This window comes from Balaenoptera musculus, chromosome 10 (assembly GCF_009873245.2).
Source record: "Balaenoptera musculus isolate JJ_BM4_2016_0621 chromosome 10, mBalMus1.pri.v3, whole genome shotgun sequence".
Taxonomy (NCBI): domain Eukaryota; kingdom Metazoa; phylum Chordata; class Mammalia; order Artiodactyla; family Balaenopteridae; genus Balaenoptera; species Balaenoptera musculus.
Window position 1 is genome coordinate 67,335,392 of NC_045794.1, and position 288,358 is coordinate 67,623,749.

A 288,358-nucleotide genomic window follows, 5' to 3' on the forward strand; every position below is an offset into this window, starting at 1 on the left:
AACTCCAATACAGCAATAAAGTTGTTAATGCACCTTGAGAGCTCTTCACTGAAGTGCTTCCCTTTTCCAACGTGCCTCCATTGACACCATTTGCCTTTTTCCTAATTATATTTTAGAAATCAGATTATAAATTGCCTCCTCTGGGGAACCTCCCCTGGTCTCTTGAGGTTGAAATAGGTGCCCCTTGCTCCCACAGAATTCTACACGTCCCCTAATTTCTATAGCACACCTCATTCTGTATATTAATGGCCCATTGAATTGTCTTTTACCCCCTTAAGCCATAAGCTTCTTGAGGGCAAGAGCTGTGATTTATTAATCAATGTGCTCCTAGAAACTTAAATCAGGATTTGACCCATTGTTAATACTCACTAAATATATCATCTTGAGAGTTTGGGATAGTTAAGAGATTTTCATAAAATACGGAATTTTTGAACTCTTTATTAACATTAGGCATTGTGCAGACTATTTCCTGAGATGCTTCTTCATGAAGAGTGACATTTTAGTTAATTCAGGGGGAAAAAAAAGTAAAATTTTCAATTGCAAAGAATTAAACCTGATGAAAACTTGATGCCACTAAAATTAATTATTCAGGTTAGCTTACGAAAATGTATTTTAATAGTCTGTCACGATGCTTCTTAAGTTAGATGGAAATCTTTGACAGGCAGATGCAGATTTTGAGATCTTGTACCTTTCAACACGAGACAAAATTCTGTGATTATTTTCAAATTAAAGAATGATCTGTTTTTAAACCAACAGTCTAGGGCAGTCTTACATTTTCTGGGAAGTATAAAAAGAAAAAAAATTTTTGTCTCATATGCTTTGATAGTTTTAGTTAAATCTAGGCAATTATTCTTTCTTTTTTTTTTTCTGGTTTCTTGTCTGCAGATAGAAATCTCATGAAAGTGTCCACCCTATGGAATTAAGCGTGTTGTATTAAAGACAAGTACTTTGCATACTAAGCACTGTAGAAGATAAACTTTTCATAATAAAAGCATACTCAAAACTTACAGCACATCTTATTTTCTTTATTTTTTAAAACTGAAGATACCATAACAACAAAGTAACCTGATGGATCCAGTAGCTCATTATTTCAATTAGGTTTATATTTTTCCCAAGAAAACAGATTATTTTGTTCTCCTTCAAGAATTTGTAATGTACTGGGCAAAATCAGCTATAAAAACAGTTAAAATGAAAATATCCAATTGGAACAATGCATCTTTTACAAATAACATCTGCCAGAAATTTCAAAATCCTGCAGAGTATTGAAATTATTCATTCCTCTACTTAATCCCCAGGCATCTTGAATTTCAATAATTTTAAATAATTTCTCTGACAATGCCAAATAGAACTAAGGGTGAAATGGCAACAATTAACTATGAATTGGCATATTGAATGACAATGCAAAACTCAACATTAGTTGGGATTTGGCCAAAAGATCATAGGGTAGAGAAATGACATTCTTTCCTTATTAATTAGGTAGTTCTAATACTGCACACTATTTTAGAAATTTGAATAATTATTTTTATTAAAAATGTTAATGCAGATGCTGATTTTCAAAGAGTTTCCCCACCGATATTGCTTCCAGGGCGTGATCATTCTAAAATCCCACAGTGCTAAAAATTACATTTAAAGAGTTTAAAATATAATAGATTTTAGCCCACTCATTTGCATTCCCAACAAAAGATAACGCGAAGGTCATTCAATGTGAAAATGACTATACTACCCAAAGCAGTCTACAGATTCAGTGCAATCCCTATCAAATTACCAGCGGCATTTTTTACAGAACTAGAACAAAAAATCTTAAAATTTGTATGGAGACACGAAAGACCCCGAATAGCTAAAGCAGTGTTGAGGGAAAAAAACAGAGCTGGAGGAATCAGACTCCCTGACTTCAGGCTATACTACAAAGCTACAGTAATTAAGACAATATGGTACTGGCACAAAAACAGAAATATAAATCAATGGAACAGGTTAGAAAGCCCAGAGATAAACCCACACACCTATGGTCAACTAATCTATGACAAAGGAGGCAAGGATATACAATGGAGAAAAGAAAGTCTCTTCAATAAGTGGTGCTGGGAAAACTGGACAGCTACATGGAAAAGAATGAAATTAGAACACTCCCTAACACCATACACAAAAATAAACTCAAAATGGATTAAAGACTTAAATGTAAGACCAAACACTATAAAACTCTTAGAGGAAAACATAGGAAGAACACTCTTTGACATAAATCACAGCAAGATATTTTTTGATCCACCTCCTAGAGAAATGGAAATAAAAACAAAAATAAACAAATGGGACCTAATGAAACTTAAAAAATTTTGCAAAGCAAAGGAAACTGCAAACAAGACGAAAAGACAGCCCTCAGAATGGGAGAAAATATTTGCAAACAAGTCAACGGACAAAGGATTAATCTCCAAAATATATAAACAGCTCATGCAGCTCAATATTAAACAAACAAACAACCCAATCCAAAAATGGGCAGAAGACCTAAATAGACATTTCTCCAAAGAAGACATACAGATGGCCAAGAAGCACATGAAAAGCTGCTCAACATCACTAATTATTAGAGAAATGCAAATCAAAACTACAATGAGGTATCACCTCACAGCAGTTAGAATGGGCATCATCAGAAAATCTACCAACAACAAATGCTGGAGAGGGTGTGGAGAAAAGGGAACCCTCTTGCACTGTTGGTGGGAATGTAAATTGATACAGCCACTATGGAGAACAGTATGGAGGTTCCTTAAAAAACTAAAAATAGAATTACCATATGACTCAGCAATCCCACTACTGGGCATATACCCAGAGAAAACCATAATTCAAAAAGACACACGCACCCCAATGTTCATTGCAGCACTATTTACAATAGCCTGGACATGGAAGCAACCTAAATGCCCATCGACAGATTAATGGATAAAGAAGATGTGGTACATGTATACAATGGAATATTACTCAGCCATAAAAAGGAATGAAGCTGGGTCATTTGTAGAGACGTGGATGGATCTAAAGACTCTCATACAGAGTGAAGTAAGTCAGAAAGAGAAAAACAAATATCGTATATTAACGCATATATGTGGAACCTAGAAAAATGGTACAGATGAACCAGTTTGCCGGGCAGAAGTTGAGACACAGATGTAGAGAACAAACGTATGGATACCAAAGGGGGAAAGTGGCAGGGGGTGGTGGTGATGGTGGGATGAATTGGGAGATTGGGATTGACATGTATACACTAATATGTATAAAATGGATAACTAATAAGAACCTGCTGTGTAAAAAATAAATAAAATAAAATTCAAAAATTCAGAAAAAGAAAAAGAATATCGAGAAAAATATTTTAGGCATTTCTGTAACTCTCATTTATCTGGTTAAATACGCTGGTTTCTGCATCGTTTTCACTGAATACACTCGTTATATGCCCAGGATTTTTGGAATTGGTTCCCTTCATAATCCTTTTTGAGAATGTATATATCAAATTATCAAATATAGTTTAAAACAGCAACAATAATGAACCCCAATGGGAAAAATAAAATTGAGCCCGGTTTACTACCTTTCCACATCTAATTAGAATCACTAAGGTACACTAAGGGTTTCTTATCATGTTAATAGTTATCAGTCTAAAGGAGAAGCCATTTGAATATGAATAAAGAGTTAATATAGACAATTCTACTAATTTACTGAATTTCATTTGTTTATAAATATGAGACTTCATATAGCTAGATAAATGTTAACTTAATAGTTGAATCAGTGACTATTACACATAGATGTGATTTAAAATCTGATGGCTAAGCAGAAATACACAATGTGCAAGCAGCGTCGAAGCTAACCTTTCAACTCTGAGCAGAATACATTGTTGTTCTAAGTTTCTGTCTCACAGTAGAGTTTATGTAAAGCTGTTACTGGAAAGTAGTCATTGGGTAACAGTCAGTGATACACTGTGTGCCAGGCACTGTATTTTATAGACGTAATTAATCCTCGCAAAAACACTGAAAGTAATAGTACCATCCGCATTTTACAAGGTGATGAAACTGAATCTCTCAGAGAGACAGGGGCATGACTAAGGATACACAGAGAGCGGAATTCTGAGCAGTGATTCTGACCCAGACCTGACTGACCCCATGGCCTGGACTCTGAGCCACGTGTTATAACCCATTGGTTTAGTTTTCTCTTTACATTTGTTTTTGGTTGGCATTTTAATTGTTTGTCAATCTAGTCCTAAGATGGCTACTATGCTCAGAGCTTGACATTTAGCAGCTTTGGGGTGTCCTAAGATACATTGGTCATATGATCTGAGACAACACTGGGAAAGGGACAAGGAGGGAGAAAGGTTGTTGACACTCCCTCCCATTTAGGGTTGTCAGGTTTAGCAAATAAGAATACAGGAAACCCAGTTCCATTTGCATTTCAGATAAACAACAAATAATTCTTTAGTCTAAGTATGTTCCAGGCAATATTTGAAATTCAAATTTTATCTCAAATTCATATTAAACTGAGTGTCCTATATTTGACCTGGCAACCTATTCCCATCTACCCCACACACAGCTATGAGTAGTAACTATAGCTCAAATTCCAAATGAGACTTTTGAAAATACATTAGTGTTAATTTTTTAAAACCATTATAGGAGATATCAGGGTTGAGGAACCCAAAATCTATATAGAAAAATATTGTTAAATGGAAAAAGTTTATGAGTAAACATATAAAAGACATGAACTCATTTTACATGTACTAAAACAAAAGTACAAAAATACATTTTAAAAAGTACAAAAATGTACAAAAAATAAACTAAGAAAATAGCAATAGGATGTTAAATATCTTGACTTTGTAACAATACATATTAGAAAGTTGCTTTCCATTCATGTTTGTTCTTGAGATTTTTATGAGAGAAAGAGGACAGATGCTATTATAATAGTATTTATAAGAGACAAGGATCATATAAACTAGATTCACAAAGTACATTTCTGGGTTTGTGGCTTTAGCAGGCTTCTAACTATTGGCTTTTCTTAAGTTAATATACGGTGGTTTGAGTTATTCAGGAAACATCCCTACATCCCACGCTTTCTCTCATATTGCTTTATTTCTGAGAAAACATGAAATTTGACCTAAGTACCTTTTCTAAAGGTCTCTTTATCCTCTTTATATAGTTGTAGCAAAATAAACATCTCTTCTGTAGGTTTATCCCTAGAATATGATTACACACATGCTCAAGATACAAACTTTTTGTACTAAATCTTTTTCTCAGTTGATTTCAAAGAAAGGCCTTTCTTTCTTTCATAATAGTCTCCAAAACCACATCTGGCTTCTTTTGTAAAGCTGCAGTCCACTTATTCTTTAATCTGAAATACTCTGTGACTGTATTTTTTTTTAGAAGCTGAGTTTCCTGGCCATTACCAGCATTCTGCACAATTTAGGAGAGGAAGAGAGTTGTTTTTTTCCTTTTTTTCTTTCTTTCTCTTTTTTTTTTTAAATGTTTTTACCACAATGAGTCACATCCTACTTGGTGTCCAAGAAAACATTATCTGGACCCATGATACTTCCTATCTAACACCATTAACCACAAGCGATAGAACTTCATTTTCATTACTAATTATTCATTTAATGTCCGACAGCATATATACTACGCAGGCACTAATTATTCATTGAGACTTGCAGTCCATTCACTCTTCAATTCCATTATCTGTTACCTCATTCTCCCTTTCGTTCCTTACTAAGCTTATGTTCCTTGATCATGATTATAATCTCTTCTTGAAGGCATCCTCCACTCCTCATCCTTCCCTCCCACTGACATACACATCTGGCAAAACTCCAAGTTTGACTGAGCCCAGGTATCTGCCTTCTCCAAACCTGCAGTCAAGAAGCTGAATGTTGCTGAGAAAGGTACATACCTGGGCTGAATGGTTTCACTTTAAATTCATGATCCTAAACCTCAAATAAACATACAACTCTGCCTAGTCATCCTACCCTTTTTTCCTAGGAAGTTTGCTTTCCCATTCTGAAAATGCCAATTGTGTCCTTTACCCTCTCTCCTCAGATCTCATACATTACATTATTGCCCCACTTTCAACCAACAAACTCACTTCATACCTCTTTCATAGCCTTCAAATGAGAACTCCCCCATCTTCCCACTCTTCAATCCGCCAGCCTACCGCAGCAATACTTACAACATAAGCAGTACTTACACTGACTTTCTTTCCTCTGTTACAAAAGTCCATCCTTTTACCAAAGGCCAATTCTTCACCCTAGACTTTCAACCATATGACCTCTAACGTTCTCATGTATTTGCTTCTGAGCCTATCTTCTCTCCTTATTCTTATTGCCAGTTGTTCTCTACACTAATCATTGCCTTCAACATATATGCTGTACTATCTATCACCTGTCTTCAAATAAACATTCCTTGATATACATCCACTTACAGCTACCACCTCACTTTTTAGATCCATTGCCATAAAAAATAGTCTGAAAATATATTTACATTCACCATTTCCACTTCCTTACTTTCTGCTCACTCTTAACCCCCTTTCAGTCAAGCTTTAAATTGCAAGGTCACAAAAAACCTCCATGTTGTAACTCTAAAGGACACCTTTCAACATATACCTATCTTACACAATTTGAGAATATTCGGCTTAATTGATCACTGGTCCTCCTTGAAATTTTTCTTTGTTTCTGTATTAGTCTCTTTTGGCTCCATTATACTATGTAAATTGTGTTGCAGAATTATACTGACTTAAGAAAATGAATAACTATTTCTGATTCTAGTTACATGCCAGCTTCTGTTCTTTGCAAGCCATAGCTCTGCTCCAAGTTATACTTTGAGTTCGTATCTGCTACATGTATCTTCTCACTCTGGGACCCAGAACAAATGGGCAGCTTCTCTCTGGGACATACCCTTCCCTTGGCAGAGGAGTCAAGAACAAAAGACCTGGTAGAAACTTGCATTGCCTCTAAATCTTCTCCTCGGACATGGTGTACATCATGTCTGCTCACATTTCATTTGCCAGTACAAGTCATATGACCGAGTCCAAAGTAGTGCAGTGTGAAAGTATCCTTCTCTAAGACTTGTATGGCAACAGGCAGGGTTGACTAATCTTCTTAGAAGACAGAGAGTGGATAGCTAGGCACAATGATACCATCTACTAGTTTCTGAGATACCACACTCTTCAGATTTTGCTCCCATTTCATCGACTCTTTTCTCTTAGTCTCTTTTCAGTTCCTCATCCTCTTCCTGTTTAATGTTGAAGAATTCCTAAGATTATTTCTGGGCAAACTTTTCTTCTATATATATACTATCTTCTTACCTTATCTCTACCATTCCAATGGCATTTAAATATTAACTGTAATTTAATGACTCCCAAATGTACATTTCATCCCTGATCAACTGCTCCCTTAATATCTACAAAACAGGGCTTTTGATTCACACACACACATACACACACACGAATGCAGTATCTCTTATGCTTCCACATCTTGCTAAATAGTTCCAGTTGTCCAAGAAAAAAATGAAGGATTTATCTTGATATATTTCTCTCATCTGTTACATCTAATCCATTAGCAATTTCCAAAGTTTTGCCTTTAATATATATTCAAAATTGTTTACTTCTCTTCATTTCTACTACCTCTACCTCATTTCATCTCCAAGGAACCAGGATCATGGCAGGTTTGGGGACCATATTTTTTTAAAATATAGACACAATCTCATTTCTCAAAGAGCTCTCAATTTAACAACATGGAACAACACATGCATTTTTTAAATTGTGAAAGATCACATAGTACATGCTAAATTTAAGGAAAGTACTTTAGTGCTAAGGAACACTAAAGAAATAAATTAATTCTGGTTTTGGTAGTAAGAGAAATTAACCATGAGAAAAATATCTCATCTTTTTCCTACAAGGGTTGGTAGAATTTTATCAGGCACACTCTGATAATGGCTATATATGTGTTGGTGGAGAATATTTAGGGGAAAGTAATATTAATACAAAGGCTGGTAGAGAGAAGAAAAAATAAGCTAGATAACTGGTTAGGAAGAAGGTGAGCAATTCTGAAAACCTGAACTCGGGTACTGAATGTGGAGACTGAGAAGACAGAAATTCTGTAGATAGGCGTTTACCTCTTTTGAACAACTCAGTTTTAATGATGAGAGGAGATAAATGCCTTTACAGCAAGATATAATAAGAGAGAAATCCCTCAAGGTATTTATAAATCTTGGTGGCTTCCTCTATGCTTAAATTTTATAATGTATTTCAACATCAGAATAAAACAATTAAAAAGATATAGACCTACTGCTATTCTAAAAATATTTTATTCCCTGTATACATTTTTAGAGTGTATCAAAAATTTCAGAAAATGGAAGAATATCACTAGATATCACAGCTATTTACTAATTTAAGCAATACCTTAGTCTCTAAAACTCGGATTTGTTTCAAGTTGAAGATTAATGAAAACATTATGGAACTAACATCTGAATATGAAATGTACCTTCACCCAAGCTATAAATTCAGAACTCAGATTATGACTGCCCTATCAGCCCAAAGCCAAAGGCTGTTGTAGGAATCTGAAAATAAAATTTAAGGTAGACAGACATCCAAGATATGACTTTTCATGCTTTTATATTTTTAGTATCAGCACTGAAGCTGAAATTTTCACTATTTTGTTGGATTTATCTTGGATGTACTTTAAGCATCAAGAATAAAATGACAAATCCCATCAGTTGTTTCAAAACTTTAATCTATAAAATGCCCTGTGAGGTTCCACATATGTCCATAGAAAGATAGTAATGTGTTCTGATAAATATACACAACAGATTATTCCCTTTTGTCTTCTGCCACTCCACTAAACAGATGCATCCTTGGCCTCGAGGGGCATATGTGAGGTGACATGTTTATGTATGCCTAGAAATCCCTGTTTGGCAATCCATCCTCTACACCTCCTAGACTGAGAACAAGTTGGGTAACTATAAGGAGGAAAACTGTGCTGAGATCAAAGTAAATATAAATAAATCCCACAAGAGTTCTTCTGATAAAGTCCAGTTTTCTTTCCTAACTCTCCACTGCATTTCTGAAAATTTGCTTAAAAACTACCCATTTTGATGACAGAGCCATATGTTTTTGTTTGAACTTTTAAAATAAATGTTTATAGAGCCCTTACCATATGTTAAGTATTGTGCTAAATGGTTTAAATGGATTATCTCACACTAATTCAAAAAGATATATGCACCCACATGTTCATTGCAGCATTATTTACAGTAGTCAAGATATGGAAATAATGTAAATATCCATCAATGGATGAATGGATAAAGAAAATGTGATCCACACAGAAACACACACACACACACACACACACACATGCACACACACATACGCTGGAGTACTATTCAGCCATAAATAAGAATGGAGTTTGTAATAGTATGCATGGACATTGAGGTCATTATGCTAAGTGAAATAAGTCAGAGAAAGACAAATACTGTATGATCTCACTTATATGTGGAATCTAAAAATCAAGACAGAAAAACAAAACAAAACAAAAACCAAGTTCATATATAGAGAACAGATTGGTTGTTGCCAGAGGCAAAGGGGCGGGGTGAGTAAAATACGTGAAGGGAGCCAAAAGATACAAACTTATAAAACAGATAAGTCATGAGGATATAATGTAATAATGTTATATGTCAATTATACCACAATTTTTAGAAAAGACAGTTGATTCACAATGTAATTTAACAAAGACTATATAGTCATTCCATATTGTATTAACTATTTTATTCATATATTTAGGCCCTATCTCATCCCACAAAGGAATTGAGTTGTTCAGACAATATTAATTATGAAATCCAAATACATTGTATTATATCTAGGTTTAAACATCTGGAGTGAGGAGAAACTCAGCATATACAGAGGCAGATCATTCCTTCAGCTAGGAATTTATTTAGATAGCTTTTTCTCATATATTGAGCCAAAATCTGTTTTCCTGTATCTTCTACTTCTTTATCCTAATTTGGGGGCCATTTTTTTCTAGCAGCTGTATTGAGATTCACATACCATATGATTCACCCATTTAAAGTGTACTATTCAGTCCTTTCAAGGATATTCACGGAGTTGTGCGGCCATCCCTACAATCCATCTTAGAATACTTTAATCACCACAAAAAGAAAACTTGTACCCTTCAGCAATCACTCCCCATCTCTCTGTTCCAATTTCCTGAGCCCAGGCAACCAGTAATCCATTTTCTGTCTCTGTAAATGACTTAGTCTGAACACTTAATAAATATGGACTTATACAATCTGTGGTCTTTTTTTTTGACTGGCTTATTTTCCTTAGCATAATGTTTTCAAGATACATCCAAATTATAACATATATCAGTACTTCATTTATTTCAATTGCTGAACAATATTCCATTGTATGAATATACCACATTTATCCTTTAATCAGTTGATCAATATTTGAATTGTTTCTATATTTTTGCTATTTTGAATAATGCTACTGTAAATATTTGTGTGTAAGTTTTTTTGTGGGCATATGTTCTCATTTCTCTTGGGCATATGCCTAGGAGTAGAATTTCCAGGTCATGTGTTAACTCTACATTTAACATTTTGAGTCACTGCCAAACTTTTGGGTTGTTATTTTTCTGAACATAGCTCTATGAGATATACCATATATTTAAAATTATATAAAGTATACTTGTATAGTTTAAGGTATATAAATAAAACAGATACCTAATTTAATCAGTTGAAGAAGTAGGACATTGACAACATCCTGGGAAGTCTGAGATTATGCCTTCCTCTATCATGTCCTTCCCCCTCCTGCCTGGAGATATCCAATGTTCTTACTTTAAAAAATATAACCCTTGCTTTTAACAATGTAATTAGTTTCTGTTTTTTACTTTAATTGAAATAATATTGTACATATTATTAAATTAGTTCTCTTGCTTATCATTATATTTGTCAGATTCATTCATTCATTATTACATCTAACTGTACATCCAATTTCATCACTACATGACACCCATTCTATGGGTATACCACACTTTTTTTAATTCATTTTCCTGTTGATGAACATTTGTGTTGCTCTCAATTTGGAGTTATTTTTAAAACCTGTCAGTATAAAAATTTTTACAGTTGTCTCCTGATACAAACATGCAGGAGATTCTCTAGGGAATATATTTGGAAAGGAATAACTAATTTTCATATCTTCAACTTTTCTAGATAATGTCATACTGTTTCCCAAAATATTTACCAAAAAAAACCTATACTTCACATTCTTGCCCCACAATTTTTTTTTAAATTTCATGTCCTCCTCTGGTGAGTAATGATGTCTAGTTATGACTTTACTTTGTATTTTTTAAATAATAAATGAGATTGATCAGCTTTTTATTTGTCCATTGACCACTTAGATTTCCTGTTGTGTGAAGTCTCTGTACAAGCCTCTTACCCATTTGTCTATTGAAATGTCTGGCTTTCCTCGTTAGTTTGTAGGAATCTGTATACATTATGAATATGAGTATTTTATTGGTTATATACACTGCAACTTCTACTCAGTAATTGTCTTTATTCTTTTTATGTAAAGAAATTTTAATGTAGTGAGACTAATGGTTAGGGGTTTCCACATCTAAACAAAGAAATATTTCTATATATCAAGTATTACATAAATATATTCATCGGATATTCTAAAATCTTAACTTTAAGTCACCTGCATTTGACTTTTGTACAAATGCAGAAAATGGTATGAGCAACTGGTTATCATTTCTGTTCACTTCTTGACAAACATTCAATTACCCCACTACCATAAGTTGAAAAGGCCATCATTTTTTTTTTCCTAACTACAGTGCCACCTCTGATATATATGCCTGGATCTGTTTCTGGACTCTCTGCTCTGTTTCTTTGGTCTATGTATTTAAACTTGTTCCAATACAACACTTTATTTTATAGCTTTATAAGTAGACTTAATATCTGTTAGAGGAAGTTCACCAACAATCATATTCTTTTTCTTCAAGAAAGTCTTGCTTCTTTGCATTTCATGAAAACATTAGAATTAACTCCTCAAATTCAACAACAGCAGCAGCAACAAATCTATAGTGACCTCAGTGAGAATTGCATCAAATCCACGGATTAATTTGGGAAGAACTGATATCTTTACAATACTGTTTTCCAGTCCATGATCATAATATATCAGTTTATTTACATATATAGTGACCTTCAAAAAATGTCATAATTTTATCCATAGAGAGCTTGCACACTTTTGTTAAACTTGTTCCTAAGTACTTGATATTTTTGTTGCTATTGTGATGTTATATTCATAACTTATACTTTGTGTTTGTGGCTGATATAACATTGTATAGTTATTTATTGTTGGGTATTAATTTTGTATCCAGAAACTTTGCTGAATTTTTTCATTATTTGCATAATTTATATGTATAAACAGAATTCTGTCAAACAGAATTAGTATTATTTGCCATCCAGATTGCAGATCTCAAGAGAAAGCTTTCAATATCTCATGAAAAATTGGTATTTGGTAATAAAATTTCATGAGCCTTATTAAATGAACTAGAATGTTTCCTCCAATTCTAGCCTCTCCAAGAGTTTGCATAAGACAGGAATTTCTTCTTATTTAATCTGATAAAAGCCATCTGGGTCTGAGGTTTTCTTTGTCAAAAGATCATTAATCAACTCATTTTATGTTTATAGAACAATTCCTGTTTTCTCTTGCATTGACTCACTTTGAAAAGCTATATTTTCCTAGGAATTTGAACATTTTTTCCATACTTTCAAATTTATTGGCATAAATTTATCATAATACCATCTATCTGTTTACTGTCTGTAGCACCTATGCTTATGTTCCTTTTTGCATTCTTTATAGAGATTATTTATGCCTCCTCTCCTTTTTTCATGATCAAACTTGCCAGAAGTTTGTCAATTTTATTGATCTTTTCTCTTCAAAACAGCCAGCCTTTGGTTTGGTTGATACCTCCTCTTGTATATTTGTTTTCTAGATCATTAATCTCTGCTCTTATATTTATTATATTCTGTCATATAATTTTGGGGTTTATTTTGCTGTACCTTTCTAACTTTTGGAGACGTGGTTCACATTAATACTCAGCCTTGTTATCTAAGATAATATTTACAGCTCCAAATTTATAATTATTACATTAGCTATGTCCCCTTAGATTTTCTATTTAGTATTGTTTAATTAAATTTAAAATAGCCTCTAATTTCCTCTCATTTCTAATCAGGATTTCCACTTATGATTTTTTTCTTTGAACCATGAATTACTTAAAACCATGTTTCCTGATTTTCCATTTTATGGAGATTTTCTTGTTAACTTTTAAAAATTACTTTTGATACTTAAATGCACTTTGGTGAGATAACATGTTGCACATCATTTCAGTCCTTTTAAATTTTTTGAAACTTTACTTAGGGAACAGTCGATATTTAAGAATTTTCTCATATATGCTTTAAAAGTATGTATATTCTTGAGTTTCAGAGTCTACTAGGTCAACAATATGCTAATCATATTGTTCATATCATACTTATTGTTTGGTCTGTTTGTTCTATCAACAAATGAGAGATGTCTGCTAAAATCTACTACCATGACTGGAGATATATGTATTTATTGTGGTAGTTCTAAAAATTATTCCTTCATATATTTTGTATATATGCCTATATGGGTACTTGATGTCCATATATGTATAATTTTTATAACTTCCTTGAGAATTGAATTTTTTATCTCTATGAAGTGGCTGGCTCTATTGCTAGCAATCCTTTTATACACAGTCAGTTTCATCTGATAGTAATAGAGCTGCACCTGTTTGCTTTTGGCTACTATTGGCATGATAAACTATTCATGGTTGGAGGATTATTTTGTTGTTGTCTTTACTCCCCAAGTGATGAGAATGTTTACTACAACTCAATTCAAAATTCCACGTGACCATAATTTCTGCAGGACTTGTTTTTCTTTTCTCCTGCTCTGCTAAGTGGCAGAGAAACTTTTTTTGTAAGATTTGGGGATGAGAATGTGGGTAGAGGCAGCTTTAGCTCCTTGTTCACACTTACCCTGAAGCTGTAGGGCTTTGGGGCCTCAGAATTCCTGCATTAATCCACACACCAACCCCACCCAACCCCACCATGTTTTATTGTATCCTCAGCTTTGGCTCCACACATAGTTCCTCACAAGGTCATCAGATCTGAAACTCAAGATAGCCTAGCCCAGGAAAAGCCCTCAGGGCAAAAGCACCTTCAGCACAGCCTATCTTTCAAAGTTCTTGGGATCTTAATTTGCCACTCAACACATTTGATATTCCTCTAAAAACTTTATAATTATTCTTTCTATATCTTAACTGGAAAGACTGTATATTATAATAGCTAAGAATGCAAATGCTAATGTCAAAGTGACCTGATAAAACCCAGTGTCAACTGTCACAGTAGGGAAATTTTACTTCATCCTTATGTCTGAAGGTTAGTTTATTCAGTGGTTCAAGGACATTGTCAATGATTGGGGTCTTTTTATCTTTCTTCCCTGCTATAGTTCAGTGTGTTGGCTTCTTCCCACCATGGTCTCTAGATGACATTGGCAACTTCAGCCATCTTTTCTTCATGGTAAAGTCCAAAGACCTTAAGAAACATTCTCTTTGTCATGTTTCTAAGAAACTTTCCCAGCCAACTCTCCTTACATGTCAAAATATTCTCTTATGCCCATTTCCAAACCAATCATTGGTAAAATGGTATGGAGGCACAATGATTGTCTTAAATCAGTCATGATTCTGGGGCTGGGGGTGAGGTTTTTACCCTTGAGTACATGGCTGCTATAAAGATAGTTAATAGCTGAAGAAAACCAGGGTCTTATTAAAAGGACAAGGAGGGAGTTGGCTGTGGGTAGAAATAAATAATCTTAAGTTTTTCTTACTTTTCATTATTATCATTATTATTATAATTATTCAATATATTAATTGATAAAATGTATTCCATAGAGGACAGCCAAAGCTGAACCCTGAAACACTGTTAGAAATTCTCTTATATGTTTATACTACTTCATTAATCTGGACCCTTTGAACAGTGCTCCCTGATCGATTATTTTTCTCATTAACTGTTCAAGCATCTGTCTTTTTTTTTTTTTCCTTTATCTTGTTCACAAGTATAAGATAAAAGAGCTTGTCTATCGACTTACTAAAGTTCAGAAACACTATACCTAATGATATTGGAGGGGAGGGTGTGAGGTTGATTATCAGTCTAGTATTTCTGTCATATTTCTGTCAAAAAAATTTTATTTGGACTGATATGATTCATTTGAAATGACTCCATCTTGGCTCCTGATGGCCACTTTCTTTTCTTTTTTTTTCTTTTTTTTTTTGGTCAAGAATCAATATCAAGTCATAAGGTCTCAAGGCTATAGTTATGCATTCTATTTTCTTCTCTTAGATATATCAATAACTTTCTTCAGCCTTCTAGATCCTCTCCACGATTCCTCACAGATTATAAATATTAATACTGGCGGCAGTTGTAACAGTGCAGAAAACATTTTGGAGCAACTTGCTATGTGCTAGGCTTGTGCTAGGATCTTTAAATATACTGAAGTCATCTAATCCTCAGAGCAACCCTGTAAATTTGGTATTGAGTTATAGAGAAGACAAGTTACTTGCCCCAGACAAAAGCATCTTAAATCTGGAGCCCACACTCTGGGCTACTGTGCAGTAATGTAATATAGCAGGCAGTCCCTTCAGTTATACCCTAGTCCTATAAGGAATAATTCAAAATTTGGTCATTTTTAATCTTAGTTCTCACCAAGATCACACCAGGTTTCTACCATACTAAGTTTGATTATTTTCTTTATCCACCTAGCATCTCAACCTTACTTAAATAGGTAAATAAATTCTTAGTCACTATCTTTTTAATATAATTTGCTTCTATTGATGCCATAATTTCATGTCTGAGATCCCCTTAGAGCTGTAATTTATACTACTCCCACTGTTTCCTAATGCTAAACCAGTGTATTGGACCTTATTTGTGAAAAAAATTCATAAAACCTTCACATCAAGAAAAACTGACAAATGTCAACAAAATATGTCTGAAAACTTACAATAACTGTACTATAAATCACCTGTATGATGTAGTAACAAAAGTGAACATTTTCAACCTTATTTTTAGGACATGTCTGTACGTAAAACAGGAAATATTTGATTACCTTCACCCTAAGTAATGTCTGGATGTTAGCTGGCTTTAAGGGGAAAAAAGTTTAATATCAACAAATAAAATTCTCTGTTAAATTCACACACATTTTGTGGATTTAGAATATTTTTATAGGAATTACAAATATAGCTATAGACAATTAACTGAAATGATCCCATTCCATCCCTTTTTCTAAAATGTAAAACCTTGTCCATGTATAATGTATTACATCACTGTAGTCACTTTTTAGCACAGCTTTGGTTTTCATCATAAAATGGCAGTCAGTGAGTTACATCATATGTCCAAGGCATCATTTGTATTCTGCCTGTAGCTTTTTCTAAGTCCAGAACATTTTTCTATCCCCACCCAAATGTCAGTACACAGCTGTACTTCCTCCCAGTTTTCTCAGTGTATATGACTGCTTCTTGGTTCATCATAATAAAATATACTGTATCAATATCCATATATAGCAATGTTAGCAAATCCAGACTGAGCCTCAGATCTCATAGGCAGTGATGTAAATACCTTTAGGAGGGGATGAGTAACATACACAGCACTCTCAAGTTTTCCCTTTCCAATTGTTCTCTCTGTTTATCTTTCCCCTCTTTTACTGGATTTCTTTGGTTTTCTGACCCTGACTAGATAAGGCAATGTCTTATTCTTAAAAGTGTGGTTTGATGTATAGACAGCTTTGAGAAATTAGTAAACTATGCATCATCTCACTAAAAAAAATGCCATATGTACACATGTACTTATACTCACACACAGAGGCAAACTAAGTGTAACAAATCACCTTGTTACTTTGATATTGTGTATTCACAATTCAAGTGTATTTTCTCACCTGCTAATGAAGAATTCCAATTAGATGACCTCTAGTCTGGCAAGCTATGAAAAGAAAAAAGAAACAACTTCTCATTACATAAATTTCCCACACTTGCCTATATGAAGCACTGTAATCATCCCTCTTTTATCAGGGACTTTGAGGAAATTGATGAAGAAACTATTTACATCTGAGGGGATAACAATTGATGCCACTGGTAATTAAACCACAGACTTTATTTTCCTTTTCTCACTGTTTCCTCCCAATTAAGGCACAATGACCCTCTCCTAGGTGTCATTTTGGTCTCAGATGGTGGCCTTATTACTAAGAAAAAAAAGTGCTAAACATTAATTAGGGAGAATTTTTTTTCACTTTTTTGGGTACCAATGTTAACACTTTGTTCTGTTTGTATTTATCTTAAAATAGACAACTACAAGAAATTCAGCATAGAAGTCTTGTGTCACATGCACAGTCCAAAATGTGGCTTGCAAATTTTCAACTGCTCTGGTTTTCTTGGTTTGGAGTGGGATTTTCTTCTACATTTATTTTCTTGTCCTCTGATGAGTTCGTGAAAAGCTATGCCTTTTGCACCCATAGCTAACAAGTTCCTTTCAAATGCCACCTCACTTTTCTTGGTGGTAGAATATCTCTCAGGGTTTGATGCATAGCCCCAATCTCTGGTTGTATGCTGAAGGGGAGGAACTGGTATGGTATAGAGTATTATGATAATCTCAAAGTCAGTATTCAAAAATAGGCAGTATATAATGAAGCAGTGAGAGAGGGAGTGGGGTCACAGACAAAATACTAGATCTGTGAGTACAATAATGACCAAAATCTGACTCAGTCCTTGCCCACCTGAAGCTCACAGTCAAGTTAGGTAAAACACATTAATCAAATAATCATACAGCAAAGGAAACGTACATGATGTCTTGAGAGTTTGCAACTGGGGAGCTGAACCAACCTGAAAGGCCAAAAAAGCTTCCCTGAGAAAGTGATACTTTGATAGATGAATGGGAGTTCAGTGGACAAGGGAACTCTGGCCTTCCCAGGCTACCAAGCAGCTGGAAGAGCTTGTAGCTGGAGGAGATATGGCTCATTTGAACAAATAAAATAGGTTCACTGTTAATGGAACAGAGGGAAAAGAGAGGGTGATTGAAATAGAGACTGGAAAAGAAGGTGGTATAAGACCAGAAAGAGCCTTATAGACCCAGAGTAAAGATTTTGGTCTTGAACCTGAAAGCAATACAAAGAGATAAAGGTTTGTGTCTCTGTACAAATACAAAGTCATGACATTAACAGATTTATGTTTTCAAAGATCACTCTGGCTACAGTTTTGAGCTCTATCCTCAACTGTCTGCCTTTTTTGGAGCTAGGAGTTGTTGCTGCAGAGGATTAAAGCAACTTACTCTTCCATCACACTGAATACATCAGAGTACATAGTGACTTGTTTTTCACATCTATATTGAATTTAAGGTATTTATTCCCATCTCTCATGCCTAAAGCTGTTTAAATTACCATGGAGATGGTTTGTCTACAGTCATACCATCACAGCAACTAATCTTAAGTGGCAAGCTTCTCTTGGTGGTGTCTCCCTCTGGAATTTATTAAATGAAATCTACATTTTGCTTTCTAAGAAAAATGCAAACTCATATATTTATTCTGACACCTATCTGATTATTGCATTTAATTACATGTAAGAGTCCCAGTCAATAGACAGGCATTTATATGTATAACAATTTTAAATTGTATTGCTAAGACATTTGCACTGTTTTTGAGATATATCTTAATACATGGAAATAGGAAATAACTAAATATTATCCCATGCTCAGTAAGTAACACACTTAAGATTTTTTTTTTCTGAGATAAACGTGATTGCTTAAGGCATCAATTCAAAGCAATACATCATACTTTTAATATGAACATTACCCAGTTTCTAACCCCTTTGAGCTATTTTATTTCAGTAATTCATTATCACTTTTTCTCAAATCTTGATGAAAGAAAAGCTGAAATTGCATAATTTATGTGACTAGGAAATTAATAAATAAGCTAAGGAAATATATCATCAAAGCACAGTTAATTCTAGAATACTTTCTTCACTGGTCCTCTTCTTATGAGCTGAAGACTTTTACAGTGAAATAAAGGACCAACTGTCCTGTCTGGACAAATCTTGACAATCTGTCATGTATCTACATCCCCCGATGCCATTTGTCATTTCTCCTCTCAATTTGTAGAAGTTCTAAAAATACAAAAAGACTTTCTAAGAATAGTAGCGTTAATATCATGAAATAGCCATGCTATTTTTAAGTTTTGTTTTCTGTTGCTCTTTTCTGGTAAAACTAGCTCCATGCTTCCACCCAGTGAGGTTTCTTCACAAAAGGATTAACGAAAGAAGAGGAGAAAGAGAAGGAAGGGGAAAAAGAAGAATAACAAGAGGGCAAGGAGAACAAAGAACAGGGAGGAGGACAAGGAAGATGAAGGGGGAGGAAAAGAAAAAGCACTTTTTTCTTTCAAATCTTACAGTTGGAAAACCTGAGTGTCTACCTTTGACCCCAGTGCCGTTTCCCCAAGGACAGCCACTGCTGAGCTATACCCAAAAGTGTCTGACCTCTGTTTAACAGACTGTGATCTTGCTATGGGCAGGAAGCCTAGTAATACAAATGTCTGACTAGCAATACTAATCCAATATTGCATTTGACAATATTTCATTCTAATGCAGCAATCTAGAAAGACATGTATTTGAAGCTCCAATTTAATACTGTTTGAAAATATGTTCAGAATGAGGCCATTTTAGTGCCTTTATATTTTAAAATTTCTTTCAGAGACATTATTTTAAATGGATACAGAAGTATTTTTTATAGAAAGATATCTAAAGAAAAATAATTTGCATAATTTTCCCCAATAGATGCAGTTTAAGTGAATTTCCAGAACTGGCAAATCTGTAAATGCCATTGATTCATTTATTCAATAAACATTTATTGAGCATATAACAGTGGTGGGAACTGGGAATATAAGGATGATGAAAAATATGTGCTGCCCTCACAGAGTTTCCTTTATTGTGAGGAGACAGCATACAAATAAACAAAGAATATAATGTCGGACAGTGAAAAGAGTTGAAGAAAGTTAAAACATGTTAAAGGAATATTATAAATAAGTTGGCCAGGGAATGTCTCTGAGCAAGTGACATCTGAGCAAGGAACAAAATGATACAGAGGAATAAGATGTTGTTGAAGAGCATTCCAGAATGAGGGTATACAGTGGGAAATGGCTGTGAGGTGGGCATGTATTCAAATAACATCACAACAGTAAATTGTACTTTTGCCAAGTAAGTATATAAGACTGAAAATTATAAAACATTTTGAAGGCAGTCACTGATTTCTTATAAAACATAGTTCCAATTTAACCAAACACTTTGAGAACCATCCATATTCTCCTAATTAAAGTAAATAGCAAGAGTTTATTAATAGTTTTATTTCAATTACTTTGAGGTGGTTATGAATTTTCAAGGCCATGTCCCGGGATACACAAACTAAATTTTTGTTTTTCTGTAACTCACCTTCATCTTCATTTTGAATCAACACTTTTCCTGATGGAAAAGCATAATCTTCTTCAATTCCAAGTCAGTTATTTCAGACCCTCTCCCTGAATGATGTAAATTCAAGGCTTACACAACACCATGACATAGAGGTAGGAGGTTGGAGGGAGACGTAGGAAGTAAGAATGTTTTATTTTCTCATCTGTTGAAGTTCAAATTCCTGCTTTTTCTTTGGATATGTTCCTTTTATGACACTGGCAACTGCAGAAGAATTCTGCCTTCTCATTAAGTCAACAACCGCATAACCCATGGTTGTTTTCTTCTCTGTATCATTGTTATCTCTTTAAAGATCCTTTAGGTCCTCATCATTCTCAGATGCAAAAGAAAACAATGGTTGCTTCCCCTATCCTTTGAGAGTATGTGATGATAAAAGATGCATCCCCAAATCTCCTTTCAAAGGAGGGTTTGGGGCCCAGATGTAGGGAATATGGTCAGCAGACCGTCTCTAGCTGTCAACCCCTTCTCAGTCAGTCTCAGACTCAGTGAGCTGTCCTGCCTGAGGTCACACATATTGCTGGATGGTCTATACCCAGTGAAGAGCAAGGTGGGGAGAGAGAGAGACCCAGCCATTTCAGCCAGTCTAGGAAACTGACTGGCAATTCTTGTTCCAAAGCTTCCCATGAGGTTGGCCAAGGCTGTATCACAGACTTATCCTATCCTATCCTGTTTCTTCCCTCCTTCCTTTCAAAGATTTTAAACCCCTAATAAACATCTTGCACCCCAAACTCTGTCTTAGCAACTGCTTCTGGAGCACCTCACTTGTAAAAGGGTTTACATCAATTTGTTGAGCCTACCACACCCTCTTCTGCCCAGGCATCTGATACAATTGTTCCAGTTCTATTTTCCCACACCATGGTTATCAGATGGATGTGCCATTCTGCCACCCAGGCAACCAGGGGGAATGTCTGCTTTAATCTCCCAAACTCACAGAGGGGGATGATTTTTACCACCCAGCTTAGAACTAACACCAGAATGGGAGGCAAAGCATGAGGGTCCTTCCCAGTGAAATCATTCATTCTCAGCAATTTCTTTCTTCTGCAACCCTTCTTTCATGAGACCTCAGAACTGCAACTGTAAAAATTGGTTTAGCAAGAATTCTCCCACACATGCATTCAGATGTCTGGATCATGGCTTTTTGTCTAACTTTAAAAGTAAAAATGTGTACTTTTTCTCTCTTCCAGGACAACTCACCCCCCCCCCACCCCCAAATGATGGATGAATCATGTTTAGCAGCCAGAGCTAAAGGGAAGGGAGAAGGTCACAGAGTAAAAGTAAATTCACAATAAAAGAAACATATGTTTCCAGTGAGATCCAACCTCCATCTCCCTGGGGCAGTCACAGGACACACACCTGACCAGTCTAAGCCCTTCCCTGGGCTTCTTAATAACTGGAACAGAATGTGGGACACAGAGTTTTAATACCTAATGACTAAGCTGCAAGAAGTCCTAGACACTGCTAGGCGTCATGTACACCCCTCCCCTGCTCCTGGGCATAGAAAACTCACCTGCATGCCAAAACGCAGAGGACAGGCAAGATAAAAGATCTAGGAGATCAAACACAACCATCCTGATGACATTCAATCCCCTGAATCAGTACCTATGGACCCCAGAATTATCCTATTCGTGCTTTCCTGAAGATGATGTTTGGCTCCACCTTGGACTCTAAAACCTCTCCCAGAATCCTTCCAATATTTTTTTCCATAAGTTAGTATAAGCTGGGGTTCATTATATGCAAACAAAATAATACACCTTACAAAAATCATTGGAACATTTGAATGTCCATTGGTGACTTTTGGCCTGTGAAATGTACCCACTTACACACACACACACACACACACACACACACACACACAGAAGATTCTAGGCCAAGGAATAATCTGATGTCTGAATGACCACTTAATCAACTTAATACACTCACATACTCCCAACTCAAAAAATTTATTTCCACCTGTTAATCCTGGGCTATTTGTGTCAGTATCATTTGCTTATAAAAGCTGAGAAAGATGTACTTAATTTTCCTAGTGTTGAGTGTCATATGTATTGATACTTCCTTAAGGGAGTCCAAACATTTCTGGAAAAAATTAGTTTTCTAGTAATGCACTTACCAATGAGAGCATTCAATGATTCCAAAAATCGCTCGTTTTTAATATTGGTTCTTATTTTCCATCTTTGACATCACCTAGTCCTTTTCACACATCCCCTGAAGAAGAATTCATCATTTCAATGATTCCTGATAGCATAATATATTCTCCAGTGTCTCTAATTCAAATTTCACTTTGAAAACTTTCTCAGCTGCTTGTGATTGAGATTGATAGACCTAAATGACCATGGCTGCTGTAGAAGCCCAGAAGAACTCTAAATTTTGGCTCTTATTCCTATGCATGTGATTCTTAAAGGAGCTCAGTCCAACAGAAAACAACTATTCACTCCTTGTGGATAACAAAACCTCAAGAACCACATTTAAGGTGAGATGTCTTTACTAAGAGAGTGGGTATGTCACAATATAACAAATGTAACCAACTGCCACAACTTAACACTCCATAAATTGTGTAGTTAAGTGGTGACAAAGATGGTATTTGCTGTTCTTTGTGTATCTCAACTGCAAGACTATTGATAAACCTAGGAATCTAACCTAAAACCTAGATATTTAAGCCAGGTATCTAACCTAAAAGTAAGAATACCTGACTGTGCTGGAACTGTCAATCTCTAAAAATAGTCTTTGCCCTATTTTTGAAGGAGGAATTCACCATCACTCAGCCTACCTTGAACCTCATCTTCCTCACCTGCCAGCAACACAGACTGATCTAGTTGCCTAATTGATTCGCTGATATCCACATGAACACCTATTTGCACCCATAAACATATTCCATTACTGGTATTCTTCAGTATGTGCATTTCTGTTTATAGGTCCTTTCCATGAAGGTCCATGGACACCTATTCTGATGATTCCACAGCCTTACCTGGAGCCATAACACACACCACAATATCTGTCTGGACTTTTCTTCACCCACGTTTGCCATCTGGTAATTCAATAAGTACTAATTGTGATGTCCATACCTGGGGGAAAGACTACCCTGAAAAATTCCAAAGCTTTTCCTACTCTTCATGCCAACATTCATGGCACAACCACAGGGCAATATATTAGTGAACTTAATTGCCTTTGTTCCAGCATCATCATCAAGGACTCTTTCCACAAAATGACCCATTTGATATTCTGCTTGAAATCAGTCACCGTAGTCAAAATGTTCACTAGTTGTTATGATAGATCTGAATACACAGCCTCACAAAGTAGATATTTAGGATTACAGGAATGGTCATTTTCTATTTGTGAAATGCTCTCATAAATAAAACCAAATTAAAGCTTCCTTGTAACACCATAATGCCAATAATTTCTACCCAGGACTAGGCACATAAATAATAGCTATTGAAAATGATAATAACCATGGCAGTTATAGTTTGAAATATTCAGCATATATTTACTAATTGCCTACAACATATCATGCTAGAATAATTTGGATGAAATAATTTGGATGTCTACTGTCATGGAATTTAGAGACTAGCAAAAAAGACCAATGAACAGTCAAGTACAAATAAATGTTTTTTAGTGACATAATAGAGGAAATAAGAAGTACAGGATGCTATAAGAGCACATAATGGAAATGCATTGTGGGGAGGGAGGGTCAAGAGAAGCTCCTTGGAGGAAGTGGTACTTAAATTCAATCCTGAAAAATTAGACAATTATCAAAGGAGTTGAGGTGAAAGGGAGAGATGAGAAAGAATCTGTGTTCCAAGCAGAGAGATCAGTGTGGTAAAAAGGCTGGAGGTGAAAAACAAAACAACAAACTTGGAGAACTTAAGGAAATTCATTCTAGCGGCACAAAAAAACCACATGAGAAGGAAAGCACTGGATGGGCAAGTAGGGGGCAGATAATGAAATCCATTTAGTAAAAGACACGCTAAGAGAATTAGAATTTATGCCAAGAGCAATGGGAAATCACTAAAGGGTTTTTATGCAATGGTATAATAAGATTTGTGATTTAGAAAGAATGGCATGGATACAATGTGGAAAATGTCCTATAAGAACACGGAACTATCCTCATCACTGCCATAATAAACTCTACTGCTTTTTGAATCCACTTTCTACTGCCCGTTAATGTAAAGGCATTTCTTGCAATATGGTAAAGTAGAAAATCTAAAAGCCCTCAAACTACAAAACCCATAAGACATTGAATAGATATAAAAACATTTTTAAATGCATAGTAGGTCAGAAGAAAATATCAACATTTCAAGGAAATCTGAAAAAAAGAGTAATTCAAACATGAAGAGTAAACTAAAATCCAAAACTGTAAACACCAAGTTGGTACTGTGCATGGGTAGAATGTACTGCTGCTCTAACCAAGAGCCTTGTGGATTACCTACCTTGAGCCCTTGCCCCTCCCCTATAAAACTAGTATCCTCACAGGGGGCACCTTCATGCAAAATGAAAAGCTATAAAAATGCACCCATGAGAGGGAAATGAAAAGGTAGCATATCTCTTCTCCTAGTCTGGTTCTGTAAGAGAGAGGAAAAGAAATCTGTGCTAAGAATTTGTGATCATAGGCCTGACCTCAGTCCAAGTTTGGTGTTTGAATTCCCATCAGTTGCTGAATTCAAATCTCCAAAGCTTGAAATTAATATAAAATTTTGCCCAGTGGCTGATAAATTTTTAAGACTCTTGGTAGAATTAAATGCAAAAGTCATTCTTAAAGGATACACCCCAAGTCCGGGCAATAGACGATTGCCTGCAAAGGATGAGCAGTCCAAAATTAGAAAACACACAAGGAAACCATCCATTGAGAGCAAGAATCAGCAGATACTATAAACAGCAGGTAAGACCCCCAAGACTTCAGATAATAGAACAATCTTATATAAAATACTAAGTGTTTTTAAATGATTAAGTGTATAAAGAAGGGAATAGAAAACCTAAATAAAAATAACAAATACAATCAGAAAAATCCAAGCAGATTTGGAAAAGAGCCAAATATGTTTTATTTATTTATTTATTTATTTTTTATTCAAACAGAAAGTTACAAAAATTATAATCATCTTCATCAGTTCACTCAGTCCCATATAATTACTTTTTTTTTCATCTTGATCTTTTGTTAGCACTTTTATGAATTCATCAGTTTTCCATTAGAGTTCTGAAAATGCTTATTCATTCAGTTCAGCAATATAGTCAGTTACCAGAAACCTGTACTTGTCAGAGTCTTTTCCATGAATGCCTTGAAGATGAAACCCTTTTATAGGAACATTATTGCAAAAACATCAGAGTACACCCAGAACTGTCTGTATATGACAAAAGACATAAAAATGACCACGGTTAAAGATTTGATGAAAGTTCATAATAATGCAATTGACAAGGAAATTTAGTTATATCTGAGATATACATTTTAAAATAATAAATAGAATTATGACTTATTATACCAGATCATACAAGATTTTTAGGAATTTCATGTAATGTCTGAAACATTTATATTAACATATTTCCATACAAATAACCCAAAGAAAGTTTAGTATTAGTTTTTAATTTTTAATTTTTTAATTTAATTTAATTTATTTTTTTATAAGCAGGTTCTTATTAGTCATCAATTTTATACACTTCAGTGTATACATGTCAATCCCAATCGCCCAATTCAGCACACCACCATCCCCACCCCTACTTTTGCCCCTTGGTGTCCATACGTTTGTTCTCTACATCTGTGTCTCAACTTCTGCCCTGCAAACTGGTTCATCTGTACCATTTTTCTAGGTTCCACCTACGTGCGTTAATATACGATATTTGTTTTTCTCTTTCTGACTTACTTCACTCTGTATGACAGTCTCTAGATCCATCCATGTCTCAACAAATGACCCAATTTCATTCCTTTTTATGGCTGAGTAATATTCCATCGTATATATGTACCATATCTTCTTTATACATTCGTCTGAAGATGGGCATTTAGGTTGCTTCCATGACCTGGCTATTGTAAATAGTGCTGCAGTGAACATTGGGGTGCGTGTGTCTTTTTGAATTATGGTTTTCTCTGGGTATATGCCCAGTAGTGGGATTGCTGGGTCATATGGTAATTCTATTTTTAGTTTTTTAAGGAACCTCCATACTGTTCTCCATAGTGGCTGTATCAATTTACATTCCCACCAGCAGTGCAAGAGGGTTCCCTTTTCTCCACACCCTCTCCAGCATTTGTTGTTTGTAGATTTTCTGATGATGCCCATTCTAACTGGTGTGAGGTGATACCTCATTGTAGTTTTGATTTGCATTTCTCTAATAATTAGTGATGTTCAGCAGCTTTTCATGTGCCTCTTGGCCATCTGTATGTCTCCTTTGGAGAAATGTCTATTTAGGTCTTCTGCCCATTTTTGGATTGGGTTGTTTGTTTGTTTGTTTAATATTGAGCTGCATGAGCTGTTTATATATTTTGGAGATTAATACTTGGTCCGTTGATTTGTTTGCAAATATTTTCTCCCATTCTGAGGGCCGTCTTTTCGTCTTGTTTATGGTTTCCTTTGCTATGCAAAAGCTTTTAAGTTTCAATAGGTCCCATTTGTTTATTTTTGTTTTTATTTCCATTACTCTAGGAGGTGGATCAAAAAAGATCTTGCTGTGATTTATGTCAAAGAGTGTTCTACCTATGTTTTCCTCTAAGAGTTTTATAGTGTCTGGTCTTACTTTTAGGTCTCGAATCCATTTTGAGTTTATTTTTGTGTATGGTGTTAGGGAGTGTTCTAATTTCATTCTTTTCGATGTAGCTGTCCAGTTTTCCCAGCACCACTTATTGAAGAGACTGTCTTTTCTCCATTGTATATACTTGCCTCCTTTGTCATAGATTAGTTGACCATAGGTGCATGGGTTTATCTTTGGGCTTTCTATCCTGTTCCATTCATCTATGTTTCTGTTTTTGTGCCAGTACCATATTGTCTGCATTACTGAAGCTTTGTAGTATAGTCTGAAGTCAGGGAGTGTGATTCCTCCAGCTCCGTTTTTTTCCCTCAAGACTGCTTTGGCTATTCGGGGGTCTTTTGTGTCTCTATACAAATTGTAAGATATTTTGTTCTAGTTCTGTAAAAAATGCCATTGGTAATTTGATAGGGGTTGCATTGAATCTGTAGATTGCTTTGGGTAGTATAGTCATTTTCACAATACTGATTCTTCCAATCCAAGAACATGGTATATCTCTCTATCTGTTGGTATCATCTTTAATTTCTTTCATCAGTGTCTTATAGTTTTCTGCATACAGGTCTTTTGTCTCCCTAGGTAGGTTTATTCCTAGGTATTTTATTATTTTTGTTGCAATGGTAAATGGGAGTGTTTCCTTAATTTCTCTTTCAGATTTTTCATCATTAGTGTATAGGAATGCAAGAGATTTCTGTGCATTAATTTTGTATCCTGCAACTTTACCAAAGTCATTGATTAGCTCTAGTAGTTTTCTGGTGGCATTTTTAGGATTCTGTATGTATAGTATCATGTCATCTGCAAACAGTGACAGTTTTACTTATTCTTTTCCAATTTGTATTCCTTTTATATCTTTTTCTTCTCTTATTGCTGTGGCTGGGATTTCCAAAACTATGTTGAATAATAGTGGTGAGAGTGGACATCCTTGTCTTGCTCCTGATCTTAGAGGAAATGCTTTCAGTTTTCCACCATTGAGAATGATGTTTGCTGTGGGTTTCTCATATATGGCCTTTATTATGTTGAGGTAGGTTCCCTCTATGCCCACTTTCTAGAGAGTTTTTATCATTAATGTGTGTTGAATTTTGTCAAAAGCTTTTTCTGCATCTATTGAGATGATCATATGGTTTTTATTCTTCAATTTGTTAATATGGTGTATCACATTGATTGATTTGCGTATCTTGAAGAATCCTTGCATCCCTGGGATAAATCCCACTTGATCATGGTGTATGATCCTTTTAATGTGTTGTTGGATTCTGTTTGCTAGTATTCTGTTAAGGATTTTTGCATCTATATTCATCAGTGATATTGGTCTGTAATTTTCTTTTTTTGTAGTATCTTTGTCTGGTTTTGGTATCAGGGTGATGGTGGCCTCATAGAATGAGTTTGGGAGGGTTCCTTCCTCTGCAATTTTTTGGAAGAGTTTGAGAAGGATGGGTGTTAGCTCTTCTCTAAATGTTTGATAGAATTCACCTGAGAAGCCATCTGTTCCTGGACTTTTGTTTGTTGGAAGATTTTTAATCACAGTTTCAATTTCATTATTTGTGATTTGTCTGTTTATATTTTCTATTTCTTCCTGTTTCAATCTCAGAAGGTTGTGCTTTTCTAAGAATTTGTCCATTTCTTCCAGGTTGTCCATTTTATTGGCATAGAGTTGCTTGTAGTAGTCTCTTAGGATGCTTTGTATTTCTGAGTTGTCTGTTGTAACTTCTCCTTTTTCATTTCTAATTTTATTGATTTGAGTCCTCTCCGTCTTTTTCTTGATGAGTCTGGCTAATGGTTTATCAATTTTGTTTATCTTCTCAAAGAACCAGCTTTTAGTTTTATTGATCTTTACTATTGTTTTCTTTGTTTCTATTTCATTTATTTCCACTCTGATCTTTATGATTTCTTTCCTTCTGCTAACTTTGGGTTTTTTTGTTCTTCTTTCTCTAGTTCCTTTAGGTGTAAGGTTAGATTGTTTATTTGACATTTTTCTTGTTTCTTGAAGTAGGCTTGTATAGCTGTGAACTTCCCTCTTAGAACTGCTTTTGCTGCATCCCCTAGGTTTTGGATCATCATGTTTTCATTGTCATTTGTCTCTAGGTATTTTTTGATTTCCTCTTTGATTTCTTCAGTGATCTCTTGGTTATTTAGTAACGTATTGTTTAGCTTCCATGTGTTTGTCTTTTTTACGTTTTTTTCCCCTGTAATTCATTTCTAATCTCATAATGTTGTGGTCAGAAAAGATGCTTGATATGATTTCGATTTTCTTAAATTTACTGAGGCTTGATTTGTGACCCAGGATGTGATCTATCCTGGAGAATGTTCCATGCACACTTGAGAAGAAAGTGTAATCTGCTGTTTTTGGATGGAATGTCCTATAAATATCAATTAAATCTATCTGGTCTATTGTGTCATTTAAAGCTTGTGTTTCCTTATTAATGTTCCCTTTGGGTGATCTGTCCATTGCTGTAAGTGAGGTGTTAAAGTCCCCGACTATTATTGTGTTACTGTCAATTTCCTCTCTTATAGCTGTTATGTATACATATGCCTTTTGTATTGAGGTGCTCCTATGTTGGGTGCATATATATTTATAATTGTTATATCTTCTTCTTGGATTGATCACTTGATCATTATGTAGTGTCCTTCCTTGTCTCTTGTAACATTATTTATTTTAAAGTCTATTTTATCTGATATGAGTATTGCTACTCCAGCTTTCTTTTGATTTCCATTTGCATGGAATATCTTTTTCCATCCCCTCACTTTCAGTCTGTATGTGTCCCTAGGTCTGAAGTGGGTCTCTTGTAGACAGCATATATATGGGTCTTGTTTTTGTATCCATTCAGCAAGCCTGTGTCTTTTGGTTGGAGCATTTAATCCATTCACGTTTAAGGTAATTATCGATATGTATGTTCCTATGACCATTTTCTTAATTGTTTTGGGTTTGTTTTTGTAGGTCCTTTTCTTCTCTTGTGTTTCCCACTTAGAGAAGTTCCTTTAGCATTTGTTGTAGAGCTGGTTTGGTGGTGCTGAATTCTCGTAGCTTTTGCTTGTCTGTAAAGCTTTTGATTTCTCCATCAAATCTAAATGAGATCCTTGCCGGGTAGAGTAATCTTGGTTGTAGGTTCTTCCCTTTCATCACTTTAAGTATATCATGCCACTCCCTTCTGGCTTGTAGAGTTTCTGCTGAGAAATCAGCTGTTAACCTTATGGGAGTTCCCTTGTATGTTATTTGTCGTTTTTCCCTTACTGCTTTCAATAATTTTTCTTTGTCTTCAATTTTTACCAATTTGATTACTATGTGTCTCTGTGTGTTTCTCCTTGGGTTTATCCTGTATGGGACTCTCTGTGCTTCCTGGACTTGGGTGGCTATTTCCTTTCCCATGTTAAGGAAGTTTTTGACTATAATCTCTTCAAATATTTTCTCAGGTCCTTTCTCTCTCTCTTCTCCTTCTGGGACCCCTATAATGCGAATGTTGTTGTGTTTAATGTTGTCCCAGAGGTCTCTTAGGCTGTCTTCATTTCTTTTCATTCTTTTTTCTTTATTCTGTTCCGCAGCAGTGAATTCCACCATTCTGTCTTCCAGGTCACTTATCCGTTCTTCTGCCTCAGTTATTCTGCTATTTATTCCTTCTAGTGTAGTTTTCATTTCAGGTATTGTATTGTTCATCTCTGTTTGTTTGTTCTTTAATTCTTCTAGGTCTTTGTTAAACATTTCTTGCATCTTCTCGATCTTTGCCTCCATTCTTTTTCTGAGGTCCTGGATCATCTTCACTATCATTATTCTGAATTCTTGTTCTATAAGGTTGCCTATCTCCACTTCATTTAGTTGTTTTTCTGGGGTTTTATCTTGTTCCTTCATCTGGTACATAGCCCTCTGCCTTTTCATCTTGTCTATCTTTCTGTGAATGTGGTTTTTGTTCCACAGGCTGCAGGATTGTGGTTCTTCTTGCTTCTGCTGTCTGCCCTCTCCAAATATAAGTTTTAGAAATTCAAATTTTATTTGAGAGTAAAAACGAAAGTTAAATGAAGCTGAATACATGATTAGTGAATTGTTAATGCTGAGAAAATTACCAAGAAAGCAATGACTATAAACAAGAATAATATTAATTTAAGGGATATAAAGTCAAAGTGGAACTAAAAACATTTGATCACAATAACATGGAAGACATGATGGGAGTTAATAAAGAGAAAACATTCTAAATCAGTTGTATTCTTTGGGGAAAATGCAGAAATTTGGATGTCTTTAAACTTGTTTAAATATATATGTTAAACTTTTAAGGGTAACATTTAAAAGAAATAAATAATCTTATTTCAGTGGAAGTACACAATTTTCAAATGAATAGAAAGATTAAAAGACTTAAGGTAATCTCTGTCAATCCAATAGAACACATAAGGAAAATGTAAGCATAGGAAAAAATAACACAAAATAAAATGGTCAAAATAAATGAAAATAACAATTACAATACACATAAATGTAATTTTTAAATCCCTAAAACATATGGGCCCCCCAGAATTGCAGATGAAAGGATAAAGGAAAAGAAGACAGCAGATACTGTCTAATAAAAAGAAAACTAGCATAAAACAAAACAATTTATGGACAAAAGAAAAAATATATAAAAGTGTTATCAGGCATAAAGAGTGACTGAATGATAAAAAGAAAGATTTGACAGGAAGATGTTATAGTTATAAACTAAACTATATGTATGTACCTAATAACATAACTTCAAAGCATTCTAAGTTCTCATTTAATTGACACAACAAACTCATAAACTGGGTATTGTTAGTGTGTACATTTTACAAATGGAGAAACTTAGACACAAAGAGGTAAATAATTTGCCCAGATTCACACATCTAGTACATGATAGAGCTGGGACATACCCATTTGTACCACAGGCATTCAAGATTCAAAAGGTCATTAAAAAAAATAGAGTGGAAAGCAACTCCCACAATTTATGACAAAAACAACAAATTCTTCTTTGATATTTTAGACAAAAAGTAGAAAATGAACATATATTTCCTGTTTATCAAGCTACAGACTGACCTGAGAATTTTCATGGAGTCCTTCCTCTCAGCTCCTATAGCACTATCTCCACTCCTCTGGCACTTACTGTTGCCTCATATGGTTAATCACCTTAAATATATTACAAGGTCTTTGAGTTTAGAAGCCATGGCTTAGAGTCCTTTGTTGCATCCAGAGTACCTTATAGAATATATTATACATAAACTATATATACATCTTTCAGCCAGTGTCTGACAAACAGCAGGTAGTCAATAAATGTTAGCTCTCTGAACCTCAAAATGGGGTGGCATGAATGAGTTTCATAAGTCAGGCAGACAGGTTTGAATACCACCTCTGCTACTACTTAGCTCTGTGACAAAGGTCAATTTTCTCAATTTCTTTGAAATGTGGTTATCTCATCCGTTAAGAGTCACACAGTATATCCACCTTAGTGCTATAAGCATTAATGAGAATAGTGTGTGAATAGACACTGATACATAGTAGGAGCTCAGTGAATATTACTTATACTTTCCCTCCATTAGAAAACTGATTTTATACAGTCTCCATCCTAGAGTTTTGTATTAGGCTTCTCCAGAGAAACAGAACCAATAGAGGCTGAGAAGTCCCACAATCTGCCCTGCAAACTGGAGAGCCAGGAGGCCAGTGGTGTAATTCAGTGGCCTGAGAGCCAGAGAGCTGATTGTATAGATTCCAGGTCTAAAGCCTTGAGAATCCAGAGCACTAAGGGCAGGAGAAGATCAATGTTCCAGGCAGACAAAAACTGAATTCAACCTTCCTCTGCCTCTTTTTTTTTTTTTTTTTAAGTTAATTAATTTGGTTGCTCCAGGTCTTAGTTGTGGCTCACAGGCTCCTTAGTTGCGGCTTGCCAGCTCCTTACTTGTGGCACACGGGCTCCTTAGTTGTGGCATGTGAACTCTTAGTTGCGGCATGCACGTGGGATCTAGTTCCCTGACCAGGGATCGAACCTGGGCCCCCTTCTTTGGGAGCACGGAGTCTTAACCACTCCGCCACTGGGGAAGTCCCAGAATTCAATTCAAGCCCTCAGTGGATTGGAGGATGCCCACCCACATTGGGAAGGGCCATCTGCTTTACTCAGTTCACCAATTCAAACGCTAATCTCTTCCAGAAACGTCCTCACAGACACACCCAGAAATAAGGTTTAACCAGCTATCTGGACATCCCATGGCCCAGTCATGTTGACACATAAAATTAATCATCACACTTTATTACAGACATTAGGTCCAGAGTCAACAAGAGAATCGCTCTTGTATCTTCCTGAGTATGAAATGTGAAACACAGATCTCATCAACAGCGAGTCTCAAAATATCAGCAGTAGTCCATTAACACCAAAACGATTTTTTGAAACACAATTTTAATGGACATGATCTAAATTCAGAATGGATGAACATAGTTACTGTGACCACTACATTTTAGCAAACTGAAGCTACTTAGACAATAATAAGCAGCTCACACAGAAAAGAAGTGCTTCAGAAACATTAGAGGAATAAGATGACAGAGAATGACTAAAAGGTAGAGAATAATGCAGCCAGATGAAAAGTCCAGCACCAGCAAGTTCACCCTAGTGTGCTGCAATCAGGAACAGAGGGTTTTCTGTGTGAGTTGAGTGTATTTTAATTAGGTACATTTAGTCAGATAGTGCATATAAAGTTGGGTTGTTGACACTGTGAATTCTACAAATAGTAAACTGTTTGAATAATAAGAAAAAAATGTGCATATTTTCAAACTGGATTTCTCTAGATTGGACCTCCCACAGCAAGACCACAGATTTACAGATTTTATTCTGAAAGAATAAACTATCCTTATAATAAAAGAGAAGGGTCCTCAGGCCCTGAGCCTTCTCACCTCTTTACCTTCAGTCAGATCCAAGGAGTAAACTAAAATTGGGGGAAGCTTATCAACTGTTATGAAACATAGAATTTAATCTATTTTATGAAATTTCTTTGTACTAGTGTTTGTGTCTGATACATCTTTACTGCCAGCACCTGGCATCATATGTAGTAGGGTTGTTGCTTCAGTATATTACTGAATTAGCCTAATTATGTTAAAAATAAACATCTATACTCAAACCATTTGAAACTCAAGTCAAACGCTGAAACTCATGCTCAACAAAGGATAAAAAATTTTGAACCCATCAAGCTAGTCGGTAATCAACCTGTCTCAACATTTCTCTTTGGTGTCTGTAAATTCTATTTTTCTCTGATTGATCACAGATTCCAATCCTCCCTCTTTAAATATGCTTCCACCAAAGTATAAGAAAAAAATATTTACTCATGGAACTCCTGGCTTGACGGTACTTGGAAATCTCTCTCCTAGAACCCAATAATAAGGCATTTTGTTGTTCACAACTTGCAAATGTTGCTATGCAACCACATCGAGGGAAAGAGGGGTTTCAAGCCATAGGATATAGGCACACGAATTGAGGTGTTAGAATAAAATTAGTTGAATGTGTATATGTGTGTGCAGGCAAATACTGTTTAAATTATCAAACAGTAATAAGCTGTAAGTATAAAGCAGTTTTTCTGTGAGGAAACAAAATGAGCCAGAAGAAGCAGATTTTCTAGTTAGAAGCTTATGAAGTTCTTACAGTTAATTAGGCCTATCTTTTAATTTGATCACTCAAACTGCAGCATAGGCGTAAGGCAAAAAGAAAAGAACAGTGGGTGGACAGTTAGCTACTAAATTGGGCAGGCAGCACACACCAGTATAACTCTCTCTTTTTTCTTCTTCCATTGTGGGTAGGAGGAGTGTAAGAATATATAGAACCAGAATTTTTACTAAACCATTTGTGACAGTCATTGTAACAAGATGGAATTCATGATATTCAGAACCTCACACTTTTAGGCAAGCAAAATTTAAGGATACACTTAGAAATATGTGTGAACAGAGCCTACATGATCTGTAAAGGCAAAAGCAAAACGGAGGTGTTCAAATGGAAGTTTTCCTCTCCTACCGAAATAGATTCCCCAAAACACCCCAAAGCTTTATGTGCTGAAAAAGTTCTTTTAAAATTTTTCTCACTTGGGAAAATAGTAGTATAAATGAAATTGTTTTCCTAAAATCTGGTTGAGCAATTGCACTGCCTTTATCCTTGCCCTTCAGCTAAAGACCACCAGAAACACATCTATAATTGAACAAGTTGGGTTTATTATTCACTGAAGCAAAGAGGGAAGCTGCATGGGGAACCGTGGATCATCTCAGTAAGGGGGTGTTAGAGTGTATTAGAGGGTTTGGGCTTTGGTTGGGTGCTTTTGAGGAGAGTCTAAGAAAGCAGGGCTTCACTCTAGATGCTATCAGAAAGCAGGGGTGTTTCTGTGGTTGGGTATCGCAATAAAGCTCATCTATATGGACAGCCCACCAAAGTAAGGCTAAAGCTGTAATTGGTAACGAAGTAGCAGCCCTCATGTTAGCAAAGGGAGGGGGATGCTTGCCATTTTGTGGAGAGCACAGTGACCTTGTTTTCGTATGTGCTTAAAAAGACCACTCTGTCATGGTCTCAGAGTGGCCTTGTCTGATGTTGGTGTTTCATTGTTTCTGTACAATGGGAGAACCACTAGCTGTAAGTACCAGGCCAGCACCAAATAACTCTGAAGCCTAGAGCTGTGTCACGACAGTTCCCCAATGTCAAGGGCTACTTTTTTCTTTCTCACCTCTGAATGCTTTTGGAATAATAAATCTTTTACTTATTGTGAAATTAGAATGTACACATGAACTAGGCTTGAGATCTTTGGGTACCATGTTGGATTTACCATATGAAGCAAAAGATTTACCACCACAAATTATATGATCTTCTTTCGTTCACATTATCATGGATCTGTTTTCTCTGGAAATCAACACAATCCCCTCTGCTCAGTAACTAGGCTGCCTACAAATATAAGTGACAAGCACACCCTTACTGATTAAATTACTACAACGGTCAACATTTATGTAGTCCTTATTTACAGAAGAGCTTTATATCATCTTTTCTGTTATTCCTCACAAAAAGAAGACTATGGATGACCTAAAGAGAGCAAATGGCTTTCCAAAAGGCACAGATTAGTGGGGCTGAAACATGAAGTCGTATTCTGAACTGAGAATCCATTCTTAGTATGTTCACCCTTAAATTTGTACAAACTAATGTTAAACAGCATGGTGGCTGAGAAAGCAGCTCTGAGACCAGGCCACCTCCATGTGTTTTCTCTTCTGCCACTCACTACCTTTGTGACCTTGAGAAAGTTGTTCCACCTCTCGGTGCCTCAGTTTTCACGTAGTATGAGCTAGATACTAAGAAAAGAGAATTTTTCATAGTATCTAGCTCACAGCTTTGTTTCAAAGATTAAATCAGTCAGTACGTGAAATGAGTTGAGAACAGTGCAGACACATCATTAGCATTTATTAAATGTTAGCTATGGTTCCAGCACCTCAGAATGTGACTTTATTGAAGATTTGGCCATTAAAGAGGTAATTAAGTTAAAATGAGGCCATTAGGGTGAACCCTAATCCAATCTGAATGGAGCCCTTATAAGAAGAGGAAATTTGGACACATAGAGAAACACCAGGGCTGCGTGTGCCCAGAGAAAAAACTATGTGAGGATACAGCCAGAAGGTGGCCATCGGCAAGGCAAGCAGTGAGGTCTCAGAAGACACCAAACCTGCTGACACCTTGGTCTTGGGCTCCCAGCCTCTAGAACTTGAGAAAATAAATTTCTATTGTTTAAGCCACCCAGTCTGTGGTATTTTGCTATGGCAGCCCTAGCAAACTAATGCAGACACATTTGTAAATGTTAGCCATTACTAGTGGTTGAACAATCCCAACAAATTTGTTTCCAGCTCTTAAAATTTGTACATAAAGATATTGATGAGATACTGAAAGAGAACACAAAATTACTCTTTCCAATTTTTAAGAGCTGATATCTTCTCTTAGATTTTTTAACTGTTGATTTCTTTCAAGCTTCTTATAAAGATCTCTTTCCTCCTGTCCTCACAGATTCCACCTTCTATATCCCTGTATATTAAAGTATATATTTATTGCTTCATGCATTTAAATTAGTATATGATATAATCCACATAGTGAGGATAAAAGGAGAACAGTTAAAGAGGAATAGAAGGATGATAAAGCCATAAATAAGTCTGTACCTAAGCTATAAATGAGAGCTAGACCATGGCCAGTCACCAGGAAAAGATTCCTTCTGTTAGCGCTTTCGTTTTGGAAATTAGCAAGACCCAGTGAAGAGATTTTTACAATCCACAGCCACATACCTTCCAGCCTCTGCTGGAAGAGACACTTACATCTACTCTGGACATAGAAAGTAAATCCATGTGGATACTGGGTATGCTCAACCAGTTCTGACGATAAAAGTGTTCTTCCAGTATTGGCATATCTGAGAACAGTTACTTCCAATGAAGCCTCTCAGCCATGCAATCCTAGGTCACCTAAAACAAGGCCAGCTTCTTCACATGTCTGCAAATCTCTCTTTATCCCTTATTTTTCTTTGCTAAGCTTCTGTTCCTTCTTCCCTCAAGCCGTTGACTCCACTATTTCCACTGTACATTCTAGCACCTCGCTCCATTACTATTTAGGGGGAAAAAAAGAACTTGGAGTCAGAAGAACCAAGTTTGAGAACTGGCAGCTGTGTGAAATCACCTAAGCTAATTATTCCTTCTATTTCTCTGCTTATTCCTCTGTAAATTCAGGGAGTGCTGGCCAGGAAATAAATTAAGAAAAGAAGTATATTGTATGGAAAAAATATAAAAATAATAAATATTGTATAGAAAAAAATACATCAAATATATTGTATACAAAAATGTAAATGTGATATATAGTACAAATATATATATATATATGTTTAGGAAAATATAAATTGTATATATTACATTAAAAAGGCATCAAGTCATTAATTTCATATTTTCATCAGAATCTATGTAAATTATCAGAGATAGAAAAGAGAAAACAAAGAAAGAATATGGATAGACCATGGAATACTGTGGATTCTTTTACTTACAAGAGTAAGGGTAGCCAAGAACAACAAGGAAACCAATCAAGTTGAGTTAAACGTCTCTTGCAAAATTGCAATGTACAAAGAAGCCTCTCCTGGTTGTCCTGGCAATAGACACCAATCCCTCTCCTACTTACGGCAGTAGCATTAAAATAAGAAAAAGCACAAGTAAATAGAGCAAGCATTAATTAGAAGTAGATCCATAAAAGGATAATGAAAGAACTGGGGAGGAGTGGGAGAAAGATTGTATCACCAAGACTGATGTCATTATGTGGGAGAATATGACCCATGTATAAATGGACTAACTTGAACCTGTGAACTTGAGAAACCATCTGGACCTATTCCTTCTCTCACTGTTATTTAGGCTAGGCTGCTGAAATAAAGAGAATTAACAATAATTGAGTAGCTTTAAGAAGACAAAAGTGTATTTCTCTCATCTGATAGTCTGAAAGGAGCAGTCCAGGTCAAAAGGCTGTTTTGCTCCCTATGGTCATTCAGAAACCCAGGATCCTTCCTTCATGTTCGTCCACCATTCCTCAGTGCCTGGTCTTGAGCTTGGGAGGGAGACGAGATGGCAGAGTAGAAAGATCTTGAGCTCACTTCCTCTCATGAGCACACCAAAATCACAACTACCTGCTCAACAACCATGGATTTAAAAAAGACTGGAATCTACCAAAAAAAGATATTCTACATCCAAAGACATAAAGAAGAAACCTTCATGCCTGGTCTTTATCATATGATTAAAGTCAGGTCACTGTCACATTAAGATTACATTTGGCTAACAGGCAGAAGAGATTGTAGTGGGACATACCCTAGACTGAAGTGGCACACATCAGAAGTGGCACACATCACTTCCATTCACATATTTTTAGAGAAAATTTAGTCACATGACCATATCTAACTTGGAAATAGAACTAGCTGTGAGGTTTGGGGGGTCTAGGGGAGTTGAGAATGGAATCTGCCTCAATATCAAGGCAACAAAATCATGCTAAAATAACTAAAAAGAAAGATAAATGGGAATTAAAGATGTGCATCTATCTAACTTGGATTTTTTTGTGTCTTTTTCTCACTGAATAAAAGTAGGTATAATATAAAAATGTCTACCAATAGCTAATTCACATAAAAATTCTCAGAATTCTCTAAAAACAGTATAAAGCATATTCAAATTCTTTAGGGGAAAATGTGTTATAAAGTGTAAATCATCACCACATGTTGTTTGGGATATTTAATTGAAACAAATTTTGTAATTATTTTATCTTTTCTAATCATGTAAAAATGTAATTCAAAATCTGTTTTATGCAATTCCAAATCACTTTAAATCCTGTTCTCATTTTACATATTACAATAGCAGGAACCCAAAAGAAAACTTTTCATTTAATAAATGCAATTCAAGATTATATGTTTTTGTGGTTACCTAGGTAATAGTTGCCATAGCTCTGGAATGCATAATCAGTTTAACATTTTATTCATAATTGGTGCTACACTATAGCTTCAGATCACTATTTTAAATACAGTCATAAACAAGTGTATTAACCTTCGTGTTATCTATCAGTACCAAATATGCCTATTTATTCCATCAGGGTCAATATTTCAAGTGCCAATTTATAATCTGTTCTTCTCTGCCTATTCCCCTCAAGGTAAAGAATTTTATAAAATTTCATAATTGTATATCTATACGTGTATTGGTCTTAAAGATGCTAATAGCTATACAACTGTATTTATATAAAAAAGAAATAACAAGTGCATTTCTATTCTAAGAATATATATAGAACATATAAACCCCCGAAATATTTTTAATATAAGATTTATTTCTACTAATTAGGTCAACTGTCATAATTATTTAACCAACCACTCTCTATCTAGGAAAAACAAAAAATTTGACCTTAATTTACATGTATAATTCCTAGATCTTTAATTATTGGGTTGTAATTCATTCTGAAGAACTTAAAAGTTCTGATTGGTGTCATACAAGGCATAAATGATTACCTCTTTTAAACTGTTTGGTAATTTTAAATCAAGAAGTAGCATTGCATACCAAAGTAAGCAAGAGCCTAACGTCAGACATGCAATCAAATTCTATGTCTGAAATTAGCTATGTGATTTTGAGCAAGTTACCTGAAACTCAGAGCCTCACTTTTCTCATCTATAAAGGACTTTTGCAGGATCATTTTTAGTATTAAATGAGATAATGTATGTGGAAACAATCTAATAATAATGGCATGTGTGAGCCTATAGCAATTACTATAACTTAACTACCAATTAATTTTTCCTCTACTTGGGTAATTATAGATGCAGAAATGTAAATTGGATGCTGTCTCAAACAAAAAAGTTTATATAATTTATATTGATACATTTAGCTCTTGGCATCTAAGGTAGAAACTTTTGCATTAATGAAATTTATCCAACTCTTTTTATCAAACACAGTATTTATAAAGAGTTTAGCACTACCTGTATTCTAACACTGTAACAGTAGAACTTGACTGGCTTCATCAACTCACTAACTTATTTCAGATCTCTCATCTGTAAGAGAAAATAAAAAATGTAGTCCAAAGAGCACCATGTATGGTGCCTTTTAAAAAATAATCTCTTCTAGGGATAAAATGTAAACACACACGCGCACACCCACACCCACACACAAATACACACACCTTTGCATTGCTTTTCTTTTCTCAAGTTCCAATTCCCTTTTTCTTAACCTTGCTTTCAAACAAGGCTTTCCTCTCTGCTATGAACACAATGAAACTGCTCCTGTCAAGGTCACCATTGATTTCCATTTTACCATTTCCAAAAGTCAATTCCCAGTCCTCATCTTACTTGATCTCTTAGCAGCATTTGACATAGTTGATCATCTTCCCCTTCAAAAAAACAAAACAAACAAAAAAAACCAAAACCAAACAAACAAAAACAAAATCAAAAAAACTTTGGCTTTCTAGGACAACATATGTCCTGGTGTTCTTCCTTACAGTCTGACTGCTCCTTCTCTTTCTTCTTTGCTACCTATTCCTCTTTATCTCTATTTTTGGATTGTGGAGTGCGTTGGGTATACTTCTCTAGTTACACTCATCCAATCTCATCTCTGTAAATTTCATCTATACTCAAATGTAATCTCATCCAATGTCATTGCTATAAATTTCATCTATACTCAGATGGCTCCCAAATTTAATCTCCACTCTACTTCTCTCAGCTTCATGATAATCTTCTTAAACCAATTGTTTACATGTCAACTAGAAATCTAACATACACTTACACTTAATATATCTGAAACAACTCTTTATCTCCCTACTAGGACCATGAACCTGTTCCTCTCCCATTCTTTCGCCCATGTTTCCTCAGGCCACCAGTCCAGAAGTCATCCTTGACTTCTCTCTTTTTTCATCACCTACATTCAACTCATCAGAAAGCCATGGTGTGAAAATACACAAGAATCCTACCTCTTCTCACTGCAGCACCACTAATACCCTCGTGCAAACCACAGCTCTCCAATGTGACTTTTATCAAAATGTAAATCAGATCATGGCACCCACCTGTTCAAAACGTTCCATGTTACTCAGAAAATATCCTAACCGTGGTCTTAATGTTCCTATTTATTTTCCTAGCCTATCTTCACAATCCCACCCCCTAACTCTTTCTGTGAATGCTGTTCATTTCAGCCACGCTGGCTCGTTCCCATGTTAGGATCTTCTCACTGCTATCCCCTCTCCTGGAATGTCCTTACCCCAGATCACCAAAACGATTGAAGCTAACTTCCAAATTTCTGCTCCACTATTATCTTATCAATGGCCTTCCTCACTAACCTATTCAAAATAAACTTCCCACTTTTTCTTCTTATCCTATTTTAATCTACAAAAAAAAAAAAAGAAATGAACAAAAAGATGCTCCTCTCAGACCTCCCTTCAAGAAAGGATCCGTTGCCCAAAAGTGAGGAGTGGGCTTAACCAACAGCCCCACTATTAACTCCGTCAGAACCTGCCTCAGCTTTGAGTACAGGTGATATGCTTCTCTGGGTGACATCAGCCAACGTGTCAATACAAAGACCCAGCCATTTCTAATGAGAATTCTTTGCTCTAGAGTGCCTCAATTGACTGGTAGGAATATTGTCAGGGGCAGCATCATAGCTGACCTCTGCCCAACCCCGATTTCTTCCTTTTCTGTTCACTAATGTTAGTCCCCAATAAACCTTTTCACTCCTATGTCCATTTCAGTGTCTACTTTCTAGAGCACCCAAGAGACGCAGCAAATTATATCATATATTTGTTTATTGTATCTCTCTCTCAATAGAATGTAAGTTCTATAAAAGCAGTGAGTTTGTCTTTTCAACTGTGTATGAAAAGACATACATAGTTCCCAATGCCCAAAACAGAATCTAGGATAAGATAGGTAATCAACAATTAATTATGACTAAATAAAGAATGACTTTGAATAAGAGAATTTACGAATACATAAACAATATTATAGCACCATTAATAAAATATAAATAAAATAGGAAAAATACAACCACAATTTTGCCATCCCAATAAATCATCTTTAAATTATGTTTTTTTTTCTTTAGCTACATCCTTACAAAATTATTTAGTTGTATAATTTTAGTCACAACGTCACAAATACAATTTTTATTCTATTGGTTAATTTTAACTTAACACAAAATTTTTCTAGGTTATTATAGAATGTTCAGATTATACATTTCTAGTGGTATTTATGTTTCATTAGAGAGATATAGAATAATTTATTAAATTGTTGAGGTTTCTCTAAATCAAATTTTTCAGTATTAGAAGTAACAGCACAGTAAATGTCCCTTAAATGTCTGAATATTTTAGCAGTGAGCAGAGCTAGGTTGGATATTATATCAGTAATATTAGGTTGGGAATAAGGAATAATTTTTTTATTATATGACCCCAGTTTATTGCAATTTGCCATAAACAATGCTATGGATGTTGGAAAAGACTTTCTCATTTTGGATGGGCTTGGCAGAAATAATATAAATTAAAGGGAGAATAAGAGTGTACCGTGACCTCTAGAATTGTCTTTGAATTGTCTTTGTATGAACTCTAGAACTGTTTTCTAGATGGACATGCAGACTTAGAATTATGTTCTCAAGTTCTGTGCATACATGCTACAGATGCTAATAAGATATTGTAAATAGATAGTGCAAGGTTCATATCAAGGCAGTTTAACATGCCTGGTCATTAGAGCACAAGTTATTTAATTTTAATAGCAAGAGACTTTCTCTAAGTTTAGTAATCTAATAATGGTCTCAGAAAATTGACAATGTAAAAAATTATATTTTATCACATTTTGGTAATACACTGAGTAAAGCATGATTTGAAAATGTATAATCCACTGGTACTTCCTAGTCTTTGACAGAGATGAGTAGAAGCTTCATGACATATGAGGTGATAGAGTAAGATCATTTGAGAATCCTTAAGTATCTGCCATACACTATAAGATCATTTACTGAAATTATTAAATACCGTTTCACAAAAACTCTTAAATACTCTCTTGTTCTAGTGCTCCAATTAATTCCTTGACCTATTTGCAACAAAGCTTCATAAGGACTTTAGTCTTAACCTGCAGTACAATTGAAATTATTATATTCAATGTAATCCCATTACGAGAGCAATACATGTATTTCATTGTATTTAGTTAAGTTAGGCTAAGCTATGGTAACAAATTCCAAAATTTCAGAGGCTTAACACACCAGAAGTTTTATTGCCCATGTATCAGTGTGGCTCTTCTTCATGCAATCATCCAAGGCCAAGTTTCTTTCCATCCTAAGGTTTTTTCATTCTCATCAGCCTCTGCAAGTAGTCAAAACAAGAGGAAAGAAAGCATGGAAGAGGCCAACCTACTATTGCAAAAGCCTCAAGGGGCTTCCCTGGTGGCACAGTGGTTAAGAATCTACCTGCCAATGCAGGGGACATGGGTTCAAGCCCTGGTCCAGGAAGATCCCACATGCCACAGAGCAACTAAGCCTGTGCTCCACAACTACTGAGCCTGCGCTCAGAGTCCACGAGCCACAACTACTGAGCCCGTGTGCCACAACTACTGAAGCCCGCGTGCCTAGAGCCCCTGCTCCATAACAAGAGAAGCCTGCGCACCACAACAAAGAGTAGCCCCCACTCTCCACAACTAGAGCAAGACTGCGCACAGCAACGAAGACCCAAAACAGCCAAAAATAAATAAATAAAATAAATAAATTTTAAAAAACCTTCAGACGAGAATGACACATATTATTTCACATATTTATAAATTTCACATATTTAGCCATATAACTACACTCTAATCACGAGGGAACTAACACAATCTAAACATGTTCGTTACTACAGTCTTACTAATATAAAAGGAGAGAATGATTTTGGAAGAAAGAGTCTCTTAAATATTTATACAAAATTTAAACACTATAAAATATACTTAAAAATTGTACTTAAGACCACTCCTTAGAGATAAGTACTGTAAAGGGTTGTTACATATTCCAACTTATTGTAGTCATATGTTTAAATATATTTTAAATGAGTCCATAGTGCACCTAACATTTTTCAACTTTAGGATAAAATTTAAAATTCTTAGTATGGCTAGCAAGATGCGAAATAGACAACTTCTTGGCTTCCTCTTCCCATCCGTCACTGCACCCAGCCACATAATCCTTTCTTCTGTTCTTAGAACATTCCCATTTACATCTGCAGTTTCTCCGTCTGGAACCTTCCAGTTTTTTCAGGACTAGAGCCTTTCCTTTCTTCAGATCTCAACTCAAAAGTCATCTTCTTAGAGAAGACTTCCTTCAGCATTGATCTAGGATAGTATCTTCAATACATTGACTCTATCTCATCAACATATTTAATTCCTCTTTAGCATTTATCACAGTCTGAAATTATTTATCTTCATTAGGAGATAAGTTCCAAAAGAAAAGGATGTTTCTGTCAAGTTTGGTTTGTCTGGTGTATAGAATGGTACCTCGTATACAATAGGTGCTCAGTAAATGAAAGAGTAAACAAATGAATGAGTGGTTCTATGACTGTGTCACAAACCAGCTGAGAATTTAGTGGTTTAAACCAACAGTGATTTGTTATTTCTCACCACTCTGTGGATCAGGAACTCAGGCAATGCTCATCTCAGTGGTTCTCTGCTCTAGATGATATTGACTAGTTTCATTCAGATGCAGTTGCAGTCAACTGGAAGCTCATCTACGAGCTTCTCAACCTTCAGAATGTCTCTCCATGTGCTGCTAATCATTCAGTCATCTAGCCTGGATTTCTTCACATCACGTCTGCTGAGATCCAAGAAGGGGAAATGGAAGCTGCAGTATCTCTTAAAGTTTAGTGTGAAAATCCCAGAATTGCACTTCCACTGCAGTCCGTTGGCCTAAGTAAGTCACAGACCAGCCCACATTCAAGGAGAGAGAAAATAAACCCCATTTCTTAGAGTCTATGCATGTACAGTGAAGGGAGAAAGTATTGACAGTCATATTTGGAAGCCGTATACCATATACCCCAGTATGTGGAAATGCTGGCATAAAAGGTATGAACACTTTTAAAATCGATATTGCCAAACGGTCTACAAACAGACTAAAACTATCGTTTTGGAGTCTGCCATACTTTGCTCAGCAACCCTCTCCTGGATGGATCATACTTTGATTCTTATAGATCAATGAAAAGGAAATTTCAAGTCACAGAAAAACCAAGCTAAATCAAATGTCTTCAACCTGTCCTTTAGTCCAAATTAAGCATAATGTACCTAAATTATTTGAACATGATCACTCTGATTTGGGATTTCTGACTGAAGGTGGGAGTCCACCCCTCTGAAGCTTCCTGAGCTCCAGAGATATTAGAAGGTAAATGAGGAAAAAGGAGAAGAGGTGCTCAGATCCATTATTATTTTCGCTGGACAGAGAGTGATGCTGCCGATGAAATCTAGCCACCGTCCCCAGCCTTATTCCCTTTAGCCTTCTGCTTAAGCAAAATCTCATTAGACGAGCTTAGCTAAGAGATAAATCCTTTTCTCTCCATTAAGTAAGGTAGGTGGGCAATTTTCCTGAACAGTAGAGACTCGAGAATGGGCTATAGATTTGTTATTCATTCTCCCTATTAGGAGAGGTGAAGATATATACTTATAAAAGAGATCTCAACCTAGTATATATTAGATTCCACTGGGAAAAATGTTTTAATTAGTAATGTCTATGCTCCACTCCCAGAAATTTTTACTTGATTGGTTGGGGGTATTTTCTAAAAGTTACCAAGGAGTTTCTCACATGTAGCCTGAGTGAGACCTTTACCTTAGAGAAAAGAGTTTGGTAACAATTGGAAAACTTCACTTATAAACAATGTCTATAGTATTGTTTTTCTCCAGACCCATTAAAAGAAAAAAAAATTTACACAGCTGACATTAATTAGAGATTCTCCTGAAAAATTCCCCCATAGCAAATATTTGTTACTCCTACCCAGGGTGTTTAAAAGTGTCTATTTCCTCACACCCTGCCAACATTAGATATTATTAGTATTTATTTTTGCTGCCTTTGTTAAACTAAGTAGAGACAACCACTTAAACATTGTTTCAATCTGTAAAGATGTATAGAAAATAAATATACACAATAACATTTTTACTCCTTTAATTCTTTAGGTTAAAACTGATGCTACAAAACTTTTGCTTGTAATAAAGCAACATGACCTTTGCAAGTCACTTAAATTCTCTGTCTCAAATTCCTTATCTCTAAAATAAAGGTGATAATATAGATTTCAAAGTGTTGTTATAAGCATTTAGTGAAATAATATATGAAAAGTGCTTAGCAAAATGCCATACATAAAGCCAACACCCATTAAGTGATAGGTGTTTTCATTCTATTATTGTTGTTACCTTCTGCTATATATATTATGAGGCACATGTTATCATTTGATAATTCATTTCATGTTTTCATAGATAAATGCACCCTAGTCAGGCTTTGTCTCCATTATTTCACAAATACTGTTTATGTCAAAGTCACCGATGTCTTACATTAAACCAAATCCTGTCTGCTCTTTTCTGATCTTATCAAAGAACAGAGCCTAGTATTCAATAAGAATTTGTCCAGTGTGTACACAAACTTATTAACTCTCTTTATGACAGAAAAACTAAAACTTGAAGAGCTAGTGCAAAATGTCTCTGGGCAAAAAAATAAAAGAGTAATCACTTTCCCTGAAACTTTGCATACATTCTTTAATTACTTCTAAGTAAATTTGTCAATCAATTAATGTTTATTCAATTGTTTATTAAGTGTTGTCTGGAAATAAACAACAAAACATTAGGCATGATCCCTAATATCAAGGTGTTTTAAATTTAGATGAGGCGAATAACTACACATAAAAAGTTAACTACCAGGCAGCAAACGTTAAATGCTAAAGAATGACACAGATATGAATAAGGAGAAATAGTTTAAGATTCAAATGCATGTACTTCACAGGATGATAATCAGGAGCAGTTATTTTTGTTTTCTTCATTCTTGAAATATAATTGCATTTTTAAAAGATTTTGATGCCCAACTGAATATGTAATCTTGTAACAAAATTTTGAGAAACTCTTAGAAAACTATCTCAGACAATTCAGGAAAAATAAAAACAAAAATTTTAATGATGCTTATTAAGAAAAATAACTAAATTGAAGTCATCTTCAGGAGGATTAAGTGTTTGGGACAGAGGGAAAAGAAACCTGTGCTGTTTTGGGCAGAAATTGACACATTTGGTTGTTCTGCCTCATATACATATTTGAGGAATTATTTGAAAGCTAATTATGTGTTTCATAGTTGTAATTTTAAAATAAAGAGTTAATTGCATATTCCTAACTGCAGAGATTTCTACCACATATGTGTGTTTCCCAAAAAAATAAATTTTTTTCTTCAGAGTATCTGTCTCTGAAGCCATGACTCTTGAGGTGAGTCTAAATAATGCAAATCAAAAAAGTGATATGATTTTTTAAAAAAAATCATAGTGTGGGTAAGCTTATCAGATTAGTTTATTGTTTGTTAGGAAGATCTGAGGTAATATAAGGTCATCAAATGCCTAGAGAAAAAGAAGGATGCTGTTACTGGGGAAAAGGTCACAGAAAAGGGAAATGTAAAAATAAATATTACCTACTTTACACTTTTGAAAACAGCTGGCCTGGTCATCCACCAACAGCAAAGTTCTTTAATTATTCTTGAAAGAAATGGCAGGGAGGGTCAAGTTTAATTATAACCTATCAATCAGCAAAAGACAACAGTCCTCAATTTTCCATGAAAACAATTCAGTAAGATGCAGTCTTGAAGTCATCCTGTATGGCCATATCACCATGGTAACGTCCAGCTCAGTCTGGATGATGTCTGCAGAGCATAAGAACATTCCTTTAAAGAGAGAAGAATGCATGTAGGTCACACACATACAAACATGATGCAAGAGAATAAAAGATTCATTTACAGGGAAGTGCAAGCTGCATGTTGTAGGCATGCAAAGTTTGGACAATAAAACCTTTCTGAGTCTCTTTTCTTATATGAGGCATGCAAAAATTTAACCCCAACTACTGAAGCTGGGAGCACCTCTGATATGGCAAGAAGAAAATACCTATAAAATAAAATGTGAGTAATAGGGGGATATTTTTCCTGGCTACATAATCCAGAAAGTTATTTTCCCCACCCAAAACCAAGGTGGGAGAAATCTGATTTCTCCTCTGGAGATACAAAACACCTTTTTTTGGAAGCCATGTACCTCTATTCCCAGGCATTACTGTGTAAGGCATTAGTGAAATATATTTGCACATAAGGAAAGCTGCATTTAATTCAATGTTAACGATAATACCTTTATCCATGTGAGAAATAAGCACAGACAAAAATAGTTAGAAATAATAATAACAAACACTTTTATAATGCTTATTATTTAATAGACACTTTACATATATTTACTTTCTTAATTCTTACATCAACCCTGTAGTATAGGTGCTATTATTTTCCCTCTTTATAGACGAAGAACTAAAAACACAAATAGGTTAAGTAATTTTCTCAAGGCCACGCAGCTAATAAATGACTGATCCAGAATTCAACCTGAGACAGTTTGGCTCCAGAGTCTGTATTCTTAATCACTATGATAAGCCTATATTACCACACAGAATTCTTTTTTCTTTAGATTCAAATGATAAAATGCCTCAAGTCTGCTGTTGTGTTAGTTACCTATTGTTGCATAAAAAATGGTTTAAAACAATAAGTAGTTATTATTTCAAAGTTTTTGCAAGTCAGGAATTCCGAGTAGCTGGGCTGAATGTTCTGGCTAAGGGTTTCTTATGACCTCGCAGTTAAAATCCTAATGAGGCTACAGTCACCTGAAGGCTTGGCTGGGGCTAAAAAATCTGCTTCCAAAATGGCTCATTCTCATGGCTGTTGGTAGAAGGTCTCAGTTCCTTACCACCTGAACTTCTCCATCTAGCAGTTTGGTTAGCCTTACCACATGGCAGCTGGCTTCTCCCATAGTGAGAGTTTCCCCCGGAAGAGAGAGCAAAACAGTAGCCAAATTGTCCCATACCATCACTTTAGACATAATCTGTTGGTCACACAGAATGCCATATATTTATGAAAGCCATACACAAAAGTATGAGTCTCAGAAGCAGAGGATCACAGGGAACCACCTGGGACACTGCCGATCATAACCGTAATTTGAATTTATTTGATGAATGCAAGGCAAGGCTGGGACAAAAACAAGGCAAGTGAGGTGTCTATGGGGTAAAATTTAAGGAGGCACCAGGGGCCTACCCTGCACTTGTGTGACCCAGAGAAGGAGTACTTCTGTATGTTTTGATCCCTAGGCATCTTTCTTGCTTCACCCTAGTACCAGCCTTGGCACAAAGGATAACAGGTTTCTATGTTTTAATTTACTATTTTTCCAATTATTTAGTACTGTTGGTTTGCACCTTCAGGGGCTTCCCAGATGAAATCCAAAATGGGCCCTCATACAGAGAGAGCATGGAGAGATGGAAGAAAGAGGCAGCCACTCCAGATTGGTAGGTGGCGGATTTATTAAGTAAAGGAACGCGAGGATTGACTTGGGCACTGCAGAATGAGTAGATTTCTGCTCCACCAGCCAGAATCTTAAGAGTTTATACAGAGGCCTTAATGTGGTTCAGATAGACACTTGGTCACGTGGTCTCAACAACACATTGCTCTCTCAAGGTTTGCTCTGCAAACACTCTAATATTGTGATATTTGAGTTACATTTATGCCAGTTTTTACGGGGCAGTGGTTTATGATCTTACCCTAAAAAAGTTAAAATTACTTCTTCGTCACGAATTACAACATCATTTATTCAGACTTTGCAGTGTTTGCTCTTGTTTGTCCTACAAAACTCTGTCATCATTTTTAAATGCAAGAATGTGACCTTCATTACTAATTGTAATTTGGCAATAAGAACAAGAACTAAATTTCATTTTTTGAATTTAATTTTATTTCATTGCACTTTATGAAAAAGGAATAACAAAAAATTTATGATGTAAACAATAGTATAAAGTAGTGACAACAACAAAAGAAATAGTTTATCCCTACTCTGACATATAAACTTCTTTTTTAACCCATTTTCTCCTAGCCATGGTCTAGTTGCACACAATAAATCCCAGTAAAGATATACTTGTTTTGTTTTTCACTTATATCCTAAATATTTACCTATGTATTATGCACTAAACCTCTCTATATGCACTATTGCCACACAATTCTTATAAATATCATTTCACATCTTGTTTTTAAAAGCTTCTTATTTCAGAAAATTTCAATCACATAGGAATGTAGAGATAAGGGTCTAGTAAACCCTTTGTACCATAACCCAGCTTTGACAATCATCAGTTACCTAATCAATTCTAAATCAGAAACTATTCAAACCTCACTAAATTAAATTAGATATTTAACTTGAAAATTAAATTTTTAAAGCATTTCTCAACTCCATGAGAGACTTTCGCTATTTTACTGGTACATATGAGTAGCCTACATCACCTTGAAAGGATACTTTCCATGGACTGAACTGACAACTAGACAAGAATGAACCAAATGTCTTTGAGTTGCCCAAAAGGCTAGACTGCATTAGAAAATTCCAGACTGTATTATATATATTTTAATAGATACAAAATCATATTAGAAGAAATTGAGTCACCCCAAATTGAAAAATAGCAAAGCCTCTAGAATCGTCAATTAATGGTGACTTGTTTATCTTTTTCAATTGCTTCAATCATTGTAAAAAAAAATAATTTTTAAAGAAAAAAAAGTTTGAGAAATGATAAATCTGGAGAAAAAAAGAAAAAAACACAATGTATTTTGTTATCTGAGACCTGGGGAGAGGAGCTATTGACTGCCGATTTCAATTAAGTTTCAGAGAAGAAAGTCAGAATTAGCAAATCCTTAACAAGCCACTCTGGCAGGAAGTTAATTTTTGATTAAATAACATGATAATAGAGTGAGGGAGCTTAATTCATAGGGAGATATTGGATGACATCCAAATATATTACTGAGAATTAAAAAACAACTTGAAATAGCATGAAATGATCTTTTAAATAGCATTAAAATAACAACTTAAGAATTGATAGCAACTAGTGATATCTACCTAATACTTAAATATTAAATATTAGCATGGGTTTGGCAATGTAATTCATACTAATATATTTTTAAAGTTTTGTTTAAAATATGGCAAAGAAGTTTCCATTGTTGATTTGAACACACATAAAATAGGTAACAATGAAACCTACACTCCAGAGAGTTGATAGCAGCTGTAAAAAAAAACTGGACTAGGTACCAAAAGATTTAGATTTTAGCTTTAACTCTTTCTCTAAACTCTTATATATTTGGACCTCAAAATAGTTTGTGTAAAAAGTATTGACCTGAACTAAGTTAAATAGATGATTAAGCTAAAATTTAAAAAAAAGAAGATTCTCTAACATATGCAATATAAAAGGATAATAATTAAACATAAATGGTAGTTCTGTTTAAGGTTCTATTTTCAAATCAGAAATTATAGAAAAGCTCCAAATGATCTGTCTGTGTTGAACTTATATTCAGACAGGGGGAAAAAAGTGTATGTTACTGTATGATAATGTTACTATATAAAATCAACCAGACAGGCTTTCTTCCAAAGCATAGAAATAAAAATACATACTCAAAATAACATAGACATTCTAATATACATTACTAATTATCAGATATGTATTAACACTGCTTAATATATATTTCATTGTAAATCCAATTTATATTCTCCATTTGTGATGCAGCACTTAATGAGTCCAATTATTGAACTTTTGAGCAACAATTGTAACTAGCCTGGATTATTTGATACACTCTGGGACAAGGCCTATTTCACTACAGATTCTGAGTAGGAAACAGAAAATACTCTAGATCTCAAAGTGTGGTCTCTGGTTTGGCAATCCAGGAACTTCTTATATATTGATATTCTTGGATCCTACCCCCATGCCTAATAAATCAGAAATTCTGGGAGTGCAGCCAGGTAAGGTATGTTTTAACAAGTCCACCAGGTCACTCTGAGGCACACTAAAGTTTAAGAACCACTGCTCAAGATATTTTATGGAAGAGTGAATGAAATACAGGTTAGCTGCTTACAGAATCATTGAGAAGTCTACAAGAACAAGCTCTGAACAGTGTCTCCAGAAATAAAGAACAGAACAGAACTGACTCATTAGGGAATGACCACCTCTGGGTCCACCTCTGGAACAACTGATCTCAAGAACATATGCTGTACCTTCAGGATGCTGAAATTCAGAAACCACTGTTACTGCTTCCACCTATGTGCCTCTCAGTACCAGAAGCTGTGGAGTGGAGCCTGAGATGCAACAGCAGAAGCACCTCACATCTCCATGACTTTATTTCTCACAGAATAACAGTCAAAGCGGACAAGAAGATTGCCTCTGCCTCCCAAATCTGACACCAGTGCACATGGAGAGATCCCCTGTGCAACTAGAAAGATGGCTACATGGGAATAACTTAGTGCCAACACTGGCATCCAATGGGCATCATAGTTCAATCACTACCTGGACGTGATCTATACTGTTTTGAAGTACGTAACTAGCATTATCATTTGGTTTCATCACTGTCTTAAAGCATAATTTAAGAGCTACCGAGGAAACAAAGGTTTAGAGGCAATTTAAAAGAATTTTAAAAGAATCACAACTAATTTGCTACACGTCATTATCATCGTTTATGAATTTGTACACTTGCATATTCATTGGCTAATTTGAACAAGTAAACCAATGCCCAGCTTTTCCTTGGGAAAACACACCTAAGCAATTTACATAAAGATGACAAATAGATAATTTACTGATAGATAGCAATAACTTACATTTGTATAATATAGTACTTTACTCTCTATACACTATAATTGAGGTAAGTAGAGTATAATATATGCATTTTCATATGAAGAAACCAAATCTCAAAATTATAGATTGCCACATGATCGTAGCTGAATAATAAGTAAAAGAACGTATGTCTTCTAACCCCTAGGCCAGTGTTTATTCCAACACACTTTAATGCCTGACTATATGTCCTCTGAGAATTCTTACAATACACAGCATTGTAGAAGAAAATGGGTACTGAGCCAGGGACAGGAAAATAGTGTGAGTGCAGGGCAAACAGGAACAAAGCAGGGGCCTAGGGCTGAGTTTTAAAGAACGATCAAATTTAAATGAAACTGTTGCAAATCTAGTACAATTCTAGGTATATTTGTATATCCGTCAAGATAGGCTTAGCTATGCTGAGATAACAAACAACCTCAACATCTGAGTGGTTTAAATCTATGAAGGTTTATTTCTTGCTCCATTGAGGGATACATGGGGACCCTAATCTGGCATATCTTCATTCAGGAACTCAAGCCAATGAAGTAGCCATTAACTGTAACACTGCAGATCATCCAGCCAGAGGAAGAGCACACTCTAGAGAATTTCTTACTGGTAGTTAAATGACACACTTCACTAGCTCACACCTCACTGACCAGGAGACAGCACATGGTCTAACCCAACTACCGCAGAACTAGGAAGTGCAATCCTATTACATGCTTGCAAGGTGGAAAGAAAGCTGTAAATACTTGGGAAATAGAATGAATATCTACCACAATGTCAAAGCCAAATTAATAAAGGAAGTTTTTATCAAGAACTTGGAACTGAAGGCCAGAGACAGCCAATTAAGGTAGATGAAGCAATGTTGATATAAACTTGGTATCTGTGAGTAACCATTTTCCATTATGGTCATAGGGAAGTAGGAGAAGCCAGTCTACAAAGGAAAAAAAAAGTGAGGCAGATGTTTAGAGCAAAACAGAGAAAAGTGACAAATTTTAGATCAGGGTCCTGATGGCTTTCTTGATCTTGACTCTAAGTGATTTGAGACCCCCTAGCTGCTCTTGAGTTCCATTGGGTAACTCAGTACATATCATTACAGTTCCTATTTTTCCTAAATTCACTCAAGTTGGTTTCTGTTTGCAATCAATAGAATATTAATTAAGACAATCATACTAATTAATTCCATAGTATTTCTCTATCAAGTAAAATGCAATATAGAGTCCAACACAATATACTAGTTTCTCACATTAATGGACCTGACTTTATTTTCCCTGCCCACAGTATACTGATACAGAAAATTATTTTGATCTGGAATTGCTATCACAATATTAAAGAAAGGAAGATAATGGTATTAAAGAATTTGGATATTTTTCTCAAAGTTAAAAAATTGAATTCCATTAATCTATATGAACTCCAATGAAAATAAATTGTAAATTTTTTAAAGTTTTTTGCCAAAACAGAAACAAACAATGATGAGATTTTTTTAAGAACTGAGAAAGTGCCAAATGACCAATCAAGTCATCTAACATTTAAAATATTAAAATAAAATTCATATCAGCCAGAGAACAAATTATTACAATGTATAATGATATTCAGACAGAGAAATGGAACACTGTTCAACTCAAGCAAACAAAATGTTCAAATTCAGAATGACATATAAATTACTCCTACCAGAGAAAGTAGAATATATAAGAGAAAATTGCTAAAGTTCCTATAATTCTTAACATGATTCTTCCAGGAACATTTCATAATAGCTACATATGTCATGTCCTTGAGTGCAGCTGTGATTTTCCATATATTCTCAAGTTGCAAAGTAACAATTGTGGGACACAACCCTTTTTTTGTTAACTTTATATGCAAGAAAATCATTTGGTTCATATTGTGAAAAAATTAGACAATCATGAAAAAAGGCTGTCAGATAGTCCAAACTGTCAACTTGGTTTAAACATTTCTGAAAAGACAAAGTAATTTGACCAGAACTGCCAAAAATGTGCAACTACTTTAAGTGCATGCTTGAATAAACATGAAACAATATTTGGATTTACTGATCAAAGATAAGATTTTGTTATATATTTATAAAATTTCATTCAAAAAATGTTTTCTCTTAGTAGGATAGCCAACAGTGCTTTTAAATATCAAACACTGGAATCTATTTCTTTGAAAATGCAGCATAAATAAAAGTATGATATTAATCACACAAACGTTAAGTTTGATGATCTGAAGTAAAACACATATTGCCTATGATAAGATTGTGATTCAATCGTTATATCTTCCTGCATAATCCCCCTAATTTGCAGCAGCAAATCATACTTGTCTAAGCACAGTATTTTAATATTTTTCTTTTCTATTTACATAGGTTATAAAAATTGTGATTTTCTTATCATTCATAATCTGTAGTCTCAAGTAGATTCAAAATACTGACCAGCCATAAACATTAGCAGACAGAGACCCAGTGGTGAGTGGCTCTCTGCAACATGGTGGTATTGATTTATTTTAAGAATAGTTGAGTGTCTGCTCAGTGCCAGACATTGTTTTAAATGCTTGGGATTCAGCTAGGAAGATGACAGGCAAGGTCTCTACTTTAGTAAATGTTAATAACTAGTTAGAAAGATATTTTAAAACAAACAAAAATATGGGATATAAGTGCTATGAAGAAAAGTTAAAGAGAGTAAAATTACAGACATATAATGCACCAATGTCCCTGCTCAGGACTCAAATTGGATATTCCAACAGCCTCTTTTAACCTCACTTCATAACTTCAACATTAGAGTATTTGTTTATCTATAACGTGTACACAGTAATAACTGGTTTTCCATGTAAAACCATAGCTTTAAAAATGTATTTATTAACATTAGCTTGGTTTTTCCTCAAAATGGAGCAACAGAAACTTTTTTATACCCATTTTAAAATGGAGAAAATGAGCCTCAAGGACCTTTAATGGCTGGCTCAGGTCTATGTGACATGCTGGGACTTGAACTGAAGTGCACTGAAAAAAATTTTATTGCAATTCTTTGCTATGTCAGGCACATGATGGATATTATAACAATGAATATAGCATATCCCTGACTTGCGTGTTTTATCCAGGATATGGTTCACTGTTCTTAATCCCTGGGTAGAAACACTAAAATTAATCTGGAAAAAAATCTAACCCGTAGAAAACATAGGATCCTCTGAAATAAGTCAGAGGCTTAGTCTCTGTCAGTCTTCCTTCTGGTAGATGACTGTATCACCTCCAAACCATCAGAGATTGCATGCAAAAAATTCAGGTTTTCCATCTTAAGGTTGAACCTTCCTTTTTACAATTTATAAATATCACCAAAGATAAATGGAAGAAGCAGAGAGCAAGCTCGAGAGAGAATATTAGCAGAGACATCCTTGTTTTCCGCACGCATGACTGACATAGTCACACTGGAAGACTGAGGCGAGGGTTCCCACAGCCCTAGTGGTCATCAGCAGAGTTGTACTCAACGTCTTGTGCAGGACGAGGGAAGTGGCTCTTCTTACCAGCTTAAATGTGATTTGATACAAATAGCTTCTCGGGATCATTGATGTGCTAAATGGCTTTTGGAGAAATGGACTTAGAAAGCTAACTGAGAGGCAGTCCAATAGATTTCCCTAGAGGTACACTAGTAGATTTTCATGACGAACAGTGTTGCTAAAAATGGAAGTGTTCATGTTGGTGATAAAAGGCCTAATACTGGCTAATGTCCACAGTAGGACAGAACAATCAGTAAATTTTTTAAAAATGCTTTCATTTATGCCTCCAATAATATAGGTAAGGTTTGCAAATCAAGTCTTCCTTGCCTCAATGAATTCATGTTATTAACAAACATGAAAGTATCTTTTTAAAAGTATATTTGACTTTATTGTACTCTGTATCTCAGGGAAATCTCTTACATATATAACACTTGTCAAAGCATTACAAATTGCATAAAACAGCATTTAAACATTAGAATTAAAATAGTAAAAGGGGAATAATTCACTATTTTTTAATTCAATTCTCTATCTTTCTCCTCCTCTCAGAATTATCTAATGGATATGACCAATTACCTCAGAGAATATGCTTCTATACAGTTTTCTTGCACTAGGACCCTGGTTGTTGGAGGTCATTGAGAGGATGTGACAACTGCTTGACCCCAAGCTGGCTTTAGGCAACTGTAGACTCCCCAACCCCTTCCCTGTTTTTAAAATGTCTATTCTGCGTACTGTTCCCAGAGTGGGAGCAGTTTTCAAGAGCAACGCCTTGAGAGAACAATGTGTTGTTGCGACCATCTGGACTGTGTACCTGACTGAATCCAGTTAAGGCTTCTATAGAAACTTTTAAGATTCTGGTGTGTGGGTGTGGAGATCTACTCATCTTGCAGATACCCAAGACAAGCCTCATATGTAATTTCCCTTGCTTATTAAAACTGCCACCTACCAGGACTTCCCTAGTGGCACAGTGGTTAAGACTCCATGCTCCCAATACAGGGGGCCCGGGTCCTATCCCTGGTCAGGGAACTAGATCCCACATGCATGCTGCAACTAAGAGTTCACATGCTGCAACTAAGAGTTCTCATGCCACAACTAAGGAGACTGTGTGCCACAACTAAGGAGCCGGCAAGCCACAACTAAGGAGCCTGTGAGCTGCAACTAAGACCTGGTGCCACCAAATAAATATTTTAAAAAGAAAAAGAAAGTACAGATCTCCCTCAGGATAGCCACAGCTTTATTTAAAAAAAAAAAATGCCACCTACCAACCTAAGTGCTCATAAATGGATGAATGGATAAAGATGTGGTATATATATATACATATATACATGTACAATGGAATACTAGTCAGCCATAAAGAAAGATGAAATCTTGCCATTTGCAACAATATGGATGGACCTGAAGGGTATTATACTAAGTGAAATAAGTCAGATGGAGAAAGACAAATGCCATATGACTTCACTCACATGTAGAATATGGAAAACAAGCTAACAAAATAAATGAACAAACCAAACAAAAACAAACACATAGATACAGAAAGCAGAGTAGTGGTTATCAGAGGGGAAGGGGATGGAAGGCAAGATAAGTAAGGGGATCAACTGTGTGGTGACAGGTGGAAACGAAATTCTTGCTGATGAGCACTCTAGTGTATACCGAAGTAGAAATACAATATTGTACGCATATGTAATACGTAATGTTATAAACCAATGTTCCCTCAATAAAAAGTAAATTTAAAAAAAAGAGAAAAAAAGCTGCCTCCTTTTGTGTGTGTTGGGGCAGGGAGCATTCAGATTTCACCTGGGAAGCTTCCAAGGTCGCAAGCCAACGCCAGTCAATCAAGGTACAAGTAAATGAGGACAAGACCCCAGGAATCTCTATAACGATTTTGTTCTCAACAATTCCCTCCAAGGCTCCCATGCAATCCTGACACAGGCCAGACCCTTGTGTGGAGCCTATTGTGCTCAGGGGACATGGCCATGCATGTGCTGTGAGGCTGGTGCACAGAGGATGCTGGGTCTCAGGCAGCCCAAACACAAGCCCCCGGCGTGAGCACCTGTGCTCAAACAGCAAGGATAATCTCCCAAATTCAAACTCACGGCTTACAGAGCTTGGCACTGTTGTAGCACTCCATGAATACCTATTTAATTGATGAACTAACGGTAAGGGAAAGTGACAGAATCCAAAAAGTGAGCATAATAGTGTCAAATTTTAAAAACAGCAAAGCAAGAAGAGTCAAGAAAAGATGATGAGACTTTCCTATTTAATTAATATGCCTTTGATGAATCATAAAATGTGCAATATGCTGAAATCATGTCAGTTTAGACTGACTAAAGGGAGGCTACAGTACATAAGCCCCACTCCCTTGTTCTCAGATAGGTGAATTTCTCAACTTTCCAACAGAATGGTTCTCTCATCTTTTTTAGAAAACCTCCAGGGACAAATGACTCCACATCCTCCTGAACAGATTGACATAAAAATTTCATGACAATAAACCTAATGGTGTTAGATGTAAAATTGGTGATTAATCACTGTGCCATCTTGAAACTTAATTTTTCTTACTTTCCTAGTAAATCCTTTATAAGGACTGTTTCTATTTTTTTTTTATGAGTATGTTGAAGAATTCACACAAAAGGTAGAATTCTCACTTCTCTTTAATCACTGAGTTTCAGATTTTACAAATAATCTTAGAACAATTCAGGTAACTAAGGTTTTGGGGGGAAACAGTTCTTACTTGTACATAAAGAACTATTACATGCTCCATTTTTCTGTAAATAATTCCATTGGCTGGATTAACAAACACTGTCACAGAAACACAGAATTTTTTTAAAGCCATAGATCACTGCATATATATTTACAAAAAGCCATAAACAAACATGCATTTCTCCTTATTAGGAGAACTTAAGTAGATGTTTGAACATTAAGGCAGTGATGATTCTAAAACATAACGAAATTCTAAGTTAAGCCTTTATGTTTGTTTTGAAACCCATATTCATAGGCAACTGTGAGCAAAGCAAACTTTTATCTACAGGTTGAGTTCATCTGCCCAGGATATGTTATTTATCCACTACCAATAATTCTTCTACAGGATAGGAATTAGTAGCAACACCATTGATTTACTTTAGTGAATTCTTAGGAGTGCTTCTATTTAATTTTTATTTATTTTTCTGATAATAATAGAATTGTAAATATAAAAATTAATATCTATTTTATTTGTAGAAATTTTGGAAAACTGAAAATTATGAAGAGAAAAATAAACCACTTGTATTCCTGACAACCAACATTCCAGTGCTAAATTCTCCTTATATTTTTGGTATGTTTCCTCCTGGACATTTTTAATTCACAAATGTAAGTAAAATTAGGGTTATTTACTGAGGGTATGTGTGTCAGTAGCTATATGTCTATACACAAATACACAACATATGTTTAAACAGTTTTGCATCATCATTCTTAATTAGACATTACGTCATTTACACAGCACACAATATATACTGACAACAAACAGGAAAAAAATGTGGAGCAAAAATGAGTAATAGAGTTACCCTGATAGAGCTTTAAATTTAACACTAAGCTTCCTGGCTTAAAAAATACTTGATACAACAAAATCAGTTCTACCTCTGCTATCACATAACAAGTGGCCCACAGGGCTTTTGTAACCTTTGCTTGATTGAATTACTGCTACTGAGAGATTCAGTGAAGCATTTTCTACTTCACAGCAGTCTCCATCATTCTGACATTTCCAAGTATCAAAGAGCAGCAGCCTGCAGACAAAATCTTTCGTTGGAATAACACAGCTTTTTCCAAATATCCAACATAAACTCGCCCCTTTATAAGTTCCTACTAAATCATCAACCCCCTTTTATCTTACATGTTTGCAGTGTTTTCTAATGTCTTACATTTTAAGGAAAGAAGCACATCAAAAATGTTTAGAAACGTTATTCATTCAAGACTTTCCTGTGTTTATCTGTACATTCTAGCATTTTATTTATTTTTTTTTTCTATTTATTTATTTTTTTAAAGAAATTCACGTTCTTTTATTTATTTATTTATTTATGACTGTGTTGGGTCTTCATTTCTGTGCGAGGGCTTTCTCTAGTTGCGGCAAGTGGGGACCACTCTTCATCGCGGTGCGCGGGCCTCTCACCATTGCGGCCTCTCTTGTTGCGGAGCACCGGCTCCAGACGCGCAGGCTCAGTAATTGTGGCTCACGGGCCCAGTTGCTCCGTGGCATGTGGGATCTTCCCAGACCAGGGCTCGAACCCGTGTCCCCTGCATTGGCAGGCAGATTCTCAACCACTGCGCCACCAGGGAAGCCCCATTCTAGCATTTTAAATGAGGGCTCATGTGATCAAAAATAAGTGACAAAATAATAAGTTTATTAACTATTCTACAGTCACTTTCTCTGAATTTTTCATGAGTTTGATTTTCAAAAATAAGTTGGAATTACATTTACTCTACTCCATACATTATTTCAGTTTTGTATTATCTGCATTGTATGTATAAATTTATGCCAAAAATTATCCTTGTTCAAAAGAAAATTTAGGTTCTTCTCTAAACTATGTGACTTCAGCCAAAAAATAATGATAATAATAATAATAATAATTTAAAAGTGGGAATTCCCTGGTGGTCCAGTGGTTAGGACTTCGTGCTTTCACTGCCAAGGGCCTGGGTTCAACCCCTGGTTGGGGAACTAAGATCCCACAAGCTGCGTGGTGTGGCCAAAATAATAATAATAATAATAATAATAATAATAATAATAATAATAATAAAATTATGTGGCTTATGGCGGGCCAACAAATATTTAGGCAAGTTTTGATTATATAGGCATAAACTTCTAATAATAAAGATATTTGATGGAATAAATATTTTGAATTCTTAAATTTATTCCCTAAATCAGTAAAAGAACACATGTTTAAATGATTTTTAATTCCTCACTAGTAAAACAGTACCTTGTACACCCTCTGCTGGCTTGAAGAAATAGTTTAACTTTAAAAAGACATTCATATATTTGTATAGTAATCTAGCAGAGAAAAAACAGAAACACTTTAAATGTTACATAAAGACTTCAACTATAATAATAATTCAAGTAAGAATAAGCATATTTATTCTATTTCAGGCTAAAAAATTACAGTTTAGTATCATAAGAAGTGAGTGTTGAAAGAATATTAACATAAGATCACAGTAATCAAAACAGTTTGAGGCAGGCACAAGAAAAGACAAAAAGTGTAGAGTAGAGCATCCAAAAGAGTGTGTTAGGAATTTAATAAATGACAGATGACAATTTAATCAAGTGGGGAATGAGGACTTTGGTAACAATGAATGATGACATAATTAGTCACATTTCTGGAAGAAAGCAAAGATTAAACCTTTACCTCTGTACAAAGGTAAGTTCCAGATGAAATTTTAAAACTTTAAATATAAACTCTAAACCCATATAAACACTAGAATAACATTTTGGAAAATTTCATAGCTCTCGATGGGAAAAGTCTTCTTCAACAAGACAGGAGGTTCAGAAGTTATTAGGGAAAATGTAGTCATATTTAACTACACATACATTGTCATAAGAGGAAAATGCCATAAAGTTGAAGACAAGTGATTTGGGGCAAATATGGCAACAGATATGATAGGTAAAGACATACATTCGCTAAGACACAAAAAGGGTTTATAAGTTGGTAAGAAAGATACAAGGAACCTAATAGAAAAAAAAAACCAAAGTCTTACTCTAAGGAAATTCATAAAAGAAGAAATTCAAATAGTCAATAAGCATACAAAAAGCTGCTCATACTCCCAGGTAGTCGAGAAAAGTGAAAGTGAAATGCAACCTCACAGCTGTTAGAATTCCTATTATCGAAAAGATGAGGAATAACAAATGTTGGAGAGGATGTGGAAAAAAGGGAACCCGCATACATTGTTGGTAGGAATGTAAATTGGTGTTGCCACAGTGGAAAATAGTATGGAGATTCCTCAAAAAATTAAGAATAGAACTGTTATACGACCCCGCTATTCCACTTCTGGGCATTTATCTGAAGAACAAGAAAATGCTAATTCGAAAAGATATATGCACCCCTATATTCATTGCAGCTTTATTTACAATAGCCAGTATAAGAAAACAACTTAAGTCTTCATTGATGGATAAAAGGATAAAGATGTGGTATATATACACAATGAAATACTACTCAGCCAAAGAAAGAATGAAATTCTGCCATTTGCAACAACATGGATGGAACCTGAGAGCATTTTGCTAAATGAAAAATGTCAGACAGAGAAAGACAAATACCATATGATTTCACTCATATGTGGAATCTAAAAAAAAAAAAAAAAGAGGAACAAACAAAATAAGACAAAAACAAACTCATAGATACCGAGAAAAGACTAATGGCTGCCAGAGGGGAAGATTGGTGGGTAGGTGAAATGAGTGAAGGGTGTCAATGTATGGTGATGGATGGTAACTAGACTTGTGGTGGTGATCACTCTGTAGTGTATACAGTTGTTAAACCATAATGCTGTACACCTGAAACATATAAAAAATGAAAATGAAATGCACAGTGAGGGTTACAAGTCATTAATAATATAATTATCGTCAGCCTTGTGCTAATTAGCAAAATTTTAAAATACAGTAACATACAGTGCAAGCTGCTGCAATCTTTTAAAAAATACTTGGCAATATCTATATATCAAACACACACACACACACAACTTTTGATGAAGTAATCCTACTTGGGGGAGTCTATCCAACAAAAATAAAAGTGCCACAGTACAAACATGTAAGGCTATGTATTTAGTGACATTTAAGGTGATATATTTGTAATGGCAAAAACTAGGGAGCGTTCAAATATCCATCAAAAAACTTTGGTACAGTCGTTCTCTTATGCAATTATTTAAAGGAAGATGTAATTATACACATATATATTGATCAGAAAGAGATATGTATTGATCATAATGAATCATTAAGATGAATTTAAGAAAAGCCATAACAACAATAGGCTTTTTATATATGATTTTTTATGTTTGTGTGAGCATAAAAGACATGGAGGAAGAAAAAGAACTAGGCCCTTTAGAGTAGCTACCAAGTGGTAGGAATGAAGAGGGTGGGAGCGAATCTTAACTTCATTTATATATCTTTGAATTTTTAATTAGTTAAAATGATTACCAATACATTCATAATTTGAAATTTTAATAAAGAAGATAAAATTGAAAAGAAAGAATTAATACGAAATATTTATCTTTCAGGACATAAAGTACATTCTGTACATATTTAAGTTATAGGCTCTATCTTAATTCCTCTTTGTTTTTCTCCCCTTCCCTCCTCCCCGCCCCTCAAAAAAGTAAAAGAAATTCTATCCACCCAGCAGTGTGTGTCTATGAAATCTGAGTGGAGAGAAGTGAAAAATGGCAGGGGAATTTCCAGTATGGCGTAGGAGAACAATGACACGCCAAGCACACATATTTGAGAAAACTCCCCAAGGGGTATTGAACCCCAATCCCGTGCTGAGAACTACAGTTTTACGGATTAGGTAGGGAAAACCTTCTCCTTAGTTGCTTACCATGAGTTTCACTGGGGGCCGGCTGTGATCACAGGTGCCAGCAATACTGACTCCCAAAATAGCTTCAAAATTTTTCTAGAAAAGTTTCTAGAAAAGTAGTGTAGTATTTTTTTCTCATCTTTGGCTTAGAATCAACAGGGGGGCAAACAAACAAAAGAATAGTGTGCTCAAGCTGGTTGAATCAAAATCTTGGAATTGAGGATTGTTTCTCCTCTGCTAGTACATTTTAAAAGCTCTCCAGGTGATTCTGAAGCACAGCGGGGGTTGAGAACCATTAACAGGGTTAAGCGCCTTAAACCTGGTGCTGAGACAGTTAACTGGAATCCGCTGCATGCCTCGGCCAGACTGCCTGAAGGAGGTAAGAAGATGGTTGTTGCCAGATAGAAGAGAATTTAAAACCAGGAACTTTAGACACACTGCTGTATTTTTTTTTCTTTCCATGAATTTTAAAAACAGTTTTACTGAGGTATAATTTGGGGGTTATCGTGAATAATGATTCTTCTATAAACTTTCGTATCTAAGTCTCTATGGATATATTGTATATTTTTTCTCTGCTTTTTAGGTAGATACCTTGGAATAGACTCACCAAATTGTATGGTAAGTGTATGTTTAACTTTTTAAAAAACTGCCAAATATTTCCAAAATGTCTGTAGCATTTTACATTCTCGCCAGTAATATTTGAGGATACTGAGACAATTTTCATGTATCTTTCATGTTTCTGCACATTTTGTGAGCAGAGCAATTGACTGATCTTTTGTCTCAGGCTATCTCTTTTTAAGTATCTTTGTATAGTGAACAGCCTTGAAAAAGCCAGGAGCATGTTTGCTTACTACCTAGTATAATAAGATAATGTCTTCCTCTGAGGCAAAGATCAGCAGATTTGAAGATTCAGTTTCAGAAGATTCAGATTCCCTAAGCTTAGGGCTCTTCAGCTGTGATAAAAAGCCACTGCACTCACAGCATCCACCTGGCCCTTACTGCCATCACTCTGTGGGAATTAGGGCTCAGGGACCTGATGCAGGAAAATAATACTCTGGCTACTGTTATTGTTTTAAGTGATAAACTGTCCTTTGTTTCAGAGTCAGGGGTCTTGTGTCTTCTGCCAGCATCCACAAAATGTGGAAGGCTACTTTGTTATCTTTCAAGCAGGGTAAAATCTCAGACCTTTCATGGTTTTTGGCAGAGTTCTAGTTTCTCCACATCGTCATCAACCCTTGGCATTTTCCCTTTTGGATTTTAACCGTTCTAATAGGCGTGATTTTAATTTGAATTTTCCTAATGACTAATTAAACTGGGCATTCTTTCATGTACCTATTGCCATCCTTATGTCTACTCTGGTGATGTCTTTATTCAAATCCTTGCCCCTTTTTTAATTGGGTTGTTCGTTATTATTAAGTTGTGGGCCTTCTTTATGTATTCTGGACGCAAGTCCTTTATCAGATACATGATCTGCAAATACTTTCTGTGGCTTGTGTTTTCATTTTCTTAATGGTGTCTTCCAAAGAACAACATTTTTAGTTTGATGAAGTTGAATTTATCAATGCTTTCTTTTTTGGATCATGCTTTTGTTGTCATGTCCAAGTAACCTTTGCCTAAGCCAAGGTCACAAAGATTCTCCTGTGTTTTCCTCTAGAAGTTTTATAGTTTTAGCTTTTACATTTAGACCTATGAGCCATTTCAAGTTTTATATAGGTCAAGGTTTTTTCTTTCTTTTTCTTTTTCTTTTCTTTGTGTGTGTGTGTGTGTGTGTGTGTGTGTGTGCATATGGTCATCCTATTGGTCCAGCACCATTTATTGAAAAGATAATCCTTTCCCCATTGAATTATCTTGTCATTTATGCAAAAAAAAAAACAAAGACAAAAGCAAAACCTGATCATTTCTACATAAGTCTGTTTCTGGGCTCCATGCTATTCCATTCATCTTTATGTCTATTCTTATGCAATTTGCAGCATCAATAAGTGGGAATCTGGTTTTATGGTCTATTTGATAATCTCTCCTCATTCTGATATTTTTGGTTGTTCTAATAATTAACTACTTCTATTCATCAGTCTTATCATCAAATGATAATTTCTTATTTCCTTTCATATTTTCTTGAGGGCTCTGCTATACACTACATACAAAAAATTGAGGCAGTCTCAGAGACTCATTGAAAGGGACTATACCAGGTAATCTTTTTAGAGACAGACTCATGGTTACAGCCTTTGGAGTTTAAGTGAAAATTGCTCAGACAATTTTTAGGCAGCCCGGAGGGTTGGATTATGGTTTTCAGGAATCGTTCTCATTCAGAAGCAGAAGATTTCAAGAAAACAGATCCAGAAGAACAGGAATTAATTACATAGAATCAAATACACTAATGAGGCATATTTACTTGTGGTTATTTCTTTGGGCATACTGTTATTATTATTTCTAAATATCTATTTTCTGATGGGTTTATGAGGATGCCTTTCCTTTTCTTATTAATCCATTTCTAGCCCTCAGTTTAGTAGACTATGCTCTTGTAAATTGAAATGAAACCTTTAGAAAATGATATCTGAGTCTCACTGACCTCTAGAATTTAGAAATAGATGCTTTCATTTAGTCTTACTATTCATGACAATTCATTTATTTCATAGGTTCAATAAAAATATACCTTTCATTTTACCCAGACACATTTGACAAATTGACAGTGCAACCAAGGTCATAATAGAGTATTATACTTGATAGTATGTTGCAGAAGCTCACCATTAAGGAATAAGTGTTTCACTTCACATATGGAACCAATGTCCACAACACACTCACACCAAACTGAACTGGTATCTATTATATGAATTACAAGATCCCAGTCCCAAACTGATAAGAAAAGTCACTTCCTGGTAGGCCGGGGCTCTTAGACTATTTGGGTGATTTCAGAAAGAGAGTTCACCCAAATTCATAGGGACTGCAAGAAATCTTATACAAAGAGACTTTTGTGCTTGGTTTTCTAGATTCAAAATAAAAGAGCAAATAAAGATTTTAAAAGTCCAATCCTATATTCCTTATGAAATTTCTAGATAAAAGTTAATTTTCTAGCCTAAATTTGCTCAACCCTGTATTTTCTATGAGGCTTTATTAATTAGCACTTCTCAGTACAGTAAGCCTATGTAAATAATCAGGTCAAAACACAATGACACCAACCATTTCTGTGGTTGGGCATAGTCTTTGGAGATTACTTATGATCATACAAGGACAATGCTTGAGAAAAACTGTCTAAAATTTGGAAATAAGATGATGGGAGAGCAATATATCCTTTCAATGTCATATTGGAATATTGTTTAACAGAGAAATCCAAAGAATATTTTATTACCCAGAGGAATCAATAATTCTATTGTTTGTTTGTCATTATCACCTATCAATTAAAGACCCAGACCGTATGATTTTACATGTTAACTTGTGTATGTTTGTCTGTTTATTTTCTTTCAGTAGGAAATATAATCCCCCAAATTATGGTTTTATTGCTCTGTAGGATATTAACCAGTTTTGTATCTAACCAGAAAGCTTATTTGGTATTGTTTTTCCAATGACAACCCAACATCTGTTCCTTTGAACAAACTTAACCTTCCTGCTAGTTACCTCATTAATGAATTGAATACATTTTGACAAGTGTTCATTTGATATTTTATGATAATATTCTTAAACTTTAGAAAAATATACTCTGACAAGTCCATGGCACAAAACTAGAACCCTTGCTCTAGCTAATTAGGGAAGTCAGAGAAGTCTATCCATAGAATTGATAACTGAAATTCATTTATTCATTCAACAAAATAGTTATTCAAAAGATAATATATATTTTAAAAATATTTATTAAACATTTACCACATACGAGGCTCTCTTCTAGACATTATAGATACAGTGGTAAATATGGCATACCATTTCCCTGCCTTGAGGAAACTTATAATATTCACCTGAAGAGACACACAGTAAATAAAATAAATAAGATACATGTAAGTTAATGATAAGTTTTTAAAAATAAGGCAAAGGAGGGAGATAGGAGATTTATATTCGGAGGAAAAGAATTGCAATTTTACTTCTGATAGTCATTGTAGGTGATCTTTAATAAAGACCTAAGGAAAGATGAGAGAGGGAGCTGTTTGACTATCTGGCAGAAAAATGGTCTAAAGCACTGGTTCTTAAACTTTTTTTTATGTCTGAACCCCTTCTTTTTAAACTCTTAAGATTTATTAAGGAAAGAAGTCTTTTACTATACATAGACACATACACGTATATCTCACCATTCACTGTATTATAAGTTAAAATCACACAATTTCTAAATATTTATTTATTTAAGATTAATAAATCAGATAGTAGAGGGGCTTACATGCTAACATAAGTAATGCAGTTTGTGAAAAATAACTATTTTCTAAAATAAAAAATATAATAAGAAAAATGGCATTACTCTATATTTTTTCAAATCTCTTTATTTTTTTCAGACTTAATAAAAGACGGTTGGGATCCCATATATGTTTCTGTATCCAATATGTTGCAATATGTTGTTTTGGTTGAAGTATATGAAGGAGTTCCTGCTCCACATAGATATATAGCTGGGGAAAGAAGAATTATTTTAATAGCCTTTTGGGATAATTAATTTAATTTTTAATAATGCCTGTGGTTAGCAGCCAGTTAAAATTCCACACCTACCAGGCTGGCAGCCTCCTCAGTAATAAACACATTTCTTCGAGCTTTGATGAAGGAAGTATTCTCAAGTATCCATCTTTGGGATATGGTTGGAAGGGGCTGAGTGGATTCATTCCAACGTTTCTGTCTTTTTGAGCCTTCAGACTTCTTCCTTTAGAGTATACCATCAAAGGTCAGGCATTTCCACATTGTAAAATGTGGGTTATTGATGAGTCCAGGCTTCAATGAGCCAACTCATCAGATTATTAACGACTTTTCACATGCTTAGGCCAATATATTAAATTTCATATTCTGGCTGAATGCATCCATGACAGTGATTCAGCCTGACTATGCCTTATATTTTATCCTTCTTGGTCTAATCCCTTAAAATCCACTCCCACACACATTCTTTAGTTTCTTGCCAATAAAGATTGGAGAGGTCCTGACCTCCTTTGGGTGTGTGGGCCATCTCCTCATAGAGCAATCCTTGTCCAGAAGCAGTGATGGGTGGGTTGTGAGGGGAATTAGTTTGTGATGCAAGTGCAGTCATTGAAAGACTTTTATACAGAAGAGGTTTTTTTTTTTTTTTCCTCTATGTCTTATGTTTCAGTGAATTGATGGTGGGAGTGGGGAGAACATCAAAGTTCCCAGCTTCATCCTTGCTACTCAGATGACCCTTTCTCGTGGTTTAAAACTCCACCCCTTCTGCCACCAATACTTTTCTATCAGTGTAAGAGACCTGGTGCACTTGAGAATTTATTTGAATTCTGAAATCCTCAGAATTGGACCCTGGACTTGGTTCTCACCCTCTGGCCATAGGAAATGAGGAACTCCTTCAAGACTTCTTTTTAAGCTTTCCAGTCATCCATGCCAGATATTTTTAGTTTTCAACTGTTCATTTTAAATGTATTTACTCTCTAGGGCCATCAGAAGGAGCCAGGTGACACCACAACTTTTATAATCACTGTTTTTGCTATAGCAACTGAGTTTTACATCCACTTGAATTCCCAATACTGTTGCCTGCCCATATACTTCATCACATGCTAAAATAAGTGATCATTTGAGTAATCATAATGTCACTGCATGTCATGGATTACCCATGTCCATTCCCAGCACTCCTCAAATATGTGAGCAATCTATTTCCAAAATTTGAAGTTCTGCTTCCTGAGGCCAATTTGGGTGCCAGTTATTATACCAGTCAAGGTCCTGGCAGGAAACAGATGACATAAACTGGAGAAGAGGTTCATACGGAAACTATTTACACAAGTACAGGCAAGGTGTAGAGAAACCACAGGATATGATATGATGTCATTTCCAAATTCTTACCCTTCCACCCTGCCCTTAGGACTTCATTTCACTATGTCACACAAAATACAAATTTGGAAGTCATCCAAGATTATCCCTTTTCTATTACATCCCACTTTCAATTAATTCAGTTCATCTAAAATAACTTCTCTTCCCTACAACATTGTTCTTACCTAGTGTGGCATCACGGTTCAATTCTTACTGAATCATGAGAATTTTAGTACAACATAAATTGCATATACAGGACCATCAGGAGAGGACGTTAAAGAAATAAGAAAGTAGTAGGTCATGGAGAAATCCATTGTCATAATGAGGTCATTTTCTTTAATTCATAGCAAAAGGAAGAAAACGGGGATAGCAGAGCCCTTTATATTTTCATATTATTTGTGTTGTCACAGTTGAACACTCAACTTGAGAAAATGCATTAATACAACATCAGCACAAAAGATGTGAATTTTAATATGTAGCCCATCCAATTACAGCACTACAAAGAGAATTAGGAGAAAAGCAGCTATAAACATCCAGCTGCAGAGTTTAAGCAGTCTCATGCTGTGACTTTAGATAATGCAAATTTTATGTTCTCATCTCATTTTAGAAAACAAAATGCATTGTATTAAAGGTCAATCTGTATTATAACCAGGGAATTACAAACTTTAACACAATTCAGAGAACATATAGACTTTGTTCTTTATTTTGATCAGTATTACTGGGGAAGTGTTCAATTGCATTGCATGAGATGAAGAAGGCCAACCTGTCTAAAGGTCTCCCTATCTCAAATATAGTACCATTTATTAACTATAAAGTATTGGGGTGAAACATGTCCACAGCTCTCCCTACCTATGCTGTATTGCCTGTTTATTTTATATTAACTATAATATAATATATAACTACGTTAACTACAAAATGTGAGGGTAAAGAATAACGATTGGTCGCCTACCTGTGTTGTTACACATTTGTTAATATAAAGTGTGGATTGTTACATTACTTACAAATTAAATGTAAGCTAAATTCAAGTTTTTTACTTAGTCCGTAAGGGATTCTTCAGGCCAGACAGCCTTTTACAATTGTCTAGCTTTGGTTCAAAGAGGACTTATCTGTTAGAAGGAAAGAACAAATGTCATGTGTTCCAGAAAAGGGCTCATTAAATCTCAGGATCATAGCTGGACTTTTTTGTTATTCTGAAATTAATCATTACATTGTTAATGGTTCTTTATATGCACATGAGGGGAAAAAATCAGACTTAAGAAATACATGGTCCAGGTCCCCATTCTTCCTATAACCTCTGCCCATCAAACCCACATTCTTGGGTTCCCCAATTTGGATATCCATTCTTTTTTTTTTTTTTTTTTAATTTATTTATTTTTGGCTGTGTTAGGTCTTTGTTGCTGCGCGCGGGCTTTCTTTAGTTGCGGTGAGCGGGGGCTACTCTTCATTGCGGTGCGCAGGCTTCTCATTGTCGTGGCTTCTCTTGTGGAGCACGGGCTCTAGGCATGCAGGCTTCAGTAGTTGTGGCACGTGGGCTCAGTAGTTGTGGCTTGCGGGCTCTAGAGCTCAGGCTCAGTAGTTGTGGTGCACGGGCTTAGTTGCTCCGCGGCACGTGGGATCTTCCCAGGCCAGGGCTCGAACCCGTGTCCTTGCATTGGCAGGCAGACTCCCAACCACTGTGCCACCAGGGAAGCCCTGGATATCCATTCTTTTTGTTTTTAAATTTAAGGCACTTATAATTCCAGAATGTCATTTTGAGACCTCATGTTAATTGCTTTAAACAAAAACATACAAACAAAAAAACATATTTACTGAAAGCATATTTCCTCTCTAGAATATCTGTATAAGATTGAATCTTCTAGAGAACTGAAAGTTTCTAGAAACATACTACAATATATCAGGATATTATTGAAAAGGAATGTGGTAATTATTTTGCTTTTTTTTTTTTACTGAAGTATAGTTGATTTATAATGTGTTAGTTTCAGGTATACAGCAAAGTGATTCAGATATAAATATATATACTTTTTCAGATTCTTTTCCATTATAAGTTATTTTAAGATACTGAATATAGTTCCCTGTGCTATACAGTAGGTCCTTGTTGTTTATCTATTTTATATATAGTAGTGTGTATTTTTTAAACCCCAAAGCCTAATTTATGTCTCCCCACCTTTCCCCTTTGGTAACCGTAAGTTTGTTTTCAATGTCTGTGAGTCTATTTCTGTCTTGTAAATAAGTTTATTTGTATTATTATTTTTTTTTAGATTCCACATGTAAGTGATATCATATGATATTTCTCTGACTTACTTCACTTAGTATGATAATCTCTAAGTCCGTCCGTGTTGTTGCAAATGGCGTTATTTCATTCTTTTTTATGACTGAGTAGTATTCCATATACCACATCTTCTTTATCCATTCATCTGTTGATGGACACTTAGGTTGCTTCCATGTTTTGGCTATTGTAAATAGTGCTACTATGAACATTGGGTTGCATGTATCTTTTCAAATAGTTTTCTCCAGATATATGCCCTGCAGTTGGATTGCTGGATCATATGGTAACTCTATTTTTAGTTTCTTAAGGAACCTCCATACCGTTCTCCATAGTGGCTGCACCAATTTACATTCCCACCAGCAGGGTAGGAGGGTTCCCTGTTCCCCACATCCTCTCCAGCATTTATTATTTGTAGACATTTTGATGATGGCCATTCTGACTGGTGTAAAGTGATACCTCAGTGCAGTTTTGATTTGCATTTCTCTAATTATTAGCAATGTTGAGCATCTTTTCATGTGCCTGTTGGCCATCTATATGTCTTCTATGGAAAAATGTCTATTTAGGTCTTCTGCCCATTTTTTATTGCATTGTTTGTTTTTTTTGATATTAAGCTGTATGAGCTTAATATCAAAATTAATCCCTTGTTGGGATTTTAGAAATTAATCCCTTGTCGGCCTCATTGTTTGCAAATATTTTCTCCCATTCCATAGGTTGTCTTCTTATTTTGTTTATGGTTTCCTTTCTTGAGCAAAAGCTTTTAAGTTTAATTAGGTCCCATTTGTTTATTTTTGCTTTTATTTCCATTATTCTAGGAGATGGATCCAAAACAATAGTGCTACGATTTATGTCAAAGAATGTTCTGCCTATGTTTTTCCTCTAGGAGTTTTATAGTATCTGGTCCTATGTTTAGGTCTTTTAATCCATCTTGAGTTTATTTTTGTATGTGGTATTAGAGAATCTTCTAACTTCATTCTTTTACATGTAGCTGTCCAGTTTTCCCAGCACCATTTATTGAAGAGACTTTCCTTTATCAATTGTATATTCTTGCCTCCTTTGTCATGGATTAATGTACTATGAGTGTGTGGATTTATTTCTGGGCTTTCTGTCCTGCTCCACTGATCTATATGTCTGTTTTTGTGCCAGTACCATACTGTTTTGATTACTGTAGCTTTGTAGTATAGTCTGAAGTCAGGGAGTCTGATTCCTCCAGCTCTATTCTTCTTTCTCAAGATTATTTTGGCTATTCTGGGCCTTTTGTGTTTCCATACAAATTGTGAAATTATTTGTTCTAGTTCTGTGAAAAATGCGATTGGTAATTTGATAGGGGTTACATTGAATCTGTAGATTGCCTTGGGTAGTATGGTCATTTTAACAATATTGACTCTTACAATCCAGGAACATGGTATATCTTTCCATCTGTTTGTTTGTTTGTCATCTTTAATTTCTTTCATCAGTGTCTTAAAGTTTTTGGAGTACAGGTCTTTTGCCTCCTAGGAATAAATTCCTAGGTATTTTATTCTTTTTGATGCACTGGAAAATGGGATTGTTTCATTAATTTCCCTTTCTGATATTTCATTGTTAGTGTATAGAAATGCAACAGATTTCTGTGTATTAATTTTGTATCCTGCAACTTTACCAAATTCATTGATGAGCTCTAATTGTTTTCTGGTGGCATCTTTAGGATTTTGTATGTATAGTATTCATGTCATCTGAATCCAGGTGTTGGAACTTCATGTTTTTTGGAGCCAATTGCACGAAGTGATTTTTTTTTTCTATCTCCCATTTGTACAAACTACCATTTCAAATTAATTAAAACAAAATATCCTTCCTTTAAAAATGGTGGTAATTATCATAGCTTTATGATAAAACAATATAATTAGGAGCTTTCGTCTTTCAATAAGCCTATGTAAGAAGGAGTTGGAAAAAATAATCATATTTTTTTCACTCTCTTTCAGATCTGAAAGATATACAGTACTCTTTTTCTATATTCTCTTTCCACTAAAATTGAATATTTGTGTGATACAAAAGTTTTTTTTAAAGCACAAAAAGGAATACTTTGTAACATCCACCTGATACACATTATGGCTTAGTTTAACATAAAATGTGTTATGAATTTTTGTATAGATATTTTATATAAGACAGAAATCTAAAGAAAATTTTATTCAAAAAGTGTTTAAAGGTTTTTATACACAAATTTCATTACATTGTTTTTCATTTTAGGATAGTCATAATCTAAAAGTCAATAATTTGCAATTAATTAGAAGATTATGGCTCAACATTATATTAAATATTATTTACCTATAAATAATATAAGGATTTATCAGACTATTTAATGATATAAAAATATGTTTGTAATATAGTAAGTGGAATATAAGACACTATACAGGGAAGATGTATACCAATGCATTAGTAGTTCATAATTTTACATAATTTTCCTTTATAAAAAATCTACATTTTCATCTGACTCTAATATTTAGGGAAAATCTATAATATTCATTTACTTATACATTTTTTAAATGTACTGCTACTTGGCTTATTCTTTAGCATAATTCATACTGTACAAAAATTTGTTGGCCACCAGATAGCTAAGAGAACCCTTTTGTGTATACATCTGATACTGGAAAATAAGAAAAGACAAGTGTAGATATTTCTTAACTATAATTTTTTTAGAAACATGTTATATGTGAGTTTGATAACTTTGAATATCTTTTCTTCATTTTTATAATTGTAAAATGAGTCACTGGCTTAAAATAAACTTTCATCAAATAAGTAATGAATATCATTCCTATTTGGAAACAAGATGCTTGAATCAACTGAAGTGCAATTTTGAAAACTTTTTTCACAAAGAACAAATTTTGAGGAATTTATTTGAGGTGAATACTATTCTCTGTATGAAATGTATGAAGCATGGCTTGCACATCAATTTATTAAATTTGATTAAGGGAGTATATTACAAAGAATGATAATTTCCTCAGTGGAAAATGGCAACAATAATAGTGTTTATCAGAGGACTGATAAGGGGAGTAAATGAGATAGTGTATATAAAGATCTTAGTAGAATTTTGGGCAACTGACTATATTTTATTGCAAACACGTTGATTTAATTGATGTGTAACATCTCAAAGAAAAAATGATACACAATATTAAAATAATAATTAGGTAACTTACTATGTGTCAGTTACCAGTATAAATGCTTTGCATGAAATAACTTATTTATCCACTTAAATTACTCTATGATTTACATATTATATCAGGTCTACGATCTTTCAGCTATAATTTTGAAAGGCAAAAGTCTCTGAAAACTTTGTTTGGTTTTGGTTTTTTTTTCACACAGGCAGAAATCTGACCTGAATTGATATGAGGCTATTTTTATTCTTGAATTATCTCTTAGTTTGAATATTTATTCATTTTGCTGCAGCAATTTTAATATTTTAATATACTGCTTGAAACCCTACTGTGACTGTTATGTAAATATATGGTGTTTGCACTGAATTACCTATCTAAAATCCAAAACATTCTGAATTTGAAACACCATTGGACCCAAGGGTTTTGGAAAATAAGTTATGAACCTATATTATCATGCTCATTTTCATGCCCAGGTAAACTGGGGCACAGAGGCAGTAGTTATTTTGTAATGTCACACAGCTTGTAAGTAGTAGACTTGTGATTAATTTTCATGTAAACATTTAACATGGTTCTAAATGGTTTTCTTATCATTTCTTCCTTTTCCACTGACTCCAAAGTCTCAGACGTGGAATGTTAGATGGACACCTATAGATATGAGTGTCATTTTAAAAGGAAAGAAAAACTAGCTAAGAAATCATTTTATATTCTAGAGAAGAGATTATACTGGTCAACTGAGACGAGTCAGTTGAGACTAGACATTAATTTATTCAAATGTGTGTGTGTCATGGTTACTCCAAAGTGGTGCAAAATGCTGTGCCAGCATGTACTATCCAAAAAAAAAAAAAACCCAACTGTGGCTTACTGTATAATAATCAGTCTGAAATGTGGAATTACAGGGTAAGCAAATTTTTCAAAGGGCTTAAATATCTGTCTTGATTGAAATTTCACAGATGGAATTTCTAGAGTTATCCATGTAGCAGCTTGGGGTAGATGTTAGGAAATTGAGTTTCTGTCTCTGGCTTAGAAACCAAATCGTTGTGTGACCTTGAGTAAATAAGTAGTATTTTACTTCATAGATTCCCACTTCTAAATTCTAAATTATATTTAGAATTCTGTTTCTATGAAATATAAATGAAATAAATGTACATGAGTACAGTTAATTGAGCCATTTTTAGTAAGGCCTAAAAGTAGTATTTATTACTATTTCAATGTGTAATCTTGAAGCAGTTTGTCCCATTTCATAGTATCAGAAGCCAAACTTGAAATTGTCATCTACAGTGTGTCCCAAGATTGAACATTTAAGCTAGTTCTCCAACTCTTTAATAGCTTCTTAAAAAGTGGCAAAACAATAATTTTGTAATCACAACTCTAAACATAAATTCCATCCTTAGTCAAATTGTAAATATGTAAGTTGATAATTCAAACATATTTGTTTCTGTCATACTTTACATAAATTATTAATGTTTCCCAGCTTTAGGCATTATTGGGACAGTAGAATACTGCAAACTCTTAAACTATTTCAATCAAGAGCAAAGACCTATTCTCTCCTTTCCCACTAGATTAGTGGTTTCTGATTTCGAGAACAATGCATATTCCATTATTGCTAAAACTTCTTTGTATACAAAAAGGTTGTTGTCATGACTCCTGTGGATGGCTTACTTTTTAGGCCACTAATGTAGAAACATTCTATTAAATCAAATAATGTGGATAAGCCTTCAGAGTTGATGATAGAGTATACACCCTGGGAAGCATATAGAAATATACAGAATTATAAATTGTGTTAATCCATATTGCAGAATATATCTCAAAAAATAATTTTAAAGGGCTAGGCATGGGTTGCTTTAAATTTTAGGCCTCTCTTCTCTGATTCAAAACTTAGATTTGTTTTTTTAATTAATTTGTTAATAAAGTATATCAAAATAAATTTGCTTGGAAAAGCAGTTTGGGGGTAAATGTAATAAGTGAATTTAGCAGTAGTTTATCACTTTTTAATAAAGGAAGCAGTTATTGTGAATGTTTATAATTTAAAATGATACACTGATACTACACCAAATTATATGTAGATTAGGAAAAAAGAAATCCAAACTACTCTTCTCAAAAAGCAAGCATAAAATGCAGGTCACACAGGTATGCTAATGCTTTTTAAACAAATTCAGGTTTTAATCTACATTTAAAAGCACAAAAAGTCACCTTCAAAACCTACTGCCATGTTATTAACTCAAGCAGAATTTCTAAAAGACTTTCTCCTAAGGATGGCAAGTGGGAGTGGATGGTATTAAAGATCTACTTGATTTTTCCACTTCTGTGAAACCAGCTCCTTCTACTAGTTTCTCTATTTCTATTGTATTAATATTACATATACTATAATAATAGTATATGATAATAAAATAATTTTAGTATGCATATATATAATAATAAAAGACCAAATATAGGAGACTCTCCCAAAAAAAGTTTGGGGGGATAAGAAATGGAGTTAGGTCTTCTATAACCATGAGATGGTGAACAATCTCTGTTCCATATTAGGAAAACAAGATCTCTCAGTGACGTCCATTGGATGGCTATATCTGGATTGGTGGGTTAAGTAAGCCCTAGGCTGGGTAGTGTTTGTATGGTGCCCATTTTAGGATTCCACCATCAAAGCACCTCTGCATTATATGTGATTTCCCCAGTTTGGGATTATGGCATTTGGCTGCCTCTGCTTTGTATGTAGTGTGCCCAAGAGGTCAAAGTTCATCTGTCCCTTCTTGTGGTTATCCCTCTATCCCAGAGGAGAAAGTTTGACCATAAGGAATTCAGTCTACTCTAGCATAGAATCATCTTTGAGTGTCACTGTATATCAGAGGTTCAGCAATAAAGCTGATTCATTAAGATAACAATTCTCTGAAACCTATACAACTGTATTGTATTACCATAAACACAACTGCAAGTAGAAGTTTTCCATGATCCAAGCAACCCTTCTAGCCAGTGATGAACTAATTTTGGTGGATGGAATGCCTTCACTAATGGATTCTGTACAATCTGTAAGGTTGACATAAGGTAGGCTAAATTTCTAAGCCTAATCAGCTAACAGGTAACATGCAATAAGCCCTGGTTTCACCAACCTGATATAGGGAAGAAGGAGTTACTCAAAATCAATCCTTAGAAAACTTGCACTGAAGACCCTTGGTATTGTATCCCACTGTCGTTTTTATATTATTTTTTATTTCTTGAACATACCTGAAAGTGACACGCATTTGTGTTGATCATTATGTATTATTGTTTTTAGCCTCTGAAATTGAGTTGTAACAAAAGTTGTCCCCACTTAGACCTCATGGCCTGTGTGGTTTTTGATCAGGTAAACTGGGCCTCTGCAGAGAAACACAGGAAAGTTTTCCCAAACCTCATATGGATCATGGTCATTGGGGACTAGAGTAATCACAGATGCCTTGCATAATAACTAGAATTACAAGATACTGGTAGCATGGAGATATTCTGTAAAAAAAAAAGTTCCCATATACCCAAGCCTTTCTGCACTAAATGCTATTGCAAAGGCACAGGCTAACTATAACCATGTATTTCGAATACACCAAGAACTGAATATGGTTAAGCTCAACTATGCTGAGAGAAAACAATGATCTAGTGATATTTGGGTTAAATGACCTAGAATACCAGAACAATAATTACAAAAAGAGAATGATTGTTTTAAAGAAATTCATTCAGCTGTCTTATTTTGTCAGTTTCAGGCATGGGCTATATATCCACTGTCATCTCCTTGGTTCAGAGTTCTTGGGCAAAGTGACTGCTTCTTGTCTGCTTCTGGAGACTTTTTTGGCTCAGCCTCAGTTTAAGGTCTCATGTGAGTAGAAATCCACTGATTTGGTAGTTGGTAGCTTGGTTGGCAGTTTGCTTGCACTGTGAAACATGAGCCCATAATAAGAACAGAAATGGTGTTCAGTAATGTCGTAAAGCATTTTCAAGTTGATATGTGTTATGGATTGAATTGTATCCCCCAAAAAGGATATATTGGCGTCCTAACCACCAGGACCTCAGAATGTGACCTTATTTGGAGGTAAGGTCTTTACAGAGGTAATCATGTGAAAATAAGGTAATTAGGGTGAGTCCTAATACAACTGGTGTCTTTATCATAAGGGAAATTTGGAAACAAAGGCATGCACACAGGTAGGACACCACGTGAAGACTAGAGTTTGCTAATACATGCCAAGGAGCCAAAGCTAGAAGAGAGACGTGAAGCAGATCTTTCCCTAGTGCCTTCCCAGGGAGCATGGCTCTTCCAACACCTTGATTTCAGACTTCTAGCCTCCATCCCTGTGATGGACAATTCTGTTTTTCAGAAGGTTGGTCTGATTGCTGTGAGTCAACTGTAGCTGGCTTACGTTGAGCAGTTATCCATCTGAAGGTTTGAGGGGGAAGGACGTCAACTTGGTGGGGAGAGAAGCATCTCATACAGCTGGGGTGGTAAAAGCTGCTCATTTAGCATGTAGCCCTGCAAGGGCATTGTCGTTGGCTTTTGGTCTGCCTATGTGCTTCTATTTAATAACCATTTTTTCTTTGTGAGTTTTGAATAGCTTCTAATAAATCATTGATATTGTTCCCACAGTTAGTCAAAATATCTGAAGAAGTCACAAATCCTTTAGGTTTCATGACATTTCAAAATCATGAGCAATTCTAAAAGCATAACTTTTGTCTTTTGCCACAATAAAGGCTTCAGTCAGAGCTATTAATTCTGCTACCTGGGAAGATCAAATATTATGAAATGGAGCCCCTTAACGGCTGCATTTTCAGCAGATACAACAAAAGAGGAGGGCTTTGTAATTTCTAAAATAAAATCCATCTATAAACCGTATTAAATCAAGATGAACTAAAAGGGGTTCTGTAAGATCAGTCCTGGACATGCTTTCCTCAGTTATTGCTAGAGTCACGTTTCCCCTTCACCCTGAAAAGGAATCACATTACAAGAGTAAGGTTTGAACTATGTTAAATAGTGATGTGTAAAAGAGATAAAAAGGGCTTCATAAATGGAAAAGTTGCTGATAGAGAAATCTTGTGTTGTCTAAAAGTAACAATGATTGTTCAGCAGGTGCAAACCACAGAGTCAGTGAGAAGCAAACAACATATTGGCAGAGGCTTCAACCAGTTTGACAGCTGCTGCCGAGTTCTGCAAGCATAAAAAGTATGCCTCAGTTACTAAACCAAGGACTAGGTTAAGAGAGGTAAGCTACAGGCTCCAGCGAGTTAACACTCCTAATATATCATCCTGTCTCTCGTGAACCAAAGGAGAAGGGTTTGACACGGTTAGGGGTACCCAAAGTGGGGGATTGTTGAAGAGAAGCAGTGAAAGAGGAGAAAGCTGCTTTCACTTCTGCTTCGCATGGAAGCGACTCAGGAATTGTTGCTTTAATAAGTTCATGAGAGGACTGAGCTACTTTTTTTTAAATTAGGCGTTTATTGCTCGCAATAACCAGTTAATACCCCCAAAATTCTTTTCATTGTTTTTTACTTTAGAACGTTGGTCAAATGGAATCATCTCTGTTCTGGTGAATGGGAAACATCCATGGCTGACAGATTGTGACCCAAATAATTTATACAATTTCTTAACAAAATTATAGCTTTTTTTCTACATGGTTTGTAAAGCTTTTCAGCTGATATTGAAAAGAGCTATATGAAGTCTTCTTGTGAACTACTTACATTAAGAGGGCACAGTAATCTACATATTGTACAAGGATGAACTCTCAAAGAAAAATTAAATCCTTTTGTTTAGACTGACTTGTTTAGATGGAAGGAAATATGAGAATTCTGTAAATCCCTGAGGTATAACCATCTAGATATACTGTTAATTTTCCCACAAAAATAACAAATATTAACTGTCTTTCTCTGTGTCTAGTAAGGAAAGCTGCATATAAACTGACCACTGTGAAATATTTACTTTTTCAGGGACGGAGGACAGGGCATATTTGTGTTGGGAACTACCAGGAATCTAGGGATCACAATTCTATTGCTCACCTTGAGATCCTGAACAAATAGGGGTAGCCTTTTCTGATTGGCTTCTTAACTGGCTGTGTGGGAGTATTGCAAGGACTAAGATGTGGCCATCCTTATTCTAATACTCAGAGAAATGAATTTTATTCCTGAGATTTCTTCAAGTTTGAATGGATACTGGGATGACCTCAGTGGGGGGTTATAAGGATTCATTTGAATCTTAGTAGGTCATTTTCCAATATTCTATTCACGTCAGTCGAGTCAATATTCTACTCACGTATAATCCAAAGAGTAGAAGGAATCTAACATTGCACCGGAGAGGACGGTACATGTGAATGAACTGCTATAATTTGGGTTGTTCTGATGTGGTGCCACCTGGCAAACCTTTAATTTCATGATGGTGTTACAGAGCAAGTCTCGATTAAGCTTGCTGGAGCAGAGGCACACAATGGAAAAGTTGCAAGACTAGTAAGATCATAGATTTCAATGTCTTTTGGAGACAACCTCCCCAGTTATTTTATTAGTACTCCAAGGAACAGGTTGAGATAAGTGGTGAGATTTAAAACAGAAAATGAAGCATCCGCATTGAAAGGCCTGCGTACAAACAGATACAACGCAGACAATGCTATATCTTGAGTGTCATTGTTGGGTCCCTAATTTGACTTCACAAGCTCCTTTCTCAGTTTCAGCAGGTAGCCACTTTTCCAGTGCCTTAATCTCTTTAGAGATGTCACGTTTCCTAGAATGATTTATACCTACCATGTGACTGAACCATTTCCCTCCTAGGCATTTACCCAAGAGAAATGAAAGCATATGTCCACACAAAGACCTATACACAATGTTCATAGTAGCTTTATTTGTGGGAGCCCCAAACTAGAAACAACCCAAATGTCAATCAACAGGCAAATGGATAAACAAATGCTGATGCATCCATACCATAGAGTACTTAGCAATAAAAAGGAACTATTGATAAATGCAACAACACGGATGAATCTCAAATTCGTCTGACTGAAAGAAGCCAGACAGAAAAGAGTACCCAGCAGATAATTCCAATTTTATAACATTTTTGAAAATGCAAATTACCTATAGTAACAGAAAGCAGATCGGTGGCTGCTAGGGACCCATCTGGGGAGCCCCTGATAGGATTGATGACAAAGAGCCATGAAGAAACTTTTGGAGATAACGGTGATGGATTTGTGATTGTGGTGTTGGTTTCATGTGTATACATGTGCCCAAACTCACCAAATTATACACTTTAAATATGTTCAATTGATTATACCTCAATATATCTATTTGTGAAACCCAGGGTCACTAGGCCCATGAAGTGTGCGTCTCTGATGTAAGGCTCTCAGCTCCATGGGTGACTCCATCAAGTGTTCTCAACGGCAATTATCCAAATACTTAAAGAGAGCCCAGTGTTAAACTGCCAGTAAAATGCAGATGTCCCACATTTTAGTATAAATATTTCCCTTTCAAACTCCTAGGGAGAAAATAAAGTCTGTATATTAAATTACCTTTCAAGTTAATGTCCAAAGGCAAAAAACTCAAAACCCAAAATCCAATTCTCTTGCCCTTATAAGGCAAAAGTCCAACTAAATAAGTCCCTTCCAGTTTCTCATTTTGTTCACTCACAGCCAGCAATGTTAATGCCTAGATGGATTCCTACAGCAGCTGCAGCCTGTGTGTTTTCCTTGGAAACGGATGTAGCTCATTCAGCTCCTCAAAAGTTAATATTAATTCAACATCAAGTCTATGGTGTGTCTCAATTTTTAAAAGGTCCAAAGAATAGCACATCCGAAGTAATTATAACACTTGCCTCACACTCACCAGATTTACACAGCAGTTATCCTGGACAAAATTATGTTCCCAGAACCCAGTAGTTGTTACTGTCAAAGACAATTCATAGTACAAACTCTATAGTAGAAACTCGTGGGTCTGTAGGAAGGAGGGTAACTGGGGATGGCTCCAGCCTCATCATAATGCCAACCAGTTTATGCCAATTGTCAGGGGTCCATGCCCTGCACGCTTCAAATAAATTGGAAGACATTTTTCAGCAAGAAGTTAGATTTATCACCATGCATTTAGCATGGCACACTGTATCTTCTCTCTGGCATTTCAAACAAACACTGATACTATCTTGCAAGGTATAGACTTGCTGTGGTGCAGTCCCAATCACAAGGTGTCATTTGTGGTCCCGATCTTTCCTATCCAGTATAATCAAAATCTCTTTATATTCAGAATTTGCTCTTTTACACTGCATTTTATGACTGGCATGATTTATTTATTTATTTATTTTAACGTCTTTATTGGAGTATAACTAACTGCTTTACAATGGTGTGTTAGTTTCTGCTTTATAACAAAGTGAATCAGCTATACATACACATATATCCCCATATCTCCTCCCTCTTGCGTCACCCCCCTTGTACTTTTTTTTTTTTTTAAGTTTTTTGTTTTTTTTTTTTTAGATTAATTAATTAATTTATTTATGGCTGCATTGGGTCTTCGTTTCTGTGCGAGGGCTTTCTCTAGTTGCGGCAAGCGGGGGCCACTCTTCATCGCGGTGCGCGGGCCTCTCACTATCGCGGCCTCTCTTGTTGCGGAGCACAGGCTCCAGACGCGCAGGCTCAGTAGTTGTGGCTCACGGGCCTAGTTGCTCCGCGGCATGTGGGATCTTCCCAGACCAGGGCTCGAACCTGTGTGGCCTGCATTGGCAGGCAGATTCTCAACCACTGCGCCACCAGGGAAGCCCCCCGCTTGTACTTTTTAAATGCAGAATGCTCAGTAGAGTGGGAGGACTTACCAAAACCTTAATGCAATATTGGGCTGCATCTGTTACCACTTATAAAGGATTGCACTTTACTATGCTATGTTTTACGAGTATTATTGCAGTTCTTTTAATGATGATAACCAAGCCTTTCTCATTTTGCAGTGATTGCAAGGAGGCAGGAGAAGCAGTATTCCAGTACTTTCCTTTGGCTCACAAACCTACCAACAGAGACAACACTGGTAAGGCCCAGTAACAATGTTCTTACATGACAGGGTCCCACAGGATCTGGAAAGCTTAATTCCTGCTGTGACACTGCTGCGTTACCATCATCATTCAAAAAATATTACACTAGCAAGCTATGTACATCCACTTAAGGAAAAGATTATAAATATCAAACTCTGCTTTATAAAGACCTCACTATAATATGGTGGGGGCTGAAGGTATAAACCTGCTTACAGGTTTCTGGAAAGACCATCCCCCTATAAAATGTACTTAATTCAAAATAAATTAAAAAGTCGAAGGGGAGTCTCTACCTCCTTCACCATTCCATTACTATGGAATTTCAAAACCGTAATAGTTGATTGCTAAATTTAAACATTTGATTGAAATGATTTGTTGAAAGCTCTGCTCCCTTATTTTCAAAACAAACACTTTATTTCATCTGAATTTCATATGGTATAAAAGTTATTACATGCTTGAATCTGTTGCTCAAATAGCACGTTCTTTCAGTTCCTTTTTTTTTTGGCCATACCAAGCAGCATTCAGAATCTTAGTTCCCCGACCATGGATGGAACCTGTGGCCCCTGCAGTGGAAGCGTGGAGTCTTAACCACTGGACTGCCAGGGAAGTTCCCTCTTCCAGTTTTTAAGGCCAACCTTCCTTCAGCAGCAAATAAATAAGAAACAAATCATATATAATGCAGACCATATATAGAAAATTTTCTTTTAGAAAAACAAACATATTGGACATTTTATATTGAGTATAGCTTAGCAATCCAGTCTGTGTTGACAAATTTAGTTAACTGTTAGGAGGGACAGTACATATACAAGAGAACTCAATAGCCAGCAGATATTTTAACACTTGATTAATCAGGCAACATGTCTGACCTAATTTTTTTCTTGTATTTTTTTTAGAAGATACTCCATTTGTAAATTCAAGTTTGGCTGCCCCTTTTTAGTCTTTTTGTTCAATATTTTGAACACTTCCATTTTCTTCTTTTTGTAGAGCCTTTGAGCTTCTTCTCTCTCTTGTTTTCTCCTCTCAAATTCCTGAAATTATTAACATGTATAATTTTCATTAGTAATAAACAATAGATATTGTTCAATAATTTTGTTGAAATAGCTATCACCATGCAAAAACTTCAGGTTTGTCTTATATTTTGCAAAATGTGAAGTGTTACTCGTAAGTGCAGCAGTGTACCCTCTGCCGCTATGATACATGCTATGCCATAGAATAATGTAAAGTTATTAAACAATTTTAATTATTTGTATACAAATAAAATTAAAGCACAGAAGAAAGAAGGCACATTTATTTAATGGTTTAACATTTAATTAGATCCACTGAAGAGTCAGAAGTGACGTTAGAGGTTATCTAGTCCATGTAACACAAATCATTTCCAGAATATCTGGTATTCTTTTAAATTTGCCATCTGATCCAGATTTAATTCAAGAAGCATTTACTGACTACAAACTATATATATGTAAAATATTGTGCTAGGTATTATGGTTTTGATTATTTAAGAATTATCATGCTCATTTGATTTGCAAAGATAAAGACTCAAATTCATTGGAGTTTAAAGAAAAATAATTTGAAGTTATATAGACCTGAAAATCACTACTTGAAATACAATATTCTTAAATATAAGTTAAAAATTCTTAAATAATGCAATATGTGAACTGTTTTTCAGTTTCCCCTGTAACGCATATAGCCCCCAAATGACACAGCCTTACATTTGTATGGTGACATAATTAACAAAGTGCTTTCATATATGTCACAGCATATTCCATTCTTTTAAAACTTTCTATGCTAGGATTTATCTTCACCTTACGGATAAGGGGCTGATGCTCAATTTTCACGATTACAAAGATGCAACATTTATATATACATAAAGGAAGTTTTTTTTGAACTAGTAAAATGTTTTACAGTATAATGGTCCATATTTCATCTGGTATACTATTTCCAAAGGTGGCAGGTATCAGAAGGTTGGTTAAAAATATGCATGATCTTAACAAACTATGAAACAAAGGTCCAGTTTTTCCATGGAGAAATGTTTCTGCTTTACCCTAGTCTGCCATCGGTTTAAGAATAATCATATGAATTTTAGATGTTAAACTTCCAGATTTCTTAATTACACAATTTGTAAAGCTAAGACATAAAAGAAATTATATGTCAGCGCCATCTTTGGGGTATTTTTGATTGATGTGCTCTCCTTTTTAAAGTGATAGATTAATATAGCTTCAATATAATAAACAAGAATTATCCACAAATAAAATAATTTTGTTGAAGCTGTGGCTACTTTTGTTCTGCTCATTTGAAAAAGGCTGTTATAATTTTGGGTTTCTGAATGATAACAAAGTGTGGTAACTTTTTGCTAAGTTAATCTAGTAACGTTTTTAATAAGCAAGACCAACTCTTTAATGTAAATTTATGAAAATCATCTACTTTTTTTAAAATTAGTAGTTCTCAAATTTTATTATGCATAATCTCTTGAGGCACTTGTTAAAAAAAATGCAACTATCTGGACCTTACTCTTGAGAAACACTGTCCCAGATGCTCATATTATTAACCTATGAGCAGTACCTTTAAAATCCTATTCTTGACTACTACTATCACCTCTCAAGGGTAATATAAACAGTCAAGGAATCTGAATGTTGAAATTCTCCAGCTCTTCTCAGATTATTCATTTACTCAGCAAATATTTACAGAGGGCATACTATGTGCCCCATATTAAGAAGAAAAGCTTACATATACACTTAGGATGAAGAAACATGAATCTAAATATTTTAAAAGTAGATCTTACTTGTCTCTTAGCAGCACGCTTAGCTTGTATCTGCTCATACTCTTCCTGTGCTTTTTGATTTGATGTTTTCTTTTTATTTTTCTTTGGAATAGTAATGGAACTTTGCAAGATAAATGAAAACAAATCACAAGTATTAAAAATAATATAACCAAAATTATGACACAATTATGTCAAATAGTACTTGTATAGTCAAATCTCACTAATGCAACTTAAGGGGTGGGGGTGAAGAGAATTTGAAAGAAAGAGGACATTAATTTTATTAGTAAAATGTCCAAATAACATATTAGAAATTTTGTTACAGCTTTCAAGATATAGAAAATAGTAAATGGAAAGTCTTGGAGAAATATTTCAACCAGGGAAAATACAGAAAGCTCTGAAAGATCTGAAAATGTTTAAAAACAGGAAACCACATATGAATGGTAGAAATGACAGACTGAAAAAGGCATTAATTTGAAGGACGTTATGAAGGACCTTGTGGGTGTACATGAACTTTAATCCCAAAGTTCTTTGACCAACTTGTCTCTATTCCATTTTATTTGTTTTTTTAATTGCAACCAAGTCTATGTCCTCTGGGGAAAAAAAAAATCCAGGTTAATAATAACAGTAGTAGTAGCAGTTAACACTCATGTAGCACTTCCCATGTATCACATGCCTTTTTAAACACCTATATTAATGAACTCATTTAATCTTCACAACATCTGAGATAGGTCTAAGATACCATAGTCTGTAAATAATCCATTCTGGGGTTGTACAACATAGCAGCTATAAATTACATACTTACTATTATTATTTGCATTTTAGAGAAGAGGACATTGGGCACCAACATATTAAAGCCAGCTCCAAAGTCCACGATGTTAAGCACTACACTATAATACCTCTCAAAAATTAGATTTTTTTAAAAAACATACATTAATAACAGGAGTTAACCATGGTCCAAGTAAGTTAAATGTACTTGAGAGGCTGAAATCTAAAACCCAGGTCTCTTAATTCCCATTCCATTACTTCTTCTATTAAGGCTACCTGACTTAATTTATAGTCATTTAAGCTAACATGAAAGCCTCCGTGAAAATATTTTCACGTAATTACCTGTGACTTCTAATATACCTTAAGAAAAATCCCAGTTACTACAGAAATTGTTCTGTAATCTCTTTCCTAAAACCCTACTTACATCTACAATGAAGAATTTCAAAAGATGGTAATACATACTTTATTCTTATGCTACATTGTTCTTCTGCATGAGGCTGCTCAATGCTACAATGTTCTTCAGACAAAGCCTGGTCAATGCTACACTGCTCTTCTGGCAAAGGCTGATCAACTTGTTCTTCTGACAGAGGCTGGTCAACTTGTTCTAACAAAGACTGGTCAGCTTTTCTAAGCTGCTTCCTGAGTCTTTCCTCTTCAGCTAAATAGAGATGTTTCAGATGATCAGGGTACCGATCTGTGAACTGGGATTCCCGTGAGGTTTGAGCCTTCTTTTCCCTCCATATCAACTTCTTGTAATTTTGCTGAATTTTTAGTTTTCTTCGAAATGCAAAGCCTTGTCCTGTTGAAGAATATGTCAGTCATGAATTACTTTCTGAGAAAATAATTTGCATGAAAAATGTAGTTGCTAAATTAAAATTAAAAACTTTTTACATCATCACGTTTAGATGCTAGAATTACATTATGTTTTGCTTTAAAACGTTATTTCAAGAAAACAAGTTTAAGCTAATGGAATAAACAGTATACTGGTCCTTCGCAAAAAGACCAGGCTAACAGTAATTGTGCAGAACTAAAGAATCTCAAAGAAGGAAAAAAGACTAGAGTGTTGCACAACTCCAACTTATTGTATTCACAAATCAAACAGATTTCTTAATTCATCTAAAACACTTAACCTAGGTCTTCACTAAATACCTGCGGGAAAAAACCCTCAAATCTATTACCTTACATTAGAGAAAATACTCTACGACTGATTTTCTAAAGTAATTCAACGCAAACGAGGAAAGACGGTGTACGACTTTCTCAACAGCAAGTATCAGAAAACTACTTATTTAAGATTTATACATTCCAAATGGGTTTTAAAAGTACTTACAAACAGCAAGACAAAATGAAAAACACAAACTAAAACGAAGCAAATAAACACAGTAAGAGAAGACTGGAGGGCTCTGGGGTATTTGTCATCAGCAAGAGGGTGGGGCAGCACATTTCCGGCCCCGCCTTCTATCCTTTACCGTAATACATGCACAAATGGACTCATAGATTCTCTCTGCTTACGGCTTCACGGGGAAAATGTAGAGAAAAAGAGTTCTCATTAAAAAATGGGATTAAGTCGAGGAAAATGTTGAAAGATTTAGAGCAACATTGCCTCGCCTTCCCATCCAGAACTCTGAGAAGCCCACGGCTTCAGCAGATTTAAGAATAGATTTCTCTGCCCCAAGTACGGCTCGGTCTGGTTCCTAAATCCTTCCCAGCTTGGGCGGATCGCGTATCCTAAGATTTCGCACGCCCGAGGACTTGTAAAAGGCTGCCTTCTTACATACATACCCTCGCGAACGCTCCCCGCGAAGGCTTGCGGATGATTAGGTCGCCACGTCCTCCGTTTCATATTCTTATTTCTGAATCCGACCAGTGAAACTCCTTCGCCACGCGTCCCAAAGCTCCCTCTCTGCCTCCTTGCTGCATGCCTTACCGGCGCCATGGCACACCAACCGCGGCGCCAGAAAAACACAACTGGCGCGGTAAAAAATACGTCATCAGGCAGAAGCAATCAGCCGTCCACCCACAGTCCAGATCGGAATTCTACTTATCCGGCCTACACTTTCCACTGAGCCCTTGCCTTGCGGCCACGTTTGCGCCACCTACAGCCCGGGAGGGTGGGCGTCATGGCGGCTTCTGGGCCGCTCCCGGTGACCCAGGACCTGTCCACGTTGCGTGCCAAGTTGCAGGGGCTGCTGCGGTTCCTGACGGAAGCCCTATCCATTTCCAGTGCACATACGGTGGACTTCTACACGGAGTCCGTGTGGGAGCAAGTGGTCGACTTGCCCCCGGAAACGGTGCTGGCGGCGCTGAGATCGGCGGCGGAGGCGGAGGCGGAGGCCCAGCCCGCAGAGGCGCGCCTCCAGGTGGAAGCCGAGAGCGGATCAGGTGAATGGCTGGTGGGCGGGGCGTTCAGGAAGGCGGAGAGACGTCCCGCCCAGTGAAGGGTGGTGCCCCGTAGCGGAAGTCGAGCGGAAACAGGTACGCGGCGGGGCTGGCACTGGCGGGGCCGGGATGCGCTGCCTGGTAGGGAGCGGAGCCCCTTCTCCGCTTCCTGGCGGCGTGCGGCGGGACGCTCCTCCCGAATCCCCTGTCTTCCATGGGTGCTTGTGTATTTCCACAGTTTAAAGAGAGCAAGAAACATTGATAGGACCTTTCTTCATTTAGTGATTCAACAGTCATTTTCTTAACTGGAGGGGAACAGTGCTTATAGATTGCACGTGGAGCACAGCAGAAGCTAAATCAACACCTAACAATCAAGATCATTTAAAATGGTGATTATGGCCAAGAAGAAAATAAAACCAGTCAACTGTGATAGCGACTGTGTGAGGAGCCTGCTTTCACCTGGTTGGTCATGAGCATGAGAAGGCGCCGGCCTGCAGTGAGCCGCAGGAAGGGATTTCAAGCCCACGGAATCGCGGAGGCCCTGGGCAGGAAAGAGCGGGGCGGGTTGAGGTTCAGATGCCTGAGTGGCTAAAGCCAGGTGCCGGGCAGTGGCAGGTGCGGCCAGGGCAGTAGGCAAAGCCGGATCGTGCGGGGCCCTCTGGGCCTCGGAAGGATACTGGGTTTGAAGTAGGATGAGAAAGCTTTGGGCCATTTAGTCAATATAGTGCCTTAATATACTTTACATTTGAAAAGATAACTGTGATAGTTATTTGAAGAACAGACTAGTAGGGCAAATCTGAGAGGCCAGTTAGAAGGCCATTTCAGTAATACAAGGAAGAGATGAGACGATTGTGGGCTGGGATGGTAGTAGTGAAGACCGGGAATATTTGCTATCTCTTTTGAAAACTGTTTATAAAATATCTACTACTGAAACTTAGATTCTACTAAGGCAAGTACATTTTGGAAGTAGTATGATGAGAAGACACCAGCAGGATCCTGGGATTTCTTCTACTTTGTTTCCAGGCGGTCCCAACCTTGCCCTTGCTAGTGAACTTTATTCACTTGAGCATTCTCTGAAGGCAAAGCACCACTAACGGGCCTTCCTATGATAAATCTTGGTAAATAATGGTTTCTTTAAAGTCACTGTTTATTGTTGGAAAGTTAGGCACTTCTTTCTTTTGGTCGTTAACACAGTTTATTATTGGCACACTTAACAGTAAAGCATACATAAAATACAGCTGTTTTACAATACACGGAGCCACTGTCTTACACGTATAGAGAAACGCATTAATATGCAAATGGAAAATTAGTTGTTTATAAAGTTTCACATAAATACACTGGAATTGCTCCCAAAGAAAAGTCCCCATAAAAGAACCAGGTTAGGGCTTTACAAAATATTATACAGGAAATATACCATGAAAAGAAACTACAGTCAACTCAGATACAACAAAAAAAACACAAAAGTTTCAGATTTATTAAACTGCCCACAAAATTAATGGATTACATGGCTTGAAAATATTTGGATCAACAGAAATTTTACAAACGCCTACATTCTCAAGGAGCCAAGTGCCTTTCTTTACATAAAAATCAGCCTTGGTGTCTTTGATGACAAAAAGACATTTCTTGTTTCAGCACTCGGGCTCGATTGAACCAACTCAGGATCAAGGACCAATTGACATTAGCTCGGCCATAAATTACCCTGCTGGGCCCTCTTAGCTGTTACCCAATGAAAGAAAAGGTGCAGGGGAAAAAACAAGGTACATTTAAATTACTTTCCAAAAGTGGATTTTTTTCCTTTTCTTTTTTTACTGAAACAAGTAACTCTCAGATGCAAGTCAAAAAGCAGAAAATATTTTACAATATTAAAAAGTCTATCTGTAGTTGGGTTCGGCATAGAATGAGATCCTGAGCACTGAGGGTTTATTGACAATATGGCGTTTGTTGGATGGTTGGGTGGGGCGGGGGGAATGAAATTAACAAATGTGGTTAAAACCGAGCCAGGAGAAGCCTAGCTTTTGCTCTTATTTTAATTACGATCACTGCCAGTATCTGTGTTACCTGTGAAGGCCTCCAGGGAGGGGTCATGGAAGTTTATTTGGACCGATCCTCTCAATTAAAAAAAAGAAAGAAACTCAGATCCCTGCGGTTTAGAAATAGGTATTTGCATGGAAAAGTTTTAATGTCTCTTCCTTTCTCTGCTGTGAGTAAGGATCTGAAATAGTGATTGTAACTCACAGGGGCTATGGACAGTGGATTCTGGAGCTGGTCAGTCTTACTGGGAAGCTTGGGGTGGGGGGTTTTCTGATTTGGTCTCTTGAGTGGTGGGAGGTTCACTGTTCCATGGGCTGCAGTTCCCCAGGGCGGGTGAACTGGTGAAGTCTTCCTCGTCGTCCATGCCGTGGGCTGCATCATACTGCGTGTTTTCTAATCTAGTGATAAGCCTTTCGTCCTCGTCCCCAAACTCACCTCCCATCAGAGTTGGCTCTCCTACCACCATCACATCCTGTGAGGAGGACTGGAAGTGACTCCTTCAGGGCCTCTCAATGCTTCTCCTTAAGTTGGCCAGAAGGGGTCACTGCTGTTGAATGACACAGGTCTCCATCCCTCCCAGGGTTGAGGCTGCAGTTCAGGATCGCTCCTAGCCCAGGTACCTGACTGGACAGACTCAGGTTGGCAGCTGGCGTCTTCTTCTTGCCGCCTGTGCTGTTGGCAGTGTTCCCAGTGCCGCTGCTGGAGCTGCTGCTGGTGGAATTTTTTCTTTTTGTCTGTTTCGTTGTCGATTGCCTTGTGGGTTCTGGCGGCGCCACCATCCGCTGCCACTTCTGAAACAAGCAGGTCTTCAGGCAGTCTGGTGGACTGAGGTTGTAAGTTTTATGTCTGGACATCAGTTCCTGCATTGGCTCCAGTATTACACACAACCTGAGGTAGTTGACGGTGAAATCTGTTAGCCCCGTCCTGGTGATGTTTTTGGACAGCTGATCCAGGACCTGAGGACCTTGTGCATGCATGGCAAGAATGCTCCTTGGGACTAACTCTCTGTATTGTCTAATGGTAAAGTGCCATGTTTTTATTCTCATGAGATCATCAAAGGTGAACTCCAAGATCAGGCTGCCTTCCGTACACACCTTGGTAAACATGGGCTTCCCGTGCTGGGTGACCATCGCACGCTGGCCTCAGTCCACCGTGATGGATGAGCTGTGGTAGAATTCTTTCGAGTGTTTGAGAATGTAATACAGGTCAGTATTACACACACAGTGCTAAAGTAATGGGGGATGAGGGTCCCGCCGGTAGCTGCTAGTGTTGGAGGGTCTCCTGCAGAGGCGGGGGGTGGCTGTGGCTCACCGTGGGGACGGGGACACTGGCAGCAGAAGTTCTGGGAAGTACTCCTGGGCGTGAGCCCTCCCAGAGTCGGCCATTAGCCCCACCAAAGAGCCGGGTAGGCTCCAGTGCTGGGTCACCACTCTCATAATACCTAATACCTATGATAACGTGGCAACTTAAACTCCAAAAGAGTTTAAGATCATGTCTGTCCTGCTGTATTCCAGCACCTAGTAGAATATCTAGCATGCATAATTAAATATTCAATGACTATTTGTTGAATGAGTTAATGAATGACTAATTCTGGCTTCCTAAAGAGTAAAAGAAACTAATTAAATATGAAGCCCAAGACTTTCATATGGGTTTAGCCTAGGCTTCATACAATGGAAGAATTAGATTGTTTACATATCCTAATAATAACAATAATAGGATTAATTGATATTTACTATTTTCCCTGCAGTGTATTGTTTGTTTGCATATTTTCTCTTTTAATATTTACATTAGTCTGGCAAGATGGGTTCTGTTTTCCCCATTTGTGAAATTGCCAGTTGAGGAGGTAATTTACTAGGGGCACAGTTTGTAATGGAGATGCAAGCCTGGGTCATCTGACTCCACAGAGTCTGAGGTCTTTACCACTGTGATAAAGGTTTTTCTGGATTATTTAAGATTGAATTACAAAGGGCATTTATTATCAAAACTGATATTTTTATGACCTGGATACATTTCTTATTTTTTGTTTTGTTTTTATTGTTTCCCCTTCAAGAATGTAAGAATTGTTTTGTTCACTGTTGTATCTTTAGTGCCTAGAATGGTGCCTGGTCAGAGTAGGTGGTTGATAAATATTTGATGAATAAATAAATGAATGATGCCACTTATTTGTTCTCTCAGCTAGGAATAAAATACATCTTTTGGGAAACACAACCAATTTTGTGTCAATTCAACAATAATGGAATCTAGACTAGATTATTCACTCACCTTTGAAATGTCTCTGACCCTGACAAATTTTATATACAAGATATTCAATTGTACAAATGGTCTGCCACCTCCAGTATTAAAAATAATGAATTTTTTATAATGTATGCTTGTAAGGAATATTAATTTTTGTTTATGTAAAGATTATGTAAATATGGACATTTTCTCCATTACTATATGAAGTCTATTGTTTGTGTCAGAGAAGAGTAATTTTTGCTCTTTGACCAGATTTGTATCTTATTAAAGAATTGTTAGTTTCTCTATAAGTATAATTTAGCACTTAATGTTTATACTGTTTAGTCAGACAGGGTACAGATTCCAATTCTTCCAGCTCTGTGACCTTGGGGAAGTTTGTTCATTCATTCATTCATTCAGGGAACATTTACTTAGTGTCTGCTGTGTGCCAGTACTTTTTTAGGAGCTAGGGAAATAGTAGTAAATAAAGCAAATAAAAATCCGCATCTTCATCTTGCTTGCATTCTAGAGGGAATAGAAATAATTTTTTTAAAGTGCCACAGAGAAGAATCAAGTAGCAAAGAGAGGAGTAAATAAGGGGATGGGCAGGAGGAAGATATGTTTGCAATTGTAAATAGGTTGTCCTAGCAAAACTTCATGGAAATAACTCTGGACAAAAAATCTAAATAAGGAGAAAATTGAGTCATGAAGCTATCTGGAGGCAGAGCATTCCAGATAGTGAGAACAGGGAGCGCAGAGGCCCTGATGTGGGAGCAGGCGTGGTGTGTTCAAGGAGCAGCAAGGAGACCTAAATGGATTTCCATTAGGGTCTCACAAGAAGTATGGTTTTCTGCCAGCTTGATATGAGGAGTTACAAATAAACACAGTTCCCAGAGCTGCACTGAGTTAATGCACAGTGTGTGAAAGTACAGTAGCATATGTTTGGCATAATCATTTGGTATTTTATGAGACCAAGTTGTTTCTGAAAATCCTCAGTGTAGCCATTTCAGTAGATTTCTCTTGCCAGGTCATATTCTGGCCTGGTCAGAGTCCTGAAAGTTTCTTTTCCTCTGTTCATCTAAAAAGAACTAGAGAGAAAACAATCTTAATTCTCCACAATTAAAAAGGAAAGATGGTGAAAATAACTGTATTTTAAGGGCATAAATTATGGGTGTTGTGGTTTGAATTGTGTCCCCCCCCCAAATTCATAATTCGAAGCCATAACCCCCAATGTGACTATATTTGGAGATAGTCTTTAAAGAGGTAATTAAGGTTAAAAGATGTCAAAAGGGTGGTGCCCTAATCCAATAAGAAGAGGAAGAAATGCCAGAAGGGTGCACACAGAGGAAAACTATGTGAGGACCCAGTGAGAAGGCAGTTGTCTGCAAGCCAAGGAGAGGGGCTTCACCGGGAACCAGCTAGCTCTGCCAGCACTTTGATTTTGCACTTCCAGTTTCCAGACTGTGACAGATTTCTGTTGTATAAGCCACCCAGTCGGTGGCATTTTGTATGGCATCTTGAGCAGACTAATGCAGTGGGCTTTGCAGACTGCCTGGTTCAAGTCCTGGCCTCACCGCTTACTCGTTTGGTTAGCTTGGGCTACAACTCTTTGTGCCTCAGTTCCTCATCCATAAAATGTGGATAATTATAGTACCTACTTGACGGGGCAGTCTGAAAGTTATGTGAGTAAATACATGGTAAGGGTTAAGCGGAATGCCTAACAAAGAGCGGCACTTAACCCATGCGTTCACTTGACTGATGTTTACTGAGTGCCTTCTACCTACCAGGCCCTGTTCTGGACCCTACTGTTATGATACTGAACACAATAAAATCCCTGTGTATGTGGAGCCTATGTTTTAGTGAAGGTTGATACCCAGAAAACTGTATACGCGCGCACACACACACACACACACACACACACACACACTCGTTTTCCAGGAAGGGAAAGTGAAAAATGGTCTATCTGAGGGAAGAGTGTGTCAGGCCAGGTGAATAGCAGGCACCAAGTGGGAACATGCTGGGTGTGCTGGGAGCGCAGCAGAGCCATCCAGGTGAGACTGATCAGAGATGAGGTTTGAGTGGCGGCCTGAGGCAACGTCGTGTGCGACTTGCAGACCATACTGAGGGCTTGGCTTTTACTCTGAGTGGAATGGAATGCTCTTCAAGGACTTCATGAGGGGGTATGCTGTGTGATTTATGTCTCAGAAGGATGACTCTGGCTTCTCTGTGGAGAAGGTGAGGGAGGAGGAGGTGAGGGTGGAAGCAGGAGGACAGGATAAGGCTATTAAAATAGTCCAGGGTGGGCTTCAGGTAATGGCTGCTTAAAGAGGTCAGGCAGTTCCTCCAGCAGGTAACAATGACAAACACTGACCGGATTATTAAAAACTATTGGAAGGTTCTGGAAGGTGACCAAAGCGGGACAGAAATACGAGCAGAGTCTGCCGTTGGAAAACTGCTACTGATTGGGAAGAACTGTGAATTCATGACTTTCTTGCTGGGGGTGCTCCAAACCCCCCTAGATCTGGCAGTGGAAAACGACATTCTTCCCAGCTCAAGATGGCCACGACAGAGTTCAGAGATGAGAACAGATGGAAATTTAAGGAGCACATTCTGGAAGGAGGGCCACAGAAGGGCTGAGATCTAAGATGTGAGTATAAACTCTGGCTAAAACCCTGGATGAAGTATAGACACACCCACCCACCCCCAAACACACACACACGTGTGCACATGTGGGCACGGGAGACTAAGAGAATCCAGCAAAAACACTGACGAAACTAGGGGGATGGTGAACCCTTGAAAGACAGAGCTCCTGGCAAGATGTGCAGACTTGCTGCACCTTTGACAGAGTATATTCCCCAAGCTGTGTACACAGCTTGGGTGGCAAAAATCGAAAGCCTGATTGAATTTCTGTATCAATGGGCAGAATTCAGGGCTGGCAGAGCAACTGGAAATTTAGGCTGGGGAGCGTTGGAAACAAATGTAACCGCAGAGAGGATGAGCCCCCCAATCTGACTATCAAATCCACCCAAATCTTTATCTGCCTGCTGAACTACACAGGCTCAGGGATACCCTCAGGGGGCAGGCTAATAAATCAGCAACTGAGCAGAGACACCAGCTGCTGCACGCTGAGGGGGAGATAGATTTCAGTCTGAGTCCAAGCAAGTTCACTTCTTAGTAGAATAACAACAACAAAATCCTTAGAAAAACAAAATAGATCCACTACAATAAATTATCCACAATTCTGCTTTTCAACCAAAAACTACTAGATGTGCAAAGAAACAGGAAAGTATGACTCATACTCAGGAAACTGATTCCAAGTGAGCCCTGATGCTGGATTTAAGTAGCTGTGTCCAGAGAATTAAAAGAAAGTGTGACCCAAGGGGGGAGAAAATGAGTTAATAGGAGCTGATCCTGATTGGGCTCAGATGTTGGATTTAAGTGGCTATCATAAATATGTTCAAAGAAATAGAAGAAAACAGCCTAAGAATTAAAGGGAAACACAGTATTAATATTAATTATACGACCTCCCTTATAATTGTTTTCATTGGAAGAGTACACACTCATTGACAATTATATTAATGTTACACGTGACCTGTTGCTGATAACACGCTCTCACACAGTTTCTGTGGGGTAGGAATTCAGCAACAGATGAACAGATGGACCTGGCTTAGGGTCTCACGGTTTCACAGTCCACTTGCTGGTGGGGCTGCAGTTGCTGAAGTTGGTTGAGGTTGGGGAACTCGCCTCCACAATGTCTCTCTCACATAGGGGGGTAGTGGGTGCTGCCTGTTGGCACAGGGCCTCAGTTTCTCACCATGTGAGCCTCTCTGTGGGGCTCCTTTCATGGAAGCTGTTGTGTTTGCATGATGTTCTTGTTTTTGTCTGTGCTCAGTCATGGTTGTGGACTTGGCATGGTCACAGACTTGGTCTGATATTGGTGTACTACTGTAAACGCTTTCATATTTAATAGGGAAGAGTGTGGTCCGTGTGCCAGCGCCAGTTCCACCCCAGCTATAAGCTGCTATCTCTCTGTCACAACTGATTGTTATTTTTCTCCTTTTTCACAAGTGTATTACCTATCTTACAAAGTTGTAGTAAAGCTGAAAAATGATGTAATATGGCTCCTAACATAGAACTGGGAATACAGCATGGATTCAATAAGTTGTGGCTAATAAATGATGAGGGTTGTGGTAATGATGATGTTGGTGGTGGTGGTGTAATTAGGTCTTTCTTTCCTTGGAAAAAATAAATTGTCAAGAACTTCTGGAAATGTATGCGCTCCTATAACACCCCATATACTCTCCCATATCAACACCTGTCATCCTGGTGTCATTGTCCACTGGCTTGTCCCTATCTGCAGCTAGATTATAAACTCTAAAAGCAAAAGTACAGTGTTTGCCTTTTTCAGTTTTGTGTTCTTAGCACATTGAACAGTTTCTGGCATATAGATGAGTAAATTATTCTTGAAGAATGAAGTGAAGCATAGATCTATAAAGAATGTTATTGAAGGTACCGGTGGAAATATGGTACTGAACTAGATAGCTGTGGTGTGATTTCTGTCCATATTATGTTTGTCATCATTGTTTTTGTATGACTCGATCCAACTCATAGGTTTTTTACCTTAATTTGCTATTCTTTTCCTGTGTGAAAATGCAGTACTTCATTCAGTACACTGAAAATTACAGGGAATCTGGGGATAAAATCAAGGCAGGCATCATTTCAGGCTAAAATTTATGAAAGTTTATCACATATATGGGTGAGATTAACCATCTGCAGAAAAAAGCCAGTAGTGATAGTTTCTAAATACTTTATTGATAAAATGATCTCCTTTATCTCATCTCAGGGATTAAGATTTTGTTTTCCCCACTTCAAGGGAACTAGGCTGTGTCCTTAGGAAGTAATGACTACATTTATAAATCTGTAACATTCTCAAGTGAATTATCCTTTGGTTTTCAGGAGTTAATTGGTCTTCATAAATATAGAAAAATCTTCCAAAAGGCAAAACGGAAGAGATTCTGAGTTAGGATAGCCAAAATATTTTATGAAACCAAAATAGATCATGACTACACAGGACACTCAAACAGCTACCCAGCTTGATTAAAATTTTCTTTAAGAATATCTGGCTTTATTTGTTCTAGTTGTAATTCTAAAATTAGGAGACAGTGTCTCATCAGATGAATGATATGGGTTATCTCAATGTAAAGTAATAAGTTTATAAAGTCAGTTTCTTATAACTTTGCTTAGAATCAGTTGTGGAAAACCTATTCAGCTCTCAGGAAATCCAGGTTTCTGTGCCTGCAAAGCCATCCTCTGTGACTTTGCCAAAGCCCAGGGCTGCTCTAAGACTCTGCCAGAGCCTCCAGGGCCTCCCTTGACTCTCTTCTTTCAGCTTCTTGAGGCCATATGCTACTTCTCCTGTTTCTTGTTATCGTCACTTACATGATCCTTACCAGGATTGGGTGCTGAATAAATGTTTAGAATTGGTTCCTTTGGTGAGCATCTGCATAATTAATTTACTATCATTTTAATTGAACAACACAGGAAGTTTTTGCCTATGATAGATTATTTTGTTGCGGTTTCTCTTAAAGTATTTTTATTGCATCTCAATAAATTAAATTGCTTCTTGGCCATTCTAAGTATTTTTTTCTTGCTGGTGGTGATGGTGGTGATTATGGTGCATTGAAATTGTGCTCACATTTAATTTGAAACACATGAAGCCAGAAAGCATGTTGGAAATAGAAAGTGAGAACAACAGAGAAATAATTAGTGTCATCTGTTTTACTCTGTTGTATTTAACTTTTATCCTTTCACTTTCCATATGTATTTTCCTGAACTCTATTTTCCCTTTTTATATTTTTCTGGGTCTTTTTAGCAGCCTTCAAGCGTGGAAATAATTTCACACAACAAAAAGATAGTGGAAACTGTCAGCCCAGTTCCTGGGTTGCTGCTGTAATTATGGGTAAGGGTGACAAAAATGCAAACAAATCTTTGGGAACTCAGGATAATTTGTCATCATATTTTATTTATTTGATATATAGAAAGTGCTTTCCGATTGTTCCTTTTAGATAGGGCCATTTAGAACTTGAATTTATATTCTAGTTTTTAATGGTTACCCCCCCAACTTCTGATTTCCCCCATATCATTCAATTATTAAGAAGTTTAGTAAAACAAAGTTAATGAAGATTCCTCTTATCTATGGCAATTTTTTCCCTCATTCTACTTAAATTATGCTTGTATTTAGCCAATCAGAATAAATGTGAGTGTCTTCTATTTGTTTAGATATTCATTTTATGTTGCTTGGTACTTTAAATTATTTATTTATTTTTGTTAGATGGGCATTATCTAAAAAACTCAGACTAGTAACTTAGACCATCAACAATAAGAGAGGATCTGTTTAGTACTAAAAATACTGGAGAGAAAAGTGTTACCTTTTCAAAGTTAGATTAATTTTAAAACTATGAAATTTATATTAAGAATTAATAGCTATCTACCAATGAATAAAAGAATAACTTTATGTTGTTCTAAATATTTAAAATGATCTCTAGAAGCCAGAGGAAAAATACTTAGCTGAATTGTCTGTTATAATATTAACAACACTGGGTAAAGTAAAAGGTGAGGAAGAGTAAAAGATAGTGATTCTTAATCTCTTAGGTCACAAATCCCGTTAAAAGGCTAATTCAAATGAACACTATCATACCTCTTCTTTAAAAAGAGGCATATATGCTCACACATAGATGTAAAACTTTACAGATAGCTTTCCGTGATTCAAAGCTTCTTTAGCTCTTAGACCTCAGGATAAGAACCGCTGGTTGAAAGCATTATTAGTATTACAAAGCTCTTTGACTTCATCTTGCTTTAGACCAGCACTTGTACTCATTCTTCTTTTTTTCCTTGTCGCTTTTTGTTCCTTATTATGATATATATTTTCAAACATTTCTTTAACTAATCTTTATGAAGTTCTGAAACTTCCCTTGTGAGGGGAACTGCATTTCCGATATAGCCGCAGAGTGTTAGACTGGTATCTTTAGGCAATACCAATAACAATTACTGAAAATGAATTCTTCCCTCTTTCTTGATCATTAAAATCAGAATGGCGAATGTAAAGTTTAGGTGGGCATTTTATTTGTTTTTTCTCTATTGCAGTCACCTTAAATAATGGTCCCTAAAGAATAAAATTGATCTGGTTTTTATGAATTTTACACATCATTTACAAAAATTAAACAAGTAAAGAGCAAGATTGGAGCAGGATCTGCTGGAGGTCCGGTAGGAACTAGAGAAAGTGTATATTTAATGCAGATTCCTCTTGCAAGTTCCTTTTACTTGGCAAATGATTATAACTGAATTCAGTTAAGTAGAATAGACACACACACATCTATTTTGTGTTAATGTTGAAATGTAAGTAATGGAGTTTAGAATAAGAATAGCAGATGAAATTAAACTCAAGTTAATGAAATGTACAATGGAAAAAAGTACAATTTTAAGAGACAAGTGTGACTTAATTTTACTCTCTCAAAATCCCTTATTAGTAATTTAATTTTACTTACAATTACTGTTTACCTGGGACAAAAAGTCCTTTATTTTTCCTGCCTCAATAATAAACAAGCTGTGAAGTCTTTTTTTTTATTCTTGAAAGCCTGGAAGTCTAGGCCCAAGTCAATGTGTGTATAGAAAGGAAATACTGGTCTTCTCAGTAAGAGATCAATGGCAGTGTTAGTTACTAAGATACTACCATCCTTGAGGCACTGTGGGGCAGTGGAGCCTACCGTGGTGTTCAGAAAATGGCAGCTGAAAATCGGAAATGAGATCTCTGTGGTAGGAATAAGAGAAGAACAAAGAGATTGATTTCATAGCACTTACTGCACTGAAATAGGTTCGTTTTTAAAGTATTCTTTACAATTATAAAGCAATTTTTAAAGTTTTCGAATCTAAAATTTATTTCGTATTTTGCTAACAAAATCATATTTGGTTTATTAAATTGAATTTATTTTTCAGACAATATTTACAAATATTTATTTAATTTATTCTTCAGTGCTTCTAATTTTAAATGGAGTTTGAAGTTGTGGAATTTCTAGTAATCTATCTCTTGGTTTTGGTTATTTTCTGAAAATAGAGACTTCTAATATAGGAAATTAAAACACGATAGTAAAGCAGACTTGAAACTATATTAGGTCTTTAAGGCATGGTCAGGATTATAATCTAGCTACTGAATTTCACTTCAAATTTAGTAAGAAATATCATTGGTAATAAAATTCTCCCTTGAGCTTTCAAGCTGATTCTAGGACTTGGTGCCCACTGCTAACCACTGGGCTCCCAAACACTGAGAAATTCTTGCTTTCAACCTACTTACACTGTAGAACCCAGTGCTGGCTGTTGGACTTGCACGTTGTGTCTCAAGTTGCAGCTTACCTGTCCCTAGTCATGCTTTCATTCTAACAATGGAGGGCTTGCATCCAACTTCCAGAGCCCAAACTTCCTTTCTCCCAGCAGGCCCCGTGTTTAGAAACTGAGTGTTTGTATTGATCGTTGTTTCAAGTTCTTCTCTAGTAGCCTATATGGTATTCTGGGCCTAAATATTTGAGTATTTTCTGCCCCACATTCTTCCAACAAAGTCCCAAGTGCTGTGTTAGGACACTCAGTTACCTAATTCGGACTTTGTGCTTTGGGAGTTGCCTACTATATTCTAGACACTGTTTTAGGATGGGGTGTGTGTGTGTGTGTGTGTGTAATTAAATACTTACATGTATATATGTATATGTACATATTTACATATATGCCTATGTGCATATATATGTGTATTCCTTGAAATATGGTAAAGTAGGTATTTGCCCCCATTTTATAGATGAAGATATCAAGTCTTAGAGCAGATAAATAGATTACTCATGGCCACAGAGGGAGAGGCAGTCTGAGAACCAGAATTCAGACCTAGTTCTTGCTCATTCATTTACCCATTCATTCATTGAGTACGTGATATGACAAGCATCATTCTGGGTTCTCAGGATACAGCAGTAAACAAAAATCTGTGTCCTCTTGCATGTTACTTACTATGTCAGACGGTGATAAGTGCTATAAAACATTGATACAGGATCAGTGAGGAATGAAGGTTGAGTGAGGTTGCAGTTTTAAATAGGGTTGTCAGAGAAGTTTTCACTGAAATGGTGACATTTGATTAAAGACAAAGGAAGTGAGAGAGAGAACCATGAAACTATCTGAGAGAAGATGGTATCAGAGGAAAAAACAAGTGCAAAGACCTGAGTAAGCGCATCCCATGTGGCATCTCAAAAGAATTCTAACTGGGAATTGCTGAGCCCTCTGGAATCCACACTGAACATTCATTGCCCACATGCCTCGCAAGTGATAAGACACTATATCCCTTAGATGAATCACGAGTTGTTAACAAATTAGCTTTATCAGGTTCAGTTATTACCTTGCACATAGTAGGCATCCCAGAATTGTTTATTTTTAACAAGTTTATTTTTTATATACCAAATCAATTTTCTAAACTTCTGTTTCTTTGTATGATATTTTTATTTTCCTTCAAATTAAACTATGAAAAGGGTTTGTTAGAGTAGTAATACTGTGGTTAGATGTTCCTGTTTTTATATTTAATTTGATTTCTGTAAAAACTTAGTTAAATGTGAAAATGCTTTTGAAATGGTTCTGTGTGCTTTATACATTCAGTGTGACGTTAATATTGGCACAATAAGGATATGCATGTCAATTTTTGTTAATTATATCATTCTTTCTAAGAGCATGGTTTACATGTTGAGATAACATATTTTTTTCATTTCATATGCAGCCATAAATTATGTTGGAGCTTATGCAAAAAGTTTCCTAGCACATAATGGAGTGATATAAATTGACTTATTTTAAAAAGCAACAGTATATATTCTGTTTCTTCCTTAAATAGATTATAGGGTTATGGATATATTTAACCATTCATAAAATTTAATATATCCTATATATAATTTTCATAGTTCAGCAAGACAGCTTTAACTTTTGACTGAAGTCTGCTAAACAAGTATAAAAGATTGAAGCCTAAAGTCAACTGTTGGTAGAAGCCAAAGCCTTAAAATGTATAATTAAACTTGCATTGAATATAAGTAGATTTCCATTTTAGAAAACATGTTCAATTCAGCTCAACCAACACTTACTGAGCATTCTGCTATGGGAGTTTTATTGATAAGGAAAAAAATCACTACTGCGATAACACTGGTGGTACTAATAGAGTTTGAACCACGGCGGTGATGGGGGGGGAGGGGGGGTCCCAAATGAAAGACATTTTTACATTAGGTTTAATGGGTGACTGGATATGTGCATTGAGGGTACAAGGAGCATTTAAGATAATGTAGACTTTTAACTTCAGGACTGGGTGACTGATGACACTATTAAACAGGATAGCAAATAGGAAAAGAAAGGTTTGGCGAGCTTGAGAACTTTCAGTTCAGTTTTGGGCCTTTTGAATTGGAGACATCTGTAGGACATGCAGAAATGAGTCCATAACATTTCTATGTCCTTGTGAAGATTGTTATTAAGAGGGCACTGTTGACTTCTTCCTGAAATTCTGGACCACAGGACATTTCTAAGGTGTGTGATAATAACAGTAGTGACCTTTGCCCTAACCCCTGTAACACAGTTAAACGTCAGAATTTAGCACGTAATTGTATTTTATCTTATATCACATTCTAAATGTTTTAAATCACTTTTGTCTCACCTTGTGATTGTAAACATTAGGGCTGAGATGAGGTTTTACTCTCTTCTAACAGGCTCAGAAGTGCTGTTGAAGTCCCTGTAGTGGCCTCAGTGAAAACTACTACCCCAGAATCTTAGAATTTGTTTCTCTCAGTGTACCTGGTGATGCTACAGTAGTAAATGTATTGAGGAATTGCTTTCGTTCATCCCTTCATTGATTCCCTACTTACTGAATACCTGGTATATGCAAGGTATTATTGCCTTACAACTGGGCATGAAGCAGTAGGGATACTTTGTTTCTAGAAATAGATAACTACAACAACATATTATCATAAAAACTTTTAATTTTCAGAGACTTATCAGTTGTTTTAAATGTAGAAATTACTCTTTTAATTTCATGAAATCTTAAAATCACTTCTGGTAAAGAGGGAGGTGTGGAGGGGAGTGAGGGAAGTGAAAGAATTAAGAAGATAAATGAGTTTGAAACTGTCTTAAGATATTACCATGTATTGATCTCTGCCAGAGGGAATTCTTGTCAGACCTGATTCTGACAGTCAGTCTGCTTAGCACTTTTTTAACTGCTGTCTTTCCTGATTTCATTTGTTACTCACTGCAGTGGCATGTTGATCGAATGTGGGAATTAAGAACAAGGTCTGAGCACAGCCTTGGTTCACATGCCTTGCTACTTAGTGTTTGTGCGAACCTGGCTTAATTGCAGCCTCTCTAAGTTTTGGTTTATTCCTCTGTAAGTGGGGATATGAGCACGATGTAACTAACTTATAAGTCCGTTCCATTAAATGTCAACTGTTTGGCACAGTGCCTGGCCCATAGTATATGTGCAATAAATATTAGCAATAATAGTGGTGAGATAATTGTGAATCCTAACTGTACTCTGTCTTCCTTAAAGTGCTAGATAATATTCAAGTAAAATACCAGACATTTAGTTTTGAAATTTTATTTATTTTAAATGTCAATATTGTATATTCATTGATTGTTTCTATTTTATTTTTAGCTTTGAAACATTATTATTCATTTCTCTATCTTGAAATTTTCATAATCCAACATGTGTATGTATAACCTTTCTATCTTTCCTTGTACATTGATCTCTGCTGTACAAAACAAAAAACAAAAAAATGATAGGGATATACTGATATCATATTTAATAGAATTAACTTCTCCCTTGCCTCTCTGGTGCCTTTGCTCGCTCATACCCAAATAACCTATCTTGTAAGAAAGTTCTGTGGGTGTACAAAAAATAAGAGTAAATAAAGACAGAGCATGTAATAAAGCAGAACAAGTACTTCCAGTAGAGGGAGATATTGGCAAAACAATCAAACCACATAATATGCAGGTGCAATGGGTATCAAATTTAAAAATGAAGCCTTCCCTGTGTAAAAAATTTAACTAATTAAGAATTTAAGTAATAAGTCAGGTAACACTGTGGTTTTTATTTTGCTAGTTGCCAAACCCAAGCTCAGTGTGCAAGTATCTGGGAATGCATTATGAGGACTACGGATACTATTACCGTCACCACGGAACTTTTCTCACATACTGTTTCAGAGATAGAAGTAAAGACAAGATCATTGACACCTCTCTCTCTCTCTGAATCTCTAAAAACCGCAAGTAATGGAAGTTATAGGCTGGATCATTTGAAAACAAAGTTACAAAAGCTATATTTTCATAATTCAAAAAGATTTTTTTCACAGAGTTCTAGACTATCTGAATAAACTGGTGTAGCCTTAAATGACATAAGCCAGTGGACTGAATCAGAACACTATCCTTTTTATAAAAGGAAACATTGTTAAAAATTTAATATCTTTGCAGTTTAGATCTCCAGATTTCTGAAATTACTAGGAGGCCTGTAATTAAAAGCAAATTAACCACATTAATTTGGCTTAGATTGGAATTTTTTCAAATATTTTCAGTAGGGTAGTTAAATTGATTTGAAGCTTTACTTTTCCAACAGAAACATCACATTTCTTTCTGTTGGCAACATTGTCCAATAACTGACTACTATAATAGCCCCTCTGCACTTTGAGATTTACTACTCTTATTCTATCACATGCTAAGAAATTGCTGCCCTGGAACTTGAGGATGTTGAGACTGCCCTTAAACCTGAGAGGCTCACTTAATAGTTGACTGAGTTTTCCCCTCTGTATCATGCCTAAATATTTTGATGTGGATTTTATTACTTTTTGGCTGCATTAGTAAATTCAGTTTGTAAAATGCCGAAAGAACTTTATATAATACACAAAATGTATCTTAAATAAATGTACTATAGTAATCTTGTAGTTTAAATTTCTATTTAATAGATTCAGAAATGGAAGTTATACATCTCTGCTGATTTTCTAGTTAATTAATTTGGGAAACATTACTACCATCAACTTAATAGATGTTAGCTTTCAAAAGGTACTGTGTTAAACATGTAGTTTTTAGTTATTTAGTTAGCATTCTTCAAGGCTTCTTCAATTTTCTTGCTTTTAATTTTTGCCAGGGAGCATCATTGTTTTTTGTGTTTAAGTAGGTTTTTATAATTTCATAGGTAACTTTGGAGTATCAGCTAGCTAGAATGAACTTCATAGCATATAGTATGATTTTTCTGATAGGACCTAAGTTGTTCCCAGAATTGCACCATGCTTTTGTAAGGTGAACATTTTGAATACTTTATTTAACCACTGGATGTACTTTTTTTAATTATTAAAAATAATTTTCGGTAAATGGACTACTCCATCCAAAGAGTTTCTTTGAACTACTACATACATATCAGAATGCCGTTTTTTTAAACCTTCATAAATAAATTAATATGCATTAAAAATGGCTATAGGAAAATGAAACTGAACAAATAAAAAGCAAATCTGTACTGATGTGTATCCATTAGAATAGGCAAGATTATGCTACAGTAATAAGCCTAAAAACTCAGTGACTAAAAACAATGAAGATTACTATTCGTGTATGCCACATGTTCATTGTAGTTTGACAGCAGTGATGCCTTTGTTGTCGTCACTTGGGGACTCAGGCTGAGGCAGGTTCTATCTTGACAATTGCAGTTCTGGGCAAAGAAAATGTAGTGACTCTTGATATTTTTAAAACTTCTGCCTGAAAATGGCATAGTTCACCTTGGCGAGATGTAACCACATCTGAGTTCAACAGGGTGAATGATCCTCACGCAGAGACGGACACTGGATGTTGCAAACAGTGTGGCAGTTTACTCTTCTAAAGTGAGCTCTCAGCAACTATCAGTAGTTTCTGTATGAAGCTTAGACAATGTCTGGTTTGAAACTGACTATGGGAAGAAAATGAACTGTTTTCACCTAATCATAACCTGATTAGTTTTAGAAGTCGTATTGACAGTGCATTGAACGCATATACACACACGCCCACACAATTCTACATGGTCCAAATGATGCAGGAACTGTTTTACAGTAACATTTATACCATTGAGAATATTGCTGTTCTACATGCAGTGTGGACAGGGAGTAATGGCATTGGATGGACTGACCTCCTTTAAATTCACAGCTGTACGTCAGCCAGGACCATTCATAAATTTAATGAGTACATTACAGTTTAGCACGGTTTTAAACTTCTTTCTTTCTTTTTTTTTTTTTGGCTTTTAAAAAAACAACAAAAAGGCCAGATTTTAATTTGGAATCTAAGTGTATAATGGTATAGTGTATTAAAGAGAAAACTGGCTGCTACAAATAGCTAATAGTTTAAATAACAAATATAATGGAACCATTAGTGATATTGCCAAAATTCACACCAAAATGAAAATATTATAATTTGTTATAAGATCGGTGATTTTTGTTTTTTAAATCTCCAACAAATTAGCTAGTGATTATTTATTTTGTTGCTAACAATTCTTTTTATCTTGATTTTTTAGATATTACTGATTTTCCAAAAATATTTTGTGAAACTTCCCAGAAGCTGGTGAGTGTGGAAGCCTTCGCTCTGACTGCTAAATATTATTCTGTACAAAACTTGGGAATATGTACTCCTTTTGAACAGTTGCTTGTAGCCCTTCGTGGAAATCAAAAACAGAGAACTGGTAGGTGTGTTTGTGTGTGTGTATGTATGTTTTTTTAGGCATTTAGAAGCAATATATTATTCATATGTGTATATATTTCCAACATGTTCTTAATTTATTGTTAGACCTTATATCATGAGCCCCGATAGACTGATTTGTTCTAAATGAGTAGGTTTTCTTATGCACCATATTAAACAAAAAACTTAGGTATAGATCGCCACATTTTTTTTCCTACATCGCAGTCTAGTTATCAGTCCTTTCCTTTGTAGTTAATTGTTTTATGTTTCAAGGAACATTTTTAATAATGTTATATGAGTCTTTTCATTTTATTCATTCAAATTTGATTCATAGCAGCTAAACTAATAGAGATCTATCATACAGACACCACAATAGGATCTCTGTATTGTTTTCATATTTAATTATAGAAAACATGAGCATCAACTGATGATTCTTATTAAGTTTTGTTTCTTTAGTAGCAGTACTTTAATTTTGTTTTATTTTTGTTCAGATGAAAATGTGAAGCCAGAGGAGTTTATGAATTTGAAAAAATCTCATGAAGTTCAGGCAATGTCAGAGCTCATCAGCAGTATTGCTGATTACTGTGGAATAAAGCAGGTAAGAGTATTTGCCTATATATTCATGTGTTAAAATTATTGCCATTTTGGGGGGTATCATTCAAATTTCCTTTTCTACTATCACTGTCTAGCCTTTAAAATGTCATTAAGTAATAGCTGATGTGAGATGTCACATCACGTCTGATCCTTTAAAACTGCTCTCATTTCCCAATATACTGCAATAAAAACAAATTTATACTAAAAATAAGATATGACTATTAATGTTTTGCCACAAATTTCACTCTTTTCAGAGTGGATAGAAGGTATGGTAATTCTCTTTTTCTTATGTTGTAACTCCAATTTGAAGCAGCATTATGAAGATGGCATTCTGCAAAATTGTTTACCACTAGGTGTTCTCAAGGACCTGGGTTACCATGCTGTGGTCTGGGGCACCTGCCTCATTATTGTAACATAAAGAAACTTGGATTCTTTCATAGTGTCAGAATTATAATGCATTCCTGTTGTAAAAAATAGCCTTTATGAAGGGTAGTAATGTCTGAAAATAGATGTTAAAATAAAATCAGTGATTGCCTCCATTGGCCTATAAAAACAGTAAGTTATTTTTCTTATCCCTACAAGAACATCTATGGGGGTAATGGAGGATTTTTTCCCTTCTTCAGTTTTTATTAGGTGTTAGAATCTTTTCCATGTATTCTTTCAGACTTGTGGAGAGTTTGAGATTGATTAGAAAACGATCACAGCTTGGGCCGGGCATGCAGAACCACTTATGGCAACACAGATCTCTAGAGTAGGAACTAAAAGGCAAGAGCCAAGGTAATAGTTTTCAGCCTTTTCTCCAGTGTATCATAGCTAAGCAGTACCTGTCAGGATCGGTAACGGGCTCACCGTGACAGTAATACTCACCTGGAGTAAAAAGGGCAAGTACACAGTAAAATTTAACAAACTGCTGCTGTACATAACACATAGATGAATATTAGAAACATAAAAATGAATGGGAAAAATAAGCAATTTACAGAAGACTCCGTATTTTATGGTATCGTTTTTTAAAAGCTCTTAAGCAAAATAATGGTATATTCTTAATGCAAAAAATATATGCAAAAAAACCATTAAAGAAGCAAGGGAATCATAAACAATCATTTGAGAATAGTTGTTACCTCCGGTAGGGGAAGCAGGGAGATGGGATATGGAAAGAAAACGAGTTATATGGACTGGAAATACTAACATTCTAGTTCTTAGGATGGCTGGTGGGTTCACGGGTATAGCAGATGCTACTGGATGCCTTATTCAGATACTCTTGGGCCTCACCATTTCATGGTGTGCCGGGCTGCTTTCTACCTGTTTCTACATTTCTTTTCCTGTGGGTTTTCTCTGTCTGCTGAAGCATGGCACTGCCTGCATACAAGTTCTGGGGATTAATTCCTCCCTGTGAGCATCCTTGAATTAATGACTAATACACATTGATAAACAAATACATCAACTCCCGGACTTTCCAGGTGGGATGACTATGAGGTATGTGTTCTACAGTAGCTCTCCAAGTTTCTCAGTGTGATTAACCCAGGTTGCCCTAAAGTGGTATTTTGCTTAAGAACATACCTTTTATTGGGCTGTCTTCCTTTCTCTTTTTTCTCTTCTCTATTTTCCTGTCAGTGTTTTCTTCACTTCCCAAATAAGTCACCTATAATTAAATCTTCGAGGGGTATTTATTATTAGAATGGAAATCCAAGTCCATTCTTCAGAAGATTTTTGTGAGGAGTAAATTATGTATGCATATGGATACATGTGTGTAAGTAAAAGCCCTTTGACATCTGTACATAACAGAAGTCAAAACATTAAAGTGAAATTAACTAAAATTTTCCAGAAATAAAATTAGTTTGTTTTTTTTTTTTTTGGCTGCGACACACAGCATACAAGATATCTTAGTTGCCTGACCAGGGATTGAACCCACGCCCCCTGCAGTAGAAGCACGGAGTCTTAACCACTATTGTTCTTTATAACTTTACATTTCAACTGCATTTATTCTTTTATTTATGTGAAATATTACATAATAAATAACTTTAAATTAATAAAGCAGATTTATTTCTAAAGTGCAGAGAAAAAAAATTTGAAATAGCTTAATGTTTCATGTTAGACCTTCTCTAAGGGAACTTTTTTCATAGTGATGGAGATTGTTTCTAGTGAGTGAAAAAAACCTGTATTAAAGGTTTTTTATTTTTTAAAGAAAAAAACCTGTATTAAAGGTTTTTTCTTTTTTAAAGACTTACAGGGTCTTTCTCTTGAAATTACTTAATAGCAATATTTGATTCTCAAAATAGTTAAGTTTGAAATGTATTACGTGTGTACTATTTTTACTTTTAAAAAGCAGATTTAATAAATGTAGATTTCATGGGGATAGTTGGAAACCCAGATACTAAAATCTTAACTTTACTAGTGACCAAAAAGAACTAGAGAAGAAAAAAAAACAATTTATTTTTGCCTCAACCACATTGCTCCCTACATGCCAAAAACCTTTGCCTCTCTCATCCCCATTACCAAGTCTTCTTACTTCTTAATTTTTATTTCTAAAATATGTTCACTGATTCACACTTGCATGCATGCGTTCATCTATTAAATATTTCTTTGGCTCCTACCATGTGTCAGGTGCCGTTATAGATGCTGAGGATACAGTAGTAAACAAAACAAAACGTATCTTTGCCTTTATGGCATTTATACTCTAATGAGGAGAGATAGATAATAAAATCATTATAAGTATATTTTATTGTATATGTTGATATACTTTAAGGAGAAAAAAAATAAAAAGGAAGTAGCTAATTCAGGGATGGGGGATTAAAGCTTTTGATTAGGAAGAGAGGGGCAAGTAAGACCTCATTGTAAAGATAACATTTGAGTTAAGATCTCCTTCAAGAGGTAAGAGAGTTATCCATTAGAATATCCGGATGAAAAATTTTTTAGATGGAGGGAATAGCACATTCAGTGGCCCTAAAGCGGGAATATACTTGGTGTATTCTTTTTTAAAAAATTAATTAATTAATTAATTTATTTATTTATGGCTGCATTGGGTCTTCGTTGCTGCGTGTGGGCTTTCTCTAGTTGCAGTGAGAGGGGGCTACTCTTGGTTGTGGTGCACGAGCTTCTCTTGTTGTGGAGCACGGGCTCGAGGCGCGCGGGCTTAGTTGCTCCGTGGCATGTGGGATCTTCCCGGACCAGGGCTCGAACCCGTGGCCCCTGCACTGGCAGGTGGATTCCTAACCACTGTGCCACCAGGGAAGCCCCACTTGTTGTATTCTTGAAAGAGCCAAGAAGCCAGATTAACTCCAGTGGTGAGAGCAAGGACAAAGTAGTAGGAGCTGAGGTTGTGGTGGCAGAAGCAGGTCATGAAGTTGTAGAGTCTTAGAGGCCATTGTGATGATTTGGGCTTTTATCTTGAATGAGATGGGAAGCCGTTGGAGCAACTGGATCAGTCTGACTGCCGTGTTGCGGAGTGTTATGAAGCAAATATTGGGCTGGCCAAAAAGTTTGTTCGGGTTTTGGTAACATGTTATGGAAAAACCCGAATGAACTTTTTGGCCAACCCAATATTTCCATTACCTTTGCAACTCTTCGCCATAGTCTTTGTAAACATTCAAGCTGGTTCTTTTCAGAAATTAGCTCATATGTAAGCATGAGCTTCCAGAGTTGAGGCAAAAAGCTTAGTAACAAAGGAGGTTAGTAGCAGGAGATAAGTTTAGGGAAGTGATGAGAGATTTTACTTAGAGGCGTGGTATGATCAGTCTTTGTTTTGTTCTCTTGAGAATAGACTCAAGGAGGGAAGGTGAGAGCAGGGAGATCATTGAGGAGGCCGTTGCAATAACCTAGACTTAGGGTGCAGTTGGTATGAAATACCCTTGGTAAGACTGGATTTTTTCACAATTCAGGTGGAGCGTATGAGAGAAAGAAAGGAGTCTTGTTCTCCACCTGGAAGTATGGAGATACTATTAACTATGATGGAGAAGATTATGGGAGGGGCAGGTTTTACAGAGACTATCAAGAACTTAGTTTTGAACATGTTAAATTTGAGATGCTTATAAGACATTCAAGTGGAAATGTTAGGTACACTGTTGGATATGAGTATGAAGTTCATGGTAGAATTCCATACTGGAATTATAAATTTGAAAGTCATTAGCTTATAATAGTAGGGAGATCTCCAGGTCAGTCAACAAAATATAACTCTCCTGTCTGAAGTATAGTACCATACTAATACTAATATTAAGAAATGTAATCACTATGTGTAGCAATATTTCTATGAGAAAGTCTTCTAAGCAGTATTAGGAAACAAGGAAGATACTTCCCACCAGGTATTACACTGGAGACTCCTCTATCTTCAAACCTATAAGATGATCCAGGAAGGAAAAGACCGTTGTGAGTAAGGGGTAAGAGATCAGGATTGTGAAGGTTTTGCCACTCAGATAAGAGAGTTTGAAGGCAAAAATATGTATGATTTATGTAACCTTTAATTGCAGAGTTTGCCATTCTCTTGTTAACACTGTATATATTACTGAAAGGCCAATTTGGAGAGGGATAAAAATCAGTTTGGGTCAGTAAGATATAAGTGAGCTGATAGATTTTTCTAGGAAATTTTGCCTATTACTGAAAAGGGTTTCAGATATTATATTGTGAAGACATGATTCTTAGGTTTTCCCCAGCCATCTTGCAACCAGAGGAATTACAAATACGTTGGCCCAAACGCCATATGTGGTTGAGCCTCTGGTTGGTTCAGCTACTCTACTGCCAGATTTCTTAAGTGAGGTGAGTTTTTCTCAGTGATGGAAATTTGATGTTCTGTTACTTGCAGACAAAATTTTCCTCATTCACAAATGGAATTGTTATATGCAGATCTGGGAACAAACTCAATTACCTCTTGGTAAGAAAACATCTGTATTGGGGGGAACAAATGTCCTGGTGCTTACAAACAACCCATTGGTTGCTAACATTAAGCCTGCCATTGGCATCAGTGAATGTGTTTTTGTAGAAGGAAGGGAATGGAGAGCTTTGCTTTCTCTAGAGATTCAGATATGGGGAAATTGATTAATAGAGTTTCTACTCTATAGCCCTTGTATTCATAAGTATGGTATCTTCAGATAGATTGTAGTTCCTTAGGATCAAGGTATATAATGCTTCTGTATTTCCTATAATACCTAACCTAGAGATTAACATTAAAAAGGGGGCATAGGGAATTATTTGTAAGCTAGACACTTATTTAGCAGACATCATTTATTGGAGTTTTACCTATGAATTGCAATTTTGCTTGAATTGAAATTTTTGAGGATTTCATTGATGATATGCATTATTTCAAATATAGGAAATTTTCCTTGAGTGGCTCATATTTATGTCAGGATTTAATTGGTTTTAGGAATTAAAGATTAGATATAATGAGATTAGATAATGATTTCCTATGATAATATTTCTGTAATTGTCCATTTATTTCTTATGAAATGACATGACAATACAGTAAACAATCTTGGTAATTTTATATGTCTTTTATCATTTTTAGTTTTATTGAGGTATAATTTATATATTCACCAATTCTAGGTGTACACTTTGATGCATTTGGTAATTGTATGCAGTTGTTTAGCCACTGTAATAAAAAATATTTCTGTCACCATAAAAAGTTTTCTCATACCCTTTTGCAAGATATTTCCTCCTCCATTCTCAAGGAATTACTGGTCTGCTTGTAGTTTTGACTTTTCTAGAACATCGTATAAGTGGAATCAAATAATATGTAGATGTTTGTGTTTGACTATCCTTTAGCGCATAGTTTTTAGAGTCATCAATATTTTTATGTGCATTGACTCTTTGTTCCTCATTTTTGGGTATAGTATGCTACAGTATGGATATACCACCATTTGTTTTTCAATTCATTGGTTGATGGATATTTGAGTTGTTACCAATTTTTTTGGCCGCTATGAATTTATTCACATACAAGACTTTGTGGACATGTTTGCATTTCTCTTGGGTAAATAGCCCAGAGTGGGATTTGTAGGTTGTATAGTAAGTGCATGCTTTAACTCTATGTTAAACTGCTGATGTTTTCCAAAGTGACTGTACCATTTTACAGTTGTGTATATCTCATTATGATTTTAGTTTGCAGTTCCCAAAAGAGTAGTGATATTGGACATCTTTTTATAGTGGTCATTTGTATATCTTCTTCTGTGAAGTGTGTGTTCAAATGCTCTGCCCATTTTTTAATTGGTGGCTTGTCTTATTATTGAGTTGTTAGAGTTCTTTATATATTCTGGACACAAACCCTTAGTCAGATACATGTTTTGCAAATATTTCTTACCCTTTTTAACTATGTATTTTGAATAGCAAAGGTTTTAATTTTAATGAAGTCCATTTTTCAATTATTTCTTTGTAGTTTATGCTTTTTATGTCCTACATAAGAAATCTTTTCCCCTCCCAATGTCACAAAGATACGCAGGAATTAAAGATATGCCTGCTTGGCATATGACATGTAAAAATCTTTTTTTTCCCATACAGACATCCAGTTATACCCACACCATTTGTTGAAAAGACTGTCTTTTCCTTTGAATTACTTTAGTTGTTTTGTCAAAAACCAGTTGACTATATATATAACTGTGGGTCTATTTCTGGACTCTGTTTATTCCATGGATTTATATTTCTATTTTTATACCAGCACTACACTGTTTTGATTACTGTAGTTTTTTTTTGTTTTTTAAAAAAACAGTTTTCTTTTTTTAATATTATTAATTAATTAATTAATTTATTTATTTTTGGCTGTGTTGGGTCTTCGTTTCTCTGCGAGGGCTTTCTCTAGTTGTGGCGAGCGGGGGCCACTCTTCATCGCGGTGCGCGGGCCTCTCACTGTCGCGGCCTCTCTTGTTGCGGAGCACAGGCTCCAGACGTGCAGGCTCAGTAGTTGTGGCTCACGGGCCTAGTTGCTCCGTGGCATGTGGGATCTTCCCAGACCAGGGCTCGAACCCGTGTCCCCTGCATCGGCAGGCAGATTCTCAACCACTGTGCCACCAGGGAAGGCCTGTAGTTTTATATTGATTCCTGAATCAGTGTAAATCCTCAAATTTTTTCTTTTCAAAATCGTTTTGGTTATTCTAGGTACTTTGCCTTCTCATATAAATTGTAATATCTGCTTATGAATTTCTTTTAAAAACCCTGCTGGGATTTTGATTAGGATTGCATTGAATCTATATATCAGTTTGGGAGAATTGCCATCTTAATATTGAGTCTAACTATTTCATGAATATGGTATATCTTTATTTAGCTCTTTTAAATTTTTCCTATGCAGTGTTTTCTAGTTTTCAGTGTATAGATCATGCATAACCTCTGTTAAATTTATGCCTAGATTTGTATTTTTATGCTATTTTAATTCAATTGGTTTTAAATTTTATTTTCTAATTGTTCTTTACTACTGTAATGCATATGTTCTGATGGTTCTTTATTCATTTCTAATGAGCTTGTATCTTGACACATTGCTAACTTGACTTACTAGTTCTTTTAACTTTTGTATGCATTCCTTAGAATTCTCTACAGATACAATCATGCCATCTATGAAGAAAGACAATTTTACTTTCAATATTTATGTCTTTTACATCTTTTCCTTGACTTATTATTACACTGCTTAGAACTTCTCTTAAAATGTTGAATAAAAATGATGAGAGTTGTTGGTTTTTAATAGTAATCAAAAATTAAAATTAAAAAAAGCATAACAGGTTGTATAAATTATACATTCCTTTACTTGCTTTTTAAAAAAATATCGCGAATGCTTTCAGTTACCATCTGACTAAAATCCTTTTAATTCATTCTGGTTTTCTTTAGATAATTGACCTGGGTTCTGGAAAAGGCTACCTAAGCTCCTTTTTGTCCTTAAAGTATGGCTTAAAAGTTTATGGAATTGATTCCTCAAATACCAATACTCATGGAGCTGAGGAGAGAAACAGGAAACTGAAGAAACATTGGAAAGTCTATCGTAGGCGGTCAAAATTAGATGTCAATGGACTGGCATTACAAATGGCAAAAGAAAGGAAAGTGCAAGATGAAATTAAATTTAAAGCTGATATTGAGGGAGTATGTAACAGCAGTACTGCAAATCAAGAAAAGATGTCAACCTCGGACTTTCTGCCAGATTTTTCAGCCTCTGTAATTTCTAACATCAGAAAACAAATGGAAAACCTACATGTTTATTCACATCGAGAAGAAAATTTGTGTTTTGAAAATGCCTTTTCTCTTAGGGACCTTTTGCCTATTAATGCCATAGAACCTACTTCTTCATCCCATATACCCAAGAGAAAAATGTCTGAAACAAATAAAGAGAGAAGAAAAATGACGTCAAAGTCAAATGAATCCAATATATATTCACCTTTAACATCTTTTATCACTGCTGATTCAGAACTACATGATATTATTAAAGATCTGGAGGTAATTTTATTTTTTTAATTCCTTAATTTCATTTATATATAAAGGCTTTAAGACATAGAATTAAGTTTTAATGATAGCTTACTTAACCTGCGTATCTTATTTGATTACATTAATATAAAGGACCAAGAAAATAAAATTATATTCAGGCTTTCATGATTTCCACAGCTATCAAAATCTGACAATCTGACAATTATGATTTTCCAGAAGGGAGTACCCTCCACTCATTTGTAAGCCTAAATTAGAAGTACCAATACTAAATCTAGTCAGCTAAGTTCTCGTTATGCAATTTATGAGTTGTTAAAATTCCAATCCAAGAAAGCTCTTACATTTTATTTAAATTTGAAGTAAAGATGTACCTAGGGCAATATTATGTTTAATGTTAGCCTTGGTAACCAAATTTGCAATTTTCTTGAGCAAGACCAACTTCTGAGTATTCTTAAAAAATTTGAACTTTTTCTAAACTACAAGTATGTCAAGTTATGCAGAGATAATATATCTTAAAGGCAACATTGTATGTGAAAACAGTATTGTAGAGGAGTTTTTAGAAATCATTTGGCCTGACTCATTGTTTTAAAAAAATGGGGTAGCCTTTGATGTTATAATATTCTACTCTTGTTAAATTTTTTGAAAATTCTTCCCTAAAGAATGAATAAACAAAAGATACCAGAATTCTTTATAAATTTAAATCCTTGTTTGGTAGCTAACCAGTGTTTTGTTACTTTGTCATTTTAGAATGGGAATTTTTCTTTTTCCCAGATATTTAAGGATTTCACTAATTATGGGAAACCGGTTAATCCTCATTAATTGTTTTTCCAATATATAAAATCAGTAATTAAGTTATAGCTTAACCTTCTGTTAGGGTTAAATAACCCCAATTACTTTAACCTGACTTAAAAATGTATACATTTTTAGGGCTTATTATCATATATTTATGTTTTTAAAAGTCTTCTGGAAAATATATGATCAAAACTGTATGCAGACTTTTATAAGAATTTGACTTATAAAAGATATGCTGGAAGATTGTATCTTGGGTCCTTAGTTAAGTAGCAATTTAATAACCAGAGTTAACCAATGCCTCCCATCTCCTCCCCTCCCCGCCCTACAACACACACATACAATACTTAAATATTTTACTGTTAGGATAATATGCTGATTATGTATTTTTGTTTGCCACCTGCTGGTATTTTTAACTAACCTTGTGTAATGAATACACTGAAAAATGAGATTAAATATCTTGGTGTTATCTTTAGGGAGAACTAGCCTAAAAGAGAGATTTATATCTCTGTTATCTACCCTTAATTAACAATAAGCCCTTTCTCTCTGAATTCCTTTTTATTTATAACATTATAATGTCTAAATAAAACCTACCCAAACTATGTAATCATTGAGAAAAGCAAAATAGTTGCACAACACTCCAGAAATTGTGCTTTGAAGAGAATGTTGGTTGAAGCAACAGAATGTTCTATCAGGTTGAAGCAACTTACAGGTACAATTATTTTCTTTAGAAAGGTAACACTTCAGTCCTGTCTATGTCTACATCATATGGGCTAAAATCACATTTTTGGTAAAATAACTTAAGTGAAAAAATTGTATTTGTTCTGAAGATAGTTATACAAATATACTTGATTCACATCTTAATGTCCATTATTTTGAATTTATAACATGATGATGATGATGTAAGAATAGAAGACATTTACTGAATTTTATTGGATGCCAGAGATTGTACTAAGTCATTTACCAGTATTAACTTATTAAAGTCTTGCAATAACCCATTGAGGTGAGATACTATTATTAGCCTCATTATACAGAAGAGGAAACTAAGGAACTGAAGAGTTAAAACAAACAAACGGTATATTGATCAAGATTCTGTGAGTGCATGCCTATGCACCCATTCTGTATGTGTATACATCTAAATTACGCTTTGGATAATTAGGAGAACATTATCCAAATTCTATCCAAAAATAAAATTTTTACATAAAATTCATGTTATAAAATTTAGAACAAAAATTTTATATTGAATTTAATCTTGTCATATTTGATGCAGTGAATGAACTAAGTAAACTTTTGGTGTTGGAGTAGAAATGCCGACTTAGCAACACTTAATTTTATTTTTTATGACAATGTTTTATAAGTTTCGATGGGTATGGGTGAAGAAGTGAATTTTAAAAATTGACTAGTAAGGTATTAATGTGTCTCAGATCATAAGTTTGTCCTAGTAGTGCAGGCTACATTGTATTGATCCAACGTTAATTTGAGTAGTCATTAAGCAAATATTAGTTGTAAAAGAAACCAGAGAAAATTCAAATGAGTAACCAAAAACACTAGAAAATCAACTGAAAGTTATGTCAGTTTTGGTAAAAGATCAGTCATTTTGCCTTTAAAGGCAATAGTTATTTGTTATGAAAATAAAAGACATACAATACTTTCTAGGTAAAATTTCATCATTTTAAAAAGCTCTACATCTTCTAATAAACACTTAAATGTTTTTTAACCCTCCTTTTAATTTCCAAAATTTATTTTTCCTTCTCATTTTTTTTTATTTTCATTTTTTGAGGATTGTTTGATGGTAGGTCTGCATACTTGTGGTGATCTTGCTCCAAATACTCTGCGAATATTTACTTCCAAGTCTGAAATCAAGGGAGTTTGCAGTGTGGGTTGTTGCTACCACCTCTTATCTGAAGAGTTTGAAAACCCACATAAAGGTACAAGTTCTTCATATCCCATAATTTTATTTATTTGAGCATAATGGCTGCTTTGTATCACTCCTTTTTTTGTTGTTGACATTATTGTCACTTTGAATTAACATTTGAGATAATATCTGATGTTCTTGCAATTTTAGAAATGTTACATCAAATGAAATTTGATGAACTATCACTTGCGTTGTATTTTATTATAGATTTTTTAGTCATAGTATGGTCTTAATGAATGCCGAAAACTGCAGATATGTGAAATATTTGTGTGGTGTGTTTTTAGAGAACTTCTGTTTAAAAATATTTGTAAGATATACATTTACTAAGGTAGTAAAGCTAAGTTTTTTTGTCATAAATATAGAATGGGGAAGGTTTATTTTCATTTCCAAAGCCTTCTCAATTTTGTAACAAATATTGATATTTGTCCCCTCAAAAAGTTTCTTACAGTAGTTTGAAGGGTCAAAATACTATGATTTTTAAAAGCTGGAAAACTGTGCAATTGTATTAAAATAATAGTATTCAAACTGTGCTCCCTGGGCTGAGAAGGTGCCTGAGGGGTAAAGTACAGAGTATGTTGACAGGACTGAAAACACCTACAACCCTTCCTCCAGAGCAGCTCCTGAAATTCCTCTCTTTGATCCATTTTATATGTTATTTCTCTTATTAGACACATGGTTTCAAAACCACTGGTTCAGGTTAGATGGTTATTTAGATGGTTATCTATTAATATTAGCAGTTCCTTTTTCTGTTAGTTTAGTGAAGTGTTTATCAACATCCAGTGTCCCTTGGTAAGAATTTTTAGGTCAGGAAGTTGTGTGAATATAGATGGTATTGCTTGCTCTTTTTCTCAATTTTAAAACCCAGATGACTGTAAAAATTTGATTATTTGTCATTTAGTCATTTCCAACAGGTAAAAATTATGATGGTATGATTCTACTGAAAATTGCCTGGGTGAAACAGGTCATCCTTAAAACTGGCAAAGGTTTTTGGGGAAAAGAGTCAATTGAATTTGAATTTTTTATGTCAGGGTTCTAAAAAGTATCTTTTAGGAAAAGTACACAGAAGTAAAATTGTCAATATATAGAGATACACAGAGTGAGAGAAAGAAAGCAAATTGGCAAAAAGTTAACAATTAAACAATTAAACAATTTAAACAATTAAACAAAGTTTAATTTAAATGAAGAATATATGTTTGTCATGCCATTATTTCCAACTTTTCTCTGAGTAAAAAAATTTTCAAGATAAAAATTGGGGGGGAAAGTGAACCTAAAAAATTATTTATTCTAAAGTATATACCCAAATATTTACATTACTTTATAGCCCTTTTTGTGCATCTTTCCTAAAAGAAATGAAAAAAAAAAAAAAAACCTTTAATACAATCACAGTTTTACAGCTTTTAAAATATTAAATGCAAACTGTTTTCCTGGATCAGCAAGCATAAAATTTTAGGTAGGGAAGTTTTTGTTCTTAGTTCAAGAGCTTCCTGTTCTATAGGTACAATGAAATGGGTTTTTTTAATAATTGGCTTAGTTCAGGGTAGGTGTAACCACTTGGTGTGTCTTTCAATTCAGAGATACTGTCTCACAGTGTAAGATCTTTAATTTCAGTTGCCCGCTTCCTTCTTTCACTTTATCATCATGTCCCCCCAAATGCCTTCCCCTTCCAAAGGGCCTCCCTCTCCTCTTTAGGTGACACATCTTAAGACTGCCATCTCTGGTCGGGCTGGACCCTTGCAGCCATTGCTCAGTATCGTCAGGTCTCGGACTTAATCTCTATACTTTACACCATGAGTGGGATCCTCTCTTTTGGCAGCGCTCTCTGTTCTCTGTCACACACATTTTTCTACATCTGACTCTCCTTCTGGAGTGATCCCCAGAGCTGGTTCTGCTGGTTTGAGATGTTTATTTCTTCACTTACACTTAAATCAAAATACGTAGTGTACATGTGGCTTATGAGTAATTTTATCTATCCTCTGTCTGGTTTTTGTTGAGTATGTAAAGAAATTCAGATTTAAGTGGCTATCGTTATTTTATGACAACCAGGAAATGTCTCTGGTACATTTTTCATCTGATGTCTGGTTCTTCAGTTGTGTTCTGTAAGGGGGTTGGCAGAAGCTACTTGCCAGGGTAGGAAAAAAATGAAGAGAGTGACCAGTTGCTCCTGTGCCTGTCCATTTTATGTCAGTCTTTAGGTACCTTTTTTTTCTTTTATTTTCCCTAGTCAAATAGTTGTTTAATATTCTTAATTATACTTATTTATAATGTGTTTTAATAAAGTGCAAACAAACGTAAGGGAAGATATATATTTTTGGAGCTAAATCAAAAGATTAGAGAGAGACCTTTGGGTTATGAGACCACTTTAGTTACCTTTTCTAACACACTATTGCATTAAATTGTTTAGAAGTATTTACTGACCAGGTATTCAGACTGAAATGAGAAATATCTCTGAACAAGGCATGTTCGGTAGAGAGGCCTTTGCGCAATCTGAAGGAAGAAGAAAGATTAGTACATCCACATCTTCAGCCTCTCCCGCTTCGTTTCTGCCATGGAAAGATTTGATAGATTTATGAGTAGAGTGTAGACACTAGTTTTTATTCACTTTTGTATCTTCAGAACTAAGCACATTGCCTCAAACATGGTTCATGTTGATCAATGTTTGTACAATGTGTGTTGAATAGATAATCGAGTGACAGTTGCCTTTGTTCACTGCATCGATAGGATGACTTTGGGCCCAGAACTCAGGCAAGAAAAAGTGTTGGAAAGGTTTGTTAATGACAGTGAGTGGCAGCTGCAAACTCTCATCTTCCCTTCTTACAGGCAGAGTTAATGCATGGAAAGGCCTTCCTGTCAAAAATATCTTAACCATTGAGAATCATTGAGATGATCAGGTAAACAATACTAAGCTTAAGTGGTTAAAGCTAATAGTAATACCTTAATGTTATTTGATTTCCTCATAAATACCTGAAAAGAACAGAGGGTGGGAGCCTTGCTTGTCAGAAAAGCAAAGAATAAGCAGGAAGAAACAGGACTGAGTGATATGATGAATTAGGTGAAGATGTATGCAATGTGAGTACCTTCAAATACTGTGGAAAGAAAGAGTTGGAAAGCCAAGAGATAGGAGAAAAATAAGTGATAGGAATAACAAAAGCAACCTTGGTTCATGTTGCAGTTTTGCCTAGCTTCGGCAGTCCGAAGTCATCTCAAAAACCAGATGGCAAAAGTCACTCCCTTCTCTCTTTCCCACACCCCTATTTCCATTTTCCTTGCCTTATCTTGGCTATAGTAAAAGGAGAGAAGATATGAACCATCTCCTGCAATGTTTATAACAGTGTTTCTCAACTCTGGCTGGCCAGTTGGATTGTATATGACAGTTTCGGTGTCTAGATGCCTGGGACCCACTTCTGACCTTCTAATGTATAATCTCTAAGGATGGGATTTGAATATAAGTATTTTTAAGAAGCACTATAGGTAATTCTGATGAACAGCATCGTTGAAAACAAGTGTTTGTTATGGTTCCTAAGAAGACAGAATTTTAGAAGATGTTCTGTAGAAATATATTCAAGGTTATCTGTAGTTATTTTAACCTCTCCCATGCAGAGACTTAGGTGGACTCTACTCATGTGCTCGTTTGCATATCCAAACCAAAGGCTGAACCCCGAAGGGTCCAGAAGGGTATATCAGAGTCTAGAGTGCAAAGTAATTAACTGCCCCCCCCAAAAGCCCTTGAAGCATAGAGCTCAGAGTGAAAACCCGGGGAAACCAAACATAGAGGGCATAAATGCACAATAAAGTTAAGGGTTAGAAACTAGACAAAATAAAGGGGAAAAATGTAGAACAAGAAAAGAATGTCCAAGATAATTATTATGAGCACCATTAGAATTTTGATAGCTTAACTTTACTGATGAGCAGTGATGTCTGTGTGTATGTGAAGGCAGACAACAGCAAGCAGTTTGTTCTTGTCTATTTAGCAGTGACTGTTCGCAAAGATAGACTATGGATGTGGTCTTATTTTGTATATACAGCATATGCTATATAGTCCTAGTATTCCTTACTAAAATAGAAATCCACCACTGTACAGTTTGATCATTCTATTAAAATAACTAACTTATAGGGCAAGGTGTTCGCATGGACAAGGTTAGAGTATTTCCTGTCATATGTCTAGGACTAGGTTCCATGGAGGTATATTTCTGAATAATCAAGTATGTCATGTGTCTCTCCCTTCATATCTTACACACCTGCCTCTAACCCTCAGTTTGTTTGCACAGCTGTTTTTAAGTTTGGATTGGGGCAGTGTTGCCCTTTGGGATGTACATTTGAGTTATTAATAGTCCAACATAGTACAGTAGAAAAGTCTGGTATGTACACTGCAACTTTTTATGATGATGTGTACTATGTAAACAATATGTGTTTTACATGAATATGTTTACCAAGTATGCTGTGGTAGACCATAGAGGTGGTCTGTCATGAATGTTAATTTTCAAAAATACCTCAAAACTCTCTGAGCAATTATGAATACCAAAGTTCTACCATATGTTTTAAAAACTGCTTTAAATATTTATACATTATAAGCCAGTAGTTCCTAGGAGAACACGAAATACCAGAAACAGTATTATTTATTGCAGTGCTTTATAGAACATATATGTTTTCCCAAGCTTGACTTGTTTCAGTGTTTTGTCTTAATATTGATTATCATTATCATAATTAATTTGAAATATTGATATTATTTCTTCCCCCTGAAGTTGGAGAGAGAACTTCTTTTGGTTGTTTTTCCCATAAAGGTAGAAACATGCTGAGGAAACACTACTGGTTACCTATCCAGATCCACATCTCTCTTCTTCCTTGCTAACTGAACTATGATTTTGTTCAAGCATCAGTTATTAGGAAGATTGAGCCCTGCTATAGCCTCAGAAATATGTGACTCTCAATCTAAATTAGTTATGGTAATTCCATTTATTTAGGAAAGGATATGAGACACAGTTCTTATCAATGAGGAGCATATCTACTAGAGAGTTTCCTAGGAAATTTTTTTTTTTCTGTTAAAAGTGAACACAAGACAGAAGCAGCGCTTTTTTTCTGCCTCTGGACTTTATCATCTGTATGTGTTTTTTCAGCCTAACGTATCAACCTGCTAGGTATTCTGTCAGAAATTGATGTTAGTGCTGTAACTGAGTCATTCAGGCCCGGTCTGAAGAATGAATGGTAATTTTCTTTTCCTGTATGTTTATATGATCATATCTGAGGCCTAGGAGTGTAGCATGAGTAGAGAAAGAGTTGGGATCCTAGAAAGTCAGATCAGGTGGTTTCATAGAGCTTACTGAGTGGCCTTAATAGGAGCTCCTTCTAGAAGCAGCCCTCGTCTGGGCAGAGGCTTGTGCTTGGTCTCTCCCTACCTCTTCCCAGCCCAATGTCAGGGAGTCTGCTAATATCGTAGTGCCTCCAAATACTGCAGATCTGCAGAATCAAATATAAGTGGTGTAACCCTTGAAAGCCTTGGGCCTACCTTCATGTTTACCCCAGCCTTAATGTTTTACCCGGAAATTAAGGTGATCCTCCCTAGAGTCCTCCATCTCCTTTTGTTTTTTTAACCAAAGGAGGGCTGTAGATCATCTTGTAGCGGCATCTTTCAATCTGGTCCTGCCATTTCTGTATCAAATAGAAATTTGTTAAGGGGATATGATACCTTTCGTACTGTAAGTTGTTTCTCAATTTATGTCACCAGTAGGAATTTTAAGGAAGGAGGCTAGATTCTTACATAGTCATCTTCAATGTCTTTTAGAATTAACAATTGGTTTCACTGCTTTAAATTTAGAGGTACTTCACCTGGAAAGGTATCTGGATGTTGAAGGAAAATACTTTGAGCATATTATTTGAAAATGTAACATACTGTTTAAAAATAAGTGTATCTTATATTTTGAGATCTTTTGGATATTCAGTATATGCTGTTAAAAACTCCTAAGATAGTATTAGCTAGTTAGGATCAGCATTACACCATGTATTGTAGCTACAGAAAGGTATGACTAATTTCTTAGTCAAGTAAATAGCAGTGAATTAATCTCATCATTGCAGCAATGCACACAATTGCTGTCTTTTCAGTAAAGATTTAACAGTATTTTCTATCTCATATAATATGTATTTTATTAAACAAATCTGTTTGCTTTCATCTTTTAATGCTAGAAGTTTGGAGGATGTAGAGGAATAAAGTGTGGTTTCTTTTTTCAAAAGAGCATGTACTTTACTTCCATTTCCAGCCGTGTATGATTTTTCTGAGGAACTCTCCTGCTATAGTTCAGCTAGACCCTGCTTAAATTAGAAAATGTATTTTTTTAAGCATTGCTGACTCTACAAAAATAAGGGAAATCTCCATGGATCAAGAAAAGTCAAAACCAAAAAATTAAAAGGAGAGAAGGGGAAGAGAGAGGAAGAGGAGTTGAAACTAGAGCAGGGAACTGTGAGCCATAAGATAGCAGATGGTGTTGTCTTGAGGCAAATGCTGGTCCCATTGGGATCTAGAGGCTAACATTGGGCCCTCCTATATGTTGGGGGAGCTGGACCTGAAAAGCTCATACTAAGCCATGACCTTGAATGAGACAAGGCAGTCTTCCGTCAGTCCCATGCCGAAGCAAATTCAAATCTTTGTGGGGGAATACTTCCCAAGTTCTGGCCCTTGGAATTTCTACTGATTAAAATCTACCAAATGTAAGCTCAGAACTTAAAAAAAAAAAAAAGCTAAATCACCAAATCTGTCTGTCTAGGTATCCTGCCTGCCCCTCACCCCATTCAACTAAAAATACTGAATGTAATTAAATTTCATTTCTTAAAAGCATTGAAGTACTGGAAAGATACATAGTATTTATCAGGTCAATATAGAGGAGAAGGTAGGAGCCCACAAAGATGATGGAAATGCTGAAGCTACTAAGGGTATTTGTATACCATGGCAAACTTGAGCTTTGGTTTCAAAGCCCTGCAAGGAGTGGGTTACAGATGATAAAACTTGCACTTAGGCAAACACAGAGAGGAGTCCCATAGGACAAACTCTCGTAAGTTGAGACCACAAGGATAAGGACTAAAGTTAGAGCAGCTATAGTAGAAATAGAGTAGATTGAAACATTTAAGATTATGTAGAGGAGTAGAGATAAAGGAGAAGGATTGTCAAGGACTATTATCAGATTTCTGTTCCAAGCCACTGGGTAGGTGATGGTACAGCTTACATGATGGGAAAAACTAAGGAAGGACCAAGTTTCAGGGCAAAGTTTTGAACATGCTTAATAATTTGAGATTGCTTTATATATGAGTGATCATATTTTGGGAAAGTTTTATAAATACAGACATCTAAATACATGGAAATGCAACTGTTGTAGCATAATCACATAGGATTTATTTTTCTCTTATTTTCCAGAAAATCTGTAAGGTAGTAGCTGACATTGGTTCATATGGTTCAAGGGTGTGAGGGCCAAGGTCTCTGCAGTTTTATTGGCCTTTCACTATGGTTACATAATGGCTGCTGCTGCTCCAGCCATTGTAGTTCAAATGGAAAGAAATATGAAGATGGAAGAACTTTTCCCATGTGAGACAGCATCCTTTAAAGAACTTCCCTGGAAATTCTACCCAACAACTTCCTCTCCTCCATAGGCCATCTCTAGAAGGCTGGGAAATGTAACCTCCTAGATGGGCACACTGCAGCTCCAAATGAAATCAAGATTCTGTGAGTAACGAAGAAGGAGAAACTGGATATTGGTAGGCATTTAGCATTGTCTGCCTCTATGTGTGTGTGTGTGTGTGTGTGTGTGTGTGTGTGTGTGTGTGTATAGACACACATGTGTAATATTAATACATGAATAGGTCCCTGGCAAGGGGAGAGTGATAAGGAGTGTGGGTAATGTAACAGTATGTACATGTAACAGAATGTAATCATATCCATTGTCCTCTTCTTTCTTTTAATAATATAACTCCTCTTAGTTTTAGTAGAGCAAACATCACCCAGACACACAGCTAGAGTCCCTATCTCCCATGGGAGAAAATTCAAGCCAGTAGAATGTGAGTCAGATAATGTGTGCAATTTATTTAAAAGGGAACTGCTTGCCCCCCCCCTTTTTTTTTTTTTTCGCTCTTCCTACTGGCTAAGGAATAACAATCACCTTGATACTAAAGTTGGTAGCTAACTCTTTAAGGATGGCAGAGCATCCTGACCCATATGGGTCTCTGGATAACATGCTCTATACTGCCTGCCTCTCTCTGTACAAGAGAAAAAGATTTCTATCTTATTTAAAGACCTACGTTCTGAGCTCTTTTGTGGTACCCTATCTAGTACAGGTGGATCTAAGGTCTTGTTCTGAATGCCTCTCCTTTGGTGAAACTTTTACCTTGAGACTGTAACTGTTATGCACTATGAATATACAACAAGCCGACAATAATAGCAACAACAAAGAATAACAAATTTTATATATATGAATATATACGATTTATAAGTGATTTCTTAGAGGTAAGAAAAAAAGAGACTATGATAAGTGTTAAAAGAGCTATTCCAGCCGGAAGGTAAAAATTATTTCCTGTTAGGAAATCAGGAAGAGCTTTGTGAAGATAGTAACTTTTGAATTGAGCTTTGTGGGGTAGGATTTAGGTAGACAAAAATGTGGAGAGGAGCATTCCAAGTGTTAGGAACAAGGTGGCAGGGCACTCATTGGAGATGGATGAATATTCTAGGTGATAACCTGATTCATATAAAGTACAGAAGTGTGATATGAGGTGGAAAAGAAAAGCAGGAGTCAGTTCAAAAGGGCCTCATATGGAAAGTCCATTTTGGAAATGAGAATTTTGAGCAGAACAATAACATGACCAAAAGCAGAAGTTGTTAAGGCCTGTGATTTTTCAGCCATGAGATTCACTGGGACCCTAGCAGTGGAACTGTGGGGAAACCTGAAATCGTGGGACCAAGGCTAGGAGAACTAACGCAAGAGAAGCATTCACCCCAAAGGAGGTAGCTAGCTGCTGACACTGGTATTCAAAAGGCAAACTCCAGTCAGATATGAGCTGACATCTATTATCAAAGGGTCTTATTGGAAAATTGGAGCACATGCAGCAGGAGTTTCTGATCAGATGTAAAACTACACATGATGGTTAATAAATACTATGGCAAGGGCTTTCTCTGGCTCTCCCAGTACATTGACTGACATTTGGACAGTGAAAATGAAAGAGTTCTACTTAAAAAAAAAATGATGAGCATTTACTATGAGTGAAGCACTATTTCAAATATAATACTTTACTTTTATTAATTACTTTATTCCTCATAATACTCCTGTAAAGTAATACAGTCATTTCTTGGTACCCATAGGGGATTGGTTCCAGGACCCTTGTGGATACCAAAATTCATGGATGCTCAAGTTCCTTACATAAAATGGCATGGTATTTGTATGTAACCTACTCATATCCTCCTGTGTACTTTAAGTCATCTCTAGATTACTTATACCTAACACGATGCATATGCTATGTATATAGTTGCCTGGTGCACAGCAAATTCAAGTTTTGCCTTTTAGAACTTTCTGGAATTTATTTTCCAAACAGTTTCAATCCACAGTTGGTTGAATTCTGTAGATGCGGAACCCATGGATATGGAAGGCTGACTGTACTGTTATCATCGTGTTCATTTTCAGATGAGAAAACTAAATCACAGAGAGGTTAAGTAACCTGTCTAAGATCACACAGTTAATAAGTGAAGGAGTTAGAATTTTAGCCCAGTCATCCTGGCTTAGATTCACACTCTTAAAACTCAAAGCTGGGGTAGAGGGATAGGATTTGGCCTCTGGGGAGATTCTGTTAAATTTTGAAACATCAGGGCTATAACCCAGTGTGTTAGCATTCTGAATGGGTACCAGTTTTATCAGAGGACTAGAATCTAAATGAGAACCTGAGACAAAATTATAGGCAGACTGTGTGGGCATAAATAGGGGTGAGTAGGGGAAGATGCTCCTCAGGGAGTGCACAAATGCTAGTTCTTCCAGGGTACAGAGTAGAGGCCAAGCGTAGAACCGAAGACGAGTTCTAACCCTCACCTGGGTTTAAGAACAGTGCTCCTTAAATATGGAAAAGCTTGGTTTGAGTTTAGCAGCTGGGTAGGGACATTGATTTGGCAGAGACTGAGACAGTTTGGGGATCGGTAAATGTGTCCTTGCTAATACTGGGTTAAGACAGTTCCCTAATCCCTGCCTCACTCTCTTCAGTTTTGTACTCTATAATTTGTTCATAGTCGAGTAAAGTGACCTGATGCTGTTTTCCTTCTCTGGAATATGGTTAGGACGAGGTGTCTCTGAGTGCCCCAGCTCATGTAAAAGTGCTCACCTTTTGTCTGAAGGAGCAGCACTAGCCTTAAAGGCCTTTATTTTGTGTTAAGGTTCAGTAAATATAGGTACTCGTAAGATAAATGTGGCATCTCCCACTTTTTCTATAAGCTGTCTTTTTATGCAGATATCAGCTATTTTGTTTATTAGGATTAAAATTTTATTAAATGGACATGACTTTAATAATTCTGTCCTATTTTAATTTCTCCTTTCTTTTTTGCTTTTATTGCCTGTACTACATAATTAGCTTTTTTTATTTCTAATCATTTTCTGTCTGTGTGGGCTACATGGGCACTGAGAGAAAGGAGGTTGAGAAAGCTTCAGGATGAATTCTGCCTGTAATGTAGAGGTATGTGACTTCTGAAGAGCCACATCTTGGAAAGCAAGAGAGTGGTTAACCATACCTGTATCAGTTTAAATACTTTTGCCTACAGATAATAGCAAGTTTACTTAACAGTGGCGTAAGCAATAAAGTCATTATCTCACATTATCAGCAGTCAGGAGGTAGCAGTTCTAGGGTTGGTTCACTGGCTTCCTGACATCAGGGCACTGGGCTCACATCTAGACTTCCCTCTCCGGGCTACAAGGTGACTGCTGCAGTTGTAAGCATCATGTCTTCATGAGAAGTAGGTATGAATTAGAGCCTTTCTTCTCAAGCATCTCTCTCCTTTTGTCAAGGAGGAAAAAAAATCCGTCCAGAAATTTCTTAGCAGAATTGCCTCATGTCTCATTGTCTAGACATAATTCACAGGGTACCTTCTGGCTGCAAAGGAGTCTGACAAAGTGAATATTTGACTTTTTCAGTTTCCGTTGTGGGGCAAGCAGAGTAGACAGGCGTTAAAAATGACTGTTGAAAAGCTTCTAAAAGGATCTGCAGAAACATCCTTTTTCTTCTCCCACCCCGGCCCACCCTACCAGCAGCTCCTTCCTTCCTTCTTCCCTGTCTCCTCTCTCTGTGTCCTGATTTTGGGGGTTGAGAGGAATAACTCTGTAAAGGAGAGGTGCAGTGATTTCTCCATATATTCTTTTGCTTTGGTACCACCACATTATTCAACCATAGGTGATTTAGTATTTATCTCTCACGATAGACTCTGAGCTCCTCTAAGACAAAAAGCTTATCTTTAAAATTTTTCTTTTAAATGCCTAACACGCACCATAATATGTGGTATTATAGTAAGTGCTCAATTAAAGAAATGGCATGAAATGAAATTATAAATTAAGGAAAAAGTGATTCAACACTGTTTAAAACTAAAGAAGGAACAAAAGTATTTGATAAGACATCTTGAGAAAAAATAATTATGTTGAAATAAGTAGTTTGAGAATTAAAGGTATCAGGCTGGCTTTGGCCTTCATAGCAAAGTTAAGAAACAGGTTAGGGAAGTTTTACATTCCAGAGATCACTAGAGCAAAATGATGAAAGCACACTACCCTGATGAGATAGAGGTCTTACTGAACTTTAAATCTCTATAACCTCAGATTATAAATTATAATTCCTCTCTTTGTTATTCCTTGAGAAGAAACAAAAAGATTTCAGATATTCACCTATTAACTACAAAATTTTTTTCTCCCAAGCATGTTATCTTTAACCACAAAGCATATGATGACCACAAAGTTGTAAACCGTGTTCTTGGAAGAAAATTGTATTTGTTCTCTTGATTATAGTAGTGATTCTGCATTTGTTTTACTCAGACCCACATTAAATATATTTTATATCACTACCTAGTATGTATATAGATAGATAAATAGATAAATAATACTGGTACCAAACTTTTATTAAAAAGTACTTTTTATTCTTTGTAGTTAATATTTGTTCTTTGAAAGGTACTGGGTCTCACAACACACAATGTGTGCTGGTATTCTTTATTCTATTTCTTTCTATTGTGTAAAATATTGATCACAATCCACTAAATTAATTTCATGATCCAGTAGTGGGTCATAGCCAGTGGTGTTACGCTGAATGTTTAAATGGTTTGCTCCGTCCCTGAATAAAAGCCCTAATATGTAGCGTTTCCTGATTTCCATGGTATAAATACACCCAGTTTGGCCAGTTTCAAGCTATCAACCTGTTGTCACTGAATGCTGAACTGGGAAGAGATGACACAATCTCTCTCTCTCTGGAGCCAACTTCACTGCACCACTGGCTTTAACCCACAGTTTGAAATAAACATAAATTTAGGTTTGTTATAAGTAAGTGAATTTGTTCATTTAAGCTGCAAATCAGCTTATCTTTAAAGCATCCCAAACAGTGTCTGGTATATAGCAGATGCTGAATATATATTTGTTAAAAGAATGAGTCGCTTTCTTTTGACAAATATAAAGGAATATTTATGTCTTCCTTAGTTTGTTTCTTTTTCAGTTGTCCAACTTTTCAAATAAAGACTTCAGTTTCTCAACTGAATCTCACAGAGATCTTTCAGATTTGTTAATAACTTCCTGCTATATCACATGTTCATTACTTAAAATTTTTTAAAGAATTTTAGCATAAAATTTGAGAAAATGAAAACAAATTATTATTAAAAACAAATTATAAGTGATTGTATTTCAAAATAATTCTTCGTAGAAAGATTTTTTTTTAAATTTTTATTGAAGTATAGTTGATTTACAGTGTTGTGTTAGTTTTTGCTGTACAGCAAAGTGATTCAGTTATACATGTATATATTCTTTTCCATATTCTTTTCCATTATGGTTTATCACGGGATATTGAATATAGTTCCCTGTGCTGCACAGTAAGATCTTGTTGTTTATCCATCATATATATAATAGTTTGCATCTGCTAATCTCAAACTCCAGATCCTTCCCTCCCCCACCCCCCAAAAAGAAAGTTTTAAACACAAGTAATTTATAAATGATTGGTAATATTTCAAATTAATTCTTTTCAATGAACTTTCTTTTAGTCTTTCTATAAATCATTACTGTTTGATCCAGAATCTGGATATTGGGGCATGGAAATTTTTTAGCAAGTCTGACTAATTTAAAATCAGCCTGAAATTAAAATGAAGATTCTCTGAAATTATGAAGACATAAGAACTGATTTAGTAACAAGTTTGGGCATTGAGAATATCAGTGAACATTTTATTCAGCATAGAAATTGCTGGGATGTAGGAGACACTCAGGAAACTGTGTACCCACCAACTGCCCACTTTGCTAGACACCAGGGATACCTAGATAAGACAGTATAAAGAAATTGACAACCCAATGGGAAGACAAATAACAAAAGGGATGCATTTTAACTGGACTTCCCACAATTTTTATATTCATATTGCTTCTCTCCTGTATGTGTTTAATGTTTTTTAAGAGATTCATATCACCTAATGTCTTTCCCATACTTGTAACATGTAAAGGGTTTTTCCCCAGTGTGGATTTACTTATGTCAATTAAGGGATTAATGCTGGCTAAAGTCTTTCCCACATTTATTGCCTTCATATAGTCTCTCTACAGTGTGAATTGTGATAGACAATAAGGCTTGTATCATTGCTAAAGAGTTTCCCGTATTCATTACATTCATAAGAATTTTCTCCAGTACAGATTTTCTGATTTTGAATCAGGGAGGATCTATGGCTACAGTATATTATGACAAATTCTGCATGTATGCAGTTTCTCTCTTATATGATCTTTCACATGTATAGTGATTTGTATGGCCTAAAGGCTTTTCCGCACTTATTGTACTACTGGGTTTCTCTCCATTATGTACTCTTTGATGGGCAGTAAGATTTGAGCCTTTGCTAAATGCTTTCCCACATTCATTACATTTATATGGCTTTTCTCCAGTATGAATTCTCTGATGTACAGTAAGGTTTGAACTACAGCTGAAGGTCTTCCCACATTTAATACATTCATAGGGTTTCTCTCCAGTATGAATTCTGTGATGTTGAAACAGGGATGCCCTATGACTGAAGGCTTTCCCACATATACTACATTCATAAGGTTTCAATCTAGTGTGGTTTCTCAAATGCATATTCAGTGATTCAGGCTGGCTGAAGGATTTCCTGCATTTTTGACATTCGAAGGGTTTTTCTTCGGTATGAATACTCTGTTGCTGAATAAGAAATGAGAGGCTGCTAAAGACTTTCAGACACTTGTTGCATTCAGATTGTTTCTCTATACTGTGAATTCTTTGATGTCGAGTAAGCTGTGAGCTACAGCAAAAGGCTTTTCCTCATTCGCTACATTCATAAGTTTTCTTTCCAGTGTGAATTTTCTGATGGTGAATGAGAGATGACCTGTGAATGAAGGCCTTCCCACATATTCGACATTCATAGAGTTTTTCTTGAGTATGAATTCTCAGATGTTCAATGAGATGTGAAACACGACTAAAAGCCTTTCCACAGTTCATACATTCATATGGTTTCTCTCCAGTGTGAGTGCTTTAATGATTAGTAAGTGATGAGACATGGCTAAAGGCCTTCCCACATGCAATACATTTGTAAGGTTTCTCTCCACTGTGGCTTATTTGATGTCGAGTAAGGGATGAGCCATGGCCAAAAGTCTTCCCACATTCATGACATTCATAGGGTTTCTCTCCTGTATGAATTCTCCAATGGCGATTAAGGATTGATTGTTTTCCAAAGGCTTTCCCACATTCACTACATGTATAGATTTTCTCTCTATTAAAAGTCTGGTGAAGGGTAAGAGATTTGCTTTGGCTGAAGGCTGCCACACTTTCATTAGAATTCAAAAGTTTCTTTCCATCATTGATAGTCTCATTTTTTATAACTGAATTTGCCGGTAAGCTCTTCTTAAATATATCACGTTTATGTGACTTCCCTTCAGCAGAAATTCTCTGTGGTTCAGAAAGAATAGACTTTAAAGGCAAGATGCTTCTAAACGTATTGCATTTGTAAACACTTTCCCCAGTGGGACTTTCTCTAAAGGTGAGGGTCACTGGTCTGAAATGTTCTACCTGATTTTCACACTTCCCCGCCAACTTCTCTATATAATCCAAGTCCTTGTTAAAATTTGAAAATTCATGACTTTGTTTTATAGTTTTTTCCATTATTACCATTTGGGGAAAATCTTCATCATAAATATCTTCCTTCGTTGATAATTCTTTGCTTTTCCATCTTGATTTCCAATCTGGAAACAAACTTTTGACAGCTTTTTCTCCACCATCCAAGGTTCTTTGCCATATATATTTTCCCTCTTCCTTATTAGAGTTGGATGCACAGAGAGAGTAATATGTAAATGCCCAAGGAAGTCCAAAAATACCCTATAGGGAGGAGATGCTTTAACTGACTAGAGTTTTACTTCTGTCTCTGCAGTGCTATGGCCTTGGATAAATCAGTTTGCCTTTGTGGATCATTTGTAAATTAGTAAAAAGAGAGGTGTTAAATTAGATTATCTTGGAGGTCTCTCTTATGACTCTAATAATATGATTCTGTGACTTGAATGTAGCTTTCCAAAACGTGTCTTTTATTTAAACTGAACTTCACCTATATTTATCACAACATTTAGATTTAGTTCTAGTTTCTTTTCTTCTTAATTATATAGGGTTTGCATAAACAAATACTGTGCTTTCCTGCTTTGATTCTGCATTTGGAGTAGGATAATGGGGAGTTTTTGAAAATCATACTTTTAAATCTATAACATTGTAAGAATGGCCATAAATTTTCCCAAAGTTTTATGTTGAGGTATAATTATCTAACAGTAATTCCTAGTTAAACTCATATTTAAGTTTTCATTTTCTTAACTATCAATATTAACAGTTTATTAACCTGTTCAGAAACTCAGTAACTATCAGGAGCTGTCTTGGCTTGAAGAAGGTATTGCTCTTGTAATCTTAGAGCAGATAAGTGGACTCTACTGTCAACCTTGTAGATTCAGCTGTTTATAAGCTTTAGTTACAACATCACATTACTTCTCACTGTTCAGCTGGGCTTATGTCTCATGAAAATTCTTGCCAGTTAACATGGGGTGAATGCAGAGATTTCTAGATGTACTTGGCAGTCGGTGCACAATCACCTCACACAGACAGCTGTATCTGATCTTCAGTCAGTTGTGCATTTTCTAGAGTATTGGCACTGATTTTACTTTTGCCATAGGGCATCTTCTTGCTGCCTACAAGTAGTTAGACATGGAGTTTTAATACATTTTCCCCTTTCTTTAATTGGCGCTTCGTTATTTTTTGTGACCAATAGAAAGTGGTTTTAGAAGCTCATGAAGATTGTATTTATTCAACAAAAAACAAGTTCTCCCTGTGCTCGTGAATGTAATTAAATCTAAAACAAAATTAATATATCCACTTAAAAGAAGTAATAAATAGAAATAGTATATGCTTCAAATATAAGGTAATATGAAATCAAAGCTGATAGAAATTCTTATCAGAAAGTTTACAGTCAAACTAATATAAAACAGGCTTTTAAAAAAAACTGCTTTACATTCTACTAGTTTTATATACAAATTTGGATTTGTATACTATATAGCAAAGGATGTTGAAAAATATTTTGCTATAAATATTGTATTCTCACATTTCTTTTTTCACATGATAAATTATAAGCAAGTTGTCTAAATTTCTTTCATCAGTCTGGCACAATGAGCAAAATTTTCATAGGAATGAAGTTACAATGTGATTCATAATATTACTGTAAAGATTGTCTCATTGACTTAATGTTTCAGATGGTCCATATGTGTCTCAATGTAAACTCTTTTATCAAGACTGGAGTCTTGAATATAAAGAGTGTATCAAGAGCAGCAGAGGAAACTTGTCATGCACAGTGAGAAGCTGCTATCACAGTGTTTGCCAGACCAGTGCACTGTTTTCTGTCAGTACCTGAACTTTGCCATTCTTATAGTCATGCATAAAAATATCAAGGCAGTACTATCTAGACTGATTCATTAAGAAACAATATTTGAATGTAGATATGACTTTATTAAAGCAATATATACATTTTAAACTAGGTGTTTTTCTTTTGTGTATATACTGTAATTTACATATTCCTTTGAGATTACATTTCTAGCTGTGCTTTTAACCAAAGGATAAGTGAAATATTAATACACTGATTATGTAATGGAGCTACAAGTGGAGATGAGAAGCAGGAAAAAGGATGAGGTAAAAAGGGCTAAACCTGGTGTTGTCTAGAGAGAAACAAATGAGAAATAATAAATTATTCTTTTACCACTGACTAACCAGCTATCCTCTTTAGAGTATTCTGTGAAACAAAAGACCATGCATGGAATATATATCTCAGTGACTTAAATTGAAGATACTTTCCGGTGAAGGCAGAAGGAGAGGACACAGTAGGGCCTCAGTTCATATTATGGAATTGATTAATTAATTAATGTGAACATATGATTGTTCTGCTGTGATTTTCTTAAATGTCTTGAATTTTAGAATCTTTCTCTGTACCTCTTTTACAACTTGAATCTTTATTGAGAGCAACACATAACTTTTATATTTTTAAGTTACCAAATTTTTATACCCATATTTATTCTAAGCATTTTAAAAGAGTGGATCAATTTTTAGAATTTATCTACTTTTAAATTATCTAGTTATTCCTCTTCTGGTTGTACTAGTTTGAATTTATTCTTTAACTGAAGAGTGTTGATGAAAATTAGTCAATCTAAGAAAGAAATGGAAAATTTTATTCAAGCCAAATTGAAGGTTATAACCCGGGAACAGCATCTCAGAGAGCTCTGCGAACTGCTCTACCCATTAAAAGTCAAAGCACAGTTAGTTTTTTGAGATGTACATTAAATGGCATATTAGGACTTGAGGACACGGGGAGGGGGAAGGGTAAGCTGGGACGAAGTGAGAGAGTGGCATGGATTTATATATACTACCAAATGTAAAATAGATAGCTCGTGGGAAGCAGCCGCCTGGCACAGGGAGATCAGCTCGGTGCTTTGTGACCACCTAGAGGGGTGGGATAGGGAGGGTGGGAGGGAGACACAAGAGGGAGGAGATATGGGGATATATGTATATGTATAGCTGATTCACTTTTTATAAAGCAGAAACTAACACGCCATTGTAAAGCAATTGTACTCCAATAAAGATGTTAAATAAATGGCATATTATTGACAGTTTACACAATCCAGATCTAAGCGTCATCTTGGCCCCTTACAAGATCAAGAAGGTAAGTTATCTTTTAAGGAGTTGTCTTGTTGATGCTAGGAGAATGTTGCTCTTTATGGTTGAGCAGGTATTCCTGCCAATAGGGGAGGTCTGGTCGATGCATGATACAGATACACAATGCACAGTGCAGGGAGAGAGGAGGCCAAAGGACAGAGAAGACTTTTCTATGTTTAAATTTTTCTTGTCTTGCCATAAAATACAAATTTTATTTCACAAGAGTATAGGTCTGATTTACATAGTTGAATTATATTTATCCTTTTAGTTTTAATATATTCAAGAAACTGGTAAGATATGAATGCTTCAGAAATCTGGGCAGTTTGGTATAATTTCAATATGCCTGTTATCCTTAGATAATATTTTGAATACCATATACAGTTAACCTTATTTAAAGGCTAAAATGAATATCAAGAAATTTTCATAGAATTGTGCTATAGCCTTTGATGCTTATTTTAAGCTATAACATTCTAAGGTGGAAAATAAGTTTCCAGACTTTACAACTAAAATTCAAATGTTATCTTTACTTGAGAGTGTGTCAGTCTCTACCTGGCAAGTCTTCAGATACCCTTGAAGAGTATTTGTAAGGAAGCCTAGGGAGTCTTAGTCGATCCTTGAAAAGGATAACAAGGAACAGAGACTGAACTTCAAAACAAAAGGGTTGGTAAATGATATATATTTGGACTTAAAAAAAATTTTTTTTTTGTGAGAAACTATAAGGTGCCTATCAACCTAAATTTTATTTTTATTGTTATAAAGCATTATAAAAATGATACAGATGCATGTCACACACACAAAAATAAATTTTAATAAAGTACTTTGTACTGTGAATAAACTAAAAATATTAAGCATTTATTTACCTTTTAACGTAAGTAATACATAGATATATTATCATTAATAAAAAAATTCTGACAGTATACAAACATGTACAATAAAAAGTTAAAGCCCTTTTTTGGCATCACTACCCACAGTGACACCGCCTTCTCATATTTCTTTCTGTGCATGTACATATATACAAATACATATATGTATAAATATTTAGGATTTAAGATAAATGTAATGATTCACTAATTCATTTACCTATTCTTCTAACAAATATTTATTGCACGTCTACAATGTGCCAGGTACTTTTCTAGGAGCTAGAAAAATGGAAGGAAAAATGTTCCTGCTGTCATGTCTTATCATTCGATCCTAGTGGGTAGAGACAGCAGAGTAATAAGCAGATAGATAGATAGATAGATAGATAGATAGATAGATCTATATCTATCTCTTTCTCTCTCTATATATATATCCTAATGTATCCTAATGTACCCCCCGCCCCGCCTTTCCCCTGTGGTAACCATACATTTGTTTTCTGTGCTGTGAGTCTGTTTCTGTTTTGTAAATAAGTTCATTTGTATCATTTTTTTTTAGATTCCACATATAAGTGATATCATATTATACTTGTCTTTTTCTGATTTACTTCACTTAGTATGATAATCTCTAGGTCCATCCATTTTGCTGCAAATGACATTTTTTCATTCTTTTTTATGACTCAGTAATATTCCATTGTATATATGTACCACATCCTCTTTATCCATTCATCTGTCAGTGGATACTTAGGTTGCTTTTATGTCTTGGCTATTGTAAATGGTGCTGCTGTGAACATTGGGGTGCATGTATCTTTTTGAATTAGAGTTTTCTCAAAATACATGCCCAAGGGTGGGATTGCGCGATCATATGGCAACTCTCTTTTTAGCTTTTTAAGGAACCTCCATACTGTTTTCCATAGTGGCTGCACCAACTTACATTGTCCCCAGCAGTATAGGAGGGTTCCCTTTTCTCCACACCCTCCCACCATTTATTATTTGTAGAATTTTTGATGATGGCCATTCTTACTGGTGTGAGGTGATACCTCATTGTAATTTTGATTTGCATTTCTCTAATAATGAGATGTCTGGCATTTTTTCATGTGCCTATTGGCCATCTGTATGTCTTCTTTGAAGAAATGTCTATTTAGGTCTTCTGCCCATTTCTTGATTGGGTTGTTTGTTTTTTTGATATTGAGTTGCGTGAGCTGTTTATATATTTTGGAAATTAATCTGTTGTCGGTTGCATTGTTTGCAAATATTTTCTCCCATTCCGTAGGTTGTCTTTTCATTTTGTTTATGGTTTCCTTTGCTGTGCAAAAGTTTATAAGTTTGATTAGGTCCCATTTGTTTATTCTTGCTTTTATTTCTTTTGCCTTGGGAGACTGACCTGAGAAAACATTGGTATAATTTATGTCAGAGAATGTTTTGCCTATGTTCTCTTCTTGGAGTTTTATGATGTCATGTCATATTTAAGTCTTTAAGCCATTTTGAGTTTATTTTTGTGTATGGTGTGAGAGAGTGTTCTAACTTCATTGATTTACGTGTGGCTGTCCAGCTTTCCCAACACCACTTAATGAAGAGACTGTCTTTTCTCCATTTACATTCTTGCCTCCTTTGTTGAAGATGACTGTAGCTGTGTGGGTTTATTTCTGGGCTCTCTATTCTGTTCCATTGATCCTATGTCTGTTTTTGTGCCAATACCGCACTGTTTTGATTACTGTCGCTTTGTGGTATTGTCTGAAGTCTGGGAGGGTTATACCTTCAGCTTTGTTCTTTTTCCTCAGGATTGCTTTGGCAATTCTGAGTCTTTTGTGGTTCCATATAAATTTTAGGATTATTTGTTCTAGTTCTGTGAAAAATGTCATGGATAATTTGATAGGGATCACATTACTGTAGATTACTTTGGGTAGTGTGGCCATCTTAACAATATTAATTCTTCCAGTCTAAGAACATGGGATATCTTTTTATTTCTTTGAATCATCTTCAGTTACCTTTATCAGTGTTTTATAGTTCTCAGCATGTAAGTCTTTCACCTCCTTGGTCAGGTTTATTCCTACCTTTTTTTTTTGACACAATTTTAAAAGGGATTTTTTTTTTTACTTTCTCTTTCTGATATTTCATTGTTAAGAGTAAGGAAATTCAACAGATTTCTGTACGTTAATCTTGTAACCTGCTACCTTGCTGAATTCGTTTATCTGTTCTAATAGTTTTTATGTGGAGTCTTTAGGGTTTTCTATATAGACTATTATATCATCTGCATATAATGACAATTTTACCTCTTCCCTGCCAGTTTGGATACCTTTTATTTCTTTTCTTGTCTGATTGCTGTGGCTAGGACTTCCAATACTATGTTGAATAGAAATGGTAAGAGTGGGCATCCTTGTCTTGTTCCAGATTTTAGCAGGAAGACTTTCAGCTTTTCCCTGTTGAGTATTATGTTGGTGTGCGTTTGTCATAAATAGCTTTTATTATATTGAGATATGTTTTCTCTATACCCACTTTGGTGAGAGTTTTTGTTGTGAATGGATGCTGAATTTTATCAGATGCTTTTTCTGCATCTATTGAAATGATCATGTGTTTTTTTTCTTTTCTTTTATTGATGTGGTGTATCACATTGATTGATCTGTGTATGTTGAACCATTCTTGTGCCCCTAGGATGAATCCAACTTGATCATGGTATATAATCCTTTTTATGTGTTGTTGCATTCAGTTTGCTAATTGAGGATTTTCGCATCTGTGTTCATCAAAGATACTGGCCTGTAATTTTCTTTTTTGGTAGTATCTTTGTCTGGTTTTGGTATTAAGATAATGGTGTCTTCATAGAATGACTTTGAGAGTGTTCCCTCCTCTGCAGTCTTTTGGAAGAGTTTGAAAAGAATTGGTATAAGTTCTTCTCTGTATGTTTGGTAGAATTCCTCAATGAAACCATCTGGTCCTGGACTTTTGTTTGCAAAGTTTTTTCTTTATTACAGATTCTATTTCAAGTCTAGTGATAATTGTTCAAATTATCTGTTTCTTCTTGATTCAGTTTTCATGGGCCGTATATTTCTAGAAACTTGTCCACTACTTCTAGGTTGTCCAATTTATTGGCATATAATTGTTCATAGTATTCTCTTGTGGGGTTTTTTTTTGTATTTCTGTGTTATTGGTTTTTATTTCTCCTCTTTCATTTCTTTTTTTGTTTATTTGGTCCTCTCTCTTTTCTTCTTGGTGAGTGGTCAGAGGTTTGTCGATTTTGTTTATCCTTTCAAAAACCCAGCTCTTGGTTTTATTGATTTTTTTCTAATTTTTTTGAATCGCTATTTTATTTATTTCCTCTCTGATCTTTATTATTTCCTTCTTTATGCTGACTTTAGGTTTTGTTTGTTTTTCTAATTCTTTTAGGTGGTAGGTTAGGTTGTTTATTTGAGATTTTTCTTGCTTTATGAGGAAGACCTGTGTTGCTGAGAACTTCCCTCTTAGGACTGCTTTTGCTGCATCCCATATGTTTCGTATGTTTGTGTTTTCATTGTCATTTGTCTCAAGGTATTTTTAAATTTCCTCTTTGATTTCATTGTTGACCCATTGGTTTTTAGTAGCATGTTGTTTAGTCTCCATGTAATCATTTTCTTCTCGTTTCTCTTTGTGTGGTTGATTTCTAGTTTCCTGTTGTTGTGGTCAGAAAAGATGCTTGAAATAATTTCTGTCCTCTTAAATTTGTTGAGGCTTTTTTTGTGAAGGGACACTGTTTTATATGAAGCAGCCAGGGAAGACCTTGTTGTTAACATAACATTTGAGCAGACGTTTGAAGGATGAGAGAGGGACCAATGCAGTTATTCTGGAGAAATAGTGTTCCAGGCAGCGGGAACAGCAAGTAAAAAGCCCAAAGGGAGGAGCTTGCTTGCCTTTTTCAAGGAACACTGCAGACACCAGTATGGATGAAACAAAGTGTCAAGATCAGAAGCAGTGAGATCAGTTAGGAAGCTGATCTAGATGAGAGATGATGGTGCTTTAGATCAGAGAGGAGCAGTAGAAGAAATGGTTAAATTCTCGATATTATTTTTAAAGTATTGCTAGCAGAAATTATTGACAGATTCAATGGGTTGTGAAGGAAAGAAGAAAGCCAAGTGTAATTCAAAGATTTTTGGCCTGAAACAATGGGAAAATGGAGTTGTCATTTAGTGAACTGGATACGACTGCTGAAAGAACAGAATTGAGGTGGAAGTTGTTTAGTTTTGGACAGTTTCAGTTTGACCTTCCCTTTAAAAATTCAAGTGTGGAGGCTATATTATCAGTGGATAGATAATTCTGAGTTTCTGAGGACAAATCTGGGTTAAAGATAAATCCCTGAGTTATTAACATATAGATAGTAAGTCTGAGTGAGATCACTTAGGGAACAGAAATTTTGAAAAGAAGTACAGAGACTGAACCTAGGAATATTCCAAAGGAGTTTGGGACGATAAGGAGGACCAGCAAGGTGACCTAATAAGGAAGAACAGTACAGTGTTGATCTCTTACTTAGCAATGTATCTTGGAGCTCTCTCCATTGTTAACATATATAGATTTACTAAATTTGTTTAATACAGGACAAAGTATTCCTTGGAATGGATGTACCATATTCTATTTTGCTTCTGCTATATTGATGGTATTTGTTTTCTCATTTTCTCCTCTAACTATAATTTTTGTTTTATCTAGTTCTGTAATCTATCTGGATTATTTTTGTTTATGATTTGCAAAATGGTTCTAATTTTATATTTTTCTGAATGCTATTTATTGAATAATCCATGCTTTCACACACTGATAGGAAATGACACCTTTCTCAGATAGTGCATTTTTAGGTTCTCTTCTTTTCCCTTAATCTGTTGGTTCCTGTGATAATACTATACTGTTAAAATTACTGTAGTTTATTTGAACCTTTGAAATCCAGTAGAGCAAGTCCCCCAAAGTTCTTTTATTTCAGAATTTTCTTAGTTAACCTCATGCATTTTTCTCTTTTATATGAGTTTTACTTATTTATTTACTTTAAAAAGAGTGACCATTTTACTTCATTGGTCTGTGTAAGACATACAGATGCAATTTTATATTTTTTAGAGACCAGATATAGGGTTACTGAGTGAGTTTCCCTAAAGAAGAGATTTCAGTCACGAAGGGCTCGCTGACTGCAGCTCATTTATTGTCTGGGCTCAGCAATGGAAGCCAGGATATTCAGTGCACATATGGTGAACAATGCCAGATAAGAAAGTCGAACAATAAGGCTTTTGTTTCATATTTTGCTAGAGCTCTTTCTAATATTTCTAGTGTAGATGCAAAAAGGGTAGACCATCTTTTAGAAAAGGAGATAATTAATGTTAAAAAAGCTTATTTAATATTAACAATTAGGAAGCATTTTAAAATTTGATGATGAAATATTTTATTTATCCAGAGATCTTGGCAAGAGGAAAATTGAAGTGTTGATCACATCAACAGTTTAATAAGGCTTAGGTAGAAAAGTTTACTTGAGTCTTTCATTTGGGATTAAAGTATGTGTGGTTTACAGTACAAATTCATAGAAAAGTTGCAAAATGTTTTATGCTTAAAAAGAGTGATTTTTGAATTATCTCATTTTCTTTATGATGTTTAGATCATAATAAACATTGCTGACCAGATTTAAAGTAAAAGCTGATTTTGATAATTTGTGTGTCAAATGAGTTTTAGAATCAGATTGTAAAGTCCATTAAAAAAAACAAAAAGCCTGTTGGGATTTTTATTGACATGCATTGAACTTAAAGATCATTATGGGAATAAATTATGTCTTTGATATTTTTTTCTCTTTGTAACATAAATTATCTTTTCATTTATTTGGTTGTTGTTTCAGATATTTGTGTTAATCTTGCCCAGTTTTAGTTTGGTTTATTCCTAAGGATTTTGTTGGGTTTTTTTTTCTTCATATAAGAAATATTTATTGGGTGCCTGACACATGCTAGTCACTATTCTAGGGACCAGGGCTACAAGATTGATCAAAACAAAGTCCCTGCCCTCATTAAGTTTATACTCTTATAGAAGGCATCAGGGAATAGAAAAACAAATAAATAGATACATAATGTCAGGTTATAGACAGGAGAAAAACTAAACAGGGAGAGGAGGGTAAGATATGTGAAGAGTAAAGCAAAATCTCTCAAAAATCACTTTATATATTTTTCCCTATCTTTTTTTCCTATCTTTCAATAATAGTCATTGTGGTTTTAAATAAGATAGTCTAAAACCCTCTATATACAAAGGTATAATGTAAGTTGAGATTATTAATTTAGGTGACAAAAATTTGTCTCTAACAGCATAATACCTGTTTATTTTTCCTAGATAAAATTATATGTCGGATTTCATTTAGGTCTAAAGAAATTTTAAAAGCGTGTATTTTCAAAGTAGAGTGAGGACATGTAGATAATCTTGATTCATCTATGTAATTCTGTTGATTCAGTTCAACAAAGTTCTGTAGTAGGCAGTAGACTATGTACGATAAGTGAGATACTCTCTTTCCCCTTAGGAAGCTCATGATGTAGTGAGGAATTCACAAGCAATTACGTAGAACTTTCATGCATGTCTGAGAGTGATATATTCATGACCTGTAGATCTTAATCAACTACAGATATGAATTATTGAAAAGATGAATGAAAGAAGTAATGAGTGATGGATGTATAAACCAAATGCTATTAAGACTAGAAGAGAGAGTAATTTTTCATAACTAAGGGATAAAGGAAAGCTTTCTAAAAAAGGTGGCATTTGGTCTTCATTTAGAAAGATGAACAAACAAATTAGGGCCAGATTATGAGAGCCATGAATGCTATACTGAGGTCTCAGAATATTATTCAGTGGAAAGCAAAGTATACTTTGTTCCATAAAAATATTTTTGAGTGTTTAATGCAAAGGAGTTGCATACATTCATTTACATTTCTGAAAAGTAGTAATTTTTCACATAATAGAAGATAGACTGGCATGGAGCTAGATCAGAGACAGGGAGACTGGTTGGGGAGTAGTTATAAGAGTCCAAAGCAAGGATACTTTAGATAAGAACAGTAGGAGGAGACAACAATTTACCAGGCCTTTTCAGAGATAAAACCAACTAACATGGTAACCAATGGTAGGGAAATGTGGTAGGGTCGGGGTGACGGTGGCGGTGAAGGCTAAAGATGATGGCAAGGTTTTAGGTTGGTGGACTACATAATGATATATCATTATGGGGGAAGATCAGATTTGTGGGCTTAGGAAATGAGTTTACTTTTGCATATTTTTCATTTTAGAAATGTTCAGCAAATAGTTTAAAATTCTTATGTCAAAATCCAGAAAGAAGTTCAGACTGAAATAATGCGGGAATTAAATGTAAAGGAGTAGATGTAATTGCCCAGAAACTGGAGTGAGGCACCTACAAGCCAAGGATTGCCAGCAACCACCAGAAGCTAGGAAGAGGCAAGCAGAGATTCTTTCCTAGAGCATTCGGAGTGAGCATGATCCAACTGATACCTTGATTTCAGACCTCTAGCCTCCAGAACCGTGAGAGAATACATTTGTGTTGTTTTCAGCTACCCAGTGTGTGACCATTTGTTATGGCAGCCCTCGGAAAGTATTACAGGGATCATCAGTACGTATTGAAATATGGACAAGATTGTCTAGGGAAAGAGTATAGATAGGGCAAGAGTTCAGACTAATTTTAGGCAATTTGATAGACTTACTATGCCCAAATTTTACTTTAAAAAGCAGTAAGACCAGGCAAATGTGATACTTGGTTACCATACAAAATTTTTAGTACCCATTACATTCTACCTAGCCGCTTCATACTTTTGTTTACCAGATGAAGACATGTGAGTTTATGAGCCTTTATTCAAAGAAGTATAAAAGGGGCTTGGGGAGTGAGAGGATTAAGCCTTAAGAACATTTACTAGACAGAAAATAATGAGCTATCAAGGGGCTATGAAGAGCATTAGGCCACAAATAAGAGAGAATGATACCATGGAAGCCAGATGAAGAGAATGTTTTAAGGAGGGAGTATCAGAAGCTCTTGAAAAATCTAGAGTAAGAAAAATACCCGTTGGGTTTGGTCTCAGATGCTGGTGATGATGGAAACAAGAGCTGTTTGAGTGGCCTATGTAGATCTTTTCAGAAAGATACTGTTACTCTTAATATGGAGGAAGGACAAGAAGACAAAAAGAAAGGGAAAAAGAATTTTTTAGTAGGTATTACATTTACCCAGTCAAGAGCTAATGAAGATTGAAAACGAAAAGGAGATATAATTAAGAAGATACGTATATAAGAACTTGGAGATTAAAGGAGAGAAGAATAAAAGATTGTTCTAAAATTCAAACTTGTTTAATTAAGTGGATAATATTATTAACACAAGAAGGAAGAACTAGTAGAATATCTACATTTACAAGAGTAATGCATTTCTAAAGCCAGCAAAGACTAAGGAACTGGGCATATATGCAGAGAAAACCATAATTCAAAAAGACACATGCACCCCAATGTTCATTGAAGCAGTATTTACAGTAGCCAGGTTATGGAAGCAATTTAAATGCCCATCGACAGACAAATGGATAAAGAAGATGTGGTACATATATGCAATGGAACATTACTCAGCCATAAAAAGGAATGAAATTGGATCATTTGTAGAGACGTGGATGGATCTAGACACTGTCATACAGAGTGAAGTAAGTCAGAAAGAGAAAAACAAAAATCGTATATTAACACATATATGTGGAATCTAGAAAAATGATACAGATGAACCCATTTTCAAGGCAGAAATAGAGACACAGATGTAGAGAATAAACGAATGGATATCAAGGGGGGAATGCCAGGCGGGTGGGTGGTGGGATGAATTGGGAGATTGGGATTGACATATATACACTAATATGTATAAAATAGATAACCAATAAAAACAAATTGTATCTCATGTTAAAAAAAAAAAAAGACTAAGAAATGAAATAGAAGAAAAAAACAAGAGACTTCATCTACTCTAAAATTATCATTTAAAGATAGCATGAAAGTGCTCCTAAAGGAAAGCAACTTGATTCACTGATAAGGAAGTTTAATGCCCAGTTTGACTAGATTTGAATATAAGTATATGAACACAGTTAAATAGGAGACCGAGACTTAACAATAGAAATGATGAACACAGTGACTTTGATTCAGGATGTAGAAGGGAGCCTCGTTCTTCACTGCAGTCTGAATGAAGCTGGTGAAATAGATTCTAAAGATTATATTGAATCAGTATATGAAAGGCTTTGTTTGACTTTAAGGGTGTCTCTCTCTATCAGTTTTTTGCACTTGTTCCCTTACAAATTGAACAGAGCTGTGAGGCTACCGTGGCCTCAATGAAAGAGGAAACTGTGATGCAGACTCAGAAAACTTCAAGGTGATGACACAATCACTGGGTGTCCAGAGGAGTGAGTCTCTAATGTGGTTTCACATAGCCCTGAGCCAAGGCTGGCAATTGCTATAAACTGCCCTAGGCCCTTAAAGTTCATGGGTGTTTTGGATAAAGATTTGGGGAGCCATGTGCATGGAGTAAGACTGCCCTTCAGCTGTCCTTCACACTGTTATGTAGGGTTGAAGGGGGAACTTTCTTACACACAGGTTAAGGGTACCCTTCTGTAGGCCTTCATTGTGGTGGCAAAGAGAAGTTTTATGAGCCCTAAGGAAGACAGTAACCCTTCTCCCCACCTCGTCACCTTCATCAACACAAGTTAGGGAACATGCTTGCCATCTTTCAGCCTCCATTTCTCCAGTGACAGCCCTGTGTGCTCAGTGTGGACTGCTCCCCTGCTGGCTTCCACGCTATATCATCTGAAATCAAGAGGAATGCCAGGAGGCCTGTGTATCCCTGTTTGCATCTTCCCTTTATCAACTGTCAAGCCCAGAACTCTGTATTCCCCTGAAAAACTCCCTCCTCCGCCCCTACCACAACACCCACAGCTTCACCACTATCTCTCTAGGGATGGGAAAGACCAATCCCATCGTGCCTTTGATCCCCATTCATGTCAGCCCTCACCAGAAACCCTGGCCTCATGATTCATTCCTGATTTCTGGGATTCTCATCAAATGTATCTCTATATATCCTTTGTTCTGACTAGTCTTCTACCTCTCCTCAATTCCAAAATTTTCTGGAATTTGGTCATTCATTACTAAAAGTGTCTTTATCTGCAGCCTGTTCTCTGAAAATGCATTTACTGTCTAATCAAAACTTAGCTCTTTCCTGAGGAAGCATACTTCCCATCCTCATGGAGCAGTGCATTTTTCTGTCTCAGTTCCCTTGTATGAGGTAATTAACCTCTCTATTGCTACTTCAAGACTGTATGTATCATCTAATGCTGTTTCAGAAACCACCACAAAACTGAATGGCTTAGAGACAGAATAAATTTTATTATCTCTTACAGTTTCTATAGGTCAACAATTTGAGAGTAACTTTGGGATGGATTTCTTAGATTTTTTTTTTTCCTGGAAATAATATACCCCTTCCATTGTAATATATTTTCCAGAAATACTCTTCCCCTTTCAATGTAATGTTAAGTTGTAATTTTTCTCAGTCAGTTTTTTTAGATTATTATTGGCAGAGGAAATTTCTACCTGTTTTCAGGCAAGTAGACCTGCTTTTTTCCTGGCAACATAAGGTGAATTGCAGAGCAGTGATGGTGCACTAATTATACTTTTCATTACAAATCCATTGCTTGTTTCTTAAGTGGGATTCTTTTCGTGTTCTGTAGTAAGTTTACTTTCATCTCTTCTTTTCCCCTATTAGAAGTTTATTTTGTAGGTATTTGGTTGGGATATTAGAAGTTGAGAAATTGCTGGCTAATCATTTTAAATGGTAAAATATTCTGGTATTATGTTTTTGGAGATGAACTGTATCCTGTTGGAAGCACTTTGTTTGTTTGTTTTTCATTGTCTTCCCCTAATATTTGCATGGCTTGCTTCCTCGTTTAAGTCTCTGCTCAAATATCACATCCTCAGAGAAGACTTCTGTATTAGTTAGGACAGAACTATTCAACTAGTGTGCTGTGGATGCTATATGGGAGTTCCCGGGATACCGCTTCCTTCATCCCATGGGTTTTGCCTCAACACAGTTATCTGTTTATTCCACTGTGATGTACAAAATTTGCCATATTCCCAGAGGGCTGAGCTACAAAAAAAGTTTGGGAAGCATTAAATTAAGATAAAGATTTAGGTGCAAAATGGGTTCAAACCCAAAGTAACAGTGACGTCAACGAGACAGATGGATATTTCTGTTTCAGTCCAGAGGTAGACAGAGTTAGTAAAGGGAGCTCTGCACCAAAAAGCCTTCCAAGAACCCAGAATCCTTCTATTTTGTTGCTCCACCGTCTGCTTGCCAACATGAACACATTCCAGACGGGGGAGGGATGAAGTGGGGTGGAAAGTGTGGGGGAAAGATCATGCCCCCCCCCACTCCTCTTTGAGCATTTGCACACATCATTTCTGCCCACATCCAGTTAGCCAAAACTTACCCTCTAGCTATCCTAGTGACTGCATGGGAGTCTGGGAATTGCAGTCTTTAACCTGAGCAGCTGAAGAGCCAGGTAAAAATTGAGTGCTGTTACTACAAGGAAGAAGGAGAGAACAGATGGGGAAAGGGAAAGAACTAGCTGTTTTATTGGTTAGCACTTTTCCTAACACTCTCAATAAAAGACCACAACCCCATTTCTCTAGCCCCTTACCCTTGACAGTAAAGTTTAGATATTTCTTTCTTCAGTTGCAAGAAAAAAATTGAAGTACTTAGAGTAACCCTTTGATTTAGGAATAATCATGTTTCAGTTAAATCATAAAGCCTTCAGTAAAACTCAAACCGCTGTTTCAAGGCATCTTGGAAATTGACAGAGGAAGTAGTCCAGGGTCCCTAGTTACTGGGTAGGCTTCAAGGGCTCCATGATTCCTGGGTACTTGTAAAGTGAAATTGTTTATATAGCCTGGTGGTTAAGAGCATGGCCCCTGGTGTCAGACTGCCTGGGTTTAAATTCCAACTCTGCCATGTGCTGGATTTGCAACTTAGGCAGTTTTCTTAACCTCCCCGTGCTCACTTTCTCTATCTGAAACATGAGAATAATAGTATACCTATTTCACAGAATTGCTGTGGGGACTAGTTAATGCACTTAAAGCTAGTTATTACACACTACCAAGCGTAAAATAGATAGCTAGTGGGAAGCAGCCGCACAGCACAGGGAGATCAGCTTGGTGCTTTGTGATCACCTAGAGGGGTGGGATAGGGAGGGTGGGAGGGAGGGAGATGCAAGAGGGAAGAGATATGGGAACATATGTATATGTATAACTGATTCACTTTGTTATAAAGCAGAAACTAACACACCATTTTAAAGCAATTATACTCCAATAAAGATGTTAAAAAAAAAAAGCTTGTTATTATATTTAAAGCACTTACAATAGTGCCTAACAATATTAAGTGCTGTATAAGTACTAGCATTATTATTATTTGTATTGCTGGGGCAGGGTCAGTATCTTCCATCTGAGTATCAATAACGTCTGTTGTAAATCTTACTTTAATACCTGAAAGAAATCACTATCACAGGCTTATGATCTGCATGAAATTTAAATTTTCTCTATTTTAATAAAAAATCATTTGACCTTTCATAACACAGAAGTTTATTTAGTGGAATCTACCTCAACAGTATTTTCTTTTAAAGCATTTTCTTGTTTTCTAGTTCTGTTTTACTTAACCTAATAGAAAATTTACATTCATCTCAGTTTTCTTTTAATTGCCACAGTTTTGATAGGCTTAAGCTTTTCTAGACTTTAATTTAAAATAGAAATTTTTTTTTTTCCTTTTGAGAAAACCCTGTGCAGTTAATAGTTGTACATAAGGGGCTTACACATCCGCAAGTTGCACGTGTAACTCTTTTAGTGAGTTGGGCAGCAGATACCTGTGATTAAGCAGAAAATGTTGATTTTTTTGTTGTTACTCGAACCATAAATACAGTTGAGACAAACTGAATAACAGTTGAAAATCTTACAGCCTGTCAATGTAGTGAAAAAATAAGAGCCTATACAGCTGTTCATTTTCTGGAAAGTGAACATCGTGGCTGGAAAAAAAATTGGTGCTTCAACATTGTTAGGAATGAATTAATATTGTTCTATAATAAATTGCCAAATGTCACATTTAATAAACCGTGTTATTAGAAAGTCAGGTCAGCAGTAAATGCCCAGTATCTCATTACTTATCTTCTGTAGTTACACTGAACATGCAAAGTATTTCCATTTTAAATTGCTTTTGCTAAATATTTGAGAAATAATTTTGGCAAATTGGTTGGTGTCAGACCTGGAGCTTAAATACAAAACAGCTGTTGTTGAGAAAATATCATTTTCATAACATTAGTATGCTTTTAATTAACATACTGGAATGAACTGTTAAACATTACCACTTACATGTTTAACTACTGTTTGACTTTCAAATGACTGATTTGCTTTCTCAGTAGATTATTTACTTTAACTAAAAGAGGAAGAATTTTATTTAAATAATCCATATTTTTCTTCCATCTGCAGAATGTACCCAAGAAAAGTGGGGATTTCCAATGTGCCACTATTTAAAGGAAGAGAGATGGTGCTGCGGCCGGAATGCCAGAATGTCAGCATGTTTGGTATGACTCTATTTTTTCCTGGACTTAGAGCTTTATCTAGATGTTGCAGAATTTTATTTATTTATTTTTGGCTTCCTTAAATGCCAAATTTTGCAGTGTTATTATTAATGTTTTTGTGCATTGCAAATTATGAGGGAAAAAATGGCTTACCCTTCCAACATTACTCACTCTGCATGCAGTGTGGTAACAATTTATAATTATACTATAATTCTACATTATAGTACTTAATTTCTTACATATAATTACTTTAATTATCATATAAAATGTACCAACAACCAAGTCTTAAACACAGAATTACTTCAGTGCTTTATCCACAGCTCTGTGGTATGTTTGTGTTTGTTTGTAGCAGATCATTTGGTCTCCTAATTTTTTATGAAGTGGGAAAAATATTAAGCTACCTGGGATATGAAGTAACTATCTGTTTAAGTGAAATCTTTATTTAGCTCATGTCCTTAGACCTAGAACACTTTAGCCCACAGTCTTCTCTGTTTGTGGTGTTATGTTGGCTTAAAAAGGAACAGATGCCAGTTAAGTGGTATAAATGGACTTTGTCATCATAAATTTAAAATATAGCTTTTAAAATAATGTGTTTAATGTCCAATCCCAAGATAAATTAACTATTTTATGGTCATTATCTCAATATTTTTTATATTGCCAGTAACACAGCAATATAAAGAAGTGTTCCAGTGTTCTGGGTCACATATCTGAGAATTAACTTCGAAATCTTATTTATGCTCAAATAATGATTTCCTTTTGTGAGTCCTCTTAAAATACTTTCCTGGGAATTTGTCTTTCTTTCATTACATTTGTAAATGATACTCATTTAGGGTCTTGTTAGAATGGGAGGTCATTCTTGGAATGACTTGGTTCCCAGAATGCTGGCAGCTTACACCCTCTAGGCAAGAAATTGAAATAGTCTTTTATGGGGAATCTGATTAGCCTAAGAGAAAAAAACTGAAGATATTGGCATTAGGGATTTCACAATGAAATAGGACCTTTGTGGTGAGACCCACAATTAAAAGTCCTCACTCATAAGCACAGCGCTTCTAATCAAGTTTATGATTACCGCATTTTAATTATCAAAAAGCCAAGAATCATTAGTTGTCTAAGAAAGTCTAACATGAAAGAAAAGAGATCAGATAAACAAATAGAAAAGTAGCAACTTGGAGGAAACGGATACTATCCAAAGTAAAATAAAATAACTATTAGTATCTCTTAGAAAGATAAAATGATATAATATATCCACAAAATAAAAATGTTTGCTATAAAAATAAACATTCAACAAACCAAAAAGAAGAGTTTTTGAAAAATAAATTCCAAAATGTAGAATTTGTCAACCGTGCCGCACTTAAGAACTTTGCCTGACCAATGTCAGCTTCTCATGGAATGCCCCTCTCTTTAACTCTATCCCTGTCTTTGCTCACCTTGACTTCTTTTTTTGATGCTAGAGTAATCTAGGAAAGTCTAAGGAACATGTTTCTTTTGGTGCATCTTGTTTTATTGCCTTTTGCTCCATAACTGACCTTTTCTACAAATATTCAAAGCTTAAGGGGTTGAGAGAGACACAGAGAGAGAGAGAGAGAGAGAGAGAGAGAGAGAGAGAGAGCGAAGTATACCTTTCTGGTGACACTTTCAGATAAATTGTTAAGGGTACTAACCAGAGGGGAAAAATTAATTACATTAGTGCAATCTTGTCAGCATACTTTTAGCCTGATAAAACTGTAAAATATTTTAGATTAGTATGAAATGAACACTTGGTATATTTATTGGCCAAGAAAAATTATTAATGTTTGTAAGAAACTGCTTATCACCTACCTGATTATCTTTTATTATGTAATCAGAATTTATCATTGGTATTTCTAAAACAAACACATCAGCAACACATACCAAAAGTAGTCCTGTGTTATATGATATTTTTATTGATGCTAAATCATTTATTATTAAAAACTTTTGTTTCTTTATTATTGATAGTTCGGCCTTTTAGTAAAGCAAGTAACACAAAAATTTAATCTGAAATGAACACAACCAGTACTGTAAATGAAAACTCAGTGTTTTCATCAATAACATACTTGTTCTGGGCCTGTTGCTACTTAATTTAATATAAAAATTATATAATAACTATCTTCTGTATTCATAACACTCTGGTTCTAGATGTTCATGAAGGTATCCTTGAAGTCAATGGAAAAATTACACTGTTTTTCTTCAAACAATTTCTTTAAAGCAAGCTTTTATACCATGAACTCATTTTCCCACTAACTCTTCATGGTGTGAGGGTATGAGAAGTAAACCGGAGTTCAGTAAACAAGTTTTTAGTTCCTGTTCACCTGCTAACTAGCTGTGCAGCTTGTGGCATGACCCTGCCATTGTCAGTGACCTTGTGCATCTGAGAAAATTGCACTTGGGATAATCTGCACATTTTCTTTCAGTTTTAAAAGTACATGATTCAGCTGTATCTAAAAAGTATTATTTATGAAGACATAGCCATCTGAAACAAATATGAGTACTTTAAATTTGAGTAGGAATTATATGCACTGTTACATTTTACTGTTTTTCTTTATGTTTGAAATATTTTCTAACGAAAACTTTAAAAATAAAATTTTAACTAAAATGTTATATCTAATTTAGTTATAAAGCAACATAAGTGTAGAAATGCATGTCTAAAAAATTGAAAGTTTCAGAAGGCCCTATTCCATTTTTAAATTATAACAAATCCTTTCATGTATGTTAGATTATGAGTATTTATGAGAAATATTGGGAAAATTTTATAAAACTTTTTCTATAAAAGTGTTTTGAATTTTAAATAAATATCAATGTAAAACCAGCTACATATAAAATTGTAGAAATATATATTACTTTCTCTTATGGCGACTTGATCATATGTGAATTTGATTTGAATTTGACCATGCAGACCAAAAATATATGTACTTTTCTAAACTAAGATTTCAACTATAATCAGTTCAATATAATCTTGTTTAATAAAAGATGAAATTATACTTTTATAAAAAATTGGAAGAAAATAAGTTAAAAAGTAGTACGTATATAAATATGTTTATGTATGTCTATACATAATAATAGTTTTGGATTTGATTGTTTTAGCTGCAATAAAAGTGAGCCAAGAATATGTCATTTTATTTCTTTCCTGTTTTCTAATTCCTTCTAAAATTCAAGGAGTGTATACAGTTGGGGTGTGTATGTGTTTGTCTGCGTGGCACACATCCATATATCAGCCCTAAATTATACAAGTGTACCAGTTAACGTTCCTTAATGATATTAACACTTTTAAGTGTATAAACTTATATGTTATCATTTAATTAATCTTTTTAAATGTCACTTTCACAAGCCCTTATACAGTGTGTTTATAAGTCTTATAAGGCAAGACTAAATATCTCAGCTGTCTTTGTCTTATTTTTTTCTCCTTAAAGGCACTGGAGCGTGTTGCAGTCGGCCAAGGGGTAAGTGAACGTGTTTACTCTAGTCCAACTGATGAACGTGATAGTTTTTCTCAAAGTACTCTTCATACTTGACCTGCTGATGAACCTAAAACCTGATGGATTTTTATAAATATCACCTCTTCTTGTCACCTATTCATATTCAAACTTATACATTTTCTGTAAGTTTACTTTAAAAGAGAAGTGAATTCTCAGGAAAAGTAAATTGAACTTTTAGGAAAACTTCCACGTTATACTCTTGTACTAATGTCTCATTTCTTCATACTATATTAAACAGTCTATAAATATTTCTAAAGAATGTTGTTGCTGACTGTCAGGCTTTTATGGGCTTAGTTCAAGCAAAGATAAACAAGGTATAGCATTCAATTTATTTTTTAACTATAGTCCAAACCACACATTTTAGTTGGTTGTTTTTTAACTTTCTTCTTTATTGACTTCATTAGTCATTAGTTAGTTGCAACAACCAAATGGGTTTTTACATATAAACAGATGTTAAATGTATCCTTCATATATTCATGTAATTGCCTTTTCCTCTACCTTAAGATTTATGAAACATATTAGGAATTTTAAAGTATTTTTTTAAGAGTTCCTTTTAAATTTTTCACAAAAGTTTTCTTATTGGACCTAAATTTTGGAAATTTCTCTTTTGCTTATTTTCAGGGAGGATTAATATGTCAATTTGAATTTTTAAAAATAATAGTAGCATAATAGTAGCAACAAGTATCATTTACTGAGTGCGTTCTTTGGGCCAGACACAATGCTAAGAACTATGTGTGGTTTTTAAAAAAATACTCATTATACCTATCTGAAAATTGATAAAAACTGATTTTTTAAAGGCATTAGAGCGTATTGTTTAAGTGTGTAAACTTCAGTCTCAGACTGCTGGTTTGCATCAGCAGTGTGCTGGTCTTCATCAGTTACTGGCTTCGTGATCAGAGACACATCATGATTTCTCCATAGCTTAATTTCTTTATCTTTAAAATACAAATAATAATACTACTAAAAAAATAAGAGTAACAATAATACCTTCCTCATAGAGTTTTTGTGAGGATTAAATGAGTGAAAGATGTAAAATGCTTAAAACAGTGTCTATCATGTAGTACGTGTTCGATAAATATCAACTGTTGTTACTGTTACAGGTGGTTAATAATTATGATCATGAAAATAATACCTAAGTTTAACACAGAGCTTACCAAAGTACTGTTCAAAGTTTTCTTCATCAATTAAAGTGCTGCATACATGGCCTGTGAGTTCAGGACTGTTATCCCACGATACACATGAGGAAACTGTTAAGTAGAGAACACTGAGATTTGAGTCTCTGACTCTGGAGCCCTAGCTCTTAACTATAGTACAGATCAAAATAGTGGTTCCTTAAGGGTCTGGAAGAGGAAAGAGCCTTAATCATAACAGTGCCCCAATGCATTTGTGCTCTGTTTTTCAATTTCCCAAGGGCTTGTTCATGTTTACAGTCAATCTTATGAGTTGGGTATTCCCCAAACTTACATGAGAACATGATATACAGCAGAAGTTTAGTAGTGCATTCTAGCTCAGTTAATTGCAGAGTTCTTTCAGCTTAGTGCCCTTTCCACTAGACCTGTAAAATGCATGTCTAATATATACACACACAGACACACGCACACATATATATATACACACACTTTAAGGGTGTACTCTTTCTGTTCCGCCCCATTTTAAAATGCATTAAACTGTTAAGTTGATTTATCACTTGTGAAGGAAAGAAAGTAAACTCTGAGCCACATCTAGCTTATTCCTGGAGTAGTCAGGCACAGGCTGCTCGGGAGATGTTGACTTCCTTCCCACTTACCCCCATCTGTATTTATCAGGATGGATAGTCCTAGCTATTCCAGGAATGCACATTCGAAGGCACTTCATAACTCTCCTTTCTCTTAGGAAACAACTGTAAAGCTCTTATTTACTCAGGGTAACTTGGGAATGATGATTTATTCTATCCTGTTTGTGTTCCTCTGTGCATTCCATTTTTGTATGTTCTCTTGCTTAAAATACATTTCTTGGTCTCTTTTGGTGGCCTTTCTACAATCAGTTTTTAATAACAATATAAATATACATTTATTTCTAAATTATTTGGATACCATTTTACATAATTTTTCTAAAAGGCATGGGAAAGGAGAGCTTTATTTTTAAGAGTTTCTTTGCTTTCCTAAATGAAAGTATATAATAAAAAAATTAATGACACCCTATCCCTGCCAAAGTGTCAGAGAGGCAAAATAGCATCATGGCTTGGTACTACTGGGACATCAGAGCTAGGCTTCTTCAGTTCAAATAACAGCTCGACTATTTTTAGGAGTTTCATATAAAATTTACATAAAAATGAAATTCCTCACAGGGAGATCAGCTCAGTGCTTTGTGACCACCTAGGGGGGTGGGATAGGGAGGGTGGGAGGGAGATGCAAGAGGGAAGAGATATGGGGACATATGTATATGTATAACTGATTCACTTTGTTATAAAGCAGAAACTAACACACCATTGTAAAGCAATTATACTCCAATAAAGATGTTAAAAATAAATAAATAAATAAATAAAAATGAAGTTCCTACCTATTTTAGCTAATCAACTAAAAAGTTAAGAACTTTGTAAGCCATTTATAATACTAATATTTCACTTCATGTAATAATTTATTTCCCAAAATACCTTGAATTTCAGTAGAACAGTATAAGAGTAGGTGTTAATATATGAAAAGGGATTTCAGCATTTTTGTGAGAGAACTGAAAGGATTTGGGGAAAGTGGGGAGCAGATGATAAAGTAGAGATTTGGGGTACTGAAGAAAAAAATTACTCAAGATGAAAAAACATCAAATGGAAAATATATCCAGAGAGAGGAAATTCTTAATGAAATATTTGGAGAAATGTTCAGGAAAGGGAAGTTTAGAAATCAGATTTTGTCTCAAGTCAAGAAGTTGTATTTGGAAAGAGATTTTACATAAGGAGTGTGCCTTTTGAAGGTTATAAATTTTAGTGTGGGCACTCAAGTATGTATTTGTGTCTGCTTTCAGTGAATTATTTTAGGAGTTGAGTTGGGGACTGTGGTATCCCTAACACCATTTCCTACTGGAATCACCCTCCTCACTGTTGTCAACATCCAGAGAGGATATAACTTTTGTTGTTCAAAGTGCTCTGTCAAGACCCTACAAGTCAGACATTCTCCAGTGACTTAAGAAGGCAATGCCGTCGGGTGAAGACCCAAGAAATAATGGTTGACCCTCGACTCCCAACTTGTGGTTTTTTGTAGTCTCAGCACCTGGGGCCCATAGTGTAGGAACTTGATGTTAGATGGGGGAAAGGGACAGTAGAGTAGGTTTTCTGCCTGAGCTCACAGGCAAAATTTTATTTTCTGTTAAACTCCGCCTGAATCCAGATGTGTTCTCATTGAAAACAAATGAAGATAACAATTTGGGGCTCAGAAGGAGAATAGAAGTTACAAAAGGATAACTCAGTGAAGTACACATTCCACTGAACTCTATCTTTAAAACTTTACCCATGGTTGGAGAGTTTTTAGTTTTTAACTTACCTGACTTCTCAAAAGCATTCAGTATTGCCAACCTCCCTCCATACTTGCTCATTTTCCTTTTTTTTTTTCAATAATAACTTTGCATGGAAGCAAGGTGGTTGTTGCTGATATCTCTGTTGGATGGGGACGTGGATGGAGTTTTGGCAACTTTTTGTACTTTCTTAGTTTAAGGGTACCTCTTACATTGCTACAGTGAAGCACTCTTTCTTTTATGTATAGTACTTTTTTACCTTCTACTTTGACACTCTTACGCGTCATTAGGGACCTTCTCGTCAGCCATTCCTTCTTTCCTACCTTTGCACCTTCATGGACACTTCCCACCTCTTTTTCCCCAGGAAATGAAGTCCTGCTGAGACTTCAGTCTCTGATCTCATGTCCTTTCCAAGGCCCTTCTTTTCAACTCTGTAGTAGCAATGCTGTGATCTTTTAGGCCTCAGACATATTTTAGTATGTCCTTACTTAGGGTAGTACCTTCTCTCTCTGGCTGTGAATCCTTGGTAATATCTCTAATCCACCACCATTAGGAAAGATGCACATTCTTATCTCTTTTGCACATATCCTACATGTCTGCTCTCTTATACAGGACTGACTTTGTTGGTCATGAAGTTTATTTCTACGTTTTTAACTGATAAACACTCCATTTGGGACATTAGCTAATTTTTCTTTGATTATTCCTTTTCTTCCTCATTCACTACTACTTCTTTCATAGTTTCTTCTATTTTCTCAGTGAGAACTAGCCTCCAAGTACATTTTAACTTAGAATAGAAAAGTTATAAAATTATCCCCTATGTTTAGCAACAAACTCAGGTTTCTAACATTCACTTATGGTTCTGACTCTCAAGTATTGATTTGATTTCTGTTTTTTATTTGGTTCTTGTGCTCATATATATCTGCATTTTTTTTCAGCTGCCTACTGAATCACTCTTCTATCGTGCCGTACTTCAGGATATTATTAAAGATTGTTATGGCATCACCAAATGGTATGATGATTTCATTTCAATAAGAATAACTATCCTGTATTATAAGTGAAGTGACTTTTAGTTTTCAGGTGAATTCATTCAGGGTCACTGTGATTAGTAGAAGAAGCTTTGAATTTGAGCGTGATTTCAGTAAGTAATGAAGAACTGTGCAGCAACCATATCTTAGGTTAATCATTATTAACGTAAGGGTTCTAATGATTCCCTTTTGTCCTGAAAGGTTGTTGTGATGATAAAGAAATATATGTAAAATGTACTTTAGAATTTGAGAAGTATTGAAATGTTATATGTAAGTAATTCAGTGAATATAATATTATAATATGAGCAGGGGTTATATTTAAAATATTTCACAACCACTATAGCATAAACACTTAACTAATTAGAACAGATATCAATCTTAAACAGCCAGTGTGGCCATTCATGTCTCTACTGGTAGAACAGTAGCCTTGCATATGTTTTGTTTCTGTTTTCCCCAGATAATAATGACTGCCTATACAGAAAGGCAATGATTAGGAGAATTTTTCATAATATTGGTTTAATAACTGCCATACTCAAGCATACATCTGCAGTCCCTTCAAGTTTCATGAACGTTTCTTCGTACTAGTTATAATTTTAGGATTCTGATTGCCATTTGGTTATAATAGGATTATTCTTCAAACTAAAATAGGGTAGTTTTCAAGTTCTCAAAAACAAATCCAAACTTATTAACAGAAATAGAAGCTATTTTCAGATTAGGTATAATTTCTCTAAGAAAAATAGTCTGTTTTTTTACTAAAAGAAATTATGACATACAAATATCTACATATACCATTGATTTTAATTGTCATTTCTAGGTAGATAACTCCCAAATCTGTGTCCCTATCTCCACTCTCTTTTCCATATATTAATCTTCAAAATGTCTGAAAGTGAATTTCTCATGGTTTCCTGAAAACTGGTTCCTTTCTCTGAACTCACCCCAAGATGCTAACCTTGTTGGAAAAAGTCACAAAATTGTGCAAATTCATGTCTACTCAAATATTGACTGCCTGCCTTCCTTTAAGACCTCAAATCTGTTCATTACTGTGTTTGTTGTTCTCTTGATGACCACTTAAGATCATCTACACTCTTTTCTGAACTTCTCTTCTCACTTAAAAATTCACATCTCTCCAACCCTCCACATTCCTGCCTGCCTTTATTACTCAGTAGATGTTATTTAAGACTTCTTTCATTCCAGATCTTTATTGAGCTTTCAGCCATATTTGATCATGTAATAATTGTTTTTTCCAAACTCTTGTCCTCACTGTCTTCCATTAAGCTGCATTCCTCTAAGTTTCCTTTTCCTACCTTGAACTCTCATCTGTCTTCTGTAAGCATTTTTCTTCTTACTCATCCCCTTGGTATATCCAGAAATTCTCTAGTGTTTTATACTTAGCTGCTGTCTCTTTATATTTCCTCTTTCTCTTAACAGTTACCCTCACAACAAATAACTTAAATCATGTATCCAGCTCCCACCTCTTTTTTGAAGTTCAAATCTCTATTTCTCAATATAGAGAAACAGCTTCTGAACAGCCTCACTTAAGCACCTTAAGCACCTTGAAAATACACCAGATTCAGCCACAGCCAGAAAACAAAGTCAGCTTCCCACCAATTCTATTCCTCTTTCTTCTGTCTCTTGACTTCTTTTGTCATTTCTGGGGAATTGCATGACCATTATCAAGCTTTAGAAATCTTAAAATCATATTCGATTCTTTTCTTTTCTTATCATCAAACCGCACATTCTAATTAGTTGCCAAGACTTGCACATGTTATATTTTTTAACCCAGCGGTTGTTTATTGTGGGGCAGGCAGCCTATCAGGTTCTGAATGCATAGGATGTAGTGTCCACACAGGAGTCTTTCATATTCTAGTCAGGATGGCATGTGCAGAAACCAAAGAAAATGATAGAAACCTGCTTCCAGTAACAGCAGACTAAGTAATTAGGGCTAACCCTCCTTCTGAGAAAAACTAAAAATGCTAGAGATGTGTATATATGCAAGTGTGTGGTGTGTGTGTACAAGTATGTGTGTATTTTAATTTGTTTTTAATTGGTTTGAGAACATCAGAGACTATCAAGGAAATTAAAAATTACACAGCAAATATCTAGGAGAAGATGGAAACGAAGAGAAATGAAGCCAGCTTTTAGGGCTTCATTTTCCCCCAGATGCCATTTCTTAACTACAGAAAAGGGGAATTCTCTGGCAGTCCAGCAGTTAAGACTCAGCGCTTCCACTGCCCAGGCGCGGGTTCGACCCCTGGCCGGGGAACTAAGATCCTGCAAGCCGCACGGCTCGGCCCAGCCAAATTTTAAAAAATAAAATAAAACAAAACAGCAGGGCTTCCCTGGTGGCGCAGTGGTTGAGAATCTGCCTGCCAATGCAGGGGACACGGGTTCGAGCCCTGGTCTGGGAAGATCCCACATGCCGCGGAGCAACTGGGCCCATGAGCCACAATTACTGAGCCTGCGCGTCTGGAGCCTGTGCTCCGCAACAAGAGAGGCTGCGATAGTGAGAGGCCCGCGCACCGCGATGAAGAGTGGCCCCCGCTTGCCACAACTAGAGAAAGCCCTCGCACAGAAACGAAGACCCAATGCAGCCATAAATAAATAAATAAATAAATAAATAAATAAATAAATAAAAATTAAAAATAAATAAATAAAACAGCAATAACAACAACAAAAAAGAATGATCAATAGCAGCAATGTTTATAAGAGCAAAAGTCTAGGAATAAAAATTTCATTAATAGGAGAATGGATAAACTGTTGTGGAATACCGTGCCATAGTGAAAATGTATGAATTACAACTACACGCATCCAAGTGGATGAATGTTGTGAATCTAAACGTTATAGAAAAATTCCTATATAATTTGGAAACAAGCACAAACGGTATAATTATTCAGGAGTGTAAATATGTGGTAATCAAGAAAAGCATAAGAATGATAAACACAAGCAATATTCAGTGGTATAGTATCCTATGGGAGGGAGGACAACTGAGTAGACAAAGTGATGAGGTGGGGAAGATGAGGGGCACATAGGAATTTCTAGAGACGGTTAATGTTCTATTTCTCAAGTTTGGTGTTGCATATAAGGGTTCATTTTATTGACATTCTTTATACCTTATACATAGTATTTTGTAAATACTTGTTTGTGTTCAACAGCAGTGAAATTATAATCTCATTTCAGGCTACACCCCAGGGTCAGTTGAACTACATATTGTACTCCTAGTATCTGTTCCAGTCACCTCATTATAGTAATAAGGAAAATTAAGATAAAGTGGTTAAAAGCTTGTCTTCAGTCATACAGCCTAAAAGAACCAGAGCTAGGACCAAATTCATAGTCCACAAAAGTTTTCTTTTTGCTATCCCATACTTCTTTTTAGTTTAAATTCTTTGGGATATTTTTAATATGAGTGGAGTTATAGGTCTCCTTGTATTAGCATTGTTAACAAGGTTAACTTGATTGGAATCTCTGGCCAGCAAGAGTACTAAAGACAGAAAATAAGATCACTGAATTATTTCTTCTGCATTTTGTTTAGCTTTCCTTGCTAATTAAATAAATTGTCTTCCAGTGATACACTGTTTCAGACTACTTGAAATATTATTCTGAAAGTTTCTTTAAGTTTAATTGTTTATATAACATAAGATTAGAAGTAAACTTTTTTCGTGGACTTAAAAACTATAGCATTTTTACTCTATTGTAATTGTGAATTAGCATTTATCACTTATGTTAAAACTCAATAATTTATATAATTTTTTAAATGTTATAATTAGTCCTTATCTGGAAACTTTCTAAGGGAATAAAATGCCAAAACAAGCATTTAATAGGATAAAGATCCTTTAGAACACTTCAAAAGAGAGCAGAGAAATTGATGTATATACTTTACTTACTTTATTATTCTCTTTCATAATGAGTACTGTAAACAGCTGTAGAAGAAATACATAAATTTTGATGCCTATAATTATGAATTAGTTTAACTTTCATTTTAATTTTGCAGTAATCAAATAGGTATGTGAAAAACCAGATCATGAAAACTGGCTCACCAAATTAAAGCTACTTATTTAGTCCATAATGTGTGGTCAGATTAGCAGGTCTGTATCTTTTAAATTGAAGAGTATTTTGAAGATTTTTGTAACTTCCTTAAGTGATTGCCATTTTCAGCAAAATTTTATGTTAAGTCTTAAGAAATACTTAAAGGTCCTTTAAGTCTTTCAGTAGGTACTAGTATATAAAACACAAAATAAATAACTTCATAAATATTTTCTGATGATGGAGAAACTGAACTTTGATACTTTCTGTCCTTCATGTGCTTATTTTTATTTAGTATATGTCTACTTTACCTTTTCTTATAATTTCCTAAACTAATGTTGCTTCTTTGGAAAATGCTACAAGGAAACCATGTTCTTACAATTGTATTTTGGGGAAAGCATGTGGGTGGTGTTGGATTCACTTGAGTAGAATTTTAATTAGATCTAGTGCATTCACTTTTATTAAAAGGAAGAATACTGATTCCTTTTTAGCATGCTAACTGTGCTTTATTCTGACAGAGGGCCCCCTTTTAATCTGTTCTTCAAGTCCCATCATTTATCTTTCAGAAACAGTCATGTCACTTTTCTCACTTCAAAATGTTTGATGATTTCTCTTCTTTATACTCAAAAACTAAAATATCCTTATTATGGCATTCAAGGCCATTTCTAAGGTGCCACTAATGTCCTTTCCAGCCTAATTCATCACCCCATTCTTCCTTCTCTGCACCCCAAGCAGCTGCCCATGCACACTGTTTGTATACTGGATTATTCATCATTTCCATGCAATTATTTTTGGACCTCATATGCTTCCTTGGAGCTCTTTTGCCTACCTGAAATATTCCCCTCCCCATTTCTGCATCTTTTCCTTCCCTGTTTCTGGCAGGTGAAATCCTAGGCATTCTTTAAAACCCAGTTTGGAAGACATCTCTGGTATCTTTCCCTTCTCCTTCTCACTCTCTCCTCCCATAGTCCTTAATCTGGGATTCACTGCTCTTATTGAATCTAAATGTACAATGAGTTTTTTGTGTCTACTCCTCTGCCACCTGGTGAGCCCTGATGGCCAGTTTTCAGCTTTATTAATTGAAGTCGTCTATCATAGTGGTTAAGAGCACAGATTCTGAAAATCCTCTTTGGAACCATTTTCCCGTCCAACTACTATCCCATATCTGTTCTTTCCTTTACTGGAAAACTCCTTGAAAGTGCTGCCAATTTCTTTCCCATTTCACTTGAATTCCAATCAGACCTTACTTCTATCACTCCGTCAAACTCCCCTTTTCAGGGGCACTAATGACCCCATGTGGCTAAATCTCCTGGTCAGCTCTCAATCCTCAACTTACTTAGCCTGCCATAAGTATTTCACGCAATTTACCACTTTTTACTTTCTCTCATATGCTAGAGAAAGTCCCTCTTAAGATAGTCACCTTTCTCTATTTTTTTTTTTTTCAGTTTATTTTGCTGACTCCTCTTCCTCTTTCAGACCTCTCATTTTTGGAGTGCTTTTTTTATCAGTTCCTACCACCTAGGTGATCTCATCATGTCTCATGGCTTTCAGTACCATTTATATGCTGGTGAATCTCAAATCTATAGTCCAGTTAATGACAAGCGTATTCTTCTAGTTGCTCAGGCCAGGATAACTTTGACCTCTCTCTCTCACACTGCCTGGATCCAGTCCTTCAACAATTTTATAGTCTGTCTAATTAAATATATCTAAAATTCTACCACTTCTTAACCATCCTCAGGGCCACCACCCTGGTCAAAGCCACCATCATCTCTCATGTAGATTATTGTAATAACCTCCTAATTGGTCTCCCTGCTTCTATTTTTGCCCCCTAGAGTCTATTCTCCACACAATAGCCAGAGTGATCCTGTTAATATTTTTAAGTGAGATCTTTCTCACAATCTTCCCATGGTTTCTTATTCACTTGGAAGTAAAGCTAATATTTTCACTATGACCTACAAAGCCTTATGTGATGGAGCTACTCATTATCTCTCTGATCTCATTTCTACTATTTTCCCATTTATCTATGTCTGTACTGCTTTCCTTGGTATTACTTGAAAATACCAGGAACACTTTCTACCCCAGAACCTTTCCACGTAATGTGTCCTCTGCCTGGAATGCTCCTCACCAGATATCCACATGGCTAGTTCACTCTCTTTCTTTAGTTCTTTACTCAAAATTATCATCTCTATGATATCCACCATCACTCTTCTCTAACATTTCTTATCTGCTTTCTCTCCTCTGTCATCAGCTTCTCATTAGCTCATATTGCCATACAGTTAGTCCCCTGCATATGAACGAGTTCTGTTCCGAGAGTGCGTTTGTAAGTCCAATTTGTTCGTAATTGCAACAAAGTTAGCCTAGGTACCCAACTAACACAGTTGGCTATATAGTACTGTACTATAATAGGCTTATAATACTTTTCACACAAATATACATAAAAAACAAACACAAAAAATAAAGAAAACATTGTTAATCTTACTGTAAAGTACCTTGAAAAGCACAGTAGTACAGTACAACAGCTGGCATACAGGGGCTGGCATCGAGTGAACAGGCAAGAAGAGTTACTGACTGGAGGAGGGAGAGGAGGTGGGAGATGGTAGAGCTGAAGGATCATCACAATAGGAGACAGAGGGCAAGCTGCAATTTCACTCACGCCTGACGCTGATGGCACAGGTTCTGGTTCCTTGCTGGATTCAATTCTATCTACCCTCTTGAAAAAATGATCCAGTGATGTCTGGGTAGTAGCTCTTTTTTTCTCGTCCTAGAAGACATTATAGCAATGGATTGCATTCTGAACGGCTGATGCAACCTTTGTGTACAATTCTACGTTAGGGTCCTGTGCCTCAAATGGTAACAGTGCCTCCTCAAATAAAGAAAATCCCCTTTCCATTCCCTGCGATGTGCATCTCTTCAGTTCTTCAGTTACTTCTTCTTCCTCTTGTCACTCCACTCTCTCGATTATTTTCACTTCTGTTTCCATCATTATCGCTTGGCGCTTCTTAGCAGTACCAGCTACATCACCGCTGCTTTTACACTTGCTTCTGGACATCCTGGGCTTGTAATAAAGATACTGTACTACTGTACTCTATACAGTACTGTATAGTAAAATACACAAAAGCACAACCACTTGTAGAGGATGCGTGCACATGACAATGTACACCAGACACGTGAACTAACTTACGTGATTGGACAGGCAAACTCACGTTCAACTCTTTATCGTTTGGTCATGTGACAACCACCATATAGTAGATAGTTTTAGGATATAGAATCAGAATGAAGTTTTGTTTGGCGTGGGGGATTTTGGTTTGCTTGGTTGGTTTTTTCAGACAGAGAAACTTGAGCATTTTCCAATGATAAGAGTAAAGACTCAGTGAGTAAAGAGAAGTTGAAGATACATCAGAGGAGGCAGAACAAGATGGCCTCCAGATCCCTGATCTTAGGCATATTCTTACAGAAAGCAATTATATTAACTATATTAATTATATTAACTAATTAACAGAGAGAAGGATTTCTATTTATCTTCACACACGTCAGCAAAAATTAAGACTGCAGTGATTCTGTGATGTCATAATGTATAACTGTAAAAGGTAGACTCCAAATCTTTAGTGTTAAATAATGAGAAAAATGCAATAGGCACTTACTAAAAATTAAAATTAAAAATGGGATTGCCCCATATTCCATTTGTTAACAGTCCTATTCTGTGCTTTTACTTTCTATATAGGTAAGTTTTGAGATTTTTTTTTGCACCTGCCTCTTTTTTCTCGTTTCTTAATTACTAGAATTGCAGTATTTATCCTTAAAACTATAGACCCTTCTAAAGTCTGATGAGTGAAATATTCTCTTTCTTGTAGCTGCAAAAGAGCAGACTGCATTCTACATCATAAACTCTCTTTACAGCTATTATTTTTAAGAAGGTTGATTTGTAAGACACCCAGACTTTAGAGATTAGTGCCATGTCCTGCAAAAGTAACCTTTTACCTCCAAAAGTTCTAAAAGCCTGATTCATTATACTAAATCTTGTGTTGCTTTGGTAATAATATTTAAATTGACATTCTGTTTCCTGTAAAATATACTTTTTTTTTCTTAAACCAAAATGGACTTATTGGTACTTCCCTTCTCCTTCTATACCATGAAAGTAATAAAACCGTTTTTTCTGAATTTTTTAACAATAGCACTCTATTTTCAAATACAGTCTTACATAGAACCAAATAAATTTAATAAATTTTAGGAAAGGACTTATTTCTTACACAATTATCCTTTTCATATTTTATGGAAAATTGTAACCCTTTAAAGTACCTCTTTGGAGTCCTTAAGGAGAACAGTTTAAAAAAAAATTGTTGTAACCTATTTCTATATTCTATGTGTTGGCCTAATTTTAGTATGTTACTTTTATAATTTTATCATTTGTTTTATCAATATTGCTCTTCGCAGTACTGTCGGAAACTGAGACATTTTGAAACTTAATTCCTCCTCTAAGAAAGCTTACCCTAGTCAATTCCAGCAGCTAAAGCACTCCCTACTCTGTGCTGTATTCTGAGCACCATCTTGTGCTTATCACATTGAATTATAGCATTTGTTCACCTGTCTTCCTTTATAAACTGTGGATGATTCTACCCCTAGAACCCAGCACAGTAACAGGAAAATGACCTCCATTCATTGAGTGTTTGTCAGACACTGAGCCAAGCATGGTGCATACATAGACTCTCTTATCTTCAACCTTCTACTGCTGAACAAGGAGAGGCAAAGAGAGGTTTTTAAGTGGTAAATACGTGGTAGAGCAAGGAATCAAACTTATTTCAGTCTTGAGTTCACATGGAGTCTGCCTACTTCTCTTTGTCTATAACACTGAGGTAGACATTCTTCATCTGCAGTTTAGCAATATCGAGTATAAATCCTGTTGAAGAACTGTGCCGGAGTTAATATTTAATAGTAGTTAATATCCCAGATTCTGAAGCCAGACTTCCTGAATTCAAACTGTGGGCAGTTTACTTAACCTCTCTGTTCTTTAGTTTCACCATCTTTAAAATGGGGATAATAGTGGGACCTACCACATGGAGTAGTAGTAAGGATTAAATAAGTAAATGCAGCAAAGGACTTAAGAGCCCTGGCACATCGTAAACATGAAATAAATATTAACTGTTATTATTTGTTTTGTTTACATTGCACTATTCCTTATATATTTGTTCAGTAGTTCTCTCTATATATATTTTAAATCACACTTGTTTATTTGTATAGTTAAGCCTGCCTTCCTAACTCTACTTGATTAGCAAATAGATCTATTTACTGTATTAACGCATTTCATGTTATAGTCTGACTAGATGTTTTTGTTTCTACAAGCTGCAAGAGATATTTATTTAATTATTTAATCCATTTATTGAGATCCTGCTATATTGGAGCATCTACGCTAGGCACAGGGGATATGGTCATGAGCAAAACAGGTGGAAACTCTGCTCTCCAGCTGCTCAGAGCAGTGATCTCAAACATATTTTTAAATTTCACACCTCTGTCAATAAACATTCTTGAGCATGCACCCCCAAAATGAATGCTTAATTATTTATAAGTGATATATGTGTCTTTCTACTAGTATATTGTATAGATTTTTAAATAAACTGAAAAATTGAAATTAAAAAGGTAAAGATAAATAGAAATAGAAATTAAAATTCTAATATTCTCTTTCCCTTGGGGTATGTTCACCCCTCTTTGGAGTCCACTGACTTAAAATAAAGACAGACACTCAGAGAAACAAAAAAGAGTAAGCATGTGAAGGAAAAGTTCTCTGTGTCAGGAGCCTAACTTCATCTGGGAGGCCGGAGAAGACTTTCCTAAGGAAGCAACATTTAAGATAGGATCTGGGGCTTCCCTGGTGGCGCAGTGGTTGAGAATCTGCCTGCCAATGCAGGGGACACGGGTTCGAGCCCTGGTCGGGGAAGATTCCACATGCCGCGAAGCATCTAGGCCCGTGAGCCACAACTACTGAGCCTGCGCGTCTGGAGCCTGTGCTCCGCAACAAGAGAGGCCGCGATAATGAGAGGCCCGTGCACCACGATGAAGAGTGGCCCCCATTTGCCGCAACTAGAGAAAGCCCTCGCACAGAAACGAAGACCCAACACATCCATAAATAAATAAATAAACCCAAAAGTTTAAAAAAAAAAAGATAGGATCTGAAAGGATGAGTTTGGGATTCCCTAGGCAAAAAGATCAGGGGTGAAGTGTAACACAAATAGTGTTTATAGACAAAAGCATGATGTGTTCAAGAAACTAGAAAGACTGTCATTGTGAATGGAGAGGCAGTGTCCTAGGAGTGTTAGAGAGGTTGTCAGAATGGACCAGGTGGTACAAGGCTTATTATATACTATGTTAAGCATTTAGATCTTAATTCTAAGAGTCATGGGAAATTCTGGAGGAATTTAAAGAGAAGTAACATGATCAGATAATCACCTTTCTAATTCTATTTGGATGATATTTTTCTCCCTTACTGGTTGCTGCTAAAAACAGGTCCAACATAGTATACCTCAACAAAGGATTTAAGGGACAAGTCTTATGTAGCAAATTATTGCTTAATACACTAAAAGTAATCTCATAATCATGTTGTGAGATTTTGTAACAGAAGGGGTAGTATATTCTGAAAAGAAAAATTAAGACGAGGGCAAATTAAAATTTTAAATGTTTCTCTTATTTTCAAGCAATCTGAAATACAAAACCCAGGAAACAAGTCGATACCACCTACACTTATACTGTCTACTGTCTTCAGCTTACAGTGGTTAGCACTTTCTTATGAGCATCTCACTCTGGCTCTTTTAACTTTGTAATCAAAGAAAATTCCAAATGATAATTCCAATTATGATAAAAACAACAATCATGATAGCAAAGAAAACAACTCACATGGTGGCACAGTTCTGAGCACCTTACATGTGTTACCTAATTTCATCCTCACAGTGACTTTACGAAATTGGTACTATTAATATCCCGTTTTTATAAACAGGGAGCTAGTAGGTGATAGAGACAGACTGGAAGCTACACTCTTATCAACTGTTCTCTGCTTTCTCTCTTAAGCTACTCCACTAGGTGGTGATAGATGGTATAAAATAAGAACCAAAATCACTATCTCATGGGAGAGAATTGCTTGCCCCTCTGGATTAAAAAATAATAATAATAAAAGTTTAAAAACCTGTTAAGATGAGGAGCAGGAAGTTAATATTAAATGGCTTTTTTTCTTTTTCTGGCTATACAGTTTATCAATTCAATATACTGTGATACATAAGATGTCCATATCGATTATATGATATCTCTTACATATAAACGTGTAGGATCTGAGAATTACACAAAAACTAATAAAAAATATAATTTCTGTTTCCTGGAACCTGTACCTTTTCAAATGACTATTATTTCAAAGCAGTTTTTTGAGCAGGAAAGTGGTAAATGGAAATGCTCTTCTAACAAAATAGCATGACAATGTAGGCAGGAATGAAGGGACAAACATCGGCTTTAATTAGGAAGTAGCTGTAATAATTAGGACATGAGGTAATAACAAGTGTAATTGAAGTGGCCGTCTAGAAGTGGAGCTGAAGTTATATATTTGAGGTATATTTCAATGGAAGAATTGATAGAGCTTCATGTCTGACTAAGCATAGGGATTAATATTTATACTGCCAAGAGTAAATGAGCTTTTATTCATTGTTTTTGATACTTGGAGGTGGTAAATTTTTTATTCTCTTGATTTTTATATTATACCTAAATGCAACCAAAATTGTGAGATGTGATAGTCCAGCATTGCATTATTTAAATTTAAAACCATCTCATATTTTGTTTATACTGTAATGAAAATCTGCAGGGCATAAATGAGATCAAGTCAGACCCAACTCAGCAGCATATGGTGCTTGTTCAGTGGCTGGCATTGAAGTTCTCTTTGCATGGCTGTTGGATGTCACCACTATTTGCAGGTGTTGCCATGAAATGTGCACTGTAATGTTGAACCAGTAAAGTGAAAATGTGCTTTGTAGCACAATGGAACCTTTCGAAATACCTAGAGTTCCCTTTAAAAATGAGGCTTTTTTAATACTAAGTTTACAACTTCTTTCTCATAGTATTGTCTTCATAATATTGTCTTCCACGGTTGTACGTTGAAGGAATTCTCAAAAGCAGATCCCGAATATTTTTATAATATGTAAACTAAAAGTGTTCACAAAAATATTACTACATTATTATCACATGTGGAGCTTGTGCCATATGCACAGAAGGTATTTAAAAATATTTCATGACTGAATTTAAAATCATCTATAATTTAAATTGGAAAAACTAAAGAGTGATTCAATTTTGTTTTGCAGTGATCGGCATGTTGGTAAAATTTATTCCAAATCCTCTTCCTTTCTGGATTACGTCAGAAAGTCTCTAAAGAAGCTTGGATTAGATGAGTCCAAGGTCAGTATATGATTACCCATTGTTTTATAAGAAACAAGAGAACTTCTATAGGGTTATGAATTGAGATAATACAAAATTATTTGCCCTCTACTTTTCTCTTATTCATGAAAAACATCTAAATTATATTGAAGCCAAACTTCAGTTACCTTTATTCCAGTTCACCTTTTCTGTCAATATTATACGGATAGTTTGCCATTGTACACCTCCAGAGTGATTCCCCTTTCAGGTTTTTTCAGGTAAAAATGTGCCAATTTTCAAATCAAAATAGACTTAAAAAGCAAGAACAAATGGGAATTGTAAGTACAGCAGGAGACGATGGTTTTAATTTTAAACTGCGTGTATTTAAAGGCTGTATAACGCGTTAAATTTTAAAATCTTAAATTCAAAAACCCTTTGAATGGGAGAATCCTGCAAAGTGGTAATGTCATAGAAAGCCCAAGGTAATAATTGAGAACATATTGTTGAAGACACAAAAGGTAAGCTGATGGACTAGTGGTAATAAATAGTCTAACACTGAGAAAAAAATAACTCTCAACATGATTCATATGAGTTATTAACTAAAATATTAAGTTGAATCTGGATCACTTTGGTATTTTGAATGATTATAAATTGAAATAAAGCATAAAATAGTTGGTTAAGGAATGGTGATTAAGGTGGTTAAGGTTTCTTCTTGAAAGAGAAAAATTATACAGATATGGTTAAGTTATATCAAAGCTAGAGGGTATTATTGTTTATTGTACCAGTTATCCATTTACTCCTCAGTTGCTTTATTACTTAAAGCAATTAGACTGGTACTAATAAGTTTCCTCCTCTGTAAAATAGCTCATTTCTAATTCACAGGATTTAAGAAAAATTAAATGAGGTAATAGACATAAAATGCTCAATAAAATGTACATAGTAAGTGCTAACTAAATAATACTAGTTTTTATGATTCTTATCTTTGTATATGTACTGCTTATAATAATACAATTGATATGACTCCTATAAACATTTTTATTTAGTCACCAAAATGAAGATCCTTCTAGTCTTGCATAAATAAATAAGAATAGACAGTGTTATCTTAGTTATTTTATTTCTGTTTTTTTAAAATATTTTTAATCAGACTGGTCTTCCTTCCAATTAGTCTTTATTAGTGCATATATTTACTTCATGTCTCAATTCTGTGTCTTACATTTACTATCAAGAACACAAACCTAAGCATAATTCTTACAAATATAGAGCTAAGTTTTTACTTAAACTAAAAATGTATTATCCTTTGTCAAAAACCAAACTGTAAAAATCCAGAAAGAATGTTACTTATTTTTCATGATGGCTTTCTCTTCCCAGGTTTGTCTCTAATAATAACCATAGTAAATGTTTCTTAATATGCTTATTATATTACTGATTAGAATATTAATAATAGCTAATATTTACTAAGCACTTACTATGTTATAGTTATTATGCTAAAGGCATCATAACATTATCGCATTTACTCTTCACTAAAAGAGTAAGATACTATTATTATTCCCAATGTAATGATCTAGAAAGAGAGGCTTACAAAAAGGCAAGTCATTTTCTCAGAGTTGAAGAGCAAGTGGCAGAGCTGGAACTTGAACGCAGATTCAACTTACATCAGAACCTCCACTGTCAGCCACCACTGTACTGAGAAGTGAAATTAAAAACAAAAGGAAAAAGACTAATGTAGATAAGTATCACCGTAAAATATCAGTCTTAAATGATTACCTTTATTCGTTAGTAAAGACATTTAATAGTGCCCTGCTGATTTTTCTCTTAAAACTATTTAAGTTCATTGAAAGATAAATATGTTGAATAAAATGGGTGAGGAAAAGAAAAGGAACAAGGAACCCAAGCTGGAAGGGGAGGAAAGTACAGAACCTAATAAGGCATTTCAAAGGTAGTGGAGTGAGAGGAAGCAAATAGATGAGTACGTGTTTTGAGGGGTTTTTTGTTTGTTTTTATGTTAAACAAGAGGAATTGAGAGTTGTGTCTGTCAGGCCAGAGTGGTTGGAAATAGGATAAGTTATTAAAACCAAGCTTATATTTCTGATATAATACAAAATCCTATTATTTTTCTCCCACATTATGAAATATCAGTGCTAAAATGAAGGTTTTGACCACAAACACAACAAGAAGAGATTTATGAAGTTTCATTTAAAAAATGAAATTAATTTTCACGAGATTCTAATTACTAAAAAGTATCAAAACCACTTAAATTTAAAATATTAGATATACCAAAGTGTTTAAAAGATCTTTGACTAAATTTATAATCATTTATTAACAAACTTTTATATATAATTGAAAGTGTGATGAATACCACTGATGTGTTTCTGATCTCTCAAAGCACATCTCTTCATATTCAAAACTGTGTAAGCTAGTGAAGTGCCTAGAAATCTCCTAACATGCTCTGATACTTTCTTAGTCACAAGAAATCATGTAAACATGAGGAAAAACAACATTCCCAGACAAATCATCATTCCAAAGACCAGAACAGCATGTGCTGGATATATAAGTGGTTCATACACAGCTTAAAATATCAATCCATAAGTCCTGTAGTCAGTTGTGACAGACAGCATTGGACATTTCCTCTTAGAGCAGGATTTTGTCAAACTCAGCACATTTGGATAATTCTTTATTGTGGAGAACTATCCTGTGCGTTGGAGGATGTTTAACATCTTTGACCTCTACCCACTAGGTGTCCGCAGTAGCACCCTAATTGTAACAATCCAAAATAAATAAATTTTAAAAAAATCTCCAGACATTGCCACAAATGTCCTGGGGGTCAAAATCGCCCCCAGTTAAGATCCGCTGTCTTCAAGCATTTGTCATTTTAGTGATTCCATTAACATTCCTATTATAGACCCCATATTATCTTAAAATGCCATGTTACACCAAGGAACATAGAGTGGGGAAGTGGGGAAAAGCAGTGATTCTGTTCTTATATTTTGAAGACTTTTTATCAAAATGATCCCCTCCTTGATTTTTAATTTTTTATAGCCTTAACCGTTTAAGGGTGATATTGTTTCACCCCTGCATAAGATACAGTTCTGTTTAAGAAGGGTGTTTAGATTTCACAGTAAAGCCAAGCCACTGAAAACAAATCATGGCAGAACATCAGCTACCTTATATCAGCAAGTATACTGTTTATAATAGATGGACTGCTTAGAATGAAATTTTACAGTAATATTCTTTGTAATTGAGTAAAGTTCAATTACTTCTTTGTAAAATATTTTAATAGAACTTTACAATTGTCTAAAATAACAAAATCCTAGTGATTAGCTTTACCTAGTCCTTAAAAAAATTAGGTATTTTTAAATTTTATCTTCTGTCCCAAACTTTGGTATCTCACCAAATTTCAGAAAACCTTTAAAATTGTATTCACGGTTTCATATTCATGGTCCACAGCATTTTTTTCTTCTTTTGTATTAATTTCCTCTCTTTCTCCTTCCACATGCATGTACTGCACACACACGGATGCATGAGCGTACACACACACACACATCTGTAAATTTTTAAAGCATCAGATTTTAAAAGCAGCAAAACTACTATTGCTTTAGATAGCCTCAACCACCAGAGGGCAGACAGCAGAAGCAAGAAAAACTACAATCCTGCAGCCTGTGGACCAAAAACCACAGTTACAGAAAGATAGACAAGATGAAAAGGCAGAGGGCTATGTACCAGATGAAGGAACAAGAAAAAACCCCAGAAAAACAACTAAATGAAGTGGAGATAGGCAACCTTCCAGAAAAAGAATTCAGAATAATGATAGTGAAGATGATCCAGGACCTCGGAATAAGAATGGAGGCAAAGATTGAGAAGATGCAAGAAATGATTCACAAAGACCTAGAAGAATTAAAGAACAAACAAACAGAGATGAACAATACAATAACTGAAATGAAAACTACACTAGAAGGAATCAATAGCAGAATAACTGAGGCAGAAGAACGGATAAGTGACCTGGAAGACAGAATGGTGGAACTCATTGCTGCGGAACAGACTAAAGAAAAAAGAATGAAAAGAAATGAAGACAGCCTAAGAGACCTCTGGGACAACATTAAACGCAACAATATTCACATTATAGGGGTCCCAGAAGGAGAAGAGAGAGAGAAAGGACCAGAGAAAATATTTGAAGAGATTATAGTCGAAAACTTCCCTAACATGGGAAAGGAAATAGCCACCCAAGTCCAGGAAACACAGAGAGTCCCATACAGGATAAACCCAAGGAGAAACATGCCGAGACACATAGTAATCAAAGTGGCAAAAATTAAAGACAAAGAAAAATTATTGAAAGCAGTAAGGGAAAAACGACAAATAACATTCAAGGGAACTCCCATAAGGTTAACAGCTGATTTCTCAGCAGAAACTGCAAGCCAGAAGGGAGTGGCATGATATAATTAAAGTGATGAAAGGGAAGAACGTACAACCAAGATTACTCCACCTGGCAAGGATCTCATTTAGATTTGATGGAGAAATCAAAAGCTTTACAGACAAGCAAAAGCTAAGAGAATTCAGCACCACCAAACCAGCTCTACAACAAATGCTAAAGGAACTTCTCTAAGTGGGAAACACAAGAGAAGAAAAGGACCTACAAAAACAAACCCAAAACAATTAAAAAAATGGTCATAGGAACATACATATCGATAATTACCTTAAACGTGAATGAATTAAATGCCCCAACCAAAAGACATAGACTGGCTGAATGGATACAAAAACAAGACCCATATATATGCTGTCTACAAGAGACCCAATTCAGACCTAGGGACACATACAGACTGAAAGTGAGGGGATGGAAAAAGATATTCCATGCAAATGGAAATCAAAAGAAAGCTGGAGTAGCTATACTCATATCAGATAAAATAGACTTTAAAATAAAGAATGTTACAAGAGACAAGGAAGGACACTACACAATGATCAAGGGATCAATCCAAGAAGAAGATATAACAATTATAAATATATATGCACCCAACATAGGAGCACCTCAATACATAAGGCAACAGCTAACAGCTATAAAAGAGGAAATCGACAGTAACACAATAATAGTGGGGGACTTTAACACCTCACTTACACTAATGGACAGATCATCCAAAATGAAAATAAATAAGGAAACAGAAGCTTTAAATGACACAATAGACCAGATAGATTTAATTGATATATATAGGACATTCCATCCAAAAACAGCAGATTACACGTTCTTCTCAAGTGCACATGGAACATTCTCCAGGATAGATCACATCTTGGGCCACAAATCAAGCCTCAGTAAATTTAAGAAAATTGAAATCATATCAAGCATCTTTTCTGACCACAATGCTATGAGATTAGAAATGAATTACAGGGAAAAAAACGTAAAAAAGACAAACACATGGAGGCTAAACAATACGTTACTAAATAACCAAGAGATCACTGAAGAAATCAAAGAGGAAATAAAAAAAATACCTAGAGACAAATGACAATGAAAACACGACGACCCAAAACCTATGGGATGCAGCAAAAGCAGTTCTAAGAGGGAAGTTTATAGCTATACAAGCCTACCTAAAGAAACAAGAAAAATCTCAAGTAAACAATCTAACCTTACACCTAAAGGAACTAGAGAAAGAAGAACAAACAAAACCCAAAGTTAGCAGAAGGAAAGAAATCATAAAGATCAGAGCAGAAATAAATGAAATAGAAACAAAGAAAACAATAGCAAAGTTCAATAAAACTAAAAGTTGGTTCTTTGAGAAAATAAACAAAATTGATAAGCCATTAGCCAGACTCATCAAGAAAAAGAGGGAGAGGACTCAAATCAATAAAATCAGAAATGAAAAAGGAGACGTTACAACAGACACCGCAGAAATACAAAGCATCCTAAGAGACTACTACAAGCAACTTTATGCCAATAAAATGGACAACCTGGAAGAAATGGACAAATTGTTAGAAAGGTATAACCTTCCAAGACTGAACCAGGAAGAAACAGAAAATATGAACAGACCAATCACAAGTAATGAAATTGAAACTGTGATTAAAAATCTTCCAACAAACAAAAGTCCAGGACCAGATGGCTTCACAGGTGAATTCTATCAAACATTTAGAGAAGAGCTAACACCTATCCTTCTCAAACTCTTCCAAAAAATTGCAGAAGAAGGAACACTCCCAAACTCATTCTATGAGGCCACCAACACCCTGATACCAAAACCAGACAAAGACACTACAAAAAAAGAAAATTACAGACCAATATCACTGATGAATATAGGTGCAAAAATCCTCAACAAAATACTAGCAAACAGAATCCAACAACACATTAAAAGGATCATACACCACGATCAAGTGGGATTTATCCCAGGGATGCAAGGATTCTTCAATATACGCAAATCAATCCATGTGATACACCATATTAACAAATTGAAGAAGAAAAACCATATGATCATCTCAAGAGATGCAGAAAAAGCTTTTGACAAAATTCAACACCCATTTATGATAAAAACTCTCCAGAAAGTGGGCATAGAGGGAAGCTACCTCAACATAATAAAGGCCATATATGACAAACCCACAGCAAACATCATTCTCAATGGTGAAAAACTGAAAGCATTTCCTCTAAGATCAGGAACGAGACAAGGATGTCCACTCTCACCACTATTAATCAACATAGTTCTGGAAGTCCTAGCCACGGCAATCAGAGAAGAAAAAGAAATAAAAGGAATACAAATTGGAAAAGAAGAAGTAAAACTGTCGCTGTTTGTGGATGACATGATACTATACATAGAGAATCCTAAAACTGCCACCAGAAAACTGCTAGAGCTAATTAATGAATATGGTAAAGTTGCAGGATACAAAATTAATGCACAGAAATCTCTTGCATTCCTATACACTAATGATGAAAGATCTGAAAGAGAAATTATGGAAACACTCCCATTTACCATTGCAACAAAAAGAATAAAATAGCTAGGAATAAACCTACCTAGGGAGACAAAAGACCTGTATGCAGAAAACTATAAGACACTGATGAAAGAAATTAAAGATGATACCAACAGATGGAGAGATATACCATGTTCTTGGATTGGAAGAATCAACATTGTGAAAATGAGTATACTACCCAAAGCAATCTACAGATTCAATGCAATCCCTATCAAATTACCAATGGCATTTTTTACGGAACTAGAACAAATCATCTTAAAATTTGTATGGAGACACAAAAGACCCCGAATAGCCAAAGCAGTCTTGAGGGAAAAAAACGGAGCTGGAGGAATCAGACTCCCTGACTTCAGACTCTACTACAAAGCTACAGTAATCAAGACAATATGGTACTGGCACAAAAACAGAAACATAGATCAATGGAACAAGATAGAAAGCCCAGAGATAAACCCACGCACCTATGGTCAACTAATCTATGACAAAGGAGGCAAAGATATACAATGGAGAAAAGACAGTCTCTTCAATAAGTGGTCCTGGGAAAACTGGACAGCTACATGTAAAAGAATGAAATTAGAATACTCCCTAACACCATACACAAAAATAAACTGAAAATGGATTAGAGACCTAAATATAAGACTGGACACTATAAAACTCTTAGAGGAAAACATAGGAAGAACACTCTTTGACATAAATTACAGCAAGATCTTTTTTGATCCACCTCCTAGAGTAATGGAAATAAAAACAAAAATAAACAAATGGGACCTAATGAAACTTCAAAGCTTTTGCACAGCAAAGGAAACCATAAACAAGACGAAAAGACAACCCTCAGAATGGGAGAAAATATTTGCAAATGAATCAACGGACAAAGGATTAATCTCCAAAATATATAAACAGCTCATTCAGCTCAATATTAAAGAAACAAACACCCCAATCCAAAAATGGGCAGAAGACCTAAATAGACATTTCTCCAAAGAAGACATACAGACGGCCACGAAGCACATGAAAAGCTGCTCAACATCACTAATTATTAGAGAAATGCAAATCAAAACTACAATGAGGTATCACCTCACTCCTGTTAGAATGGGCATCATCAGAAAATCTACAAACAACAAATGCTGGAGAGGGTGTGGAGAAAAGGGAACCCTCTTGCACTGTTGGTGGGAATGTAAATTGATACAGACACTATGGAGAACAATATGGAGGTTCCTTAAAAAACTAAAAATAGAATTACCATATGATCCAGCAATCCCACTACTGGGCATATACCCAGAGAAAACCGTAATTCAAAAAGACACATGCACCCCAATGTTCATTGCAGCACTATTTACAATAGACAGGTCATGGAAGCAACCTAAGTGTCCATTGACAGACGAATGGATAAAGAAGATGTGGTACATATATACAATGGAATATTACTCAGCCATAAAAAGGAACGAAATTGAGTCATTTGTTGAGAAGTGGATGGATCTAGAGACTGTCATACAGAGTGAAATAAGTCAGAAAGAGAAAAACAAATATCGTACATTAATGCATATATGTAGAACCTAGAAAAATGGTACAGATGAGCCAGTTTGCAGGGCAGAAGTTGAGACACAGATGTAGAGAATGGACATATGGACACCAAGGGGGGGAAAACTGAGGTGGGGTGGGGATGGTGGTGTGCTGAATTGGGCGATTGGGATTGACATGTATACACTGATGTGTATAAAATTGATGCCTAATAAGGAAAAAAATTTTTTAAAATTAAAAAAAAAAACTACTATTGCTTGCTGGACAAAGAACGAGCTGGAGCATTTGTCCATAAGAAGGGAAAATAAAAGGAGCTTATGTTCTAGAGCTTGCATGTGTGTGTGTTTGTGTGCTGTATACATATGATGAATATTCACATAAATTTTACTCTCAGATATTGAGAATGAAATAGACAATAAAACTGGTGATTTAATGGGAGTGGGGTGTGTGCTGTTGAATGGACAAAGTTGAAAATCACTAAGCTAGAACCTTAGTGGAAGGGATAGAGGATAATTCAGAAAATTATCCTTAAATATTTCTCCAAAACAGGCCAGCAAAAGCAAAACTTTTTAGACCAAAATCATTTAGTTATTCACCAGCAAACATTTATTTTGAAGAATCTCCCATGTGCCAAGAAGAGTGGAAACTCTGGAGCTACAAAGATAATTAAGACATAACCCATGAGAAAAGAAAACAAGTAATTATAGCATGAACTTACAACATTAGACATATATAAAGTATGTATGCTTGGAGTGACTCACTCTGCCTGTAAGGTTTCTCAGAGGACATTGATGCCTTAGCTTGGTCTTGAAGGATGCATAGGAGTTCATTACCAAACAAGGTGGGAAGGTAGGGAGCAAGGAATTTCAGGTGTGTGTGGTGGGGGGAATTGCTTGGGCAAAACCACAGAGAGTAAGAAACATGATTCTGGACTCAGCACAGCTGGAGCATAAAGCAAGTAGAGGAGACAGTGGTGAGAGATGAGGCCAAAGGACTAGGCACATGTGGAGAGACCAAATAAACTGATCTTTGGACATTAGATCAAAGATTAATTGGTAGTAATCATAATCACTCGGTGGTTTCAATACAAGTGGGAGGGCAACAAAAAATACAAGGAGCTCATAAACTTCCATGTAGTAATATTCAGTGGTCCCTCGGTATCCGTGGGGAATTGGTTCCAGAACCCCCCACTGATAACAAAACCCAAGGATGCTCAAGTCCCTTATATAAAACGGTATAGTACAGTCAGCCCTCTGTATCTGTGGGTTCCACATCTATGGATATGGAGGACTGACTGTATCCAGAAATAATCTACGTTAAATGAGGTCATCTGACCCTAAAGAAACAGCGAATTCCTGATACAGTTTAAATACATAGGAAGCCTGTCATCTTTGGTGATATGCAAAGAACATGTGCATTATTCCCATAAGTAAGTTCCTGCTGCTTTTTACAACCACTATAATAACACAGGTATACCTCAGACTGTGGGTTCAGTTCCAGAGCACCGCAATAAAGTAAATATCGTAATAAAGCGAGTCACATGAATTTTTTGGTTTCCCAGTGCATATAGAAATTATGTTTACACTGTACTTTAGTCTATTTTGTGTGCAGTAGCATTATGTCTAAAAAAATAATGTACATGCCTTAATAAAAAATATTTTATTGCTACCCTCTTGCACTGTTTGTGGGAATGTAAATTGATACAGCCACTATGGAGAACAGTGTGGAGGGTCCTTAAAAAACTAAAAATAGAATTACCATATGACCCAGCAATCCCACTACTGGGCATATACCCAGAGAAAACCATAATTCAGGAAGACACATGCACCCCAGTGTTCATTGCAGCACTATTTACAATAGCCAGGACATGGAAGCAACCTAAGTGTCCCATCGACAGACGAATGGATAAAGAAGATGTGGTACATATATACAGTGGAATATTACTCAGCCATAAAAAGGAACGAAATTGGGTCATTTGTAGAGACGTGGATGAATCTAGAGACTGTCATACAGAGTGAAGTAAATCAGAAAGAGAAAAACAAATATTGTATATTAACACATATATGTGGAACTTAGAAAAATGGTACAGATGAACCGGTTTGCAGGGCAGAAATAGAGACACAGATGTAGAGAACAAACGTATGGACACCAAGGGGGGAGAGTGGCGGGGGTGGTGGTGGGATGAATTGGGAGATTGGGATTGTCATGTATACTCTAGTATGTATAAAATAGATAACTAATAAGAACCTGCTGTATAAAAAAATAAAATAAAATTCAAAAATTCAAAAAGTAAATAAATAAAAATACTTTATTGCTGAAAACTGCTGACCATCATCTGAGCCTTCAGCAAGTCCTAGTCTTTTTGCTGGTGCAGAGTCTTGCCTCTATGTAGGTGGTGCTGACTGAGCAGGGTGGTGGCTGCTGAAGGCTGGGGTGGCAGTGGCAATTCCTTAAAATACGGCAACAATGAACTCTGACCCACAGATTGACCTTTCACATTTTCTCTGTAGCAGGCAATGCTGTTGGATAGCATTTTACCCACAGCAGAATGTCTTTCAAAATTGGAGTCAGTCCTCTCAAACTCTGCTGCTACTTTATAAACTAAGTTTATGTAATGTTCTAAATCCTTTGTTGTCATCTCAACAGTCTTCACAGCCTCTTCACCAGGAGTAGATCCCACCTCAAGAAACCACTTTCTTTGCTCCTCCGTAAGAAGCAACTCCTCACCTGTGAAAGCTTTATCGTGAGGTTGCAGCAATTCAGTCACATCTTCAGGCTCCACTTCTAATTCTAGTTCTCTTGCTGTTTCTGCCACATCTGCAGTTACTTCCTCCACTGAAGTTTTGAACCCCTCAGTGTCATCTATGAGAGTTGGAATCAGCTTCCTCCAAACTCCTGTTAATGTTGTTATTTTGACATCCTCCCATGAATCATGAATGTTCTTACATCTAGAATAGTGAATACTTTCCAGGATGTTTTCAATTTACTTTGCCCAGATCCATCAGATGAATCACTATTTATGGCAGCTGTAGCCTTACAAAATGTATTTCTTAAATAAGACTTGAAAGTCAAAATTACTGCTTGATCCATGGGCTGCAGAATGGATATTGTGTTAGCAGCATAAAAACAGCATTTTAATCTCATTGTGCATCTCCATGAGAGCTCTTGAGGTGCATTGCCAATGAGCAGTAATATTTTGGAAAGAATCTTTTTTTCTGAGCAGTAGGTCTCAACAATAGTCTTAAAATATTCAGTGAACCATGTTGTAAACAGATGTGCTATCATCCAGGCTTTGTTGTTCCATTTATAGAGCACAAGCAGAGTAGATTTAGCATAATTCTTAAGGGCCCTAGGATTTTTGGAATGGTAAATGAGGTCAGCTTCAACCTAAAGTCACCAGCTGTATTAGCCCCTAACTGACAAGAGATTTCAGCCTGTTCTTTGAAGCTTTGAAGCCAGGCATTGACTTCTCCTCTTTAGCTATGAAAGTCCTAAATGGCGTCTTCTTCCAATATAAGGCAGTTTCATCTGCATTGAAAATCTGTTGTTTAATGTAGCCACCTTCTTTAATTATCTTAACTAGATCTTCTGGATAACTTACTATAGCTTCTACATCAGTACTTGCTGCTTCACCTTGCACTCTTATGTTACAGAGACAGCTTCTTTCCTTAAACCTCATGAACCCACCTCTGCTAGCTTCAGATTTCTTCTGCAGTTTCCTCACCTCTCCCAGCCTTCATAGAATTGAAGAAAGTTAGGACCTTGCTCTGGACTAGACTTTGGCTTAAGGGAATGTTGTGGCTGGTTTGATCTTCTATCCAGACCACTACAACTTTCTCATTATCAGCAATAAGACTTTTGTTTTCATATCATTCATATGTTCACTGGAGTAGCACTTTTAATTTCCTTTAAGAAGTTTTCCTTTGCATTCTCAATTTGGTACCACATCCACCTACCTTGAGTTCTAGCCAAGGGTATATCAGCAGCCTCAGTCCTACCATCTACTGGTGAAAATAAGGTCAATTGCTAACCTATCTTCTGATCAGGTAGCGTGTGGGGAGAATCTCCGAATAACTATGTATCTCTCATCCAATCATATGACCCATTCCCCATGCAGTTGAAGTATGGTCCACCTTTGCATACCTGGGCCCCTTATATAGATCTATAAAAAGATGATTTTAATAAATAAATGCAAGAGAAGAGACAAATCTTCCATGGAAAAGAATTCTAAATAATTTATTTGGATATTGCACCCTCACTCCTTAAGCATAACTCCTCACTCCTTAAGTGTAGGCTGCAAGTTGTGACTTTCTTCCAAAGCATACAATGTGGAAAAGGGAAAAGGAGGAACATTACAGTGAAGAAACCTGACAAATACTATCTCAGCCAAGTACTCAAGGTCAGTATCTACAGTGACAAATCATATTGATAGTACGTACCCTTAATATGATGTGAGGAATATCATACTTTACTTCCGTAGTCTTCCTCTCAAAACCCATAGCCCCAGTCTAATTATGAGGAAAACATCTGAAAAATCCCAGTGAAGGAACATCCTACACAATGCTTGACTAGTACTCCTCAATACTGTCAAGGTCATCAAAAACAAGGCAAGTCTTGTGAGTCAACTATACTCCAATAAAAATTTTTAAAAAAGAAAAGAAAAGAAAAGGCGAGTCTGAAAAACTGTCACAACCAATAGGACTAGATACAATGTAGTAAACTGGATGGGATCCTGGAACTGAAAAAGGACATTAGGTAAAAAGTGAGAAAATCTGGATGAAATGTAAACTTTAGCTAATAGTAATATATCATTATTGGTTCATTTACTATAACAAATAACTGTATTGTAAGGTGTTAATAGGGGAAACTGGATATAGGGTATATCTAAACTCTGTTATCTTCAAAATATCTGTAAATCTAAAACTTCTAAAATATATGTTTATTTTTTAAAAACAATGTGAGCAAAGCTAATGTTTATTGAACCTTTGTTTTGTGCCAAACATTGTGCTAAAAGCTTTGTTTATATTATCTCACTGAATGCTAAGGATGACTTTATGAAATGAATAGTTATCCTCATTTTATAGGTAAGGAAATTGAGACATAGGTTAAGTGGATTTCTTAAAGCTCAAATCTAGGAAATTGGGGAGGAAGGATTCCAATGCAGTCTGTCTAACTGTAGAGCCAATGCTCCTTTTTGTCATATTCATATAATTTATTAACAGACATTGAGCTCAAGAAGAATGCTTAGCATTTTTCTAAAGCTAGTGTTCATCAGACAAATAAGCCTACGAGGAAGAGTAAAGAGAAAACTGTGCTTGCCAACAGACAAAATAAATGTACTTCTAAAGCAGATTGAAGAATTGAGGTTCGAAATAAAGGCAGAAGAAACTCAAGGAATGATGAATCTTACTGAAGCATTTAAAGAAGAGATGCTTATATCCAGAACTTTGATTCTCGAAACTTTTGCAGACAGGATGAAGTTGATCAAGCATTTGAAGTGTGTTGAATCGTAGGACATGTACTAACACAGGGGTCCCCAACCCTCGGGCCGAGGACCGGTATAGGTCTGCGGCCTGTTAGGAACCCGGCTGCACAGCAGGAGGTGAGTGGCGGACGAGCCAGCGAAGCTTCATCTGCCGCTCCCCATCGCTCCCCATCCCTCTCATTACCACCTAACCCATCGCTCGCATTACCGCCTGAACCATCCACCCCTCCCCCACCGACCCCCCTCCCCATCCGTGGAAAAATTGCCTTCCCTGAAACCGGCCCCTGGTGCCAAAAAGGTTGGGGACCGCTGATCTAACACATAAGCTGTATTGGAGTTAAAATGTCAAAAAAATTGTAAGAAAAGTAAGGGAAAAAACCTAAAGCTCCTCAACATGACTGCTCATTTACTGTCTCTCACCCAGTTTCTCTTTAGGACTGGATATCTCCCTGAACCTAAATGACAGCTCACTGAGCTAGGGCCCTGTTATACAGCTTAACTAATATTAATCCCTTTTTCTGGAGTCTAGGAGATGGGCAGCAGGGAGCAATGGAATTCACGACCAAAACTCCCAGCTGCCGTTCAATGTGTACTTCATCTTGTAAGTTTCCATGTATGTCCTTGCCTAAGTATGATCTACACTCAGGCACTTCCTCAATTCTGACGCCTCCTTTATCTCTAGGATGTTTGCCCTATCTTGGCTCTTACTGGATTTAACACTCAATAATGTCATCTGCAAAATAAGACCATGAATATACATATGTTACAAATTGATATTAGAATTAAAAAACAGTGTCTTCATAAAATTTCCATAGATTCTCTGATCTAATCTTATGAGACTGATGGTTGAGCATTTGATTGAAAAAGTTGATTAAAGCATGAAATCATATCTTAAACACTGAATTTTTCACTTAGAAACATATTAATATAATTATATCCACCAAACTTTTGGTATAAGAACAAGGCCATTTATTTTGTTTTGTTTTTTTTTGCCCACAGCTTTGCATATAGTTTTACTAGTTGGATTTCTACCTTAACTTCTGTCCATCAAACATACCTGTAATGCATAGTTTACAGTATCCAGCTTTGGATTACTCAAAGTAAAGCAAAAAACTTCCACTTTTTTTTTAAATAGGAAAGTAAAGGTGATGTTCTCACCTTTTCTCTTCAAAATTACACAAAAGCAACAAAAAGAGAAATAGAAACACAAACTCCTTTTTTGACAAAATCAAAAAGCATATTAAATCTCAAACCATGTGCATTATGAAGTACAGTGAAGGTAAAGCGGGATGCAGAAAGACGCCAAGAGAAATTGCCCAGGGTTACATACAGATCACCAACAAAACCAACAATATAGTTCTTTAAAGTAGCATATCCTGAGGAAAAAAATCAACAATTCCTAGTTTGGAACAAATGCAATTGATGACCAGGGTGGTGCTTCTCAGTTTGACATAAAGGGGAGACAGAATATTGGAGAACCCAAGGAATCACATTGAAAAACCATGTTTGTAGGAAGCAGTATGCTGATGAGGCAGGATTGAAAAAAGATTGTGAGTTCTGAGTTGTCCTGTAACTGCTGATCTCACATGACAGGACAGAAGTGAAGACTAAAGGCTATAATTCAAACACATACACAATTTTTTTGAGATGAGAGTTTTTGCTGGCTTGAAGTGCAGACCTAGATCTAGTCCAGTATACTCTACTGCAAAAATTTGGTCCAGGAGGTACTCATTTGATTCAAAGATGGGCAAAACTTTAAAAAGGGTTGGAGAGAAGGCCATAATCTGCTTGGGTTCTATACCAAAGGGGAGATCTTTTCTGGAAAGCTACACTAGAAATTGGATGAGACAAAGCTTTACTTGTTACTGTTACCTACCTTTTGTATTTTTTTAATTCAAAAGAAATTTCATGTAATAGAAAAAGAATAGGGGCTTTGAAAAAATATTTAGATATTTTCAAGAAAATCTGAATACAAATCCTTTCAGATTTTGGACTCTTTTTATTCAGTCTTTCATTTATTTTGACCACATATAATTTGACAGCAATTTCTTCTGGTGATTTTCCTTTATCAGGCCTTTCACAGAGGCATTTAACTTATAGAGAAACAACTTTTCCTTTTGCATTTATATCTCATTGGTTTTGTAATATTTATTCATGTCATATTATAATATTATGACTGGAATAACAAGTTTAGGAACAAATACAATTAATTCAGTAGGCATAAAGCTCAACTGGTGGGAGCAGAAACATGTAAATGATCTAGAAAGTGGCCTACTAACCACAAAGGTTCAGTGTACTATGGGTGTCATATGTTTTAGAGAAAAAACAGAAAGCAATGCTTGTTGATGGATTTGTTAAGTGGATGTTAGAAGAAATTACCTTAAATATGAATATATGTCCTTACTGTATTCCTTTTGCCTTTGAGTTATTCTTTAGGATATAGTTTTAGATATATTGTTTAAATTTTAATTTTGTTCAAGAACTGTTTATTGAGCTCCTACCTACTGTGCACCCCAAGCATAGAAACAAGTGAAAGTAAGTATTTCATCACTACTTGTTGAAATCAAACAAAGTTAATAGGTTGTTATTGGTGATTTTACTTATGATATACTGAATAACCTATATTGGTACAGAAGATTTAAATGAAAGAATTTAATTATATTGACTTGCTTCATGAATATCCTTAGAGCTCTTCAGACACCTAAGGTTGTTTTAAATTGTTATGTTTGTTTTACTTTAGGGTATGTTTGATTAGAAAAAAATATTTTTAACTGTTATTAAATTTATTATTGTTGTTTTATCTTGAAGCTGCCAGAAAAAATTATAATGGACTACTATGAGAAGTATAAGCCTAGAATGAATGAGCTGGAGGCTTTTAATATGGTAAATCTCAGAATTAAACATACTAAGTTGAATATGTTGCTAGAGTTGAGTAAGATCCTATTAAATTTTTTTATGGGGCCAACCAATCTGTGTTGTTTTTCTCTTAATGTAGAAAAACCGTTTTGTATCATTTCCTATTTTAGAACTATATTAGGTGTCAGTAATGTAATAAAGAGAACACATGGTAGATTTCTCTTAAAGTGTATTATAAATGCATGGAAAGAAGTTTTAGAGTTCTTTGAACACATATTGGTCTCAATGCAGTTATTTCACAAGCATTCCTTTTAATGAATTTCATTCTTAGTACCCTTTTAAAAGCTTTCTATCACATATGTATGATTGCTTTTGGATTCTACCCCAAAGTCACTTAAAGGACATCCTTTTCCTTTTACTATTAAAGAAAAACTTTTGATCTCTGAAGTATTTATTTTCTGAAGATGTACAATGGGTATTGGAGATTTGGCCTTATATGAGTTTCTGTAGATACATTTTCTTAAGCAAGTTTTAAGCTAGTATTTTTGTTTGTTTTAAAGTACCACTGTCCTATCTTATTCTTTCTTTTAGTTGAAAGTTGTTCTGGCTCCTTGCATAGAGACGTTGATTCTTCTGGATCGACTTTGCTACCTGAAAGAGCAGGTAAATTATGTTAATTTTAAATGCATAACAAATATCTTTATTAAACCCAGTAATATAGATCTGCTTATAACTAGGATAACATTCTTTCACATAAAACTAGTAAGATAATTTTTCTCATTATATTTTCCAAGTCTAAATATTCTTTCCATCTCTTTTGAAACAAAAACATATGTACAACAGATGTTTCCAGCAAAGCTACTATGATAAAGTTTACATTCTTTTAATTTTATGGTAATTACTATACAGTAGACAATGCACACAAACCATCATATATGACATATTGTATAGCTAAAATTAATAAAGGCCAGATGTAAAAGATATCATTTATATGCTTCATTTTGTAAGAATCACCTTTTAATTCACTTTTGAATTTTCGGACATATACACTCTGCAGTGTAGAAATTTCTTTCTCATCAGTGATAATTGCTTCTGTTTTTTTCACAGTCTTATTTGTTTTATCTTTGTTGAATGACCAAAAAATATGATTTTTTTGTTATCTTTGGGAAAAATGTGTTTTTCAGATTCTACTCTAAGCTATGATCAAAATTATGTTTTTGAGCTATTTAAAATTAAGCCCATTTGTGGATTCAGCCTTGTTTCCAGTATAAACTCTTTATTTTAATAATTTTGTTTTATCATATGGAGAGCTTTACTTCTTTTCAGCAAACTACTTGGAACAAATGGATTTTAATAAATGGTATTTTTATGGAGAAAGGCAATTTTTAAATATTTAGATAATTATGTACTTTCCTAAGCTACTAACTAATTCAAAATCACTGGAAACTTTCGGTTCTCAACTTGTTAGGTCACAGAATCAGCCTTATTTTACTAGGTACTCATCATTTCCCTTTCAAAACAATTTCCAGTGACCTAAATAAAATAGGTAGGCAAAACAGTATGCACCAAGTTTAACAGATTGGTAATGAAGTGATAGAAATCATATAATTGTTCATTTTGTTAATATTTTAAATAATATTTTACTATTATAAAAGTAATACACACTTATGTTAGAAAATTTTAAATGAAGAATATAAAGAAGAAAATTAAAAGTAATGATTATCTCACCTTTCAGCATTAGCTATTAAATTATTGATATGTTTTCTAGAGCTTCTAATATATGTTTGTTGCATGTATGTGTATGAGCATATTATTTCTACTTTAATTAAAGTTGGAATCAAATTGTAAATGCAGTTTTGCATCTAATTTGTTTCACTTGTTTTATTTAGAATTTTTCCATCTCATTAAATGTACTACAGAAGATGAATAATGTTTCATCATATAATTTATTTAAGTAATACCCAGTTTTCTCTAGCCACTTCCAGTTTTTCACAGTTGCAGCAAGGAGTAGCCTTGTGGTTCACTCTCTATGCACACCTTTAATTATCTCCTCAACATAAATTCCCGAAGGTGATTTCTAAATGTTAATTTTATTCAACAAAGAATAATTTTCTTTTATATAGTTTGTTTTTCATGTAGTTTTTATATTCCAGTATGTAGTCTAACATCTCTCATTTTTATCTACAACAAGTAGTTGCCTATTTAAATCACTTACCAATTTGCAGGATGATATTGCATGGTCTGCACTTGTGAAGTTGTTTGATCCTGTGAAATCTCCCAGATGTTATGCCATTATTGCGCTGAAGAAGCAGCAGTGATTTCAATTGAAGCAAGGTATTAGATGTATCTGTTTGTGGAATCAATTGCTAATTTTGCTTTTCTAAACATTAATGCCATGTTACGTAAATATTTGAAAAACATTGCAATATATTTTAAATAGGCAATAAAATAATAGCTAACAACAGAATGCCTTAATCCATTTTCCATTGTCAAAGCATACATTAATTTAAAACAAATTAAGAACTCATGAAAATATTATAAAAGGATTTGACCTACATTTCTGAGTTAGTACGTCTATAGGACATTGTAATCTGAGCCTTGTTTCCTGTTCAGTATTTGAGACCCTTGTTATTTGCTGCATATCACATTTTGACTTTTTATCAGCTTAAAATCAGATGAAAGGTATAGGTATAGATACAGTAAAACTAGTTGGTCCTGAAGATCATTAGCATTTTCTTTCACATTTTGGAAGGATTTTTCATGTTATCAGGAGAGAAAAAGGCATGCTTAAATAAGTACCCAGGAAGCAGGCCAGAAATAAAAAGTGCTTAATATAAAGCATATTTTATACTGTGTTTTACTCTAAATTGCATAAGGACATATTCTGTGTCCTTAAAGGAATATGTGTCTTATAATTGAGATATTCACTTTCAGGATTCTTGGGGCTATTTATCTTACTAAAATAAAGGATGGCTTGGCACTTAATGAATCACCTGGTACTCTGTAAAAAACCAATCTAGGAGAAGCAGGAGTGAATAAGAGAAGACCCACACTCTGCCCAGTGTGGTACAGAGTCCTTTCATTAGCAGAAAACCTGAGGTTTCTAATACACACAGAAGAGATGGACAGCTGGGAAAAAGCTTCCTTGATTCTCAGCTAGAGACTGCATAAAATTCTCCCAGAAGAAGAAGTAGCTGCTTTCTTAAATTTTAGAGTCTATACACAGATGAGAATAATTTTTTGCTTTGGGTTGTGATACTGCGTTTGTAGCCAGTATATGTGTGAATGATCAGGTGCTTTGTATACCTAGTACAACACTGGGAAAATTAGCCATTTTTTAAGTTTTTTATGCTGAAAACTTTAAACATGTCCAGAAGTGGAGAGTAGAGTATAATAAATCCCCATGTACTCATCACAAACTTCAGTAATTATAAACATTTTACCAATCTCGTTTCATCAGGGCACACATGAAAGTGCACACAGACACACATTTGCCACCCATACTCACCTTCCCTGGAGAATTTTAAAGTAAATCTCAAGCAATTTGTTATTTCACATAAATACGTAAATATATATTTCTAAGTTAAGGATTTCTTTCCATAATAATCTATTACTTATCCTCATTCACATTTCTGTGATTGGCTCAAAATGTCTTTTATATCAGTTGGTTCAATTCAAAATCAAAACAGGGTTCACACATTTGCATTTGGTTGATGCTTCTCTTTAGGTTGCTTATTTTATTCTATTTTATTTCCTTATATTGTTTGCTATATGAGTATCTATCTCAGGAGCAGAGAACCATTCCAAGCCTACCTTCTTTCCTTTCATAATTTTAACTTCTATGTAAAATTTTAAACTTTTTTTCTGATGCCCAAATATTTATATAACATTCATTTCTCCTTATAATAAAGAAAAAGAAAAGAACCTTATATGGGTAAAGCTCTACTTATATGGGTAAAGAGAAGTGCATTACAAATGTTTTAATACCAAGGAAAGTATGTAGTAACTTCCCAGTGTTTCAAAACATTGTCAGAAATTGCATTTACCAATTAAAGCTTTCCATTTGTTATTAATCAGAGACAAATGTGAGATTCCAGCATCTAATCAACATGAGATGATCTGTACGGTCACACTGAGATGATAACATTTCAGCAGAAAGCAAAGAAATACAATATTTTGGTAGGACTTTATACACGTGAATCCCTGTTGCACTGTTTGTAGACTCATCTCATAAAAACTGCTCTTCGAGAACTCGTTTACAAGTTGAACTAAAGAGTGGTGCATTAGCAGGAGCACCAATTCTGACAATTACCTTCTGGGTGAGTTAAAGCAAGACTCTTAATATCTCAGAGCCTCATTTGTAAAGTAGGGTTTTATTTAATATTTATTTTATAAACATTTATTGAATGCCTACCATGTGTCAGAGATTATGCTAGGTAGGCACTGGCAGTATGGAGACAAACAAGACATGTCCCTGTCCTCAAAGAGTTCAGTGAGGAAGACAATAAAATTACTAATTACAGTAATTAGAACTATAATTACTGAACAGGGCTGAGAGGATCAGGGCATAGGATTCTTTAGGGTATCTTCAAATCAATAGACTTAGGGGGAAGAAGGACTCAGTAATATTAGTACCGTAGTTTAGATTCATGTGGCTTAAGTTGTTTTGTGTCCTTGCCTAAGTCACTTAACTATTTGGTGTGCCTCAGTTTTCTCATCTGTGAAAAATAACGTAAGAATAGAATTTACTCATAAGGTTGTTAAGAGGATTAACGGACTAAATATATGTTATTCAACTCCCCCAAAATATCTCCAGGCACCCTGTTAATCAAGCAAAACTAAGTTTATTAGAATTCTCCTCAGCAATAGAGGAATTCCCCTTGACAGTCTTGACTGTCTCTGAAGGAGGAAGTCAGGAAAGGATATTTATAAGATTTGGAAGTCTGGGCTCAAGGAGCTTAAGGCAGCTTTTTTAAGGTGGAGAACAGACTGGGATTGGGGAAATTTCATGATCTAAGTTTTATGGTTAGTATCTATAGCAAGGTGAGGGTCTTGAACCAAGTCTTGATACGTAAACTGTTGCTTGATAAGTGAACTCTCTGCCAACGAAAGCAGATTGTTTGTCTGAGGTAAATTAATATATGGGAATTTCCTGAAACAAACAATGAAGTTATTTACTGGTTTACAGTCTTATCTTTCCTGGGGAAAGTTTTCTTGCAACAAACAAATAAATCATGTTGAAACAGGTGGTCTCAGTTCTTAGACCCCATAGCTCTGTCATATTGATGCACATGGTTGTGGTTCTCCATGTAAAGCACTTAATTCCTGGCACATAATGCATAATATAAAAGCAATAGTCGTGTTTTTTAAATGTCCTAGAGGGAGAGAAATGGGAACTTATTAATAAGTTAAGACATTGATTTTGTAGGGAAAAAAAATGTGTTCTAGATTCTAATCAGACAGCTTACAAATGGATTTTTAGTGTCCCCATTCAAAATTTGAGGAATTGTCCACATTTAAAAGTGGATTTGATTACTGGATGAAGAACATTACTTTATGCTCAGTAGTATGTTTCACAGCAATTTTGCTTGCTAACATAATCTATCATTTTAAGATTAATATTCATTTTTAGATTAATTTCTAACAGTGATTGCTCCGTATCTGTAGGTATAAATGCTGAGACTTATGCAAAAGACCTCCCACCCTACATGCATCTGATGATTGTTCTTTAATTGGCGTTTCTTGCTACTGTGCATAATAATAATTATTATTATTACCCTCTTTAACATGCATAGTTATTCCAAAGTCTTTGTCATGAGGCATGAGGTTTCATTTTTTCCTAGATGGCTATGAGCTAAATTGACTGCTTTTTTTTAATACATGTTTTTATTTTTTTTTTAACTGAGATATGGTTGGTTTACATATTATATGTTTCAGGTGTACAACATAGTGATTCACAATTTTTAGAGGTTATACTCCATTTATAGTTTTTATAAAATATTGTCTATATTTCCTGTGCTGTATATCCTTGTCGCTTATTTATTTTATACATAGTAGTTTGTACCTCTTAATCCCCTACCCCTATCCTGCTCCTCCTTCCTTCCCTCTCCCCACTCACGACCATTAGCTTGTTTTCTATATCTGTGAGTCTGTTTCTTTTTTGTTATTCTAAACAAAATATAAGCTAGTGAACAAATATTCACTAGTTTGTTTCATTTTTTAGATTCTACATATAATGATAACATATAGTATTTGTCTTTCTCTGTCTGACTTATTTACTAAGCATAATACCCACCAAGTCTATCCATTTTTTTGCAAATGGCAAAATGTCATTCTTTTTGACGGTTGAGTAGTATTCCATTCCATATGTGTGTGTGTGTGTATATACACATATATGTATATGAATAGTACATATATAAATAAATATATGAAATTTCCATATGCTTTATTTTTTTCCTTCCAGTTTTATTGAGATATAATTGACATACAGTACTGTTTAAGTTTAAGGTGTACAGTGTAATTATTTGACTTACATACATCATGAAATGTTTATCACAATAAGTTTAGTGAACATCCATCACCTCATGTAGATACAAAATTAAAGAAAGAAAAAAACATTTTCCTTGTGATAAGAACTTTCAGGATTTACTCTCTTAAAAACTTTCATATATAACATATAGCAATGTTAATTATATTTATGTTGTTCACTATGTTCCCTGTTACTTATTTATCTTATAACTGGCCGTTTGTACCTTTTGACTGCCTTCATCCAATTACCCCTCACCCCATTCCCCTCCTCTTGTAACCACAAACCTGATCTCTTTTTCTATGAGTTTGTTTGTTTTTGTTTGTTTTTAAAGTATAATTTACCTACAGTTAACACTATGTTACTTCCTGTTACACAACATAGTGATTTGATATTTCTATACATTTCAAGATGATCACCGTGATGGCTCCAGTCATTATCTGTCACCATACAAAGATATTGCATAGTTACTTTTTTTTTTTTAATCAGTCATCAATTTTATACACATCAGTGTATACATGTCAATCCCAATCGCCCAATTCAGCACACCACCAGCCCCACCCCTACTTTCGCCCCTTGGTGTCCATACATTTGTTCTCTACATCTGTGTCTCAACTTCTGCCCTGCAAACTGGTTCATCTGTACCATTTTTCTAGGTTCCGCGTACATGCGTTAATATACGATATTTGTTTTTCTCTTTCTGACTTACTTCACTCTGTATGACAGTCTCTAGATTCATCCACATCTCAACAAATGACTCAATTTTGTTCCTTTTTATGGCTGAGTAATATTCCATTGTATATATGTACCACATCTTCTTTATCCATTCGTCTGTCAATGGACACTTAGGTTGCTTCCATGACCTGTCTATTGTAAATAGTGCTGCAATGAACATTGGGGTGCATGTGTCTTTTTGAATTACGGTTTTCTCTGGGTATATGCCCAATAGTGGGATTGCTGGATCATATGGTAATTCTATTTTTAGTTTTTTAAGGAACCTCCATATTGTTCTCCATAGTGTCTGTATCAGTTTACATTCCCACCAACAGTGCAAGAGGGTTCCCTTTTCTCCACACCCTCTCCAGCATTTGTTGTTTGTAGATTTTCTGATGATGCCATTCTAACTGGTGTGAGGTGATACCTCATTGTAGTTTTGATTTGCATTTCTCTAATAATTAGTGATGTTGAGCATCTTTTCATGTGCTTCGTGGCCGTCTGTATGTCTTCTTTGGAGAAATGTCTATTTAGGTCTTCTGCCCATTTTTGGATTGGGGTGTTTGTTTCTTTAATATTGAGCTGCATGAGCTGTTTATATATTTTGGAGATTAATCCTTTGTCTGTTGATTCGTTTGCAAATATTTTCTCCCATTCTGAGGGTTGTCTTTTCGTCTAGCTTATGGTTTCCTTTGCTGTGCAAAAGCTTTGAAGTTTCATTAGGTCCCATTTGTTTATTTTTGTTTTTATTTCCATTACTCTAGGAGGTGGATCAAAAAAGATCTTGCTGTGATTTATGGCAAAGAGTGTTCTTCCGGGGCTTCCCTGGTGGCGCAGTGGTTGAGAATCTGCCTGCCAATGCAGGGTACATGGGTTTGAGCCCTGGTCTGGGAAGATCCCACATGTCACAGAGCAACTGGGCCCGTGAGCCACAACTACTAAGCCTGCGCGTCTGGAGCCTGTGCTCCGCAACAAGAGAGCCCGCAATAGTGAGAGGCCCGCGCACCGCGATGAAGAGTGGTCCCTGCTCGCCACAACTAGATAAAGCCCTCGCACAGAAACGAAGACCCAACACAGCCATAAATAAATAAATAAATTAAAAAAAAAAAAAAGAGAGTGTTCTTCCTAGGTTTTCCTCTAAGAGTTTTATAGTGTCCGGTCTTACATTTAGGTCTCGAATCCATTTTCAGTTTATTTTTGTGTATGGTGTTAGGGAGTATTCTAATTTCATTCTTTTACATGTAGCTGTCCAGTTTTCCCAGGACCACTTATTGAAGAGACTGTCTTTTCTCCATTGTATATCTTTGCCTCCTTTGTCATAGATTAGTTGACCATAGGTGCGTGGGTTTATCTCTGGGCTTTCTATCTTGTTCCATTGATCTATGTTTCTGTTTTTGTGCCAGTACCCTATTGTCTTGATTACTGTAGCTTTGTAGTATAGTCTGAAGTCAGGGAGTCTGCTTCCTCCAGCTCCGTTTTTTTCCCTCAAGACTGCTTTGGCTATTCAGGGTCTTTTGTGTCTCCACACAAATTTTAAGATGATTTGTTCTAGTTCCGTAAAAAATGCCATTGGTAATTTGATAGGGATTGCATTGAATCTGTAGATTGCTTTAGGTAGTATAGTCATTTTCACAATATTGATTCTTCCAATCCAAGAGCATGGTATATCTCTCCATCTGTTGGTATCATGTTTAATTTCTTTCATCAGTGTCTTATAGTTTTCTGCATACAGGTCTTTTGTCTCCCTACGTAGGTTTATTCCTAGGTATTTTATTCTTTTTGTTGCAGTGGTAAATGGGAGTGTTTCCTTAATTTCTCTTTCAGGTTTTTCATCATTGGTGTATAGGAATGCAAGAGATTTCTGTGCATTAATTTTGTATCCTGCAACTTTACCAAATTCATTGATTAGCTCTAGTAGTTTTCTGGTGGCATTTTTAGGATTCTCTGTGTATAGTATCATGTCATCTAAACAGTGACAGTTTTACTTCTTCTTTTCCAATTTGTATTCCTTTTATTTCTTTTTCTTCTCTGATTGCCGTGGCTAGGACTTCCAGAACTATGTTGAATAATAGTGGTGAGAGTGGATATCCTTGTCTCCTTCCTGATCTTAGAGGAAATGCTTTCAGTTTTTCACCATTGAGAATGATGTTTTCTTTGGGTTTGTCATATATGGCCTTTATTATGTTGAGGTAGCTTCCCTCTATGCCCACTTTCTGGAGAGTTTTTATCATAAATGGGTGTTGAATTTTGTCAAAAGCTTTTTCTGCATCTCTTGAGATGATCATATGGTTTTTCTTCTTCAATTTGTTAATATGGTGTATCACATTGATGGATTTGTGTATATTGAAGAATCCTTGCATCCCTGGGATAAATCCCACTTCATCGTGGTGTATGACCCTTTTAATGTGTTGTTGGATTCTGTTTGCTAGTATTTTGTTGAGGATTTTTGCATCTATATTCATCAGTGATATTGGTCTGTAATTTTCTTTTTTTGTAGTGTCTTTTTCTGGTTTTGGTATCAGGGTGATGGTGGCCTCATAGAATGAGTTTGGGAGTGTTCCTTCCTCTGCAATTTTTTGGAAGAGTTTGAGAAGGATGGGTGTTAGCTCTTCTCTAAATGTTTGATAGAATTCACCTGTGAAGCCATCTGTTCCTGGACTTTTGTTTGTTGGAAGATTTTTAATCACAGTTTCAATTTCATTACTTGTGATTGCTCTGTTCATATTTTCTGTTTCTTCCTGGTTCAGTCTTGGAAGGTTATAGCTTTCTAACAATTTGTCCATTTCTTCCAGGTTGTCCATTTTATTGGCATAGAGTTGCTTGTAGTAGTCTCTTAGGATGCTTTGTATTTCTGCGATGTCTCTTGTAACTTCTCCTTTTCATTTCTAATTTTATTGATTTGAGTCCTCTCCCTCTTTTTCTTGATGAGTCTGGCTAATGGCTTATCAATTTTGTTTATCTTCTCAAAGAACCAGCTTTTAGTTTTATTGATCTTTGCTATTGTTTTCTTTGTTTCTATTTCATTTATTTCCGCTCTGATCTTTATGATTTCTTTCCTTCTGCTAACTTTGGGTTTTGTTTGTTCTTCTTTCTCTAGTTCCTTTAGGTGTAAGGTTAGATTGTTTACTTGAGATTTTTCTTGTTTCTTTAGGTAGGCTGGTATAGCTATAAACTTCCCTCTTAGAACTGCTTTTGCTGCATCCCCTAGGTTTTGGATCATCATGTTTTCATTGTCATTTGTCTCTAGGTATTTTTTTATTTCCTCTTTGATTTCTTCAGTGATCTCTTGGTTATTTAGTAACGTATTGTTTAGCTTCCATGTGTTTGTCTTTTTTACGTTTTTTTCCCCTGTAATTCATTTCTAATCTCATAATGTTGTGGTCAAAAAAGATGCTTGATATGATTTCGATTTTCTTAAATTTACTGAGGCTTGATTTGTGACCCAGGATGTGATCTATCCTGGAGAATGTTCCATGCGCACTTGAGAAGAAAGTGTAATCTGCTGTTTTTGGATGGAATGTCCTATAAATATCAATTAAATCTATCTGGTCTATTGTGTCATTTAAAGCTTCTGTTTCCTTATTTATTTTCATTTTGGATGATCTGTCCGTTGGTGTAAGTGAGGTGTTAAACTCCCCCACTATTATTGTGTTACTGTCGATTTCCTCTTTTATAGCTGTTAGCAGTTGCCTTATGTATTGAGGTGCTCCCATGTTGGGTGCATATATATTTATAATTGTTATATCTTCTTCTTGGATTGATCCCTTGATCATTATATAGTGTCCTTCCTTGTCTCTTGTAACATTCTTTATTTTAAAGTCTATTTTATCTGATATGAGTATAGCTACTCCAGCTTTCTTTGGATTTCCATTTGTATGGAATATCTTTTTCCATCCCCTCACTTTCAGTCTGTATGTGTCCCTAGGTCTGAAATGGGTCTTTTGTAGACAGCATATATATGGGTCTTGTTTTTGTATCCATTCAGCAAGCCTGTGTCTTTGGTTGGAGCATTGAATCCATTCACATTTAAGCTAATTATCAATATGTATGTTCCTATGACCATTTTCTTAATTGTTTTGGGTTTGTTTTTGTAGGTCCTTTTCTTCTCTTGTGTTTCCCACTTAGAGAAGTTCCTTTAGCATTTGTTGTAGAGCTGGTTTGGTGGTGCTGAATTCTCTTAGCTTTTGCTTGTCTGTAAAGCTTTTGATTTCTCCATCAAATCTAAATGAGATCCTTGCCAGGTAGAGTAATCTTGGTTGTAGGTTCTTCCCTTTCATCACTTTAAGTATATCATGCCACTCCCTTCTGGCTTGCAGAGTTTCTGCTGAGAAATCAGCTGTTAACCTTATGGGAGTTCCCTTGTATGTTATTTGTCGTTTTTCCCGTGCTGCTTTCAATAATTTTTCTTTGTCTTTATTTTTGCCAATTTGATTACTATGTGTCTCGGTGTGTTTCTCCTTGGGTTTATTCTGTATGGGACTCTCTGTGCTTCCTGGACTTGGGTGGCTATTTCCTTTCGCATGTTAGGGACGTTTTCGACTCTAATCTCTTCAAATATTTTCTCTGGTCCTTTCTCTCTGTCTTCTCCTTCTGGGACCCCTATAATGCGAATGTTGTTGCGTTTAATGTTGTCCCAGAGGTCTCTAAGGCTGTCTTCATTTCTTTTCATTCTTTTTTCTTTAGTCTGTTCCACAGCAGTGAATTCCACCATTCTGTCTTCCAGGTCACTTATCCGTTCTTCTGCCTCAGTTATTCTGCTATTGATTCCTTCTAGTGTAGTCTTCATTTCAGTTATTGTATTGTTCATCTCTGTTTGTTTGTTCTTTAATTCTTCTAGGTCTTTGTTAAACATTTCTTGCATGTTCTCGATCTTTGCCTCCATTCTTATTCCGAGGTCCTGGATCATCTTCACTATCATTATTCTGAATTCTTTTTCTGGAAGGTTGCCTATCTCCACTTCATTTAGTTTTTTTTCTGGGGTTTTATCTTGTTCCTTCATCTGGTGCATAGCCCTCTGCCTTTTCATCTTGTCTATCTTTCTGTGAATATGGTTTTTCTTCCACAGGCTGCAGGATTGTAGTTTTCTTGCTTCTGCTGTGTGCCCTCTGGTGGTTGAGGCTATCTAAGAGGCTTGATGGGAGCCATAGTTACTTTTTTAATTGAAGTATAGTTGATGTACAATGTTGTGTTAATTTCTGCTATACAGCAAAGTGATTCAGTCATACATATATATATATGTATATATGTATATATATATATATATTCTTTTTTATCAATATATTCTCTTCTATTATGGTTTATCACATGATATTGAATATAGTTCCCTGCGCTATACAGTAGGACCTTGTTGTTTATCCATTCTATATATAATAGTTTGCATCTGCTAACCCCAAACTCCCAGTTCATCCCTTCCCCACCCCCCCACCCTTGCCAACCACACTGTACATTTCATACCCATGACTCATTTGTTTGGCAGCTGGAATTTTGTACCTCTTAATCTCCCTCACCTATTTCTCTCCTTCCTTGTCCCTGACCCACTCCCCTCTGGCAACCACCTGTTTGTTGTCTGTATCTATGAGTCTTTTTCTGTTTAGTTATGCTTATTCATTTGTTTTGCTTTCTAGATTCCACATATAAATGAAATCATTCAGTATTTGTCTTTCTCTGTCTGATTTACTTCACTTAACATAATATCCACCAAGTCTATCCATGTTGTTGCAGATGGCAAAATTGCATTCTTTTTTATGGCTGAGTAATATTCCATTGTGTGTGTGTCACATCTTCTGTTTCCATTCATCTCATTCATCTACTGAGGAGCACTTAGGTTGCTTCCATATCTTGCATATCTTGGCTATTGTAAATAATGCTGCAATGAACACAGGGGTGCATTTATCTTTTAAAATTAGTGTTTTTGTTTTCTTCAGATAAATACCCAAGAGTAGAATTGCTGTATCATATGAAGTTCTATTTTTAGTTTTTTAGGGAATGTCCATCTGTTCTCCATAGTGGCTGCACCAATTTACATCCCCACCAACAGTGCACGTGGGTTCCCTTTCCTCCACACCCTCTCCAACATTTGTTACTTGTGTTCTTTTCATTGATAGCCGTTTCTGACAGTTGTGAGGTGATATCTCATTGTGGTTTTGATTTGCATTTCCTTGATGATTGGTGATGTTGAGCATCTTTTCATGTGCCTTTGACCATCTGTATGCCTTCTTTGGAAAAATGTCTATTCAGATCCTCTGCCCATTTTTGATTGGGTTGTTGGTGGTTTTTTTGATGTTGAGTTGTGTAAGTTCTTTGTATATTTTGGATGTTAACCCCTTATTAGATGTATCATTTGCATATATCTTCTCCCATTCAGTAGGTGACCTTTTCATTTTGTTGTTAGTTTCCTTTGCTGTGCAAAAGCCTTTCCATTTGATATTGTCCCATTTGTCTATTTTTGCTTTTGTTTCCTTTGCCTGAGGAGAGATATCCATGAAATATTACTAAGATCAGTGTCAAAGAGCTTACTTCCTATGTTTTCTTTTAGAAGTGTTGTGGTTTCAGGTTTTACATTTAAGTCTTTAATCCATTTTGAATTTATTTTTGTGCATGGTTTAAGAGAGTTGTCCCCTTTGATTGTTTTGCATATAACTGTCCAGTTTTCCCAACACTGTTTGTTGAAGAGACTGCCTTTTCCTCATTGTATATTCTTGCCTCTTTTGTCGGAGATTAATTATCCATAAAAGTGTGGCTTCATTTCTGGACTCTCTATTCTGTTCCATTGATCTATTGTCTGTTTTTTGCCAGCACCGTACTGTTTTGATTACTGTAGCTTTGTAGTATTTGGAATCAGGGAGCGTGATACCCCCAGCTTTGTTGTTCTTTCTCAAGACTGTTTTGGCTTTTCAGGGACTTTTGTGTTTTCATACAAACTTTAGAATTATTTGTCCAAGTTCCGTGAAAAATGCCATTGGTATTTTGATAAGGTCCCATATGCTTTAAATTTAAGAATTATACATCTAAATACTTTTCGAGTCAAAGAAGAAAGTGGAAATCAGAAAACATTTTGAATAATAATGAAAATAATTGAATTGAATTATAATGAAAAAATTATAATTTTTCATTACAGATCATTGTAATTTTCATTACAAATTAGACATCAAAACTTCTAGGATGAGCTAAACCATGATATAAGGAAACACTAGCTGTGAACACATATTAGAAAAGAAAAAGACCGAAAATCAAAAGATTAATAGTTAGTGGAAGAAAAACACACAGAGAGATAATTAACACCTCTAAAAGTTGGTTCTTAGATAACTAATAAAATTGACACAACTCTGAAAGAGTAATCATTTAAAAAAATAAAACAGTTAAATAACTAAGGAATATAAAAGGGAACATCACTATAGATCCTACAAAAATTAGAATGGTAATAAGAATATTATGAACAGCTTTATACTGATAAATTTGAACATTTGTGTAAAAAGGAAATTTTTCTCAAAGAAATGCAATATGCCAAAATTGCCAAAAGAAGAAAAAACATAAATAATCATATAACTGTTATATTGAATCTGCAATTAATCCTCTATTAATTTCCTACATCTCAATAAAAGTACTTTGTGGATGTTAAATGTAATTCAGTTACCTACTATCTTGTTAGTTCGCAACTATGTGACTATAACACTTAAGGTTGGGGAGAAAGATTTAAAAGCTGTTGATAGTTCCTAATCTTCAGGAGTTCATAATCTAGTCATTGAAACACATATGAGAGGCATATGGAAGAGTTAAGAGTTAGATAATGACATTTAGGAGGAGAAGAAGAAAGTGTCTACATAAACACACAATGCTTTACCATGAACTATGTCCTAGATTGTTGACTTCTGTCCCATTCTTCCCCTTAATTATAGTTTCCTTTGGGTTGTTTCTAAATGTGGTCAGTATAATGGCTTGTTTTCGTGGAGGAGAGGACTGTTTAAGAAATAATCTGTTACGTGAAATATGTGCTCTGGTTAACCTGTGACCAAAGGAACTGAAAGTCTCCAAACCTTCCCAGATGATTTGTACTTGGCCAGTGATGCTACTGGCTACACATACGGGAATTTATTAGTTGAGGTATTTATCTCAGTGGATTGCCTCATTAGGTTTGCAGATGTTCTGTCAATGAAAGACTTTTTTTTAATAATTGTAGTGTTTTTATCAGAATTTTCCAATGAACAATCTAGAATAAGAGAGTTAACACATTACAGCACAGACAAAGTAGCGTGTATTTAAAATTCATGGGAGGAAAAGCCTTTAATTTGTACTCAGACAGTTATGATTGAACATGTTGGATTTTAAAAAAATAGAGAAAGTATGCAAATTCCAACCTGAAATTCAACACATTGCTTTCCATTTAGTCAACATGGGATTTGGTGTGCATCAGCTAATCATGTTGAACTAAATGCACATTATTCAGAGTTAGCTGCCCTCTTAGGAAAGAATCCAGTCTTCTAATACTGCCACAACTCTTTTAAGAAAATTAGTTGATGGTGGTTTTCCATCGACCAAACTATACTCAAATAATGTGTTTCAAGGGAAAGATAAAACAATTCCAGATCCATTTGATTATGACAACAGACATCTCTGGTCCTCTGGTGACTTCAGACTATTTCCAATTTTAGTAGACAATATAACTGTGCAGGTAAACCTCTGTGAATAAAGGCATAAGGGACAGATTTTTAAATCATAAAGAAAAAATGTTAGTGCTCTATTTCCACTTTAATCCAAAAGGACACGAACTAAAAATAAAATTGAAGGCAAAGGAGAGGGTTCACTTTTAATGTATAGGATGTTGACCATCTTTTTACGTATGTAAACAATGCCTTTAAAGGCTCCACATTTACATTCATGTTACCAGCTTATACTATGTTTGGGAAGTCATCCCTTCACAGCAGGTTTTACTGTACTGAAGAGTGATATTTAGTAGTTTTGAGGATCAACATTTACAGTGTAAGAACTGAAAGCTTTTGCAAGGTAAATGATTTTCTTGGATAACTTTTCTCTAATTAATAGCAAATGCTGTCCGTTTCTCTTGAAAATAAACAGATCTGAATTTTTTTTTTTAAAGCTTTTTTTTTTTTTTTATTTTTTTGGGGGGTTTATTTTATTTATTTATTTATTTATGGTTGTGTTGGGTCTTCGTTTCTGTGCGAGGGCTTTCTCCAGTTGTGGCAAGTGGGGGCCACTCTTCATCGCGGTGCGTGGGCCTCTCATCATCGCGGCCTCTCCTGTTGCAGAGCACAAGCTCCAGACGCGCAGGCTCAGTAACCGTGGCTCACAGGCCCAGTTGCTCCGTGGCATGTGGGATCCTCCCAGACCAGGGCTCGAATCCGTGTCCCCTGCATCGGCAGGCAGATTCTCAACTACTGCGCCACCAGGGAAGCCCCCAGATCTGAATTTTTTAAAATATGCTTCACATTTTAGATCTCTAGCACAGTTTTAATATCCACTTTTGTTAATGAGATTCTTGGTAATGTGTTTTCCTTCTAATAAATTGGTTTGCAGATGCTTAGAGAAGAAGGATTTCATTAAAATTGCTGCTGTTAATAGCATACCTCCTACCTTTAAGATTAATGAAACAATAGTAAATTCAACCAATATCTCCTTACTGTTCTATTATTATGAAAATTAAAACTTTATATCTCTTGGAGCTTTGTTTAGTTAATAAATAAAGCAGTGTTACACAGCTTCTGAAGGTCATAGTAGCCTGGTGGAGTTACATCAAATACACATTTAATTTATGTCTTGATTTTTAGATTCTAAACTGTCTATAAGATGCAAATGCATAAGAAGGGTAGGATAGCTGTTTGTCAGGGCCAAAATAGAAATGCCGTCTTGGAAAACTAGGAAACAGAGGATGAAATCTCTCTGACTTTTCCAAAAACAGAGTATATGTGTTTCTGATCAAGTAAGACATATAAAGTCCAAAAAAACTTTATTGAACATCTATAAACTGGTGTTTTCACACTTAACCTCAATTCTCAGAACAACAAATTAATTCAATAGCATGTATTAGGGATATAGATTGTTAGTATCAAAACAGTAATATACACCCAAGGAGCAAGCAGTAATACTTGAGAACAGTTCACCCATTTTTCATTCACTCTAGGGTTTAATTATATCTTGAAAGCATAATGATTTCAGTGACCAGTGTCTGCTTACAGACTTCCTTTTTGTTCTTTCCTTTTTGTCTAACCCTGTGATCTCCAGATTTTGGTGGGCAAAAAATTAAGGAGTATAGTACTATATTCAAAACTAAACAAATAGCCATGTAAATGTATTTCTATAAAAATGTGTTCTTACAGGAAACACATTTAAGAGATCTTTCAGCTCACTGTTCATAGATTTAAGAAAAAAAATTCAATGATAAGAATCCCATTGACATTCCAAATACGGTATTTTGTTTTACTGCTTTAGATAATAGATTCATACTTGGCTTTTATTGTCTTGTAAGTATATGCTAAGTTAAAATCAGAACTTTGCAATTTAAAGTTAAAGTGGCAGTCCGAGGCCACTTTTGAAAGAATTGAACACCAATGATAGTGGTTAGTTGTTTTGTTTTGTTTTTATATCTTTATTGGAGTAGAATTGCTTTACAATGTTGTGTTAGTTTCTGCTGTACAACAAAGTGAATCAGCTATATGTATACATATATCCCCATATCCCCTCCCTCTTGCATCTCCCTGCCACCCTCCCTATCCCACCCCTCTAGGTGGTCACAAAGCACCCGAGCTGATCTCCCTGTGCTATGCAGCAGCTTGCCTGCCACTAGCCATCCATTTTACATTTGGTAGTGTATACACGTCAATGCTACTCTCTCACTTCGTCCCAGCTTCCCCTTCCCCGCCCTGTGTCCTCAAGTCCATTCTCTATATCTGCGTATGTATTCCTGCCCCTGACACTAGTTCATCAGTACCGTTTTTTTAGATTCCATATATTTGCGTTAGCATCTGGTATTTTTCTCTTTCTGATTTACTTTACTCTGTATGACAGACTCTAGGTCCATCCGCCTCACTACAAATAACTCAATTTCGTTCCTTTTTATGGCTGAGTAATATTCCATTGTATATATGTGCCAGATAGTGGTTAGTTTTAACTTACTTAGGAAGATCAGTGAAAACCAAGAAGCTTCCTGCCCATGATATTAATTTTAATTTTAAAATAAATCTTGGGACTTCCCTGGTGGCGCAGTGGTTAAGAATCGCCTGCCAATGCAGGGAACTCAGGTTCGAGCCCTGGTCCGGGAAGATCCCACATGCCGCGGAGCAACTAAGCCCGTGCGCCACAACTACTGAGCCTGCGCTCTAGAGCCCGCGAGCCACAACTACTGAAGCCCATGTGCCTAGAGCCTGTGCTCTGCAACAAAGAGAAGCCACCGCAATGAGAAGCCTGCACACTGCAACGAAGAGTAGCCCCCGCTCGCTGCAACTAGACGAAGCCCACGTGCAGCAATGAAGACCCAACGCAGCCAAAATAAATAAATAAATAAAATAAAAAATAAATAAAAATTTAAAATAAATCTTAAGATAATTACTAAAAATAAACCTAAAGATAATTGCCAATTATTAAATATCAACTACTTTGACATTTTATATATCATATATACAAGGGCCACCCCAGAAGAATCAGAGAGGGGGTTTTATAAAGGGGCCTGTAAATGAAATTTGAAAATTCCAAAGAAAATTTTAAAAACAGCTAACCAAAAAGATGACCACACAGCATAATGTTAGGACAATAACATTCCAAAAAGCTGGTGGGCATATAGCAATGCTTAAAACTTCAACATATGAGTTATAGAGTATATTTCTTAGTTATCAGTACTGATCTTTCTGGACACCAGAGTGATAAGTTAAAATTGTAAGAAATTATTCCAGTACGTACTAACACTTCTTTTTACATTGACGTCCACGCCAGTGGCATGCTTCCTTGTCCAAAGATTAGCTTCCAGTCGTAGAAGTAATATGGGAAGCAAAGATTAAGCAGGAGATTCCCTGCATCACTTTTTTTTTCCTCAAGTAAGCTGCGCTTAGAGTCTTATTCCCCGAAATTGCACTCCGCAGACCAACAGCATCAACATCACCTGAGAACTTGTTAAAAATGCAGAATCTCAGTCCCTACCCCAAACCTACTCAGTCAGAATAGGTATTTTAAGAGACCCCCAAGTGCTTAACATTTGAGAAGACAGCCTCTTTAAGGCTCCTCTGAGAGAGTTTTATGCCCAAGAACACAGAAGACCCTGCCAGGTCCCGTAGTGTCTGCTAAGGTGAGGGAGCATGCAAATCCCGAGGGTACTCACTCACAGCCCTGCCCTAAATGGACCACATCTTGCCTCATGCTCGAGAGGTCTGTACCTAAGAATATTAGACCTCCCTCTCTTCAGTCACTGCCAAAGAATAAATACAAAGGAGACCAGAATTTCACAAATCCCTTCTGCCTTCAGCTGACATTTTTTAACAGGCATTACTCCAACAGGACTTGTTAATAAATTTGGGGATTGAATTGTGGGGTTTTTTGCAGCCATTTCTCACAACTGACTAAGGCTATGTCTTTTCAATATAATGTAAAAGATTTAGTTTGTAAGTAAAATTTAAGAATGAAAATGTTCTGTATTATCTGTATATTTACCATAAAACTCTAACTTATGTATATAAATTAGGAACACCTCTTCAAAAGGCCTTCATATCTTTTGGTAGATGCTCCACATTTTATTTCCGTGCTTTTTCTGTTTATCTCTGATTATGGTATCTTCACCCACGCGATCTTTTTCATATTAATAAAGATAGCAGACCCAGTTGGCATTGGAACTTGCATAGAATTTATTTTAAAAATCAAGATACAGTGAATCTATTGAGGCAAACAAATCAGGTTCCTGGGCTAAACCTCAAATTGAGGTTAACATACAAGCTGTCATTTTTACAAATCCATGAAAAATGAATGAGGAATTTGGCTCTCGAATAATATGATCATGCTATTTAAAATCTTTACTTTCTCTCTTTTTGGTTTAAAAAAAATGAAATGAAGAAACTATAGTTAAATTACTCACATTCCCACCACCAAGTAGTTATTTTCAGTCAGTCCAAATGCATTTATTGTTTATATCTGCCTTAACAATCAAACATACCATTTATATCTGCCTCTTTTACCTTAGTATTATGTAAGAAACATTTCCCCATAATTCTACACTGCCTTCATCGTGATCATTTTTAATGACTTAAGAGTCCCATCCTAATGACATATACTCCTATTTACCCATTATTTTATTGTTAGACCTTCCAAACCTCTTGCAATTGTGCCTAAGATGTTGTGAATACATTGAGAGCATATGACATTATTCTCTTCTTCAATAATTAAGCTGTATGACTACATTCCAGAAGGAGGAATTGCTAGTTAAAGGTTGATAATACTATTAGTATATCATATACATTAACTATTTAGGAACTCTGCTTTTTTCAATCCAGGGCCAAATTTGGATTTAGTTCTTTCATAAAAGCTGCCAGCTTGGGAAATCATTGATGGTTAAACATAGAATCCACAGAACAGCTTCATAACAATGAACTGCAAACCCTCAGTAGGCTCCTGCCTAGATATTTGTACATAAAATATAAGGAAACATAGGCAAGCAATCTACTAATGATAGACAGAAATCAATTCAGATAACTGAGGTCTACCATAAGTGTGCCAAATAAATTAAATTCAGGCTACCCTCCAAAACTGCACAACTGACCTGTCACCAAATATAAGAATAAATACAAAGACTTTTCTATGTGCCCCATTTGATATTAATAAAAATAATAATAACCTACAATTTAATCTTTCTTATAACCTCTGTTTTTCTCTTCCCCAAAGAATCCACCTCCAGTGTAGTAAATGCTAAAAGCACATAGTTTAACTGAACTTATGAAACAGAACACAGAAGGCCAATTTAAACAGATGTCATAATCAAAAAATTTTACCCCACTTACATGTATTAGTCTAATAGATGTCAAAATGGCCAGCTGACAGGAAAGAGAAGAAGGAGCCACTTCAGTTATAGATTTCATGAAATCCCCCCCGAGTAGTTCCTCTTATATGCAGTCCAAAGGTGTTGCATAAGCCTCTTTCTGGCAAGTAGGGATACATCATCAATTTCTTTGACAGTTTTGAAAGTCTACTATTCAAATTGCTCTTTCACCATTGCAGTCTCCATGGAAGCTTCCAATATGTTAACATAATTCCAGATTCACTATTCTCAAGTGTGTTGACATCTGAGAGCTCTCTCTGAAGGAGTCTTCTTGAGTAGCCAGATCTGTTTTAAAAATTTTAGAGGTTACTCCAACTTTATATGTCTCTTATATACCTACATACCATTATACAGAGTGTCCTTGGCAACTACTCAAATTTTAAAAGGTTTTTTAAACTCCCAAATGACATGATGGATTATAATAATAATGCCAACTAAATATTTATGAGTGCCTACTCTGCTAGGTGCTGTTCTAAGCACTTTTGTATTTATTAACTTACTTAATCTTTATAGCAATCCTAAGAGGAAGGGACTGTATTATTTCTGCTGCTTTACTGAAGGGAAAATTGAAATACAGAAAGGTCCAGCAACTTGCTCCAAGTTGGAGGAGGCATGGGAATGGTTAAAGTCAAGATTCAAATTCAGGCATCTGGCTTCAGAGTCTAACTGCTTCTAGCCACTACAGATACTGTCTTACTTCTTGATTATTTGAGGGTCTTCTGTGTTGGTCTTAATTATTTGGTTTCCTCTTGAGACAGTCAAGATATTGGTGGGTGCATAATCCTATAAACTTCAAGTAATTGATGATTTCTTGGTTGTCCTGCCTCTAAAGGATAAGGTCTCATAATCTACCAATCAGATGGAACTGTTTTTGCAAAATGGCAGGAAAAATATTTGTTTTTTCTGAGACACCTCTATAAAAAGAGTTTCATATTAAAATGAAGGAAATATGTGTACAACTCTAAAATCATAAGTAAAGTGTTCTTGAATTTTCTGCTCCCAAATAATAATAGATATTTGCTTTATTTTTTTGTACTGGAAAATTAAAGCTGAGAGTTAAATCACTTTTTCCAAAATCATCTAACTAAACTGGGAGGTATGTACTGAAACTCAAAATAAATGACAATTATAGACAATATTCAGAGAAGGCCACTCAGTGACATGTCTGGAACAAGACAGACAAGCCCATTCTCAACATCTCTCTTCTGGCTAACATGTAATTCCAACTTCATAGCAGTGACTACTCTCAACCCACTTTAATCCTCCTGCCTTCTATATTAAAATAAAATAAGACCAGTTATTGAATTTCCCTAGCTTTTTGACAACCTCCAATTCAAAACTGGACCTCATGTTTTAATCCTCCCTACAACCATGCATTACAAGCCCAAATCCTATAAGAAGTTCCTAAAAACTCTCTCTTACTGAGACAACCCCCTGTTCTCCCGGAGTGCGTGCCCCCTGGCTGCGGTCAGCGAAATAAATCTAGTTCGGACTACAGTTTTGTTCTTAGTGCTCTTTGGTTGATGGACTATAAAAGTTTCTAGATTGTTTCTCTAGGTGGAAGGTGGTGCTAAAGTACACTGAAGAGCAATATTGGGGAAAAAACTAAAAATTCCATTTCAGATATGTTGAGTGCAGGATACTTTTGAGAAATTCAAGGAATATTAAAGAAGCAGTGGTCTAAAAGGGTCTGTAGAACAAAGGGAAAGCATGGATACAAATGTAGAAGTTATCAACATATAGATGGAAATTGAAGCTAGAACATGGATGAGATCACTCAGTGCAAAAAGCATAGGGAGAAAAGAATGGAGAAACTAAAACTCCAATATGAAGTTTCTATAGAGAAGTGTGAACAACAAACGTGGCTGTGAAAGCACATCCAGAGAGATAAAGCAGAAAGACAGGAGCAGATCATCATGTGAATCAAGAAGAGGATATTTCAAGGCCTATGGAGTAACCAATGGTTGGAGAATTTGAAAGATCCAGTAAGAAGAGAATGGGAAAATTCCCACTGAAGTCCATCATTGACATTTTTTGTGAGAGATTTTTTCAGAATTTTGATGGAAGCAGAAGCAAGAATAAATGGCCAGGGGTACGTATGAGGCGTGAGCTCAGTGAAGGAAGAAAGAAGGGTTCTTCCAGGAGGAGGGTCAGAGTGATAGTGCTGTAAATAGTGGTTAAAAGAATGGGTTCTAGAGAGAGACTGATAAGAGTTCAAATCCCAGTTGTGTCCCCTCACTAGCTGTGTGACCTTAGTTAGGTACTTAACTTACTTGTGCTTCAGTCTTTTTCCATCTGTCAACTGGGGGACAAACAGTAACCACCTGCAGTTATGAGCAGAAAGAGATCAAGTAATCAGAGATCTTTGTATTATAGTAACGTCTCTCAATAAGGACAAGCAACAATTATTGCAAAAAACATGATGAGAGCATGACTCATTAGGGGCTTTGAAAGTTGTTTAATGTGATGGTGAGTATGGAGATAAGATCAGACAGGTTGACAGGGTCCTAGGCGGGAAGCCATGAATGGCATGCAAAGAGATACATTTCCTCTCAAGGCATAAAAGGTCTCATTGAGGGAGGAGTTTAGGAAGAGAGTGATGTGATTATAGTTCTATTTTAGAAAAATCGCTCTGACTGTATAGCCTACAGGATGGATTGGAGTAGAATCAAGCTGAAGGCCAGGGCAACAGTTAGGCCCCATTTCAAAACCTAAATGAAAAGAGATAATGCCTTGATTAGGGCAGAGGAAAGTAGAAATGGAAAAGAAAAAAGTTAAGTCAAGGAGGTTAAAATTATCATGACTTGGTTACTGATTCTATATTGTAGGTGAGACAGAATGAAGTCTAGGATAGTCACCCTTCACCTCCCCTCAAGTTTCTAGCATGGGTGACTAGCTGAGTAGCACAGCCATTTACTGAGGAAGAAAGTCTAAGAAGGAACAAAGGTCTAAGGGGTTGCTTGGGAATTAGGGGTTGCTTATTGTTCAATTTTGGTTATGCTGTGTCTGTGAAATACCCACATGTTGAAGATATCCAATATGCAACCTAGAACCCATAGGAAACTTTGAGCTCAAGATCTATTAATGGTTGTTTAAATCATGGCTGTTCAAGGGGTTACTGAGGAAGAATATCTAGAGAGAGAAGAGTATTGAAAAAAAATGTTATTCAGAGAGATTATCTAGGAAAATAACATTAGTTGACAACAGACAAATGTTAAATCTTCTTGGGAATTTGGCAGAAGACAAATGATGGCAACTGCTATAGCCAGCTAACATCCAGCTTCTTTTATTCAACAGTGGAGAATTTACGATGAGACAGAGAGTGGGGACCAGGGAGAAGGCTAACCCCTCTCTCCTCCACTCAGCCTCCCAGCCTCTCCTCATGGTCCATGTGATGTGAGAACATTAGCATCCGGCACTGGAGAGATTGGCAAGTGGCTCCTTGAGAGTTAACCAAGCTTCAGGGTGGTAGGTGTTTGGTGAATAAGGTGATAGTATAGGGTCGTTGGTTTTCTCTAAACAAGGTTTTCCAGAAGCCCTCGGTGGAAAGGATCACAGCAATGGGAGAATGAGTGAGAAGGGGGAAGAGCACAGTAGGTTACATGTAAGAGCGTGAGTGGACAAGATGATGGATGGTGCATGTGTTTTGTCCACTTAGGAAGGATGGCCAGGTGAAGGCATGTAGTTCCAAGCTTTTGGTAATTCAAACAGAGGCCGTGAGAGGCCACTGATGGTCACTTTCTGTCTCTGCGCATGAGAATTACCTCATCCCAGGCAGTAGATGTTGCACACTTAGCCCAAGTCAAACCCTTTGCCTTACTTTTTTGCCTGGTGAGCTCTGCTCACGTTTCACAACCCATCTGAAATATCACCTTCTCAGGAAAAACCAGGACTCTCGTTGAGCACATAATGGATATTGGCAGGATATTAATTAGTGGGAAAATGATCACACTAAAATAATAATAATAACATTGAGCCTTGAGTTGGGAAGCCTATGTTCTATTCCTGGTTTTGCCACCAAGTATGTGACCCTGGGCAAGTTACTTCACCTCTTCAGGTCTCAGTTCCTTTATTTACACAATGAGAGAGTTTATATAATGAGAGTCAATGAGAGAATTTACATAATGAGAGTCAGTGAGTTCTGTGATACCATGGCCATCGACAGGTTGAGGGGCAGAATGCAGACTGGGTGGGCTGCCCCAGAATGCTGGTAGGGCTGGCAGAAACCCCTGCTAATAGATCAGCATTACAGATCATTCCAAAGAAAGCTATAACATAAAGCAAGCCTACTAGCAGCCTGGCTTTCCTTGGTGTGCTGCCCTCAACAGCAGAGCCTGCTCAGTCTTAAAGGACCAGGACAGTTACCCTACTTTGGATTCTCTATGGGATCTGTTTAGGATATCTCAGAATCTGCAGGATCATTCAATTATCAGTTAACTCTTAGGGAGGAGAGGAGAAGTGAAGGAGTGAAGGGAGTGAAGGGGGAAAGGCTTTGCAGAGTGAACTTCAGTGCCCTTTGCCAACCTCTTACCTTTCCTACAATTTACCCACATCACTTCTCCTTCCCTCCCTCCCACAGTCTCATTTAAAGGGATCCCTTCTCCTTTTTCTAAGGGTAGTTCTGTTATCTGTGTTCATAGGTCCAAACCCACTGCTCTAGTACAGAACAAGGGCAAATAACTAAATAATGATCATATGTTTGAGAAGGAAAAAAAAGGACAACCACCACTAGACTCTGTCCTGTATCAACATCACCCCCCTTCCTTTATATTATAAAGTTTGAGGTAGAGATCCTGATTAAGGGGGAGCCACAGCTCTATGTCTCCAATTCCTTCCCTCATTCACTGCCAACTCAACAGCAACCAGATCCCTCCCCCCATCCCAGCAACTGGCATCCACATCACCAGATCCACAGGATACTTTCTTGACTATACTACAGTGTCTGCCATTGTTGAGGAATCCCTTCCGTAAACTTTCTAAAACTACAGATATCATTCAGCCTAACTAACCACATTTTTTTCTCCTTGCCCATATCTCCTGTCAAAGGGGTGAACACAGACAGCCATGTTTTATACCCAGGACTCTCGGGACCGCAGGTGATGGAAGCATGAGTACACACCTGGTCAAGGCAACCTAGATCCTTGATGTGACCTGAAGAAAAGTTAGACCTATCAGATTCTCCCTTTCTCAGGAGTTTGAAATAGACAAAGTATGGGGTGGAAGTTAAAAAGTCGTGGTATATAAAGAGATTGTAGGGGCAGTGTTTGACCACGTGAAGCCAAAGTTATGAGGGTCAGAAACTATGAATGAGCAGAGAAAGAGGTCATTAGAGAGAAGAGATAAAGCCAATACACAGAGAGAAACAGGATGGCCGTAAGATTCAGGGAGATGGAGAGAACATCTGACCCCCAAGAGTTGCTTCCCAGAAGCCAAAAGAGCCACTGCTCCTAGACTGTTCTCCTTCCACTATCTGTTCTCTCTCTGCCTTCTTTGAAGCCTCTTCTCTATTTGTCCTTTAACTACTATTAGTCTTTTCCATTGAAGGCTCTGTCCTTGGGGCCTTTTTCATTCTACACACTTTCCATGGGACATGGTTCTGGCTTCCAAAAGGACCTGTATCTGATGACGCTCAGATCTGAGTTTCTAGGCTACCTCTCTCTCCTGAGCTCTAGACCTGTTTATTCATCTGCCTGATGGCCACCGCCACTACCATGGGCATTCCACCAGCACTTCAAAATCTACATGTCGAAAATTAAACTTCCGGTCAAACCTACTCTTCCGCTAAAACTCCTTTTCAGTGAAGTAAACTTTCAGCTGAAAACTATAATCACCCTAGACTTCTCTCTCCTTCCAATCCATTGGAACATTAAGACATGTTCATTCAACCTCCTACCTTTCTCCTCACTGCCTCTCCTCTCCAGTCCCACTGCTACAAAGTTCAGAGCCTCGTAACTGCCCTTTGGTTTCCTTGGCATCAGTCTCCTACCCCTGCTCATAACTCTTCTGTGGTTTTCCAGTCTTCTGACAGGAAAATCCAAACTCTTAAGCAGGGCGTCCAAATCTTCCATGATGCTTCCCTTGCCTACTTCATTTGTATAGTCTTTCTCTGCACTCCATCTAACCCCAGTTTCAAATGATCCAGACTTGCTGCAACTCCCACGGCATCTCAAGTGTTGCCTCCATCTGGACTTTGCTCTCACCGATCCTTCTTCCAGAAGGCTAGCATCCCTTTCTCTTCCTGCCAACCCTTTCCTGTGTTGTCCTTCAGTATTTATGAGCCTGCCCCCCACATTTAAATACTCTTCTTTTATTATGCCCCAGTGGTACTCCGCACAGATGACTGTGACAGCATCAATATCACTTTATCGCGCTTAATTTTAAAATGTTTGTATTCCTCTATTTGACCTAGAAGGGCAGGAAATCTATCATTTTTACTATTTGTCCTGTGCCTAGCAGTGAAAGCATTCAGAGCATGCTGGAGAGGAAAGGAAGGAAATGAATACACTGATCCTCCAGGGGGAAGGAAACTAGCCTATCCTCTGAGAGAAACGAATAATGCCCAGTAAGTGAAGCCATGAAATTTTATGGTCATAATTTAAAATGTCCTCCAAAAAGAAAATAAACAAAAAAACAAAAAAAACCCCTCTCCTACAGAGGGCAAGAAAGAGCACCATCCTCTTCCTCAGAAAGTATAATATCACTTCAGCAACTGGAAGCAGGAACCCCTCAAAGATAGGCAGCCTGTTTCCCATAAGGATAACTGAGCAAGATGAAGCAATTTCCTCAAGTAAACAGAAACCCTCAAAAATATAAAGATTTTTCATCTACACCCCTACCTTACCAAGATGTGTGGGTGGCATTTGCTCCATTTAGACCCTGGTAAACAAAGTGAAAAATAGAGCCCATCACAAAGGAACAGTCCCAGTGCCCCAGCAGACACAGGCAGGAAAGGCTCTGTCCCAGCTGTTAACAGTGCCGGAGAGTCAGTTAGTCCCTCACTAGCCGAGCAGCCCCTGCTGCTGGCCGGCTGAGGAGAGGCTTGAGGGAACGTGTCTTCATAATAATCTCTGCTTAGGATGTAATAAATGGCTCATTTAATCCAGGTGGGAGAAGACCTCTACTCCTCTAGACTGGGTCCCGTGGGCTGAAGTGCTGAAGGAGAAACTGGGACGGTGAGTCTGTCCGCAGGTGTCCCTCCCATTTGTACCATGGTATCTAAGCACGCTCTCAGGTACCACTCACTAGTCCAGGAGGGAAGGAACTGGCTGAAGCCAAGGATGCACACTGAGAGCGCTCTTGGGTGGAAGAGGCGCTGAGGAAGGCACGAGAAGTGGGGAGGGGCCCTTCCGGAAGGGCTGCGTCAGCCAAGGGCTTTGCACCTAATAGCTTCTGTGGGGGGAAGAGGGAGCCTGAGAGAAAGCACTTTCGCCTGACGGGATAAAATAGTAAATGCAAGCTGAATATTCTCATCAAGAGTGGGAAGCCGCTTGACTTCTGCATGGTGAGAAGGATTGTCTTCCCAGACACATCCGGGGGAGTTGGAAGGCAGGCCATGCACATTTCCCCCCTTGGCCATTCCTCTGCCCCAAGGCTGCAGGCAGAGGTAAGTTTCATGCTTGCACAGGTTTCCTCTGTGTGAGTCTCTTCCCATTCTGGTTCATGCTTGCTTGTTCTCTAGGTTTCCTCATATGTGTCAATTCCTGTGGGAAGCAGTGGCTGATATTCTGCCCACACCTCCACCGCCACCCAGGTGAGGCGTAAGAACATCACTAGGTGGCTGCATGTGGAGAGCACGTGGACAGTACGTTGCCAGGCCTACTTCCTTATCTGCCTGCAATTCTGGGCCGAAATGACTCAAAGGCAGGAACCATGAGAAACACCACTGAATCTCCAGATTCTGACATGGAGCATTGTTCAGTCTCACATGTTTAATTAAGGTTTATTGAACCTTTATAATATATAATATGTTATATATCATAATTATATTATATATGGTATAAGGTGAAATAACCCAAAGCTTGTAATATTGCAGTATTCTAAACTGAAGCATAAAAGACACTCTGAATGGACCTCTCAGGCTGGAAGACAGCCTAAGCAGTAAATCTATGAAATGGGAATACAGAGGGCAGAGCTAAACCATTTCTGTGCCAGAGACCCCTTGGGCCCCTTCTCAAGCAATGTTTTTTAACATATAGTAAAATACATAATTTGACAAAGGAAGCCAATCATATAGAGATAGTTAACAACAGAGCTTTTAAAAATGATAATTTAGTAATATGTGTGTTTATTACTCATTAAATAACAAGATCAAGTAGCAGTTCTAAAAACTACTATGGGGACTTCCCTGGTTGTCCAGTGGTTAAGAATCTGCCTTCCAATGCAGGGGACGTGGGTTCGATCCCTGGTCAGGGAACTAAGATTCCACGTGCCACAGGGCAACTAAGCCCGCATGCCACAACTAGAGAGCCTATGTGCCGTAACTACAGAGCCCACATGCTCTGGAGCCCACTTAGTCACCACAACTAGAGAGAAGCCCGCGCGCCGGAACGAAGAGCCTGCGTGCTATAATGAACGATCCCGTGTGCCGCAACTAAGACCCGACACAGCCAAAAACAAACAAATAAATAATTTAAAATAATTAAAACTACTATGATTTTGAAGTAACAATAAATGTGAGCAATATTTGAAGATATAGGCCACAGCTGTAATGTGACATGAAAATATCTGCACCTTCTATTGGCAAGAGTTTCAGGTACTGCCAGTCATACTGAGGTTTGTTGTCCACGTTTATAATAGAAGGAAACACTGAATTTCGATCAGAGGTTAGTGAAAATAAAGAAATAGGTTTTCTCCAAGATCCATGATCATGGATGCCCTGAATTCTATCTGTGGATCCCCTGGGTTCAGTATACCTTCTACCTGTAGAACACAGGAAAACAGACCACTTAAAATAACAACTATGAATAGCGATTCTTCCATATTTAGAGGAATGATATCTGCCCAAATCAGTGTAAGCCTCTACCTACACTATATGATAAACAACTATTTCAGGAGTACTTAGGTTTATGAAGGATATCAGTATTCCTTTATATATTTAAAATGTAAAATTTTATAAGGCTTACTATAAAATTATAGTAATCAAGAGTGTGGTATTTGTTTAAAGACAGTTAAATAGGTGAATGGAACAAACTAATGAGTTAAGAAATAGGCCCACATATATATAAGCAGTTGATTTTTGACAGAGGTGTCAAAGCTATTCAAGGGGAAAAACACTCATTTCAACAAGTGGTGCTAACAAATAATTAAGTATCAAAATGAAAAAAAAAAAAAAAACTCAACCCTTACCACGTATCACATACAAAAGGTTACTTGAAATGGATTTTAGATCTAAATGTAAGAGAAAACTAAAAACCTTCTAGAATAGAATGTAGGAGAAAATATTTTGGTTAAGGAAAGGTTCCTTAGGACACAGAAAACCATAAACCATAAGCAAAAAATCTGACAAATTGGTCTTCATCAAATTTAAAATGTCTGCTCTTGAAAAGATTCTTAAGAAAATGAAGGGCTTCCCTGGTGGCACAGTGGTTAAGAATCCGCCTGCCAATGCAGGAGACACAGGTTCGAGCCCTGGCCCGGGAAGATCCCACATGCCGTGGAGCAATTAAGCCCATGTGCCACAACTACTGAGCCTGCACTCTAGAGCCCACGAGCCACAACTACTGAGCCCACGTGCCACAACTACTGAAGCCCGTGTGCCTAGAGCCCGTGCTCCACAACAAGAGAAGCCACTGCAATGAGAAGCCCGCGCACTGCAAGGAAGAGTAGCCCCCACTCGCCGCAACTAGAGAAAGCCCGCATGCACCAACGAAGACCCAACACAGCCAAAAATAAATAAATAAATTAATTAATTAATTAAAAAAAAAAAAAAAAAGAAAAGCAGGACACAGATTGGTAAGAAATATTTGCAAAGCACGTTCCTGATAAAGAGCTTATCGGCAGAGTACATAAATAGTAAAACAAAAACTCAGCAAAAAGAGAGGCAAAAGATTTGCACAAATATTTCACCAAAGAAGATATGCATACAGCAATGAACACATGTAAAACTATTCAACATCATTAATCAACAGGAAAAGATGAATTAAAAGGAGATAATCACTACACATCCATTAAAATGGCTAAAATTAAAAGGATTGATAATACTAACTGTTGGAGACAATGTAGAACAACCCGAGCTTTAAAGATTGCTGATGGGGATGCAAATGATACGGTTATTTTGGAGAACAATTTGGCAGATTTTTATAAAGTTAAACATACCATATGACCCAACAATTCCATAGATGTTTTCCTAGGAGAAATGAAAACAGAGGTCCATACAGCAAATGTTAATTGTTGCTTTATCCATAGTAGTCAAAAATCCATCAACAGCAGAATAGATAAAAATATTGTGGTACATTCATACAATGGAATATTTCTCAGCAACAGCTAGCAATGAACTACTGATACCAGCAACAACATGGATGAATTTCAAAAGCATTACAGTAAATGGCTAAGCAAAATAAGCTAGACACCTGCTGTACATGCTGTATTTATATGTCATTTATACAACATTCTAGAAAAGTCAAAACTGTAGAAACAGAAAACAGCTCAGTCACTGGTTGCCACTGGGCTGTGGGTGAAGGGAGGAATTGCCTACAAAGGGGCATAAGGGAACTTCGTGGGGTGATGAAAATGTCCCATATGTTAATTTGGGTGGTGAACACACAACTTGCGTGTGTGTCAAAATTTATTAAACTGCACTTTAAAAGGGTGAATATTATTGCATGTGACTTGTATCTCAGTAAAACCCGACTTTTAAAAAATTCTAAAGTTTTATCAAAGAAATGATAAATGATATTTTGTTACTAGAGCTAAATTGTCATGTTAAAGAATTCAAAATCAGGATTTTCCACCCAAAATGAAAGGCATTTGTCTATACTCTAAATACAGAGAGAAACAGATGTATTGGCTCAGTATCTTGTTGGTTTTGTATGCCATTTGGAAATTGGATTGTTTTGACAAATTACTTTCTAGCCAGGAAAAGCATTAAGGGATTATTTGTCCACTGTGATTTCAGATTTTTCCCTAATAATAAAATCATTTGAAATAAGAGGGCAGCCAAAGTAGTTTTACTCAGGGAGATATTTTTTCATACATAGACATGTCAGAAACAGCATAAGCAAGAAAAGGAGATTACTCCAATTTTTAATTATTTTAACTTCAAGTGTTATAAATAACAGCAGCAAACAATTTCAATGCTAAATAGCACATAATTCAGATTTCCTTTTAAGAGCTTCTCAACATAAAGACATGAAATCATTTATTAATGTGGGTGTTGTAAACTTCACGTTGCAATTTGAATCGTTACTTCTCAATCCACTTTTTTATAAATTTATTTATTTTATTTATTTTACTTTTGGCTCTGTTGGGTCTTCATTGCTGCAGGCAGGCTTTCTCTAGTTGCGGCAGACGGGGGCTACTCTTCATTGCAGTGCACGTGCTTCTCATTGCGGTGGCTTCTCGTTGCGGAGCACAGGCTTTAGGCACATGGACTTCAGTTGTTGCAGCACACGGGCTCATTAGTTGTGGCTCACGAGCTCTGGAGCGCAGGCTCAGTAGTTGTGGCGCACGGACTTAGTTGCTCCACGGCATGTGGGATCTTCCCAGACCAGGGAGCGAACCTGTGTCCGCTGCATTGGCAGGCAGATTCTTAACCATTGTGCCACCAGGGAAGCCCTCAATCCACCTTAATACCTACTTTAATGCTATTTGAGGATACCATCAGATTATATCATTGTTTTTACTTGTTTATGGGCTCTAATGTCTTCCTACTGTTCTATAGAACATTTTGCTTTCATAGAATTCTATGTATTTCAAGAATTTCTTTGCAGATAAGTGGTGTGTCCTTCAATAAAGCAAAGAAAAACTTTAAAATCTTCATTAAAGCAATATTCTTCATTTATTTGTTCCTAGAACATTAACATTATCTTCCTTATCTAAAAGAGCTCTTTTCTCAACCACAGTTCATAGGATGAAGAACCACCACTTATTTTAAATGAGCTTCTGTGTAACTATCAAATTAAATGAATTAATTTTTACCTTTGTGCTTTTTAAAAGTATTGTCATAACATTGGTTTTAATGAACTAGCGGTAGATAATTTAGTTTATTTTTATATTCTATTTTTTTAATATTTATTTATTTATTTTATTTATTTATTTATTTATTTATTTATTTATTTATTTATGGCTGTGTTGGGTCTTCGTTTCTGTGCGAGGGCTTTCTCTAGTTGTGGCAGGCGGGGGCCGCTCATCATCGCGGTGCGCGGGCCTCTCACCATCGCAGCCTCTTTTGTTGCAGAGCACAGGCTTCAGACGTGCAGGCTCAGTAGTTGTGGCGCACGGGCTTAGTTGCTCCGCGGCATGTGGGATCTTCCCAGACCAGGGCTCGAACCCGTGTCCCCTGCATTAGCAGGCAGATTCTCAACCACTGTGCCACCAGGGAAGCCCCGATATATTCTATTTTTTTTTGCCAGAAAGACTAACTAAACTGCTAGATTAGTGCATATTTTTGTATTTTTCTGCAGATATACTTGATCTCTGAGTAATTATTTGCTGTATTCACATGAGGTTTATTCTTTTGTATCTCTAGGTCTGCTGCCATCTAACACACTAGCTGCTAGCCACGTGGGATTATTTAAATTAGTTAAAATGAAATGAAATAAAATAAAAAGTTCAGTTCCGTGCTCACATCAGGCAAATTTCATGTGCTCACCGGCCACGTGTGGTTCGTGGCTATCCTATGGAACAGTTCTAGTGAACAGTGCTGGTCCAGATCAGGGTCAGAAAACTTTCTTCTTGTAGGGCCGGATAGCAAATATTGTAGAGTTTATGTGCCAACAGGCAAAACTGAGGTTACTGTTTAGGCACTTATATAACCATTTGAAAAGTAGATTTATTTAAAAATGGAAAAAACCTTCTTAACTTGCAGGCGGTGAAAAGCAGGCAGTGGGCTGGAGTTGAGCCATAGTTTGCCCAGCGCTGGTGCCAGTCATTCGGTCCTTTATCCATTAAGAACATCTTTTTTGAACAGATCTATGTTTTAAGCGCTGGACTAAATATTAAGTTTAGCATAGCGAACAAGAAACATAGTCTCAGCTCTCGTGGAGTCCAGAACGTAACAGGAAAGGCACTACAATGAAAATTACACAATTAATTAGTCAATTATTATAATTTAACAAATAAAATGAAGGAGCTAAACAGGATTTTATGAAAGGAAGTAACAGGGGAACCTAAGCTCTTGTAAAAGATTGAGCTGATTCTAAAAATTATCTGCAACTAACATTATATTTTTAATGTATAGCAACTATTTAGACTTTCCAGCTGACCCATGTGAAGAAAGCACATGTAAAAATTAATAAATCTAGATAATATTTCTAAGTGGGCTGATGTTCAAATATATTAATTCTTATATACCATCTGTTTTATATGTGAATGATAGAAATTATATTTGCTAATATCACATTTACTGATGTTTGGTATTTTATTTTCCTCTACTAGCATCTTTTATTAGAATAAAAGTGTATAAATTAAATGCTTCCTTGTAACTAGAAAAACTTGCCACGGACTAACTCCCCAAAGGGCCCCAATTTTCTATTAATTCTTTATATCAAAATTCAAATTGAACACGTTATTAAAGAAAACAGTGTGATGCATATAAACCTAGGCTACTTTGACAGATTTTTTTTAGAACATATGACTTCTTTTCATTTATGAGAACTCAGTATACATAATCAGCACAACAAAACAAAATAAAAATATACACTATACTGTCTTCCCATATATTGGCAGTGTTTTTCAAGATTATATTTGATTTTCTGAGGCCTTTATGGCACTTTGCAGTTCTTTTAAATGTGGGCTTTTTTATGGTGGTGTCAAGAGCTTGCTGTAAATCTAAATATTTAATCACTGAGCACGTGAGAGAGAGTTGAGTGAGCAGAAGCCATTCTAAATTGTGCACACACCTTGAATGACAAATAGGCCAAATTGAAATTGTTTATAGATTAAATCATGTGCCTTATATCTGCTTTGTTTCAATAAATAAACCCCAGACTTAAATGCAGCTGATTATACATCAAGATGAGGACAAAATAAAGGGGATAAAATATTTCCTAAGGTCATGACATAGAGTTTTAATTCTTCAATTTCACTAAAATTAACAGATCCTGCTGACTCAGGTTTAAGCTGTTCTTTTATGATGACAAATGATGTACAGCAAGAAACTAGAATTTGACCTTCCCTTCGCAGCTTCTTAGAACAATGCACATTAGAATACCAAGAATAGTGGGGTTTAAAAACAAATTTAAAAATCGTGACTGAATCCATCAAGAAAAGATTCCATATGTGACTCACTAGCTGCAGCGCTGCTTTTCTCTCACCTTTGCACAATTTCAGCACAGAGCTGCTCTGTTATTCTGTAATGCACTTCATGCAAAAATTAAGGATTCTGGCTCCCTCAAGGCAAATGTCCTCAACTCATGTTTACTGAGTGAGAAAAAGAGTCATATCTATTTAACTCAGAGTGTTGAAGGCCTAGCACAGAAATCAGGTCTTAATGTCATCGGGGATGGAGTCAAATTGACAACTGGCACACATTTTCCTCGTGAACCATGGAACTTCTAGGCACCCAATGGTAAATCTGTAGATGAGCTCAGCCTATGCTTCCATCTGAGGTTCCTTCAGTCTCCAGGAAGGAGCTTCGCTCTGGTTCACTACACAACACCATCACCGCTGAACCCGGTGCCCTTCTGCTGCTTCCCATTTGCTCGAACTTTTGACACAGGAATTGGTGCTGGTGCAGAGGTGGACGGGCGTCATAATCGGCTGCTGGAGTCATAGGAGGTGATGAAGTAGGAGGAATCGGCCATCTCAGATCTGCTCTACCCTTCATTTCTGTATAGAATCTGTGTCAGCTGGATCCCAATGTCCCAATCCTGACTCTTGAGATCTCAACCATATCAAAACGTCTTTTGGCACAATTCAGGTTCTCTACTTGGCATTTCAAATGTTCCACTGTTATCATCTCTGTCTGAGACCCTTCATGTTTCCCTTTGATTCCTCTAGCCCCAGAAGAAAGCCAAAAGATTTGCTAGGATCTCTTTTCCCCCAGTAGAAGCTCTCTGGCTCAGCCAAGATCAATCCTCAGACCTTAAAGAAAATGATGGCCAACAACTGCCAGCTTATTTCAGGAAGTGATTGTCCTCTTTCTGGAATTTTTGTTTATGCCGTTTCCTTACTTTCTGATATCTTTTAAAATATGTGCTTTTTTTGGTAGTCTATTTGCCCTTTTTTTGGTGGTTGCGGTAAAAGTGTTGGCCTGCTATGACCTACTACATCCTGCCCAAAAGCAGACCTCTTCAAGTTATTTTTACCATGCTGGTATATATCTACTCCACCTCATTAACACATCTGTTCTGTACAGCAAAAGGGAAACCTGTGACAATGTAGCTTCTTTGGTGAAGGGATAGAAATTGAGTATAAAAGTGTGCTTTATAGAGTCTGGAAACAAACTATAATCCTTTTCATTGGTATATATTTTTAAAGATACAACCAAGAGACATAAAACTGTTAAAAAAAAATCAAAAACACACAAAAGAGCCAAAGTTGGACATAGTCCAATTACGACGACCTATCTTTTTTAACACAGGAACTCCTAATGTCTATATAAATATAATTAATATATTGTATTAATATATTTTATTATATATATTTTTATTAATACAATGTTTAGGAACTCACTTCCCACACTCATTTCTGTCCTTTCACACTTTGGGTAGCAGACTGTCAACTGAGGAAAAGATGGAAGTATGTTACCTGTGTTCACACATCCCCACCTGTTCCCTGACATATATATACACCACCCACACGTGCATACACAGATGGCACTAATGGCAAGTAAATTTTATCAGCCTACGCTATTCTGTTGTTTGCTTTAAGGGCACAGATTAATACTCTTACCAGTTTTGTGTTTTTTTTTTTTCAAGTAAGCTTTTTATTTTGGAATAATTTTAGGTTTACAGAAAAGTTGCAAAAATGAAGTTCCCATATACCTCTCACCCAGTTTCCACTAATGTTAACATCTTACATTCAGACCATGCATTTGTCAAAACTAAGAAGCCAACATTGGTACATTAGTATTAACTCCAGACTTTCTTCAGATTTCAGTAGTTTTCCGCTAATGTCTTTTTGTTTCATGATCTAATCCAAGATACCATATTGTGTTAAATGTTTTGTGATTTTTTTTTCAATTGATGTTTTGTAAAGTTTCATATTTTCTTAATTCAGTGTCCTGTTTGTGCTTCTATATAATCCGTTAGTTTTCATTTGGGAATTGTTTTTGAGTGCCAAAGTGTCATGTTTTTCATACTCCAAACTCCTAGGTAGGCCTCTGAAGGCAATTTGTCCTTTATTTATGACACTATATATTAAAGTAACTGAAAATATTCAAAATAATGCTTACTTTGTGCAGAGTCCATGAACTCCAACTGGAACACATAAACGTCAAAGTTGAGCAATAAATTTTGATTGATTTTGAAATTCCATTTAAGGCACTGTTTTTCTGTATAGAATCTCACGGAAAATATTTTAAAATATTGTTTTATAAAAAATTGTTTCCTATGGGATCTGAAAGTTCTTTAGGTAGATTTTTCATAGAATGTCTAAACGATTTAAATATGATTTCAGATTGTCAGAGTGACGGATGTTTTTAAATTATTTTATTAACAGTGATTTATCACTCAAGTTTACAGTACTCCGAACATTATTTTTTTTGCTTCAACTGAACAACTGGCATTTTTCTGTTTTGTTCTTTTCCTTGTTGTGTACTCTACTCTGGAGCACTTTCAAATTTCAAAAAAGAGCTTTTATTTGGGGGCCATCAGTGAATGGGCATGAGCCATTATATTCAATGAAATAAGCATTGTGTGACTGAAGAATAACTAAGGGGATGGATCATGGTTCCATTAAAAGCACCAAGATACTCCTGGAAAAGCTATGAAAATATGCTCTTCCATTAAGGAAAAGCACTTATCAATGCTGCCAGCCCTGGTAAAGATTGTCTACTAATATAAAGCAGACATTTCTTGTAACATACATAAGGAGGGCATTAGGCTTGATCACAGCATAAGTATCTGACAGGTAGGACTCGGACATCTGAAGGTAACTTTGTAGCTCTCATCAACTACAGTTGACTGCAAAACTTGGCACCAGTTCAAGGGGGCAGCCATGCTCTGATTAAAGGTCTGGGCCTACAGATCCGTTTGGAAAGGTTTGGCATTAAGATGATTTATCCTAAAGAGAAAATTACTAAAGCATGGGTCCCACACGGGTGACTTGAAATCTTATTTTGTTTGGCCCAGACAGTGTGTTTTCTTTGTTTGTTTTTAATATTTGAATTAATGGCTGAACTCTTAAATGTTGGGAGATCACACTACCAAAATCTGGATTGCCCTCATTTCTACATGTCAGGAAGAAGCTAGAGGTGACTAGCAGGCCCTTTCTTGATGGGGCGCTTCCTCTCCAGCCACACACGGTCCTCACCACACGTGATTGTTTCCTTGCCCTTCAACTGCCAGTTACCATCACTCCTCACACAGCTGTTTTCCTGTGATGAAAAGGCTCTGTTTGCACGGTGCTCTTCAAAGTAGGAAAAACAGCTGTGTTTGAGACGGCAGTGCTCCTCATTCAGTGACCTCCCAACCGGCCCTGAGGATATTTGACCTTGTGACCCTGGGTAAAAAGGTGAGGTCATGTTCACCAGAGGGTAGCCTCCCACTACCCTGACTTTCAAATTGGAATTGAGATATGAGTCCAAACATGGTGATTTTTACCTTTAAATGACTTTCACCTTATCGCCTGCAGTAATGGCTTAGTGGTTTTATGCCCAGACACTGCAGCTAGACTACCTCGGTTCAAATTCCCACTCTGCTACTTATGATAACGTACGCTTAGGCCAGTTACTTAACCTTTCCATTCCTCAGTTTCCTCAACTGTAGAAGGAGGATAAAGATAGCACCTACATCACAGAGTTGTTGCAAGGATTCCATGAGCCAGCGTGTGGGAGCACTGGAACCAGAGCCCAGTGCGTGTAAGGTGGCGTGAAGTGGTTAGCTGGTGCAGTTGTACTCACTTTCTGACTGTGCTAATGTGTAATTTATTCTACATGGCTCACATTGCCTCCTAAGCTATAACTCCTCCTGGTGTCTGATCTCCACCCATACTCTGCACCTCCAGGGGTCTGTGCCAGCTCTAGGGTTTGGCGGTGCATTTGCATTTGGAAGGAGGTAAATAAGACAGTGAATAAAATACATTCAGAAAGGATAGGGACCTCAGAGACCATCTAGTCCAAGGGCTGGCAGACTTCTCCTATAGAGGGCCAGATTGTAAATATTTTGGCTCTGTGGCCAGATGGTTTCTGTGGCAACTACTCAACTCTGCTGTTGTAGCCCAAAAACCGCCATAGGTACAGGATGTATGGGTGTGGCTGTGTTCCAGTAACACTTTATTTATGGACACTGAAATTTGAATTGCATTTAATTTTCACGTTGCATGAAATATTCTTCTTCTTTTGATTGTTTTTCAACCATTTAAAAATGTAAAAACCATTCTTAGCTCACAGGCCATCAAAAACAGGTGGAAGGCTGAATTTGGCTGACCCCCAATCTAGTCCCAAGCTTACAAACTCCAAGGCTTTCACCTGGGAATTCCACCTGGGAATTTTTGGTTGAAATGTGAAGCTACCGGGGCCCCACTCCAAACCCACTAAATAAAAATCTCCAGGTGGTGGGCAGTGGAATCTTCACTGTGAACATGTGTGTGATACCCACCAGTGTGCCTCTAGGAACCATACTTTGAGAAACTACCCAAGGCCTTCCAATGAGTATGGAGACTTCATGGCCCTCTTCATAGATCTAGAAATGATTTACAGAGGTTGAATACAACACGCACCACATTGCAAAAGTGAATGGGATCACTTGTGACCTAAATTATTTAAATGTATTCCTTACATTCTTTTATTTTTTTTTTTCAGAGTCCTCTGTTCACAAAGGTCATTATTTCCTTTTACTGTGTTGGAAGGATGTGGTATCATCTTGAAATTACCCTAAAATCACTGCACATTAGAGAAATCTCATTTTGTGTTTTTTGTCAATGTAAGAACATGTGCATGTTTATTGACATCCTTTGTGGTGACAAAAAAAAAAATCTGAAAAAAATTTAAATGGTCTAGTGAATAAAATCTGGTGATGCTTACTTGAAATTTTATGCCACTGTGTAAAGAATGTGTTTGAGCTACATGTACTGCCCTGGAGGAGGGATGTTAATCACATACAAAAAAAAAAAAAAAAAAGCAAGAGACAGTAATGTGTACAATATGATTCCACTTTCATTAAAAAAGGAAATACACTGAAGACACTGGTTACCTCAGACAGATAAGAATAGAGGGGGAAATGGAGGATGAAAGACACAACTTTTTCTTTAAACATATCTTTATTGTTTGACTTTTTGTAGGAATACTTTTAAAATAGAAAAAATTTTAAGTGAAAATTGGAAACAAAATTTTGAATAACCTTCATAGCCTGTTTGTTTGGGACAGGAATCCATTTCCCTGATGAGAAAGAGAGGTCTGCTTCTGAGAGTCACCAACTTGGACAAAGTGGAAAATTTTAATTTATAATGTGAATCTGGCTGCAAAATCACACAGTTATCATCTTCTTTTCCCAACTTAAGTCAGCAGTTCAAGAGATCCTTTCATGTGGAATTCCATGATATAAATTTCATCTAAAGTCAGGTAGAACCCTGACTTTGAACAAACCCCTGCTTTGATTAAACAAGAAAGAGGCAACCCATTCTGCTTTTCTGGTCTTTACTTTTAATAGAGTATAATTTTAATAAGCAGTCTATGGTTTGTTCCATTACAGAAAGTTTCTTAGAAAAGTAATCTATCTAAATAATCGCTAATTTACACAGCTCCTGTTAGACTTCCACTTTGCCCTGGTATTTTTTCAGCAACAGATTTCTTAAGAATTGTGGAAAGCACTGTTATCAAATGCTCGTCTAAATTATTCCATCTCATTTGGACACAACTGTCATTTCCATATAATTATATTTGGGCATTAGATAACTAATGCTTTCTGAAGTCGAGAGAAAAATAGACGAATCTAATAAATCTATAAAGGAATTCCAAATTAAATATACTCCAGCTCAAAGTGAAAATTTCAACACAAAAAGGGGAACTTCTTTTTTTAATTGCAACTTATCCATTTGTTCACATGCCAGTTATTGAGTGTTCACTATGTCAGGACCTGTGCTAGTAAATTTATATGTGCTGTCACTCGAAGGGAACAGCTCAGAAGAGTTAGGTAACGTGCAGTCACACACTAATAAATGCACAAGCAGAGATTTAACACAGGTATGTATGTATAGACCCGATATTTAACAAACATCATGGTAGCACAGTGCCAGGCACTGTTCTAGGTAGTTTATGAATATTAATGCATCAAATCCTCATAATAATTCCAGAGGTAGGGACTTTTGTCCATACCACTTACAGGTGAGTCCACACACCCAGAGGGAGGTTAAGTGAATGACGGAGCTGGAATTCAAACCCAGCTCAGACTGCAGAGGCCATGCTCTAAACCACCCCACTAGATGGTCTCTTCTGTCCTAAAGGCTTTTTTGCGCACTGCACTGGTCTGCTTAGGAAGGCAGACAGACTCATAAGGACAGAAATGGAATGAGTGGAGTGCTGAAGTCAACAGCAGTGGCTATATAGCATTTGGAACTCTGTCATATTAAGTGACTGAAAATCCAACCCAATGCCTTCAGAAAAAAAGGAGGAGAGGGAATTTATTGTGTCATGCTTCGGACTGAATTTTATCCCCCCCAAAGCTCATAATGCGGAGGCCCTAACACCCAATGTGACTGTATTTGGAGATAGGGCTTATAAAGAGGTAATTAAGGTTAAATGAGATCATAAAGGTAGGGCTCTGGTATGATAGGATTAGTGTCCTTATAATAAGAGACACCAGAGACCTTTCTCTTTCCCTCTTCTCCCCCTTCCCCTCCCCCCTTCTCCTCCTTCTTCTTCTTCTTTCCCTCTCTCTCTCACACACACACACACACACACACACACACACACATATGCAGACACCAGCATAGAGGCTGCCTGTAAACCAAGAGAAGAGGCCTTCAAGTGAAACCTACTTTGCTGGCACCTTGATCTTGGATTTCCCAGCCTCCATAACCATAAGAAATAAATTTCTATTGTTTAAGTCACCTAGTGTATGGTATTTTGTTATGGCAGCCTGAGCAGACTAAGACACATTATGGCTCTGAAAAGTCCTAGGGCTAATCTAGTTCAGATACAGATGGATTCAGGGGCTCAAATACCAATATAATACTCTAGCTTTTTCTCTCTCGCTCTCTCACTCTCTCTTGCCCTCCTTCTGTCCCTTTCGCCCACTCTTGTTCTGCTTTCCTCCGAATTGATTTCATTCTTAGCTCAGCATCCTCTACATGCCCCCACCCCTCAAGCTGACCGAGCAATTCTAGGTCACTACTGATCCTAGTGATTCTGGCGCATGAGCCTAATGAAATCCCAGGGGGAAGAATGCGTCTCTTCACCCACAGTTCTAACAGAAGGGTTGCAATCAAGCCTTACAGGGCTTGCTTGAGTCAGATACCTATCCCTGCACCAATCACTGTGGATTGGCTAAGCCTGAGTTACATATCTCCCCCCGGAGCAGGCAGCCTGGGGTCAGCCCCTTTTGAACTATTGGCTGAGCGTGTCTCCCCAGAAGGAAATCAGGATGGCTGCACCAGGAGAGAGAAGGGACGCCAGGCCAGCAATGCCAGTAAGTCCACCACAGTGTTTGTTATTAACCTTCTACTAGGTCACTAATTGTCAACAGAGGCTGTGCAGTGAAATGACTTGGGGTTTGTAAAAACTAGATGCCAGAGGCTTACCCTCGGCAATTCAGATTAGATGCTTTGTTCGGAAGCCTTTTGAGGATGTAGGGACCAGAGGCTCTAGTCTGAGATACTCTTCTTTTTTATTTGGTAGCTTAATGCTGAGATTCAGTCTTTTCAGATACAACTTATTGGAAACTAACAAGAATGTTATATTATGATTAAATATGTATTTGGTCTTTGTCCCTGTTTCTGGCACAGAGCTTCTAAAACTCTTGAATTTCCTAAGTGATAAGGGTGTTAAAGGTGTCTTAATATACCTAACAAACTCCTTTCAACCACACCTGAGTTTATGTCAATAAGGTAACTTTTGTAAGCACTTAAGGATGGTGCTGGTTGCCAGGGGAACCAACCCAGTGATTAGAGGGTTGGAGATTTCAATCCCACCCCACCTCTGGGGAGGGGAGAGGGACTGGAGGTTGAATCAATCACCAGGGGTCAGTGATTTAATCAATCACACATATGTAACGCAGCCTTCATAAACACCGTAAAGGACAGCGTTTGGAGAGCTTCTGGGTTGGTGAACGCGTGGAAGTGGGGAGACGGTGGCCTGCTCGCCATTTCTCCATACCTTGCCCTACACTCTTGTCTACCTGGCTGATCCTGAGTTATACCTTTTAATTATAAACCAGTAATCTAGCGAGTAAATTGTTTTTCTGAGTTCTGTGAGATGCTCATTGGAACCTCCAATCCATAGCTGGTTGGTCAGAAGCACAGGTAACAACCTGGGCTTGTGACTTGCATCTGATGTGGGAGAAGGGGGTTTTGTGGGACTGAGCCCTTTATCTGTAGGAGTTCATGCTGTTCTCTAGGGAGGGTCAGGATTGAGCTGAAGTGTAGGCCACGCAGATGGTGTCAGAGAATTGCTTCTTGGTGGTGTGGAAACCCCCCCCACACACACACATTAGAATTGGTGACCAGAATTTTTAGAGATACTCCCAATTCAACCACTTTTTAATGTTTGTGTAAAATACTCCTATTAAAATGCAGCTGTGTACCAAAAATGGCATTCCCTTTCCTGAAAACTAGCAAGTAAAGGAAATAAAACTGTCCTTTGAGAAACAAATTATAAGATATACAATCAGTGGATTCGAGTATAAATCTGCAAAGCAAACTAAAGGAGCCAGAACGGAGCTTAAGTCCAGCAGGCCAACAAGCATGCAATGCATTCTTATTATTTTACTTTTGTGACTTACCATTTATGCGCGGTGCTGAAAATATTTACTTCCAACAGGAAAACAATTACAGTGTGTTTTTCATCCACATGCAACTTTCTCCTCCAAGTATTGATCACTGCTAAATTTGCTAATTTTAACAGCCATTGATACCATATTCCTTTATTCCTGGGTTTTGTTTCGTTGCCTGTGTGAGAAATAAGCATGGAAACAAAATCAAAATCAAACAAAGAGCAGAGTACGAAAGAAGAGAAGAAAGAATACAGAGTGTGGGAAGGCTGGGAAACCCCATTCTGCTGAATTTCCTAGCTGAAGAAGCAGCCTGGAGATTCACAGAAAAAAAACTGAGTGTATCTCATTTGGGATAGCAGTTGTTCAGTTTGTGGGAGTGTCCAAATATGTATGAATATGCGTATTAACGGAGGAGTGAAATCTTACTCTGAAACTGTTGGGGAAAGAAATGGAAAGGAGCGTTTAAGAAGAAATAGGAAAAGAGTTGCGATACCCTCTTAGCCATAAGCAACAGAAAATAATTCTGGCCTTACATTTAAACAGAAATGGAGTTTTTTTTAATGAATAAAGTTTAGCTCATAGAAGCACCATAAAGTCAAATAACCACACTTAGAATGTGGGCCGAAACAAGGTCAGACCAAAGCCAAAATCATGGTACAAGCCAGTGCGATGAGATCACCGCTGTTGCCCTCATGGGAATCTGGACCGTGCAGCTGGCTCGTCCAGCCCTACACACTGGGTGTCATTGTCACATGCATTCCATGGCCTGTTTTACACAGTAAGCGTAAACTCTGACTTCACGAACAGCAACTCCCTCATGTAAAGAAAGTTAATTGTAACCAAATTGTATTTAACATCTTAAAAATGTGCAATTTATCAACATCTAATAAAATGAAAATACTTATATTTTATCACCCAATAATTGCACTTTGGAGTATATGACCTGGTGAAATGCACTGAGTGTGCACAAGTATCTACACATCCAAGGATGCTCATTGGAAAATAATCGTCCTCTTCAATTTTTTTTTAAATCAGTGCCTTAAATGCAGATTAGAAGAATGCTTATCAAATGGCCAAAGCTGGGATAGAGAAAAAATAATTTCTAAAAAATCAGTCTGAATCAGAAGAGAGATTCCAAATATTTTCAGAAGCCTGGAACACCAGGGTAAAACTGACAAAATGGAGTATAACAAAGTACATTTTTTTTGCTTCACTTTTTAATAACCAGCTGTATGAGTACAGAATAAAGAGGACCTGACTTTTGGGGCTATTTCCTAAGAAAATAACTTGAGACGTCTGAGTTGACCACAAACCTAATATGCACATTATATGATGGCTAAAGTAGCCCTGCTCTCAGGTTAGATCCAGCCTTGTGTTCAATTCAGGAGGAGGGAAATTGACAAACCGGAAAAACTGCAGAGGAGGGAGATCAAGATGAGAAGTGTGATACATTATATGAAAAAGAATCGAAGGAAACAGTAATATTTAGGCTGAAAATAAAGAATAAGGGAAGATGTAACTGTTTTCTAACATTATGTGGAAGAGAGAAAAAAACCTGAAAACCACAGAATTTCATGATCTGTGTTCCTCCAGGGGATAAAACATAAACAAATGGATAGAAATTACACGAATATGGATTTTGTTTTGATATAAGAACAAACTTTGTAGCATCTGTAGGTTTCTAATAGTTTAATGAGGTAGTGAGCTCCTTACTACTGGAAGTAATGATGGCTCTCTTTTTATTCTATTGGGTGAGAGATTTTAAATATTTAAACTTTACTTGTTAATATTCTTTCACATTCAAATTTTTTACTTTTCAGGTAAGAAAATAGGCTTTCAGAGTAAAGGAAAAAGAATACTAATAGCTTGGTGAACATTCTATATTCAAGATTCTTTATCTAACTGATCTTAATCGGAAGCCATCAGATTTAATTACACAGTAACCTGGTTCCTGTCTCTCCTTCTCTCCTTTTAGTCCTGCTCAGTGGGGCTGTTCCTTTCCCTATTTGGATGGTGTCTTGGGCCAGCCTGTGACTTTACAAGTTCTATTTAGTTAATAGTCCTACACTCACTTCAAGTCATAAACACAACCTAATTTATGATTTAAAACATATGTTACTAAGTGTCCATCGACAGATGAATGGATAAAGAAGATGTGGCACATATATACAATGGAATACTACTCAGCCATAAAAAGAAACGAAATTGAGTTATTTGTAGTGAGGTGGATGGACCTAGAGTCTGTCATACAGAGTGAAGTAAGTCAGAAAGAGAAAAACAAATACCATAGCTAACCCATATATATGGAATCTAAAAAAAAAAAAAAAAAATGGTTCTGAAGAACGTAGGCAGGACAGGAATAAAGACATAGACGTAGAGAATGGACTTGAGGACACGGGGAGGGGGAAGGGTAAGCTGGGACGAAGTGAGAGAGTGGCATGGACATATATACACTACCAAATGTATAATAGATAGCTAGTGGGAAGCAGCCGCACAGCACAGGGAGATCAGCTCGGTGCTTTGTGACCACCTAGAGGGGTGGGATAGGGAGGGTGGGAGGGAGATGCAAGAAGGAGGAGATATGGGGATATACGTATACATATAGCTGATTCACTTTGTTATGCAGTAGGAGCTAACAACAATGTAAAGCAATTATACTACAATAAAGATGTTGAAAAAAAATGAAAATAAAATAAAATAAACGTACGTTATTGTGTTATAGTCGAAGTTTAAACTTGATTTAAAGGGAAAACTCTCCTGCCTCCGCGTCCCCATTGGTCTGTCTGCCTTTGGTTAGCTACTTACAATGCAGGAAGGCTCGTGGAAGGAGGAATAGGGAACAGGAAAAGTTTTCCCCAACAGGCACTCACACGTTTTCTCCCGGGAACCTTTCCAGCCCTGGGGACTCCCTCCCAGATCCCTCCGCTGAAACTCTCTTATCATGGGCTGGGCCTCAGCTTTGACTGAGCCTCTCCATCCTACTTCAGTCCCTGCCCCAGCCAGGATAGTCACGTGTGCCTACCATTTCCTTTGCCCGCGCACCGTGTACTCGAGTGGAATCCCTTTAAAAACAACCGGAGGCTGACCTCACAGCCATAGTTTCCACAACTAGTCCCCAGGATCCGTACACCTTAACTTGCTACAGGGCAGGTGCAGTTACTGCCCAGAGGCAACTCTCTGCTCTGTTGTCATCAGCTGCTCTCACTCTCTCAGGCGTGCTGTGGGCTACAGTCCCTGGGGCCCAGGGACACCTACCGTACTCTCTGAGTGGTTCCAGGCAAGCCCCTCTCACCAGGCCTGCCTTGGGGAGGCTGCACCGCCACACCCCTCCCCGTGGGGGGAGGTAAGAGTGCAGCTCTCACCCGGGAAAATCTCCTGATAGACCCTCTCCAAATCCCAGCCCTTTTGTTGTTTTCATATCGCTGCTCTCAGTGAAGGACCCAGGTAAAGGGCTCATAACGTCAATGGACTCAAGTATTTTCTTTGCAATGGACTTGAAAATTTTGCATTTTGAAGATCTGTTATATCTGGTAGCTACCATACCTTGGTGCCCTGGTCAAATTTTTAAATTAAACACCCCTATTTTACTCATTTATTCCCCTCGACAAACCCATTTGATAAGCCTCAGTATGCACATTTTATGGAGAGGAAAAACTGAGGCACAGAGAGATTAAATAATTTGTCCAGACCATGATCATACAGCTTGTAAATCGTGAGACTGGATACTATAAATGCAGAATCTGTTAACCACATGTGCACCATACTGTGTTGGGTTAGCTGGTTGTGTTGTGTAGAAGAATCAACCTATATGTATCATTTTCCTTGTGGGAGCGAGGGGAGGAGGATTGCTGCTGCTGCGCTGCTGGAACCAAACGTCAATTTCTAATTAACGTAGTTCAGTCAGTGGCTGCTCAAAAGCTCTCCTTTGAGGAGCAATACATCCTGCTGCACGCAGCCAGAGAGCAGCTGCATATGAATGTTATTCAGCCAGTTTAGCTGTTGGATTTATATGACAAAGGATCACAATAAACAGTTACTGAGCACTTACTAAGTGGCTCTCACCCGGATTCTTTCATTCTTTCCTCATAACACAAAGGTAGTATGTTTCCCATTTTAAGGATGAAGAAAGAGAGAACGGAGGAAAAGCACTGGGAGAAAACACCGAAGACAGAAGCCAGACTTCTTGTTCCTGTTCTATGTCTCACCAGCGCTCAGAGTTTGCTGATCCGATTCCATGACTTCTTAGGGCCATATTTCTCCTCATCTATCAAATGGGAAGAATAACATACATCCTATTTGCTTTGTAAGATCCTTGTGGTGTCAAATGGGACAATGGATGGGGAAGAACTTTCAAAACCACAAAGTACTGTCCACATTCAGGGAATCATTATGACTACGTCATTCCCAACCCGTGAAGGCAGCTGCTGCAGGTAAAACTGCAAATTCTGCCTTTGCCAAGTGTCGCATGACAAGGACCACAGTGCTGCTGTCCAACATGCACTGCAGAAGAGAGATTGTGTCCTGAAAATCATTTAAACAGAAGGAAAGGTAACATAATTAAAACAAAGCAAACCCCTCAGAAATAGTGTTGTAGGGTTGAGACAGGGCCCAGCAGAGAAACCTTTGGGATACTTGCATTGCTCTTGAGAACTATTACAAAGCTTGAAAATGAGAGCCAGGTGGAGGAAAAGGGAGTAAGGCCACAAAAGATGAGCAGAGAATGAAAAGAAACACAAGCTCACAAGTTTTGGGAAAGTGAGCATAACAATACAGAAAAGTGTTTTTAAATCCACTCAAAAATGACCAGAGAGTCTAAGATATGACTGGATGTTTGCAGAACACAACAGCTGCTGCATTCCACAGTCTACAAGGGAAATAATGGAAACTTGCTTTTCTCTTTTCCAACAAGACATAACAGAGGCAGAGCTGATGTAATTAATGAAAAAAAGATGGCTATTTGAAACAGTGAAGGCGCTGAACAACAGAATGGAATGGAAATGGGGCCCACATTTAGGGACAATTCATTATTTATCTGCTGTTCTTTTTTATGCTCACCGCGTCCTGCTGATATTCCTCTCTCCCAGGGAGACTACCAAACCAGGTTGGTTAGCGATACAAGCATGAGCAGTTAGACGCTATGATATAAACTGCGGGTAGATGGAGTTATTCCTTGAATATCAATTAGCAGAGTCCATCCAGCTTGAAGACTCTTACAATTGTATACTTCAACTTAATGGATCTGTTTTCAAATTCCCTTTAATGGCCCTTCTGTGTCCATAATATCTACTTTTCCAGACATCCTTAGTAGAAACCATTATGGACAATGTATGTAAAATCCCCTAAGGAGAGCATATGGAGGAGAGACTGTGGATTGCCAAATTTAGCAGCTCTGGAGAGAGTGTTTTTGAATTAAACTTGAGTCTATGGGGATTACAGTTCATTTATGACTGGCAAAACATATCTTCCAAATTCTGAAAGATAAATCCCACTGATATACATGTGGATTTCACAAGTGTTTCTCAAAAACCAGAAGACCAAAAAAAAAAAAAAAAAAAATCTTTCCACAAAATGCAGAAGTTCTATAATAGTTTGGAATTATGATAAGTCGCATGTTATTTTAGCCATATTCTTACTGTCAAATAGGGGATTCTGTAAGTGCTATACGAACTCTGACCTGAGGAAACTTGGTTCAGAAGTTGCATACCTGAGATGTTAGGGTAAAATGACGGTTTTGAAAAACTTAAAGGACTGACAAGGCAGTGACAACAGTCTTTGGTGTTTTAAAGATACGTAAAAAAATTTCAAAAGTTTGGGGAGGGGGCAACCAGAGTATTGTCAACTTTTTCTTTTGCCAAATAAGATCAGTTTTAATTTTATTTTTACTTATTTTATTCCATTATTATCTTTTTCATAAAAAAGATAATTGATAGCACAAACACAAAGTTTAAAGTGCAGTTCTTTAAATTTAATGTACTGAGCTTCATGAAAAATCATCTTGGTTTATCTTAGTGTTCTGATTTCATGGTGGACCAGGGGAAATACTGTGGCAAACCAGAGCTGGTCTGAGGACCCACAGCTGAAAACCACTAGCCTGATTCACTTCATAAACACAAGCTAGTTCTCTATCCTAAGCAACCATTAAAATCTAACTCAAAAACTTCCAACATCCAGCAAACTCCTGTAATTTAGGACAAAGTGATTAAATCTTCTAGTGAATGTTACATTTATTGGAGAATGGTGTTTTATTCTGTACCCATTCAATAAATTTCTTGAAAAACAATTTCTTTCTTTTTTTAATTTACATTTTCAAGGACCTGATATAGTTAGGATTTTACCCATTTTCTAATAGTTAAAACTATTATCTTATCTTGAAATGCTAGTAAACTTCTAACTTACATGCACAAAATACTCTTAATTCTAGCTTTCCTTTTTTCATCCTGAATAAGACAGCTTTTTTAATACTCTTTTTTATAGGTTAAGTCAAACCATGAACTCCATGAAACTACTAAGATTGCTTGTTTTTTGGCATTGTCTTGTGTTTGTCTTAGATGTCTAATATTAAATGGTCCTATGAGTGAAGAATTAAGAAGCCTTATTATTCAGAGTTTTTTTTTTTTTTTTTGGCTGTGTTAGGTCTTTGTTCCTGTGCGCAGGCTTTCTCTAGTTGCGGCGAGCGGGGGCTACTCTTCCTCATGGTGCATGGGCTTCTCACTGTGGTGGTTTCTCTAGTTGCAGAGTACAGGCTCTAGGTGCGCGGGCTTCAGTAGTTGCAGCACATGGGCTCAGTAGTTGTGGCTCGTGGGCTTAGTTGTTCTGCAGCATGTGGGATCTTCCTGGACCAGCGCTTGAACCCGTGTCCTCTGCATTGGCAGGCGGATTCTTAACCACTGTGCACCAGGGAAGTCCCTATTCAGAGATTTTTGATGTTGCAACATTTCTAAATGGAATTTGGCCTATTTTAAAAATAAGTTTATTAATTCTGGTGGAGCACAATTCTTACCGTGTACTTAATTTTGAAAACCTTGATTTAGGATACTTATATTCAAGAACACTGAGTTCTTTTTCCCACCTGTTTGAAAATTAATGTTAGCACCCTGATACTTTTAGGAGAAAAAAACTAGCTAAATCTTTCCTCTGGCAAGATCTGTGAGCAATCTTCCTGAGTATTAAATTATTAAAGGCCAAGGAAGGAGAGTGTAGTTTTTTCCTCCTTACCCTGTCACTCTAAAAGCCAACATATGCTTCAATTCCATCTACACAAACTAAGCCTAAAATCCCAAGCCAGGTAATCCACACACGGAAAATATTTTTTTCCCATAGGAAATTAATCTGAATCCTGGAAAGTAGGACTAGGGAGGGGAAATGCTGATGAAGAGACTTTCACCTTTTTACTGGTATCAGTTCATGAATGTTTGCATTTTTTTCCAACAAGCTTGTCTTCCTTTTGTAATAAGTAAAACTATCAAGAATTGTTTTTGAAATCTGAAATATGTGTTTTCCTGACTCTATAGCAACTATGCTTTCATTCTCAGAAATAAGTAAAACACAGGTGGGAGGCGAGGGTCAAAACCCAACACATTTCTTGAACTGAAGAAATTATTGAATATAGAATTTGCAACTGCATTAAAGCTAGCAGAGATCTGTTATTTTTCTTAAATATTTACTTTTCAATTCATGCTAGTAATTTTCCCTAGGCCTCACAAAAGCAGCTGCTGTTTGCTGAGATTGTCAGTGACTTTGGCTACGTTATCTGAGAACCAGTAGAGGTCGCCATGTACCATGTTCTAGCATTTTAGGGGGAGGAAAAAAAACTCCTGAAAGTCTGATTGGTTAGTAAAACCTGCACAAAGGGTCAGAAGTTTTCAGCATGAAGCTTTCCTCTTGGAAGCTTTGCATAATTGAATCAATATTCAAGTCAGAGAAAAAAAAGTATAAATACAAATAATGGATACAAGATGCTGGTGTTATAGAACTTCAAAAAACAGAATTTCTTAGAAATTACATTAAAAACTCTTCTAGTTGACTTAGTTAATACAGATCCTTCTTTATGTCAAAATATTGGGACAAAAACCTCAAAAAGTTATCAGTCCCAACATGGTAAAATCTGTATATTTGTAAATGGCTTTGTGGTCTCTTTCTACCACTGTGTTTGGAATGCTTAAAAATCTCAAATGTTTGTTTTTGCCCCAAAATATCCTGTGACTTTCATTCTGTATGTTAGATTTTTTTTTTTTAATGTATTAGTTTTCTCAACTAACAATATAAGTTACCCTGTCACAGAGTTAGTATAACTAGTGGCTATCACAGTTTACAAAGAATATTGAAGCTTGATATGTAATTACTGCTGCTGGGCTTCCCAAAGATAGTTTAAAGTTTAATTTATTTTCTTTAAGGCATGATTGATTTGTGAAGAAAAGACATTATAGGTTGGAGGTAGAATGTATAGATATCTTGAAATAATTAAAAAATCAGCCCTTGGGAATTCCCTGGCAGTCCCGCGGTTAGGACTCGCGCTTTCACTGCTGGGGCCCAGGTTTGATCCCTGGTCGGGGAACTAAGATCCCACAAGCCATGCAGCACGGCCAAAAAAAAAAAAAAAAAAAAAATCAAACCAGCCTTTCAGAAGAGAGAATAAGGGAATAAGTTTAAGCCTGGTAATTCTAGAATAGACAAATGGGTAGATATATAGGGATATGCAACTGAAACTAGGGAAATTTTTTCCTATAAACAGAATTTTCTCACAGAGAAATGATTGCTTCAGAAGTTAGTAAGCTTACCATTGCTGGAAACTTTCAAACAGATTAGATACTCACTTGGTGAGAAATATGTTAGTGATTTAATTTCTCAGGCTTGGGTGAAAAGCTGTAATAAACTTCTAAGAAAAAACAATTTTAATTCTTTAAAATTTTTTTTAAATTGGTGATAGTGTTATATTAAAATTGAGTGATATTAGAATAATGCTAGCCGATGTGACAAATAAGTCTAAAAATGTTAGTGGCTTAACACAACCATTTCTTTCAAACTCAGGTACTGGTCCAATGCCATTTATTGATGGTTGGCGGTTGACTTTCCTCTATATGGAGATTCAGGTACTCAGCTTCTGTCCATCTTGTGGCTCATCATCTCCTAGGGCCTTGAAGTACTTTGCCTCCAACCAGGGGAAGGGGAAAGAAAGAACAGGGAATGTACACCTACTTCCTAACTATCTTATTGGGGAAATGACACAATTACTCCTGCTCATATTCCATTGGCAAGAGTGAGTCATACAATTCCATATAGATTTAGGGAGAAAGGGACTTTTCCACCATCCATCCCTTTCACCACTAAACATTTGTGAATGCCTTTCTTCTTACACATGAAACAAAATCATTACCCCTTCAAGGAAGTCAACTCAGAGTTACACTCAGTAATTTCATCCAACTCAAAGTTCAGAAAATTTCAATGATGTATAATCCTCTGCATCAGGTATGGATGTAACTCTTCATCATCCAGTATCTATGTTTGTTTCCTAAAGTAGATTGCATCATTGGCCCAAATCATGACCACTCCTTGCATCTGCATTGTTTGCCATATAACTTTACAGTGTCCACTCACTGTGGGTGAAAGGTTGCACCCACACTTTGACTCTGAGCTCAGTCACATGACTTGCTTTGACCAGTGGGAAGGTAGCAGACAAGTTGTAAGCAGAAGCTTGCCCTCTACTACTAACATGAGAACATGCTCAAGGCTAATCTACACAAGGATGAGGACACATGAAGCAGAGCCAATTGCCCCAGCCAAGCCGTCCTAGGTTAGTTGACAACTAGCCAAGCTTCAGATATATGAGTGAGCTAAGCCAAGACAGAGCCACCTGGCTAAACCTCAGCTGATCCTAGACAGGTGAGCAATAAAGATTTAATGCTGTAGGACACTTAGGGTTTTGTAATGGTTTATTGTGCAGCCTTATTGTGGTAATAGATAACTGATACCTTTCCCACACTAGACTTTCAGCACTTAGTGAACAGAAACTTTATTGTTTTGTTTTCCTGTTTGTAGTGTGGATAATATCTGTTACAGTGCTATTCCAAATTGGAATTCAAATTTTTGTTGAGCTCAGTTTCATATGTCACAAGATTTAGCTAGAGACTATGCTTGAAATAATGTCAAACATAAGCATAAATCACTTTTTATATAGTTCTAGCACTTTTAACTTTTCAAATCACTTTCAGATCTCCTTTCATATGATTTTCATAGCAATGCTGATGTAAGGTAAAACAGATATTAATTCTACATTACTATCAAATCTCTGTGACTGAGTGACTTGCTCCAATGACTCTGGGTTAATGACAGAACACACTGGAATCAATATCTCCTGGCTCCTAAAATCTGCTCCCACTGCTGAATAGGCCTCATTAGAGAATTAAGGACACAAATAATTTTTCCATTGCTATTCTATGATAGCTATAGTTGTGACATTTTTGCTTCATCAGTGGATAGTTTCAAGGGTAAGCTTTCTTCCTTCAGAATGATCCCAGCTTATGCATGTTCTCTCTAACGGAATGCTAATGCCAGTATTTTCTATACGAATTAGAGGAGCTGAAGAGCTAACTGATTGGTAAACAAGAATTGGATGCAAATAAATTTGGGCCTATAACAGAGTTTTTCAACCTCAGCACTATAGACATTGTGGGTTAGACAATTCCTTGTTGGGGGAGGAGGGGTACCCTGTTCCTTGTGGAATATGTAGCAGAATCCCTGCCCTGTGCCTAGTGTATGCCAGTAGCATTCCCCAAGTTATGACGAATAAAAATGTCCAGATATTGCCAAATATCCCCCCCACCATTGAGAAACATGGGTCCACAGATTAAATGCAACCAGGATTTTACAAGAGTGTCAGATTCCTTGGACATGAGAGCTGACATCTAAGGGATGAGTTTGTGCAACCTTTTCATTTTATAAGAGAAGAAACTACACCCAAGGGTTATGATGCAAGGCCATAAGCCTGATTAATGCCATGTCTTTTGACACAATTCAATCATTTCATATGCTGTATACCTGCTCCCCTTTTCTCTGCAAGTGCAGTCTCAGAATTTCGAATAGCCCATTCAACTTCTCATTCCTATTCTGGGTCCAGGTGATGATTTATTAGCCTTCCTTTGGGTTTCCATAGGAGCTTGATCCTACCCAGATAAGGTCACAGGTATATTCTCAACTGACTTCTCTTTTCTACCTCTTTAATTCACTCACACACTTGACCATATTTGCCATTCTTCCCCAGACCAGACCCAAGTAATAGTCTTTTTTTTTTTTTTTTTTTTTTGTCTCTTCTTTTCAATCTGTATTTTTAGGTCCAGCTCTCCAGCTGTTCCTAAGATGCTAACTTCTTTGACTGTCCCTAGATATTATCTTCTTTCTATCCTTTTCCTCTTTCAGGCCTTCTTTGAAAACAACATTTACCATTCCGCAATTGTAGACCCTGGGGTCCCAACTGTCTCAAGGAAAGACCTCCTACAGCCAAGAACACCTTTTCGACACAAGATCTGCATATCTCCTTTTCATTCCCATCACCCTCCCAAATCCCCAATCAGATATTCATGAGGCATATTTTCACCTTAAAAGACAAATTATCAATTTGTCCTTGGACTTCTCCATTGTTCTCTTTTTGAAATGCTTGTATGTACTATTTCAGCACACTAACTTTTCCCCTCATTCCCCACTTGGAGTAGCTCCTTTGTCTCATCATTGCTTTGGGGCACAGGGTGTATTTTGTATCCCAGTCCCTTCTTTTAAACATGTAAATGAGCAAAACAAAATAGCTCTCTATCAATTGTGGATTAACAAATTCAGTCCTTTGGGAATGCTGCTCTAAGAATTGGGTGGAAAACAATTATTTGATAAGGGTGTGAACTACAATAAAAAGTCCATAATTAAAAACTTGGTATCATAGTATTCAAAGAGAAAAATGTCATCTATTTGTATTCAGGAAATTGACTCCTTTCATTCTGGCTTATCCAGAATATAATCTGGTTTCCAATGATTATGTATTAACCAGTTATAAAAATTTGCTACCCTGTGGAGTAAAGAGGAAAAAATAGCATATCATGGAGCACTCAGGTAAAAGGCAGTTGGAAACTATAAACTCCTATCACTTCCTTTAAGAGGGGTTATTCATTTTCTTTTAAGATTATCTTGATTTATTTAAGAAAAAGATGAAGGTAGGGAAAGATTTGGGAAAGGAAGAGACTCAAAAATCTCTGTAGAGATTTTAGCTGTGGCAAATAAAAACAGAAAGGATTTATGAGTGAGGATGCAAGGTGCTGAGCAACTTCTGCTCCAGAAGGAACCTAAAAAAAGAAGCTGAGTCCAAGATCTATAAAAATAAGACGGAAGTATATGGGTATATATAGTTCTGAATGTCCCATTAGCATGCAATAGATATTAATAAATATCACCTGGAAAATTTAAAGTTTTAATTCTCAGCTCTGATTTCAAGTTTCTTATGGTTTTTTTGATTTCAGGAAAAGTAATTTCCAAGCTTGAGGAGATTCTTTTGGCTTGTTGTCTGGATTAGAAAGGAACCGTTTTTATACTTATTCATACAAGCAAATAATTTTTAATGAAAACATCTTTTTAAAAATGTACTCACAGCTATATGTTTTTAAGATACCTACTAATGAGAATTTTATTTTAAGTAAACGTTGTGCCTGGGTCTCAGAAACCACAAAGTGTAGAGGAAAGTTGACAGTGATCAAGTAAATTTAGGCTGTGGTTATGTGTTTGTACATGAAAGTTGGCTTTGTAAAATTTAGTTGGTTTGCCTGTATTCCTCTTAATGCTTCATGAAAACATGATGGTCAAATAGTATAATTTACTTCTCATTTTTTATTTATTTGTGAGTATTGGCAAGAGAAAACATGGACTAACCAGATCAGGCCTCTGATTCTTCCCTCTCAGTAGCTGCTAGACAGCGGGAGACAAATCAGTTACCCATGGCCACAATATTGCCGTATAAATAACAAACACGACACTTCAGAGAAACATACAGCAATAAACATTGATTTCTTTTATTATGAGTACAGGACTTGGCTGGTGTACTGCAGATCTCAGCTGGGCTCAGCCAATCTGAATTGGTCTTGCTTCTGCTTCTTCAGCCAACTGGAAGGCCAGCTAGGAGCTGGTTCTTCTCGGATGGCCCCAGCAGGAGCCAGTCTGCTCACCTCCAAGGTTTTCTCACTTCCCTTTAGCAGGCTAAAGGGACTTACTCTCATTGTGGTGGCAGGAATCCAAGAAAGCAAGCAGAAGTGTACAAGGCCCCTTGAGACCTAGGCTCAGAACTGGAATTACTTGGCTTATGACAACATACTTATGACCAAAGCAAGCCACAAGTCTATAGCCTGGAGCCAAGGCTGGGAGACAGACTCCAGGTCTTCATGGAAGGAACTGGAAAGTCATATCTCCAAAAGGGTGGGCAGAGAGACCGGTAGAAATTGAGACAGTTTTTGCAATGAATCCACTACACAGGACAGCAACCCTGGTAGAAATGGAAACTGGGGAGGCAGGGTGTATCTTAAGGCTATATTTTCTTAGCAAGCACCCTGCTTTTATGTAGATTATACATTTATTAAGGGAGGTGTGATGCCATCTCCTTTGTGGCACACACTCACTACTGACACTATTTTATATTTTAAAGCACGATGGAAAAATCAGACAAAGCAGTTCAAGTTTTGGTATATTTTAGTAATTCAGAACTTCATTTATCTAAGCCAATTTCTCCACTACCACTAACCTAATATTGTGAGTCTTTAATTTGTTCTGTGTACATAAAAGTTAGGGCTTTTTTTTTTTCTTTAATCTTTCCATGGAGAGTATGATTATTGTCTCTCTTATTTGTGTGTATGTACTTCCACTATTACTAATTCCCCTTGGTGATAAAATCTCTTTTTCTTTTTTTTCCTTCCCTTAAGCATACATTCCTCCTCCTTACAATAGCAGCACTTTGATTTTTCTATGGGGAATTACCCCTCTTCCTTTTCGTGAAGACTGCTTATGGCTGTCAAGATATAGGGACATAACTCAAACTAAACCAATGGCCCCTCTGCCCAGGGAATTTTAATACTTGGTTCCTTGGCGTCTTCTTTAATTCTATGAATTACTTCATAGCTTTCCAAGAAATTTCCTTTTACAGGTTATCCAGATGTGTTTTCTGTTCCTTACAATCAGAGGACACTGAAAAATACATCTCTTAAATTTTACTACATATGTACTTTCCCTTATCTGCAAAAATTTACAGTATATTGTTATCACTCCAAGTTCTTATCTATGGAGTATAACTTAGGTATTTTTACCTTTAAAGAAAAGGCAGAAAGGTATTGACTATTTGGATGGATGAGCAGCCATAGGAGGTGTTGGAATGGGGATCATGGTGGAACATATAGTGTCTGTTTATATTTTCTGACAATAAAATGAAACTAGAGATAGTAGAAAGGGTGTGATCTTTGAAGCTAGACAGATCAGGGTTCTAATTATAGGTTAGCTACATACTAGATTACAGTCTTGGGTAAGGTAAAACATTTAGTTTCTTAACTATCAAAATGTGACATAAGATTTTATCATAGTAATCCTAGTGAGAATTAGAAATAATATATAAAGTGTTTGCCACATTGTAGCATATACATTAAGCATATACATAGTGAAGAATTAACTTTACCCAAAGAGCAGTCTGTCCTTGTCCCTGATCCTGGGAAGTAAACTCTAAACCCATGGAATTTCCCATGTAATAAGGGCAACTTTGTTATTCATGGTGGGTCTCTCAGACCACACCTGGTATTTTATGGTAATGAGGTGACTCCATCACCCTGGATACTTTATGTTAGCAAGATGACTTGAGATGGAATCTGGGCACACTCAAACACCAACCATCTGAAGAAAGGATTGAGACTTTGAGCCATGGGTTATCAGCCCAAACTCTGGGGAGTGGAAAGGAGTAGACACTGAGTACAGCCACATGGGCAGTACTTCAATCATACCTACCTAATAAGGTGTCAGTAAAAACTCTGGAAACTGAGGCTCAGATGAGCTTCCTGGGTTGGCAATACTTCATGTAAAGATTACCACATCTCGATGCTGGGAAGGGTAAGATGTCCCTGAGGACACAAAAGCTTCACATTTGGAGCCCACCCAATCCCAGATTCAGCTCTGTGCATCTCTTCCTTTGACTGGTTTTGATTTGTATCCTTTGGCTATAATAAAACTATAATCACAGGTATACCTTTTTCCTGAATTCTGTGAGTCATTCTAGTGAATTATTGAAACTGATGATAGTTTTGGGAAATCCCCAAACTTGCAGTTGGTGTCAAGTCTTGAACTGAATTGTCAGTCTGGAAGATTGTGGCCTTAACCTTGAGTCTGGCTAATTCTGAATAGCGTACTGTATTCAACCAAGTGAAATGAATATTACCTCCTTGAAACTGAGAAAGAAAATTTGGTTTTTCTTCTAGGCATCTGGGAATGGTAACCGGAAATTAGTTGCATTTAAAACATGCAAATACAAGTATTACTCTTGTAATTTAGTGCATGTATTATATGTTATCATTGTTTTATTTTGGCAAATGTTAAAAAAAAAAAAAAAAGCCAGGCTTTCCAGGCAGGGTGGGCCAGGAACTACCCTCAACCTCGGCGCTGAATTAATTCCCCCCACCTGGGAGGTAGCACGGGAACCCTCCACGTGATTGTGGCTTTTCTTGGGAGGCTGTCAGCCCCACCCACCAGCTCTCAGCTCCTGCACTGTTGGCCGTGCAGCTTCCAGGTGTCTGCTCCTCTAGTGAGACAGGGCCAGGAGATTCTCTCCTCAGCTCCTTGCCTGGGTGGGCAAGTCAGGCTCTAGGGCTAGCAGAAATCCTCGTTTGAGGGGTCCACCAAGTTCCCCGGTCAGAGTGCTGTCGCTGAGCAGAGCGGCTGCTTGGGACTACTGCTTGGGCACTGCGGAAAACCTTGTTGGAATGTGACATGTTATCACTTTGGGACCATTGGCCAGCTGCTCCTGACTTGGCCACCTGAAGGCTCAGACTGTCCCAGTCTCTGAACTGAAGAGAACCAACGCTATTAGCATATTTCTCACCACCGTGAATGCAAGGTGATTCAATGAAGAGTATCAAGAGGGCATCTTTAAATCCCAGACAGGCATGTGCAAGTTCTGAGGAATGGTGGAATAACCCAATGTATCTGGGTGACCTTTGGAGACAGCTGAGACATAGCTACAACAGGGCAGTGGCTGACACCTAACTCAGCCCATCTTCTCCAGCCGTGTGGCTGACAGGGTCTTGGTGCTCTGGCCAGCTGTCAAGCCTGAGCCTCTGAGCTGGGAGAGCCGAATTCAGGACATTGGTGCACCAGAGACCTCCTGGCTCCACATGTTATCAATCGGCAAGAACTCTCCCAGAGATCTCTGTCTCAATGCTAAGACCCAGCTCCACTCAATGACCAGCAAGCTCCAGCGCAGGACACCCCATGCCAAACAACTAGCAAGACAGGAACACAACCCCACCCATTAGCAGAGAGGCTGCCTAAAATCATAATAAGTTCACAGACACCCAAATCACACCACTGGGTGCAGTCCTGCCCACCAGAAAGACAAGATCCAGCCTCATCCATCAGAACACAGGCACCAGTCCCCTCCACCAGGAATCCTACACAACCCACTGAATGAACCTTACCCACTGGGGGCAGACACCAAAAACAACAGGAACTACGAACGTACAGCCTGCGAAAAGGAGACCCCAAACACAGTAAGTTAAAAAAAATGAGAAGACAGAGAAATACACAGCAGATGAAGGAGCAAGGTAAAAACCCACCAGACCAAACAAATGAAGAGGAAATAGGTAGTCTACCTGAAAAAGAATTCAGAGTAATGATAGTAAACATGATCCAAAATCTTGGAAATAGAACGGAGAAAATACAAGAAACGTTTAACAAGGACCTAGAAGAACTAAAGAGCAAACAAACAATGATGAACAACACAATAAATGAAATTAAAAATTCTCTAGAAGGAATCAATAGCAGAATAACTGAGGCAGAGGAACGGATCAGTGACCTGAAAGATAAAATACTGGAAATAGCTACTGCAGAGCAGAATAAAGAGAAAAGAATGAAAAGAATTGAGGACAGTCTCAGAGACCTCTGGGACAACATTAAACACACCAACATTTGAATTATAGGGGTCCTAGAAGAAGAAAAGAAAGAGAAAGGGACTGAGAAAATATTTGAAGAGATTATAGTTGAAAACTTCCCTAATATGGGAAAGGAAATAGTCAAGTCCAGGAAGCACAGAGAGTCCCATACAGGATAAATCCAAGGAGAAACACACCAAGAGACACATATTAATCAAACTATCAAAAATTAAATACAAAGAAAAAATATTAAAAGCAGTAAGGGAAAAGCAACAAATAACATACAAGGGAATCCCCATAAGATTAACAGCTGATCTTTCAGCAGAAACTCTGCAAGCCAGAAGGGTGTGGCAGGACATATTTAAAGTGATGAAAGGGAAAAACCTACAACCAACATTACTCTACCCAGCAAGGATCTCATTCAGATTCAGTGGAGAAATTAAAACCTTTACAGATAAGCAAAAGATAAGAGAATTCAGCACCACCAAACCAGCTTTACAACAAATGCTGAAGTAACTTCTCTAGGCAGGAAACACAAGAGGAGGAAAAGACCTACAAAAACAAACTCAAAACAATTAAGAAGATGGTAATAGGAACATACGTATCCTTAAATGTAAATGTATTAAATGCTCCAACCAAAAGACATAGACTGGCTGAATGGATCCAAAAACAAGAACTGTATATATACTGTCCACAAGAGACCCACTTCAGACCTAGGGACACATACAGACTGAAAGTGAGGGGATGGAAAAAGATATTCCATGCAAATGGAAATCAGAAGAAAGCTGGAGTAGCAGTTTTCATATCAGACAAAATAGACTTTAAAATAAAGACTGTTACCAGAGACAAAGAAGGACACTACATAATGATCAAGCGATCAATCCAAGAAGATATAACAACCATAAATATCTATGCACTCAACATAGGAGCACCTCAATACATAAGGCAAATGCTAGCAGCCATAAAAGGGGAAATCGACAGTAACACAATCATAGTGGGGGACTTTAACACCCCACTTTGACCAATGGACAGGTCATCCAAAATGAAAATAAATAGGGAAACACAAGCTTTAAATGACACATTAAACAAGATGGACTTAATTGATATTTATAGGACATTCCATCCACAAACAACAGAATATACTTTCTTCTCAAGTGCTCATGGAACATTCTCCAGAACAGATCATATCTTGGATCAAAAATCAAGCCTTGGTAAATTTAAGAAAACTGAAATCGTATCAAGTATCTTTTCCAACCACAATGCTATAACACTAGATATCAATTACAGGAAAAAAACTGTAAAAAATACAAACATATGGAGGCTAAACAATACACTACTAAATAACCAAGAGATCACTGAAGAAATCAAAGAGGAAATCAAAAAATACCTAGAAACAAATGACAATGAAAACACGAGGACCCAAAACCTATGGGATGCAACAAAAGCAGTTCTAAGAGGGAAGTTTATAGCAATACAGTTCTACCTCAGGAAACAAGAAAAATCTTAAATAAACAACCTAACCTTACACCTAAAGCAATTAGAGAATGAAGAAGAAAAAAACCCAAAGTTAGCAGATGGAAAGAAATCGTAAAGACCAGATCAGAAATAAATGAAAAAGCAATGAAGGAAATGATAGCTAGGATCAATAAAACTAAAAGCTGGTTCTTTGAGAAGGTAAACAAAATTGATAAACCATTAGCCAGACTCATCAAGAAAAAAAGGGAGAAGACTCAAATAAATAAAGTTAGAAATGAAAAAGAAGTAACAACTGACACTGCAGAAATACAAAGGATCATGAGAGACTACTACAAGCAACTATATGCCAATAAAATGGACAACCTGGAAGAAATGGACAAATTCTTAGAAAACCACAACCTTCTGAGATTGAAACAGGAAGAAATAGAAAATATAAACAGACCAATCACAAGCACTGAAATTGAAACTGTGATTAAAAGTCTTCCAACAAACAAAAGCCCAGGACCAGATGGCTTCACAGGCGAATTCTATCAAACATTTAGAGAAGAGCTAACATCTGTCCTTCTCAAACTCTTCCAAAATATAGCAGAGGGAGGAACACTCCCAAACTCATTCTACGAGGCCACCATCACCCTGATACCAAACCAGACAAAGATACTACAAAAGAAGAAAATTACAGACCAATATCACTGATGAATATAGATGCAAAAATCCTCAACAAAATACTAGCAAACAGAATCCAACAGCACATTAAAAGGATCATACACCCTGATCAAGTGGGGTTTATCCCAGGAATGCAAGGATTCTTCAATATACGCAAATCAATCAATGTGATACACCATATCAAAAAATTGAAGAATAAAAACCATATGATCATCTCAACAGATGCAGAAAAAGCTTTTGACAAAATTCAACACCGATTTATGATAAAAAACCTCCAGAAAGTAGGCATAGAGGGAACTTACCTCAACATAATAAGGGCCATATATGACAAACCCACAGCCAACATCATTCTCAATGGTGAAAAACTGAAACCATTTCCTCTAAAATCAAGAACAAGACAAGGATGCCCACTCTCACCACTATTATTCAAAATAGTTTTGGAAGTTTTAGCCACAGCAATCAGAGAAGAAAAAGAAATAAAAGGAATCCAATTCTTAAAAAAAGAAGTAAAGCTGTCACTGTTTGCAGATGACATGATACTATACATAGAGAATCCTGAAGATGCTAGCAGAAAACTACTAGAGCTAATCAATGAATTTGGTAAAGTAGTAGGATACAAAATTAATGCACAGATATCTCTTGCATTCCTATACATTAATGATGAAAAATCTGCAAGAGAAATTAATGAAACATTCCTATTTACCATGGCAACAAAAGGAATAAAATACCTAGGAATAAACCCACCTAAGGAGACAAAAGACCTGTATGCAGAAAACTATAAGACACTGATGAAAGAAATTAAAGATGATACAAACAGATGGAGAGATATACCATCTTCTTAGATTGGAAGAATCAACATTGTGAAAATGACAATACTACCGAAAGCAATCTGCAGATTGAATGCAATCCCTATCAAACTACCAATGGCATTTTTCACAGAACTAGAACAAGTAATTTCACAATTTGTATGGAAACACAAAAGACTCCAGATAACCAGAGCAATCTTGAGAAAGAAAAACGGAGCTGGAGGAATCAGGCTCCCTGACTTTGGACTATACTGCAAAGCTTGGGCAAAGTTGTTGCATAATAATTCAAAATTAGAGGACACATCAAGATGAAGGTTTTAAAGGAGTCTTTTTTTTTTTTTTAGAATGGTGTAAGGCTTTATTTATTTTTTAAATATTTACCTATTTATTTATTTATTTGGTTGCACCAAGTCTTAGTTGCAGCAGGCAGCCTCCTTAGTTTTGGCATGCGAACTCTCAGTTGTGGCATGCATGTGGGATCTAGTTCCCTGACCAGGGATCGAAGCCAGGCCCCCTGCACTGGGAGCATGGAGTCATCCACTGCACCACTCCTTAAGGAAGTCCCTTAAAGGAGTCTTAATAGTAAAATTTTCTGATAAGTGAGTTATTTGCTCAGATGAGTCATCTATTGTTCTGATAGAAGAACTGCTGGCCAGAGTAAGCAAACTCTTTGCCCAGAAAACTAATTTGCAATAATTTCCTAAAGCAAAAAGTGAAATTATACATTAGTTTACATTCTTATCTTCCTGGACAAGAATTACCTGAAATAAATAGTTAAGTCATATTGACAGAGTTGGTCTCAATTTTCAAAAATGAGGAAATTTAGTAATTTTCCAAGGACTACACCCAGAACTCAGTAGGTCCGAAGTCTCAGTTTATTCCACAGTGCTAGGTTTTCCCTCGAAATATCTTTATATATCCCTGAAAATAAGACTGCACGTAGCCACATAACTTCACCACCAAGACTAAGAACTATTAAAAATGATTGAAGAAGGCAATTTAGGTGATACAAACAAGCTTTATTTAATACTTCATGAAGTGGACAGTCTCCATGTGGAGAGCAGTAAGGCAGGGGAGAAAGTAGCAAGCATTTAAAGAGGAAAGAATAAGGGACAAGGGAGAGAAAACTAGAAAATGAATAAGGAACAAGGAAATAAGTAAAAAGCCCAGAGTTGGTTTGGCATTTGAGGAATGGCTTGTTACTGAACCAAACTCGGGTCCCCTTGCCTGCACAGAGCAAAGCCAATCTACTGACACCAGATTGTGGTGAAAGAAAGTACAGTGTTTATTGCAGGGCACCAAACAAGGAGAATGGGCAGCTCATGCTCAAAAGACCTGAACTCCCTGATGGCTTTCAGGCAAGTGTCTTTTAAAAAAGTGTTAGGGGAGAAGGTCATAGGATGTATGATCAGCTTGTGTACCTTCTTCTGATTGGCTTGTGGTGAGGTAACAGGGTGATGTTTCAAGTATCTCACTCATCAACCTTCTGATTCCAACCAGTCTGAGGTCTACGTGCTTGTGGTCAGCATATGATCACCATTCTCCATCAGGTGGGGGTGGGTCTTAGTTTCTGCAGAACAACTCAAAGATATGCATCCGATTGTTATCTGTATACCTTCAGGAAGAACTATGAGCCTGTGACTCTATTGTTCTAATCATTAACTGCTTGAGTCTGCTCTTTGGAACTGAGGGAAGGTCTGGGAGACTGAAGTTATTTTCTACAGACAAGAAATGGGGTACACAGAGGGGTTTTTTTTACCTGGGGAGGCCCCATAGGGTCCTGCTTGCTTTCAATCCCCTCTTTTCTTTGCTATTCCTCAGTTCTGAGGGGAACAGGGATGGGACAAGAAAGGGAGTAAAGTTTTGAATAGAGAGATTAATCATAAACTCAGTGGAGGAAGTCAGTTTTAGGGGGACTTGGTTTCAGGCTGACTGGCTGTAGTGTGTTTCTGGTCAAGCAGAACATTTATAAGGACACGAAAATTATCCAGATTTTAATTTGCTGACGTGGCACTCTTGGCAGGACAGCTCTATCTTGGGCCTTGATGGTTATTGCAACAGAACTAAGGTTGCCTACATCAATATGACTTTACTATCATTTTCCAGGAAGATAAGGCTACAAACCAGCAAATTACTTCATTGCTTTGTGGAGGAGGAAAATTAATTTTCCTTCTACCCTTCTGAGTTATTGGCTGAGAACCCCCTGTAATAAAAGACAGATTAACATGAGAAAAAAAATTTTTTAATTACATAAACACATAGGGGAGCACCACAAAGATATGAGACTCAAAATGCAGCCAGACAATTGAGACTTATATGTCATCCTGAGCAAAGGCAAGGGATAGGGGAATGAGGCTTCAAAGGGGGAAAGGCCATTCCTGGAAAGGTGAGAGGAGCAAATATTTGGTAAACAAAAGTTATCCTGCCAAGCAGATAAGTCTCTCAGGTAAAAAGATTATCTCTGGTAATAGGTCTCTTCCTGATACAGACCCACCTTCTAATGTAAATTTCCTTTATAAATATAGATTTTCCTTACAAAAGTGTAACTCTACTGTGTTTTCAGAGCTTTTCCAGTGTCTGCAGTTTCTTAAAAATAATCAGCACAAAATAATCCTTATACCAAAGAAGCATATTAGAGGGGTGGGGGAGGGCACATTCTGCTACTCTTCAGCTTACTTCAGGGACTTCAAGAAAATTCATTCCGAAAAATAAGCTATTCAACCAGTCGCCTTCTTAGGACAATAGCTTGCTCATCTGGCAAGCTGCTTGCTGATGAAATAATCATTTATTCATCAAGAATCATATTCATCTCCACCTGTCTGTGACTACCAGTCTTAAACTATTTATATCATGAAGTTTTCCCAGTCCCAAAGAGATTCCTGACTTGAAAGACTAGGATTAAACCACAGGAGCCCAGACTTTAAACCCCTGTAAATATCCATCTCTGATCTCTTCCTTCAGAGACCCTATTAAGACTCTATCAAGGTGATACTCTCTCTAACAGTAAGGACATAATAATATAATAACAACAGTAGATAATGGCTCAGGTTTGCCTGATCACCAGGTTGTTCTGGTGGTTATCAATGTCTTTTGAGAGTTGGCAGTTGACATCCTTCAGGATCTGACATTCTGCCTTATGGGCAGGGGCTGTTTAAATGAATGGTAAATTATAAATAGAGATACCACTTGACATAGTGCATCATGGGTTACAAAGCACTTCAACATACATCACTTGATTTAATCATCAAAAGAACTACTTGAGGTAGATATTGTTATGATGCTTCCTTTAATCCTTAACATTCTTTTATAGGTCAATAAACAAAAGCTCAGAGAGGGAGGCCAAATGATTTGGTAAAGATCAAATAGCAAGTAATCAAGAGGGGACCTGATGTGTAGACGGCCGTATCATAAAAATTTTTTTCAAGTTGTTTGTGTTCAGTGCTCCCATATCATGTAATCTCTCTTTTGTCCCAATATCCTTGCCCAGTTTTCCACTTCCTGATATCTTCAAAGCACCTGTTCAAAATTTCCTCACACTGATCTGCTATTTCTGCTTCTTTGACTCTTCTAATCATCTCTTCTCCAGGAAGCTTCCCAAACAGATCATGGTGTGACCTTCCATGGTTTGTAGTTAAAAAGTTAACAATTTCTTTGCTTTTTCATATTAATGTAGTTTATTTCTCCTAATCTATTTGAGGTCCTTATCTTCTAAAAGGCTCTTCCTAACTAAAAGGGCTGCTATAGCTTCCTTGATGAAAGTAAATTCAGGCTTCCCAAGTCTCTCAAATGAAAACAATCTCTATGTGAACAGGGGTTACTGAGCCATCAACTGACCCTGAGATTCAGCTTCCTCTTGAATGTGCCACTACCATTATGACCTCAGGGGCCGCTGCTTCAGCTTTGTTGGATTATTCTCAGCCAGAGACACAGGAATTGGTTCTCTAGGTTGTGTTCTGCACAAGGGCTCCTGACAAACTGAGCTAGTGTTGGTAGAAATACAGCTCACATTCCCCTGGCCAGCCTTACCTGCCCAGAGAGGAGTCCTTTTTCTAATTTGCAAAAAGGCAGCATGTAAATTAGTGAGGCTCACATGGCCTGAAACATTTGCCTAAGACTTAACTAAATGAAAATACTAGAGAAAGTAACTTGCTACTGAACAATCTAGTACCTAAATGTATCTCCAACTTGCACTCTTCTCCAGAAAATCTTCCTCTTGATCTCTGGACCAGGATTCTCAACAAAGACCACATGCCCCTAAAACAGAACAGCATTTCAAACCCTTCTAAAGTCCTTGGGCAAGGAAAATGGGAATAATAAGGATATATTATAAAGACTCTGTGAGAAATATGGAGAGAGTTTTTAATACCATGCCTGGCACATAGTAAGTACTCAGAATTGGTAGCTGTTATTATGATTCAGTAGCCTTTGACTTCACTTTTCCTCTTTATCATGCCCAACTCCATATTCAAATTCATCAGTGAAAAGATGAGACTTTGAACACTAAACAGAATTTATATGCCTTTAACCTGACTCTTGACCTTGAATCTTAACACAAAGAAATAAACATATCTTTCTTCTAAGAAAATAAAACATGAATAATATTTATAAAATATTTATAGAATATTTATGAAAGAGCATTTTCACATATAATGTTGGAGTGTATATACTAAAAGTACTTACTAGATATACATGTTATTCAAATGCCCATGTCATACCAAAACAAAATTTTAAGTGTGATAGATTTTTATTTTAAAAATAAAAGCTCTTATCTGTATAATGCTTCTTTTTATAACTGCCAGCTGTAATCCACCAAGAGTCAGGGTGCCTGGTCATTTACCAGGACAGAATTCAGACTCTCTTAGAAAATATGCCTGTCCCCTTTGACTTAGAGAAGGCAGGCAATCCTTCCAGACATGTCACCAGCCTAGGACTGATTTCATTCTCCTGCTTGGAAGGACTGATAGCATCTTGTGATTACATTTGCTTGTTAGTGCAGCCTTTTATAAAGAACTAAAGTGTTCCACGGAGTGTCATTTAGACTCAGTCAAGCTGGATTGATATAAAGTAGAATGTGTTAGAGATAAGAATGGAGTGGTATTTTTAGATCTTTTTAAATTTAAAAAGCTTTAAGCCACCATTAGCACATTCATTAAAGTAGCATTCAATTATGAGATGGGTTTTTATGCATATATAATGTATCAAATTAAGCACAAGAAAATAACTTTAAGACTTCTTATTTTAACGGGCTTTGCATTTTACAGGTTTTGGAAAAGTAATTCTTAACTTTTCAATTAATCTTTTTATTAAGGACTCCCTGTATGACTGGCAATTCACTGAATACTTTGAGAAAAACAGAGATTAGTCTAAAGTAGTGAAGACATCCTGTAGGGGGTCGCTGTTTTCTTATTCTACTTGGAAACAAGCCTCCACCCCTCTCTTCTTCTGCATCCCTATTATCTATCATGCTGTAGATAAGGATCCCAAACCCAAAAGCCCAGGGAAACTAGACAGGTAAATAAACAAAGGGACATGTGCCTGAGATCGTAGTTGTTACTTAGTTCCAACCAATTGAAATTAAAGGCCAACCCAGTTTGACAAATCTGAATATTTATGGAAATTCTTTTCCATTTTAAAATGTTGGCAACTAATTCAAATTAAAAGAAAAAAGTATATTCTGTAGGTCTATTCTGTGTGGGCCAGCAAGAAAGTAACTATGAGCCAGAATCAGGGCATAACCTACCAGGTGCAATCTGACTTAGAGTGAAATGAGATTAGAAGACAGAAATGTTAGAAACATTAAAAGATAACACGAAGAGGGGGGCTTCCCTGGTGGCGCAGTGGTTAAGAATCTGCCTGCCAATGCAGGGGACACGGGTTCGAGCCCTGGTCTGGGAAGATCCCACATGCCACGGAGCAACTGAGCCCGTGAGCCACAACTACTGAGCCTGCGCGTCTGGAGCCTGTGCTCCGCAATGGGAGAGGCCGTGACAGTGAGAGGCCCGTGCACCGCGATGAAGAGTAGCCCTCGCTCGCGGCAACTGGAGAAAGCCCTCGCACAGAAACGAAGACCCAACACAGCCAAAACTAAATAAATAAATAAATTTATATATATATAAAAAAAGATAAAGGCAGAAAGAAAAAAAGTATCCTGAATTTTTTGGTTACAAATGACATAAAATTCAACTCCAATTGGCTTTTTAAAGGGGGACCTATTTATTATCTCACCTAAGTGAAAAATCCAGATGTAGGACTGGATTCAGGCAGGGCTGGATCTAGCAATTCAAATGATATCAGCATCGTTTCTCTCCAGTCCTTCCCTTATCCTTCCAAGGTGTCTGCTTCATCCTTCAGGGTTTATATGGTGACCTCAGTATATTCAGGCTTGTCCATTAGAGTTAAAAAGTAGCTACCATGTTCTAAACTTCACATCTTCACACTCTACCTACTAAGAGATGATAGGTTCTTTAGCTCCTGCAGAAGAGAGAGTAAATTTCTCCTTCCATAAAGGGCAAAGTGTGTCTCTTTGTATGTAACTACCTCCAGTGAGGTTGTGGGCCCTACCTTGGACCATAATGGCCAGGAGATGGAATCACCATTTAACTTAAGCCACTGAGAGTTTCAGGGGCTTCTCTGGAGCAACCCAACCCAATAATACATAGCTGAGAATAGCAAGGGTAGTTTCACACCATTTTCTTCAGGGATTACTGCTATAGGGAAAGGGAAATAGAGTCACAAACAGTAATTATACACCAGATTAGGGGGAAACTATTAAAGAAACTGAAAGTAAAATACAAATTAGTAGGAAAAAAAGTAAGAAAAGATAGTGCCAATAAATGCAAAATCTTCAACGTGAAAGGTGTGGGGATCAAAGGCAATTGCTACAGGGAAAAAACATGTAAGAACGGAGAATACTTACTCTAAAAGTGCTAGAAGATAACATGGGATAATTTTTATTTTTATAATTTTAAAGTGAGAACTAGTTAACATACAAAATTCAGAAGCCATAAAGAAGCAAAATAAATTTGACTACATAAAACTACGTGTCTACAATAACACAATTTTATTAAAAATAAGGCAAGTAACAAGCTGGTAACATATTCGCAACTCATATAACACACAGAGAAATAATAGCCTTAATCTTTAAAGAATACTTACAAATCAAAAGGAAAAATAAACCGAATAGGAAACTGAGTAAGAGGGGGAAAAAATGACTTAAAATATAAAAAGATGCTTAACTTCAGTTATAATTAAAGAAATGTAAATCAAAAGAAGCAGATGTTATTTTTTTATATATTAGATCAGCAAAGATCAAAAAAGTTGGTGTTATACAATGTGGCAAAGCTGTGAGGAAACAGACCTCTTCACCCATCCTTGATGGGTGCAATCTTTTTAAAGGACAATTACCAGCATTGCTCAAAATTAAATTGTACTACCTTACTGTTACACAATTTAACTTCAAGGATCATATGTGTCAATGACTTTCAGTCAAGGAGCACCAAGAATGCACATGTAGTTGAACTGGTTGGATTTATGACTCATGATAGCAAAGCAGAATGCATGCCACAGGGAGCCACGAGGTGCCTCAGTAAGAGGGTTCATTTCTAACTCTCTGTTATAGGATTTCACCTTTCATTGGATGCTTTTGGGGAGAGTCAAAGGAAGTGAGACTTTGAACTAGATTGGGTGCTGTCAGAAAGTCAGGACAAGTCTATGACTATCTCAATTAATCTTATCTAGAGGGAGGACAGACTAAAATGAGGCTAAAGCTATAATTAGTAAAGAAACAACAGCCAGTCTTATTAAGTGGAAGAGAGGCTGCTTGGTATTTTGTGGTGTTTGTACAGTGACCTTGTTTTTGTCTGTGCTTAGAGAAAATTATGAAGTGGTCTTGTTTAGACTAATTTTATCATGGTTTCAGAGTTACCTTGTTTGATGTTGGTGTTCCATGAAATTGTTTATGTCCAACAGGAGAATAATATGGTCCAGCTGTGAGTGCCACCCCAGCTTCAAACAACAGAAACCTATCTGTAAGTGATGTCAGAGCTTTCTTTTTCTTTCTAACTTAAAGCTATACTTTTACTTATACAAAGACATTTATGTATAAATATGTTCAATATAGCAATACTTATAGCAAAACATTCTAAATATTTACCAGCAGCAGAAAGGCTAAATCACTGATTATTGTAGCTATATACTGGGTCACTATGCGGCTTTGAAAAATGATGTAAAAATGTGCTGATAGGAAGAATTCTGAAACATTGTTAGGTGATAAAAGCAAAGTATAAAATAACATTTGTTTCCGTTTATGTTGAAGGTCATTAGGGTTGTTTGGTAAATACTGTTTCATCCCCCTTCCAGGATAGGAATATATTTCCTGATCCTGTTGTGTTTAGACAGGGCTATGTTATTAGTTCTTGTAAATGAGTTATCAATAAGACATGAGCCACTTCCGAACTGTAACATTTAATTGTTCATCTAAGGTCCTCGGTAACTCTCTTCCTTTGTCATGGCTACTGACAATGATCCAGATGAAGGTCTGGATCCCAGAATAAGAAAACCATGAATCAGAGCCTCCAGTTGACCTGTAATAGAGACACAACATGAGAAAAAAATGCCTTTTGGTTAAGTCACTGAGATTTGGGGGTGGTTAGTAACCACAGCATAGTCTAGTCTATTCTGGCTAATACAGTATTAGACCAGAATTGGAGTGCTACAGTGAAAAAGGGGGGTGGCAATGGCTGTGGGATGAATTGGGAGATTGGGATTGACATATATACACTACCGTGTGTAAAATAGATAGCTAGTGGGAACCTGTTGTATAGCGCAGGGAGCTCACCTTCGTGCTCTGTGGTGACCTAGATGGGTGGGATGGGGAGGGGAGGGAGGTCCAAGAGGGAGGGGATATATGTATACATATAGCTGATTCACTTCATTGTACATCAGAAACTAACACAACATTATAAAGCAACTATACCCCAATTAAAAAAAAAAAGAATATGTGGTGTTGGGTTAGGGGTTGGGTGATGATCAGTGAGAAAACTTTGATCTGAGGCTGTAAGGAGGAGGATCCATATTATGCAATAACAAAACACATGGTAAAATTGTCACCAAAAAAAAATTATAAAGCAGTTAATATACCTAGTAGAATTGAAGTCTTAGGGGAAGAAGTTGAAAGACAAAATGTTAGTAGCAAGTGTTAGTTTCCATTGACTGCATTTGGCAAAGTATTACAAGAAAGACATAAGCTCAGAATAGAATTAGCTATTTCATAAGCAGGAATACAGTTTCACTTTCAACAGGTAGTTTCAAGCCATCTTTTGTTTCAGAAAAGTTCTCTGGATTTATATTTTCTAGTATTTTTTATCTTCCATTGCTTTAGTTTTTGTCCTCAGGATCCCCTTTTATATGTGTGTTTAGTCTTCTTTGCTTGTCATCTATAACTATCACTGTCTCTCAAATATTTTTTAACACCTTACTTCTTTTTCATTTTTCACCTTTTACTTTCTATTTCTCTTAAGGCATTCATTGTGTTTATTAATTCCTTCAGGTTTATTCTTCAATTCTGAAATGACTTTTTCATTTATTAATAATTTTCTACATTTGTGAGCTCAAATTGCAATTTTTTCTATTTCTTATTCTGTTCTCCAATTATCTAATTTCTAAAATTTTAGAATTAAGATTTCTGTTGTTTCATAGCTTTAACGTTTTCTTAAATCATTTTATCTTTGAAGAATTTGGTTACAGTTTTCATCTATTTTTGTGTTCAAATGATCCTGGCATGCCTTCATTGTCTGTAAGGATATTATTTTGCTCCTTATTTTCTTTCTTATTATAAAACTGTCTTTTTATAAAAATCCTTTTCTGTTGTGCTTTTCATTTGTTATGCATTTTTCTGTATTAGAAAGGGAGGAATCAAGATAGCTTTCCTAGAATCATAGCTCTAGATTTCCTTCTGTAATATTCAAAATGTGTTCAAAACCAAAAGTTGACATTTTCCTGAGATCTGCTAACTCTGGTTCCTTCTCCCCAATATTTTGTTGAACTTTTTCTTTTATTTTTTTCCTATTGAAGTTCTACTCTCAGTACTTTTTACTTGATGCAAGATTTGATACTGGAAGGGAATTTTAGCTGAACACTCTCGAAGGTTTATAAAGCCCAGATTTGTCCAGCACCATCATGCATACCATGGTCCCTTAGATCACACTGTGAATTAAGGTCTGCAGTTCTCCCTCCCAGTTCCAGCTGCTAGCCTCGAATTTTCTTGATGAGTTTACCAGTGAGTACCTGCTGGTAATTTGGATACTTTTTAGCTCTGGAGCCATCAGAAATTTTTGTCTTCCTTCTGCTTTCTCTCACATCACTGTTGAAATTGTGTGAGTCTTCTTGGTGGTTGTGGTTGGTCTTTACCTGCTCATATTTGGGAGTTTATAGTTAACCTAGTGGTAGATGTTGTCCATGTGTTTTAGGTTTTGCTGTCCTAGTCTCTATACTTGTTTATATGATGAGATTTGGAGAAATTTAAAAATTCTGCCACCATCTTCCCAGAGTCCTCCACCTTGAATGTTTAAACACCTACCTTTTTGGTTTTATGCTTTTAAGTGTTTTTATTCTTTCTTAAATATATATTTTATCGTATTTTTATATGTTCATATATATGTGTATGTAGGTGTGTGTGTATCAGTGCAGTCATGTGACATGTTGAATGGAAAAAACAATGTAAATTCATGATATGCATTCCAGCTTTGTAACTATTGTAGGTGACCCAAATCTCATTTTAATTCTCTAGTATCCATATTTTGATCTCTAATCTACACGCACACATGTGTGCATGCGCACACACACACACACAATGAGGACTTCTTGAAAGGTAGATGATGCCAAATTTTAGGGCAGAAAAAAAAATCAGTATGGACCTGGACCATCTGTTTATTTGTACTAATTTCATAAATAAGGAAACTGAACTCCAAAGGATGTTGCTAGACACAAGCATGCTTTAAAAATGTCAGCAGAAAAAAAAAAAAAGTCAGCAGAAGTGCTGAAATAAAGGGAAGCAAACTACAGAGACCCTTACTAGTCAAATTTATACAGTTTGAGCATTAAAATAAGTTTAATGATAATAATTCTTGTGACAATTATAATAGTTAGCTAAACAGATTGAATCTAAGAAAGTCTAGAAGTTCCTAATAATACTCAAACAAGAAAAGTTTATAGAAGATCACCAAAAGTTATCACATTATACAAGAAGAGTGTGTCTAATAGAATATGCTTCGTATTTTATTGATCCAAATATATAAGGAATTGTTAACATACAAAAGTATTAACTAAGTATCTATCTATAAAGTTTAGGTATATACTTTCTTTAATCAAAAGAGTCCATAAGAAAGCCAAGTTATCTCAGCAAAAGTAGATTCAGTAACAAGAAAAGGAAAGCCTGACCAGCACATGTAATTAATCAGATTCAAAGGGTGTCCACAGCTAATCAGCTTCACTGGTCACATACAATAATCAAGTAAAAGGAGGGTTCAACAGAGTGTTCTAAAATGATAAATTAACCAAATGTACAAAAGAGTAAAGCTGACTAGGCAGACACAATCCCTCATCTCCTAGGAGCTGACAATTCTTGATGGTCCAACTAATTAAAATAAAATACTATTAAGAAATATATAAGATTTTAATAGTACTGACAAACCACACTAGTATATCAACGTGACAAGGGAATGGATAGGATAAAACTTAGAAGAATTCCTTACCTCTTTGAAAGCTACCAAGTCTCAAAAAATTAAAACTTTTATAAACAAAGCAAAAAAATTAAAAGCCTCACAATGTAATGATTAGAATTTTATTAGAAAAAGGAATTTACGGGGGCTTCCCTGGTGGCGCAGTGGTTGAGAGTCTGCCTGCCAATGCAGGGGGCACGGGTTCAAGCCCTGGTCTTGGAAGATCCCACATGCCACGGAGCAACTAGGCCCGTGCGCCACAACTACTGAGCCTGCGCGTCTGGAGCCTGTGCTCCACAACAAGAGAGGCCACGACAGTGAGAGGCCCGCGCACCGCGATGAAGAGTGGCCCCCGCTCGCCGCAACTAGAGAAAGCCCTTGCAGAGAAACGAAGACCCAACACAGCCAAAAATAAATAAATAAATAAATTTAAAAAAAAAAAGAAAAAGGAATTTACTACAGATTAGCAGCCTAGAAATCACCTTAGACTGCTCAGCCAGAGCCATGTCTCAACCAAGAATTAAACTTTTCATAACTCATAACAAAACCTGATTAGGCTGAAATGATACCATTTTCTTAAAGATCTGGTAAGATTATCAAAACCCCATGTACGGATCTTAATGGAAGCCTAGGAAGATAAGACAAAAAAATAATAAAAAGAAAGACAAAATAATATATTATACTATACTATATATAATATATATAACTTTATTGCTGGTTTTAGAGTAAATGTGTTTATTAATTTGTAATCATTGTAGTAGTATGTTGTCTATTTTTAAAAGGTGTTTCAGACATTGAAAATAACCTAAAATATAGTGTTTGGAAGTATCTGATAAAAAATATTTAAAAGTTTGGGGAAATTTGCTGAATTCTTGAACTTTGTTTTATTAATTTCTGTAAGTAGTTTTTAGAGGAATTTAAAAACTGATTATTTACTATAATCATAAGATTAATAAATTAGATACTAATAAAGCCAAATATTAGTGAGTGTTACTCTCTCACATAAAGGGCCATCATATAATAAAAACTATTGATAATATTCTAGTCAGGGGAAAGCAGAAATTTAAAAAGTAAATGAATGAGCAAGAAAATTTCAGGTAGTTTGAAAGAAGCAAAGTAGAGGGATGCAACAGAGTGTTGGAAATGCATTACTATGGACTGGGGTCATGGAAGATCTCACTGAAGTTGTGATGTTTGGGGTGAGACCTAAATGATAAGAAAACACCAGTCCTGTAAAGATCTGGGGGCAGAGAGTTCTAGGCAAAAAACAGCAAGAACAAGTGTCCTAAAGCAAATGTCCTTTGCTGTATCCAAGACTTAGAATGAAGGCCAGCATGGCTGGAAAATGATGGGTGAATGTCAGAATGGTAGGAGAAAAGACCAGATCATGTAGGGCCTTGTGAGCCACAGTAAGAGGTGGGGATTTTTTCCCCAGCACAGTGAGAAGTCATTGGAGGGTTGGCTACAAAGGAGTCAGGAACCAATTAACTGTTCCTATTTGGGGAATAGATTGTTGAGGAGCAAGAGGGGAGGATGGGAGGTCAGTTCTCTCTTTACCTGGATCCTAGTTCAAGTACTCCCTTGTCCCATGAAGCCTTCCCTGCTCACCTGAATGGAGATAACATCTCTCTTCTTTACACTTGGTAACACTTAGTCACTACTGTCTTATGACATTCATTAGATTCAGTTTTGTATTTTAGGGAGCTGTTATGTTTCATCTCCCCTTGAAAATCTTAGGATATAAGTTCCTGCAAGGTAGTGACTATACCCTGTGTATCTTTGCATTTGTAACAGAGCTTAACTTGGTGGCTAACACAAAATGGATATTATGTGAGGATGAAGAAGTAAGAATTTATTTTGCTTATGGCAATACATAGAATCAATTCAGCTACAGCCTATATAACTATTGAAGGAATTAAAAGATAAATGACTGTTGGTTTCTACGTTAACAAAGCTTGAAGAAGGTGGGGGAAAAATATGTCTCAACTTTTTATTCAGGGCCAAGTCAACATCTGTTCTGGATAAAATAGAGAAAATAGAACTGTTTTAAAAACTTAAGGGTTTAATTAGTCTAGGTGGGAAAATGGGGTTGAAAACATTACTGTCAGTTTGACTGACAAAGTTCCTTTGGAAAAATATGAAGAAAGAAGCAAATAGCTTCTGTATTCTATATTGTTGGTGGAAAAAGAAATTCAGAAAGCACATCATACAGTATTAAAGGGACAGAATTTCATACATCAGAAGAGCATAAGCTGTACCGGGGAAGGCCAGGACTAAGGAGAGGTATTGGGGTCAGCACAGAATGGTGAGTACGGGTGAGAAGGAAGAAGACTTCAAAAGTGTGTGACACAAGGGCTACTAATCCATTAACGATGTTCTGAATAGAAGCAGAGGAAATGCATCACGTCTATAAAACCACTAAGTTATAAACTTCTTTACTTACCTGGGGAGAACTCTGTGAAGTTGGAAAAACAGTTTTAGGGGGAAAAAAAGGAATGTTAGTTATCATCTACCTAAGCTTTGTATTTTGTAGGTGAGGAAATTGCATTGTAGAAATATGAAACAGCACACTGAGGTCACACAACTAAGTAACAGAAACACTGAAATGTGAACCCAGATTTCCTAATTCCAGCTCTTTGCTCTTGCCAGTATACTCTGCAAATTGGGTGGCTACAATCCATTTCCCCTTATTTTTGTCATAGCGCTTTAAATTTTTGGGGGAAGGTGTTGGAGGGGATTCATTCTTGCCCTTGTCTGTCATCTTTAGGGACTGTTGGTCAAGTTGTCCCCCACCTGGGGCTTGAGTATATGACCAAATGCTGACAAATCAGACTCATTCTCTGGGACTTTGAATCCTGAACACGCTGATTCTAGGACAGGAAAACTGATGGAGCTGAATCATCACAGAGGTGGCAAGCTGACAAGCCTGTCAGTTAAATTCAGCTACTTGGATCCCTAGAGCCACTTCATTTTTGCTCCTAGTGAGCCTGGTTCTTTCACTTTTCCTTCTGTTTTCAAATTATCCCACGTTATTCGCATTTATTTATTTTTTTATTATATTGTTAAAGCTTTTGCTTAGCATAGCAGGGTCCATTTCTTTTCCTTACAACCCAGAAGCTCTAATTACTACTCTGCTTCTAGGAATATTAACATGTCAGGACATGAGATGAGAAATTAAAGAAACAGTGAAAAAGGAGAGGAAATGACCAAACTGAAGTTTTACAAATAAGACTGAAAGAGAATTTCAGATTAGGGTGTACATGTATTCATTCGTGTAGATTTAATATAGTTTTATTAAATATCTAATCTGTGTCCGGCAGCGGTGAGATAACAACCTGTGGGTATCCAAATGAATGGAAAGAAAAAGATCCCACAACACGTCAGGGACTCAGTATGTGAGCTGGACAGCCAGATGCAAAGAAAGTGGGACCCACGAGTGAGGACTAATAGACTGGGGTTGGGAGCAGTCAGAACAGGATCTACAAGAGGACTGAGCTACTTGCATCCCCAGACACACCTCATTCTTACTCCTGAGCCTGGTTCTTTCACTCTGCCTTTGATTCTGGAAATTCTGAAATTGATTTCTGCATCTGAGTTCATAAACAGCACTAAGAACAGAAGGCACAGAGATTCCTTGACTGTCTTTCCATCTCTTACCTGGGCCTTGAAGCTCTATTAAAATGTCACTGGAAAGAATGATCCAAGAGATGTGACTGGAATTCTTGCCTGATGTTACATGTAGTACCCCCGAGCCAGACAGTTAAACTTGCTAGGCCTCAGTTTCCTCCTCTATGCAATGAAGAAACAACACTCACTCTGTTTACCTCCTGAGTTGTGAGAAATACATGAGAAAAGGGATGCAATGGTTTAGTAAATTGAGAAAAAAGACCAAGAGAAAAATGTTACTTTCCCTTCAGCATCGTTTCCAGCCTTTGTTATGAACAACCATTTCTCTCTCAGCCATGGCAGAGCGAGAAGTTTTAATAAAACAGTTAGCTAAAGAAAAGGAGATTGAGATTGTGTTGCCGGCTTCAAAGGCCAGCCTTCTGGTTATGTAGCTCCTAGAAACAAGGACAGAACAGAGGCTCTGAGAAGAGTTTTGACAAAAATTAAAGTGGAAGAAAGGTATACCATGACTGAGAAATTTCCAGAGTATTCATTCAGAAAATATGTGTATTTCCATGAGAAATCATTAGTTTGAGGATGAGAACATATCTTTTATTTCTGAATCTCATGTCTCTAGCTTATGTTTATCACAAGTAAATATTCACTGAGTAAATGAATGAACAAAAGTTACTCTGGCCTTGACCCAAATGCATATACTTGCCCACTGTGATACTCCTATCTCTTAAAATAGTGACATTAATGTGCTGTTCAGAATGGCAAACTAGTTACAAAGGTTTGCCTACTATCCCTCTGGAGTTTTGTAATTTTACATCACTAAAGTAAAATTATAGAAATACAGAACGAGAGAACAAGACTGGGAATAAACTAATAACAGTAAAGGTAAGGGACCAACACTTTATTAGGAAGTTCAATTCCATGAAAGCAAGCATGAGGGAAAGAGAAGTAAGTAGGGAAGGAGGAAAAGGAGGAAAGTTGGGAAGGAGGAGTCGAAAATTAAAGTGGTACATCTCGGAGCTGGCCAAACGTTTTTAAATTAGGCAACTAATTTCTTCGCTTCAGAGAGATCTTCAGAGAGGGCATGTGATCTACTATGTCCCAGAACAGTCCATAGTCAGGGAAGAAGAGAGAATTATTCTGCTAGCCTCTTTGTGTCTCAGGTCTCCCTGTTCAAGCCCTCCCTACATCATAGCACCTCAAGATTGTGTTACCCACCTCTCTGGGAAGGTTCTGGAACACCTATAGGCTCAGTAAAGCTACTTGGTCAGGTTCTTCTTGCCAGCACCGGCACCATGGTTGGGCCTCTTTATACTGTAGTTGTAGCAGCAACTGCAGCAGAGACCTGGCTCTATGACTGTGGGAATGGATTGAGCCATTGGTAGGGGTGATAAGGACAAGAGGCCAAGCAGATAACTAAGGCACACAGGGAGAACAGAGTGGCCGCGTGGATCTGAAGGAGTACTTACACTGAGTCCAGTATAACTCCCAAACTCCTTTTTCAGGAATTTACGTTAGCCCAGCAAAACAAGGGAATAAATGTGAGAGGCAGCAAATAGAGAAGCAAAACTGAGGATTAATGAAAGGAAGAATGACAGCTACGGAGCAAGGCTGGAGAGCAAACAATGCATAGTGGAGCCGAAAAATGGAGGCCTCTCTATGAAAGATCTTCATAAAAATATGTTTAAGATATGATAAAATCAAATTGTTCAAGAAAAAAAGAAAGGCAATTAGAAATTCCAGAGAGCAAAACCAAATCAAACAGCAAATTCCAATAACTGATTGGAGAGCTAGATATACATTCTAATAACCTTGAAAATCTAAAAGTGAAAAGTATAAGTGTTAGAAGTTAAGCTAAGGTAAAGATTTGAAGAGATGAAAGAAAATCTAGTGACACTCATTTTCACCTTACAAACTAGGGATTTGAGATGTTGGTGATCAAAAAAATGAGATGAATGAACATTAAGTAGAATTATTTCAAGTGACTTTAAAACATAGTAATTTGACTGTACATTCCTAGCAGGATTTAGTCTAAGAACAAAAGAAAATCATGAAAAAGTATTGAACAGCATTATGTAATGATATTTTAAACTACTAATTATATGTTGAAGAGTAGAGAAAATAAATAATTGTGCTAATGTCTTTAGGAACCAAGGTTTGTAAAATAAGAAAGAGAAATACAAAATCAATTAAATTAACTAAAAGCCAGGTAATGTTTTTATTGGAATGTCAGTACACCTTATTTATTTTTATCTTGTTAAAAATAACAAAATATAACAGCTTATTTCATACCTTTCTATATTGAAAAGGCCTAGAAACAGTGACAATCTATAAAAGAACAACTGCAGTGCCCAGATTTTGGTGTCTAAATATCATCTCTCTAAAAAGATCCAGGGATCCTTTTAAACTGGTTCCATGTCTATGACAGGAAATATACAAGATGATCCTGAGATATCTTGTTGGACTAAAAGCAAGGAAACTATCCAAGACTACAGGAGTCATGTCAAAAGTTCTCAGGAGCCAACTTGAAGAAGTTCTCACTGGTATAAAATGGAAAATTTGGCATCGAAAAGAGTAATGATCACACTGTTTAAAACAGATCACATATGTAAAAAAATCCATGAATTCTTCATGATACTAAAAACAAAAAAAGGCAACCTCATTGGTTTGCTAGAGCACCACCTTATTATTCTGAAAGTTGGTAAATAAAGGAAATAAATCAAGCACTTATCCTGCCTTTCCTATACAAACCATGTTTCAAGGTAACAAATAGTTAATGTGGAAAAATTCTTTACAGTAGAACAGACAATTCAGAAGACATAGGAAAATTAAGAAAGTCAACATTTTATAATCCTTAGTGAAATAACAGATCTGGTCAAAGATCATCAGTGGCTGCTAAACCCATTAGGTAAATGTTGACAGGGAACTTTATGATCGATGGAGTAGACTGACATTCCCTGGACCCACTAATTAATCTTCTCATCACTCAAAGAGGAGCCACCAGATCTGACACCTCTTATTCTAATATGATATTGTAGGATGTACACAGCACCATCCATGAAATATTATTGCAAAAAAAAGTTTTAATATGAATTTAATTAAGGCTGTAAGTCTAACTACCAGTTTTGTAGAAAGCATTTTAACTACTACTTATTAACAACATTATGACATTACACACCCAATTCAGCTATTCCACGTTTCTGTTTTCTCTTTCTTCGCGCGAGGAAAAACTGCTAGTTTGAACTTCCATGGAAACTATATAATTATTATTCTGAAGGATTACAGATACTTTGTTCTTGAAGTCCAAAGTGATCTCAAGAAGGCTATCTGACCTTCATTCACTTACTTATTCAACCAAGATTTATTGGCCATCTTCTCCAGGCCCAGCGCTGCACTAAGTGCTGTTGATTCAGAAATGCACATTAGAGTCTCTCTCCTGGATTTGCTCACAATTCCCTCAAAATCTAGGACTCCATTTTTAGAGATAAATTAACTGAGCAGAGATATTTGGAAGGGAGTAATGGAGAGAGCTCTGACCTAGTTATCTAAATATCATAGTTGGAAAGTAGACATTGGACATGACCCAGGGCCATATTAATGAGAACGTTAAGAATTTTAATTTTGAAATTGAAACATACGTTTTTGTGCTGCATCATAACATGGCTTATTATCAATTTGTTCATGGCCCCTTTGAAAGTCAAGTTTATATAGAATTGCTGGAATTAAAAGAAAAATCAGAAAGTCTTTAGCATTTAAACATGAACTGTTTTAAATTGGTTGGCAGGTTATTTCCATTACAGATTTTTTGTTTTAAAGAAACTATTGCAGATAAAGGGTTTGGGGATGAAAGTCAACCAGAAGAGTAATAAATATTTTGTGTCATTAGTCAAAAATGGATTTCTAGGCGAGTCAGCTGATTCTTAAATTTTTAAAAAGAAGGATAATTGAATCTCTGGAATTTTATTCTCAAATGACAGAATTCAACAAGGAATTTCCTGTAGTGGTTGCTTTCTTCATATCAAGCAAAGAGATTATATGCAGGTTTGTCATGTAATTGGAATAGTATGTCACCTTTGTAGAGGGACTTGAGTTGCATCATTCTGTCCAGTAAGCATTTTTCTATCATCTTGGCCAGGGAGAAAACTCAGGAGAGTCCCTAGGCTTTGAAATAACTTTGAAAAAGAACTTTTTATATTTTACAGAATACATTTTTCAACAAATTAACTAGAGTTATGAGAGTTTGGAAAAATAGGTCCTCTGAAATTCCTGGGGTTAGTGAGAGTTTAACTTGTTTTCAAAAAGAGTCTTTCTGTTTTATTGGCCCTCTGTGGGCAGCTTGAAAGACTACTTCTGCACTTAAACTTGTATCAAAGTGTCACTTTCAGAGGAAGAGACCAATGTAGCCATTTGAATCTGGCAAAAAGAACTCTTTAACTTGCACTGAGGACAGTGGCAAGAAGCTAGAATGTAGAGAAAACAATGAGGACACCAAGAAATGGACTTCCTGGAGGTACTCTGAGCAACTGTGTGGGAGATTCTTTCAAGAGAAAGCTCTAAACAGGGGATGTGAATATGATAATATAGATTGAGATTATCTCCCAGCATCCCTGTTCTGGGAATTTCTTCTTATCTCAGTTCATCCCCTTGGCACTATCTTTGAGTACCTTGAATCTTAATACTTCTTGGTATCCATGTTTCTTGCTACATACACAAAAACTCAGAGATAACTGGCCAATAGGGGAAAAGGAGGAATAGTGAAGCAGAGGCATAAAAAGATGAGAGAAAAGACATAGGAAATAGAGAGTCCTGAATATTGGCATGCTGGACAATGTTTAACAATCAGCTCCCTACTTAAAGAAAAAAAAAAAAAGGACTAATTGTAGCATTGGCCAAATTCTATGGTATGAATTTTTCTACCATGGCTGATTTAAAACAACTACCAATGGGATGTTACCAAATGTGAGTTGGAAAGAGACTCCTAGTAGTACACCGTTATATAGTATTTCCAACATACAGATACAATAAATCTAAATAATTTCAGGAGCCTATATAATAGTAAAATACAAATAGATAATATTAAAATCAGTAAGAGTAAAAAAAAATTAGGAATTGGTGAGACCCGATTATTTAGTATCTAAATAATGCAGTTTACTTAACTGTAAGTTTGTTTAACTTAATTTTTAATAATGACTGTGTTTTACAACCAACTTACAAAATTCCTAAATTTAATAATTGACTCTGGTGAGCTGGTAGGGCTGTTTCTGGTACTCCAGTGGTCCTGATGGTATATTCATGCCTGGTTTCAGGTGTCTTGTAAGTCCAGCAACCCCATTTTTGTCCCTGGCTTACCTGAGATAGCTCAGTGCCTTTATAATAAATCTCTCTCTCTCTGTTACACATAACTCACCTTGGATTTTGGCCATTTGTACCACAGGTAGCTGTTTTACTAGGAATTGCATCTCACTACAATTTTAAAGAGAGTAGGAAAAGGAAAATATATAAAAGAAGCCGCTAATAGTGCTTCCTTTTTGCTGATGCCTTGTGTAAAATATTGTGGTTAATATTTTGAAATAAACTAACTTCAGTTTCTTTTCCTCATGGTTTCTCATACGGATTATCATCCCACCGTCCAGGCAGCCACAGTAGCTTTGCTTATGAATGCCCTCAGGGCCATTGAGAATATAACTGAGGAGAAGGCATGGTTCATCTTCAAGTTTCAAATGAGGCCTTTTAAAAAGTCCATGGTATAAGCAATAGTCTTGAAAGCAAGCCTTTCTATTATAGCAGCTAGGCTTTTTTGAGTGATAAGACGTTTTGATGATTTCCAAAGCCTGAGATCCTTGGAGTTCTCAGAGCACAATATTTACGCATAAATCAGAGAATGAGCAGGGAATCTGTGACAGTGTAAAAGCAATGTTCTATCTCAGAGAGATAGGGAAGTTAGGGTAATGGGTAATAAGGGAGAATTATTAAGGACATGGCTAGACTTTAGATTGTGGATCCCTGAAGGGTGCTCATATGTTCTACATTTCTGGAATGGGGTTGGGTGGGTAGCAGCATAATGAAAACGGTGACAGAAACCCAGAACATATTTGAGAGGCTCCCAGAATATAAAAGACTACAGGTTTCTGCAAGGTACTGAGCAGTAAAGTAGAATGCCCAAGAGGGTGTACCAATGCCTGGGTCTAAAGGCAGCCTCATAGATTCCCCGAATCCCAAGGAGAAGAGAGGAAATGCTGAGAACTGTGGACTGGGAGAAGCCTAATCGTAGGGGGAAACGATGTACGATCAACGTTCAAATTAACCAGAGGCTACTGCAGCCCTGGGACTCTGGCAGTGAATGTTACAGAGACCAACTGCTGTTTCCAGACACATTGAATTGCCCCCAGCAGAGGCCAGGAAGAACAGAAGATGGTATTTGGATCAGAGGTAGCAATTTGCCAGTACTGGCATTACCCCTGGGAACTCATAGTGCTTCTACAGAGTACAGGAGAAAGAGAAAGGGATGAGAAACACAGTCTGAATTGGCTGAGTAACCTCGAGGTGACTATTTCACAGTGGAAGTGATGGAATTCTCCTGAATTGGTAAAATTTTATTATCTACCTTTAGTAGACACAGGCCTTGTGAACAAAGTTACATTGTGTTGTACGTAGAGACACTTACTTTTACTTTTTCACACCTGAGAGTCTTCAAAAATAATTTTTATAAGTACTTCCCATTAAAAATTTCTGGTTCAGTTTAGGCTTAGGAATAGGGATCAGAAGATCTGAGGGGTTTTTATTCTTTTTTTTTTTTAATTGAAGTATAGTTGATTTGTAATGTTGTGTTAGTTTCAGGTGTACAGCAAAGTGATTCAGTTATACATAAATATATATATTCGTTCTTTTTCAGATTCTTTTCCTTTATAGGTTATTACAAAATATTGAGTATAGTTCCCTGTGCTGCACAGTAGGTCCTTGTTGGTTATCTGTTTTATATATAGCAGTATGTATACGTTAAGATTTAGAGCTCAGGTATTCCTTGCCCCATTTTCTACCGTGAATTCTACCTAAGAAAAAAAGTGGAGTTCAAGAACAACCAAAGCACACCCTCAGTTTGTCTATGGGATTTACCAGTTGCTGTGAGGCTATATTCTATTCATATAAATATGTAGGACCCATAAATACTTGTTGGGGCAACAGTTTTCCCCATCCAGTTTTGATATTTCCATCAACATTTGAAGATTGGAGTAAGTCCAAAGTAAAATTTAGGATTTGTCCATTCTAAATATTTTATTCTGAATCCAGGATTCAGACTAAAATTTTGTTTTGCTTTATTTAAAATAATATGATTTTTTTTATATTACTATAATTTCATTTGCTTCATATTTTCCTTTATTTAATTTTATATATTCAATCATTTTTATCATTTGTTTATTAACATCAGCATTTGTAACCAAGATATATTTTTTGCTTTAAAGCTAAAGACTGTACTGAATCTCTGTTAAGCTCTCAGTTGTTAAAGCCAAATCTCTAAAACATTTCATTTTACAAATACTTAAATATCCCATTTCACAACTTCTATTAAATGCATAAATGAGGTTTTTGCAGTCTTGGCACCAAACACTGTCCATTGAAGTAAAAATATTCTTCCAGTTTTCATTATTTTACTCCAAGGTCTTATGATATGTTATTTGATTCTCTACAAAGTTTATTTGATAAATGGGAGTAAATAAAAGTTTATCAAGAAAATATTTAAAGTGATTTACATCATCCAGTGACAATTGAATACAGTGACTAACACAGTGCTAAATTAAAACATCTGGAAATTTTTCTAAAATTTTGCCTGGAACTCTCAACTTTCTCCCTAACTTTCCTCTAACATCATCTGTACAAAATTCAATAAGATTTTTATGTCATTTTTCTCATTAAAACTGTTCTTCTCAGGTAATAAAATTAGGTTATTTTAGCTCTTGTTCTTTCTAGCTTTACAAGATCAATAAAAGTACTAAACTATATTTTAAATAATAAACTTCAGATTTTATATAATTAAAACATTTTTATGTGAAACAGTTGAAGCTTCATTAATAATTTAAAATTTTGAAATTCCATTGTCTCAATATATGTTTTCTGAGCATATATTGTTAATTTATATACATACATTATTCACTTAAGTATGGATTCAATATAAAGCTCTCCTATTATGAATTTCCTGAGGAAAAATTGTTGCAAAGATTAAATCCCACTGAAAATTATAGTCTAAAGACATCAATTTAGATATCAAACTGTTCTATTAGTGAGGTAAATTTCCAAAGAAATTAAAGTACAAAACCTGTAAGTTAAAATCTAAGGGAATTAAAATTTAAAATTAAATGTACTTGTTCCTATGAATTAAAATTCAAGTAAATTAAAACTCAGGGTCAAAAAGTTAATAGGATACAGAATATTCTAACAGTTCTAGACCAAAAAATTTAGAAAATAAGGCAATCCCCAGGCTTGATGCAGTCTACCAAACCCAGGCTTTAGTGTTATCAAAGACCATAGCAGAAACTCAAGCACTCATGAGGAAAAAAAGGAGAGACAGAGAACTTCTTGTATGGTTCAACCTCACCAGGTGGGAATCAATCCAATGTCAGCCACACACAGTCTATGCCTAGGGTCCTTAAACTTAGTTGCAAGAAATTTCCCATCTAGAGATTAATTTTGGCAGTATGATTATACCGCAACTGGCAGGAAGTTCACCTATGCATATGATTTTCTCTCTCAGAGAGTGACATTTTTGACATCACTGCCTTTTGCAAGTTCAGAAATTTCTTATGGTGGTAGCCCCAGGTATCAGGTTTTAAACTGAGACCTTTCTGCATGTTTAATACTGCTTAATTTCCATTTACTCATTGATCCTGGTGTTTCTGGTCCTCCAATGCAGAATTGAATATAATATAAATTGTATCTACCCACAAAGACTCTATATCCAATATTTTCAGTCCTGCTACAGAAGCTTTTGACAATGCCTCTTGCTGTGGAATTGCTTAAGTCAAAGAAACCTGCCTCCTGGGAAGATTTCTCCTTCACCCTCCACATTTGTTTCAGCAGAAAAGTCATCCTCAACCTATTCAAATATTGAAGCTTCTCTTGGCTTTCCAGTATGTACCTCTTGGGTCTAGGGTAGGGTAGACTAATATCTCTGCTATGTGCTCCCAAGACATGGAAATTTCTCACATTTTTAATGTGCTGAACATGAACAACATTTCTCTTATTATTATATCTTTTTCTACCTCAATTGTCTCTCAGTTCTTTTCAGGAAGTTGAATCTGCTTTTGAAATAGATCCTTTTCTTCTCTAACCAATATAAAATTAGTACCCTTTACAAAATCTCAAGAGCTTAGTTTTTTTCACTATTACTCTGCTTTCTGGACAGACATTTATTTGTCTAACCATTTTTCATAAATTTGGTTCCGTGAGGATCTTTCATAATAAGAAATAGGAAATGAGTGAGCTCTGGTCCTGCCAAAGCAACTATTTTTCAGATAAGTCTTGGCCACCTCCGTGTCTGTGAATTGGATATTCTCACCCAGGAGGAATTCTCCCAACAGACCAACATCTGTCCAAAGCCTGACCTTGATCTATTATTTTCTGGCTTGGCTTCCCTTGAATAATTTTGTTGCACCTTCTCTTGGAATCTCAATTACATAAATTTCTTAATCTGGTTCCCCCAGGACACAGGCAATAGCTGTTGCTTCCCCACACAGAGTAAGAGTTTCATTTCACTTTGATCCTCTGTAATCCTTTGAATATTTTATGATGGTCCTCTTGTCTTCCTTTTGCAGACCAGTGCAATTTATTTTAACCATTTCGAACAGCTGTCACAACCTTTAAGGGGTAATTTCCAGAAAATTCTTACTGTAGATGCTAATTGTGATTTTAACAGGGTTTCCTTCTGTACTGTATTTTCCTAGATTTCTATCCCTTCTGGGGAAGTGTATTCCAGGAAGCTTTCTGAGAACTTGTCTCTCTTTCTTTGCTAGATTCTGTCATAACCCAGTACGGTTTTCAGTTAAGCAGTAAGTCAAATATGAGCCCCAATCACATTTTCAGAACGGTTAGAAGCATATTTATCTCCCTTGTGCTTTTATCTCTTTCTGACTTAGCCTTCATCATTTTTCCATTCATATCTCTCTGCTTTAAAATTTCAACTTCCTCCTAAGGAAAGAGTAATTCTCCCTCTAGCTTAATTCTTGGTTCTTATCCTGCTGCTGCCTTTCTAATAATAAGACTGAAGGATGTTTTTTAAACTACTCTGGTTTCTCCTTGATTTCCTGAACAAAACGAGTTCCTAGAACCAGAATATTCCAGGCACAAGACTCTTAGTTACTTTAGTCATATTAGAAGGCTGGAACTCAGTATGGATACCAAGTACCCCTCTATGTGTGAGTTTACACTTTGTATCTCCAAAATCTAAAGACAAAGTCAGAAAACGTATCTTCAAGTCCAAAGCCAACCTGGTACCACATAATTGAAGAAACATTTGAGGGTCTGTAAACAAATGGCTTGAAGGCAAGGAGTTAACCCATCAACCTGGGGCAAAAATCAGGTTTTATAGGTTCGAAGCTTTATATAATTTTTAGGCCCCCTTTTAAGAAAAGAACACAAAAGTTTGGGCAAAATTAGATAAGAAAAAATACATAGTCACTGAGAATGAGAAAAAAAATCACAGTATATAATCTTTTAAAATCTGAATAATGTCACCAAATCTAGAAAAATAGTATATTTTATTAATTGCTTAAAACATCTTGGTAATAATTTTCTCTGACATTTTTAGTGGCATGCTTTTTGATCGCCTCTTCTTACGATAATGATACATTCACAGAATTTTCTATAGAGAGTACAGAAAGATAATTCAGCCTATTCTTAGGTTGATTGAATTTTTTTTATTCTTTATAGGACCCATCAAATACTTTACTTCACACACAGGTATATTTAGTATTCATCATACTGCTACAGAGTTGTGGTCTACAAAGAGGAGTTCTGTTATATTATTTTCTACCTGAGTGCCATCAATATAAGAAAAACAATGATTACTAGGTATATTTACGAAATGTATTTCTGATGTTTGGGAACTTCCATTTTGGCCAGGGATTAATGAGAAAGGAATAACTGTATCTAATTTTCTATGTTTATAGGTGGAAGAGTAGTTCACATGTCAAGCCTTGTTTCTCTTCCTCCCCTCACATGTTTCTGTTCTGTCGTGATATGAACTTTGGGCCTGAACCTTTGTATATGATTGCTTAGTGAGTCAGGTCAGTGAGCACTGAAGAACTCCCAGAAGCTATTCCTACCCAGGGATTACAAGCAATAACTTCTTTGAAAGTGACTATGAACCACATAAATATATCTCACTAAATCCAATTCCAGTGTATCTCCAAATCAATTACCCTAAGCAAGACTCCAAAGCAGCCTGCAACAGTTTGTCAAAAGAAGCAGTCTCTAAGCAATTGCAGTGAAAATGTCTTATCAGATTCCATAAAAACAGTCATGTGAGCATACTGGAAGGGGCCCATGCAACTGAAGGGCCCTGAAACCAAAACTTAATTAGCTTCAGAATGAATCTGCCCCTCTCCTCTGCAGTTTCTTCCCGGGGTCCTAACTGGCAGTTGAAAGCACAGGAAAATGGCACAGAATCCAGGGCAGCATAGCTTTTCTCCCTACCCAGGTCTGGCCCAAATGACTTGAAGCTAGAAGAAATAGAACTCATGTAATTCACAGAAAACTTAGCTGCTGTTTAAAGCCCTGGCTTACCCAATTTATCTAATAACGTAGTTAAATAGAAATATTTCTTTGGCCTCTGTTATTCAAAAGTTATTCATCAAAACTCTGCCCAGGCCACACCATCTTAGGGAAGTCGATACCTGCATATTTCAAGGTTAAACCAAAGCAGCCTGAGACTTGAATGTGCTCTCCTAAGGCTGGCTTGGCTGATATTAAAACTGCCTTTGCTGGTGGATAAGGCAAACAAGGCTCAGTGACAAGCCAAGGTGGGAGGAAAATCCTCACCCAAATTCTTGTGCTCAGTATTATTTTGATTCTCAAATTACACTAAATTCTGTTTCTCAAGCTCCCTGGTTTTCAAAGATGCTGGGGGAAAGGAAAGGCATAAAGAGGTCTCCACTTTCTAGCTTCTCTTAGCCTAGGTTGCTCCCTGACAGAAGAGCCTGACATGTGGGTTTGCAGGCAGATACTTCCTTCCTGGGAAGTGATGCTAGAGAATGGTAGTGAAGGATGAAGACTGAGCCCCTGACATGAAGGAAAGTCCATACAACAGTGCTTTTTTTTTTTCTTTATGATACTATTTATATGTGGAATCCAAAATATAATACAAATGAATGTATATACAAAACAGAAATAGACTAATCTTAAATTGTTGGATATTTAGGTTGTTTCTAATTTTTCACAATTACGAAAATTCTTGTAGGATAATCTTTGTGCATCCTCCTCAGAATAAAGTCCTAGAAGCAGAATTGTTGAAGAGTGCATGCAATTTTAAGTTCTTTAATATGTATTGCTGTAACAGTGCATTCTTGAAAAGTTCATGACTGGGAGCAAATGGGTCTTGATCTCATTTGGAACGTATGCACATCCATGTAATATACACCTTAGAACTGTGCCCCAGAGAGAAGGAAGTGTGTATCTACCAGCTCCTGTTCCCCCATTGGTCAAAGAGTGTTAACTTCCTTGCACATCATGTTGTGCATGCATGAGGGCAGGGCATACGTAATTGCCATGCAAGCTTGAGTGCTAGGAGAGTTTTCTTAGGCATCCAAAGCTGTAGAGTTTGAGAAGCCCTAGGGCAGAGAGTGAGAAAGAAGTACAGCTGAGGTGAGCTGCTGTCAGGGTACACTTACACAGAGCTGGTTACTGCAGCATGGCTGGCATAAAAGGAGGACCAAAAGGATATGAGGCTGACCACAAGAGGTATCAGACTCACTACTAAAGCTCTGAACCAAGAAGGAGTTTAGACAAACTGGCTGATGGGGGAAAACACCACCTTATTAATATTAAAGATGATACTGAAAAATATGGCTCAGGTGCATGGCCACAATGTACCTCCTTATATTGAACCTCAGACTTAGACACTCACAGGTGACACCTGGCCACTACTGAACTTCCCACTGGGGTCTGCCCCTACAGACGGCAGCATGAGGAACAAGAAGAGTGTATGCTTCCTGCAGGCAGCTGTCTCTCAAAAGGAAGAGTGAGATGTCGGAGTTGACTGAGCTGTGCATGCTTGGCCCTTTGTCCAAAGGCTCACGCAGAAGAGGGAGTTGTGGGGTTGAAAGAGGGAGAATGTTTCTGCCAGTGGCATTTTCTTCAGGAGTAGGGAAGAAGCATTCCTTTCTAGCAGGGTATTATCCTTGTTTAAGACTGTTCTCCACCAAAAGGAGAGCCAGGTTCACATAAGGTTTAGGAGAGAAGAACCGTGGAGGCACTACCTCTGCCCCCGACCAAGGAAAGCAGTCACCGGCGTGGCTCAGTTTAGCTCAGCCCTGGAGCGCTGCGCTGTGCTTTAGGGCCAAAGCCTCAGCATGATAAGAGGCATGCACACAGCATGGGCTTGTCTTCTTGGTGACCTCTAGGAAAGGGTGACTTGTGGAAGGATAAGACGGGGTATTCAGGGTCTCAGGTCCTTCCCATCTCTTTCTCTGTCACCAACTTTAAAATAAATTACAGCCATCTGACAGTCAATAAGTGGTCAGAATTTCCGGATTAAGGGGATAAACTCAGAATTATCCTTTAGAAAGAAAGGAGGAAAGTCACAAATATTTCTTGGCCTAATATGTATCAAGAATAATAATAAGTGTTTCACAAATTGTCTCCTTTAATCCTTACAATAAAACTGTGTATTATCAACTTAATTTTACAAATGGGGAAACTTACACCAGGAGATACTGGAAAACTTAAGAAGCGATAAAACATTGAACTGAAATTAATATTGTTTGACTCTAAAACCTATATTTCCTAAACTTTATTATATCTAATATAGGAACATTAAACAGTATTAGTATGACCTTTTCCCTATTAAAAAAAATTCCAAATGGGATCCAGTATAAAGGAAAGTATCTTTTCCTTTCTCTCTCCTCAAGTTGCAATATCAAATAAACTTTTGACAAAGCTGGAACTCCCATTGCATGGGGTTGTTTCCATATGCAAGAGTCTGGGCTTAACATGCTATGTAATTATTTTCAGGTTCTAAAAATAAAAATCTCGTGCCAGTAAAGCACATAGGGGAAAGTTTTCAGTCTTTAGCGTGAGCAAAGAGCCTGAGCGCTTAAATGACATCTCCAAAATTCTTAATATTTCCAGACAACTGGAATGCTAGTTCATACAGCTCATTTCTAGCTGTCAAAATTTCACATTGCCATTAACGAGAGGCAATGAATGCAAGATTCTTTTCTGAAAATGCCTTCATGTGTTAAGAATCACTCAAGAATTCATGACATAGTACGCCCTTGTACTTTTCCGGCCATAGAAAGAAAATAAATTGAATTGTAATGGTAACTATAGCTATCTCTAGCTACATTATGAGCTTGTCTGCCCTTCTACAAGAAATTTTCACTTTGCAAGAAGTTTTCCAATTTATTTTACTGAACTGTTGAAGCAAAAGCAAGCATATTTGAGCTTTTTATAAAAGTTTAAGCAAATTTATTTTTTTAAAAAGAAGGAAAGGAATATTGCTATGAACCTATATTCTCAGAAAGAACCCAAGAAGAAAAAATAACACAGCAAAGGCCAAGGAAAACAAAACAAAACAAAACAAAAAGCCTGAGAAAAAGTTTTAAAAAAAAAGTCAGGCACAAGTCCAAAAGCATGATGGAAAGGCAAATTTATCCCATTGAAAAAATAAGAAAAGCAATAGTTCATCCTCAATTTCCTTTTTCTGACCTGGAGATAAGGAATCACACAAGTATCAAAAAGGCAAACGATAAAAGACTACGATTCATCCCCAACATCCCCTTCCCTTTCAGTCCTTCCCTGATCTCCCTAAGCAGAACCCACACCCCAGCTTCCTCCTACCCAAGACATGCATACCTCCACAATTGCCAAGAACAAGGCCCTGGGCACTCTTACATTTGGTGGTCCCACCCCACATTATAGCAAACATTAAAACACATCCAGGGACTTCCCTGGTAGTCCAGTGGTGAAGAATCCACCTTCCAATGCAGGGGACAGGGGTTCGATCCCTGGGCAGGGAACTAAGATCCCACATGCCGTGGGGCAACTAAGCCTGTGCACCACAACTACTGAGCTCGTGTGCCTCAACTGGAGAGCCCGCGTACCGCGAACTACAGAACCCACACGCCCTGGAGCCCATGCGCCACAACTAGAGAGAGAAAACCCACACACCTCATCTAGAGAGAAGCCCGCGCCACAACGAAGAGCCCACACTGCAACGAAAGATCCTGCATGCCTCAACAAAGACCCCGCGTGCTGCAACTAAGACCTGACGCAGCCAAAAAAGAAAATAAAGAAAATAAATAAATGTTAAAAAAAACAACACACACATAACATCCACATCCTGCAAAGTTGACATGATTTAATAATAGTTACCTTTTTGGGGCACTTACTTGCTGACAGGCACAGTCAGAACACTTTATGCCTGTTCCATTGTCAAACCACCCTATATGTAAATGTTATAATTACCCATGTTCCACCAGTAAGGAAAAAATGACTAAATAACTTGCCCAGGATCACATAACTAGGAAATAACAGAACCAGGATTTAAGCCTAGGGCAGTATTATTCAAAACATCATAAACCATCACTAAACTATCGTGACATAATGGTATGTTCTATAGGTATTTAAATAAATATTTATGTATTTTAGTTTTGCAGTTGTCTTTTCATATTTTGGAGCCAGTGCATTTTTTTTTCAAGCATCGTAATGTTTCACAGTCCCTTTAAAAAAGCCTATGGTCCCTTTGTTCTGTTCCTATAGTGGCTATTAAGTAAAACAACTCTACTTCCCTTATCACATCATGTTTTTTCTTCTTCAACCTGTCTCCTTTCTAGAATGTCAGAAGTTAAATAGTACAGTGTCTTACACAGAGAGGCATTCAGTATGTGTTTAAACAGTCAAAACTGAAGAGTGGCGATAGAAGGGAGAAGAATTTAAAACTGAGTCATTTGCTAAGACAATTTGCTTAAAATTAACTCAGGGCTGGATTTTGGAGGAGGGAAGTGCTCTAGGGAAATGGCCAATTAGCTAATCATGCAGTAATAGGGAAGGGGGGTTATTGAGGCAATGGCTTGGATATCATGCTCCTAAATCAAGCTTATAAATTCAAAAGGAAGGTTATATTGAATATTTTCCTAGAGAACTTCAAAAAAGGGAATAGATAAGCCCTCAGAAGTTGGCCAACAAGCAGATGATTATAATTAACATCTCTCAAGGGGTCTTATATCCCTAATATTTTGTTGTCACATGCTTTGAAATTTATATTATTTGTAAAATACCAATATTTAACCCCATAATTGTATTATATCAATTATAAGTGTTTCATTGAGCCCACAAATGTTATATATTATTTATATAGCAGGTCGTCTTTTCATTTATTTGAAACCATATCCTATATCTTTCAAACTCAAAGGCTATTGTTAGAAATAATTCAGTTACCTTGTTAAGGTAATCATAGAGACTCAATAGTTAAAACAATTTAAAGTCGTATTTATTCAGCTTCAACTATATTGCTTATCATTGGTTCAGAAGTGGGGAATACACCTCTTACTATTTCGATGAATGAAAATATATATGCATACCACTCAGTAAAATAACAAAGTTAAAACGTACTATCACTGTTTATATGAATGCTATAGAGACTAAGGGACATAGAGGAAAGAGTATCAAATTAGTAGGACTGAAATTATTAAGGATGATTTTCCTGGGGAGAGCAACATCGCAGAGTTTTTTTTTTTTTTTTTGATTATTCATATTTATTGTTATCCTTTTTTTTAA

The 288,358-nt window shown here is 36.3% G+C and overlaps 2 protein-coding genes and 1 pseudogene across 6 annotated transcripts; 1 reads left to right on the top strand and 2 right to left on the bottom strand.

Annotated features, from left to right (window-relative positions):
* Positions 1-85,263: 85,263 nt before the first annotated feature.
* CCDC59 (coiled-coil domain containing 59) lies at positions 85,264-90,410 on the bottom strand. The gene is made up of 4 exons (XM_036866175.1): positions 90,174-90,410; positions 88,857-89,193; positions 87,651-87,750; positions 85,264-85,899 (listed from the first exon to the last, which is right to left on the bottom strand). The coding sequence occupies exons 1-4, from the start codon at positions 90,325-90,327 to the stop codon at positions 85,738-85,740; spliced, it is 753 nt and encodes a 250-aa protein (XP_036722070.1). The 5' UTR covers positions 90,328-90,410; the 3' UTR covers positions 85,264-85,737.
* Positions 90,411-90,481: 71 nt separating this feature from the next.
* Positions 90,482-232,021, top strand: METTL25 (methyltransferase like 25). Of its 5 annotated transcripts, none has more exons than XM_036866171.1 (13): positions 90,482-90,773; positions 109,585-109,749; positions 110,237-110,343; positions 118,131-118,730; positions 121,285-121,432; positions 154,173-154,267; positions 157,690-157,719; positions 162,171-162,244; positions 174,605-174,698; positions 191,386-191,460; positions 192,025-192,096; positions 193,659-193,767; positions 231,820-232,021. In XM_036866171.1, exons 1-12 carry the CDS (start codon positions 90,512-90,514, stop codon positions 193,749-193,751), a joined length of 1,815 nt encoding a protein of 604 aa, XP_036722066.1. In that variant the 5' UTR covers positions 90,482-90,511; the 3' UTR covers positions 193,752-193,767; positions 231,820-232,021. The 5 variants fall into 5 exon arrangements, with proteins under 5 accessions (XP_036722066.1, XP_036722068.1, XP_036722067.1 ...); XM_036866173.1 differs by lacking the exon at positions 231,820-232,021 and adding an exon at positions 227,575-227,704; XM_036866172.1 differs by lacking the exon at positions 231,820-232,021 and adding an exon at positions 199,438-199,493.
* Positions 93,043-98,911, bottom strand: LOC118901956 (annotated as a pseudogene).
* Positions 232,022-288,358: the final 56,337 nt, after the last annotated feature.

Coding starts and splice junctions, on each gene's coding strand:
- CCDC59 (XM_036866175.1), bottom strand. CDS start 90,327: ATGGCGCCGGTAAGGCATGCAGCAAGGAGGCAGAGAGGGAGCTTTGGG. Junction 89,194..90,173: donor CGCGGGGAGCGTTCGCGAGG/GTATGTATGTAA, acceptor ATTCTTCAACAG/GACAAGGCTTTGCATTTCGA. Junction 87,751..88,856: donor CAATGTAGCATAAGAATAAA/GTATGTATTACC, acceptor TATCTTGCAAAG/TTCCATTACTATTCCAAAGA.
- METTL25 (XM_036866171.1), top strand. CDS start 90,512: ATGGCGGCTTCTGGGCCGCTCCCGGTGACCCAGGACCTGTCCACGTTG. Junction 110,344..118,130: donor ATTACTGTGGAATAAAGCAG/GTAAGAGTATTT, acceptor GGTTTTCTTTAG/ATAATTGACCTGGGTTCTGG. Junction 192,097..193,658: donor TTTGCTACCTGAAAGAGCAG/GTAAATTATGTT, acceptor ACCAATTTGCAG/GATGATATTGCATGGTCTGC.